General features: G+C 45.8%; 1 protein-coding gene across 15 annotated transcripts; it reads left to right on the top strand.

Moving 5' to 3' along the window:
* The first annotated feature begins 2,396 nt into the window (after window positions 1-2,396).
* Window positions 2,397-194,657, top strand: TIAM1 (TIAM Rac1 associated GEF 1). 15 transcript variants are annotated; one of them, XM_074600674.1, is made up of 29 exons: window positions 2,397-2,556; window positions 39,172-39,498; window positions 60,187-60,246; window positions 104,766-104,944; window positions 110,326-111,305; window positions 127,032-127,479; window positions 129,871-130,043; window positions 134,148-134,372; window positions 135,838-136,023; window positions 138,495-138,641; window positions 140,721-140,795; window positions 141,849-142,019; window positions 147,853-147,957; window positions 151,617-151,698; window positions 156,820-156,906; window positions 160,272-160,496; window positions 170,546-170,649; window positions 178,929-179,033; window positions 179,478-179,546; window positions 179,831-179,956; window positions 181,583-181,691; window positions 183,802-183,981; window positions 184,105-184,223; window positions 186,010-186,118; window positions 187,639-187,697; window positions 188,662-188,764; window positions 189,152-189,239; window positions 190,076-190,248; window positions 192,228-194,657. In XM_074600674.1, exons 5-29 carry the CDS (start codon window positions 110,337-110,339, stop codon window positions 192,710-192,712), a joined length of 4,722 nt encoding a protein of 1,573 aa, XP_074456775.1. In that variant the 5' UTR covers window positions 2,397-2,556; window positions 39,172-39,498; window positions 60,187-60,246; window positions 104,766-104,944; window positions 110,326-110,336; the 3' UTR covers window positions 192,713-194,657. The 15 variants fall into 15 exon arrangements, with proteins under 15 accessions (XP_074456775.1, XP_074456674.1, XP_074456702.1 ...); XM_074600573.1 differs by having other exon boundaries at window positions 170,543-170,649; window positions 178,854-179,033; XM_074600601.1 differs by having other exon boundaries at window positions 2,407-2,556; window positions 39,172-39,398; window positions 170,543-170,649; window positions 178,854-179,033.
* The last annotated feature ends 24,505 nt before the right edge of the window (window positions 194,658-219,162 follow it).

Below are 219,162 nucleotides of genomic sequence, written 5' to 3'. Positions count from 1 at the left end.
CAGCTGGGTGGCCCCCAGCATACATTGGTCCATGGGGTTGTTCTTCCCCAGGTACAGGAGTTTGCACTTCACCATGCTGAACTTCATGAAGTTCCTGTCAGCGCATTTCTCCAGCCTGTCTAGGTCTCTCTGCATGGCAGCAGGACTTCTCAGTTTTGTGTCATCTGCAGACTTGCTGTGGGTACACTCTGCCCCATCATCCATATCATTAATGAAGATGTTGAACAGGACTGAACCCAGCATTGACCTCTGGGGTACAGTGTTAGTTACTGGCCTCCAACTAGACTTTGTACCACTGCTCACCACCGTCTGGGCCCACCTGTTCAGCCAGTTTTCTGGCTGAACCTCTCTGCTCATCCAGCCCATACTTCATCATCTTGTCTATGAGGATCTTATGGGAAATAGTGTTAAAAGCCACACTGGCGTCACAGTAGGCAATACCTACTTGCTCTCCTCTCATCTACTGAGCCAGGCATTTCATTGTAGAAGATTATCAGCCTGGTCAAGCATGACTTCCCTTTGGAGTCCTGGTTGTGATTGAAGGGATGAGGTGGCCGAGGTCCAGGGCTGTCCTCCTGGTCTGGGGTGTTGTAGGAGGTGCAGCAGCCCTACACGGGGCTAGGATGGCTCATGGGTACATGGAGATTTTGACATGCAACCCAGAGTCTGATGAGATATGTTCGTTTATAAGCTGATGGACACCCTGAGGATCTGGCATTAAGTTTCGCTACCAGTTGTGAGCTACAAAACACACAGCACAACTGGGGTGGCTATCACTTGCTTGGGTTCATACGATTATTCGGAGTGGCCACTTGACTAGCTGAACTTTCCTAATCTGGGGCCGTAGCACACTGTAAAATTTTAATAAGCCCTCCTGGCTGAATGAGTGGGGAATTTTACCTAAAAATCAACGTCAGGAAAGGGCCAGCATTTAATCTTGCTGATTAAATGCTTTGACTAAAGAGCTTGGTGTGGCAATGCCATTTAAAACCTGCCATTAATTAATCAATAGCTTGATGAAGAAAACTGATGTTTTATATTTGGATTTGATTTGCAAGCAACATAGTGATTAGCGAGTAGATAGTTAAGATACTGTATTTGATTTTTAAAGGTAGAACAAATACACAGTATTTGAGAATAAATAACCTTTATTTGATACACATCCAAGCATTAACAACAACGATTGATTTGGATTTCCCCATCTTGACTTTCAGAGTTGATGGGGAGGCACGTCCACCTTTTTGTGTTTAAAAATCAACTTGTGTAGTTTGGCAGGTTTTGTAAAATACTTCCCGTTAAGACACAGCTCATGTTTATTTATTAATGCATTTTAAAATGTACTTATCCAGATTTGAGCTGAGTCATTACTTACTTAAAAAAAAACAAACACCGCTTTGGCAGCTGGGGCAATGCTTGTGACAAGGTGCTCTCTGGCGTCCCATCGAATGGAGTCTGTGAGTGTGATGTGCTAAAGCACCAGCTTAAATTCCCTCAAAATCTTGAGCTGCAGAAATGACGCAGGAGCAGGCTGGCACAGGGGAAACGCCATTGCACCTTGTTTGCGTCTCTGAGCGGTGTTAGATAGCCGCTTGTGCTCATGGGTCTCAGGTAAATGCCAGAGAAAGATGGAGAATGTGTCGTGGGGTGGTGCCGGTAGGGAGGAACACAAGCACGGACAAGGTCTGGGAGGAAGATCCATTGCTGCCAATACATGGGGACGGTGGCTACTTGTAAGCATCTGGTGGTGAACGTGAAGGAGGGAGAGACAGGGAAAGCTCAGCACTGCTCCAGGGGACTTTGAGGGGGCTGGGAGCCATGAGAGGAAGGAGCGCGACGGCCAAAGGCTCCTGACCCCCTCGAAGTCAGATTGACTTCTGAGGAGGTCAGCACCTTCCTCTCATGGCTCCTGACCCCCTTGAAGACAAACTGACTTCTGAAGCAGTCAGCACCTTCTTCTCATGGCTCTGGACCCCCTCAAAGTCAAAGTGACTTCTGAGGCGCTGAGGTACCTTCCTTTCAAGGCTCCTGACCCCCTTGAATACAAACTGACTTCTGAGGCGGTCAGGCCTCTTCCTCTCACGGCTCCCCACCCCTGGAGCGGCCAGGAACCTTCTTCCCCGAGCGGGCCGGTGCGGCCGCAGGCCGTGCGGAAGGGGTCTGGGAACCCTTGAGAGGACGGTTTGACTCAGCAGCCGAGCCCCCTCCCTCCCCGCCCGCCCCCGCCGCCGTCCCGGAGCGGCCCCTCCCCTCCCGGCCCGCCAGCCGCGTGGGCCATTGTCACACAACATTCCAACTCCGAACGCCCCGCTGTTCGCCGCCGCCGCTGCCCATTGGCTCCCCGGGCCCGGATTGACTGGCCGAACGGCCAATGGGTGCCGGTTTCCAAGGCGGCCGCCGGCGCCGCCCCTCGCAGCGCCGGCAGTAACAATATGGCAGCGGCGCCTATTGGTGGCGGCACGCTCTGAGCGGCGGCGGCGGCCGCGGGCGCCCGGCGGTGGGAGCAGCTCCCTTGGGCGGGCGGCGGCGATCGCCCGGTATCGAGCCCAGCCGCGGCAGGTGAGTGAGCGAGTGAGCGGCGGATCGCGTTCTCGTCCCCCGCGCCCAGCATCCCCCCTCACGCTGGTGCGCCCTGGCGGAGCGCGGCCGTTGCCCGGCGCCGCGGCCGCGGCCCGGCTCGCAGCCCCTCAGCCGCCGCCGCCCGCACCGTGGGGGCCCGGGTAGGGTGTGGGAGGCTGCGGCCGCGCTGCCCCGCCGCGGGCGGGTGGGCGCCTGACCTGCCGGGGCCCGCTTTTGTTCGCGGTGTGGGTCGCCGGCAGCCGGCGCCGCTCCCCCCTGCCGGTGCGGCGGAGCGGGGGCGGCCCCGCCGGGATGCCCAGGGCTTCGCCGGTGTCCGGCCCTGTCGCTGCGCGGCTGCGGAGCCGGCCCTGCCGGCAGCCGGCCTCCGGGGGAGCCGCTCCGGCGCCTAAAATGTCACCGCCGCCCCCCGCGGGGGGCTGCGCGGGGGCTGTCGGGCCCCCCCGGAGAATCCCCTCAGCCGGGGCTGTCCGGTGATGGCCCCGAGCGGGACGGGGGCGGCCGCCGGGTCCCTTCCCTTCCCTTCCCTGCCGGGTGATGCTGGCGTTGCAGCGGGGGGAGCTGTACCGGCCGCGGTGCGGGGATGGAGCCGAGGTGTCACTTAGGGGAACGCACACTTAATGAGCGTGTAGCTCATTAGGATGGTGTGTGTATGTTCACCTGCGAGTCATTGAAGGCAGGGCACAGCCTGCCCGCGCTGCCCTTGCCGAAGTTAGGGACAGTGGAGTGATGCTGGCGGTCCTACAATTGACGGGAAGTGCTGGGACAAATGCGGTCTTAAACCGAGTTGCAGGAGCGGGTGTGTAATTCCAGTGCGGAGCTCAGTGTTACCTCGTGAGATTGGGAAGCACTGGGAGACATTGACTTTCTGCTCCTCGTTGGTCCTTCATTCCCACCTCCCCGTCTCAGCGGCAGCCAGAGGACTCTGGGCTAGTGCGAAAGCTGGCTGGAGCTAGGAAATAGGTAGCGCTCGTGACTTGTTTATCATTTTGCTATGTATGAAATTCTGATTAAAAAATTTACTGGAATAAATTAGGGGAGGCTGAGATCTATGGAGTGATTACTTGGGTGCCTAATGTGTGATTAGAGCATCTTTTTTCCTTCCTGTATTATTAAAATGCTTCTGTCAATTTCAATGACACTTCAATGCTGTGATACAAATTATTGAACAAGGGCAAACGAGACCTCCTTCACCTTAGCCGTAAGGGCCCGATACCGCAGAGACCAATTTCCTCCCACCCCTCTTGGTTTGACAGCAGTTGGAGCCCCTCTGCCGAGTCCTTGCTCCTGTCACTGCGCAATCCCTAGCTGCCCTTCTGTTAGCAAAAGCTGCCTTGTTCAGGTAGAGTATTGCTTATCGGATTGCATGTAGTGGTTCTCCTTGCTGCTTCCCGATAAGCCCACATGGATGGGACAGTCCACAGGGGTTTTGAAGCTGCGAGTGACCTTGGAAAACGCTGTGGTTTTCTCTCCCAGCTTTTGCCTCAATTGTCCTTGTATGCCACCTGCTCTTTGATTTGGGGACTGATGTGTGCGCAGGTGCTGGGAAGTGGCTTAAAACCTGATCATCACCCCCTTGGTACTTACTGTGTACATTTGGTAGTGGCAATGAACATGTTATGCTAGCACCTCTGTACTACTTGAGGTAAAACATGATTTAGGAGTGGGTGGGGAATGGGACTTTTTCTTCCCTTCCAGGCCCTGGAATGGTGGAGGTGGAAGAGGAATGTGACATACCCATGGGGACTTGGCTCACCTCTGCTTTGGTTACAGGCAGATTAGTCCTCCTCCCACTTAGGCTACGGCAACACTTGCTGCCCCAGAATCATGTTTCCCATGGAGGAAAAAGCCGTTTCCTTCTTGAACAGCAGAGCAACTCAGAAATAATTTTTTTTTTTAAAGGGATTTTCACAACAGGAGTTTAATCTGTAGCCTTTTTGTTATTGTTATTCTTGCATTAATGATCCAGTTATGCTTTCTACTGTATTAAAGGCAATATTCTGGGGTCCTTAAACAAATACAGTGCTTGTCATCTTTAATGATCACTGACTTTGGGATCTGGCCCTCCATAATCTCATGCAATGCTGACTGTAATTTACCTTAAGGGAAACAAGATATACTGCTGTTCTAAATGGCCTTTTTGGCTTCTCTGTTTTCTCTTGACCAAAGTAGAATTTGGTGAATCCTACCCGATGGCTGTCCAGTGATTCATCTGGTCTTGCTTGAAAGAGGACAGACAGTAGTGTGTTGGGTTTTTTTTGTTGTTTTTTTTTCTATCAGAGGTGATTATGCTGTGTTGTCATTCAGTGGCGAGGAACATCGGAAGAACCTTGTGAAGCATCATTTGAAAGGATCACTGTGCATAATGGGAAAAAACACATTTGTCTGGTACTGGACCTCTCTATTTCTCAGACGAAGTTCTCATGCTGTAGTGAGGAGCGTGGTATAAATAGCAATGCTAGGTTTTAGCCACTGAATTCAAAGTTATGGTTTCCACAGCAACCAGCACTCAGGCCGTCGTTTACGTATGTAATATTTCCCCCTTTTTAAAAAAAAATAAATGTATCTGGCTTCTGGTGTTTTGCTGTGCCCAATCCTCCTCCGCAAACACCCCATGCTCATTCCTCCTGCTTTTGAGCATCCCTCTCCATTTTCCTTCTCCCAGTGGCTGTTGTCTTGCTCCATCCCAGCTCCAGCCTTCTTGCTGCTTTCTCCTGGGCCAGTGGCTGAGGGCACTGTCCACCAGATGCTGGCCTGTCCACCAGATGCTGGCCTGTCCACCAGATGCTGGCCTGTCCACCAGATGCTGGCCTGTCCACCATGTTCATTTGTCTTCTGAGTCTTTCTTTTGGTACCGGCGCTTGCTTCCAGTTGTGCCTGTGGTGTGATAGGCACTGTGCAGACATGGGAAGAAACAGCCCTGCTTTAGAATCCCTGGCATATCCCTCAAATACCCACCCGTGTTTCCCATCTCTCCCTTATCTGAAAGGTGGTTGTCTCGCTGGTAGGTCCACGCGCTCTTCTGGCTCCTGCTCAGTCATTTCTCCCGAGGCTTAAAGGAAATGCAGCCAGGGAACTGTGCCCTGTGTGGAGGGCTCTGGGATGTGCTCTCCCTATATGAAGATTAGGATGCAATGCCTGTTTTTAAAAATGTTTGTCACATGAATGTGCAGTGTTGCTGAAGTGTTTTCATTTGTAGACACGGGGTTGATGTATCTGCATGGTTGTGTCCAAGTTACAGTTTCCAGAGCAACTGGAGCTTTGTATCTTGGAAGACTGTTAACTAAAGCATGAAACATCACATCAAATTTTCCTTCCTTAAATTCTGTAATTGTAGTTTTTGCTACTGTTAAAAATACAGCTGTGCTTACCTGAGAACATGTTTAAAAACCTTAAATGACCAAGCAGATCTTCAGATATGTACCTCTGCAATGAGAACAAGAATGGGAAATTTCAGCCCCCAAAGTAATTATCTTTAGAGTTACAGATGCTTTATTACAAAAAAAAAAAAAGGACTGCCATCTCATCTGTATCTCTAACCAGAACTAATGACAAAAGTGCACTCTGGCAAAACTGAGTAAAAAGGCTGATGTCAGCTGAAAGCGAACATCAAATGAAGGATTCCCATGGCTGAAAAACTGTTCCTAAGAAGGAAGGGGACTCGGGATCCCCTGTACGTGGAAGTAGTTGGGCAGGCCGTGGTGCTGGAGGCTCGTCTAATGTTTGTTTTTGTTTTTTCCTTCCTTTCTCTTCTCACTTGGAGACTGCTCCTTGTGAAAATGTGTCCCTCTTGCAGTGTTTCATGGATGCTTTTCCTCTGAGCAGTAATACCAAGGACCTTCAGCATCAAAACAGGTCACTTTTCCATTATAACTCAATTTGACCCAATGTTACTTTCAAAAAAGTTGATGTATCTGCATTGTAGGTTTTCTCATTGTTCTGTGAATAATTTGGTCAATAATAGGCATGTCATTCCCTTATAAATTGCCTACTGGATATTCAGATTGGTTTGAGCAATGATGCTGTAAAATGGTTTTTAGGTTACCTGGGGAATCTCAGCCAGGAGGCTTTAAGTTTTGGCTTGTGTAAAAAGGAGTTACAAAAAGAATATCTGGGGGGTCTTTTCTATTTTTGTTAATAAACTTCCAGCTTGATGTTTTTATACATTTTTATATATATATATATATGTGTGTGTGTGTGTGTAATGTTCCATTGATGTTGCCGCCTGTAATAGCATTGTCAGCAGCCTATGGTTTTTGCTTAATAAAATGGAGGAACGATTCTTCTCCTACGAGATGGTTTTTAAATGAAACTTAAACCCAAACTTTGTGATCTTTGGTGTGGTGCCCAGATTATAGAAACAAAATGATTGAAACAGCAGCTGGCAATGGCTTGAAGTGAGTTGAAATACCTTGAACTTCTCACTGGGTCTCTTTGCTCGAAGGTAGGGATTATTTTTTTTTCTTTGTAGTCAGCTCAATCTTTGCAATACGGCACAGAAAGGATTTTACCTTGTTCGCATAGGAGCGGGCTGTTGCTCAGTAGCTGTTGCCCACCTCCATGGCAGGCGATGGTGCATGCTGGGTGGTGAGGCAGAGAAAGCTGGTAACAAGCTGGGAGAAGAGCCAGATTCTTTGCTGAAATGAGAACTGCCTGTTTATTTTCCTGTGTGCTCAGAAAGTGCTGGTGTATGGCGTGCTATCAACTTAATTGGCTAAATCTTTCTTAGTGAAGGTACTGATGCTGGGGTTCAACGTTGTATAAATGTGTCTATCTTGGCAGCAGGACACCTAGTTTTACTTTTCTCTAGTGCACAATATAAATACACCTCTTTCTTGACCTTTTCCATTAATTTCAGTGGACAAAGCCAAGTCTTGTGAGGAACCACGCATTTGAGAGTTGGAACAAGATACCTAATCCATTAACATTAAAGCAAAAACATAAAATTGTTTTAAGAATTTCTTCCCGTGAAAGAGCAGGCGGTGAGTAAGGGTGGTGAGAAGGGCTCGTATTCTTCACTAGGTGTCCTGCTGTGTCACCACAGCCCTTCAGTCCACCTGGGGACCTATAGCTGTAGTACCTGACCAGCTGCTTCTGTGGTAGCCATTGCCGGGGAAGTGATCTAGTAAGGCTGCAGTGGGCTGGAGTGTCCTTCCCACCCTACGTATCTTCCACATGGGAAGTCTCCCTTGCAGCTTGGGTAGACCCTTGGCTTTGAAAAGCAAGATAAAGGAGGAGAAGGTTAAGATGAAAGAAGAAAGGCAAGAGGTTATTGTCTATGCCTAAGTGATGAGGAGAGGTAGTCTGGTCCAGAGCATTGGATGTCACACTTATGGAGGCATGGTTCATGAAGTGTTCTGTTTTTCTCTAGATGCTGTTTTTGTTTTTGGAAAAACATTAAAAAAGTTTTGCTCTTTCAAACTAGGGAAAGTACGAACTTTTGACAGGGGTTTTGTGCTCGTTGGAAACAATCGTTTTGCTTTACGGTTGGGAAGCATTTCTTCTAGTAGCAGCAAATCTCTGTATTTTGAGTTTTGCAGCCCAGGCTGCGATAACATAATACTTGCAGCACCCTTGGTCGCAGTTATGTTGTGCATGAGAGAATTCTCTACTGCTTCACATTATTCAGCATGGCTTTATATAAAGTCTTAATTGTTTTCCCCCTTCATATGCTCTGTTCCTAAGATTAGTACAGTATTTCTCCTCATGGATAAATAATTTAAACACCTGGACTGATTAAATGCATGCATCTGAGCTCAGAACAGTCATGACTTTTTTTTTTATTTTTATTCAAAGACTGACTTTTCTGAAGAAGATTCAAAGCAACTGAAAATAGCTTCATCACAGAAACATCAAGCATAACTTGAAAATTATCACTATCATGTCATGAATTCTGGCAGTATACATTTGCCTTCCCATTAGCGACGTCTCATTGAACAATCAAGGGTTTATTGACAACTCGTTTACTTTGCCTAATTGTATGACTTACTGAAGGGCAGGACCTTCCCTTTGTAGAATGATGGCAAAGATGTTGATGCAAACTGGGTCTCTGTTGCGCAGTAACTTGATTGCTCTGTTGGAGGGTGTTTTGTGAAGACAAAGTTGACTGCAGGTTTCAGACAGCCTCCAACTTTGGATTTGACCATGCATTACCTGCAATGCACCCCTCACCTGGCATGGCATGGGAAGATGCCAGCGTCCTTTGCGCCAAATGTGATGCCCCTGTGAAGTGTCAAGGCTCATGAGACGTGAGTGGGCGGCTACTCCAGAAGGTCTGGGCTTAACTTCGTGGTGCTGGGAGCAGCAGCTCAGGGGTGGCAACAGTCAGTGCTGGTGTGAAGAAAGAGCTGTCAGAGGAGTTGAGGAGCCAGTACCTGTCAGGCTCCCCCTCTCCCACTGCTGTTCCTGCTGTTGTGGGCTTGTCTGAGGGTTCATGCTAAACCCTTGCGCTGGTGGGGGCAGATGTGCCTCTCACTGGGGAGGGTGGAGGGTCTGCAGCAGTGCTTCCCTACCTGGAAAAAGTCCTTCCTGCTAATTTTATTTCTAAAGTGTCTTTTTAAAGAGGAAAAGCTCTTCTCCTTTCCCCATGTAAAGCCATACATGCTCTACAGCTGCCTCTGGAGAACTGCAACTCAAACCAGCTACCTAAGGAAAGAAGTCTTTTTTTCCCTGATGTGAGAGCCACCTCATCCTGCATCGATATCAGTCAGTGCTTTGCTGTTTCATCTCAGTCTGGCTGACAATAGCACTCTCAGATGACTGGAGTTTCCTCTCCCTTTGTTGTAAAAAATACTCTTAGGAACTACCTTTACAGAACAACTGCATATCTCTAGGCTAAAGTTAAACCACAGCTGGAAAACATCTCTCATGTCTCACTCAAAACATCTTCTATCTAGAGATTTAAAACCTCATGCCAGAAAGCTGTGGACTAATACTTCCATGATTTCCTGCTATACCAGTGCTACTCTACAGGAACATGAATAACTTGATTGCCTGTGTCTTGTTTGTGTTATTCACAGAGGAAAGCATGGAGAAAACTACTGATGTTATGGAAGTTTCACTTTGCATCTTTGCATTTTGATTCCCCCCTCCTCCTTTTTTTTTTTTTAAATACAGTATCCTGGCCAATTTGTCATCACATTAGCCCTCCATCTGGCTTTCCACCCTCTCTGATAAGCAGTGCTTGGTCAGGCACCAGGCTTTCAGCAAGCCAGGGCAATTCCTGCTTGGATCCAGTTACTGCTTGTCTGTCGGGCCCGTCTATTATAGTAGCAGTGGGCGGTTTTTGTTGTTTCGAATTATCTTTTACCCTAGTCCATCACAGTTAGTTCCCTTTGCTTCTTCTAAAGCAAATCCTATGCCTGCTTTTATCTCTCGGCGTAGTTTGGAGAGAGATGTGGCTTTTCTCATTAACCCTAGGCAGGCTTCCCAACTGCTTCCCATCCAACTTCAGCTCTTGCCATCCTGATCTCAAAACAGGCCCTTCTCTCTCCTGTTTGCCACCTCCTTCCACTCCAGCACCGCTTTGATCTTCTGGCTGTGGAAACCCCCTGAGCTTTGAAAGTTTACTGTCCTGCTGTCAGTTGTTCCTTCACGATGAACGGCCTTGCAAATGGGCCAGGCTCTCTGTGCTGGGTCCCACTGCTTGGTCCCACCGCTCTCCTCTCTGCCAGCACTTTCCCTGTGACTTGCTGCCCTTAGTCACCAGTGAAGCCTTGGGCAAAAAGCAGCTTCCTCTATGTCCTGGCCAGTGCTCCAGCAGGGCTCTGTTCATCTCCTCAGCTCAGTTTACTTATCAAAAGCATGTCTTAAAACCTTGAGAGTACTGCTTCCCAATCACCCACCAAATCCCTGCAGAGTTTTGGTGCTGTTTGAAACTTTTATGCAAGCCTTAATATATGCCCTATCTGCATTTCTGTCCACAAGTGTACAGCTTGCAGGAGGCCTCCATTTGTAGCTTGTTCCTTCATCATGGACCTTCCCTAGAGTTTGGGTAGATGCCTGTGTGACACAATTGCAGAGGCACTTTTAAAACTGTTCTCCACTGACTGTGACAGGTGATCTGGAGAACCACAGTAAAAACAAAAATATGCAGAGAGGAATGACTTCAGTTAATTTTTCTACTTACTATCATGTTCTTTTATCATCACGCTTTTAAGACATGATGGTGGGTTTTGATCCAGAGGATTTGATATCTGCTGTGCTGGGAGATGGAGAGCTGTTATGGTGACAAAGCAGCATGACAGCTAGTGATACTTAACTTGTTCCAGCTTGGGAACAAAAAAAGGTTAAGCATCTTCCCTAAAGAGACTTGGCTTCCCTGCCGTATTAGCCGAGACTGAGTGAGGGAGGAAAAATGCAAAAGAATGCAGAAAGTGCAGAAACTGGATGATGTGAGAAACATTTTGAGTTAAGGCTGTTGCATCCCCACCTTGTTACTAGTTCTGCTGAAGTCACTTCTTGGCTGCTCAGATACAGCTGAAGCAAAAGAGCCCCAGAAGGATCTCTGCCACAATGACTGCCTCTGGTGCCTGAGCTATCTCTTTCCAGATGAAACAAAGATTTTCAGCCTGGCACTGTCTTATGTTGTTGTGCATCCCCTACGTCTGTGGGAGCGGGGACAGGTGAGACACAAGCTAGCTGCAGTGATTTTGAAGGCAGGAAGAAGCTCCAGGAGCAGTTGAGGCCAGGCGGATGTTGCATTTGTTGTTAAGCCCCTAGGACAGCCTCCCCAGAGCCTGGCTGGTACTGACACCTGCTTGTCCCTGGGGCAAGGGGTGCAGGATGCTTTAGGGACGCACGGATTGATTTGGGACATGCGGGTCCAAGTTACTTAGCATTTTGGACAGCCGTTTTGGCAGGACTTTCTCCCTAAAACTAACCAAGAAGAAAGACTGTCAGCATTAAGTGACTTTTTTTTTTACAGCAGTTTGTCTTGTTTTGCTTGTAGACATTAGTGGACCTGTGTAAAAATAAAAATATTGCAAGACCTGTCAATGGGGGAGTGGTGTTGAAGTATAGTGTGGTCATATGGAGTGCAGGAAGAGAAAACCTCTTTCGAAGACTCAGCACGTGATGGTGAGAAAGCCTGTTGCGCTCCCACACCAGAGGAGGACAAATGTAACTTCCATTCACTCTGTGCTATGTGTGTGGTACGTGCTTAAGAAAAATTGAACGTAAGTCTCTACGTGTTAAAAATATACATATTGTGTTCAAGAAAAATTGAACGTGAGTCCCGCTACATTTGCGTGTTGCTAGTAAAATACATTTCATCACTTGGTCATCATTGTCTCCTGGGAAAGTCGCACCAGTTGTATTAACTTAATGGCAGATCTGCTAATGAAGTCAGTGGGTTTGGGATTTCGCCCCATGACTCAGAAAACTTTGTTTATTCTGTTACTATAGGCTGTGCGGTTACAAAAATGTGATTGCTTCGTGCTGTCAGTTTGCAAAAGGGTAGTTGTAAGGAAGGAAGCTTGAGCTGACAGAATTACCTGCCAGAATAATTAAGTGCATAGCTAAATTAATATAAAAAGACCAGACAAGTAAATTGCTTTTGTACAAATAGCCTTTTTTCTTCTTTGAGGCTAGCTGAAGTACAAAGATCCCCCTGTGAAAATAAGGTGAGCAATTAGTATTAATTGATTTGGTTTTTAATATTGGTTGGGATGAACTTGCTGAGGATTAGTGTGGAAATGTATGCAATTTCAGGGGAAATTGATTGCATTTCATGTCTTCCTTGTGTAGCTTTCCCTTGAACTGCTAATGAAACTTCAATAACTAATGAACAGGATGTTTTATTAAATGTGCGTTCAGCTCAGAATAGTTAACAAATGTCTTTTTGGGATCCCTTTTCCTTGCTAGCTCCCTCCTTTGCTGGGTATACGGTCTTGGATTTTAATCTGTTTTTTAAAGATGTGTGTGGAGAAGGTAAGACTTTTGTGTCCACTCCTATATTCTCTTTGGAGAGTACTTTGCGTGGAAAGGCTGTGATTTTTTTGTGTGTTTTGCCTTTGGTAGCAATTACTGCTGCTTGCAGTTGTGGCTTCCAGTTCAGAACAAAGCTGTTTTGTGTGTCTAGCCAGTAATAATTGTTGACAGTTGATAATGTTGGAGACCTCTCATTGTGGCTGGGATCTGAATTATACCAACTGCTACTGAACCCAAATTATAGGTTTTTAATTTTAGCTTCAGGGCTCCCATGCTGGAATATTCTCTTTCCTCCGGTAATAAACCGGGGGGGGGGGGGGGGAAGGGGAAAGCCAGTGTTAGAGGTCTTTCATAAACCTACCAAGTGAGACACAGAACTGAAGTGTCTCAAAGACTGCCTAATTTTCTGTTCTTACTCTTGTCTGCTCTCAGACTTTCCTAGTAACACCTAGTTACCGCATCCGGTGTCGGGGTTAAACTTACTGCATGTTTAAATCTGCAATATATATGTTAGGTGGAATATATTGAGTAAGAGGGGAATTGCTGGGGGAGTGTGTATCCAGTTACTGATGCAGCTCATGGACCACAAGCCACTTAAAACGCAGCCCGAGCAGTTGGAAACGGAGGGTGGCTGCTGCAAAAGGCTGGGGGGGGGGGCTCGATGATGAGACCCCAGCGTGAGGGAGATCTCGGTGCCTGCACCAGCAATGGTGGGTTGCTGCTGAATCTTTCTTGCTCATTGCTTTGAATGAAGTGACTGGTGATACCTGGGCATTTGTTGATTTATTTTCTTGGTAAAATTTTCGTGAGTAGGATGGTATGAAAGTGAATGTGTCATTAACAAATGTCCAGGAATGCTGTTTGCTCAGAAGTGATTAGGAGATTAAGTAATGGATTAATTGTAATTATTCCACCGGAACCCTCCTAATGTGCGTAGACACAAGGCATGTGTCCTCTCTGAAAGGGTTGTGTCTGGGGCTTGCTCACAGCGGGGTGTGAGCGGGGGTGTGCGCTTTGTTTTACTTTGGAGAATTATTTGTTGGCAATTCATGTTTTCATCCTTGTTTCCCAAATTAAAACTGTTTGGCTTTCAACTTTGAAATGGCCTGAAATTTTTACTTTTCTTCTGCATGTGGAAATTGTTTGGCAAAATATGGTTTTAGGAAAATGTTCTTTTGGCATCACGGGAAGGCTTAAGAAGGTTGTGAGAATGATAGAGCAGTTTTTCTTTGGTCACTTGTGAGTGTCTGGAGATACCTGCTGGGACATGAGTTGAAGGTAGGCTCAAACCGGGTGAACAAAGCGGTTCTTCGTGCAGCCTCCTCTTCGCATGAGGTCTTGTGAATACACTCTCACATTGTATTTGATTTTTTTTCTTCCATGAAATATGTCTGTGGAAGAGTAGTAGTGACAGACCCTTTGTCCCAGGGATGAGTAGAAGACCTGGGCAGGTGCTAGTGACACTTCTCCGAAGTGCTCTCCCAGCTTCCAGCATCGTGCAATTTGGGGATTTTCCAGGCCAGCAGCAGCCTTTTTCTATTTAACCACATTTTCCAGAGGGAGCCAAGCAATGTGTTATTTTGCCCTTCCTATGAGTGGCAGTGGCTGTGAGACGTTTGGGTAGTGCAAGTCCCAAAGGTGGCCCCGACTGGCATGGCTCGCCTAGGTGGACAGGTGGTCAGGTGCCACCTGGTCGCTGCTATCTGTCTCCAGTGCAACCACAAACTAAGAATGGGGAACAAATTATGATTTAAACACAAGTGAAGGTTTATTTTGCTCCTGCTGTGGGCTTTTATGTTTCAACTAGTTGTGTGAGCAGCGGTGCTTGGGTTAAAGTCCTGCATAGCAGCTTGTGGTGGTGTTGACATGAAATCCCCTACACCAGAGCATCTGCAATGAGGCATCCTTGTTGCAGATGCTCCAGCGTAAAGGATTTCACGTCCCTGTGAGTGTATTTCAGGGCATCACAGTCTGTGTGTCCTCCAATTCATAGGTACCCAAATGCTGATTCTCCTCTCTCACTTAATTTCTGATGGTCTGCACCAGTTTTTGGGATGACTGCATGCATTTCTCTCTGGATAATGTGAAGTTGAAATTTGGCAGTGTTGTCATTGTATATATCATCCATATCGGATATATGTTATGTGTGATGCTTGTGATGGGTCAAAGAAAGGCCTGCGTGGTGTTGACCAGCAGTCATCAGCCTGGGTGATGACCAAGTCCATGGTGTGGGTGGGGTTTTTTGTTTGCTCTTTTTTGTGCCTCAGGTCAAGGATGAATTAATTTCAATGTTAAAAGCTTGGGCATAGCCGCAGTGGGCCATTCATGGTTTTCTGAAGACAGTCAGTGAAGCATGTGACTGTGGAAGTACCTAGTGGTTCACTAATTGTATTACTCACTTCAGCTTGCTTGGGCCATCTGTGGTTAACGCGCTGCTGGCTCTGTAGCATGGCTGTGGATTTTGCTTTACTCAGTTCTTTCTTGCCAATGCTCAGAAGAAGAGCTGCGCTTCAGCTGCCTGCCTGGCCCCTGCAAATAGACACCCTTTGACAAGGAGGTGTGGGACAAGTTTCCAAACATAGAGTTTGTAGGTGCTCTAAGCTTGTAGGAAGAAGCCGGGTATGAAAAACATTTGCAAAATGCTTACGAAGTGTTAAGACTTCAAACAAAACTGGTGGTTTACTAAGGAAACTCAATATCTTTTCTGTATTTGTTTGTCTGCCAGCAGACAGTCACTTGTCTCGTGCGTAAGCATGCCTGGGCCCTGCCAGCTGTGAAAAAGTGGAGGGACTGAAGGACAGGGAACAAAATCCAGCAAAGAAACACGGGAAAGCTGCTATGGGAGCCCTCTGGTAAAAATGGCCCTGAGTAAGTGCAATTAGTGGCAGCTGTGGGGTGTGTGTGTGTGGTAGGTGATTTTCTTGGAAGTTGTGGATTTACAACAGCTAAATAAGGTCTTCTGACATGACAAAAACATCCCTTGCTGTACCTTGGTTTCCATGTATGTTAAATTAGAAAACACACTCTGTCTTTTAACAAAGCAGACGTTGTTAAAACAAAAGTGGCGAGTATGGGCGCCCTTGAATTAAACCAAGAAGAAAAACATACCCGTTTGCTGTCTGAATGTGGGTGTGAAGCCAAATGCTTGACTTAACTGAGGGATCCCACACATTGTCCCCTTCCTTGCCTTTTCTCCCTGTTGCCGGGTGGGATCTGCCCTGACGTCTCCACCTATGGCCATGTCCAGAGGGGTGAAAGAAGCTAGGGTACAGTAAGGAGGCATCTGGAGAATGTGACGAATTGGAGGTGGGTGGAAAAAGTGCTTGTAGGTTTGGCCAACAGAGAGTAGGTCTCATTTATGTGGTGGTTTGGGTTTTTTTTCTTCTTTTTTGTTGTTTTTTTTTTTTTTTTTTTAAAAAAAACAAACAAACAAAGAGTGCCAAAAGACACTCCCCACCTCCTTTCCCTTCCTGGAAAATAAGAAAAAACAGCCTTCAGAAGGGACCCCCCAGGGTATGATAGATAAGCTGTCTGCATTTTTGTGGTGGGGAGAGGTTCCTTTCCTTTAGCCCCTTCTACACGTAGGCCCTTATCTATTCCCCATCTGAGCCCTGGTGCGCTCTGGTTTTGCTGACGTTTTCAAAGAGAACTAAACTGTTGGTCAAGTCCCTCAAAGCCTCCTTGGCAGATGGAGGTGACTGTGGCTGCTGCAAGTGGGGTCACAAAATGCTGGAGGGCTTCTCCTGTCTTCCCTGGTTTTCTACAGATCTGCATAGGGCAGGTGTGTCAGCACAAGCATAGCCAGTTGCTGGAAGGAAAAATAAGTCTTCTGCAAGTATTCTTCCTCCTGCTGGACACCTGAAACGCCAGCTAGGTGAGCTTATGCACTTGCTTACTTGTTGCTGAGCTTCTGTAGCTGTTTCTGGCCCTGGCCCTTCTGGTTTGTTTTCTTGATCTGGCCTTCTGTTTCTGTGGAGCTCAAACTTGAAATATGGGCTTGCCAGGGTGATATCTACTCTCTCTTTGCCTAGGATTGTTCCATTCAGATGGAGTAGTCTTAAAAGTTTAATGACTTTTTTTTTGTTTTTTTTGTCAGCGCTTTGCCTGTTGCTTCCTTTTGTCCTGCAGTGGGAGCAGGAGAGGCAGCAGCAAAGATGACTGAACCTTGTACTTAAACCCAAACCTTCAGCTTGGTGCGGCTGTAGAAGCAAATGCATAACTTTTCTGCAGGGTACCCAGATCGTCTAGAAATATGGAAGGAGAAGAAGAGAAATTATGCTTCAGGTTGCTCTTGTGCTGGAGGTGTCGGAGGGTGTCCTTGGGCTTGGGTCTTGCCTGACCTGTTTGCTCAGTCCTGGGGTGAGATGAGGGAATAAAAAAGGGTATCGATGGAGCTCTGTACCAGAAACAGAAAACACCGTTTTTTCTGGAATGATTTGGGCTGTGCCCTGTTTGCATGCTGTAAGGGTCAGCAGCAGTAGTGAAAGCATGGGTTTGCTGCCAGTAGAGAGAGCCCTCAGCATTGAGGCCAGCTGAAATCCTAACTGAGGTCCATGGAGGAGGTGGGAGCACCCTAATGGGAATCATCATGTGGCGGGATTGGGAATGGCAGCACATGAAATGCCTCTGGAGATTTGCCTGCTGCAGATGCTCGAGGTCTCCAGAGTCAATGAACAGCCGAATCTCAGTCTGCTGGGAGGTAATTTATTCCTTCTTTTGATGGATAGGAGAGGGAAGAGCTCATACGTGGTGCCTCCTGGCAAGTGCAAGAGCAGCAGCAGTATAATGCAAGTGTCTAGGGCTTGGGATCCTGCTCGGTGACTTGCACAAGCCCAAGGGCTGTGCTCCGCCGCAGCCAGCAAAAGCAGTAGCCCCTGGGGGGGAGCTCCCGAGGCTTTGGTTTGACGCTGGGGAGCTGTGGCCGGCAATGCGAAGCAGGCGTACCCCTGTAACGCCTGGCAGGCTAACGGCACTGGTCCAGGCAAATTGGCTGGTGTGTGCGAGGGGGGAAGGAGGCCGCTCGAGGAAGTGTGCAGACTTGCTCTAGGATGAGATGTCCTGACCCTGCCAACTGGGCAGATAAAGAGGACTGACAGTGAAGTGGGGCTGCTGGTGCAGGCAGAGCTCGGTGAGGGGTGGGAGGTCAGAGGGATGCGTGGTCTCTGAGCTATGCAGCCCGCGGGCCAAGAGCAGGCTTGTTTATGTCAGCAGAGTCCAGCAGACATCTTCAGGGGCTTTCACTCATGACTGATGGTAGTAAATGTTGCTCTCTCAGATCTGCCCAAATCCTTGTTGACAGAAGGAATGTGCAGCTTCTTGCCTCATGCCTCTTGCTCCAGCACACCCTGCATGCACACATAGAGGGGGACCCGTTTATCCTGCTTCCCTCTGGGACACTGATAATCTTTGGGTTTTGGGTCTGGAAAGCCTCCTACTGGGTTTCAGCTCTTCTCTTGAAAGAGGAAAGGCTCATTTGAAGACATATTTCAGCATCCAGCTGCAAACATGGGGAGTCACGGTTGGGTTGTTATGTGGGGACCTTCTGAAAGCATTGGTATTATGTGATCCTGTTTGTACACAGGCATGATTTTTGACTGTGAGGGTGCCATCTACTGTAGCTGCTTCGAGCATGCCCCATGTTGGCATGAGGTGGGGAGACGGGGGGAGGATGGAAACAATGAGGATTCAACAAACGACGAGGATTCTGTCTGTGACAGAAGTCTCTCTTTGGGGCTGGTGTCTGTCTTTAAATGCATGTATGCCCTCTCTGAAGCAGAAGCTGGAAATTGCTTTATATTTTATACTTTTCAAGGGTTTCCAAGGAAGCAATAAGAGTTGTCAAGTATTTTGAAAGTTACCCAAGAATGTTGCCCTGCCTGAAATCTGCATATGGCTTTTCCGGCACTAGTGTGCTCATTAGCTGATCTGCTAAGCTAAGCATCTCTCTTCATGTCACTAAATTATTTTCTTGGTCTCTGCTGTCAGTTGTACCTCAGTGTTGAAACTGCTTCCTCTAGAGAGCTATGCCAAAAATCGCTTGGAGCTGAATCTGCGGTAAGAGAGGACTTGGTACAGTCTGCAGGAGATAGCGAGAGAGGATTGATACTTTAATCCTACAATTATAGCGAATGATAACCATCAGGAGAAGAGTAAGGTTCATAAGACCAAACTACATGTAGGAAATCAGCCAGCATCAGCAGGTTGTAATGCAATCTGAGATGGGGAGAAAATCTATGCTCAATTTGTTTTATTTCTAGGCCTGCTTTGGCCTTCGTGAAAAGGAATAATCACCTATACTTTGGTCTTAGCTGTAAATATATTGTTAGTCAGATTTTCAGGTGTTAAGAAGAGCTTTGTTTCTGAAGTGATTATGAAAATACATAAGCGCTTGGGGAGACAAGAAGTTAAAATTGCCTTCACCAAGCTTGGACTGGCAACTCTGGATTTCTCCTCATCGTGGATAGAAAGAACAAGTTGTCTCAAGGTGATCATTGAGTCTCAAGTTTTACAGAAAATAAGAAAAAACCAAAGTTTTTTCATTTCTAGTACATCTATGCACTTAATCTTATTACATAGGTGTTTTATTGAAGTGCAGTCTTAACCTGAATAGTACCAGAGGTGGGTATTTCACCATGTTTCTGTGTGCCAGCTTTCCGTTTCCCCCTTCCTTCCTCTTCTTCCTCCTTTATTTGCCATGGTCACGGACCTGCCGGCGTTAGAGCAGTGCATGTGTGAAGCTGTAGAAGACCTTCCTTCAACCCAGAGCTCTAGGAGTCCCGAGTCATCCTTCACCACCCATGTTGCGTGCTGTGTTTGTTTGGTGAAGTCTGCTTTCACTCGTGCATGGTAGCCATAATCATCTCTTTAATAAATATGGGTACGCAGAAGTGTTTATACCATCAAAGTGTCTGATGCAAATGTACAATCTTCTCTCCTTCCTTGCACATCCTTCTTTCCTTCCCCAAGTACTTTAAAGCCTCCTTGAGATGGTGGGAGGAATTGTATGTGAAACTCTCTTTATCTTTCTAAGAGATGGTGTCTGAACCTGTTTGTACTTCAGAGGCAGGTACTATGCCTCCTTTTATCGCAGTGAAAGACCAGCTTTTCTTCTTTTGTTTGCAGGATGCTTTAGGCTTTCCCTTTGCTGGGTGGTGTCACAACCCACACAAAATAGGAAGACACCAGAAATACAGGAAAGGAGAGGCAAGTGTGCGTGTGTGTAGTTTGTTGTTTTCTTCTTTCCTGCGGTTGACTGTGGCAAGTAAATGAATCTCTGATCTGTAGCAGTTATCTGGCCTTGATGAATTGTAACCAATGTGAAATTTCCTTTCCCTCCTAATTTTTAGATACCTGTTGAAGAAAATAGATACTTTTTTCTTCTTTCTCATCAAGTGCTAACAGCTAAATGCTGCTGGAACAGCCTCTTTTTTGAGGCAATAAAGGTGGCCGCGTTTCTGAAGTGCCAGGATCTGATTTGTCTCCCAGATGAAGTGGAGCATTATTTCTTGCATGTGCTATTGCATATTTCAAGACTAGGATGATAATTGTTGCTGGTTTGACTTGGTGTCATATTGAGATGGAAGATTTGGCTGAGTCCATAGACTTTAATGTTTCAGTGGGACACGCTGTTCCTAGCTAATACAAGCTCAAAACTGAGGTCACGCTGTGTGGCGCCATAAAACAAGTCCTGGCTTCTCATAAGCGGGCAGTACAGTTGATATTGATGGAGTTTTTCCAGCTTGCCAACAAAACTTAATCTAGCCTTAAATCTTGTCTTTCAAGTTAGATATAGCCATGTCACTCATCAGTGGATGCTTTCCTTTAAAACTGCTTCCTTAGTGCTTTGTGGAAGAAGATAATTTCTACCCTTCTAAGATTTTGAAGAGATTGAATCAATTTCTCTTTTGTTAACCTTTGCCAATGTTTTCTATACTTGAAATAATGTTTCTCCTTGCTGAGATTAAAATGTTGAATTTCCCATCCTCATTTAACTTTAAAACGTCCTGAATTTCAGGGCCTGAAAGCATGCAGCATTGCCAGAGGAGACTGAAGTATCTGTAGCCTTTAGTGCAGAGAAAACATTCAAAAGCAAAGTAGAATCATTTTGTGTAACTTCTTTTGAAAGAACAAGGTAAAACTTGTAGAAATCCTTAAAGTAATTTAAACACTGATACCTATCCATCCACCTGTGTAGCTAAATCTGCAATGATGTCCAAGTGATAGTCAGACCCTGGATTTTTCCCTTCAGGTTCCTCCAAGATTAGTTCTGATGTTTGGGTCTGTTTTAATCTCCCTGTCTCGTTATCAGAGGCCTGGTGCCACTTACCTCTCTCTTTGTACGCTGGTCGTTAATACCTGCTGCCACTCCAGATGCCTAAAGTAAACCTGCTGCTACTTCTGTTCAAGTAGTCTCTTTAATTGGGTTGTTGTTTTTTTTTTTTTTGAGGTGAATATAATCTGGCATACTCTCAGTATTTATTTGTGTTAAAGTGGTGTCAGTCTAGTGACCCAAAGGTCTAGTGTGCTTAAGCATTTCATGTAAAATAGCCACTGTCTCATAAAGAAAACGCTAATAAATAAATCAAAATCTAACCATGAGGTTGAGAGGATCACAAGACGCTGCTGCCCCATGGTTTGGTTTCATGCCTTGTGGTACTGGGTAACAACCCTGACAGGGGCTGCAAGATGGCTATTATACTGTATAATGAGAGTAAGGGAGTCAGCTGCATATAGTGGCTACTTTTGTTATCTGCCAAGGTGAGTGAAACTTCGAGTGGTCGAGTGGTACCTGGAATGTGGCTGCTGCTCCACGTGTCGCAGCTAGCCCCAGCAAGTGCTCCTTTAGGAGACTAAAGGCAGCCTCTTGCCTCGCCCGCAGTGATGTTGGACTTGTGTGGCCCCATGGCCGTCGAGGGGATTTGGTGCAGATGAAAGTCCATGTACCCTGCAGTCTGTGTGTCGCCTCTTCTGCAGAAGGAAATGGTTTTTGTCTCTCTCTCTCTCTCTTTTTTTTTTTTTTTTTTTTTCACACTGTCTTTTGAAAATGCAGCTGGTGGTCCCTTCAGTTTTGGAAAGCTAGTCTTGGAAAGAGACTACTGAGCTTCCTTAAAATAGCTAATTAAGTATGAATTTAAGCTTGTCTGTGCGAGAACCTAGCCAGCCTAGCTGTAATAGGATTGTTCCAGCTCGTTTTAATTGTGCTGATGCTTTAATTGTGTGGATGCTTTAATACAGGGTTGCATTTAGGAGCAGACTTCTCTCTGAAACCTGCAGTCAAACCAACCCACTGTGACTGTTGGAACCCTTGTTTGATGGCCGGTAGCTTTGGGACCTGCCAGCAGTTATGAGTGATCCAGGTAGCAAAGAACATTTCCTTTGATCATTCTTACTAGTCCTTGCTGCTTGTGCTGTGGATCTGAATGCCTTTGCACTGCAGATGACCCATGTCAGGGGTAATGATAATAGTCTGCCATAAATATTTTAAGTCAGGAGTTACTCATGCATACAGTATTCAATTTTATTTATTTATTTTATTCAGTGTTAAGAGCAGAAGAGTTGAACACTCGGAAGTTCAGGGGAAACCCTGTCTGAAGACTGCTTGTGTGCATTTATCACAGTGGTCCTAAATAAATGGTATGCAATTGTGTAATGAGTTTATTTCTTTTTTTCCTAGGACCTTCGTTCAGGATGTTTCCTTTTAGGAAAGAATAGAACTTTTATTTTTATTTTTAAACATGTAACCTCCAAAGAATATTTTAAGCATCAGTTTGCTTTTTTTTCCTTTTACTTTATGAAAGTAGTTTGTGCAGAAATAGCAGGACACATCTTTGGGGGGCGTTTGTTGTTGTTGCTCTGTTTCGCATCTTTTGTTGCGAACTTTACAGAGTTGCTATGTCTCTCCCTACCTCGGCTATGGGAATTCCCTATAGAAATGATGCAGATGCTAGAGGAACCTCGGCTGTGCTTCATGTTCATAGCAATTGCTGGACCTCTCCTGACTACCAAATCTTCTTTGTTGGGCTAGAGAGGAGGTTGCCCTTTTAACTGTTAAATTCCTGTGCTATGAGCAAGGACATCAGTACTAACTGCTAAGACCTAAAGCAAGGGGGGGCGATTCTGTATCTCACTGACAGAAGCAGCTTTCAGCTGCTTTGCTGGGAAGCAGCCTGGCTCTGCGGCTGGGTCTCCTGCTTGATGGAGGGGTCCAAAAGTCTCCTCCTGCAGCTTAATCAGGACCTCTACTGGTATTTTGTCCTTTGGGGTTTAGATCAAGGTTTTGGTATAACAGTGTCACAAACTGGGGAGGGGGAAAAAAAAAAGTAAACCCCCCCAAACCCTATCTCTGAACACTTCACTCGGGAAGTATTTTACTTTAATGGCTTGTTTTAAGCCTTGGCTTCTGAGCTCCTTTCAAAGCAGATATGTTGCTGAAACTGGTTTGCAATATTTATAGAGTTTTGCCACTGAATTTGCTGTGTGTGAGAGGGAATTCCTTTCTTTTTTCATTGCCAATGAATTGCTAGCAGGTCGGTTCTCCTTTTTATGGAAGAAGATTTGCTTGAAAAGACTAAAAGTATAAATTCTCTATCTGATATTAGGCTTGAATGAGTAGTACTGATAAAAAATTAATGGCATGAAATACCCTGGATGATGATTTCTCGTCTGATGTGAACAAGTTTTATATTCTTCTTCTCTTTTTAATTGCCTGGTGAGCTTTCTTCTTAGCTATCCATATATCTATTTAATTTTTCTTTTTTTCTTTGTATCCAATTCCCTCGGATCCTGGTGCTTGTAGTTGGGTTAGCAGCGTACTCTGCCAGCACTGGCATTGCTTTTAGAGATCTGACTGGGCCAGCTGCTGACGCGTTTAATACAGCTCTGTACGTTTGATGTTTGTGCTGATAACCTCAGGCAGTTTGGGATGCTTCAACTATACAGAAATGGAGCTGAAATAAGAAGTTTTTATACTTGAAGACAGTTTTCTGCACTGGAGCAAACAGCAATTTCCAGTATTTATTTTTCCCTGGTGCATCGGTGTGACCTTTGGTTGTTGGCTGCCGTGCCATGAGCAGCTTTGCTGGTTCCCGTGGAAATGGGCAGTGCACCCAAGCTGCTTGTCCGAAGGCCATCCGAGGCAGCCCCAGGTACCTCCCCAGCAGGCAGCGTGGGCTGGACCGGCTGCAGCATCGCTGCTGCCCACAGCCACCTCCCCTGGGTGCCCTGGCATTGTGGGTGGGTGGCAGGCAGTGCTCCCCTCCCATGGGGAGTGTGGGGGGCAGCATAGCCCCTTGTGGGTGCTCCTGGAGAGAGGTGGTACTCGGTCTGGGAAGGGAAGAAGGGGCAGCGTCTCTGCCTTTGTGGGGTTACACACTTCTTCCCCTTCATGTGCATACTGAGGTTTTTTCCAGGGAGTAATGAGAGGACAGGGCAGAGGCAGATTTTACTCTGTAACAGTGTTTTGTATCACTTTGCAGCAGTGTTTATTTCTCATGGGCAAAACAAAATGGTCAATACCAAAGAAACATTAATTACTGTAGCATATTCTTCTCCTTGGCTTGACTATTGCCATTTTAAAAGTCTAGGTACGGCATTTTCCATAGCTTGGATTTGTTTGTGTTTGAAGTAAGAATTGTATAATTAAAACAGGTTTTCCTGCAAAGTGTTTTCCCTTAAATAAGAACTGTCTGTAGCTGGGTAAAAATAAGTAATGTTTTTCTTGAATTTCTTTTTCTTCTTTGAAGCTTTTTTTTAATATACTATACCTAATTGGCAATTTCTAATATTATTCTTTGTAATTGTTTTGTGGTCATTGTCTGCTCTGGTTTGGAAAGGCTCATTAGGAAGAAAAGCACTTGATCCCCAGCTGAAGAGTGGTATTTACGATGTGTTACGTGATCTTGGTTTGGTGGTTTGCAGAAGGCAGTTTTGCTGCTTTGGGTCCTGTCACTAACACAAGCGGCACTGATGAGGAAATTAATTTTTTCCTGTCTACTCAAGCAGTTTGTGTATACACTCGTTGGAAATGGTGGATTTCCTTGGGTTTTGGCTTTCTCATTTGGAAGGCAGGGTGCTCTGCTGTAGCCCCCTTTCTTCTGGAGGACCTATTCCAAAGCTTGGGGCAGAAATTAGGATGGCAGCACTGCATTCAGACCAAACAGGGAGCTCAGAGGGTCTCTGAGCAAATGCGTGCCCATGTGGTTGAGATTATCTGGTATTAAATGAAACAACAAACGTGCGAACAAAATCCAGGTGTTCTGTGTGTCACTGACTTCTTGCATGCCTTGAAGGCTTATGCTGTGCTGTGGCAGAGTTGGGGATTGTATGGCACATCCATGTGTGGCTGTGTTGGTAAGCAGTCCCATGAGGTTGTTAGGTTTATGCACAGGGAATGGAAGGTGAGGGACGTGTTTTGCAGGAGCAGAGTGTGATTTAAACTGGGCTTCCCACAACAGTGTTCTGCAGAAAGAGCTGTATTGACAAGTGAGTGTGGAAACGTCTCCTTTCTTCCCCGCTGCCTCCCACGAGTGGGCAGATACCCCGGGCAGGCAGAGCAGTGCTGACTGCAGGCAGGCTGGTTTGGGGTCCCTGGCCAAGCAGGGGATTCAGTCAGTCCCTGCAAGAGGACGGCCTGTGGGGGAGCATGCCTTGCTCCACCCCTGCAGGGATCTGCCTGCGTGGCTGGGGTGCAGGGACAGCATGTGTCAACAGGGTCTCTCTGGAGACAGGGGCTGGGGTCTCTTTGTGCAGTGTGGGCATCTGGGCCATGGCTGCAACTCTTGGGGTCTTCAAGAGGACAGGTGTCTACAAATAATAATGAAGCTGTCTTTGTTGGAGGGGCTCTTTGCGTTCCTTGCAGTGATGTTTATATGCAGTGTGCTTTTTGAGCTATGCCTCAGTTGTTCCCTTTTCACACCTGTCTCCTTATTTTATAGTGTCTTTATGCTGGGATGAATTTGAGCTGCCTCTTGTAGGAAGTTATGTAGTCCATTCCAACTGGAAACTGGGAGCTTCATTCAGCTTCACTGTGGTAACCAAGCTTGCTGGAGCCATGTTGTACTGGAGATACGGAGATAAGGTCCTCTGGGTATGGCACTAAAATACAAGTGCAGTTCTGCTGAAATTTGGGCGTCTGCTTAACTCTTAGGCTTGTGTTGTGTAAATATAGACCATGCGTAAATGTGTAGAGCCAAGCCTTGGCCTCTGCAGGACTTAAACTATCAGATGCAATGTGGAGTAGCCTGAACTGAAATGGAAAAATTAACTATGTTTTCATTATATCTAATGGATATGTTGCAAGAAACAAACTGTGGGTTTTAAAACCTGACTATTCCACAATAGCTGCATTTCTTTTGGCGCTCAATTATATACCTCTGCACGTGTGTGTCTGTAGGCATCTTGGAAGAGCTAGCCTCTGAACTGTGTTTATGGAGCAGCTACCCATCAGGAATTGACCTGGGGTCCTACAGAGCTAAAGGCATGAATTACGACAGCCTGCGAGACGTGGATCCTTAATTGAGGTTTCACATCCTTCCTGCGTCAGTGGCAGAAGGAGACTTACCAGTTGGTTGGATTCACAAAGACAGCGGGTTCATGGAGACGGGCGCACGAGGAAGAGAGACCAGACGGAGCAGTTCTTCTTGTTCCTGCTATCCACATTCTCGATCTTTTCAGAGCCTGCTTTTTCAGCAGCAAACATGCCTGTGCTGTTACTTGGCGTGGTGGTTTTTGTCTTGCCAAGTGAAGAACTGATCCTGAAAGGCTCCTGTGGGGTACTGCAAGGGGCCTCCCCCTGCTCCCTCTGTTCAGGAAAAGTTGTGCATGCTTTTAGCACAGGCATCAACTCAGCCCCCGCTGACTTCAGCGAGATATGAGGGTGCTCAGGAGTGGGGGTGAGGGGCGAATCTAGCCCTAAAACTTTCCTGTAGTTTGTGTATTGTTATTTTTGGCTGCACAGAATCAGAAAGGTCACGTATATTAACCTTTTCTTCTTTGCTTAGTTTCAACATGGCTATTACCCTTTCTGCAATCTGGCTGCCTAGCTGAGTATGCTAATGTCTCGGGACACGTCTGTTTCCTGGCCTCTTTGGGTAACTATACAGACCATCTCCCTACCATTGTCTCAGACTAAATATTCCTTCGCAATTGGGCAAACCGGTAGCTGAATATAAAGGAAAAAGATCCTTTTACTCTCATAATGGATTCCTATACTAGCTGCATCGGTGGGCTATCAGGGGTGGGAGGAAATTGCCTTTAAAACTGTCGTCATCATCATCCCCATCGCTGGTTCAGATGCTGCTTTGCCATTGAAACAAGAAGCAAAAAAACTTTGCAGAATCTTTTCCTTCTGAGTTAATGAGAAAACGTTTGTGGCTGTAGTATACATTACAGTATTTACAGCAGGGTTGTGCTGTAAATACAAGGCTGAATTCAACAGTGGCGTTGATCTGCAGCTTGTTCATCCCACTTCCCTCCCTGACTCTCAGCCCCTCAAGTGAATTACGCCTTGTGTTCAGTGCAGGGCCATCTGTTTCCCTGTATGTTCTCTCTTTTGCTGCAGCCTGATTTGAATGGAAAGGTGAGTCTAAATACATATGATGAGGAGCGGCTCTTTTGTGCTCCAAAAGCTTGTTTTCCAGCGGAGGAGACAAGCAATTAAAAAAAAAAACAAACCCAACAAAGCACTGGGTGTTTTGCTGCCCTGCAAGTGTGTTCCTAATGGAAGAGTCTAGGGGATTACTGGGAGCAGAGTTGAGGGGCACCTGAGATTTGGGGTTAATTTGGCACCTCAGACATAAAGATCTCTTATGCCGGGGCCTGAGCAGCTTTTCAAAGATGCTGAAATCTGTATTATGACCTAAAGCTACTGCCAGATAGCCCCCACCCCCACATGTCCTCCTGATTCATGCAGAGGAGAGAGCTGTTGCTGCTATCTAGGTTTTTCTGTGCGATCTCCTTTTACACTGTAAATGGTAATTTAATTTCCACATTCAGAGACCTTAATTATGAATAAAATAATTTATATGAATTTTAGAGCTGAAGAGTGATGGATTAATGGCTCTCTGGAAACATGAGGCCACTTTACCAGAAGGGATTCAGCACAGCAGTGGCTGCGCCAGCTCTACCCTGTTCTGCCCCATGTCTGCATCCCTGTGACATGGAGTGGGAGGAGAAGGATTTCCATTTGTTGGCATCCTGAGGAGGCTGGCACTAGGGTGGAGACAAGGAAAATGCTAGTGACCATGTGGTGAGGTGTTCAGGGAGCCAGTCTGCTTGAAACCACTATTGATGGGGTTGATTTTTCACCAAGGGTTAACTTTCACCTGCACACCTCAAGTTGCATGGGTGCAGGAGCATCCAGGGCTGCAAGAAGACAGGGTCTGGCATGTGGGGTACAGATGGAAGAAGGAGTTGCCATCTCTGGCAACAGCATGGGCTTTGACCAGCCTGAGACACCTGGAGTAATATGCATCTCTGTCTGCACCACAATGTGGAAGTCGTCTTGTGCACTCCATTTTCCACACTCTCTGGTGGGTGCTCCTGCCTGCCTCCTCTACTGCCCCAAGACCTCTGGCAGACTCAATCACCTGGTGCGTGCTTGTGTCAAGTAGGTTGAGGCTTCCTTTGATGGTTGGTTTTAATAGGTTTGATGCAGTAGGAATTTGGTTCCAAATGCATATTGTCACATTTTATGCACGGTCGGATTTGCTTCCAGTCCAGTGGAGTAGAGTGCTATGTGGATCAGCTCTGGTTGTCTCTTTTTGTGCCTTTTTCTTCCCCCCTCTTCTTTCTTTAGGGGTCATGGAGGTCCTTGAAAATCTTAGGCTTGGTCCTCAGGTCTCTGTACTGGCAAAGCTTCCAGTGATCTCAGCAGTCACCCCTGCCTTTGATGTGAGGCCGGTTGCTTGACGCCTCTGGGCATAAATCATTTCACAACTGCAACATTTATCAGGTGCTATTGGAATAGCTGTCTTCCTCCAAGAAGTGTGTTGCATTTTGGAGCTCTTTACAGTTCCTTTTTTCTTTTGTTATCGTTCTGCAGAGGCCAGTGGGCCTAAAATTACTTCCGCCGTCTGTCTCCTGGCTCCTGAGCAGCAGCGCCTGTTTGATGCCTGCATGCACACGCATATTGCACTGTCCTTCTGCACTCCCCTCCTGATCCTTTTTATTCTTGGGGACAGGCAGGCTACAGACCTGAGTCCAGGTTTTATACTCCAGGCACTTCTAGGGCCGAAAGGGGTTTGTTTTCTTTTCCTAGAAGCTTTGCTTGCAGAAGTGAGCAGTGAGCAGTCCAGCTCCTAGCAGTTTTATTTGGCAAAGTTTCCTATTCTGGGTTGTCTCTAGCTCTTCCTCTGCAGAACCAGTGGAAACATTATTGTTTAATCCCAGCAGCCTTCCTGAAGTTACTGGTTTTGTGTTTCTGGCTCGTCCCTTTCCCGTGTGCTGTGAGTATTTATCTCCAGTTAGCAATCCCGCTGGGTGATGCCTTGGCTTTGGATGCAGGTTGGGTATTGCGCAAGGTCAGTCTGTCTGGAGGGCAGATTGCCATCGACAAGCTTCAGTGTTTTTTCATGAAACAATACTTAACTTCCATGGGTCAGCTGGAGGTGATGGTATCGTGTTGCTTGGAGTGACTGACAAGGCAGTGACAAAGCTTTATGCTGCGTAGCTCATTTTAGTATCACCAAGTGCGATAAACAGCTCGCTCAGACCCCAAAAGCAGCAGTGAAGGTAAATTGGGTTAAGGTTTTAAGTCCCGTGTAACAAACTATCAAAAAATAGCCTAAACAGAAGTGGTCAAATTACTCATGGGGCCCCTGGTTTTGTATGACTTCTTCATGCTTAATCATTTCTTTTCCAAGCTAATAATTTCATAGCATTTCTTTCACAAGGTTATAAAACAGAGGCTAAGTGAAACAAACGCCGAGTGTTTGCAGAGCGTGTAGGTGAATGCAGTGGCGTAGGTTGATGTACGCTTCAGCTGGTGCTCAGGAAGGAGAAAATTCACCTATGGTGAAGACGGAGCCAAGTCCCCATCGGTCTCCCCATCACCCTGGCCCACCCAGCAGGAGGAGGGATGCTGGTCAGGGGGAAGACTCAGCGATGGAGACCCCCATTTCTGTCCCCTTGCCCAGTTATGTGTCTGGCCAGAGCCCCGCCAGACAGTGCCCACCAGCTCCATTGGGTGGGTGCTTTTCTCAGGGTCCCTCTTTGTTTTACTCTGTTAACCTCTTGATCCTCATACCTCTCTGCTTTTTTTTAGCATGTGTTGTCCCTGGCAATCATCTGATTGCCCAGATCTTTCTCTCCCTCTTTACAAAATATAGCTTACATTGTTCTTCAACCCTTCTCTGTTACTCCTAGAGCGTTGGTGTTGTAGCCCAGGCTACTTTTGGTGAAAAGAAGATTCCTGATGGTAAGACAGAGGCACAAGCTAGAAGCCTTTACTGTTTTTGTGTGTATTTTCCCCAGTATTTGTTGGGCTAGGCTGTTTTTAAAATTTTCTTGAAGTTTTAAAGCAAAAAAAAAAAAAAAGGCACGTTCACAGAAATGTATTAAACTGATACGCAGCCTGTTCTGAAAACAAGACATGTTCAGCTACTTGAGTATCCACTCTGGCATATAGCCATAGCCTCTCATACGGAATTGCTCAGCTGCTTTGTGAACCTGATCGCAAAGGTCTAACTTACACTAGTTTAGTTACAGTAGTAACTATAGTTACTACTGTAACCGATGCTAGTAGGTTATATTTAAAAACAAACAACAAAAAAAAAGGGGGGGAGGAAAAAGCAGAACTTCAGAGCTTTCCTGTCTGCATGTTCCTCCTGAATTCTGCAACTTTTTCAGTTCCTTCCTACATCTAATGTGATTGCTCAGCCTTGCTTCTATTTAACATTTCTATAGGACAGAAATCAAGTTTCTATAACTAATAATGACATACCATAGTGTTTGTTAATGAGATGGTGATACATTACCAAATAGCAAGATGAGAAGGACGTGTTTCTCTGAGACAACGTAATGCAGTACGTGTTGTCCTCTTCTTCAGGGTGCTTTTTCAAACAAGAAAAAATGGGAGAAGAAAAAAAAGGAGGAAAAATAAACCTGACTCTTGCATGACTGAGAGATAGGGCTGTGTTCACAGTCCTCCCTATGCCATCCATGTCCCACCCGAGCTAGTTTGCCAGAAAGATAAAAGTCCAAGAGTTTACAAGGTCCCTCCCTGCAAATCCTGAGGAGCCTAAGGGGCGTGAGAGCCCCAGACTTGCCTGCTCATTGAAGGGACGCAGCAGAAATAATTTGGCTGCCTGAGGTGCCGCTTGGCGGGCCCACGGTTGGGTGCTGGCATGGCATGCATGCCAGTGTACCTGCTGATGGGGGAGCTGCGAAGGGAAGGCTGTGGGGCAACACAGGCTCAAAAACACAGACTGAATGATTTCTACCCTCTACTTGATCAATTCAACCTGATTATTTCTAATCATCAGTCTATAGAAAGTCCCTGCACTCCTGGCTGGGAGAATAACTATATTCCCATTAGCTTTCAAAGAACAGTGTGGTTTTCCCTGATAAAACCCCGTGTGTGTTTCTGAAGGCTGTTCTTGTTTGGCAACGTCCTTTGGGTGTCCACAAGCGCTGGTCTGGAGGATGTCGCCTGTCACCTGTGGGCTCTGTGAGCCGCGAGCCTTTGGGCTCACCACCCCTGCGGGGCTGGTAGGTGGGCACGGAGGGGTGTCTGCTCTCAGCTGTGCGACGTTGCAGCTGTTATACCTCCCAGATGTGGGTGCGACTCCCCAGCAGGGCGAGCATAGAGGTCTGGCCCCTCATCTCTGTCGTCTTGTGCTGGCAATTTGCACGGGAGTTTGGTCAGAAACAGAAGGCTACGTCAGGGCTGCAGCAAGGCTTCTTTAAGGCGTTTTCATTTATAGCAAACTGACACTGAGTATTACTACACTTTCGATAGAGGTGGGGGTTAATCTTACTTGCTTCCTACACTCACACCTCTACCTCGGATCTGTCTGCATTAGACTCAATACTCATTTTGTTGACTTTTGGCAATTTCTAAACTAGCTTTAAAAAGTATTTGGAGCAAAAACGGGTCGCTTAGCAACCCGCTCCTGCCGAGGACTCCTGGAGAATGGGTCAGTGATTAACAATTATGTCCAATTGAGGTTAAAAATGCAGGGCAGTCTGCAACATTGCTGCTCTGACGGCTGGAATATTTCAGCATCACGATGCTGGGATTTATGGTGATGGTAAGAAAATTTTTACCAGTTGTAGTTCTGACCTCATGAACATGATGATTCAAGACTTCAGTGTTATGAAATTGGACTGAAGCCTCTTTTCTTTACTGGTATATTACAAAAAAGCATTAAATGACCATCAGATGAGTAACGTAGGCATGACCTATATGTTCTACGTATATTTTTTTTCCCAAAGCTCTGGGCCTTCCCCTGGCCATATGACTTCCCAAAGATCTGCATGGGAGGGTGGAAAATGGGGAGTCTAGCTATAGAGCAGAAATGGAAAGGGAAGGTGGCTTTTTGGTTTTTGGTCACCTATCTGAGTGTTGGCGCAGTGTTCCTCCAAGCAAGGAAACAACAAATGCCACATATGCTTGATGAATATATTTTTCTGAGCCTTATTTTGGCAACGTGATCATTTTCCTAAGTCCTCGGTGGTGCTTTCGTTTCAGGATGAAGAGATCGTTGGCAACTCTTTCTCCTTTTACAGAGTAGGGAAGGAGGTGGCTAGATTGTGATTTCATTTACCCCAATAAATGTCCCAGTACTTATCATTTCTGCAGGAACTTACAGTGAGAATATTAATCATTAAAACAGCACTCTATCTCTTCGATGTTTTTAGAACTCTGGCAGTGAAATCAACGTTGTTTTGCCAAGTCATTTACTTCTATTGTCTAATCAATTTCTAAAGGCTCTTGCCTATTTGCTTCTTTGTTTAATTAACCCTTCGTTTCAGCCTTATCCCACCCCAGTCATCATCCCAAACTTGAGAAATAAGGATCAGCTGACAGCGCCTCTTCAGCAGTCACGGGAAGCGCTGAATTCTGGGAGCCCTGACTGGAGGTGATTTATATTCCTAAGGACTAATGTTCCATCACTGTCCGAAGCCGACAATGTCACGGGCAAGCAGGCAGCTCTTTTCCTTCACTCCCTTGACCTTCCCCCCGCCCCCCCGCCCCCCAGCTTCCACTGAATAGGCTTATTCCCTGCCAACTTAAAAAATACATATTTATTTTTAAAAGTTCCCTTTCAGGCTAATATTACTCATCATCTTAACTCACCTGCCACTGCTGATCAAGGAGAAAAATCATCTTAATACCCCTTTCCACAAGAGTAAGAGGATGTCTTAATGAATGCTTTCCTTTCTTGGTTTTGATCCTTAAACATACTTTACCATTGTCGGTTCTTTATGGCTTCTGTCTGCCAAACATGGGACTAAGTGGTAAAATCCATACTTGAGACTTTGCAGATGCTTTTAGGTGTCATTAAGGATTGTTAATATGCAGAGCATCGCCATGCGACAGAGGCTGCTAGAGTAGGAAATCAGATCCATCAGCTGTTGTTAGAGCTGCAGGACAGCAGAAATCAGTGACTGGGACTGGATTTGGACAAGGATTCCTCATTAGTACACTGAGGGAGTGTGGGGGTGTGATGGGGATGGAAAAAGGCAAACCTGAGCATGTTCCTTCTACTGCAGAAGATTTGGAGCATCTTTTGAATCCCATAGCTCTTGCAGTCACTCTGATGTCTCCTAACTACAGAAAGACTATGCCCAAACTTGATAGTGTGGACTACATTTGTATAAATTGAATTGATGTCCAGTTTCAGGCTATCTACTGCCTGCTTCCACAGGCCAAAGATTTTTCCTTCCTTCCTGGCTTCTTGATTAGTGTCTTAATTCCTGCCTTCCAAGGCTTTTCCTGGTTGGTTGTTTGCCACAAGAGATTGATTTCTACACCCATCTGTCCCAAGGCAGGTAGTTGCTTGGGGAGCACTTGTGCTTGTTTGTGGCAGTAGCGGTACAGTCAGGCAATTTTGCTGCTGGATTGAGTTGGCAGCGATCACTACTCAACTGTCCCATGCCTGTGCACAGCAGCCAGTTGTGTTCTCACCCTCCTAGGATGAGATGGGAGTTTTAACCCAACAAAATCCCTCTTTATTGGAAAGAAATTGGATGCTGCAGATGCTGCCTGCTGTGTTTCCTGCTTGCTTTCAGTGGAGCATCACGGTTTATGAAGGCTTTCCCTCTCCTACAGTAGAGGGACATTTTTTTTGTCAGGCAAACACTTTGTGGCTTGCAGCATGGGCTGTTTGGGGGTGCTTGTGTTGAAAGGCCTGCTGCCCATTTACCTGTGACTGTAGGCTGTTTGCTCGATAGCCAGCGTGAGCTTTCTGCCTTCTTTCCCTTGCACTGAAAGGCCTGGGAGCATCAGGGGTAGGGGGTGGCAGGGAGCAAGAGTGTTTCCTGCGGTCTGTCATGGCTCAGCAAGGAAGGGAGGCCGGCTGAACAATGAATCGTGTGTATCTGCTTTATTTACTTAACGAGCTCTTCTCCACCTTGGGAAGTTCAAAAGATTATTCTATGTGCTGATTTCTGATACCAAACAAGCTGGAAATGTTAGTGGTTTTGTTAATGTTGCTCCTGGCTCTCATGGCGTTCACTTTAGATAAAAATAAAAATGGTTTTAATGTGCTTGGCATGGGAGCTTTGATTTGAAATGAGTGCTGTCAGCCATATTAAAAAGATGATAAATTACACTGAAAAACATGTGTTTGTTTCTAGTAGCAGCACTAGGGTTATGCCACAAATACAGTAAAAGCAGAATCATTTAATATGCAGATATCTGCCCCTCCTGGCTCTTACCATGCTGTGCTGCACTGTGGTTTGCATGTGTTGTCCCACAGTTGCTTTTTGCTGGTGGTGAAGCCAGTTCCCTGTGTGGCGGCTCCTGCTCACATGGGGCACTGGCATGGGTGGTGGCAAGGGTTGCCGTGTTATCCCATGTGGTCTTTCCTTGGGCTCCCTGCTCTCCGCTGTGCCGTGGGGGTTCCCCAGGCATCCTCGTTCAGCACATGGGGGGGCCCCTTTGGCATTGCCACGTCAGATTTGGCTTTGCACTGGCAGTGGCAAAAGCCCTGCCTCCAGGCAGAGGGATGCCTATGCGAGGGCTGCACTCTGGCTGCTCTCCTGGAGTCCTGCTTTTGGGGCTATTTTGGTCTGTTGCTGGTTGCTCTGTGTGCTCATTAAATTCAGCGGGAATTCATGGGTAAAAAGGAAGATAGAAAATGTAACCCAGAGTAAGCTCTAATAGATTTGTAGATGAAAACCAACTTGACATATTTCTGTATTCGAGAATTATAATCTAATCATTCCTTCACTTGCACAGCAGGGACTTCAACAGCATGTAGTTATTTACATATAGGGAACATTAAACAGCCACCTCTCTAAACCATATGTGAACATAAAATCTAACAACCACTGCTGAGTAATGGGTATCCGCGGAAGATATGAATAAAAATAAAGCAGAAACAAACATAATGAAAAGGTATTATTGCAAGGAGTAGCTGTGACAGCGGCATATTGTGACCCTATAAATCTGTATCCTCTTGAATTAACACTATACACATTGAACACGTGCAGAGGGTTTGCTTTGTATTCCTTTCTAGTTGTAGCAAGCTGGCGGGGGCTTTGTGATGTCTTACTGCTTTGCCATAAGGAACTAGAGGATGGCACACCACATCAGTCCAGACTGCTTTGGACTTGTTGTCATTGCTCCTTTGGGGCAGTTGTGGTCCCTCAGAAATTTGAAACCTTCTTTTAATTTGCTGTCAGCTAACTTTGGGGCTGGCTTTGTTGCTCAGTGTATTAACCTCCTAGCCAGTGTATTGCCTGTCTGTCCTTTGAGATGCAGTGCTGAGTAGCTGGCTCCTGAAATGGCTCTGGTCCTGCAGGGATTAGGATTAATTTGTCCAGGTGCTGAGACACACTCCTGTGACTGTATTGCTGGGGCTGCGATGTTGCCTGTGGTGCTGGCACGGGCACCTTGGCTTTGCCATAGTTACTGTGGATTCTCGACAGCTCCCGTGGCTGTTGCCAGGCTGCTGCAGTGTGAGGGTATGTGCTTCGAGTGTTTGAGATTGGCAAAGGGATTTGGGGCTGTTCATGGTTTTTACTACTTTTGGGAGAAAAACGCATGGAGGGGCATCATCTTTGGAGAAATCACTGCTCTGTCTGTATCACATGAAATAAATATGCATAAAGGCTTTCCCAGAAATACTATGGTTTTATGGATTCTTTGCATTGGTTGATTAGTTTATTGAAATGTTATGCCTACTTTCCTGTCATTTTCTATTTTGAATACTAATTACAAACAGGAATTTGAAAATAATTCCCTAATAAAGGAAAGGCATTACCAAATGGATGCAACTGCATCCTGCAGAAGCCATGCTTATCCCATAGGCATGTTTTGATGGTGGGGCTAGATACTGGGGTCTCAGCGTGAAGGTTAGATACAGAGCGCTGTTAGTTGTAAGTAAGAAATGTATTTCCCCCCAATAAATGCATGTCTGAATCTTCTCATCGCTGGAGTCCTTTGCGGTTCTGGTAATGGTAAGCCTGAGAAGAGTAACTTTTGTTGTGTTTTAGGATAAAAGGAAAAGCTAATTTCTGTGGTATGGGGGGAATATGACAGTGAGTTTCTATCACAGAACTGAAACACTGTTTCCTACTACTAAAACACTGTTTCTACAATATTTTAACAAAATACTGTCCTTTGCATCTCTCTCATCTTTTAACCCCCTGCATTCCTGTGTCCTAATGGGAGGGCAATGCAAAATGGGGATGGTGGTGGGCTTAAATTTTTTGTTCTTAAATCCACACTATTTGTAAGTAGGATCTCGGAAATCTCAACTGTATTTTAATTTGGTTAGTCAAAGTATAATTAGTGCGAATGAGGTAAGAAACTAATTTAAACACAGCAAGTGTAGTGAAGAATCCAATTTTCAGAAATCAGTAGAAATATAATTGGAGTCATTAAGTGCTGACTTCGGTAATTAAGAGTCGGGTTTTGACGTTTCAGGCTTGTGTTGCTAATTGTCCGTGGAGAGGGCAGAAAAATATTTTGTTTGCTGCAAAATTGGTCGCTCTCTGGACCCGTATAGCCAACAGCACGAGTGCTGCCCTGTGGCTCAGGTGAACCTTCAGCGTTTGAGATTTGCTTGCTCAGGTCCCAGGCTCCTCATCCCTCCCTGCCTGCAGCAGGGGACATGTGGGAGCATGTTTCGGGGCCACCTGATGTGCTGGGGCCCGTGCGTGGGAGGCTGGCCCGTGCATGGCCTTGGCTCTGCTGCTATGGGGCAGCCCCTCGCGCTGGGGGATGGAGGAGCCCACAGGGGCCATACCCTGTGCTGGGGATTCATTGGGGTGGAGAAACCTGTCTGTGTCTGGGCAGGCATGGGCTTCAGCTGCTCAGTGTCTGGTCTCGGCTGGGGAGGGCAATTTGGCTGTCCCCGGGTCTTTTCTGGTCTAGGGGAGCCCCTGGGTGCTCCACTGTAGGAGCTGGACCAGTCCGGGAGTGGCTCTGTCTCAAAATAGGGACCTGGCCATGCTCTGCTGAGGTTTTGGTTGCGTGGCAAAGAGCTACCGAGAGGCAATACATCATTGACAGATGATGCCATGCAGTGTCATGACCCAAAAGCGGGTCCTTTATGCTAATATTCAGGAGAAGCCTTTTTTGAAGCCAGAGGTGGATGCCTACCACCTTAATCTATCTTGCACTCAAAGTTTGATCTTGGATTGCAGGTCTGATAAAATAACTGGGTCTCTGCAGACTTCAAGTGCTGTTAAAGTTATTCATAAAAGAAATTGGTGGTAGGATAAGTGCATCCTCGTCACTTCTTGTTTGCAAAATTATCTCTAAGAAGTTGGGATGTTATGCATTTTTTAACTCCTGCAGTTCAACCAAGATGCTCAGCACGCTTTTGTTATGATAATGGAGAAACCATAAAAAAACCCTGACATGCTGATAGTTATCATCATATAAAGTAAGCCTTATGTTTACTTTCATATTAAAAATGCTAATTTTCCAGAGCAATGGCATTTATAAGACTTTTTTTTCCTTTTGTTTTGTTGTTTTCCAAACCCCCAGATAATGCCCTTGTTTGGGCCTCCAGCGTGGAAGCTGATGTGATAGTTTTTTGTGCTTTTGAGCTTTCATACCCACAGACAAATCCATCATCGGCTGAGATCTCTTGCTTTGTGTTTGAGTTTGCAATTATCTTGCGGCCCAGCGGAAGCCAGTGCTCAGCTAGGATGTTGCTTAAAATGTGTTTTTAAAACTTTGGCCTTGCTCATTTCTTAGCTGTGTTAAAACCACCGGCAGTTTAAACGTTTATTTTAACCAGAAATCCCTTCCCCCCCCCCCCTTTTTTTTTTTTTTTGCAGTTGTAGTGTTTTTTCACAGTGCTCTGCAAAATTGCGTTTCCCTTCTCTTCCCAGGGATCTGACCTTTAAAGCTGAATGGGTGATTTCTTGTGTCCTTGTTCGGGTTTGTGTTAGACGTGGGGCATCTTCTGAACAGTGCAGGATAGTCTTTGGGGTTGGGCACCTGGTGATGGAGCAGCCAGGGACGGGCACCCCGAGGGAGTGCTCATGGGAGCAGCCTCTGCCACCCAGCCATGGTCAGAAGAAATAATCTTAATGTCCCTCTGTGTCCCTTTGCAGCCACATGATTTTCTGTATAACGCATTCAGAATACCTGGCAATGGCTGAACAAAAGCCAGAGAAGCACTTTAAATAGTTAGAACAGATTGGGGAAATCATGCCGAGCTTTACCAACCAGGCTGGCTAGAAAGGACTGTCTCTTAGCTGCCTGGTCTTCCATACACCCAGCAAGCAGCTCTTGTGTTTCATGACGGGAGGCGGGGTTCCAGGCTGGGGTGTGAGCTGGGCTTTCTGTACGTTGTTGTCCCCGTCTCAAAGGCACTGGGCACCCAGCTAAGCTCCTGCTCGCAGCTGCAGATTAGAGGAATAATGAGGATATGCTTTGGTTTAGGCATAATTTTTTTCCTGTTCCTTTTCCCTTCCCTGTTTCCTTTTGTTTTATCTCTTTAGACAGCCTCTGTTGCTGCCTAATTGGATTACTAGGTCACTCTACCAACTAACTGTGGGCTGTATAGGACTGGGACCAGTCCCTGAGGCTTGTTTGGGGGGCTGATGTGGGCTGTCAGCCTGCTAAGCTGCTATAGTCCTGTGGGGCCTCAGTGGAAAATGGCATTTCCCCGATGAACCCTACAGTGGCCGCATGAAGGAATGGATCCATTCCTTCATCTCACTTAGCTTTTTAGCTTTTGTTAGGAAAAATTTTAAAATTCTTTCTTTTAAAGTGTGCTGTATGGTACATAGCCTACAAGTAGGACTGGCTGTCTTCTGGGAAACCTTGAATGCAGTTCAGATGTTTGCACATTAGAGATGAACAGCTCTTACTTAAAAAGTGTGCTCTGTATCTTAAACAAAACACCTCCTCGCAGTTTCCATGGTAAGCTCTCCTTCATAATTGAATAACAGTCATAAATGGTTACATAAAACACAAGCAAAACGCTGCACTGTAGCTGAAGGCTGCACTTTTCAGCTGTGTGTTTGCTCTTTGCGCAGGGGAGCGTGCCAGTACCTGACGGCGAGGCTTGACGTGGGGTGCAGCTCTCTAACCCCTGATTGCTGGAGCCTGGGTCTCTGTAGAGGCTTCTCGTGTTTGTCTCAGAGCCGCCGTGTGACTTGTCTCCAGACCCTTCTGCTAAGGAGAAGCCAAGTGGAGGAATCATGAAGGCCGAAATCTGTTGATGGGACTACACAGAGAAAAACTTAGACCCTCTGCTTTCAAGGTATCTCTCTGCCGATAATATTGTCAAACTGTCTCTTTCCGGAGCTACTGTATTTACCTAGAAGCTGTTAGACCTTTGAAAAATAAGAGATCTTGCCAAGGTAAGTACAAATGATGTGTCAGACCATGTTTTTAAAACTTTATTCTTTTTTTTGTCTCTTTTTTTTTTGTTTCTTTCTTTCTTCAGTGACTGAGATGGTTTCAAGAAAAAAAAAAAATAAAGCTTTGCTACTTCTGGGACAAGAACTTCTGTGCTGTTCTGCCTCTTAGGTTTTTACAGTTTAAGTGTGTGGGTGTCTGTCATGGTGTGTGTCCCATCCCCCTCCTCATTTCTATGCCTCTTTTATTATGAGGATTTGGGTCTCGTTTGCTTAAAATTTGTCACGTGGACCTAGCAGCTGTTAAAAAGAACAAACAAAAAAAAAAAACACCAACAACAAAAAAAACCCTTGGAAAACCCCAAATATGAAGTAGACCTCAGGGTTTTGATGCCTGAAGGTTGGCAATGCTGTATTCCCACCGGTGGAGCTCCTTGCAAGCAAGGGGTTCCTCCTCCCAGGCAAGAGCATACTTATCTATCTCTTGCACCTGGTGTGTGCATCGCTGACCCTTCCTGAGGGCTGTTCTGCCTGCACCCTGCTCTCCTGCCCGGCCTGAGTCCCTGTCAGTGGCAATCCTGGAAATGTGCCGGTGTGTTTCCCAGCCGGAGGCAGAGATGCTGGGCGGGACAGGGAAGAGCCGATGGGCTCAGAAGGGTGCATGGCACGCAACCAGCCATGTGTGCGGTGCCCTTCAGTCTGCTGCCCTGACCCTGCCTGTCACTGTGTGGCATACTGCCCCCTCGCCCCAGATCCCTGCCTATGGGCCGTGTGGTGGTGGCGATGGATGCTGAGTTCTGGATTTAGCACTGTCAGCAGTGCTGCATGTGCAGGCGGGTGATGCTGAAGCGTGCCCTGTGTCCACGTGCCTTTCACCTTGGACAGGGAGCATGTCCAGGGGCGTTATGTCACCTTGGAAAGACTGCATGTGACAGCTTACTTGTGGATGTTGTTTTGCTGCTTCTCCCCCCCTGTAGCACTGCTGATTTGCAGGCAGCGGCTGCTCCTCCAGCCCTCCGCTCTCAGTGCTTCCCGATTGCTGCACATATGGTGTGTGAAATTACCCGGTGCTTGCCGGCCTACGTGCCACCGGCAGCGCCAGCTAGTAACAGAGTGGCAGACTGAACTCTGAATTTTCCCCTCTCCTCCGGAGGGAGGGGGTGAGAGGGTTTTTTTTGTTCTTTTGTTCGTCTGAGTTTGTATCACAAAATGCGTTGGAAATAAGCCTACTTGCCTGCATGTGGAGGGGAGAGGAAGGGATGCAGGGGAGGTGACAACAAAGCCATCGTCTTGTTTTGCTCCATCCAGGGAGCAAGATGCGGTGGGGTTTCCTACTTCTCGCTTTGGTAGCAGGTGCGAGTTGCCCCTGTGCTGACGGGTGGGAACGGGGCATCTTGGCGGGAAGCCTGCGGCACCGGGATATCTGTGCAGTGAGTCCCTGCGCCTTGGGTGGGTGATGAGCTTTCCCTCTGATGAAGTATTTGGGATTTTCCTGTGGCTGTCACTGTCCCCTGCGCCCAGTCAAATGCATGTGTTCTGCCTCACTCCTGCACTCTGGTAAGGCAAGGGCAACTCTCGATGGTCCCCACTTTAAGGCAGCTGGTCCCTACATGTGGTGCCAGGGGCTGGGTGAGGAGGGGGTGCGAAGCAAGAGGTTTGCAGCCTTGGAGTCCCTGTGTAAGTCCTCAACCTCCCTTTTTGGGGAGGGAAGAAGAGGAGGGAGGTGGGGAAGGAGGATGGATGGTGTTGGCTCCATCCATCTTGTGGCTGTTGTGGTCCCTCTGCAGTGCTGCATGCCCCTGGGGCATTGGCCCTGCTAGCCTCCCCCATGGCAGAGAGGGGCACTGGGGCTGTCGGGCTGCCTAGGGGCTCTGGAAGACATCGCTCTGTCAGCTCTCAGCCCTGGTGTTCTCTGCGCTGCCTGAAATTGTGGAGGCCTCATTTGTTTCTGATGAAAGCCGAAGCCCTGTTGGAAAGGGAGCATCCTCCAAGGATGCCCGGATGTGTCTGAGAGGGGCTGCTTTCTACCCCCGCCCCCCTTTTCTGGTTTTCCCTCAGGTTTTTGCTAACTGTGAAGCTGCTAATGTAAAATGAAGGCATGGAAATTTCATACTGTAGCAATTAATCAGCCCTCCCTAATACTTTCCAGTTGTAAATTGCCAGCGCTAACAGATGCATGGTCCTGTTGCAGCCGAGCAGCTGATCCTGCCAGGAGCCGATGGTGGGTTATGTTTGATTGGTTACCGCATCCTGGGAAGCCATAGTGTACCACTACCCAAGTATAGTGCTCTGATTAGTTTAACAGAAAGTTTCCAGTTATTAGTTAAATGTGTTTTTACTAATGTTTCCCCCCTCCCACCCCCGTACTTAAGCAAAACTAAAATAGAAAAGGTGTTACCTTGTCACGGCACAGCCAGTGCAAGTTTCTAGGCTTTGGCTCGGTCCCTGCAGTGCGTGAGAGCTGGTCAGTAAATTCCTGTTTGATTTCGGTAGGTGTAGGATTATTTTTGCTGCGGACCCTACACACACAGATCTCCCTCCTTGTTGAGGATTTAGGGGGGAAAAGAAAGCAAATAACAAACGTGAGGAATTTTCCCTTTAACAATGTCTTGTTGCAGAGAAGTGGGATTTCTTGCCCTCTGGCATCCCTAAGTCAGAGACTTCGGAGAGCAGAGGTCAGGATTTGGGGAGGGAGGAGGGGGGATTGGTTTGGGCTGCACCCTGCTGATGTGACTTATGGAGCGCAATTTGTACAAAGCAGTGCTGTTCCCATCCGCCCCATGTCTGCTGGATGTAGCTGGCTTGCGTGCTTTGATTAAAACGTTGCAGGGAGGGGAAAAGAAGGAAGAAACTAAGCGCATTTCCTATCTTAGATTTTTAGGAGACACTTAAGGGAGTACACTTGGATGAATAAGGGCAAAGGCAAATTGCAAAAAGCACTTACTAAACTTGTCTGGGGATTTCAGCCCTGTAGTTTGCACTGTGAAAGCTGGGCATTTCTTTTAAGAAGCGGCAATAAAAGCCGACAAGCCTAAAGACCCAGATTAATTTAGAAACTCTGCAGTTGGGGAGGGTGGGGGGGTGAAGGAGGGGTGGAAACAGAAGTGCAGCGACTCAGACTGACCTTTCCATCAACTCCACCGCTCTTCCAAAAACGCATGCGGCGTCCAAGCTGTGATCGAACCACGAGGTCCCCCAGGCGGCACAGGGGCAGGCTGTACCTCAGACGCTGGGGTACCACCTTGCTCCTCAGATGGGACCGGACCTCCCCGTGTGGGGCTGCATGGCCGGCGAGGGTCGAGGCTGTCCGTCAGTCTGGCCGATCGGCGTGGTACGGCGCTGCTGAAGTAGCGGCGCCAGAATCTGTCCTGAAAGCGCTGAGCAAGGCGCAGAGGCTTATTTTGCAATACGTAGCAGCTTTTTTATGCAACTTAGAGAAGCTGGCTTGCAGTTATACGCACTGTCTGACGCGGATTGGTGGCTATTATAAAGGATTTAATTATCCTGATGACCCAAAGTAACAAAAGAAACAGGCCTGTTCATGTCAAGCCGTGATGGTACGCGTGGTTACATTACTTCCCTCTTTTCTTCTCCACCCGCCTCTCCAACATAAAGCTACAAAGTGAAAGATTATACCGGTATTCCTCTTTCCCAGGCTGCTATATACAATTGTTTCTATGATCTTTGTTTACATAGATCTAAGGCAGATTAAAGAGCCTTTTAAAATCAGAGTACTTGTCAGGAGACTGGGTGAACCTGTGTATGTAGCTCACCAAAAATATTTCAGACCTCCTGGTACCTTCCATCCTCCTTCCCTAATCTTACATTTGTGCAGCTGGGCATTTTGTGTCCTGCCACAAGCTCCCTTCTGCTCTAGGAAAATTTTAACTGTTTATGAAGTCTAGTAAAGCTACAGAGACATTCCCTCACGGTGTTTATTAAACCATATTCCCTTCAGCGGGAAGCAGAGAAGAGAAGCCAGTTTATCTTTCTATGGGGTCCTTTGGAGGGAGATGAAGACCTTAATGCAGGTAAATGCTCACACCCATAGCAAAGGTGAGCCCTTTCCATAAATAAGCTGCCATCCTGCCTGCAAGGACAGCAGTTGAAGGAGCAGCAGAGGCTTGGGGAGGTGTAGTGGGGCTGCCCAAATGGAAGCGATGCTGCAGGAAATAAAAGCCGGGTCTCCTCGTTCCCTTTTTGATCTTTGTCAATAGGATGGATCTTCCGACTGTGGTGGGTTTCACTTCAATTAGAGAGTATCTTCCCCTTCAGTTGTCTCTGTACTAGTTCCCTGAGGTAGGTCATCGTATGATCAAACTCTCTCCTGAAGCCATTTGTAAGCAGCTATACGTTGTGATACAAGTTTACGATCATATAGAAATATCGCATATTATAATTATGTGTAATCTTACCAGTTTAGGAAGTTATTAGATTACTTTGTGCAAATATTTTGACCTGTGTAGAATGGGAATATTTACTGACAAATTTGTTGAAGTCTTTTCCCTGCTTTTCAGTTGATAAAGGCTTAAGTAAAAAAGTTTGCTTTAGGAGTACGTCAGAGAAATCCTGTTTTGAAAAGCCATTTGGTTTCTTAGGAGCACGTGCACATGTGTTTTTCTCTTTATGTTCTTCGGTTTCAAGGGCATTTAAGCTCCATTTTTCAAAATTGAGTTATTTGGAAGCATTAGACTCTTTAACGTTACCTAAAGTGAACGAGACCATTTCTTAAATTGCTGCAAGTGTGTACCCATGTGCACAGTATGATCCTTACGGGGCCTGAGTAGCATCTTTGGATCACTGCGGAAACTTGGGAGCCCCTTACTCTTGCTTGTGCTTTGCCTCCAGTGACTTGGCTGGAGCTCACACAGCAGAACGCACTGTGGATATGGAGAATTGCCAGGTTTTTGTGACTGGCCAGGGAAATTCCGCTTATAAAACAGTCCCATTTCAAGAGGTTTTTGGGAGGCAGCTGGAAGAGCACAAACCCTTGCATTAGTTGCTATGGTTGATAAGGGTTTGTAGGCAGCTGCAGCTTGAGCTCTGAATAGTTCAGCTAGGTCCTTATCTTTACTTGCCCAAACGCTCCATCGAGTAAGAGCTGATATTTTTCCTGGGTGGAGGAGCAAAAGGATGGTTGCTGCTTGAGCTCTGAGCTCTGCCATGTTCAGTAGAAACGGGGAGGGCTTTCTGTCTGCTTCGGTGTGCTGGCCTGTCCCTTGGAGCCCTGTGTCTATACCTTCTGCCAGGGCTGTGCCATCCTGTAGGCAGGGACAACATTTGCAGGGGGTCCCTGTGTCACACGTGTATGTGAGGAATCTGCAGCCCAAAGGTAAATGAGTTAGATAGACCTTCATCTGAAAACTGCTCTTTTGTAAAGGCAGAGGGCTAGGGGTGCCCTGTGTTGGCACAGAAGGACAAATTGGTGTCGTGTACTTTTGTGGTTATTCCAGTGAAGAGAACTGCAACTCCTGCTGACCAGAGGCCGGTGAAACGTGCTCAGGAACTGTGGCAGAGGTGTCTGCCCTGCTGGATGTCCATCCATCACCTGTGGCAGAGGTTTTGGCTTCAGTCTCAGTGGTCGTTTTGCTCTTAGCATCGCTCCTACGGATTAAAGCAGTAATCTTTAAGTCAGGTGGTTTAATGAATTTCACTTAGTTCATGGTCTCTGCAGTGTTGAAATCTCTCATCAATTTGAACCTTTTTATTTCGGAAGTCAAAATGGAGGAAAAAAGCACACTAATTCAGTTTTAACACCGGGTTGTGTTGGGAGTACTATCTGTTACCAGTGAGGTACACTTAAATTCGACTAAGCCTTGGTAGGCACTGATCATTCGACTGGGAGGCCTGGGTGAGATTATTATATAAACCTTTCCTCAACAGTTTAAAGACTAATTAAATATTCTCTGTTCTTAGTTGTAAGGGAGATGCTGTTTTAATTACAGAAGCTTTCTTCCGACACGCAAAGCGCTCAGCTACCAAGAACAACATGGTGGCTTCCTAAACTTCATCTTTCTTTCTTATAATCTCAGTTGAGTTCAGTGCAAACCTGACCAGAAGATATGGCGGTAAGGTATAAATTATGTAGCCTTTTCCAGTTTGCGTCATCCAAAGCTGGTGTTTTTGAACATTAGCACGCAAGTTTCCATTCTTCACTGTTCGTGGAGAAAATGGAAAATGGTTTATAACCCTGCGCTCCCCCTTTTATCCTTTCTTTACCATCTTTGCCCTGTTAACTGTCAAAAGACACTTCTTGAGCTGAAAGCTTCGAATTTGGATACAAAAACTATCATGATCTTTTATAAAATACGTAAGACTATCCAGATGTGTAACAGGTTGATGTGAACCGAAGCTTTGGTAATTTTGAAAATGAGATGATATCCATGCATACAGCTCCTAGAAAACTGATCCATCAGTTATTTGTGGGTTTTTGAAAATCTGGAATGATTTCCTAATTTTGCAGGAGACTTAGTGTTCAATTGAGGGCTAACTGCTTCATTTCTGTCTGCCTCATTTACTCCCTTGTGTAAAAGACAAATAATACTGACACAAGAGAGTTGTATGAACAAATGCTTATGATCCAGTAGTGGTATGCCCTGCATAAGATATAGTTAATCCTGCCTTGGGGGCAGCAGGGTGCCTCATACAACCTTTTGAAATTTCTTTCAAGCCTGTGATCTAGGCTCCATTGGCTCAAAACAACCAGGCGTGTTTCACGTAGGAGTTCAGCTGAGTCTTGATGGAAGCCCGAACCATGTTTCTGTATAGTGTGGCATTTCATTTGGTTTCTCATGTTACCCCGGTTAGTCATCTCTCATCTTAATTTTTTCTTCTCTCCTGACTTGCAAACCAGATTCTGCTTGGTGGATGATGCGTATCATTACAAGAATTTGCCCTAGCAACCAGATAGATTTCCATAAATAGCTTATCCCATCATTGCAGAGCATCTCCGAACCTCAGGATGTTGTACTGCAGTCTCTCTGAGTGGTTAAAGGCTTTAAAGGCTGTCGTTTTGTTTCTAATGGTCAGACAAAAATAAACCATGCCGTGAGTGGACTTGACTTTGTGCGCAGAGTAATGCTATTTGAGACATGAGAGAAATTCCTGCAATGTTTACATGCTGAAGAAAAGTGCCTTTGAAGCCAAAGTATTTTTTCTGTGTATCCATGTGTATGATTTTGTTTACAGCTTGTTATCTGAACAGTCATCTGCTCAGTGAGCACCTGATGTTGAAAGACGTGTAGTGCCTGGGTTGGCCATGCCATGTTGAAGTTATCTACTTAAGTGGCTGCTCTTGGACCTTTTCCCTTGGTCCGTGGAGCAGACTGGCAGCACGCTTCCTAGGCTGAGGAGTGGGATGGCCAATTAACGAGGTTTTTCCTTTCTGGGAACACAGGCTATATGAGTCTCTGCAACTATTTGTTTTTTGTGCTAGTCAGCATGGGAAATATTTTAAGATACTTTCGGAGTGTGCCTGTTTTCTTTTCCCTGTCTCTCCAACTTAAGAAAATTCCAGTATTTGGGATATCATTGCATTTCCATAGCACTGCAGGAACATGAGGATTTATAGAGATGTGTTCGGCTGCTGATCATCATCTGCTGTGGCAATGCTTTTTGCAATGATTATCTTTTCATTGCTTTTGGAGGGCATTCTGCAGTCTGGCGTGTTGTTATAGTCTCCTCTACTGGAGAAACTTCACTTCTCCAAATCCTTTCCTCTAGCCGTCTCCTTTTTTGCTATATTTAAAACTATCCCTTACAGCTCAAACACTTTTTTTAAAAAAACCTTTCCCTAGCTGTTTTTCCTCTTAATCTTAATGCAAAGTCAAAATGAGGAATTTTAAGTAGCTTGACATCACCCCTGCATTTTATGCATAACTTCTAAATGCAGTAGCATTGAAAATGTAAACGCTCTGCTATAAAACTTGAAGAATTCAGAAATGTCCTCATTATGCTTGGGTTTAAAACTGGATTTGAATCAGAGGGGGAGTAAAGAAAGCTGTTCTGGACTCGAATGATGAGCATTGCCTTGGCAGTGATCCGGGGGCTGGGCTGGAAAGTGGGATCCCGGGTTCAGGTTCCTGCTCTTCTTCCCATGTCAGATCTCCCAGGTGAATGACCACAAGATGGATGGGTCTTCTGGGATTTCTCTTCTCCTTTGAAAAGAAACTTTCATACCTCACCTGAAAGACTTTTCATATAAAAAAAAATATTTTTGTAGCTCTTGTTTTCCCATATCGTTTTTGACAGGCACCTTCTTCTGATGCTGGCTGGGCTGCCTGGAGGGGTGGGGGGGGTGCAGCAACTTGAACTTGCAGGTTCAGGATGTGCGGCTCAGTCTTTGAGCAAAAAAAGCCGAATTGATGAGAGTTTGACAGTAGAACCCATCACAACGTGCGTTTCGGGGTCTGTGTGTGGGAGCAATCATGGAATATACTCTGCTGAAACGCCAAGTGTGAGGCTCTGTGTGCAGTCACAGAGTGTATTTACTCCAGAAATTTCACCCTGCACTGTCTCTGGGGAGCAGCTGTGTTTTGGAGGGATGGTTTCTCTTGCCTGGGCTTGCTTGTGTGCTAAGGGAAATGGCTCACAAAGTAACTTGGCTGTTTAAACAGCCTAGCCCTCGTTTTCAATGAGAACAACAGGTGTATTCAATGAAAAAATAAAATAAAGGCAAGATGTGCTAGATACCAGCTTCTATCTAGTGTCATATGAACCGGTATTATACCAAATCCATTTTCGATCATGCCCATATGTTTTGGTTTTTTTTTTTTGTGGTAGACTTTGCTGAAGAGTCAGCTGGTTCTCTGGATGCTTTCCTGAGAGGCCTCTTTGACTTTATCTGATATGAATTGTGAACCTGAATTTCATGGCGCGAAAGGAAGTCAGTGAGAAATGACATTACAGGCTTGGATGAAATGTCCATGGAAAATTCTTAAAGATGTCTTGGCGGGCTTTCTGTTGTATCCAAAATGGCTTAATTTGTTTTATGTTTACCACTGCAAATAGCTTTTAGATGATACAAAGAATGATGAGTTTGTGCTCATTTTTTTTCTTCAGTGTGATAGGTCTGGGTCAGAGGAGCATCTGCTGTTAGGAACTGAGGAAGGGGAACAAACGTGTGTAGTACCCAAGGGCTTTGCTTCTGATTTGATTGAGCTGTACCACTGCAAGCTTTTCTTACTCCTCTCTGCAAAACTAAAATGCTCCTTTAATACCATATACCTCTTTATTGATCTATATTTCTTTGTAATACAGCTGTGACCTGTTTAAGAAAAAAAAGAAACATAATCCAAAACCCAGAAGTGAATTAAAACAGTGGCAGGTAATTCAGTTTGAATGTGTGATGATGTGCAAGATGTAGGTTCTTGGGAGCCGGAAGTGACGTAGATCGTTAGTATAGAAGACGGAGGACTGCTCAGATTAAAGTGGGATGCCAGACATTGGTCTGCTTGTATGTATGTGGGAAAGAAGAGACAATCACATGTAGTATTTACACTGCATTACAGAGAGAGGGTTTTTTCATTATTTGCATTCTCCAGAGTATTCGATATCCTCTGATGTATTCTTGCCATATGTGTTTAGTTTCCAGAAGTTTATATATATTACCTGCTTTCCGTTCCAAACAATATAACATTTATTACTAGCTTCACGAGTTATTGTTTCAAGGGGGAAAAATCTGTACAAAGCTGCCTGTAACTTTGAGTTCTGCTCTGGCACCATACCATATGCAGTATATACCATCTGCGTCAAAGAGGATGATTAAAAAAAAATGCGTATCAACCGAGTCAGTGTGTAATTGTCTTAAAGTCATTCATAGTCATTAAAATCTTTTTGAGGAGTGTTCCTGATGCTTCGCTGTTGGTTGGTAAGATGTGTTTTAACCCTTAACCCCTTCCCATACTGCAGCAAGAAAATAAAGCTCATGTTTTCAAAGTGGTGATGTGCACGTCTCCGCTCTGCAAGTTGTTACGGTGACAGGCAGTCCTGGTGCTGCTCTGGGGACCCATCCCTCCCTGCCTTTCCTGGAAAGCCCCTGCGCTCTGCTCCTCAACAGCCAGCACCGGAGATGATGGGATCCAGCCCTGTGAAGAATCTATAGAGCCAGGGCTGGGTTGTCCCCAAGGGGTTCCTGTGGAGCTGCGCCGTCCTCTCCCCTAGCATCGTGCAGGTGGGTCCTGGGCGAGGAAGGGCAGAGAGGGCAACGGTGCCCAGGTTGCTTGTCTGCAGAAACAGGGGCAAGGAAATGGCAGTGTGTGCGCGGGTACATGAAGCAGCCCAAGAGGTGCTGGGTAAAGCTGGGGCGTGAGGAGATGGGGAGGGGGCATCTTCTGCACTGGAGAGTTTGTAGGGTCCCTTCTCAGCCTCCTTCCCCAAGATGGGGAGAGAGTACCACAACTGAAACAACAAGAAAACGTTCTGGGGCATCGCAGAAGGAAGCTTCTTGCTGAGAAATTACTCTGCTTACGGGTTGTGTGCTTGTAGCCTTGTGTACAATGGACAGAAAGACTGTATTGGACATAATTATAAATAAACAGGGGAACAACTGCAGTGCTGTAACATTGCTTTCCATGCTCACCTTCCTTTTTTTTTAATTACTTGCACTTGATTGTTGCAATTGATTGCAATTTTGAGAGCTAATTTTAGTGCATAAATCTTATAATGGAAGCCTGCCAAGTGTTTGTGTAATGGAGGAAAACAACTGCACAGAATTTGGTACAGGGTATGTTTGTCTTCCTTTCACTACCAAATGTTGGCGACCGTTTCATGGACTTAATATACTTGTATATAGCCAATTTTCTCAAAGAAAAAAATTCAACACCACCACCCCCCCCCCCGCCCCGGGAAAACAGAAGAGCAATTTGAACTGTGAGTTTTAAGAACAAGCTGAATTTAATGCTGATGAGAAAGTGATCATTGCCTTAGTTTTAGGACAAATAGCAAAACCAACTGAGTTCACTTTTAAACTTTGCATGATGGAACTGAGGGTAAATAATGTTGTTCCAACCTTAAGGAACAAATTCAATATGTTTAGCTGATGAAGTTAAAAGACCAGCATATGGGTATATAGATCTGGGCCCTTAGAAAATGTCATGGCAGTTTTCCTAGCAGCCTGGTCCAATTTCCATGAAGTTCAATGTCAGGACTTGCAGGGAGAGGAGATTTAGTTGCCACAGGGTAAAAATCAAAGATTTATTTCCAAGTGAAATGTTAACTCAGGAATAAATTTTCTTTCCACATCCATATTTTCATATATCTTGGAGTCAAGGTACAGTAAATTTGGGACTGTTTTGCAGGACTTTCCTCTTATTTCAGGTGCATTTGTCCAAAGAGGAGGAAGAAGTTTGAAGGGCTAAAGAGGATGTGAAGAATGCAGGTGGATTTGTGGTGTTTAAGGGACAATTTTTATGTGGATTGAAAACCGATACTCAATAGATTAGTTTTGGTGCTCGAATTCTTAGGTGAACTCACTTGTAAGATAAAGTACCAAAACTAATTGGAACTCATCTCATCTTTCTCTCCCACAGGTTTTTGGTGTCTCCTCTCACTTGTTTTTTACACTGTCATTCCAGTTGTGATTTGTCTTACATGCTTGTTTAAAAACAAGTTACATTTTCAAGCTCCTATTATACAAACATTTGTCTTGGTGGTTGTGCCAGAGTTATTCACAGATGTATGTTTTGGCAAAGTCAGGGCCAAGAGTGATGATAGCTGGAGGATCCACCTTCCTAAAACATCAGCTCGCTCTTTTGGTTTTGGGCATTTTTAGTTCAGCTCTGTGCCATATGGGTTTTACTTAAGGAGATCTCTTGTCCCTGCAAAAGCGTCTTTAAAAAGGATAGAACAGTTTAAATATGTTCAAGAGAATTAATTAAAATGCCTTTCAATTGAAAGTGAACGAGAGGGTTTTTTTCAAAATAAAGCTCCAGCCTTGTGAAACATTTTGCATCAATTACAAAAGGAACTTCAGTACATTTTTCTAAAATGAGGAATGAGCCAACTGCATCTGCTAGGTGTGGGAGTGACATTTCAAAATCCCACTGACAGTCGCGTTATCAAACTAAACATCATCTCTCCCTTACTGATGCTAACTGAGGAGCTCCCCATTTCTAGGGGTGAAATTGTCTCTTTGGAAAATGCCAGTGGAAGGCATGGGCACCTTCAGGCCTAAAACAGGACTGACCCCACAATTCTCTACCACGGTAAAATTTACTTTCTACAGGAAAGCAAGCTTCAGAGCCCCTTGTCCTTATTTGTGTATGGGTTCAAGCTGCAGCAGGGTAGGTTTAGGCTGGACATCAGGAAAAAATTCTTCACAGAAAGAGTGGTTAGACACTGGAATAGGCTGCCCAGGGAGGTGGTGGAGTCACCATCCCTGAATGTGTTTAAGAGTCGTTCAGATGTGGTGTTGGGGGATATGGTGTAAGGGAGAACTTTGTAGAGTGGAGTTGATGGTTGGACTCGATGATCCCAAGGGTCTTTTCCAACCTAAATGATTCTATGATTCTATGTCTTGGCCAGTGCCAAGAGGGCTTCCTGAATTTAGTTTGCCAGGTCTCTTTGGTAATGACACCTTCGTCTTCCCGGTGCCAAAGAGGCAGCTGCGGTGCTCAACACTGCCTTGATGCTGGTGGACCCAGTAGCTGCTGTCGGTCCTTCTGCTCCTGAGGTTGTGTGCTGGGATGGGGCCAAGGGGCTTAGCCGCCAGCCCACATGCCTGTCTCTGCTGGTCGTGGCCAGCTCTGGTCTCTTCAGGAGACTGTCAAAATGTCTCTCAAAAATGCCTCATTTAAATAGTGTATTTACCTAAGTCAGCTCTCCTTACCCTGTTAAAGAGGACTGAAGGAAGGGGAAAGCATGAAATATTTTCTGAGCAGTGAGGACTTTCACTGTTGGTTTATATTTACAAGTTTTTTTCAGGTGATACAATAATAACATGTTATACTGTAGTGAATGTTCCTCAGTCTTAAGCATAGTCACAATTATCTACTTATTTACATCACAGTTTTCATTGATAGATTACTGGGTGCATTGCAAAAGAAGACCTTTGATGTCATATTGGCTTTAATGGGAATGAATTGGGATTTTTTGAGAAGTGAAATGTCACAGCAAAAGGTCACGCTGTGGTGCTACAGCAGAGCTGGGAGAAGACCTCTGCTGTATGCTGTCAAGCGAGCAGTGCTGTTTGCAGTTCTAGTCTTCATTAGTTTGTTTGCAAAAAGATGACAGGATTGTAGAATTGTGTAGGTTAGAAGAGCTCTCTGGTTCCACCTCCCTCTCAAAAAGCATTTACAAGCATTTTTGTGTGTGTATGTGTATAAACAGTGATCTGGTGCAGGATCATCATGCGTATTGCCACCTTGTTTGATGCTGTTGCGCATGTTCTGAGAGAATTTATTTGCCACATTGGTCCGGAAGGGATGTACTCAGTCCTGTGAAAACTCAGATCTCCTAGCTCTATCATAAAGAGAGCAATGATATGAACTGGAAGAACGTGTCTTTGGAGAAACTGATGCAAAGAATGAGTTTGAAGGAAGGCTGGGTGGGCACAGAGAAAATAATACTGGCAATGTAGCAAACAGCGTAATAGAAAGCCAAAGCCGTAGACAGGACCAGGAGACAAAAAGAACAGTAACGAAAGAGAAGCAGTAACGTTAGAGAAGGCAAAGCTGGAAATGCAAGCAGAGAGGAGGTTGCCCTCTTTAATCTATTTGATTCGTAGATTCACTGAAACGTGAGGACAGAACAGTGGTGGTGATCGTCTGCACCTGGTGATGATCATCTGCACCTGTGTCTCTTTGGGAATCCTTGGGAATACCCTTTGAGAGGGGACCTGCCGGAGGTATCTGTGAAAGCAAATTGATGTTGCTGCGAGTGCAGATGAGCTTGTTCAGCCAGGGGACGTTTCTGCAAGGGCAGCTCTCGCTCTGGAGAATCAGTTGCAGAACAGAAACCAGAGGTGAAGACCCCAAATCCAGCCTGGCTGTCTGCATGACAGCAATCATGGCATATCAGGTTCTTTCTCCCCAAGGCCTGTGATCCTTCAGTTCAAGTGGCAGTGTCTCTCTTAAGATGTTCAGCTTCTTTTGCCGTGGCCTCGTTTGACAACAGACTGCCGTGCCCTCGGGTGAGACCCTCCGGCACCATGTTGCTTCTGCTCTGGAAACCTGTGCTCTGTTCAGCGTGCACAGTGTGCCTGTGGTAACGCCGGAGGAGCTGCTGTTGCGATGTGGTAACGACGCAGGAATCTGGTGAAAGAGTTTATAGCTGCTGCCGGCATCTCGTTGCCCAACACTGCGGTACTGCCTGGAGACCCCTTGGAGTCGGGGCCATGCAGGCATATGGCTGCTGGAGGAATGGCGTCGGGAAGGGGGATGGTTGGTAGGAGCCACGAGGAAGGCAGGCAGCGTGGGGCAAGCTGGGCCATAGGTGAAACAGATGGCGAAGAGCTCTCAGGGAGGTGTAGAGGAGGACATGAGGAAAGTGGACATAGTGGTGGCGTGTGGCCAGCAGCCAGGCGAGAGAAGGGCTGTATCTGCAATTGCTGGTGTCTGGATTCAGGTATCAGCTGTGTTTTTATTTAAAACCTCTTGGCATACACTCAGCTGCTATTTATTATTTTTTTTTCCCCCTCCTGAGACTTTAATATGCTCCTAAACTTTACAGTGCTTGAAAACCACAGTGCAGTTAATAGCCCTGGGTGAGCGGGGGGAGCCGGGGTGGGGAAGAGGGCAGGGGGATCAGTGCTGCTGGGAGGAGAAGACAAAGGCTGGGTTTGTGGGCTGGTGGGAACATGCCAGATAAGAGAGGGAGAGGAAGAGGATGAGAAACGGATGTCGGAAGCAGTGGGTCAGGGGTTGAGGGGCTGCAAGAGGCACACCTCGGGGTCCGGCTGCGGGGGCAGAGCAAAGCAGCCCAGTTAAAGGAGTACACGATGCCGCAAGAGTGGAGAAAAGATGCAGCTCAGCAGAAGAGGCTGGGGTTACTCCTAGGCAGCTTGTAGCCTTTTTTTAAATTTATTTGTTTTTTAAATTTTTGGTAGGGCAATGTCGTTAGTGAAAGTCAGGCTTGGTTAAGGGAAATAGCTCGTTGTGGGGTGGGATGCTGTGTTCGTAGGACAAGATCAGATGTTCCCCACCAGTGCTGAAGCCAAACCAGCAATCTACCTTAGAGGCTGGTTCGGAAAAACACAGAAGAAACCATTCTGAGCAGCATTGGTGTTGAAGGACTGTGTCTGGAGCTGACTGCAGCCTTCTCCCTGTTTCTCTTGGCTTGCTTTTCAGAAAAAAAAATAATTACTTTCTTGAGCATCTGGGTGATTTTTTTTCTTTTTTGATTTTTTTTTTTTTTTAAATGCTCCAGGACTGAGTTGCTGTTGAAAGGGATAGTATTATCCCACCTTTTCCTTTGTGGGGCCCCATGTTCCCACTGCCTTGCTTGTGTCAGTACCGGCACTCTCAGGCCATGTGGATGAAAAATGACCTGGTTTCATCAGATGCAGTTTTGGGCAACTTGATTTGACTGACATGTGGGTGCAGCCATGGGGTGGCATGAAAGAGCTAGTGGGGATGTGCAGCCTTGGGTTGTGCTGTCCTTTTCATAGTCTTGGTTAAAGTGTACTCTGAGTGACATCTCCTGCCTTTCAGTTTTAGTTTTACTGTCAATATTTAGTTGATGGGGTGATCAGTGCAGACAAAAACACCTTGCAGATCCCACTTGCCTTAATCCTTCCTTTCCTCTCAGCATATGTTCCAGTTAGTGCTCCTCGAGTGGAGCTGCTGCGAGATGAGTCAAAGCATCTGTAAGTGCCGCTATTACATTAATGCTTGTAAATAAAGGACAAGTTTCTCGAGAGCGCTGCCTGCTCCATGGGCTGTCCCTGGGCTGCCGCGTCAGACCTGCTGAGAGCTGCGTATTTAGAAAGCCAGGCTGATGTTCTCACGGAGATAGAGATGTCTCGCTGGCAAATGCTGCATAGCCGGGGTTTAGACTTGCTAATGGTGACTAAACTATGAGTTGTCAAGAATGTGTTGGAGGCGTGATATGAGGGGAAAAAATGGAATGAGGTAAGAGACAGGTCTTGGGCAAGAGCACAGAAAGGGGTACTGCAGTGAAAGAGAGAGGATATCCCTGGCAGGTGAATGGCAGAACAGCATTAAAACAGGGTTTCAGTATTAGATGTAGGGGATGATGATCCAAGAAATGTGTGTGTGTGTGTGTATATATATATATATATATATATATATATATATATATATATAAAATCATGGAGGATAAGCCTGTAGGAACAGTGGAATGAATGAAACAGAAGTGGTTTAGTTCTAATTTATTTATTTTTTTTTATGCAAGAGGTGGGTGTGTTGCTGAGACATGGAGACAGCTCTATGGTGGCTCAGTTTGCTGACAAAAGCATTGAGTTGGCATGAACAGTGTTGGGCACAGGAAGGGCCATGGGCAGCTGGCAGTGCCCGAGAGGTGAGAGCGTACGTGCAGGTTGGGGGGATCGGAGCCAGAAGAGAGCAGGACAGGACAGGTTGACTTCACCCTGCCAGCAGTGTGCTGTGCTGGTGTGGTTCTACCCTACACCCCCGGCCCCAAGTGTTAGACCAAGTCACTGAAATATAGAAGGTGTTTTTTTTTCCATCTGCGCACATGTCAGCGTTTCTTGTTTTCCCCTTATTTTGTTCTTTTGCCATCTCTGCTCCTGGGAGCTCCCCTTCTGACTGCTCTGCTCTAGATGGGCTCTTTGCCCTTTAGCTCGCTAGACTTATGCTGCCATCACTTCGCAAGCGACCCCAATCCTTACGAGTGTGACATGGGTTCCCTCTGCCCTGTGGTCCTCAGGAGGGAACTGAACAGACCCCTTGATTGTGCAAGTTGTCTTTTCGATAGCATCGCTCAGAGACGGGATGCTAGGGAGATAGCATAACCGGCTCTTTCCACTCTGCTTCAGGGGGGTGGCTATTAAAAGCTGAGCTAGGAAGCTTGACAGGGTAGTGCAAGCTACGTGACGGTTGCTTTTTTTTCCAGATTTGCAGCAAGATAGGAAAAGCATTTGGACGTGACCTGTCTATAGCCTGAGATAATTTCTGCACTGGCAAACATGGGAAGAGATAAAGCAATGGAGAGCTAAGAGCTAAATCTCTTCTGTACAAATGCTAGGAGCATATGTAATAGGATTGTTGAATTGGAGTTGCATGTTTTCAAGGATAAGTACTGTATGTTGATACTGTACTGTCGTAGCCATTCTTAAATCAAAAAAAGGACTGGGGATTTAAAGTAGTTGTTGGGGATGCTTGGGTTTCACTCTGGGCTTCTAGAATAGTGAAAGAGAAGAAAAGGCCTTTGCAGATAAGACAAAATGAATCCCTAAGGAGGCTGGAGCTGTGATTGAGAGGAGTGCTGGGGGGAGAAAACAGGAGCACTCTGACCTCAACATAGTACGGTGTCAAAGATTTTTCTTACACAAAATACACAAGTAAGGAAAATGATTGTAGATCTCTAGGTGAACTTTGGTTAATTTATGTGATAAAATTTTAATTGTCTTAAAATATTTTTCACTTGTTTTTCTGTGGACCTTTCAAAAGACATATTGAAAACTGTGCACATCCCAACCTCTATGTTAAAATGCATGTTACTGAAGATCGAGTTTTAAGCAAGCTACACTTAAAAGATGTCAGAACTGAGGCTGTCTGCCTAATCTTTACTTGTCCTCTTCACACGTGTGTGCTTTGATGCAGAGTTTAATTACAGGACACCTCCTGCCTTGCCAGCAGCACATTTGCTTCCTGGCTGGGCTGGCGGCGGGCACAGTGAGGTGCTGCCTCTGACCCTGGTTTTGTTGCAAGAGGGACTTGAGGATGGGGAAGAGGGACAGGCTTTTTGTTCCTTGTTGCTCTCTGATTTGGGAAACCTGAGGTCTGCTTCTCCTGGGCACTTGCTGGCCCAGGTGGATAAAAAGCTGGTCCAGGTTAGGTCTGGCTCATGGTCCTTGTGTCTGTCACTTGTGCTCTTCAGCCCCTAGACAGGGGAAGGGAGGGAGATGCCTCATGTTGGAGGGAGATGCTTTTGGGGCAGCCAGGGGCTGGCTTTTGTGGGGCGGGAGAAGGATTTTGGCACGTGAGGCAGCGGTGTTTGGTGTGAGTGTGCCCGAGGAGCCGGTCTGTATGGAGCACATGGCGACTGAAGCTCTCCGAAGCTGCTGCCGACCAGAGCGCTGGACCGAAGCCAGCACAGCTTCTCCCTGGGGCTCCCCGCACCGCTCTGGAGGAGGTGGGAAACGGGAGAAGCTCCCAGCCCGGCCTTGGGTATCAACACAGATTTAATCATAGTGGAGCAACAGTTCTGCCCGTCATTAGGATTTACGCCAGCATGTTTTGAGGCTTTCAAACTGATATCCTTCATGCACGTGTAGTAACGCAGATATAACTTCCCAGAAAAGTTGCTGATCTACTGTTGGTCCTGCCTGAAGTCCTTACAGATGCAATCCCTCTCTTGCCAAGTCCTCCTTGCTCCACAAGGTGTATGTGGGGACCCTATTTTTAGCTGAGTTTCTGCCTGTTTACAGGGAAAGCATTTCTTTCTTGAAAACCCTGAGTCCCTGCTGAGGGCAAGCGACTACCAACACAAGGTAAATGAGCCTTTCTGGTAAACGGCCAAATGACTTTGTCCTGGCCCAGCGACTGTCGGGAGCCTCTCTTAGCCATCATGAAGGTGTATCAGGACCTGGGCTGAGTATTTGAAGCTGCTGCCTGAAGCCTGAATGAGGGTCCTGCTCCAGCCTCAGTGCCTTTCAGTGCCTGGGTGGCACGGTGGCAAGCAGGCTGCGATGAGAAGCCTGCCCACTTTATTTCTAGTTTGGCTAAGGGGATTGCTACCGTTTCTTGCTTTTTGTTGTTGCAGTTGCTAATCCTGCAGGCAAGCTGATCAGTCTCATGTGTTCTTGGCATTTGTTTTTGTTTACTTTTTGATGAAAATTCCCTTTTTGTGTTTTTTGTTTTGATTTTCCCTTCCCCATCCCTGCCAGTGCTGGTGTGAATAAATGGGAAGATGCCTTACTTTACCTGCAGCATACTGGAGCCTCACTTTTCCTGCCGTATAGTGAAGGGAGATGCTTTTATTTTTGTCAGTGGGTTGCTGGGAGAGGGAAGGTATAGCTGTACATCTGAGTTGTGGATCTTGGCCCCAAATCTACCACTGGGGCAAACTGGTATCCTTCCGGGGTGGTTGGTGGAGCTTGTGTGCAGTTTGGTGGATCCTTGTGGAGCAACCCCAGCTTGGAAGTTTTCATCTGAGAGCTGCTGCATGGGGTGATGCTGTGGGATTCGGGCCGTTTGCTCTCAGCAGTTGCCTCCTCTCTTTTTCAGCTGCGTCATTCTTTGACCGTAGCTGATACATTGTCAACTAGCAAAATATCGTTCACGTTGAATTACGGATGCATAAAACAACGACGGGCTTTTAATTGGGTGGCTATTCAGAAAGCAGGTGCTTCCTCTCGGGGTTTAAGTTACCAAATTCATCAGGGCATTTCAACTTCTTGCATTTTAAATTCCCTGATCCTAAAGAACAAAGTCATTTTCTCAGCTTTGGAGGCTGACATCTGCTTACAGGGATTAAGCGTGTTCCTGTAGTAGCGGGCACAGATTTTCTTTGTGGAGGGGGATATATTGAACAGAGTATTAAACCCCAGTACAAGTTCCTGTACTGGGATGGAAATTGCTTTGCAGGTTTGGAGGGAGGCACGTTGGAGCTTGCTTATTTATTTGGCAGATGTCTGATGACGTTACATCATCTACAGCGCTTAAAGCCTGCGAGGGTTTTGAAAGGGCTCAGTGCTTTGTGGTGGGTCGAGTGGCAATGGCAAACTCTCCTCTTCCCGTTTTCTTGTTGTAGGAAAACAACCGTTTTAAATAACGAGCTATCAGCAAGCTCTGCCTCCCACAAACCTGTATTTTTGAGATGATGTGAAGAGGGTTGGTCAGGAAGAAGGGACATAGAAAATCTCAGTTGGATGGTGCTCGGGGAGTCATCAATCAACTCAAGTTTCCAATCTCTGAACAGCATGTGGTGATGATATTTGCTGGGGATAAGTGACCTTTTACTACTTTAGTTGGACAGGCGTTCTAGAGATTTATTTTTAAAATGCATTCTGTTTTACTGCCTTAAACCTATGTCGGTGCTTCCCGTTTAGCGTTTCATGAGAGCCAGACTAAACCAAATTTGGCCCCCAAGCGTAATTTTGCTGACAGCATGCAGTCTGGAGCCAAGCTTTTTATAAAACTCGCGATCAATAGAAATGGTACAATTAGCTAAATCCAAGTCCAGTGGAAAGAGTTGCTTTTAAACAAGTAAATGTTCCCTGCAGGACTGGCAGCCCCAGATACTGCAGCCCTGAGTGCCTGGAGCTGACCGACTGCAAACCAAAGGGAAACTGACTTAATTGGGTTTTGTGGCTCTGGCAAAGCACAAACAGCAACAAATAGTGAGAAGCAATTTGGATTTGAATTATTTCCCCCCCCCCGCATTAATAGGTCAAGGTGATGTTAGTAATAAAAATCCAGCCAGCTCTTTGGCTGCCATAGTTTGGCAGAGGTCTGTTGCAGGTAATGAGGGTCACGCAGATTAACACCAGCTGTGTGCATCTGGCATGATGTTTGAAGTTGACCTGTTAATCTTTCTCTTCCATTCCAGAAGCTACGTGGGACAACAAATGTTTCCCTACCTTCCTACTTGCTTCCGTAACGCCCTCATGTGAGTAATGACTGGAGTGGTTTTGGTAAAGACTTCTACTGTTGTATCTGCAGCTCCTGCCCACCCTCCTTCTTGCTCTGCTTACTTGGCCCTTTGTTGCTCTGTGCTAGGGCAGTGCTCCATAGCCTGCAGAGGAGAACGAGTATAGAAATAAAAATGTTAAGGCTTTTTTGAAATATGCATTGTAATACATAGTGAAATGTTTATACGAAAAATCGTGTCAGCAGCTGCATGTTTTATCAAAGCAAGTATATTCAGAAATGTTTATAGAAACATGACAGCTCTAAATCTGGATAGTTGGTCACTAATCTTTGCAAAGATACAAAACTGATTAAATAAAAAAATTCCCCTGAGGCACCCTGTAACTTGCAATATATGTATGACCCAAGCTCTTAAAGGCTTCTCTCCTGCCCTTATTCTTCTCCACACTTCCTCCATGTGGTCACTCCAAATTGCTGCCAGCTGGCCTATTTGTCATGTGTGTTTGTTTGTGCTGCTTCTAATTTTTGACCTTTCAAAGAGACAGACAAAATCTGTGGCTTATGCAAATCTTTGAATTTGCAGCCAGCCTAATAGTGGCAGGGAAAAACACAGGGAGTTTAAACCACAGAAGGGAACAGATTCTGTTCTTTAGTGCCTCACTATTGACCATAGACTCTAGCACGCCTATAAAAGAGCTGAAGCCTTGCCTGTTGTGTCTGAGGTTTTCTTACCTCCATGTTGCCTTCTGCCCTTATTTCAGACATCAGGATAGGTTCCTTCTGGTGTGTTTTCAGATTGACAAATATGATCCATTTTGTTTGTTACAGGGTAAGTTAGTTTTTTTGTTGTTGTTTTTTTTTTCAACTGAGTAGTTTTGTAGTGTAGTACCTTCACAGAGACAAAAACGGAACAAAAAAAATGGATTTAAAAAAATGTCAGCATTGTAGAGAAAGAAGAATGAAACTGAAGACTGATACATGATCAAACTGAATGCGCCAGTATGTGAATACGCGGCAGAACAGTCAGTTAACAGAAAGTGATAGTGAAATTGCGTGATATTTCCAGTTTCCCTAGAGTGAAAGCATGTGCAATTTACAACGTATAAAGAAATGTTATGTGTGTTATGTCTAATACGTTAATTCTGCCAGTGCAGTATCCCGAGGTTTCAATCCCCCACAAGGTTGACATTTATATTATAAAGAGATGCATGGACATTTATTGAGGATATAGACTGACAGTGCATCATAAAAACAAAAAAATAAGAGAAAAACGTGAAAGGTCTCCATTCTTTCTTTCCATTCTTTCTTCCCTTCTCTCCCATTGCATCGTACCAAATGTTGACTAATGTCAAAGAGGCTGGCGCTCTGAAAGCTGTTGCATCTTTCACAACAAACCCTGAAGTTAATTACCTGTTTTTTTGGGGTGGGGGGAAGGAGACTGTTGTGTGTGGCATTTTCGTGCTTGTGCATGGCTTGGGTTCTCTAAGAGCAAGTCTTCGGCACTTCCAGCTTGGAGCATCCTGCCCCGTCCCACAGCTGCGTCGCCAGGGTGGTAGTGAATCAGACTGAGGTATTGATGCAGTATATAAACCAGGTATAGTTTGCCTGGTTAGCTGTAAGCTGGCCCCGTTTCCCTGCTGTGCTTCACTGCCGAGTGGTGGAGGCGTGGCTCTGAGCTTCAGCTATACTTTGAATCAGGGCCGCGTGTTCGTGCTCCCCCTCCTTGCAGCGACACAGGTATTTTCCTCATTGCACAGTACGCAAGTTAAGGGAGCCAAAATGGCCAGAAAATAAAAACGTGGTGTTTTACCCAGCTGTGTTTTGTGAGCTGTGGGGCTAGAAGAGGGCTGGTGGCTGTATGGAGGTGGGAACCGTGTCGGCAGCACGTGGCAGCCCTGATGTGGAGTCGTTTAAGTGGGGTGAGGGGGGGCAGGGATGGGGGGCAGGTGGCTGCCTGAGGGTGCTGTTGGCCAACAATGCACGTCTTCCATCTTGGTGGAGAAGGGATGGCTAGATGACATGGGAAATTACAGCCAAAACTATAGCAGCGCCTAGATACATCAATTTGGACTGAAAGCCCAGCCTGGAGACACTGTGTTTAATAAAGCTGCATCAGAGATCTTGCTGTCTTTTACTTACAGCTCTAGCGGACTTAATCAGTGAAGGTGTCCTGTGGCTAGTGCACATCCTTATTTCAATTAATGATGTTTGGGTGTGATGAATTGAAAGGCGCTAGGGTGGATACAGCCATCTACACTTCCTTCGGCATGTTTCTTTGTTATCTCGCAGGGACCTCTGACTGCCCACCTGCACCAGAGTGCTAGTTAGCAGCAGTCTCCCCAGCTTTCAGTGCCTGTTGAAGTAAAGATATGTCACCGTTCACTCCTACCTAGCAAAACCTATATGCATGATGATCAGCTCTAAGCAGGTAACTGGAGCTCTGGTTAACATCAAGGGTGTTTTTGATGCATCTAAAGTTAATCCCATGGATAAGTCTTCTGCTGAGGAAAGATGGGCAGTTTCCAAGGCTGCAAGGTGCTTTGGTGCACCTTGCTTAATGAGAGCAAACAGAAGTGGAGGTCACTGGTAGCCCATGGAGCACAGTTTCAACAAGATTTCCTCTTGTGCAGAGCCATGTTCATCAACGATGCCCCTCAGAGGCTCTGACATAGGGCGGAAACTTCTCTTGCAGTGTGGTGCTTCCTGCCACTCCTTCACTCCAAAGCCCAGTGATAGATGGACATCCTTAATTAACCCTTCCTTGCCAGCTATAGGGTTGTGCTTTTTTCTGTGGATTTTAGAGCTTCTTCACTTGTGTCCTGCAAGCTGATATCCCAGGAGATACCTTTTTAAGGACCAGCCAGAGATCCATGCTGAGAGTGGGGTGGAGAGTGAAGAAGAGGAGCATCTCCCTGGAGATGCCTCTGGATCACTTGTGCCGCAGGATCACCTGATGGGAAGAGTGCAGGAGACCTGAGGCCCTGCTGTGCTGGCCCGACTTCAGCCGGCCTGACCTCGACTGGTCTCCAGATAGCTCAGCTTGCTTTTGCGGAACCCCAAAATGTGGAACGTGGTCATTTAAGTTTGAAGAGTTCCCTTATCTGTTGAGTGTGGCTTCACTGGGGGAAGTGGGCCAACTGATAAAAGTAATTTCTTCAAGTTACTGAGTGCAGCATTCTCGACATACTTAAGCATACAATCTCTGATTACTGCTTTTGTGAAATTAATGCAACTGATGCAACTATTTTATTGCTCTGCAATGTATTTCTGTGTTCTCCTTGCCGTTGCCCTATTTATTGACACTTTCATACCTACCACTATTCATACCATGCAGCTGTCCCACTCTGTAGGGGAGTCGGGGGTGTGAGGGATAGAATAGGGGAGAAATAACTTCGGTCACACAGACTTATGTGGAGAAGGATCTGTCCTTATACACTGATATCTCCCAGAGCTTCTTACAGTTGGAACAGTGACAGCAGGCAGCCTCGGAGTCCACCTCCCAAATGTTGTGTTTAATCACAAATCGGGCTTTAACGTTCAAGTAACAGACAAATAACTGGAAAGCTTCATAAGAAATAAAAGGAACAGGCAGGACTTTAAAAGGGGGTGGAGGGGAAACATACAAATGAGGAAAATTAATCAGCAGTTCTAGAACAATTATGGCTTTCAGAGTATGAGGCTTTTGCCAGTAACAGTGGCCAGGTCTCTGCCCTTGACCTTGTTTAAGCAGTTAAATCTGTATATGAACTCTTAGTCTTATGGATCACTCAGAGAAATTATGCACCTCTGAGCGTTCAAAACCACATTTGTGCAAGTATAAAGGCATGGTCAAGAGGCAGTGAGTGTGTAATACCATGAATGTATACCGATTGTATGTATCGTGTGTCAGCGTTGCCACTGGTTTGCAAATACTCAGGAGTGGGCTTGCAGGAGCAGGACCATTGTTTGAGTATCATGAACCATATATTCTTTGCCTGCTTTGTTCATAATGAGCTATGGCCTTCTTCCAAATAATAGTTTGGAACAAGATTTGGAGACTTTTTACTTTCTTTTAAATTTACTGGTATCAAAAGAAAGCCAAAGGTTTCAGACTGCAATTCAGAGAAGACGCTTCCAGTTGCTTCATGCTTTCCTCCTGCTCTTGTTCTGCACCTCCTTTCCTTCCCTGCTAACCGTGAAAAAGAGCCAACTTTTAAACAATGTTTCCTGGTCATGCTTCTCAGTTTCTTGTTTTCTTAATAAAGGGAGTCTGAACAATTTCCTGTAATTTTGATGCTTTTCAAAGCGAAATGCGCTAGTGGCATTTCTCAATACTATCCTACCTTAGCATGGCTGTGCCACGCTTTGCTCTTGGCCTCCAAGCTATGTACAGAAATCCTCACAAAGTTCTTCTGTTGTGGGTTGGATACGAGGGTGTAGATAGATGTGTGCTTTGCGGACTGCTAGGGACTCACAGGAGGTTGCCGTCCTGCTGCCGCTGCGTAGTACTGTAAACCTCTGGAAGTCAGTGGCTTTCAGGTTTTCTGGGAAATCCATGTTCGTGAGTGCTTGCGCTGTTTTGGCACTCACTGTCATCTGGTTTAGCAGAGAACTGTTTGCTTAAGTGTGTCCCCAGCTTCCCTGGACTGAAACGGGTTGGGAGTGCTGTGGCTGGCCCTAGAGCTAAGCTTATAGGCATCTTTGGCAGAACGGTGTGGAAGGAGGAGGATGCAGCTGTCATGGTCATAGGCATGGTTTGACTGGATCAAACCCTTCCACAAGCTGTAAGGAAGCTTCAAGGCAGCGTAACTGGATGGACCAACACTGATGAAAGGCTTATCTCCTCTTGATGTGGATTTGTCCTCTCTGCCAGGCACAATCCTGGGCATTTGACTGATGATTGTTTGGGAGGGTGCCCCTAAGCTTGGGGTCAATGAGCCTCTCATGTGGGAGGGGACATGTGGGGGTCTCTGCTCCAATCTCCTGCCCAAAGCAGGGACACCTCTGGGACCAGACCTGGCTGCTCAGGCCTCTTTTCCAGGCAGGTCTCGAAACCCTCCAAGGACAGAGACTGCACAGCCTCTCTGGAAAACATGATCCCACTTCACTTTTCACCTTGAGCATCTTTATGGTGAAGATCTCTGTATATCCAGACAAAACTGCCAGTGATTCACTTCATGACCACCTTAACACAGTGTACCCAGAGTTGGTATGGGCACCACCAATATGGATGCCTGACAGAGACCGTAGATGGACACAAACTACGCCTTGAAATTAAAGATCTGCTTGTTATGAGGAGCACAGCACTACCACAAGTAGATGGTAATATAGTTATGTGAGATGTGACATGGCAGTGAACAAGGGGAGTATAAATAGGAAGAGTAAGAAAAATAGCATGCACTTTCTGATAAAACTGTGTTGTCTTTCAATGGAATAACTTGATGTGTTTTTTTTTTTTTAAAAGGGAAAAAGACCTATGAAGTAGCAAGAACAAATTAATGGAAAAGGAGAAAAAGGGAAAGCACTGAGACATAAACCAGAGGGCTGTATTTACTTAAATCTCTGAGAGACCTCTGGGGACGGCAAGTCCAGTTGCGACAGCCCTCTCTGCCAGCTGTAGTGTTTATAACCTCAAGTCATCCTGTGAAAGTCAGTGGTGGGAGCCCTCTGAATGGAACCTGAAGTCAAGATCTCTGCTCATGTCAGACAGCTTTGGGTCAGGCTGCGAGTGAGGGGTGTGAGGTCAGGTCCACCCTGGAGTGAGGTATTAACTGAACAGTGTGATTTTGTGTCATGCTTGGGTCTGGGGATGTTGAAACCATGTCGGGGCTTCTTTTCATTGAGGTGACATTGAGGGAAGTTTGTTTACCATCGGGCTGTAAAGATTCGGGAAAAAAGAAATAAATTGGAGCTTATTTTCTAAAAATGAGAACACGTGCAGTCAACCAGCAACTTTTATTTTTATGCAACATGTCTAAAGTAGATGCAGGTCTGCCTACTTTCTTAGTGTGCATCCGTCAGAAAGTAATAGCAGCAGTTTATGTTTCTGAACTGTTTTTTTCTGTGAGGGTCTTGGAATACTTCACGGGGAGGATCAGTTGATGGAAAACAGTGCCATTAGCCTGGATCTGCCCAGTGGTCTGGTCTGCAGCATGGCTGGTGGTGGGAAGGCGGCTTGAGGGCTTGTGGCAGGAGCTTCCTGGGCCAGTCTCATTCCCAAAGCCTGCTTTGGGCTGTGCAGGCAGCTGTGCAAGAGCATCCTTGATTTTGCTGCATGCTTTCATGGAGAGTTTAGAGAAGCAGACTGTGTGCATCTGCCTTCATGACTCTTCCTTCTCCTGCCCATCCTTTCGGCTGGATTGTTCCTTTCCCTGACTTGCCCATTGCCACCACTTGACAGTGAGCTGTTGAGAAAGCGTCATGGCTTTGGATGGGTCAATCACACCTGCACTGTGAGGGTGGAGGTGTCAGTGACATGAAGGGGGTGTGTATGGATGGCATTGATGCTGCCATAATCTTCTCCTTCAATATAAAGCTCAGTGTGGAAGGGAGGGAGCGAGGAAAGGTGAGAGTTGAGTGCCTGGACAGAAGAATTACTGGAAGGGTGCTTTCTGTTGTGCCAATGGAGTTAGCAGACATTTATAATCCATGCTTGAAGCTGCATGCTCAGTTTGTGAACTCTGTAAAGAGGCAGTCGCTTGGTTGTTTCCTTTGGATCTGCTGGGGCTGGAGGGACTTTTTGCCCCCCTAGTTCCTGCCTCCAACACATGAAGAGCCCACGGGAACGCACCTGCACGTGCTTGCGGTCAGCCTTTCTCCACCCAACAGGCAGGTGAGCGCTGGAGGGAGCGGGCAGGGCTGTCCTTGCTGGGGGTGCTCCTCCGGCTCTGGGGAAAGGATGACAGAGCCACGGACTGTAGTCTCTGTGGGCAGGGTGGGGGAGATGGATGGGGATGGTGGGTGTCCGTCTGTGGCCAGTGCATCCTCTGCCGCCTGGCCTCCCCTAGCTCTGTGGCTGTGAAGAGATTTCTCTGTGAGCTGTGAGAAGATGCCTCCTCTGGGAGGAGCAGGGGGAGACTGAGCCATTAGAACAAATTTTGGGCTTTGGTGTGTTGTCTGTCACACTCCTCCTGAGAGCAAGGGAAGAGACTGAGTCTTGGTCTCATGCTGGTGCAAGCTGGAATTTATCCCTAGAGTGAAAGGAGTCATACCCATGCCAAGTAACGTGTGGTCAGGTGCTCAGTCAGCCCTGAATTCACACCCTGAGTTCATGGCTGCGAGTGCGTTTCATCCTGTGGCAAGGAGTTAGAAAATGCAGTCGGGGCCAGTGCATGGAGATGTGTGGGGCTGGGATGATAACTAAGGACCCCCTGCTCGGTGGCCCCAGCAGAGCTCTAGGAGAGAGGAGCAGTGTGATTCATGGTCTGATGGTATGGGAGATGTAACCAGCGGGCTCCCAGCTCCCTCTTCCTCTTTGATGTCCCAACCCTGTGCTTGGGCAGCTGCGTGCTTGGCCAGGGCGGAGGACCCATCTGCCCGAACTCTGCCTTTTTTTATTCCAGCAAGGCCAGTTTTCACCCTAAGCTGTCCCCTGAACAACCAGCAAGCCACTGTCCTGCCACAAGCACTGGTACACGTGCCAGGAGGGGAGTGCATGGATAGAGTGTGAGATCTTTCTTTAAGGCAGCATGGACTTTGGTAGGTTTAAGCCAACTATGCCACTGTGGTTTTTTCGGTACTATTGGGCTTTATACTGGGGCTGGTATCTTCTGTCCTCTCACCATTGGCATAAAAACATAGACAATAGGTCAGGTGCTCTAGCTGACTTAACACAAGCGTGTTTTGAGTCAGGATTTCACCCTGGGTGAGCAGGCTGTGTCTGGATCAGGTGTTGGTGACACAGGACCAGGGCATCAGTTGTAATCCTGCCTCTGCTCAAGGACTGAGGCCACGAGCAAACCGCTCACTCTCCGCTTGGCTGTGCAGAAGATGGGGATAATACTTGCCGCACAGGGATATTGTGAAAGTTAATTTGCTAATTATTTATAAAGCACATTGGAGTGCTGCTTCAGTTCTACACAGTGTTATGATAACATCTAATTAGTAATTCCTTATGATGCTTCATTTTCTTTCTGCTATAAATATTGGCCTAATATAGGGACAACTCTGCCTGCGCTAGTCATCTCAGTGAATAAGCAAGCTTGATTTGGTTTGTAAATGGTCTCTCTTTCCCCCCACCTTCTCTTATGCCATCTTACCCATAAAAACAATGTCCCCTTTGGTGACCTGCTGCCTGGCTGGCATCTGTTGGCAGGGTGCTGCCTGGGGAGAAGTCATTCCTTGAATGGAAATGTCAGCCTTCTGGCAACCTACTTGCTTTTCCTGGGCTTTCGCATCCTTCTCCAGCCTCGTGGCTCTGGGCCCTTTGTTACTGGGCTGGGGCAGGTGAGAGATGGCAGGAGGGAAAGGAGCAGCTGCTGTGGGATGATCTTTGCCCTCCATTTCAGTGGGATCTAGACCAAGAGCTGGGATAACAGGATGCAGGATTTTCTATCTTCTCTAAGATAGACATTCTTTCTTTCTTCCTTTGCATGTGTTTGCATCCTATATTGTGCTGCTGTATTTCATGTTGAGTGCAGCATCTTGTTTTCACTTCAGCCAGGGCAGTTAAGAGATTTCACACAGCAGTGTGTTGTTTTTCCTTCTCAAAATAAATAATGCTCAGGGACCTTTGCTGTACATCACACGTTGCTGGTTTTACCTGGCTTTAAGTGGCTTTGGGCTCTCTTGAAGGTGTGAATATCCTGTATGATTAATACTTCAATGCAGTGAATCCAAAAGCTTGTGATACCTATTTTTAGTGTTGAAAAATTTTGACAACTAATGTAAGCCTACGATATCCATCATTTGACAGCATCATCACCAGCGTACAGCTTGTCACTCTCATTGTGAGCTGATTTTTCCAACGAAATTAAAACTATTGGCAGGGATGAGGTGGAAGTGTGTCAGAACGCAGCATGAAAATGACAGCAACTACCGCCTAGTTTCTTTCAAAGAAACGAGAGGAGGTGTTTGGATTAGAAGTCTTGAATAAAACGTTCCTCCTTGAGCCTTCTCATCAAAAAAGGAAACAGTCCCTGCTTTGTGTAACTCTGGCTTATCATTGCGCCAGGCGGCAGTTGTGGTAAGGACTGACCGGGCTCGTGGGCACTGCTGCGAGGCTTGTGCAATGTGGGGTGTCGCAGCGGTACCCGCTTCCCCAGTCAGGGGGAGCTGGGTTGGAGCCACCACGCACAGCCAGATGACCCTATAAAACCATCCCAGTGCTGGGGAGGAGCAGAAGCTCGTAGCAACTTTGGATACATGTGTCCATGCATGCTTGCATGCCTGTCCAGAAGAGCTTCACCATTGCGAGTGTCTTCTTGAGGCCAGATGACTAGAAGCAGGCCTCTTCTATAGATATTAGAAGTTATAGAGGTATATATAGATATATAGAAGCTGTAGATGCCCCATCCCTAGAAGTGTTCAAGACCAGGCTGGGCTTTGAGCTACCTGGTCTAGTGGGATATGTCACTGCCCATGGCAGGGGGGTTGGACCTAGATGATCTTTAAGGTCCCTTCCAACCTAAACCATTCTATCATTCCATATTAATCCTGTACACACAGAGGTGTTTCACCTGCACGCACTGGATGGTCGCAGTAAAGAGAAGGAGCCCTACCTTTGCCTGTGAAGTTATGTGCGCTGAGTGTCTGCAAGTAACGTGCCCCGAGTATGCACTGCAAAGTCGGTGTGAGAACTGCCAGCCACAAGCAGCACGGTGGAACGCAAGCCTTAAATTTTAACTTGTGCTTGCTCCAGAGGTGGTTCATGCCTCTTGTCATTCGTCTTGGTTTCGCAGGGCAAGGGTGCTGGCTCATCGCCAGCATCCACTCCCTGTAGCTCATTAGAAACCTTTTTCAACTACCCTTGCAGTATAACAACGGGGATCAGTTTTCCCATGAGTTGATATATCTGCTGACCTCTCCAAAGGAAAAAAACAACCCTGTAGTTCATTAGCTTACTTTTGTAGAGGCTGAAAGGGAACTATTTGGCCCTGAACAATACCTGCCTTTCATAGCTCCCCTCCTAATCCCAAATAGAAACATGAGGCTGAGAAAATCTTTCTGATAGCAGGGAGTATGGATACATTCAATCTAGTATAATTTTTCATGGTGTTAACATTCTTGAATTGTCAAGGGCTGTTTTCCACGTTTTTATTGGACAAGGTGAAGGTAGGCAGCGTTAAACATCAATTTTAGGGGGTAGAAGTGATTCTGATGGCGGTGTGATGGTTTTCCACCAGTGCCCTCTTGTGAGCTGTGAGCTTCTACATCACAGAGATCCAGTTTGAAAGCTGAGGCTTGAAAAGGAAAAAAAAAAAATACAGCTGAAGTCAACTTTCCTCCTCAGTTTATCATTGAATATAAGCTGGCTCAAGCCAAACTGTGTCCCCACCTACACAGAGACAACCCTTTGTTTTAGCAGTATTGTTGGTCACAGTCCTTCCTGCCAGATGCATGAGGCTGCGCAGGCACAAGTGTTGGTGTTGCTTCCAGGGGAAGGGGGTCAGCAGGGTGAACGGAGTGCACAGCCTGGCCACATCATCCATGGTGATGTGCAAGACTCGGCTTGAACTTTGAAGCCCAGGTTGTGTTTATAGGGCTGTAGTTTACAGTGTTCTGTGAAAAAGGAACAAAATGTCGCAGTAACGTGTGCCGGGGTGCCTACCTGTGCTGCCAGACTGGTCTGTGGTTATGGGACGTTTGGAGTAGCACCAAGACTGGCGTTGGGTATCAGCACCTTGGTGTTCCTCTGGGGTCATTCCTGGCAGATGATAAGTGCTTGTTGGGCCTTGGGTCGTGTCCTGAAACATGCTTGACCAAAGCAGGTGATAATCGTGGTGGCTGGGACCATTAGGAACTGTACCATGGCTATAAAGACTTGAAGAAAGACCTGAGTGGCTCCAGTTGTCTGGAGGATGGAGACAGGATGCTTCTCCTATGCCATCTGTATGTGCAGGTGGAAAATAAGACAGATACAATCATGAATTTTTGAAGCACCTTGGCTTTGTAAATTAAGCCGTAGTTAAAGAGATATGGTCTGTGTAGCCCTGTGCAAGCGCAGCCGATGCTCTTCATATCTTATGTTGCTGCTGTGTTCAGGGTGAGTCACTGTACTGAAGTGACTCCCAACCATTTTTCTGCCCAAAGTGATAATCCATTGTTAAAATGATATTAACTCATGTGTGCTAATTAGCAGGTGTGCCAGGGTGTGAGAAGCCCAGGATGTTAATTAGCGTCGATAAGTACACCTTTATGCAGGATGCAGGCTTGGCTTGTGTCTGGTGGGAGTCCCTCTCCGCGCCTTTCACCGCTGAGGACATGCTGTCCTGCAGTGGACCATGGCACACTGGGGGGGACCTTTCTCCTGTGGTCCCTGTGGTGGGGTCTCCGCATCTCAGCTGCATATTTGGGAGGGCCTGTGGACTCTCTGTAGGGTTGCTGGGATTTTTCCTGCTGACACTGGAAGAAAAAGGGGCTTTTCCCAGTGGTATTGCCTTTACTGAGCTGAGAAGGGGAGGGTAAGCACATGCCGCCTTCTAGCTGCAGGGGTCAGCTGATGGCCACTTCTTCAAGCTCCTGGAGGTGATGTCCCCTCCAGTCGGCCAGCTCAGCGGCTGGCCTGGTTGTCTCCAGCCCGTTTTGGGCAGAATGTGCTAGGTTGTCTGAAAACAGGTTTTGGTAGGTCTTCGCTAATCACTTAGCACAGGAGAGCATTAAGATTTATATAAGTTGGCTCGCGGGCCTTCAGGGGAAGCCCACATCAAAAGGGCGTGTATCCAAATGCGTCAGCCGAGCCGGGGTGACGGGGCCAGGGCCTGGAAATGCCTGTTCTTCTGCAGCAGCCAGGCGTGAGCTAACAAGCCACGGTGCTGCCCGGGAGGGCTCTAGGCAAGGCTGTTGTCAGCCGGCCGCTCTGTGCCTTCCCCCAGCGACTGGGGCCGCCTGCTCCCTGTGGCCTGGACCCTGGCGGCTTGCTTGCCCCCAGCCAGGCTTCCCTGAAGGCCTGTCATCTGGTTTCTCAGCAAAGCTTTGGAGGAGGACAGGTTGGCTGGTATGTGGCCAGGGAGAAGGCTTCCCTTGCCTGTCTCTCCAGTCCCTCCTGAGGATTGCAGCAACAGTCAGATCAACCAAATCAAGTGCTGTATCTGCAACCCCCAAGATCTTAGCTACGTGATGGCACCTGTAATTCTTCTGTGCATCTCTCTGCATGCATCAGTCTTGCTATTTATTACTTGCTGTGTGTTACTGTGGTGCTATGGGTCATGATAGCAAGAGGTAATTGCTGCTTTTCTTTTATCCATCTCCACTGATTCAAAATCTGCCGGGGATCTGACTGACTTGGGACTTTCTGACTTATAACTTGGTTGTCTTGAAGCTTTCTGAAAGCAGCCCTTACAGGGAGGGGGACACATGGAGTTCAAGTTTTGCTGTGTACCATGGCGAGGATCTGCGATAGGGGAACAGTGAACCAGCAGGAAAAGATGCCCCAAACTGCAGTGACAGAATGCAAATCGACCTAATGCTGGCAGCAAAAGGGTGTGCCTCTCTTCGTCGTCTTAAGCTGGAAAACAGTTCAGACAATCACTTGCAATCTGTCGTAGTAAGCATATATGTTCCTCCTTTAGGACTGGCGCATAATTGCTTTGTATCTATGGGAGCTTGTGTGCACGCATGTCTGTGTATACGTACACATCGGTTTCCATGTAATGGCAAAGCCGTTTTGATGGGAGCAATTAAGGGTGGGTCGTGTCGGAGCTCTGAACGTGGCTTTGCCTCTCGGGCTGTTCGAATGGGTTGAAGATGGTGAGTACTGGCCGTGCCCGAATGAACCCGAAGGCAGGCAGCAGCAGCCCCCGTCGCCTTCTGAGTCACTCGTGGCTCACCAGACCTGCTTGCCTGCTCGGGCTTTGCTAGTTACCGGCGCCGAAAACTTTTGGAGGAGGCAGTCCGCTCCCCTAGGCTTTCTCCCGTTTGTTTCTCCTGCCTGGCCCACAAATAGGAGCTGCTGTCTGTGCGCATTTGGTGTTCAAATTATCCGTAAGGCTAAGGATTGATCATTTTAGTGTTTTCTATTCCAAATGGTGTGTCTGGTCCCATCCCTCCTTCCCCCTCTTCTGCTGCCGAGGTGGAGGACTCTGGTGCTTATAAGGAATGCCTGAAGCCACGGGGGGACCTGGTGCTTTCTAAGCGTGGGCAGATATATCAGAAACATCTGACGCTGCAACTACTCGGATGTAAAGTTAAAACAAACCTGCTGTTTGAAGTGGGCTAAAGCTGACTGCTGTACCAGGAAACTTGGCTTGTGTGCCTGTTTCTGATAATGGGGTGTGTAAGAATGATTGCGCTGCATCAAATCACTTCTCCAGCTATCTCATCTCTGGCTGGCCCAAAATAGTCATCTCCTCCCATCCTCTCCTCCAGCATCTGTGTAACCCCATAGCCTCACTACAGCTGTTTAATCACTGCAGTCGCACAACTGAGGGTATAACCCTGCGGGAGAACTGGGCTCCTGCACATACCTTTTGCCATTTTATTTCTATTTTCTTTTCCTAATAATTTTGTCCTTTTTCCAATTTGTGGTCATTGCTGGGCTGCAGGCAACAGAACTGCAAGGATATGATTATCACTTAATACTCCGTATTTTTGAAGTATCACACAGAATTGTAAATGTTAATTTGTTAATTAGTTTGATTTCTATTTGTAAAAAATACTTACCCTGTTGTCTACTTCATTCTGAGAGTAGTTTGATACCTGTTTTTCTTCTCCCATAATGAGTGCAGAGTCAAGGTAGGGGAAGTTGGCAGATAAACACAGCTGGTTTAGGTTTTGTATTGGTATTTCTTATTTATAGCAACCATTAAACAACCCTGCTTTTGAGGACGATGCTGCTCAAATCCTAATCCAGAGACAGTTATGTGGAAGAAGTGAATTAAGTTAAACCAGATCCATGAGTAATATTTAAATCCCTGTAGTTCCTGATCCTGCAAAGACTTTTGCACCTGTGGACAGCTTAGTGGGAGGCAATTGCCTGTATGCTTTGAACACATGTCCTCTTACAGAAGCACGGTCCAGGTACATACCCAGGGAGAGATCCTCTGGGACTCCTAAGGGAGTTGAGGGAAGTGGCAAAAGGTGCAGAGTAAGTCAAAAGTTTTTTATTTTATGTCACGCTGGTGAATTGCTTCCTGACAATGCAATGAAACACCAAGGACGATGCAGTGTAGCAGTGTGAGGACGGTGACCAGGCGGCTGTTTCATGCGTAGCTGATGTGCAAGTCGCCTATGTAGGGTGACTGGGTATTTAAATTCTTGGCTTCTCTCGCAACTTGCCAGGCTGGTGAGTTAAAGTCACCCCGGAGGGGTGTCCTTAGGAATTCAGATTTCAGGAGCCAGCGGGGCTGAGTGGCAGCTCGTCTGAAGCCTGCGACGGGAGGAATTAATCAGGAGAGGGAGGGAGGAAAGGAAGGAGGGAGGGAGCGATGGCAAAAACCCAAACCTTCAAACACACCCAATTGACCCATCTCATCTTAGCATGAGACTTAACGAGTTACACCCACTCTGAAGCAGAAGGGGAATGAAACGCTGGCGCTTCCTCCTTTCTGTTACAGGCAGCCGGGGCTTGGGAAATACAACAGGCAAAGATGTTTGTGCTGTTGATGATGAGCGGTAAGCTACTTCACGAACGATACTACCTTTTGCTTGCGTTGTGTGTGCTGGGCTGGGGGGAAGGAGAGCAACTGAAGCTCAGCTAAAGCTGGGAAAATGTGTTTGTGGGGTGTAGTATCATTGTGTTGTCTTAGACGCCGTGTGTCCAGGACCCCCCATAAAGCTCTTCTCTCCTAAATTCTGTCTTTCCCCAGTGTGGATGGAGGTGTTGCTTTCTCTAAGTCACGTTTAATCAGGTCGTCAAGTGGTGTTTGCTTTTCCAAGGTTTGCACTGCCGGCAGGTAGCAGAAGCACATTGGGTTCGTTGTAGACACCGAGAGCTCAAACTGATTGAATGGGAGCTGGGGACTTAATAGCTAAATTCCCTAAGAGAGAAAATGTAGTATCATGTTACTTATTAAAGATGCTTCCCTTCTCCAGCTGTCTGGCTTTATTTTCGGTAATTACAGGTTGCCATGCTCTTTAATTGTTGAAAATGAGCCCCGTGAAAGGTTTCAACTTGAATTGAGCTCTGTTAGAGGTGTTTCTGCGAGGTGGGGAAATCTGAAACGTTGTGACGGGCAATGCTGCTGTGCTTTTCAGTAAGAGCAGGAGCCTGGGTTTGGTGGGGTTTCGCACTTGCCGAAGATCTGATAATGCCACAGAAGCAGGGTCTGCAGGAAGTTTTTCCGTATCAAGTTGCTGATTTTTCTCCTAGTTACTTCTGCGATCGCTTACCAAGTTATTTTATATACCGGTTACTATCTTTAAATCTAAATTGCCTAATTCTTGGGTTGGTGACAGGAAATGTGAGTACAGAGCCCTGGCCCTGCAATTACTGTGACTAAGCATTAGGGCTAATAACCAAGCAAGCACCGTAGTCTCCCGGCCCTGCTCTTCCCCCAGCAAGCTTGGCTGCTGTCAAGGGGCTGGCTCGCCATCATCTCCTGGCTCGCCATCTGACCCGCTGTCTTCAGGCATGTTGTAGGAATGTCGGATATGGGCTCTGCTTCCTGAGGGGCACGGGCTTGCTTTCCTACGGGCAGAGTTCAGAGCTGATTCAGAGCTGCGCTGCAACCCATCAGCCATGAGTAATCCTCCTGTGCAGAGGCAAAGTATAATGCGCACCTTTTTTGGGGGAATTAAGTCACAACAGCTGTAGCTGTTGGAAATGTTAGTGCTTTAATCGTTTTGTTTAATATACCAGAAAACCCATTGTCAAGGCAGCTATTAATTCACATTTTCACATGTGATTAGTGCAGTGGAACAAAGGAAGCAGGTTTTGTGGGTGTTGGTGGGTTGCTTGTTTTTCCGCAGTCCTTTTGGAGTTAAGTGATCTGTGCATTACAAAAAATATGTAGAAGATTGCAATGTCATTTACGGCAAACGTAGCTAAGGAATCAAGTGCCGAAGTGTGGCATGCCTGGTTACACTTCCCAGGGGAACTTGCTCTTTAAAGGGTGCACTTCTGTTTTTAAGTGGGTTCCAACTTGTTTTGAGGCAGAAACACTTTATTTTTCCAGAATGCCTGTCAGAAAAAAACCCTGCCAAACCGCGAACTTGCATCATTTAAGCATTTTCTTGAGCTTTATGCTTTTGCTCTGGGAAATCAGTGGTAGGGCTCCCGCTGGCGTCCAGGACATAGGAGAAGCATTGATTTTTGCAACATTGCAGCAGTGGGAGCAAGCCTACTGGACATCGGTCTTTGGAGCAGACTCAGTTATTTTTAAATGGAGTTACACATTATGGCTTGAGTTGCAGGTAATGGCTATATGAAAATGAACCCCAAGGAATGCAAAAGAAAATGCAAGGAAAATGCAGTTTCCTGCAGGATCAGTGACCTGGACTGGCCTAGCATGGGGTCCAGTGAATGTCTGGGCATCCTCCTTGCAGAAAGCTGGGGCGGGGGGGGGGCTGGTCGGAAATGGGAGGTCCCCACCTGGGGCAACAGATTGGCTTGGGTGTAAAGCGTGGCCACACCGTGTGTGTCGAGGCCCCGTGGTGTATGGCAGCAGTGAGCCCTTTATTGCTCCCCCTGCGCTTTGGCTCTGACGCGTTAGCTGGTGCTGGTCTTTTGCCATGCTGCGAGGATTAATAGCACAAAAAAATAAAGGGTCTTTGGTGGGGGGAAAAAAAGAGGTCACCAGAATAAAATATCATCTCCTAAACAATTTATTTAAAAAAAAAAATCCAATGCAAAAGTAATAGTGGCGTCAAATCTTTAAAAGAATTTGGCAAGAAAGAGGACGACTCTCTACTGTTATGTCTTTCTCGGTATTATTTTGTTAAACTTGCGACTGTGTGGTGTGTTCCAGTGAGTTTTATGGCCCAGTAATCCATTGCTGGATGAGAGGAATACATTATTTATAGATTAGAGTGTTTTAACATCCTAGCATGGGGTTGTTTAAGGAGGTCAGAATACAGCACAGTGGAAATGGGATTAGCCCAGCTGTGCTGCAAACAGTGCAGAAGCGGGGCGGGGAAAAAGGGAAGTTATCATGTAAATATTTATATTCTTCTTGTGCCTTGCAAGGCATAGGTCGCATAAGATTTAGGGGTTTCTAGAACCAGAATGTAGTTTTTATCTTTATTGGTTGCGGCATCTCAAATTCTAATTGAATTGTAAACAAACAGGAACATCCTTTTTCCCTGGCTCAGCAGGCTTGCTCTCTGCTGCTTGTTTGCTTTCTCCGTGGGATGGTGTTGAACGACTTGAGGAAGAGGGAGCATTTTGTGATAACTAACAAGCCCCTCTTCCTTCCAGGGGGGAACTCTTGCGTGGTTCCCATGGGTGAAGCCTCCCGCCATGCTCAGCTCCGTGCGCCGGTCCTGGAAATCCATCCCCATCGGCCGGCGCTGTGGCTGGTGCGAGAGGCTTGTGCGCAAATGGGTAGTTAGTTGATTCACTGCAGAGTGCTTTTAATGTAATTGCTTTTTGAAACTTACAATTACGCTTTCAATAAGAGTTGGAATGCGATTTTCTCAGGTAGCTTAAACAGCCCTCAAAAAGCAAAGCAAATAAATGATCCCAGCAGTGGCCAGCAGTGTAACGGGGTGCCCATTAGGTAACATATGCATCTGGGGGCCTGCAGGCTGAGGGGTCCTGTGTAGCTGCAGTCCTGTGAAGGCTCTCTGCCCTGAGCCCTTGCCTTGGCTCAAACACAGCCTGCGCCGGAGGCTTGGTGGTCTCACTGCTGCTGGCGCCCACAGCAGTGCCCGCTCTCCCTCGCTGCCTTCCATGGTCTTCACAGGAGAGATGTCTCGGGTGGCAGGTGGGAGGTTCGCTCATGGGAGACCAGCAGTGGTTTAACTCTTGTCTTTTCTAGTGTTGTCTAGAGTTTTATCTAGATTACTGGGTAATTAAGAGCTCAGACTCACAGAGTTGTTAATGGAGTTTAACAAATTGCCCAGCATTAGCTGGGCTGCAGGAACTGCATGCGCGCTGTTGGGAGCATAGCAAGTGTGCCGTGGTGCAACTTCACCAAGAGTGGTGTAAGATAAACTGCATTCCCGTGCATTGCCATAGGTGTACCTGAGCGACCACTAACAAGCAGCACCTCTGTAAGCTGACTGGGGCCTGACCACAAATCACCTTGCATACATACATGCTGCTGCAATGGCATGAGTGTTTGCAAGTGGGGACATTTCAGGAATGGTTTGGGTCTGTCAGAAGATCGGACATATGGATTACTTGTGGACATAGGAATGTATGAAAGTCATGGCAGGTCTGCTCTTCTGCGGAGGTAAGGGGGTAGAGGTGGTGCTGGTTGGGTGGCCATCGTGGTGGAAATGGTTGTATTTGTTTCTGAAGAGGCAGAAACATTTTTTCCTGTGAAAGTTGTGCTGCATTTCTATTTCGGTTTCCCCTTCCAAACAATTTGGAACTGGTGGGCTTGGTTTCACATGATTAGTGCAAGAAGAAGCCTCACTTGTTGAGGGGATTTTATATTGGATAATAAGTGCAGAAACAGCACTTGAATAGCATTGTTTTTATGAAACAGTATTTTACTTTTTCCCCCCCTCTGTATCAATACTTGCAGTGCTAGTGTCATTGCCCAGGTGCATTTTAGCTTATGGGGATGGCCACAGGGGTCTTCACAGCTGCTGGCAGGGAAATGTCTCTTTCCCATAGGATTTGAGCTATTGGGGTGGTTGTCCTGGGCGCTGGGGGTGACCCCTCTGAAGATAAGGCTCTCTGAAGTAGTCAGTGTAGAACACCAGCGAGTCGGATCTGCAGATGGATGAGTCAGGGAAGTTGCCAAACCTCATCTGTAGCACTTTGGAAGCTGGGAAGTGGTGCTTGGAAGCCTATAAAATAGCAGAGATGGGAGGGGAAAAAGGAAAGTGTGTAGATTTTGTATTAATTCCTGCCTCCAACATTTTTGGAGGATGCAGAGAGACGCTCATGCCAGTCTCTTCTTCCATACCCTATGTTGCTGTGTGGCGGCTGAAGATACGCCAGCAGCAGTTGGGCTTTGGTGAGCCGGGGCTTCACAGCTCGTATTAGAAACTGTTGTAGCAAACTCTGAAAACGCAATGTTGTGACTTTCCCAGGTGAGCAAACAGCCCTCTGTGGTCCCTCTAATCCTCAAGTCATTGGGAAAACAAATAAGCATTCTGCTGTCTGCTTCCCAGCTGAAAATTGCCTTGTTATTCATTTGCATTAACCTGGGCGGGGAAGGTATATTCAGAGTGTGCTCCAGGGCCCTTAGGCATTGAAATGGAGACAAAGACTCCCCCCTGGGCAAGGCCAGGGCTGGGAAGGGAGGTGGGAAGCTGCTAGGTGCAGCTGCCTCCCTGCACAGGGGCAGGAAAGGGGCCAAAACCCTGGTCAGGACAGGAGCGATTTTGGTCCAGGTCTGGGATGTGCAGAAAAGGAGTATTTAATGGTTACTACAAAACAAAATTCACTTGAACGGCACTGCTTGATAGGCACATTCTTGCACGTTAACCGATGTGCCTAGCCAGAAAAAGCTAAAATGATTTTAACAGCCTGCACGGTATTACGCTAAATATTGCCAGCCCCCCCCAAATCCAGTGTGTCGAAGGACATTAACCATGTGGTATAAACTTCCCAACCTGAAATTAGTGAACACAAGTTATCAATCTGAGTTTAAAAAAGTGCAGCTGTATGACTACTGCTTGCAAGCTCCGTGCCTGCGGCAAGTGTCTGAGAAGATGATTTTTGGGTTATCCCAGTCATGGGAAAGCTGCGTCTCGACGCCAAAGTCTCGTCTCCAAAGGGATCAGACTTGTCCTCGCCCGTGCCTGGGTTTTGCATGAACGCTGGCAAAACCTGGAAGGAACCATAGAATGGTTAGAGTTGGAAGGGACCTTAAAGAACATCTAGTTCCAACCCCCCTGCCATGGGCAGGGACACCTCCCACTAGAACAGGTTACTCAAAGTCCCATCCAGCCTGGCCTTGAAGACCCAAAACAGAGGTTGTCCGCTGCTGCTCCTTGGCTGCAGGGAGGCTACTGGCCTGCTGTTGCCAGTTGCTTCCCACCTCACTTGGTAAAGGGGGACCCACGTGTGAGGCACCACTGCATCCCAATGGATGCCACGGCCCATGGGTTGCTGGAGGAAACCTGCCGACCAAGTGCTGTGGGACTGGAAGCATTAACTGCTCCCAGGTTTCCTGGGAGGTGGGAGGGATTTTAAACGATCGCTGCAGGTTTATGCAGTGAATTAAAGTGGTTACTGAAAACCTTTGCCAACCATCTGATGACTTTCACTGTAAGTGATGTGTAATACTTGTGCCAAAGGTTGTTTTGGTTGAAAATGACTAATGTGCTTTTTAAAATTGTAACAAAGGAGCCTTTTTTTTTTTTCCTACACAACTGAAATGCTGGTTTTTACTTCCCCCCGCACCCTTTAAGCTGGAGGAAAGTTGCATTTCTGTTCACTTTTATGGCATCCTAGAGTGGAGTTGACAAGGTGCTGCCATAAGAGATGCAAGCACAGGCAGCAGGCACCAGAAATGCACATAGCCTTGGTGTAAGACGCAAGGCAGAATACAGAAGTCAATTCAGTTAGAAGTTGCAGGATAAAACTTATGACAAAAAAGCCAGTGGGAATAATTTCTTCATTGCTTTTTTTTTTTGAACAAATTAATCTTAATGCTTTAGTAACATCTGGATGATTTCTTGGTAGTCTTTTTCTGGGAAGCACTTCTTTGTGTGTGTACTTTGTTGTGGAATGATAAATCACTGTAATTTACCGGCCTGTTTTTTTTAAATTTGGAAAGTCATACTATTTGATATGTCCCTTCAAGCTGTCATTCCTGGAGGCATATGAATGAATGCATGACATTTCAGCTTCTGTTTACTGTTTAAAACAGGTCTTTATGCTTGACATGGTTACCTGAACATACCTTCAAGTTTGGAATTTATGTGTTTGGTTTTTTTAAAGGAGAAATTAAAAGGAACCAGAGATTTTTGAGGAGGAAGTAGATGCAGTCAGTTGTTTTGGGCCATGTGGACTTGGTAAACCCATATAAATATCCAGAGCTCCATGAAGACTTTGGACCCATTGGCAGTGTCCCTGGGAGCCCCTTGTCTTTCCTTGCTGGAGCAGCTGACAGTGTGGGGTGTCTCCCCTGGTGGGGGGACAGCCGGTGCCTCTCTGCTGAAATGTGGCCCCCAGCCTTTTTGCAGCAGGGGGTTGAGGCCAGAGGAAGGCAAAGTTGCACATCTGCGTGGGTACTCAAACAGCTGGAGTCTGTATTTTGAAATAACATTAAGTAACGTGGGGAATAAGCAGAACACGGCTGTCTGGGAGCATGAGAAAAACCACGGTACCTACCACAGTCAGCTTTATATTTATGCGTCTGGGCAAGCGAAAAGAAAGAAATTGAGGCTTTTTTTGGGAGCGTGGCTTTGAGAGTAAAAACATCCGCAGGACTGGGGGTGCTGGAGCTGCATCTTTGGGAGAAGGGGGCAGGATTATTTGGAAATAGAGGCTTTGGAGGGAAGGTCTACCTGCAGCCTCATTCAGGCTCACGGGGCTTCACAGGTAACGAAGAAACCTTGTGTTTCCAAGGAGCTTACAGCTGTCCTCGTTGGGATCTCCTTTTCCAGGGAAAGGTGTTTGGTAAGTAAGCAGGGAGAAGCTGTCAGCGAACAGACTGTAGGGAAGGGCAAGGATTTGGGATGGGATGGGGATGGAGGAGAGGCAGGTAGAAATAGGGGTTGGTCTCTCTGAATCGGATGTATTGGCCAGTGCTGCAGGGGCTGGAGTCTCATTGGGTGTGCATTGGTTAGTCCTCCTGGGAAACAGGAGGCTGAGCCACTTTACGCTTTCTGAAAACCTGGTCTCCATTGCCGAATGGTGTGGGCTGGTTCCTTCAAAGTATTAAGTGCCATGTGAAAGGGGAGCTGGGACTGCCTCATCGCACGAGGCATGGTATAGCTCCCCTGCCAGCACTAAATAAATGGCGATGAAATAATTGACAAGCCTGAGTCTGCAACGATAGGGAAAACAGCTAGAGCTTTGTGTGAGCTCCGGGACCAAGGATCACATGTCCTTGTCTGACTGTAAAGCAGCTGGGAGCTCCGGTTTCAGTCCACACTGGAGCTTTCAGACTCAACTGTGGTATAAATACAGCAGGGTCCATGATCAGCTCTCAGGAGGTGATTGGGGTGGGTGGTGTCTTAGAAGAAAAACGTTTCCCAAGAACATGCCCCTTGTGTGTATAAAACACAGATATAACTACTTGCAAATGTATAGGAAGTATGTCAGTGGAGTATGCTATTTTTGCATAATTCAGCAACGCAGAACATCAGAGAAATGTGTCTTGTGAAAGTAAACAGTGAAGCGCTCTAACAAATGTTTGTGTGCTGCTGAGTACAAATGTGTAGGGGGGAAGAAGTTGAAGTCTTTGAAGGTTAATCGAAGGAGACCAGTAAAACCACAGCTCCCAGACAGTGAGTGGTCAGGCAGGCAAAATTGCAAAAAAATCTATTAAGAGAAAAAATAACATCCTCTATACTGAAATATGCAGAGCTGTAGAGATGGCACGATAATAAAAGGCTGAGGACGTTGTAGTATGTGGTTGGTGTAGAGTAGCAAAGAGCTATGAAGCTGCTATCCAGGGACGGCATCTTATTCCTCAGAAACCAGCTTTCCTTCTGGGAGTGCCAGTGGAGGCTTGAGGGATGGGGGGGGGTTGCTTTTCAGCTGTGCTGTTTTTTGGGGAGGTAGAGCCTTGTGCTCATGAGACAAGCACGTAACATTAAAGTAAATGTACTGAGTGAGGTTACGCAAGTAAACCTTCAGGTTCCTGGTCCTGCGTTCAGGGCTTTGTTGGATTCCTTTCTCCCCCCAAAAGCTTTACTTTTAAGTTGGTTTCAGTGTTTATTTTTTGAAGAGATGAAAGGAGGCTGCCTCTAGCAGGGAGTGTAGTCTCGTGGTTGGAGTAGGAGATGGGTTGTTCCTGCAACCGATGACTCGCCCACAGTTCAGGCATGGTTGCTTGGTGCCTCTGTAAAGGAATGTGGCTCCTCACACACAGATGTGGTGGATTAAGGAACATTTACAAAGTTTTCTTGATATTTATTGAATATATTTTGCACACTTCCAGTGCATTTTGCCCTAAGTTGTTTTCGCCTAGAAGTGTCATCTACCAGAGGAACAAGAATTATGAGGAATTGCCTTTGGAGCCAATTTTGGGTTCAGCTGACCTCATTTCCAGGATGTAGACCTGCCTGTCAGCCCCTGTAAATACATGCACCCTTGCACAGGGACAGGGTCTTAGTCTGAGCTCCAGGGTTTCCTGTGGCTGGGGGGCTAGATCCTGCTTGCCACCAGAGCCTGCTCCAACCTTGCCGTGCTTATCACAAGTCTGTGGCTTGATCATCCTATTTTTGAAATGGTTCCCCAACCCCTGTTGCCTGAGATAGCTGGATACCCCCCATCTGACTGGGATTTTCCTCTGCACAGAGGGTTTAGGAGAAGCACAGCTGGCCATTCTTAGCTTGCCTGTAATTTAGACAAGATTACAAGCAAGTTGCAGATAGCCAGCTTTTTAAGAGCAATCTTGAACCTGCTCATCAGAGTGTACATCTCTCTTTAAATTTACTGAGGCCAGCCAGCTGCTGAGAGCTATTTCTGTACAGGAATCCCTTTAAAGTTTAATGCACTTCTTGCTCATTGAACCCCAAAATGAGTCACTTAAGGGAGCGGCATCAGATTTTCAAAACCTCTGCCCACCTGTTGCTTCCACTGACTTTTCTGTGACATGCATTGGTCCTAGATTATTCAGAGGGAGAAGTAAAACAAATCCAACAGACAGGTTTTGGCAGCCTGTAATACTGATGAGAAGGAATTAAGGGTTAAAGCATTTTCAGCAGGTATTTAAAGTTATTCTTTCATCAAATTCTCTTTAAAAAAATGTGTTTTTGAATATGGGAAGATAAAAGCTTTTAGAAGGTTTTATTCCTCTCAGAGCTACTGATTCATTCTCTAAATGGCAATAAAATTTCTTGCTTCGCTGCAATCTGTAATAAGGTGTTAGTCATGTCTTAATGTTCCTCAGAATTTGGTACAGAATGGAGACACAGCAGCTTAATGCCTTCTTGATGGCGTTGGCTTTCAATTACCCACTTCACACCAGAAGATACCAAATCTTGCTGCCGTGAGATCTTTGGCAAAATTCTCTGGAGGTCTCAGAAATGAAGACATTTGTGTGGGGGTGTGTCCAACCTCTCCGCCTGCCCGCTTTCTCAGCTCCCCACTCGAAAGGCTTTCAAAAGCTGGGAGGGTTGGCTGGGTCAAGCTGGCGGGTGCTCAAGGCTGGACCCACCCCACCGCTGCCTCCATCCTATGATGCTGCAGACACTCCTGGAGTTCAGCGAGGCTCCCGGCTGGAGCTCTTGAGAGGCGGCTTTGGGTTGTTGGCAAATGAAAATAACTTTTTACTGCTAAAGCAGGACTAAATCTCACATTTAGAGTCACTAGTAGTAAAACTGATAGAGCAATAAGAGGATTATCTTCTTCCGACCTCTCTTTTTAAACCTTATAGATGAATGCTGGAGGCCAGGGATTCATATTCCACCATGCCTGACCTACAATTTATTGCAATGTTATCTCAAAGTAATTGAGTGGGTCCTACAGGTCTGTATATCAGACTAATTCTGGTCGTCTCTTAAGGAGGTGCATGTGATTCCTTTGGCTTCATTTTAGAGAGGCCTTTTATATGAAGCAAAGTGACATTGTGTTTTTTTTGATACTCTGATGAAATTATGCAGTGTTGAGCACAGTCCCTTCTGTCTAACTAAGGTATTTTTCACCACGACATCACCTGCTTGAACACCTCACCTATATAAGTGGATTTATTCTGACTTTATTTCAATGATACACGGAAGTAATTTCTCCATCTGTAAAAAGAGATTTGAGACTCAGGGAGATTTAAGATACTTGCCTGTGAATCCATGGAATTAAGTTTGATAGAGGTGCCCTAATCTAGTACCTTCGCTGTAAGATACAGCCTTCGCTTAAGTTTCACAACTGAATAAACTAATAAACCTGTCAGAAAGCCTGGGTGTTGCATGCTGAAATTCTTGGCTTGCAATTGAGCAGAATGCTCTAGAATTTAAAAAATTTAGAAAAGGGGGGGCCCTCAGCTCTAAAGGCACATGCTCTTTGAAAAATATCCCCCACGCATCTGACCTCACTGTACTCCTAAAATCTTGTTGAATATGGGAAAATAAGCGACAGCACTAAGTGTAAAGAAAACGACAGGAACATGAACATGCCCGATGTAAGTACTGTGGGTTATTTCATCAGGCTAATAACAGAAAATAGGTCTACCCAATGGGACAGCATTGTATAACGTTGTTGAATTTATTCAGCGGTACAGAATGTGATCAGAAACGCTACCTGTTAGTATTAGCTGTTTCACTGGCAATCATGAATTTTAAGACTTGGGCTTTCAGATTGTTTCTGGCTGAGTGTGATTATCTCAATAGCTACACTTGAAAGCTGTTATTTTATTTTCGTTATGACACTGTAATAGTGCTCAAAGGATTAAACATAAATGTACGTGAAGAGCTTGATCCCTAAGAGTGTGAGGCAAAATTGTGTGCCTGGGCTGGGTTATTTTGATTTCACACAGAAATTGAGGGTTTTTTTCGCTAAATGACCATTTATGCTTCCAGCTTGTCGCAGTCCAGTGCAGATATCCATTTTCTCTGGGCTGTCGTCAGGGATGTGTATGCACATTGGAATGTGGCGTTGGAGTTGGGCAGCCAGTGAGGATGCTCAGAGGGTGCTGAGCCAGTGCTGCATCCCTCTGGAAATGCCTGGAGATCCACAGGCCTCCCAGGTGAGAGTTTCCCTGCTTACGGTGGAGTTTCCCTCGCGTCCTTCAGCGCCGTTGGTACCAAGCACACCAGTGGAGTTGATTTTCCTGTGCAAAGGGGATTCAGCTGCAGCAGCAGAGGGCACCTGTACATTGATATCACTGCATCTGTGTCTCTACAAAATCACAGTAGAACTGACTTTTTTTAGTTTTGTTGCCAAAAAAGGTGATATGGCGACCAGAGTTTAGATTTCTTCATGTGCCTCAATCTCCCACTAGCTGAGAAGAGCTTGGGGTGTGCAACAGAGTAGCCACAGGGCCATAGGATCCAGCTGGGGCAGCAGCCGTGTGTGGAGTGCTCGGTCCTAAAAGCGCCGAAGAAAAAGTAGCTAAGGGTGTTGTCTTCTGTAATAACAAATTTAAACTGGGCACTGAGTCACTGACTGCCCGCAGCCGTCCCTACTGGTCCCGTATTGGAAGTTACCGCCCCTGCAGCAGCGATGGCGAAATACGGCATTAAGCCGTACGGCTCAGCCTGTATGCCCGGGTTAAAATCAGAGCAGTGCACTTGGGTCCACCCATGGGGATGATTTTAGCCACCCCACCCTAACCAGCCCTCCTGTTGATATTTATGATCCCTTGCTAATAGGTGAAAAGATTAAGACAATGAGATGGAATCACAAAACATAAGAGTGAGGAGAAAAGAGAAAATACTGCATTATCTAAATTTTTACTGGCAAAATTTTATATTCATGGTATTTGAACTTCACTTGAATGATGGGCTGAAGTTCTTTTAGATGTTCTTGATAGAGCTAACACTACAGTGTTTTCCTTTGCAGTGGAGTAATCCATAAAGCTGTACCAGGTTTTTCTTCCAAGTCCTGTAGGTTATTCTTTTAATTAAAAGTGCAGTAAATTCAAGTGCTTTTTTTAGTAAGAGAGTGTTGAAAATATTCTAAATACAAGTCTCTGTTAGTCTAATGCAAGACCATTTTAATTTAAAGTCAACAAATATTTCAGCTGGGTTTCCATAACGATTATTAGTTTTTAATTATTTCTGCCATTTTCCCTGATTAAAAATGGAATTATTACTCTTCTAATTCTAAGTCTAATTCTGTTTACCAACTTGGCATGTAGAAATGCTTCCTGGCTTCTTTCGTGAAAGGCACTGTAATCTCTGTGGAAAAGCTGGATGGCTGTTGCATTGATGTTTCTTCATCTAAAAGGATTTGAAAATGCTGGTAGAATTTTGAGATTTTACTCAAGACTGGTCTAAATAGCACCATATTAATGTATTTAAGCATCAAGTTAGTTTTTGTGTCATCAATTACAACTTTGTGGTCAATCTAGTCCAGGATATCACATTTGGTATCACGTCAGCTAAATTAAAATTTATGGTTAGCTGTCATGATACTGAATGTGACTTATCCTGTTTTATTCTTCTCTATATGCAAATTCAAGCCCATTCCAGTGCACATAGCCTGTACTTTTGTGCAGTGGCTTTCAACATCTTTTGGTTAGCACATCCTTAAAGCCGTTCCAGCAGAGGCGTGAATCCCTTAGAAGTTGTCAGTGGGCAGCATGCTGCGTAGCAGCTGTGGACACACTCTCCCGGTCACCTCCTGCGGATTCCCACGGGCCACTACAGAGACCACAGCTCAAAACCCACCAGAGAAGCTGCCGAGGCGTTTTGAGCATACGGACTTGGGATGTCACTCCCGTGCCATGGGCTAGGCTGGCTTTAGCGTTTCAAATCATTGCTTGCATATTTCCAAGTAGTGCAAGGACAGTCTTTAGGAATGATATCCTTTTAGTAGAAATTTAGCAACGTGTTACACTTGCACAGCTAATGAATAAACAAAGCTACGTACCTTTTTTTTTTTTATTTTATGTTAGTACTAAGAACTGCATTCACTGTTGTTAATTTTGTTATTTAAGGCTTGCCTTAAATAACTTACAGGCTAAGTTAGAAAATATGTACAGTAGGACACTTCTCTGCTCACACCATGTGACACAGTTCTGAATATTTCTCTCAAACTCCATCAATGAATTAATTGGGGAAAAATCACGAACAGCTGACAAAAAATTATTTTCTGTTTCATTTTGATGGATAGCGTATTAGAGCAATGCACACTGCAAGAAAACGTCTAAGTAGCGTTCTTATGGGATCAACAATTCATAATTCAATTTAGTTCAAAGTCCCTGGCTGACAGGTTAAACTGAGAGCTGTCCTCATGTCTCCATTAATCTTCATCTGAAAGTTCCCTGGAAAAAAACGCTAGCCCGGGGATGGCTTCATTGCTGATAGGCGTGCTAGCAATCTTGCTTTGCATTGATCCGCATTTCGAGCTGCTCACTTGAATTATGGGCTAATTCTGTCTGGAATTCTGCATAATTTTTTAATTTTGTTTCTTTTAATAAAGTTACTTGTCAGGGTGATATCTGAAATAATGACCTTGCTGTAGCACTGCGGGACAATACTTAACTTCAGTCACGTGAGTGTTCGTATAAAAAATCTCTTGAGCGTAGAGGGAGCCAATTTATGTTACAGCAGTGCTGGCCTTTGCTCAGATCTCCTATTATAGCATTTAAATACTTTCCTTGCAAGTGGACATTAGATTTCCGTGGGGGAAAAGAACATGGATTCTGGAAAACTTGCATAAACAAATTACACTTGGCAAGCAGGATGCTGCTGTGTTTTCCCTGCTTGTTAAAACTTCCAGTAAAAAGGTCTCTTGATGATACAGAAATGTCCCAGAATATAGGCTTGGTCAAAAGAAACTGGGAGCCAAAGCAGGGCTGTACCTTTTCCCTTTGAAGCACCATCCCACCTATGTTTGCAGTTTCTGCATTTTTCATGATGTATTGACAGAGAAATGTCAGGATAAGTTTCCTGAAAACAAAGGAGTGAATGAATGAAGTCTTTTTCTCTATTGTTCCCCATACTGGTTACGGGTCTTTTTTTTCCCCTAAGCTTGTTAGGTTGGGCTTCAAAAAACAAAACCCAAACCCCAAGCAGTACAGCAAAACCAAAAGTGCTGGAGCAGGTGTTGCCTGCTTGTTAAGACAAGTACAGGACTCATTTCCTTTTCAAAATGTGGTTGGAAGTCAGGTTTTAAGGAGGAAGATCAAAATGGAACTATTGAGCATAAACTTACAAAGTCGGTCTGTGCCTTAAAATTGCACATTTACGTGCAGCGTTGTAAGAAGAACAGGTTATTAACCCTGCTGAGCTCCTGCGAGTGCCTATAAATCCCCGCACAAAACCTTCCTAGAGTTTTCCCAGCCTTTTTGCTTGTTAGGAAGATTAATTGCAGTCCCTCTCTTTTCCCCTCCCTTCCCAGTATTCCAGATCTCGTTAGCTGCCTTTCCTCATGGTCTGGGTTTTTCTCAGTGATTTGTGCCTCAAATTAAGCACCAGCTTGTTTTTATGAAAGGCTCCAAGAGATGCACTTACATTACTCAGCAGAGAGTCGGCATCACTTTCTGCCTGCCCACAACTAAATTATTCTTGTGAAGATTTTTACCTGCCATCTTATGTACCTCCATGTTGCAGTATTGGTTAGGGCCATCCAGGTTGGGGGTTTTTGGCATTTGTGTAGATGCTAGAAAAATGGTGGCAGTGTGTTGGGTGCATGCTTCCTCTGGGCGCCGTAAGAGTTATTTGACCAAGAGCCTGAACCCAGCAGCCTGGGATGCACTTGTATGCATGTTTGGCCAGAGCTTCACTCTGGTGAGACCCCACCTGGAGTACTGTGTCCAGCTTTGGAGTCCTCAGCACAAGAAGGAGATGGACCTGTTGGAACAGGTCCAGAGGAGGCCACAAAGATGATGAGAGGGCTGGAGCACCTCTGCTGTGATGACAGGCTGAGAGAGTTGTGGTTGTTCAGCCTGGAGAAGAGAAGGCTCCGGGGAGACCTTATGGTGGCCTTCCAGTACCTGAAGGGGACCCGCAGGAAAGGTGGAGAGGGACTCTTTACCAGTGCCTGTAGCGATAGGATGAGGGGCAGTGGTTTTAAACTGAAAGGGGATAGGTTTAGATTGGATTTAAGGAACAAATGTTTTGTGATGAGAGTGGTGAGGCACTGGAACAGGCTGCCCAGGGAAGCTGTGGCTGCCCCATCCCTGGAGGTGTTCAAGGCCAGGCTGGATGGGGCTTTGAGCAGCCTGGTGTAGTGGGAGGTGTCCCTGCCCATGGCAGGGGGGGTGGAACTAGATGATCTTTAAGGTCCCTTCCAACCCAAACCATTCTGTGATTCTAGGATTCACACATCTCCTGTGTAAACAAATGCTTATTTTTTTTAATTTCATCTCTGTGTTCAGATTTCAGCAGGGCATTTTTCCTCGTCAGTATGGGAGCCATCAGCAAAGGCTTCCGCCTAATTTGCTGGTGGGGCCGGGGAAGTTGTTTCCCTTGAAAAGTTTGAGCTGCCCATTGTGTAAAATGTTTCGCAAGTCACATTGCGCTGGGAAAAGTACATGGCGGGGCAGACTCTGCAAGCTGGAGCGGAAAGGTACCCTGCAAAAGTGATTATACATTCCTTTTCGTGGTTTGTTTTGTTGGTTTTTTTTTAAGAGGCAGAGAATACTCTCAGGCATGTTAAAACCTGTATGAGAAGTGATAATCGAGTGCCTCCCTCGTTTCCCACAGCTGGGCGTAGATAAGACACGCCAAACCTCCTGTCTGGCTCCTTTTGTTTGCAGCCCTCTCCCGCGGGGGGCTGCTGCATGCCCTCTGATTTGAGATGGAGAGGGGTGAGGTGGTCGGGGTGTTGGGGGGGCTGTCCGCCTCTTTTCCTCCACCTGCGGCACACCAGCAGGGCTGGTACCGATTACCAGCACTGGTACCCATGATCAGATGCCCGTCCCTGTCCCCATCCCGGGGGTCTGCGCCCCCCTCTCACCACCACAGTGCTCACTGTTGACCTCTAAATTAATTGCCAGGCCAGCATTTCACGGGGCCCTTTCCCTGCCCTATCACCCTATCCCAGGGAATGAAGTCTCTGCCACCGTCTTCCCCATGGTCCTCTGTCCAGTGAAATCAGTCAGACTTTTCAGGGTAAAGCAGAGCTCATCGCGAATGGGGGTGGTAGAAACTGGCCCCAAACCATGTTTCTACCCGTCGCTGTAGTAGTTTATTATTTGTTTCATTTCAAAACGGTTGCAGGCACGGCTAGTTCAAATTACTTCTCCCTGGCGACCTGCTGTGCTGATAAGTGGTCAGACGAAACGATATCCCGCATATTAATTGGTGCAGTGGGATTTCAAGTGATGCTTGGAGGACCGTCACTCTTGTTTTTAACATTAAGTTACTCTTCAAATGTTTTTATTGTCTTTAAAAGAGATTTACTGCCTGTGTACATAATTATTAATCTAATAATTAAACCTGAAATGAACCCTGGAAGTTGGTGAATCTGTCTGAAACACTGTGAACAAAGGAAGCCCGTCTGGTTTCTCTATCTTTTATAAACAAGCCTCCGGAACAAACGAACCAACAGAAATCCCACAAAAATGTCACAGTTAATGGACTTAATGTTTGCTACACTATATAAGGTTACAGAAATACTGGTAGCTAATTGCAACCTTACAGATGTCACCAGGAGGACGGTACAGGGGATGCTACAGCATGTGAGATGGGCTGAAAGGAGAGATGATTTTTCTCCAGCCTGTGCTGTCTTCGTTCAGCTCTGGAAAGTTTAAAGCAGTGAACGCTTTTTGCAGAGGAACAAGAGTGTTTGGTTGCTTTTTGGGTACCCTGCCTGAACGTAGCTGCTGTGGGAATTTCAAGTATTTTAAACAAAAATAAATATATAAGATGTTAACAAGGGTGTTTTCAAAATGCTTACTCCGAGTTTCCTTTGAAGCACGCTTTTTTATTTTGCAAATGGGAAAGCGAGATGTGCTGCCCTGGGACTGCTACCTGGGGCGATGCCGGGAGCTGGCAGCTGGGGAGAGCGGCTGCGCTGCCTGCCACTGCCTTTGCTTCCTCCTCCTCCTCCTCCTCTTCACTGGGGCCATGGGGTCTCCTGGCCCAGAGCAGGGAGAAGGGGAGGAGAAGGAGCCTTGCTCATGGCCAAACCCCGGTGGGACAGCCCCTGAGAGAGGGGTGCGCAGAGCCGGCTTTCGAGGCTCAGGCACAGCCCGGCTGGTGAGGGGACTGCGGGCCGAAGAAAAGGGTCCTAAAAATGACCACTGAGGAAATGGTTTTTAGAAAGGCCAGAGAAATAACATCTTGTTTCTCTGAGATTTTTTTTTTTCCCTTTTTTGCTCCCTTTTGCCTTTTCCCTTTTGGTGCGGAAGTACATGCAGGAGGCAAAGAAGAATTTCCCATTGTAATTCAGCAACGGCAGAAGCTGGGCTAAGCTTTTTGGTTTTGTGTGTGACTCTTCAAACCTCATTACTTCTTTGGGGGCCTGATCCAAAGCCCATTGAATTAATTTTCCACTAATTTCACCACGGCTTTTTTTGGGCTGGGCCCAAAGCGAGGTGTTTCAGCTTTCTGCAGGCAGGAGAGTTGCTGGGTTGCTCGTGTGGCTGCTTGTCCCGAGTGAGACCGATATGCATGAGCTCGACGGCTGCCTTTTTGAAGAAAAGGATGGTGTCAGTACTGTGAAGGGAGACGCTTTTCTCTTCCCCTGACAGACCTGAGGTTTCTGCCCACCCTCAGCACAGCCAGGAAGAGGTATCAGCTGCTGCATCGCAAAAAAGAGTGTATGTATTCCTGCCTGTTGCAATGACCGGGGGCTACCTGGATCAGCCGGGGTTTTGCGCGACAGGGACCAAGGGAGAAAAGAGCGACTTTTCTCTCGGAGCAAGCCGAGAGCAGCGGAGGAATGAAGAGAGGCACGGCATCGCACAGGGCAAGGGACAGGAGCACCAACACAGCCTCCTCACAGCAGTACAAAGCCCTTCGCTAGCAACACAGCACTTTTGCTGGAAGAGCTTATTCTAAGCTTGTTTTTCTTTGGGGAAAAAGAGAAAAAAAAAAAAAAAAAAAGGTGTTACTATAAGCTATGTCACAGTTTTGCTCCTGTAACTGTATTGCAGTGGCCTCTGCAGGCATAATCAGAGGTCATGCTCCATCAAATTTGTGACTGACACAGCAGCGCTGGCAAATATTTGTAAAGTGGGTCTGGCCTGAATCTTGAGGCCGTACTTAGGTTCCTGCACTGCATATAACTGTCTTTCCTCATTTAATGTACAGGGGATACCTTTTTGGCAAAGATTTTGTAGGATTTGAGTTGGTTGAAAGCTGTAAATGATAAAGTGCAAAATATTGGCTTTTATTCCCCCTCCTCCTCTTCTCATTTAGGTTTGTTGGCGCTGAAAAGTGGGGGGAAAAAACCAAGTAAACAAGAGGAGGGAATTGCATTTAAAATATTTGATTTCCCTCTTGGGTGACCTGAAGGGATGTGTAGCCCATCAGTGCTGAGTGCCAAGGTGATCTTTTAGGATGGGAAAGCTGTCTCTGAAGGCACAAAGTCCAGAGGTTGCCAGAGCATCTGTAGGGCAGATTCTGTACTAGCGATCTGAAAACTTCCCACAGTAAAGACCTCTGAACCAGCACAAAGAATATTGTCTTTCAAAAAGAGGTGCAAAGGCTGGTGCAAGCACTGCAAAACCAAGGAGTTTTTGTTTAGCTCAGTTGTAAAGGTGTCCTTTGCTTCTCTCTTTTGGCCCCTCTTTAAAGGGATTCCCTTTAAAACGTCAGCGACTGCTGCCATTTTTGTCTATGTCTTTGAGGTACATCCACTTCTGCAAAAAAAAAAGTTACTCCTTCTGCCCTAGGTCTGTAGGATCAGTGTGGAGATAGGGTGAGGCTGTGTCTGCTGGTGGAGTGGAAGGCACGGGGGGGTAACCTCTCCTGGTGGCTTTGGCACAGGAGGGAGGAACCATGGCTTCCAAGAGGACTGAAATTCAGGCTCCCTGGTAATATTTTTAACACCCATTTGAGTAAAAATCACTTTATCCCATAATACAGTGGGGGCTGTGTGCAATACAGGCAAAAATGGTGCTGGGAAATTATTGGGAAAGTGTGGTCTTTCCTGCAGTTTGGAGATCGCTCCCTTTGTCAGACAGATGCCATTCACGTGAATTCACGTGAGCTCAGGTGGGCTGAATAATTCACTTGTAACACGGGCATAGGTGAATATGGTCAGTGTGCCCGCAAATACACCATGTGTACATTTACTGCAATTTTTGTTTTCATTTGGGCTGGGAATGATGCCACAGAAAATATCAGTAGCTTTCTCAGCTACTAAAATCATCTACCACTCTTTAAATTTAAAGAGGAAACCGGTTATTTTCTTTTAGGACTATTTTGGGCTACATACCAACATGAAGCATTGAAATGATGGAATGACACTTACTACTGCTGAAAATATCAAGTGCTGTGTAGATTTACTGTGTCTTCGTTTGATGGTGAGGCTGATATTTCACCAAACTGGCATATTTGAAGAGGTACAGCTATTGTTTCATGAGATGTTTGCATTTCTAATGTACACTTTAGAATTCCTTAAAAAAATGCCACTTAAGCATGTTATAATATTTTAGCACTGTATAATGTTTCATTTATGTGACTATACCCCTCAGTAACTGCTACAGGTAAAAAAATTTTCTTCTTATAAATATTGAGGCAGAACGTTTTATTAGTGACCTTCTTTTATAAAAAAGGCATTGAACCAGAGCTGACAGTAAGCAATTTTCCACTAACGCTGTGGTCGTGCTTCAGCCAGGCGGCGTCTGTAGCGCTCTCGTTTAATAAATTGCTCTACCGGGTGACTTTCCAGTGATGTTTCACTTCAGGCTAGGCAATCAATTTTTCTTTCTTTTTTGGTGAATGGTTTATTCACTGAAATGTGGTTTGTGAGTTTGGGAGAGCTAGGAAACTCTGGAGCCAGTTATAGGCTGCGGAGGGCCACAGTCAAGCGATACTGTGTCATTGGAGCTCCCAGGTGGGATTAGGCAGACGCGTGGTGGGATCCGAGGCTCTAAGCGATCACTACAACCACAGATTTGACTTAAACTCACTCAGTGTTTTCAACTGAAAACTTAATTTTCCAGATATCTCAATAAAATAGAGAAAGAGTGGCTTCCCCACCCTCACCCCTGCACACGTGCACTGCACGCACCCTCATTCTCCTTTCCATCTGCTACCCAAGAGGATATCAGTCCTTCAAAACCAGGGAGGTCCAGATGAAAGTGCTCTGTCTGGTGAGCCTAACCATCTCCATTTGCCACTTCTCCTGTGGGAGGCATCTTTGCAGGAAGCTTTCTTGAGTTACTGCATTATCAGATGCACCTGGAACAGTTGTCCTCACTTTGTCTTGTAATTAGATGGCTATGCTTTTCATAATATTTAAATATTATGAGACGCTAAGAAAAAGTGAGAGCTTGGTGCTGGAAAATTCCCACCTAGGATTTGGAACACCTCTTCTTGCTCCTTCTCTGGTGATACATTTTGAATCGTGTTCAAAAGAAGAAAACTGAAGCTGGTTTTGGCAGTCTGCTCTGTAGGATGTCAGGAGCATAAAGGTACAAGACCCACAGCTGGTCATCTGGCAGCGCTGTCTTTGCACTAATTACAGGTAGCTTATGTGTGCCAGCAGCAACATTTTACCTTTATTGACCATAATTTGCAAAGCTAGAGGAGAACTTGAACCAACTACTGTGCCTGCCAAACTGTGGAGAATTAGTCCAGCTTCATCAACCTATTGGGTTTTTTTCATATTGCTCAGAAAGAGCCTGAGTTTCACATCTCTTGAAAGGCTGAGCGCTCTCCTTCGATGCAACTGCAGTCCAAGGATCCCACCAAGGTTGGTCAGTTAATGAAACCTAGGGCAGTAATCATCTCCTGAGCAAGCCAGCCGGATCCACTGGGGCTGCTAGAGCACAAAGCTGCCTCTCTGCTACACGCTTGTGTTCCATTTGACTACAGATTACAGGCAGAGTTTGATCTGTCCAAGAGAAATTATTGTGCAAAACTTGTGTAGTCTTCAATCCTTGCCTATTGAAATGCATCCAAGAGAGAGATCACCCTGGCCTGCAGCTCCTGGGGCCAGCACCAGTCACGCTGGGATGGTGGGGACCTGCCTGCTGTGCATCTCTCTTGTCCTGGGAGATACCGCACACGCACTGGGGGCTGCCTGCTTTTAGGCAGGTCCCCTTGCTCCAGCCGAGTACCAGGGACTGTCTGAAAGCCATTTGCGAAGGAGAGAGTGAGTGGGAGGAAGGCACAGTCTATTTTAACCTTGCCTTGCTTGTTTTGTCAGGATAAAATTACTACGAAAATGACTATTTGAATTTATGATTTTTTTAACCTACCCTTTTCTGCCCGTGAACATAAATCATGTCCTTTTGCAGCCTCTCGTTTTGCCACATGAGACAGTCCTGTTGTTTTCGCCTCTCAGAGCAAAGCTCTGTGCTTCATTGTGTCTGCCTCGCTTTTCTTGAAGGTAGTCTGGCCTGTATTAACCTTTGCCATGGATGACGAGGATTGCGTGTGTTATTCCAGATGAGGTCAATGTCTTCTGTGGCAGCGTTTACTCCTGTTTCTGCTGGGCAAGTCTTGTTTGGTGCGTCCTTTGATTACAGTTGCTTTTTTGTCTCTTTTATCACATCAGGGCTCTGGGATCAATACAAAAGGTCTCTTCTGTATTGTGACTTTTTCTAGTGTTGTGTCATCTGCACAAGTCACTGGTACATTTTTATCTTTGTGCGTCATCACCGAAAGCATTAAAAAACCTGGTCCCTTGAGCCAGATAATTCTCCTTTCAGCACAACCTCTTTGCAAAGTTTCTTATGCATATCATAATTCCTATGCCAGTTTTCCTCATCTTCAGCTTAACTAGTAGTTTCCTGTAAAGATATCGTCTGCCCTTTCCTCCCCTGGGAAATGTGTTAGAGAAAGAGATCAGAGTAGTGTGCCACAATCCATATTGCATTTTATTCGCTTTCTCATTTCTTCCCATGTCGTTCCCTGTTCTGTCTCTCAGATGTGCTCTCCAGCCTTGCGTGCTATTGAGGCCAGACGGATGGGTATGTCCTTGCTGGGATCGCTTGTTTTCCAGTCCCAGGCAGGATCCTGATCTGCAGGTTTTAATATAAAAATTTGTGTCTATGTCCCTGTGGTTGCTTGCACCGCGTCTCTCATAGTTTTGGGATGCAGATTCAAAACTCCTGCTGACTGGCACATTTTAAACTCTTTGAATTTTGCTCCTCAAGATACCTCAGACACCTCAGACGTGATGATTCACGTGCCTCGCTCCCCCATGCCCTTACTGAAAATGAAGGCAAAGCATCCATTTTATTTTGAGGCCACGCTCAGAGCTGATGGGTTTCAGCTTTCCATCACGAAGCTACCTTAGCCTGACTTGTGATAGTTTTGGCTTTTCCTTTCAAAAACATCTGCTGATCAGTCCATTTCCTCACTCCATGGCAGTGTTCTCTGCTCCCTGCTGATATCTTCCCGGGGTGGGGCCTCACCCTCCCGAGCCCCAAGGGTGTCTTCCCCCAGGATTACCATCCCTCATAGGTTTTGCCCCCTCTTAATTAAAGAAACAACACCCAACGTGCGGCCTTTGGTGTTGTATGTTCCTCCTGCGGGGGAAGAGCTTTTCAGCAGGAGCTGTGTCAGGAGATGTGATGTACGAGTTGTGACTAAAACCGGTAAACCCAGATAAACTTAACTGCGGTGCGGATACATCTCTGCGACGGTGTTTGACTGATCAGGTTCTGTCAGGACGTGCAAGATAAAATCTGAGTGCTTAATTTAACTTTGACAGTGGCAAGCTGGTACAGACCAGCCAAATTTTGCATGAATGTTTTCTTTTTTTCTGCGTGCTGGAGAAATGGCAAGGGTTTATGCTATGGTAATGCCAGGCTGAGAAACCTGCTCTGTTGCAGTTGGTATCAACACACGAGGTGAAAACGGCAGCCATTTGGTCATATGCTTGCTTGCCTCTCCTCCCAGGCTCTGAATAAACAGTAGTTATAATTACTACTGTTGGGTTTTGTGAAGCAGGGCTGCCTCTTCACCTGGGGCTCCTTTTTGTTTCTCCCCTCGTCTCTGGCAGCCCTGGCAGCAGGGCTCAGTGCAGGCTGAGGCTGGTAGTCCTATTGGTAGTCCTATTTTTCGGCCTGGGTGAACTCCCGTCTCAAGCATCTCTGCCTCGCCCTGTCCCACTAACATCTCCATCTTGCCTTGTCCTGCCAGAGCAACCCAGCTGTGGCGTCGCCGACATGCCAGGCAATAAGACATCTTATTTTCGGGAAGCGTGGGATGTTTAGTGCATGCGTTCTGCCAGATAAACGTGGCTTTCCTTCTTGGAATCACACAGTGCCCTTATAAATTGGGGATATGGCCATCTTGGGTCTTTCTGCAGTGGATGAAAGCTCTATATTCATGCTTTACAGAGGGGAGAGGAGCCATGGGGAATCTCTATGGCTTACCCAAGCTGGTACGGAGGCAAGCTACCGGGCAGGAGTGGAGCTCTGGTCTGCAGTGCTGCAGCCACTGGCTTCTCCATCCTAGCCCAGCACAGCGGCCCTGGCAAACAATTTCAGTGAAGACTGAAACTTGCGAGGTACTGATTTAAAAATAGAGACTTTTAGAGAGAGACATTGGTACCAAAACTTCTACAAGGCATGCTATAAACTTAAAAGGACATCCTCTGCTTCGGTACTTTTCCTTATTATGCTTCCCTTGTGGCCTCATTGCGGAAGTTTTTCTTACTTTTACATCTTTTTTACTAATTATGTAGCATAGCTTATAATGCTTTTGTACCTCTGTGAAGTACGTCACTCTCTGTCAGAGAGAGTGCGGCCAAAACGCAAAAGCTACTCTGATCGTGCATTTGCTCGAGTTTAATTTGCCGCCTGATTTTCCATAGACCTCTGGAATCCCTCCCCGGTACTTAAGTTGGGGTATCTAAAATTAGATACTTGTCTTCATATCTCAGGCACCATCTTAATGATCTGTGTGAGGTCTTTGGCATTGCTTGAAAATCAGATTACTTACCTCTGTGCTTAAATGAGGATATACACTAAACGCTTCCTCTCCAATTCCCCCTCCCCCAATTATCGGCCTTAATTTTTTTCCGCAACATTTTAATCCTTCACATCCTGCCTGCAATGGCTCCCTGGTCACTCAAGCCAAGGGTTTCAATTTTTATTGCTGGAGACCGTGGTGTTGGGTGGCTCTTCTCCCTCCTCCCTCCTCCAGCTCCCTTCTCCCTTCTCCAGCTGCCCATCCTGGACTGCACAGGGAGTGCTCTGAGGGATCCGTTCAGGGCTCTGTCTCCTGGCCTGAATATTTTCTTGTTACTTCTAAATAAAGGGTTTTTTTAATGCATTTGGCACGTCCCGTCCTCATTGTGTTTCAGCAGCTCTCTGCTCGCTTGGCACAAGCAGAAGCCCTTTTCAAGCAAAGTGTAATAACAATAATGCATAACCTTAAGGTAAATAAACAAACCGCACCTTATTTTTATTTCATCTGTATTTTGTGCATTCTTTTTCTTTTTTTTAAGTAACACATAAATGCACATGCAGTCCTTGTAGCTACCTTTCTCATTCTCGTCCTCCATGGAGGCCAAGTGGGCTCCTTCTTCCCTGCAACTCCCTCCTGGCTTAGCACTGGCTGCAGCTCCCCGGAGTGGGTTACAAAACCCCTCCGCTTCCCAAGACACAGCGTGCAAGCTGCTCTTCGTCTGCCCCACAGGCTCCAGGGAGTTGCCCTTGTGGCTTCCCGTAGATTTGCTTATGTCTGATGATCTGAAATTAGAATCCTTTCCCTGCTTTGCCCTTTTCTGTAAACGTGTAAAACCTTGCAGATGTGCCCCAGGGAAGAAAGGGGGATTTTCCCACCATTAAAAATAAAAGGGGAGGGAAGGAGAAAGACTTAAAGCACATTCAGATACTTTAAAAATTATTAAAAAACAAACAAACCTACAACTGTGTCAATTATTCACATCCCCTCGTATAAATATAGAAACCCTGAAGAGGGGGCTTTCCCTTGGGCTACCTGCTCTTCTCTTCCATTAATTTATTACCAAGGCCCCACGGTGTTTTGTCAGTGCCATGTTTCTGGTTTTGTTTTCTTTAGCTGTGATTTGGGGATGGTTCACTGTCGGCCATATAGAGGTTTTAGGTCTCCTGACGGACCTTCCTCCCTCCCTCCCTTTTTGACCTTTCTTCCCTCCCTTAGAAATTCTCATAGGTGTGGTGCTAGAGCTGGAGGAACAAGGCTTCCCACATCTTTCCTTTATGAGTTCCCCACAAAGAGAATGTGGGTTTATTTTTCTTTCCCCTCCTCTTCATCTGGAATGATCACCCAGCATTGTTCTCCTAGCCGTGACAGACATGAAGGTTGCGTGTTCATGAGACGGCTGCAAAGAGGTTTTGCAATTCCAGCTCTGCTGGCCAGTTCTTACGGACCTGCGGATGGTCCCCCCGGCCTTGTCTGGATGGTCATCGTTGTCAGACTCCAGTTTCAGGAGCAGCTGTTCTCTTTGACAAGTAGTATAAGCCGTGGTTGTTTAAAATTCATTTTTCTCATAAACAAAACATTCCTATGACATTTTATATGTCATAGAAAGAACACACAAGAAGTAGAATGTTTGTCATTTATTTTCACTGGTTTAAAAGTCCACTAGCTTCTGCAATCCACTAGAGTTGGTCGTGGAACTCAGTGTCGTACATAGTTTCAGTAATGACATTGAGAATGGGGAAGGTTGGAGCGTTTCTGAATGACATTTCTGAACCCATGCGTGCACCCATCCGCGTCACGGAAAGCCCTCTCAGACACAGATCTGGTCATAGATCAGCCTCTCTCCTTCCTTCCTTCCTTTTCCTTCCTTTTCCTTCCTTTTCCTTCCTTTTCCTTCCTTTTCCTTCCTTCCTTTTCCTTCCTTTTCCTTCCTTCCTTTTCCTTCCTTTTCCTTCCTTCCTTTTCCTTCCTTCCTTCCTTCCTTCCCCTTCCGTCCGTCCGTCCACTCATCTCCTGTGGGTTCCAGTGTTTCATTTTGTGGAGGGCAGCCCAGGGGTATGGGATGGGGAGAGCCAGAGTTGTCAGGGCACCAGAACCCTGCAGCGTACTAGAGCATTTACCTTCTTCTCAGGGTAGGTGATTTGATAGATCGATTTTGGCAGCAATTCATATTAACTGGAGGTAATAAAGGCTAACAAAATGTGGCCTCCAGTTACAAATAAAGGGCCTGATTTTCCATTTCAGGAGACAGGATCGAACACCGGTGTTACAACGGCATGGAACTGGGATCGTGGGTGGGGAATACAGCCCAGAGCCACTGATTAATATTAAATAGTTTCTGTACGAAACAACTACTGCTTTCTGTCGCTGTATATACATCCTGATGGTTTATGGTAGAATTACTGAGGGCTTCTCAAAGCTGGATGAAGATTTGCTTAATGACCAACTGATCTCACATCTGCAGCTGCATTTGGAATCTGACAAAAATGATGCATCATAAAATCAGAAAGTAAAAATAGAATTGAAAGAGAGCTGACGTCCTTCTAGCCAACTTTTCATGTTCACTGGTCAAGGGAATATACTTGCACACTAGTTCTTCCTTTCTGGAAAGGAAGGGTTTTGCTTTGAAGAGGAGGCTTTTAGAAAACTACAGCTTCCGTATTTTTCATCCATTAATGTTCATGTCAAGTGTCTGCAAGCAAAAAGAAAACAGGTGTGCTGTTTTTTGTTCCTAATCTCTTGGCATTGCAAACTCCTCTCAGCATGTGAAAGTCAAACCTCTCTTTGCTCTACCTAGAATCACAGGTAGCAGCTGTGATGAATAACAAGGTGCTCCTTTAATATATTTTGCTTCCCTACTATGCATTCATTTAATCCATTCATGGTGGTTTGCTGCGAGCTTCCTCGGTTTGGATTGACTTAAGTTGCTGCGTGATGAGCCCTGTGGGAACTTCTTGGCCTGATTTTTCAACGTGCTGTTTTGTGGCTATGAAATAAATACAGCTGTGCTACTTCCAGACCTTCAAAGAACAAGTGGAGTTGCACTGACGTATGTAGACATTGGCATATATGCATGCATACACGCATCATAGATGTATATATATGTGTGTGTGTGCATGTGTGTTTCCAGGAGTCATCTCTAAGGCTGAACATTTTGTCTGGAGCATAGAAGTTCAAAAATCTTTATTTGATGTTTCATTTTTAACTAGATGAACTGTTCCATGTGTGAATGTTTACAACTGTCCAGCTACCCTGAGAGCAGTTACTGGCGAGTTACCGGTGGCCTGAATGTGTGATCAGCTTCGCCTTTGATCAGGCTCCACTGACAGAGCAAGTGTCCACAGGAGCAAATGTGTCCTGTGCAGGAAAGGTCTGTGTGCTGGGGAGCAAGCTGTGGGGCTGTGCTTGTGGTTGCTTCTGCCTTTCCTCCTGATGGAGGAGCATGGACATCCTCTTTTGCCAAGACCACCGTTGGAGGGAAGTCCTTGTCCGAGGCTGCTTCAGCACTGCAGACCCCCAGAACTGCTACTGCTGCAGAGCCTGGGCTGTTGGGGTGAAATGGGAAGCATGGGGGTGACGACCATTCCAGTGTGTATTAATGTCAAAGAGAAGTATGAAAAACTGACCTTCTTCTTGAAAAGTATGACCTGGTTTCGTTTGGGAAAGGCTCTCCAAGGTGTAAAAGTTAATAGGAACAAAGCTTTTCAGGAAAGAATCCGTGGGTAATGATGAATCCTCCTCTTCTGGAGGAGCCAGCATGCATGGTACTCATCTGTTCGTGGCAAAGGATATTGCCAGCCCTTCTGATGTACTAGAGTGTAGTGAGGATTTGGATTATCCAGTTTCCAGGTGTAAACATCCATTTTGTATCTCCCCACCTTTTTAACAAATGAATGCAAGAACGATTTTTGTCAGAGGAGCACAGGCGGCCTGGGGAGTGGGTTCTCACAGAAGTGACCAGAGTTCGCTTCAGAGACGATTTTTTGAGTTACAAACTCAGAAGAAGCCGCTTCGGGGTGGAAAATTTGATAAAATGCTTGCCACATCTATTTTTTTCTTCTTTTGGACAAGTTTTCTGGGGCAGCAGCAGGCAGATCTGAAATAAGATGGTCGCAATGCCTTTTTCTTTGGAGGTGAGGAACGCGCATCACAGGGTTGCTGGTTGTGCGGTGGATGCAGGTGGAAAGCCTCTTGCCTGTAGGACCTTGTTTGTCAGCAAGATTCCCGTCTTGCAAATTATTGGCAGCTGGCATGGTAATGAGTCCATTTCAATATAAATGAGCTTCATTTTATTAATTTCTGCCAGTTCCTGAGCAATTCATGAACTGCTTTTCAGATCTCAACCAACAGCTTGGGGGAAGAGGGGGAGGTGGGGAGCAGAGAGGGGAACATGAAGGAGAAGAAAGAAAATGAGAATGTTTTTAATTTAGAAAGGAGCCGGTGACTCTCATTTCTTCTGAGAATCCAGCCAAGAGCGAGGATCACGATTTCCCCACCAAGCAGCTCTAATAACACTAAGGGCATCAGTAATCTCTTCCAAGGATTTTGTTCCTTGAGACTTTTGGAAAAGTTTGTAACTCTCAAAACTCTGCATGCAGTGTTGAGTGGATGTTTCACTGCCGATGTTTGGCTGGGAGAAGGGGGAGCTGGGGGACTTGAGAGCTGGCTGGGGCAGCGCACCCAGCCCTCCGGTGAGCTTGTGGTTCTTGGTATCTCACAGGACTGGAGCTTGAGCTGGCGTACTTGCGAGGGAGCTTGCCAGTGGTATCAGGCCAAGAAAGGGCTGGGATTTGGTGCCCACACGAGTGCACGCATGTGCGTAACTTAAGGACTATTCTTATGACTTGTCTTAGGTCTAAATAGGTGCAGGCTGGTCTCTTGTATCCGCGCCTTAGTGAATGCAATTAACCCAAGGATCCTTTCACCATATGCAAAAATGCATGTAAATGCTCTGCCCTACATGTCTGATTCGCCCTTGAAAAATGTTAATGAAAACCCTGCTTGGATAACTGCCCTTTTTGTAAAACAGACAGTCTGCACAGAGAAATCTCCCCTGCAGTCTTCCAGTTTGGGGCCTGTTCCCTGGGCAGTTGGGTCCCCCCTTGCTGCCAGAAGTTAAACCCTGGTTTACTGGAAGGTGCCTTTCGCGGTGGTCGTCTATCGGATGCAGGCATGTTTTTGGACCCGAGGTTTTCTAGCCCTGCCTGAGACAGACTGTCCTCAGCAGGGACATGTTAATGTCTGTTGGGATTTTATGGTACAAAGTGGTGGGAAGAGGAACTCTCCGCATTTTGTAGTTGGGGCTGATGGTGCTCGACTGGGTTTTTCATTTATTCTGCCATTGTCAGATTTCATAATTCAAATCTAAGCACGGCATTTGCATGCTGTATTGCAGAGTGTTTCTTAGGTAAGTGATGATAACAGGACCTGGCAGAAGATGTCCTCCTGTATTGTATGTAAAGGGTTCCTGCTAACCCTTTGTCTGATTCTTTTTTTTTTTTTTTTTTCTCCCCTCTTTCTCCCCAGGTTTTTGGCATATAGTCATAGACTCTGACGTGAGAGTAATGGAGTCGCTGAGTGGCAGGTGCTGACAGCTTCTGCAGTCCCAGTAACTGTTCATTTTGGTATCATTTGCAATTCTATACCTCTAAATGCCACAGCTCTCTTGGGGAAGGTTGCGCTGGATACCAGTACTGCCTCGGAAGGTACATGCGTGTCCATATACTTTTCTCGAGCAGTTTGCTGTGTCGTATAATGATTTGCGGGAGGGGAAAAGTTGGATTAGCTGCATGCGGTTTATGGTTACACCCGTTTAGCAATACAAAGGCATTTGAATGGCTATCAAGCAGCTACTGATGACACCCCTTCCTCCCTCTCTCCTCCTCCTCTTTGAATTGCCTGCAGGACCTTTTTGGAGTCCATCCCGTGCTTTAACATATGTGAGAACGGCTTACAAAAAAGAAATGGCTGGTTAAAAGGTTCTGATTTGAAAACAATTAAATATGCTGCTGGAGTTTCCAAGAAACTCGAAGGCTTACTGTGGAATTTCAACCTCTCTTGCCCTTTTGAAAAAACACATTTTAATTACGATAAAATGCGCATGTTCACACTTGGTTATTAGTCTTGTACATTTTTCTGTGTGGTTCTTGTGAGTTCAGTAGAAATCTTTGTTGTTGGCTGGCAGATTTTAGCAAAAGTTTATTTCTGTAGATTCATTGCTTGCTGTGGATTTAATCATTGTTCTGGTTCTCACAGCCTTCAAGCTTCGCTCCAGGAGAAAAATACAGATTTGTCACCAGGGCCTCCCACTAGAATCTAATTTTAAATTTGCAATCTGTTGTCTTGCGAGGTGCTTCAAAATTCAGTTGGAAAGTTAATGTATTTCAGATTTTCTTCTGGAATCTAAAGGCCCAGCTTTTTGCAAGCTTGAGAGTTAGTAATTTAGGCTTAGTTGAAATGAGTATTTTGGTTTGGTAATTATTTTAAGAAATATTTAATACCGGGAGTAAGGGAAGAGAAAGGGAAATGACTGTTTTCAAAGACAATGATATTCTTTGAGGGGGCCGTCATCTGTGGTCATCTAGAATGTGATCCTCTTTATGTGTAACCATGTCACATAAAACTCATCCAGCAGAAACTCTGCAGTTCAGCTAGAGTTCAGTCAGTCTGTTTAGGGAAGCTGATGTAGGCAATGTTGCTTTTTCCAAATCTTTCCTGCAGAATTTGTGTTCTCCCTGCTCATACTCTAATGTTGATATCAGTCTTAAGTTTTGGTTTTAAAAAAACCCCAACAACTCAAACCCCTGTACTGTCCTCTTGACGTGCAAGCTAGCTAAAAGGTGACTTTCCTGGCCCCTTGAAGACTTCCACAATTTTGACATTTTCCCTGCTCTGAACCAGGCAGGAGCCTTTTGGGAGAGAGGGCCCTTTTCCAGAGCAGCCCATAGCTTGATGGTCAGGCCATCTCTCGAGGATGTGGAGGAACAAGTTGCCACCCCATGTTTGCCTGACTGGGGCTGCAGATATGAATCTCAATCTTCCGCGTCTTTGGCAAGCAACTGAGTCACTGACGCTGGTACCTCATCCAGGAGACGTGCCTGTCTCCCCGCTTCGGTTTTCAAATCTCTCACTCTTGGAGCGGGGGAGCCTTTCATCCAAAGCGGTCTGTTCCCATGAAAAGTTTGGGTTTTGATGAATCAACATTTTCTGCTGAAAAATTTCCAACTGGTTCTGATTGCATTGTATGGTCTGTGTGCGCTAATCTCTGCTAGCTTTAGAGAGTAATTCAGAACAGATTTTTGACACGTTGCAATCCTTGGCCGAGCGCGACAGACCTGTTTAAAGCATCAAGACGTGTCACACTTGATTTATGTTGTATCCTGGTGGTACCTTGATAGGTCTTTAATGGTCACCTTTGGATTCGGCGGGTGAGCTAACAAGGGGAGCCTTTGTCCTACCAGCATTTGCGTGCAACTCCCATTAACATTACTCATTTTCTTAATTTGATACAGATTTTTTTCATTGAGTGTGCTAAATTCAGTTAAGCCATTGACAGGCAGCATCTGGCAGTCGTAGCTGGAGCAATTTTAAGACGTTCCTGCCCCAGGGTGTCTGCTGCTGCCCCTGGGAAGGGGAGGCTGGGGCTCCCCTCCCCTGCCCAGCGCCAGCTCTCGCTCGCTGAGGACACCGGCGTCTGCTTCAGTGCAAATTCACTGCCTTCCCACATCTGCCTGAGCTGACCTAACAGCTCACTGCTGCCAAAAAATGGGGGATGTGCCACTGGCTGGTCCTTCTTCCCTGGTTCCCGCATCGCCCTCCAGCCATGCTGCCCCATACTCGCCCTGCTGTGTCCCCAGACGGGTACCCTTGTGCTGCCTCTGGCATGTGCCAGTTTAATTCACTATCCCAGCAAAAATAAACGAATAAAGAAAGAATTTCCCCCCTTCTCCTGCACCGAGTTTATTTTCTGCTGGTTTAGTGCAGTCGGCTGCATGAGCTGATGGTAGCTGATGGAAATGCTCAGACAGAAATGCAGAGGCGAGGCAAAAATGGGGGTGAGAAGGTAGGATGGGGGTCCCTTCCAGGGGGAGCCAGTTGTCTCAGGCACCCCACAAGCAGCCACCCTCAGCTTGACCCTCTGGGGTTGGCCATCCCCACTCGAGGTGGGCTCAGCCTGTTGTGCCCTGCATCTCCTGGCATCTGGAGGGGGAGGACAGTGACAAACTGTCCTGCATCGCTGCAGCTGGGTCAGCTGCCGCCTGCCTGCCTGCCAGTAGCCCCATTGCACCCACCCTGCAGAATGGGCCAGCCTGCAGTGTAATGCTGGGGAAATGAGGGGCTCTAGGGTAAGGCCTCTTCAGCCGTCCGTCTGTCCGTCCTTCCAGGGTAGAGGAGCGAGGTATGGGCTAATCGCCGGGTTTGATAGCTGTCTGCAGGATGTGCAAAGGCATCCTCGCCCAAAGCACCAATCCACGGAATTAAAAAGGGACAGCTCTTTCCTTTGAAGTCTGACACTTCTTGCCGGTATCTAGCAGATACTTCTCATTGTGTGAAATTGCTCAGTAAACATTCCTGCCGTCTGCGGAGAAAAGACTTTCTTCCTTCCATGAGAGTGTTTCTAGCGGTGTTATTTCCTCACAGGATGCAGCCTGAGCTGCTGCTCCTTTCCTTGCCAAGTTGTGTGTGGTTCTGTTACTTTTGGGCTGGGTGAAATTTTGCCCGGCGTGTATGGAGACTATGTCAAGGTGGTGGCACGGGGCTGCTTTCCATAGCCACGCTGCCTGGTGTTTCCATCAGCAAGGGTGCCTCGCCGGGTGATGTGCGGGGGACTCTCCTGCCCTTCGGCCGCTCCATTTCTGAAGGTAAAGAGCCGCTCTTCAATCATTCAGGGTTTCGAGAGGACTTTTAAAACTGCTCTTTCTCCTTAGATAGGTGCCAGGGTGATGGCTGCATGGCTGGAGACTGGGGATAAATGGCTGCATGCTCTGATGGGCTTTGCAGCCAGTGGAAATCTTTGCAGCTGGTGGAAATCCTGTCGAATGAAAGTGTGGTTAGCAAGAATCTCCGAATGAAAGCAGCTCAAAGCATTACCCCGAGAGGGTTTCTTTTGCAAGATGGGGAGTGTTGAAGTTTGGTTTTAGACATCAGTGTGCAAGACAAAATGCAGTTTTTGTGCTATAAAATGTTTTAGAAGCAAAAGGTAACTGACATTTGTTTTTCAGACTAGTCCATATCAAAGGGCTGTAGCTTTTAAGGAATAATAAACCATGTCTAGGGATTTATAATGTTGTAATTTTTTTTTAGATTAAAACCTGCCCTCTGTTCAGTGCATTTATTTTTCTAAACAATGCATGATAGCCAAGTCTCATGACAGTCAATGGGAGTTCAGCCATTAATTTCAGTAGACATAGGGTATTTCCTGGTAGAGAGTTTACTTGACATGCAATTATATTTATTTTAGATGCAGAAATCTCCAGATATTTATGGAAGTCCCTGTTGCTCCAGCACTGAACAGATTTTTAGCCTCAGACACGACCTACTTAGCTGGGTAGAAGAGCAGAGAAGCGCCATCCTCTGACTGTGGTCAGAAGCATCACTGCAGAAGTTCAATTCCGCCATATGCGCCCAGGGCAGCCTATGGCAGAAACGGCTGTGCCTGCGTTTAGCACAATCGATTCCTCACTTTCTGTGTAATTTATGTCGGGCTAATTCAGTTCTGTGAGGCAGCGATAGCGCGTATTTAGATAGCCACAGAAAATACACGATTGCATTCATTCTGCCAGCATCTGGCTCAATACCCATCGGCGCATCCTTTTAAAGGAGAGGAAACTGCCCCAAGAAATTAAAAACTCCAGATTATTTTACTATCAGGGCAGCTTTTTTTTTTTTTCTCCCCAACCAAGACTAATAGAAATACCTCAAAATGAGGAAGTTTTGTCTTAGAATTTCTGTTCAAGATTTATGGACTATTTATCTAGATATAATTGTCTTGTGTGTAATTCAGGATCTCCTATTTAATTTTCAATGGCCAGGCCATGTACTTTAACATTTACTTTTATTCTTCTTCTTCTTGATCTTTGGCCAGAAGGAGCCAATACTACTGATAAAATATTTCTGACATTTGTTGAGTGAGATCACAGACCTCAAAGTGTTTTCCAAGGTTGAATCCAGATCATGACTCCCATCTGCTGGATGGGAAACCTGTCTCATGGCGGGATGTGCACAACTGAATAATGCAGGAGGCTAGGTAGGGAGATGGGGACAGAAACCCAGTCCCTGCATTCCAGCTCAGTTTTCTCTTTGCTAGATCAAAGCACTTAGATCTAGCTATCTAGCTATCTACTTCAGAGTGAGTAGGAAGGAAAGGTTATTTTTGTATAGTCTGAGTCACTCATGCTAATTTATTTTTCATAATATGGCTTTCTTGTATGGGGCTCTCTGTACCTGCTTAATGTTGCACTGTTTTTTTGTTCCAGAAATCAAACCTATCATTAGTTCGCTGCCGAAAAGTTGAGTTTGTACTTTGCTATTTGGTGCTTCAGTTTGCAGTTCCTAGCAAAGAAAAAGTTAAATCTCAGTTAAAGGCGTATATCCATCTACTTTTTGGCATCTTGTAACATGCAGATAAACAATAGCTGTTGATTTTTTGAGTTTGTAGTGTTGGCTGGAATTGCGAAGCTAATGCTAAGAGTCAAGTGAATGTGTGCAGAGCTGAGATTGCTAGCGCACTTCGTGCTAAACTGCCTTCAGTTCACACCAAGCTTCAAGGTTCAGTCCGTCCCTCTTCTACAGTCTTCATTTACACCAGCATAGCTATCGTCTGGCTTTTTCCTACGTACTGATTTAACTGAGTTGGATTTATAAGTTTGGTGGTACAGTTGCTGGCTGCCTTAATTAATTCTGTGGAATTAGTTGCTCTGTTAAATCATGTCCTGCAAGACCCAGTGGAAGCTGTGGTGCATGTCTCGGGACAGGTTCTTTAAAAAAAAGAAAAAAAACTCTTTTGGGTAAACTGGGGTGCCCGTGTGTCGTCTTTCCTGCGCGTTTGGTTGCCGCCTTTAACGGTCCCTGCTCTCTCCCCTTGCAGACTGTGACGCCATGGGAAACGCGGAGAGCCAGAGCGTGGAGCACGCCTTCTACGGAGACAAGCACACCAGCCTGGGCCGCAAGCACACTTCCCGCTCGCTTCGCCTCTCCAACAAAGCCTCCCGCCGGACGCGACATGCTTCTTCTGGAAAAATTATCCACCGTAACTCGGAAGTGAGCACCCGCTCCAGCAGCACCCCCAGCATCCCCCAGTCCCTGGCAGAGAACGGCCTGGAGCCCTTCGCCCAGGAGGCCAACCTAGAGGACTTTGGAAGCCCCATCTGGGTGGACCGCATGGACATGGGCCTGCGGCCCGTTTCCTACCACACTGACTCCTCCGTCACCCCCAGCGTGGATAGCAGCACCGTCCTCACCGCCGCCTCCGTCCAGAGCATGCCCGACTCGGAGGAGAGCAGGCTCTACGGGGACGAGCCGCCGTTCCTGGCGGAAGGCGACGGGAGGTCACATCGATACGCAGCTAACGGGACAAACTTCATGGAGACGGCCAGCTTCAAGAAGAAGCGCTCCAAATCGGCCGACATCTGGCGTGAGGACAGCCTGGAGTTTTCACTTTCTGACCTCAGCCAGGAGCATTTAACGAGCAACGAGGAAATCCTGGGCTTGGCCGAGGAGAAGGATGCTGAGGCTACCCGGGGGACGGAGGCTGGTGGCAGCCCCCAGCCGATGGTCGCCTGCCAGCGTGCCAACTCTATGAGCGACTTGTATTCCCCCAAAACCCCGAGTGCTACCGTCAACGGAGGCCCGCGAAACGCCTTTGGAGGGTACTGCCGGAATTTAGTGTCTGACATCCCGGATATTGGGAGCCATAAGATGGCATCGGTTACTGCTGAGGATACACCTTCCTACAGTAATTACAATACACTGCCCTGTAGGAAATCACACTGCCTTTCCGAAGGGGCCACCAACCCACAAATTAGCCATAGTAACAGCATGCAAGGCAGAAGGGCAAAAACTACTCAGGTAAGGCAGTTTTATTCTATGTAAAACAGAAGTGTGTGGTATTTGCTCAGCTGTATTTGTAGATAAAGATATTCCAGGTTCTTCCAGGATCTGTTTTCCTTCAACACCCCTTTTACAAAGAGGGGCTCTATCCAGGAGAGAGCTGAACTAACCAGTCTCCGGAGCTGGCTTGATCCCATCACTTCCTTATCTGCAGCTTTGGGCCTTTTCCACTCTTCACTGCCTCTGGAAAAAATAAATCTGCATTTGCCAGCTAAAGATTTTCCTGCATGTTTTGCAGTGCTGACGGTGCCTTTTTTTCCCAGGGTAGCTGCCAAAACCGATCACTCTGCTCGGGGACCTCGCGTGTGTTGGTTGTGTCTCCCCTCTCTGCTCTCCCTGCCCCATCGCCTTCCCCTGCCTGCACACGTGCAAGCACTCCTTGGCTCTTGTGGCTGGAAGCAGAGAAGAAACCTGCGAGTGTTTCCCCTGCTCTCCATGGTAGACACTGGCTGGGCTGAAATTTCACTCTTCTAATTACCGGGCGTTCACATCTGTGCAAAACATCACCAGCAACAGTGCTGTCCCCTCGCAGGAGACTGCCAGTCCTGCAGGCTGCGGTGCTCACCCGCTGTGAACTGAAAAACTATGGGGGATATATGGAGGAGATGCTGCTTCTCCTAGCCAGGGAGGACATCATACCCTTCATCCTTCATCCTTTAACGGACAGCACAGAACCAAGATGAGCTTTTCTTTCTGGTGCTCCTCTCGCCCTCCCAACACCAGTCCTGTGACTTCTGCATTGACGGCTGCTGTTGGGTCTTTTATTATGTTTTGCCTGGCTGTTCTTGACAGTGTTCTCCCTGCTCGAGTTACACAGCACCGCCTTGCACCACACACAGCAATTCTGCTTACAGTAAGCAGCAGACTACTCTTAGAGGTGGGATAAAGGAGCTACAAATCATAGAATCATAGAATGGTTCGGGTTAGAAGGGACCTTAAAGATGATCTAGTTCTAACCCCCCTGCCATGGGCAGGGACACCTCCCACTAGACCAGGCTGCTCAAAGCCCCATCCAGCCTGGCCTTGAACACCTCCAGGGGTGGGGCATCCACAGCTTCCCTGGGCAACCTGTTCCAGTGCCTCACCACCCTCACAGGAAAGAGTTTCTTCCTGATATCTAATCTGAATCTCCCCTCTTTCATTTTAAGACCATTACCCCGTGTCCTATCGCTACACTCCCTGATAAAGAGTCCCTCCCCAGCTTTCCTGTAGGCCCCCTTTAGATACTTGAAGGCTGCTAAATCCTGCCCACCTCTACAAGCTGCGTGTGGCATACATATTGCAGGCATATTGCATATTGCACTTGGTTTAGGTTCATTCAGCTGGCTTGCTGGACCTTCTCAGAGCAGTAGCCCAGCTGCCTAATGGAAGATGCTGGCTGTGGCATTTTTTACATGCACTATTTTTGAGCTGTGGGCACCGGCTCAGAAACATGGCCCGGGGACATAGACAGCACAGCCTGAACGGCGCAGGTCAGAGCTGTGCACCAGATTGCATGCTTCAGCGGCTCCCCTGATGTTATTGCATGGTTCCTCCTACATATGCCAAGCAGCGTCGTGGACGCACACCATGCCGCGTGACCCAGAAAAAAGCAAAAAAGTGGCACGTCGTGTCAAGGTCGGAGGCTGGCAGGCTCACGTCCCACTGCTGGGCTGAGCTGTTGGCAGGACACCAGCGTCAGAGATCCCAGGCTGGGTCGGGCAGGTTGCGGCGTGCTGCAGAGGAGATGCGGGGCTGCGGAGGTGCAGAGGGGCTGTCGGAGGGCGAGAGGAGCTTGTCTCCCCCCCTCCCCCGCCTCTGTCAGCTGGCACTGACTTGTGAGAGCTGATGGGAAGGGGCTGCTGAGTGACTTACTGGCTGTGCTTGATCTGTGGAGATACGCTGCTTCTAAATATAAAAATGACATGCTAAAACAGGTGCTGCAGCGTCCCACAGCAGCAGCTTTGTACTTCAAAATCAGCTCTTTATTTTCGGAGGTATTTTTATGGTGCGAGCACAGAAACCCTTTGGTGCTCCATCAAGGCAGTGCAGGATAAAAAGAAGGAGAACAACAACAACAACCAAAAAAAGGGTGTTATTTGGCAGCCTTGAATGCAACAGCTTTTATGAAGATTGTTAGGTGCAACTGCTGCCTCCAGCCCTCTTTCAAGTGTATTTAAGAAAAAGAGAGCAGTGTCGCTGGTGAACAGCAAAGCATTTGTTTTTCATCTTGGTGCCTATCTTGACATTAATAAGATTCCTCCAAGGCACTTAGTGAAAGTCACAAATTTGCATAGCATTTTGTGAGGCCGCAGCTATACCCAGGGAAATCACTTTGTGGGGCTGGTTTCACTAGATCTATCTCCTGAGCCTGGAGACGGTGGCTATAAGGAGTCGTGGCACCGATTATTATCACATATAAATCCAACAAAATTAAAGCTTTGGAAAGGTCAAAATTCCTTCCAAGTCTTTAATTCTAGCAGCATACAGTAAGCATAAGATACTTGTCAGCAATGAAGTCATATTTGCCCAAGCCTACCTTTAACAAGCTTAGGGAAATGACTGTCATGCGTTTGATAGAGCAAAATGGAAGTCCAAATTTGCACACAAAGTAAAAGGACTAGTTCCTTGGTGAACCTGATTAGGTGGCTTTGAATGGGGTGAGAGGAGGGAAACTACCAACCTGTCTCCGTACCAGGTCCTCAGTCTGACAGTATCTCAGCACTTTGCTCGAAACCCCTGGTGTGAAGTAGCGGGTGATAGTTGCCCTGCCTGAGATGGTGGAAGCTGAGATGTGGAGCTGTTGCCCTTTCTGCTTCGCTGTGTGCTCCTTGGCACTGTGTTTGCCTGTGCCAGCCGGTACTTCATCACAGTTTGGGGAATTTTGTTTCCCTCTTCCCTTCCCAGTCTTTCAACACTTTCTCAATGGGCTTCACGCTCTTTGATGACCACCTTGAGCATTGCCTCAGAGCCTGCCATACGTCTCCTCATGCTGTAAAACATTTCATGCTATAAAAAAAAATTGGTGGACCAAGGCAAAACTTTCACATTTTTTCCCAGCCTTTTGAACTGCCTCCCCCCATCCCGATCCCACAAAATAATAGTTATGTCTTAGGGCCACAGGGGCACCATGCAAAGGTGACCCAGGGCCAAGTGTAATATAGTATTGGACACGGTTTTCCCTCTTGACCTCCAGGCCAGTGACCTGTCACTGTTCCTGTGTTATTTAACAGCGCAGAGGTAGCTGCCTTGTTCACAGTCACCTAATTGAGCCTCATAGCCAGGAGTGAGTTTTCTGCCCAGATCACTGTTGCCTGTCTCCACAAGAATTTGGGTTTGGTTTTGCCAGTGGGGTTTTTTTTTCAGTTTTTGGAAAGTTGTAGCTGGGATATTTTACTGTGAGGGTGGTGAGGCACTGGAACAGGTTGCCCAGAGAAGCTGTGGATGCCCCATCCCTGGAGGTGTTCAAGGCCAGGCTGGATGGGGCTTTGAGCAGCCTGGTCTAGTGGGAGGTGACCCTGCCCATGGCAGGGGGTTGGAACTAGATGATCGTTAAGGTCCCTTCCAACCTGAACCATTCTGTGATTCTATATTTGCATGATTTTTTTAGTGTCACCTGCCCTGGTGCTAGAAATACTGCAAGATCATGATGGCTGCTTGTAGGCAGCTTTTGACTACTCTAGTTCCCAAAGAGGTCCCTGAAAGCAGGAGAGGCCAAGGGCAGTGTAAGTCTGAGACCATGGCAGTGGGTTTGTGTCCTTGTGTTTGATTCCTGAATCCAGCCACTCTTACATGCATGTTCAACTATATGTACATCATTGTATTTCCTAAACAGGCTAAATTTTTTAGGACTTGTCAGCAGCTGTAATTTCTCTGGTGTGCTGACCACTGCTACTGGGAAAACGCATCCTTGAATGTTACACAGAAAGGCGATGCTGGAATCACAGCCATATGTGTTTTGTTGTAATGCCTTATCCATGAGTTCTTTATAAGTACGTGATTTACATTAAAGGAAAAAAAAAAAAAAAGAAAAGAAAATCTCTCCATTCCAAATTTAAACCTTAAATTGAACTGTGGGAGTCACTTTCCACTAATTGAGAAGGAGAGCTTTTTAATACTGGAGAGACAATTATATTCAATATGTACAGGCGATTAATATTCACAGGGTGGCTTTGGGGCACCCACGCAGCAGTTCTGTTTTTCGTAACATTTTAACATTAAGGGTTCAGATCTGCTGAAGCGAGACTTCCCGGAGAGCTCTGCTGGGATCCTGTTTGGCTTTCAGAGCTGATGTGATGTAGGTGGAAAAAGCTTAATTGGCTGACATTTTCACCCATTTTTGCTCAAAGGGAGACAAGCTCTGGTTGGATACAGCCTGTTCTGACTGTGGGTTGTGAGATCCCCAGGATCCTACAGCCTGCTTGTTGGGATCCAGATTTTGTGAAATGGCCCTGTTGTGTTCTGCTTGCAGCTAAACATCTGCCTGTGGGAGACTCCCTCCTCCTCCTCCTGGTGGATGTTCAGAGACAAATGTAACCACGTGCTCCCCTGCTGTTATGAGCCGTAATTGAAGTTTCAGAGGGGAATTAGGGAAGGAAAACATTGAGATACGGTTTTGTGTCATTTCCAAGCCCATCTTGCCACCTCCTTATTCCACATTTCCCCTCCGTGGATAATTTCTGACTGCTCTTTTCTCTAGACCATCAAATGATGGCGGGGGGATACAGCCTTGTGTAGGGCGTGAACCTCTTTTGACATTTCAAACTCCGCTACAGTTGGGTGAAGACATTCTGCATGTACAGAAGATGTTGTGGTCACACGGCAAAATCTGGTTGCCAGGCCATGGTTCCAGCAGCATTTCTGTTCATGGGTGTCTGCTGTGGATCTGCATGAGCCAGACCTACCTGATGCTGGCTCTGGCCCTGCTGGTCCTGCTCCTCCCCATCTGGTTTTTGTGATGGTCGAGGTAGTGATGACAGTGACCATTAAAGCCAGAGACCTCCATGGGCTTCCAGTGCTGGTGTTTGCTCTGTGGGGAAGGCATTAGGAGTAGTCTCTAGGAGGTGTGAAGGTACGGGTGGACTTTTCTAGGGAAGTGACGGTGTTTTACAAGCAGTATTTAGAACATGGTTTAATTCCTGTGTGCTTTAAAATCCAAGGAGACACAGTGGCCAAAGCATTTCTGCATGGTCAACCACTCACATATGAGAAGCGTGGCTTGTTCCTCTCTGAGCTTTATAGCCCAGTTTGTGATTACTTCTGGAAAGCTCAATTCCAGCGTTAGCATTACAATAGTGCCGTCCAGGTTTTTTACATAACTTTTGAGAAAGAGCAGCAAGAAGATGTCCCTCAACTCTGCAGGGAAAGCAAAGTTTTTTTACAGCGTCTTCACTCCAGTGTTTGTTGTGAAGCTGAACAGGGGGAGACTGAACAAACTTCCTGCCCGACTGACTTGGAAACTGCGCATCCTTCAGCCTATGTACTTGGCGCGTTAAATACCCTTCTGTCCGATTTTCAAGTTTATTACTATTTTTAGGCCTCTGTAGGTAGCCTGAAGGAATTTGGGATTTCAAGCCTTAAAAAAAAAAGAAGAACCCTATATGAAAAAAATTTGCAGAATATGCAGGAGATGAAACCAGGGTTTTTGTGGGAATTAGATCAGGACGTACAGAGAAACCAATCTAAAATTAGAGTATCTTTCCAGTCGATATTATTTTTTTACTATCTCAGGGAATTTTATAACAGGTTATAGTGTTTCATTACGTTATGTAGGATGGCTAAACTCCAGAGAGCTGATACTTGTTTTTAAGTTGTGTGAAACTTTTTCACAAATGGATTTGTGGCATGGAGGACATAACTTCAAAATGTAAAACGACCACACTGGGTCAGTCACATGAAAGTACTATCCAGCCCAGTGCCTTGTTCCCCAAATACCAAGTGCTCAGGAAAAGAAAGAAACGTGGAGAGTTCGGGGTGAACTTTTCTTTAGGGCATTCTTCCCCATTCCAGAAAATTAGTGATTTGAGCCTTCCTAAGCGAGGAATGCATCCAAGACTGTTGGGTTGACCTGTCCCCCATGAATTCTGAAATAATTTTCTCCTTTTGGCTTCCACTGCATCCTGTTCACTCTCCACATAATACTTGTGACCTTACAGCCTGCTCTTATAGCCCTCCTCGGTCATCACTTTTCCAGGCAGAGTGTCTTCAGCAGCTGAAGCGCTGCTCCTATAAAAGTAATTCGGTACATCTCAGTCTGTAGTCTGGAAAACATTGCTATTTTCAACCTAAATATGATTCTTCATCAGATTGACCCAGACCTTTAATCTTAGTCGCTTGACTTCAGATGAAATCGAGGAAAGAAATAAAGATAAGGACGTGTATCATTAAGTTATAATTAATGTCACACAGTTTAGTAACTGCCAGAAAGTAAGATGTTACTGGTTTTCTGCTGCAGTGTGCATCTCACTGATTCGAGCCCCTCTTCATGCAGTCTCGTCGTGCCTTTTAGATGGAGGTCATTTACAAGTTCTCAGATATAGACTGAGCCATGTTCTGAATCTCCAAAAGCCAATCCTTGAGTGGGACGATTTGGCTTGGGTGACTCTGGTCAGCCGGTCACTTTGTTGAGCCTCCAGGCAAACAACGTTCTTAAAACCAAACACCTCTGTTTTCAGCTACTAGCCACAGGGCACCAAGTTAAAGAATGGGGTGGAAATGGGCTTGGTGGAGAAGGGGTAACCACTGGTTTTGGTGGCAGCCCAAGCTTGCACCAGTGGAAACTGCTTGTGAATCCACATCTTGCGTCCTGCGGGCTGCCAGTGTGACATCTCTGCTCTTGGTGGGTTTGAATGACAAAACCCATTTAACAGCTAGACCAAACGAGCTGTTTATAGCCTGGCTAACTGGAAGTGGATTCAGCGTGAGCCTGGGGGGAAGCTTGAATAGAGAGCTTCAGACCTCAACTCAGATGTCTTCCCTGCGCTGTCACCAGACTGCCCTTCCCAGATGGATGAGATTAGATCGAGTATTCCCTATTCAGGATATTTTAAAGCAAACAACAGTCACTCCCTTCAGAGCACACAACTCTGCCCCAATATTTTCAGGGAAAGGAGCATGTGAAAATGAGTGTTTTGGTCTCGGCTGGCAAATATTTTGATACTCTTTCTAAGATCTTAATTTGTTTTTCTTCCTTCACTCTTGGTCTGAAGCCAATGGAAAGCAAATCAGCAGTCCTGATACCTGATCTACCTCCATTCAGGCATGTTTTTTTTAAACAGTAGGACTTTGTCATTTATATATCTGAAGTGCTTTTACCATTGGCAATAATTGTATTCTCTGTAAAGCTACATATACACTGCGTGTTTTTATTTTCAAGTACTTTCCACTTAAAAATCACAGACAGGTTGCCCCAGCTGCTTGTTTGCTGGGCTGTGCTTACTTAGATGGACGCAATTTGCAGTAGTGATCCTTTCCAGTGAAGTGCTCCATTGAAACGTTTCTATTCAGAGAGTTACAGCATGTGATCCTGTCATCATCCCAGATGGCAAACGTTTCCCTGCTCCCTTAAGTTAGGGGATTGCTCGGGTGAACACCTCCCAGATGATATGTTTTGATTTCAGGCTGCTGTTCTAGCAGCTTTCCCCCTTCCCCACTTCTGTCCCCTCTATTACATTTCTCAGGAAGAATTGCTGCTTCTTGGCATTGAGCGAGCAAAAAGTAACCTAACCCTGTATTTTACTTCGAGGATTTTGGTTAGGCATGTTGCCATTTGTTTGACTTGAGCACGGTTAGGCTGCTTGCGTTAGTTTATGGTTAGCTCAATCCCTCTAGAAACTTTCTTCATCTGGGTGGTCCATTGGGATGAAAGCAAGGTAAGTTTTGGGGGGTCCTCAGCATATCATTTGGGAACAGAGGGATTAAACACTGCAGCACTCAAGAACTGAGACTTCCTCCCACTGCTGGGGATGGAAAGTGGGTGTCCACCGCAGATCTGCGCAGGTGTCGGAAGCTGTGTGCAGGGACCACACTGCAAGAGGCTTTACTGGATTATGGGCTGATTCTTGTTCATGGTAATATATACTTTAGCACCCCTTAAAAGTCAGCGCTAAAGCCAGGGAAGAGCTGGTGTGCTCAGGACCCATGGTAGTGCTTTGTGCTGTTTCCTGCTAAAGGCCATGTTGTGCTTCATGCATTCTCTCACAGGCTTGGATTTTTCTCATATTATTAAAAAGCAAAATCAAGACATCCTCCCCCTTCCCTTTACCCAACACTTTAGCTCTTAGGAATACAAAACTAACTTTCTGGACATGAATAGATCACAAACTGATGCCAACAACGTCCTGAGTCAGTGAAGAGCTCCTCACAGTACCTTGGAAAAAAGGGTAAAGCTGCCCTATGTATTTCCCTGCAGCTTTCTGGGGGACAGTTTAATTTCTGACATTTTCTATCTCACAGCTGACAAGTCCTCCAGGGCTGAATTTACCTGAATGCTGTGGGAGTCCCTGTGGGTCCATAATCTGCCTTTAGGGCATCTAAGTCAGCTAAGAAAACCAGGCTCCTTGGGGAAGCATGGTGGTCTACAGAGATGAGCTTTCTGGAAGGGCCCACATATTAGCTGGAACACGTCTGGGCCATCAGTGAACCAAAAATGTTCCCAACTCCTGTGTTAAAGGCATCCAAACTAGCATGATGGCTTAATATGGAGTGAACAAGCCAAGTGTAATCCTGAGGTAACAGCCGTATATATCAGTCAGAGTTCCCTACAAAGGAAATGGGGTTGATGGATGACTGATGCATTGCTGTTTGCCACCTGCCTGTCCTGCAGGAGCAAAGTGGATGCGCATCTCCTTCCCATATTTGAGGATCTTCTGGGTGCCTGGCACCCAGTACCTTGTCTGTCTTTCCAAGGTGCCAAATTACACTGTACAGCATTCACCAAGACAAGCTCACAAAGGAATCCTGGAACCAAAATCCATTGAAATCCATGCCTTAAGACTTTCCCAGGGATTACTGCCCAGAAACCTGTGACTGTGATTCATCCTTTCATAATTAGAGTGAAGCTTACTGCTAGGAGAAATATCTAGAGGTCTGGGATAGTACCTTTTTTGTCGGGAGTAATTTTGATTTCAGAGAACCATGGCCAAAACTTGCTTGCTTATTAAACCACTCTGAGCAGCTTTAATAACACATATAAGGGTTTGTTGGTTGTTTTTTTTTTTAAATTTCAATTCTTTCAGACATCTGAAGGACTGTTGCACCAGTGCTGTGAGTGCACAGAAGTAGGAACCAAAGCTGGTTGGATATATCAGTATCCGATCTCTTTGAATTCTCAAAGGTAACAAACCCAGCATCTCAGTCTGGTCCCCACATACAAATTGCAGTTGACTTGTAACTGTACCTCACTGGACTTGGGAGCCGTCCGAGGAGGTGTAAACAAGACCCAACTAATCCAACAGAAAACTGCAGTTGGCCAGTGTTGGTTTGTGGCTGTCAGTTTAGTTCTCCAAAGCCTGCTGTCAGTCTGGTGCCTCCTGGCTAGTTCTCATAGAATAATGTCCTGTTGTACACCGGCCTGTAGGTATCTTCAAAACCCTCTTTCGTATCAACTCCCAGCATCTGGTTGAGGGGCTTTGTTCATTGCTGCGGTGGAAGATATCCTTCATGTCATTATTATAATCCCTCTGACTTTACGGTGAGTTATGTCAGCATGATTCAGTATGTTTGTAACAGTCTTCAAAACTGTGTTCCTCCCAGACAGAACAAGCTATGGAGTTACTTTTGTGTTTCTCCGTTGAAGCTTTAAAACCATTTCTCCCACTCAGGTTTCAATCGCAATTTATGATTTATCTTTGCTTCTTGGAATGTTTTCACTCTTTTCAAGACAGATAGATCTTCTAATGCATTTATTACCAGACGTTCAAGTTACTCTGGAGAAAGGATTTCATTTTGATTTGGAGCAAGTCGTACCTTAACAGACCACCTTGACCATCAAGCGATGGTAGAGTCAGTACTGAAAAGAAAGAAAAACACTTATCAGGCCAATCTTTTTTTACATAGGAGCTTCAAAGAGACTCCGGGCACATAAAAGCATGCAAACCATCAGTCTGCTTACCCATCTATTTTAAATGTATTCTGTGGTGCTTGCCTAACTAGCAACCGGACGGGTTATGTGCAATTTCAGGCTGTTGCTGAACGTGAACACCTTATTGCTCTGTTGCTAAACAGGACGGGGAACAGAGGATTTGCATTCTCTTGGAGGGAGACCCTTCCAAGAAAAAAACCCACTCAGTCATCTTTTACTAAGGAGTACTTTTAATCTAATGGTTAATTTAGAAAGAAGTATTAACCACATAAGGAACTGTTTATATTAGGGAAGTAAGAGTTTTCCTACGAAATCAATCCCATGTGCTTAAAGTGCCCATGAATCACTGCTGTCAGTCAAGCAGGAGAAAGTGATTCACCAAGACATTTTAAGCACTTCTGTAACAGGGCTGTTGGTGGGGAGTTTGGTAAGTGCATCGTTATTGCAAGTGATCTGAATGTGTCCAGTCATGAGCCGGACAGTTGGGCAAGGCTTACCCCATCCAGTGGGCTCTTGCTAGCAGAGGCCAGAATCAAATATGTTCAACAAGGGGACAAAGACGCTTAGAAACTGCCCCAAAACTTCTTGCTTGATTTTTGCTAGCTGAAGGTAGACATTTTTTCTAAAGCAAAAGGGTTTTTTTCTGTATATCTTCTAAATCTAGAAAGAATTTTTTAAGCAATGTGGCTGTAGCAAACATACAGAGGTGTGACTATCACATAAGTATGCAAAAGCTACAGCACCAAGTACGTTAGCTTGATGTAGCTTGCATTACAGTTTTATTCCCCACTGGCTTGCTTTGCATGAAACCCAGCGTTCATGTGAGGAAAAACCATATCTTTAAGTGGGTTGCTAATACTTTCGCTAATATTTTACCCAATTGGTTCATCAGTTAAATTGTTCTCTGCATTTCATGGGGCTGTGATAATTCCACTTCATTACGCTCAAATGCTATTAGGGCTGTTGTAGCTGTCCTGGCACGTGGCCTGCTTGCTGGGAACAAGGGCAGCTTTCAGTCCGTCTCTGGTTTCTCATTCTGTGGTGAACCTCTCTGGTCTCGGGCATTCCACCTTTCCCTCCATTACTGTCTGCTGAACCTCTTTTCATAAACCCTGGGCATTTGCAACTCATATGGTAGCACTGCCAGTGGAAACGGTGACGCTCCTCTGTCATATTCAGCAACAGCTGGGATCCCAGATCCTGGTGGAAGTTGTGCTACTGCTTACTGCTTACTGCTTCCCTGTAAAGGCATACAGTGCAGCACCGTTGCTAAAGCCCGTTTAGTTCCCTTCTTCAGCCAGTGGTCTTTATGTGACTTTCTCCCTGCTTTCCACAGAGCAATCTTAAATCTAAAGGACAAACCCCCCATTTATTCAGTTTGTTGTCTCTATGGACTAAGACCTGTTGTGTTTGCAAAATGCTAAGAACTGCTGTTCCCACGACATCCCCCATCTCTCTGTCTTGGAGGAAATATGCCTTCTTTTCTTTGCTACATGCTTTCTACTTGGTGTGACCAATTTAATGATTTCCACCTCCCTCTTGCTTTGCCCTCTTGTCCTCCCAGGCCCGAAGCTAGGTAGACACCAGTGGGAAGGCTAAGCGAGGTAGCACAGATTTTAGTTCCAGTCTTGCACTTGGTTCCTGGGGTGGTCTTTCTGGACAAAAATATTTCTCTGTGTGGAGACAACTGTTTGCCAGTCTGAAAATACAAAACACAAGATCCCTGGTGAGGTGCAAAATATCAGGTCTCCTGAATCTTACACAGACCTAAATGAAACTTTAGGGTTTTTTAAACAATGCAATAAAACAGAACCCTCTGATGATGGCAATTAGAGGTCCAGCGTAACGTGCTGGTGATTTGTTATAATGTGTGTATAATGTCCAAAACCGTGGGCTTCAGAAACATGCATTCTGCAGTCTTCAGCTGTCTCCCAGCTCCTGCGATGTCCCTGGCACATGCCATCGGCATCCTGGTGGAAGGCCCAGGGATGCTGGGCAAGAGTCAGAGAGGTGATGACTGAGCCACATCCATAGTTCACTCTTGGCCTCAAGAATCTTTGCCTGGAAACTCCTTCTGCTAAGGAGTGAAATGCCTGTTTTGTTAGCAAGCCTCTGTGGTGCATCCCATTGTGGACCTGTGATGGTAATAAGTCTTCCTCGGAGGAGAGAGATGTTGCTGTCGCCTGAGGGGCTTTTTGAGAGCCTGAGCAGGAAACATGAGTAATTTTAAATAGCTCTCATCAAGGTTGCACAATGTTCGCTTTGCTTCTGGGCAGTAGGCTCTGGTAGCCATGTCAGTAGGTACTTTGATGCTGGATGTCATGTATCCCATGATACATGTATCCACATCGATCTTGTCAGCAGGGAGCCATGGTGCTCACAGTGTGAGTTGGGATGCTTAATTTTCAGCATCCTCGTTTGAAAATTTGCAGGGGTATTTCTGTGCCCCCAGTGATGTGTTCATCAAACCCTGCTACAGTTTCTTGCTTGGCTTGGGAGTGTTACCCCTTCGGCCTCAGCACATTTCTGCGGAAGCACAATACTAAATCTCTGTACTTTATGCTGAACTCTTAATTGAATGCCCTTCAGTGTGTGGATTATAGCACTGTGAGACGGCCAGAGCAGATGCCGGCTGCTTCTTGAGAGCTTTTCATACCCTCTGATGAGAATGAGCTGACATTGCAGCAGAAACTCAGAAGTCAGAGACCTGTGCAATGAATTCTCTTAACCCTACTAACCCCGAGACCAATCTGCTCTTACAGCGGACTTCCGAAAGTGCTAAGCTCACTCAATGCTACGTTTCATAATTCATGAGTGTGAACAATATTAGCAGGCTGTAGGTTTTGAACCGTTCTGACCTTTGTATGCTGAGACCCTCCTCCTACCAAAGGGCTTGCATTGGTTGGTAAGAAGTCTTTGATACGGGATATTTAAGAGAGAAAAAGGGAGTGCAGGGAGCAGAGGAAGATTAGGGGCAGGGCTGTAGCATTATGCTGAAAAGATCTTTTGACCCGTCCAGCCTATCACTTGCATTGTGGTAAAGGTTATAAAGATGTTTGCAAAACGTGCTACAATCTAAGCTCATGACCGTATATAACAGCCACTCCGAGTTTTCCATCCTTTCATTTTTTTTTTATAAATAGTAAGCCCATGTATCAGTTAGTGAGTATAATCTCCATTTATGGACAGGGAAACGGAGGTAATTAATACTGTGTCTCATCAGGGTTACACAAGAAGGCGGCTGTGTCACACAGGGCACGAGGAACCTTGATAGCCGGCGTTGCAGTGCTCTGCTTGAACATCTCTGGGTGCAATTCTGGGTTTGCAAAAATACTCCATCTGCTAAAAAGCACCAAGAAAGTTTTGTTCATACAGTGGCTGGCAAAATTACAAATCCTATCTCCCTTAGGTTGGTGGTCTGTTTTAGTAGCTCTTTATTTTTGCAAACCGACTAATTCTAGCTGAAGCATGAGATAGGCTTCCTAAAAGTTACATCAGCTAAAATTTTGGAATTGACTCTATACATTTTGTATTGCATGGATAAAATAATTATGGGATAGATTGCATATTTATTAAATCATTAACCTAAAATAAAAATCCCAAACCCTCAAATAATTTCTGTTGCCACCGTTATGTAATGTTCACTGCAGAATGCAGATTTGTTTATGCTATACGAGTGACACACTTTTTCCCTTTGAAAAAATTATGGAGGAAGAAGGCCCCGGAAAACAAATGCAAACCCCAGTCATCCTACGGGAATAACTGTCCCAGTGAACACAAGGGATCCGGTTCAGTTCTTTGGCGCTCCGGTTTTATGCCGATGTAGCTTTTGTGTTGGCAGAGGGGCAGTGCCTCCGGCGTGTGAGCGTCGAGCGGCTGTGCCAGCCCTGGCTCCCTGACGCATGGGATCTCAGATGGAGGGCTGTCATCAGGAGTTGCACCATCCAGCTTTTCGTGATGGAGTGCAAAAACTTGCTTGCGGCAGTGTTTTGTAAACATCGGTTTCTGAGCAGCACCAGTTCCCCTCTCCAGATATCCCTCCTTCCTTTGTGGTGCTGCAAGAAATGGGAAGATAATTGGCTTCCAAAAAACAAGTGTATTGGAACAGCAGGAAGAAACGTGTGGTTGAGAAGACTGCTCTGTACAGGCAGATGACTGCACTTACAGGAAGGCCTGCTCAGCTCATTCACATGCGGTGGGAGTAGAGGAATATTGGCCTGTCCAGAACAGCTTGTCTATCACTATGTGTTGCATTAAATAACCAGACTGACTAGGGTAACTGTGCTCATTGAGCGGGGAAGGAAGCGCTTATTCTTCCAGCTGGACTCCAAGTCTCCCTTGAGGGGTAGCGTTCATAAAGAACGAGCCCATCCGTTACAAATTAATGCCTTAAAAGTTAGTCAGATTCAGCAACACCCCTTCCCTCCCTCTAAGGTTTCCTCATGCAGCTCTTGCTCCACAGGAGGAAGGTTTCAAACAGAGCTCAGTGGAGGGTTTCTCGGTTTCTGCAGAGCTGCTCTGGGATGCATAGAAGACTGGTGCTTGAACCAACACCTAGCAGCTTGTTTTCTCTCAAAATAAATACTGCATTCTGCCACCTCTTCTCAGAGTCCCCTCATTTTTTTTAAAAACTTATAAATCAAGCACCAGCTGCTCTTGCAGTAGAGGTAGAGGCTGAAATTCCTGTTGTTTTGGCCATATTTCTCACCTCTTTGCATCTTCTTCCCTGTCTCCCTCCGCTCTCGAGTATCTAATGTAAAATATTTCTTTCCAGTTACAGGGCTTGGCCCTTATTTGTCCTCCTTCAAAAACTGCCACAGATGCCTTTGGGTACTGAGATGGTAGTGGTTAGCGCTCTTTGGGCACTAGCCTTGTTGCGGGGGGCAAGCTGAGCCACTCAGCCTTCGAAACCTGAATTCAGTCGTGTTGTTTCCTGTCTTGCTCAAGCCAGCCACATTCTTGTCTCTTCTGATCCTTCAACTGCAAGTTCTTGGGGACCAGGTCTTCTGTTGTTGCGCTATTTTGGCAGGGTCTGTCACCATGGGATTCTGGCCCGTTGTTAGGGTTTGTGATGTAGAAGTGACACAAAACAGAAATAATCTCAAATACATTAACTTCTCAGGAGAAAAAAAAAAGAGCACCTTTTTAGTTATATAATTTGCAAATGACAATCTTGAGATGTCTAAAATGTATCTTCAACTGTAGGTGTGAATGTACAATATCAATGTTTTCTTTTCAAAATGCGTAGGTTGATTGCTGCTTTTCTTGACACTGCCAGTTTTTGCTACCATATGTTCTCCTTTTGCAAAACCTTTAGCACTGTTAACTTCACTTAATGTAAACAGATGCTGCTGCGTCTTATATTCCAAAATGCTAAGGCTGTGGAGGCACCACCTGAAATCGTGCGCGTGTGACTGGTCTTTTCTAAACTGTGCTGGAAGTTCTGCCTACCCCACCAGTTGTTTGTCTTCAGAAGAAAAAGAGATGAGGCATTTCCAGTGGCAGACAAAATGGGGGTGTGAAGAAATGTGGTGTCACCTGGGCGTTTTGGGTTCTGTCGGTGTCTCCAGAAGGCCAGGCTCGGCCAGGCTATTCATCTCACGCTGTGTCTCTCTTGCAACTAGGATGTCAACGCAGGCGAGGGGAGTGAGTTCACTGACAGTGGCATCGAGGGAGCAGCCACCGACACTGACCTCCTTTCTAGACGCTCCAATGCTACCAACTCCAGTTACTCCCCGACGGCCAGCCGGGCTTTCATCGGCAGCGACAGCGGGAGCAGCTCGACGGGCGATGGGCTTCGCCAGGGAGTGTACGAGAACTTCCGCCGGGAGCTGGAGATGAGCACCACCAACAGCGAGAACCTGGAGGAGGCCGGCTCTGCCCTCAGCGACGAGCAGAGCAGCGGGACCCTCAGCTCCCCAGGGCAGTCCGACATCCTCCTGACGGCCGCCCAGGGCACAGTACGGAAAGCCGGTGCTCTGGCAGTGAAAAACTTCCTGGTGCACAAAAAGAACAAGAAAGTGGAGTCGGCCACGCGCAGGAAATGGAAGCACTACTGGGTTTCCCTGAAAGGTACTGAGCAAGGGTGTATCCAGATGGGCATCTGCGGTGTCCTGTGGGTTGTGTGTTACTGCAGATGAAGAAACCAGTAGCTTAGACTCTTAACAAAAGCCACCGTGAACTTCAGTATAATTGACATCAAGTATGAGGAAGTTTTTCAGAGAGGGGTTTTTTTGGATGGTTGTCGATGTGCTCACATTATGGCATGCGTGTAGTCCACGTGACTGTGCTGCACTGAAGTGGGGTTTGTGCCCTGCTTCGAGTCCTGCTGGCACCACCTCGGGTGGCTTCTCCGAGTGCTGGGTGTTGCCTTTAAGAAGCCTGTCTACGGCTTGCTGACAAATTAAATACCTGTGTGCAGCCGCAGACACGTGACAGTGGGAGTTTGCTAGTGATGACACCAGCATGCCTTCGAAGAGGGGCTCTGTGTCTGCATTCCTCTTGTAACTCTTGCTCTTAGTGCCGTGGGCCTCTCCTTCTCCGAGATGTGCTTCACGAGTCTCAACACCCAGCCAGTTGCAGCACATCCGCCGTGTGGACAGGAAGCCATGGTTTGGTCATCGAGGCTGGCTTGTGACTTGGGAGACGTTGGCTCTGGCTGCGTCACCCATCATGTGGTGGGGGGCAGCCCTCGGCACCCGGCCGCCCCTGCCGGCCTCCTCGGCTGCCCCCGCGGGCCACAGACCCTTTTTTCTCTCTGAATTTTCCCAGTTCCTGCTAGGAGCGCGTTCCAGCCCTGTTTGGGGTCTGAGTGCTTATAAATGCACATAAATGTTAACGGAGCAGGGAAACTCAGGAGCTGGCCTCATAAAGCGACCTCTAATTAATCTTCATGCAATTGCATCAGCAGTAAAACACTCGCAGGGGTTTGGGACTGGCCTCGCTCTCCTCTCCTGTGTCCGGCCTCGCCTGTGAGCCAGGGGAGGCAGAGCCATGTCTCCTGCTGCGGGTGGGATTACCAAAATGCTCGGGGTGGTTAAAGCCCCGTCCTCCCCACGCAGTGCTTTTTTAGAGTACTACTTTTTTTTTTTTTTTCTTTTGAATTTGCAGCACTCTTTTAAAACCAACAGCAAAGTTAGGTGCCAGCTCTTCCTCGGGGTGGTTAGAGAGATTGGGGAAATGGAAGAGGAGAGAGGGAGGGCTCAGGGGCAGGGGGGAGCCCTGATCTCCTGGGGAGGGTGGGGGGGGAAGTGGCAGGAAGGTCTTGCTGTGAGGAGCAGGCAAACAAAGGGCCATCTGGGGAGGAAAAAGGGGAAGGATGAGCACGGAGGCACTGTTATTTTAAAGTGCTCTGACTCAAGTGGAGTGTTTGCTCCTGAGATTGCTCTGCCTTAAGAACGTTAGTGTTTAAGCGAGGCTTTGAAGTTAACAGCTGCTATTGTTTGGCTGCAAATAGTTTTCTGGGAGGCTGGGTAACAGGGCATCCCTTTGCACCGAGAGAGCTGGTTCCAGTGGTAGAGGAACAATGTGCCAGTTTTAGTTTAAAACAACTGTAGATAATGTGGGAAGGTGGGAGAGAGAGGAGGAGACCCTTTTTTTTTTTTTTTTTTTTTTTTTTGCAGTCTTCCAAATTGCAGACTTGCTATACCTTTTTTTCCACCCCACCCCCCCCGGAGTATTGTCAAGATTATTTTGTAAAACCAAGCAGGTTGGTTGCTGTCCCCAGCTAAAACGTGCTTTTGTTTTTGGCCGTATAACCGTGAGCTGAAACTTATAGTGGAATATGGATTTGGTTTATGCTTTTTGTTTGTTTTGTTTTGGGGGTTTTTTTTGTACATCAGTCATTCAGCGAGCACAGCTCATTCCAGTCCATCTTTCTTCCAGTTCCTCATCTGCGTCCAGCAATTAAATCGCTTGATCTTTGCCTTGCAGGGAGACTGTCACAGCTAGCAGCTGGAGGAGGCTGGGGCAGGGCCATGGAGGTTTGCCTGGGGGCCTGTCTGCTCCGGCACTGCCAGGGGAGACGCGCTCTCACGCCCGCCTCTTCCTTTCCGTCCCCTCGGTGGGGCGGGGTGGCTGTGGAGGACCCCCACTTGGGGATTTATAATGACATTTCTCATCTGGGGCTGTATTTTACTGCCCGTGACTTTCTCGGCTTGTGTTTGCACGTCTGTTTTAGCAATCCTCAGGCAAACAAAATGTCCCGCTGGGGCACAGCTTGGTGTACAGCACGTGGTGTGCTCCCATGGCATGGAAGCCACCACCTTGTTGGGCTGAAAACTGGGCCATTGCTCGTGCTCTCCACTGTAGGAGAGCAAACCTGCATGGGCCCTGGCAAATCCTCCCTCCTCCCTTTGACAGTTTTACAGATGATTTATAGTCCCAAGCATTTGCGCTGATTAGATGCAGGGCGGCCGTTGCGTTTAAATGTGTTGCTTGCTAATATGTGATCGTCTCTTTTAGGATGCACGTTGTTTTTTTATGAGACTGATGGCAGATCTGGCATTGACCACAACAGCATCCCAAAGCACGCTGTCTGGGTGGAAAACAGCATAGTGCAAGCGGTGCCTGAACACCCCAAGAAGGACTTTGTCTTCTGTCTCAGCAACTCCCTTGGGGACGCTTTCCTCTTTCAGGTTGGTCCGGTTTGAGGGTTTTACAAAGTTGTTCTCTTTTTCTGTCTCCGACCAAGGAGGAAATCTTAGCTCTGGTTGAAATCAATGGAAAAATCCTGCTGACTCCAGTACGTTTGGGATTTTCCTCTGGCAGCGCTAGAGGAAGGACACGATATATTCGGTAAACGCTACTCAGGAGACCTACCACCACATGTGAATCACCGTCAGATCTGCTGTTTTTATTGACTGACTGGACCCTCTTTGTGTAGATGGTTGGAACAAAGTAAGAATTGAGAAATATTCTTACATCCCTGTAAAAACTGGGAATTTTGCATGGTTTGACAGTGTGCTCATAACACAAAGACCAGGCCAGTTACCGTACAGGACATACAGTAGTGCATCAGATGTCCTGTAACGCTATCCACGTCTCTTAAGAGACATGTATCAAAGATGGGACCTTGTGGAGAAGCTTAAAGGGTTTACAAGACCAAGAGGAGCCTGAAGTGCAAGGGGGTACCTGGGCCTCCAGGTGCTCTCCCAGTGGCGCTGCCGAATCCAGTTGCCCCTAGTTTATACAGACCTTAGTCAACATCTTGCTGTTGCCTGAGAAGAGGCGGAAAGTGCACGTTTAGTTTTTTTAATCAGAAAATGGAAATGTCTAAATTCCACAGGGTATGTTTAAAAAAAATCCAGTACTTATATCAAAGACTATACATTAGTTGATGTTAGTTTCACTGAAAAAGATTTCTGGATTTTGGTAACTTCTGCTTCCTTGAGTGATTTTTAGGTTGGCATTCCACTTTGTTATTGCACGTTGTCACTAATCAAGGTGTGACACTCTTATTTGGAATTACCAGCCTGTGCTGAGGTGGTGCCAGTTCCTCCTTTTTTGATTCAGTTTTCTTCACAGGAGGAACCCCTTGTTTGTTTCCCTTCCTAGTGACAATGTATTCAGAGTTTCTTGCCTTCTTAAACCAGAAGCTGCTCTGTGGTAGGATATGCCCCCATGTCATCACTCCCCTGTACTCCAGAGCAAATCTTTAATATTACACTGTCTTGTAGGTCCTTGCAGCTGTCCTAAACAAGGGGCTAGATTCTTAAACTAGGGCAAAATAAAAAAGTGTTACTGACTCAAAGGAGCGTGGTTGCTGGCTTACATCTTAAAGAGAATGAGTATCTGATTGCATACAGAAAAAAAAAATATTTTTTTTTGTGGACTGGCTTCTCTGCCACCTGAGTCTGATTTTTCCTCAGCTCATAATGCAGTACTGCACTGCCCCTTTCTGCTTCATGTGTTTCCTGAGCAGGGTGCATGTATTTGCCACCTGGAGAGCTTCATCCAGGAGGCAAGTGTGGTGCTTATGGTTTCAGCATCTGCTTGAAAGGTTGTGGAGCACCACCACCTCCTTGATCTGCTGATATGAGCTGTAACATCTGTTCCATGCAGTTTTCTAAGGAAAAACCTTCATTGTCATAAAATTAATGCCAATGGATGCTAAATACTGAAAAGGTCACATTCAGTACATTTCTTTTGTGGTAACACAGGGCCTTATTCATTAAAAGCCCGGCGTCTTTATGCCATGGGTAGATTTTCATTTAACTTTGTGGGAAAAAGCAAAACCAAGCCTTTTCAAATAAAAAACAGTCATTTATATTGCCTTGCAGAATTTTTTTCTTGATGTGTCCCTTCCGCCATAGAACCTATGCATGGCTAGCGAAGCAGAAGAGAAAGAAGGGATGGGTGTGGGGTGAAGGGAAGGAGACCAGTCACAGTGGTGGAAGTAATGTGCGAGTGACTGTGCTGTAGGGCTTGCTCTGCTGTGCTTAGAGCTGCCAACGCACGTGTACGGCTGTTCAGCAGTGTTATTTAACTGCTCATGTCATACACGTCCGTCCACACATAACACGGTGCTGTAGTAGTGGTTTTGATGAGAAGAAACCACAGACCTGCAGAAGACTATTTCTGTCCTATGGAGACTGTGTACTTAGGGAGAAAAACAGGGTTGCTTTGTAATGCGTACAGATATTGGACATCTTGTAACAAGCCTTCCCACTGCATTGCACCTAGAGACATCACATTCCTCCTACACGATGATTCCTTGCTCAGTCAGTTCTTATCGTGCCTACACAAATCCATTACTTGCAGATGTCACATGCATTTTCCAGGAGCTCAGAGCGACTTGTGACACCACATACTTATGTATCAGATGTTTGCAGCTTGTTTATGTCATCTTTTCCGTTGAGAGGTGGAGTGATTCCCCTTGCCTACTCATCTACCAGAAGAGTCTTCAGCTCCTTAAAATCCATTCCAGATTCTTTTTTTCCTTCCTTCTCCCCAGAAAAACAAAAAGAAAACTGAATGTAATGGTGTATGGATAATATCCTAAAATTGAATAAGATAAAAATATGACCTCTTGCTGTTAACAATTTTGCTAGGCATTAACAAAACATACCATCTCATTATAAGTCCAGTGCTACTTTCTTCTCTACTGGGGGCTAGGTTTCACCACCTGACTGTAGGCAAAGTGTCTCCCATTCTGCAAATAATGTCTCTATTTTCAGCAGAAATTGCTCAGCAAGGGGGCTCAACGTGTCTTCAGCAGTGGTGATATGACACTGTAAGCCCCTCTCTACGAATGAGAGCTTGTGAATATTATTCCCCGGGCAGGGAGCCTGACCAATTTAAGCAATATACGTTGTACAGTGCCAACTGAAGACAAGAAAATTGGGTGTAAGAGATCAGTCTTTCCAGTGTAGACCCTTTCTTCTGCTTAGGAATTCTAACTTGAGCTAAGGAAAGCGATTATCATTCTGGGACATGTGTGTTCCACCTGCTGCAGTACCACAGAAGTTTTGGGAGCATCACCCTGAAGTCCAGCCTGTGCATACATGATTTCCAGAGTCAGGCTTCTATGGGAATCTCTCCTTGGCTTCAGTAAGCCACGTCCTTTGCTGTTAGTTGTGACCGCCAGTGAAGATGACCTTCCTCATCTATGCTAGCAACTGGCGAAGTCATACTGTGCTGTCTATTAATAGATCAGGTATCATCAGAAAGTTTAATTAGAACGAGGTGGTTTGGCACCTTGCTACTTTTTCAGCCACGAGCCAAATACCAGTGTGATTACTGCTAAAGGCTGACACTCAGGGAAAGTCTGCTGCAACACTGAGTTGGCTGTAAATTTTGTTTTATAACCTACTGTAAAAAGGAATGAAGTTTAGTCAGAAGGCTAAGAAGATTTACTTTTTATTTTGAAAGTCTGGAAAAGGAACGCTTTGAAATATTCTTCTTTCTGAGTCAAAAGCCTCTAATCAGAGTAGCGCTCTTCCAGAAAAATGTACTGGTGTCCCATGCCCCAGCCTAGTATCTCATAGAATCACAGAATGGTTTGGGTTTGAAGGGACCTTAAAGATCATCCAGCTCCAACCCCCCTGCCATAAGCAGGGATACCTGTTGCTCAAAGCCTCATCCAACTTCCTCCTTCATCCAATATCCCTCATCCAAAAGGGAAAGTGCTCCCTTTTCCCAAACTGTCACACACATGCTTGGGAAGGGACAGTACCAGAGCTGTAAATATACAATGAGCCTGCCTTCAGTGATCACAGGGTTGACTTCAGAGTGCTTTGGGACCTTCAGAAGTGGAAAGCTTGTTTGTCTATGTATCATAATAAAGCTACTCGTAGATGTCATGGTCACGTTTTATGCCATTAATTTATTGCCAACTGCTGCATGCCAAAAAAGCTCTGCATACTGTGAAGCGAACAGAGGCCAGTGCATTCCCTGCCTTAAAGAATCAGGAGTTTAGAAAACGTCATTAAATGTTGAGCTACCAATTATCGCAGCATTGCATCGAACAAGGAAGGTAATTCCTGAGACCTTGCTGGGAAACACTGTACCGCTGCAAAGCACAGATATAGGTGTAATTCTAAGTGCTGAATGCCTAGTGGTAAGGTAAAAATGGCCTGCTTAAGAATGACGGGGTTTTTAGTACTTCTCCCGTAAGTGGATTTAAGGCTTTGAATCTTAAGATCAAAGACAAAGGAAACTCCTTGGAATTGCATTTGTTAATCTCCAACCAATTTTAAAGAGGATCCTGACTTCTTTTCCCTCTCTTTCTCTCTCTTCAGACCTCTAGCCAGACCGAACTGGAGAACTGGATCACGGCAATCCATTCAGCTTGTGCAACTGCGGTGGCGAGGCAGCATCACAAAGAGGACACCGTCAAGCTCCTGAAAACAGAGATTAAAAAGCTGGAGCAGAAAATTGATATGGATGAAAAGATGAAGAAAATGGGTGAAATGCAGCTGTCCTCAGTAACGGACTCCAAGAAGAAGAAGACCATACTGGATCAAGTAATCTCACTTGCTTATGTGAAATAAGCCCTTAGCAAATATTTGAGGCTTTCTTCAGATTAGCGGTACTTCTGTCTGCTCCCACGGCACCGTGTGTGTGGGTGGGCAGAGCTCCCCAGGGCAGGCGAGATGTGTGCTGGCAGGAGAGCTGTGCTATATGCCCTAGTTGCACCTCTTCTCCAAACAGTGGGCACTAAGGTATAGCATGGTCTGTCTTGTCCTGGCCACCATGCAAGAGATTTGGCTAGCTGCTCAGGGCTTGAGTGAGGGCTTTAAGGGGGTGAAGAGGCTATCAAGCCATGGCAGCAGGATGCCTTAGGGAAGAGCTGGTCATAGACCGACAAGTGCTGCTGTTGCAGTTGTCTCAAGAGTGCAAGAGGCTGGTCCTTCTGCTGGCAGATGGGGTGAAGGAGCCATCCTTGGATTCTACTTGTTGTAGGGGCCTGCATTGACCTCATGGCTGCAGCCCTGGCTGCCCTTTGGGACTGCCCCTTTTGACTTCAAGTGGACAACGTAGTTGGCGTTTGAGAAGCAGAGATTCTACAGCAGATGTCTCTCCCTCTGCCACAGCGGCACCTTATTTTAGGAAACTAACATATGGCTCCTGCTTCATTAGTTTGTAGCTTTTTACCACGGCTGCCAAATGCGCCTGTAATGCAAACCATAGGGATCAGCCAGGCCCTAATGCGCTAAGCTAAAGAGATTTCGTACCCCCTGGAAACCCGTGAGAAGGGGGGAGAGAGAGGAGAGATGCTCGCCTCTGTTGAAAGGGTTCCACTCAAAGGCTGTCAATCACAGTGAGGGGGCAGAGCAGTCTCTCTCTTTATGTAACTGAGTTTTTCTAAACACTTTGAAACTGTTTCCTATCAGCAACTTTAATTATTTAAATAAGTCCTCACATAGGTTGATTATAGTGTTCTTCCGCTGATAATATTAATTATCCCCAGTGTACTATACTTTTTCAAGTATGGCAAGCTCCGTTGATGCTTGCAGCAATGCTTCTGCTGCGGCTGCTGATTTGGGGCACTCTGTATGTGGAATTTGGTGGGGTTTGGTCTTCTTGTTTCTCAGATGCTCTTGATGCATGAAAGAAGCCTCTTAAGGGACTGCTCAGAAGAGAAGCCTGGAACACAAAGAAAATTAAAAATGGAATTTTAATCCTATTAATTAGCGTTGTATCAAAGGAGCGGTTGTCCCAGGAGAAGACTTCTGCCATGAACATAAAAAAAGTTGTTTTCCATCTAATGAAAACTTTTTTATTATTTGTATCCTTTTTTGGGGGTTGGGAGGGTAGGGGAGAGCGGGCAAGAAGGCGAATCGAAACTTTCTGGAATGAGATCAGCATTGGTGAAAGACGTGTATTACTGGGAATGGTAGAATTTTCTCAAGGTATTTACCACCTTGTTCTTCCTCCTCTCCCCTTTTCCTCTCATGAGTCTCATTCTTCAATCTTTGCTGTACACAGATCTTCGTTTGGGAACAAAACCTTGAACAATTCCAGATGGACTTATTTCGGTACCGCTGTTACTTGGCTAGTCTCCAAGGAGGGGAGCTCCCAAACCCTAAAAGACTACTTGCTTTTGCCAGCCGTCCAACAAAAGTTGCAATGGGCCGTCTTGGAATCTTTTCAGTCTCGTCGTTTCATGCACTGGTAAGTTTGAACAGAGGCCAGGGGTCATCTTTGCCAACCTGCAAATCGGTTCACGTGTTCAACGCAGAGATCACGTCAACAAACAGCAGTCTGTGCCTGAGGGTGAGCCCTTACCTTAGTGTGCAGAATATTCTGTTTCCTGAAAGGGCTGTGTGTCCTGGATGTAGATTAAAAAGCAGATGCTTGCAAGCTATGGCCTTATGGAAGTGGAAGAACCATGTTTCTCCCAAACATGTGATTTTGAATTTCCAGATCTGCACTATAAACATGCTTTCTACAAACAGATCTTCCTGTTACAAGAGCAGGCTCATCTCTAATGTCCATGTACATGGGCTTGATCCAAAAGTCCAGTGAAGTCAATAGGGGTCTTTCTGGGGCCCTCAGCACGTGTTGGCTTAGACCTCCTCGGGCACGGCTTGCTTTCTACCATATGGATGAATCTACTGGCCAATTAGTCTAATACCCGGTCTCCAGTGATCAACACCTGATGCTCCACAAGGGAGGGGAAATGTTCTTCCCTGCTACTTATGGTGTGGCAAATAATGTTTAAAATGGTTGTTTAAATGTAAATAATGTAACAACCCAGCTCTTAAAAATACAGGGAAATGTATTGCAAAGTGCTGGGCTTTTGATGAATTTAAATCAAGTTCCTGTAGTTTCGGCTTGGACTCCTGGAGCTTCACAGAAATAGCTGAGCTCCACTGTTGTCTTGTAGATGTCAGCTGTACCCTTCAATTGAATCCAGAGCTGTAATTCAGTCAGGGGCGGTTTTATTCTTTTATATATGAAAAGATTAGCGTCATCATCCTGATAATTGCTGGTGGATTTATATATTTTTTTTTTAAGTGGCGGGCTGTAATTTGCATTTATGCTTATTTTTTTGCATCTAGCAAAGCACTGAGCGTTAGCCTGAAAAACAGTCTGCCTCTTCATGCTGGTGTCTCTTGAGAGCCAAGTGAAAAAAAATATGTTTTGAATATGTTGTGCTGGAAAAGCCACATGCTTTCTTCTCCTTTAAGCAAACTCTCGTGTCCTCCTTTGCCCTCAATAGCGTGGAGATGGTGCAGTGAGTCTCAGATTTGAGCTGGGTGCTGCATGGTGATAGCATGGCATCCCTAGCTCTCCTGAAGATGTTCCTCAGTACATTAGTCAGAGGATGTGCTAAGTCTCCCAGGTGCCTCTGCACAAACGTGCACGTCCCAGGTACAGCTAAGAAACGTCTCACAAGTCCGGGCTGTGGAAATAGAGACGCTTGCAGTAGTGTTTTGGTTCTCCTTTTCCTTGATTTCTCCACATTTCCCAAGGAGAATCACCATTACTCATACGGCGACGGTTCCCTGGGTACACAAGCCAGCCTTCCGTTCGTCCTGTCTTTATATGGGTTTTTGTATCTGCGGCACCCAAACAACCAGTTTCGCAGCTCTGTAGCTTGGGGCATAACTCAGAGATTTGGGTGTTCCCGCTGGGGTTGCCAAACGACAGTCACATTTTGCTAGTTTCGGTTGTGGGAATCCGGTACAAAGGTGTTTCAGGAAGTGTACAGCCAAGTTGGCAGGGTGCGTCTGTCTGTCTGTCTGTCTCGCTTCGCCTTGCGCTCCCATTCATACCTGCAGTCTCTCCTACCACTCCCTTTTTCGCAGGAGAGGAGCTTGCTCTCTTGAGGCCACCTCCGCATGGGAAATGTGCTTAAACTTTGGCCTAAACACTTCACCTCCCACTAATATCACACGAATTTCTATCAGAGCTTCTTCATTTGGGAAGCGTTCCCCAAATATTTTGTCTCAGTAAAAGCAAATATCTTCTCGCTCCAAAGGGGGTTGCCACAGGACATTTTTCAAGTCCCCAAGCAGTTAACACTGCTCTAATTGAAAGGGTCATTTCAGCTCACTTTTTTTCTTCCTGTGTTTTGCTCACTCCTTCAAATGTTGTTATCTTTAAGGAAGTGCAGGTTTTAAATTCCTTGACCTATTTGCAAGCCTTTATCTGGTCTTGTAACAGCTATGAGTCAGTTCCAGGATGCCCAGAGTGCTTCCACAGGAAAGAGCAAAGAGAAAGACTGGGCTTTTTGGAAGCAGCAGATAAGTTTGGAAATTTCAGGTTTAGTGTGTCCAGTTTTGAAACCTTGTTAGAAAAAAAAAAGAAAATAACCCCAAACCCTTCACTGATGCTGAGGCTTTCCTCTGTGATGATTAGGCTGCTTCAAAATATCTCAGATTAAATGCCAAAAAATGGGGGAATGGTATTGTCCATTTTAATTTTTGATGTTTGACATTGGAAGAATTGAATTAAATTGCAGTGAGAAGGAAACGGCCTAGCAGCATCACCGTTGTCCCTGTTGTGAGTACCCATTGTTGCCACAGTATTTGCCTTTTTTTTTTTTTAAACTAGATGCCACTGTTTGTTAGATTATGTAAGCCATGGTGCGGTGGGATGCTGCGACTTTTGATTTTAAAACCATGTGGCATTGACAGGTGGCGGCTCGCACAGGGGAGGCTGGAGTGAGGAGAAGGACGCAGGCCATGTCCAGATCTGCCAGTAAACGGAGAAGCAGGTTTTCTTCTCTTTGGGGGCTGGATACTACCTCGAAGAAAAAGCAAGGGAGGCCAAGCATTAATCAGGTAAGTGTGTGGAAGTTCGTGATATTGTTTTCAAGACTTATTTGTTAGCGTGCAGAATGCAGCCCATGCAAAGAGTCACTTGCTCCGAGCACTTACACATCCAGCCTTAACCTTGCCTGTTTAGTCTTTCATGGCATATAGTCATCTCATTCCACATCCTCTTCAAAAATCAGTGACTGTAATTATAGATAAGTATACAGCAGCTCCTATCAAACAAGGTTTGGCATTTGCACCTTCTTTAGCTGAATTAGTTGCATTTCTACTGTGGTTGCATTTCTGCTGCTTCTGCTTTTGCTGGAGGTACTTTCCCTAAACTCAGGAGTAACAAAGCAGCAGTGTAAAACAGCTCGAGCTTTGGCAGAAAAAAAAAAAAGGCAGACTAATTTGTTTCTTAAATTAAAATTATGAGTTTGTAGAGTACTTTAAATGTAGCTGAGTTTGGGAAAAACTTCCTAAAGTAACAAAAAGCTTTGCATTTAGTAGGGACAGTCCCTGTTTTGCTTCAGATTTTTTAAAAAGCAAAAGCTGAAACATTTGCACCCAGTCACTGCCCAGATCTTTCTCTAGAAAACGTGTTTCAGTGTGGTAGGAAGGTGCTTTCATGTTATTCTTTCCAAACATCCCTAATTATAGCTTTCAATTTTTGAAAGCCATACCTCATCTAATTGCAGGAAATGTAGGCTTTGCTTTTCTTTCTCTTCTTTCACTTTTTGAGGGGAGAAAGGCTTGGGACACGTGTTGTTCTGTGCCCTGTGATTTCTTCTTCCTTCTGTTAAAGCAGCAGTGGGTGTTTGTTTTGTTTAGCGGTGGTTGAGTGCTGCAAAATTGTTTAGCTTGTTTTTAGCGAGACATTAAAAGTTCATCTAATATTTGGTGGCTGAGCAAAAGCTCAGGGTTTTGCTGGGACACAGCAGATGCCTCCATGACTGTGTTCCCGGTTCTTTGCGCTGGTGCTGCGACATCCCTCTTCCTTTGTACTTTTCTTCCCCAAATCAAGTGCAATCACTTGTCCTGAGCTAGGATCCTGCCCATGCTGTGTCTTCAGACCTGTTTTTTTTTCCCTGAACTCACCTTTTTTTTTTCTTTCAGTGGGAATAAATGCTTTCTTCACGCTTCCTCCCCCTGCCCCCATCCCTACCCCCCTCACTCACAGGCGTGAAAAGGGATTTTGTTCCAGGTTAAAGAAAAGTCATACTGGAGAGAGTCAAAGAAAAAGTAAAGTTTTGAGAAAGTATCAGAATGTCTAAATGTAGTACCTGAACACATTTTTCCTGCTTGAGTATAGTATCAAGTATTGCCAAGTTGAAGCATTAAACTGTAAATCCCTAAAGGGCAGTGACCTTCTCCCATCCTGCTTGGTCCCTGCTTCGTTTTAGGTATGGGATAGTTAACAGCCAAACCCAGCAACTTGATCATAAAGCTGTGCTGATGTGGAGCTATAAAAGTTAACTTTTCAGTTTTAATTATAAGCTTCTGCTGCAGTAACAAGCCTGGTTGCCCGTTTGATGCAGTCTTGTGCTGATTTGGGGTGGATACTGCAAATATTCCCATTCTGTTGTTCCTCCTGCATGGAGTCCTGTTGATTTTGGCTCTCTGGCTGGTGCTGGGTTACCAGCTCTTATTTCATTAGAGAAGGGTTATGCTGACTTGTGGTACTTGAACGTTTGCTAAGTACTTTTTGAAAGCTGGTTTATTACAAAAACAGCCAGAAGCGGAGCCCTTCTGATTTCTCAGCCTTAGCTGAGGTGGAGAAGCATTTGTTTCCTCCACTTTACAGGTGGGGAAACGGAGCACAAAAGGAGATAAAATTTGTCCAGCTCCACCAAATAAGTCAGTGACAGACCACTAGGCAGAACTGGCCTCTAATCTTTCAGCATGATGCCCCATCACCAGCTTGTCATTTGCCCTCCCTCCCCTTTTAACAAGCTTATATTTTCTGTGTTTTGAGATTAATATTTTTATTTTTCAGTTTGATATCCATGCTAGATGTCAGATACACTGTTCTTCCCTCAGCGTGTGCTGCAGGTGGTGCGGAGGCATGTTTATGTTTTAAAGATGAGTGGCTTTGTTGTTCCTCAGGTGTTTGGTGAAGGAGTTGATTCAGTAAAGAAATCTCTCGAAGGAATCTTTGACGATACGGTCCCGGATGGCAAGGTAAAACACCAGCTCTCCAGCTGCCTCCTTCCCCCCTCATTTGCAGACAGCCTAAATGCAGTGTTGACTCTGCAACAAAGAGGGGACGTGGAGCCACCGGGAGAGGAGAGGACCCTCTGTGCACTGCAGAGCTTGTAGCTGCTCTGGGAGGGTTTGAGCTGGTTGCCCACGGTCAAAAGGGTTTGCTGTGTGTGGCATCCTAAATGCAGCTGGAGGTGACAGACCTAGAGGGGTGTTAGCACTGCATGCCAGGGAAATGCCTGCCTACAGAAAGACCTGGATGCCGCTGGTTCTGGAAGATGGCACCTTGTGATGGCCATATGGGGTTTTCATAATTTAGGGTTGGCACAACTATGAAGCGCAGGGCTTTCTCTGTTTTGTTCTCATGCGCTTCTGTGAGCTTCTGCGTTTGCAGCCACAATTACAGCTGCTTTCTCTTTCCCCAGAGAAAGTCAGCTATAAAACAGCATTAAGACAGTGCTAAGAGGCACATTCTTCATGTAGTGCATATGGGTTTAGCTGCATGAGCCCACTTGCAGCAAATAGGGATTCTGCAGCTCCATCACTTCCTGGGGATTTATAGCTTGGAGTGCAACTCGGATGTATAAAAGACAGTAAATTCAAAATAAATGCTAAGATTTGCTATTTTACCATTCCTAGCTATAGGAATAGAACATCTACAACAATTTTGTTGGCCTTGGATTGGCTTACCCAGAAACATAGTGCATTTAAGTTTTAATTTTGAATCTCTTTTTATCACTATTATTTTTTATTACATTCCTAGCATTCTCAATAGCCATAGGGTGAAATCCCAGGAAAAGCGCATTGCACCAGTGTAGCTGTGTGGGTGGCATGGGAAGGCACACTTTATACTACTCAGGTAAAACTGCAAAGTTTCCTGTTCAGACAAGCCTTCAATCTAGGCTTATGAATAAAACGTCTTCTCTGTAAGAGGGCTTTTTGATACATCATATAATGTTCCTAACACTTCTTATTGATGAAGAGGGAGATTGTATTTGGCTGGTAGAGTCATAATAGATTTTGTCTATTTAGAGGGAAAAAGAAGTGGCACTGAGCAGCGTCCACCAGCACAATCCCGACTGTGATATTTGGGTTCACGAGTATTTTACGCCGTCTTGGTTCTGCCTGCCCAACAACCAGCCTGCTCTGACAGTCATCCGTCCCGGGGACACCACACGAGACGTGCTGGAAATGATTTGCAAGGTAAAGGCTGTGAGCGTGCCCTGGAGCAGGGTGAAGTGTCTACAATGCTGAGCCCTTTCAGTTGAACCTCATAGTGACTTTCTCATATGCCAGTGCTCAGACTGCACTGTGTTGGGGGATCAATTGTATGTTAGAAGAGAAACATGAATTACACTGAAATTTTCGTGCAAGCACCAGACAAGAAAAATTCCTACAGCTGGAGCTAAACTTGTCGTGCGTGTAGGGAGGGGAGGGTAGACTAGTTTTTGCCTTTTCCACTCTGGCTGCTGTGCATGAGCCTTTGAAGTGCCTTCACACCCTGTTATTGCCTCTGCTGCCACCTCTCATGTACTCACCCACCCACTCCCCCTCCACTGGAGACCAAGCCGTGTGCAGGACCCTTCTCCCCTCCCCATCTACCCCCCAACATCCCAGCCCCCAGCCCACTTCCTTTCACTGGACGCCCCACAGCATGGTAATGCATACGCCCCATCCTCACCCGACCACCCTGCTTCCCCCACCTCTTCCAAGCTCTTTCCTTTTCCATGGTCCCTTCCCTCCTCCGGCAGGCAGGTGGGTTGATCCCACCCTTTCCCAGGTGACAGGTTGTCCTTTTTCCAGGTGCCGTTCCTCCTTCCTTCCCCCTGCCACTTCCTCCCCTCCGGCTGGTGCGGGGGAGGAAGGCACAGAGAAAACAGCAGCACTGGGAGTAGGAGAAGGTGCCTGTGTTTGCTGTCTACATTGCGCAGTCGGACTCGCCTGGTGTAGGTGGTAGGAGGGAAGAGAGAGGAAAGCTTTTATCTGCATTGGGGGGGCAGTGGGAGAAAAGCCACCTGGATTTCTTTTCAAGATGAAGTATCAGAGACGTTTGGCCATTAAAAAGAGTTACATCTCAGCAGAGAAGTTGAAAGCTTTGACAAATTAAATACAAGCTTTCAGTTCTGGCAGGTACATAATGTATGTTTTGCGCTAACTGGCTGACTGCAAGCTAGACCCAACTCGAGTCACGTGCCTTTCTGAAAAGTGAGTCCTCTTTTGTACAACAACAACAGCAAAAGAAAGAAAACATTTATTACTATTCAGAGCTTAACTTTGGGGACTTTTAGAACATGTTGCATGTGCTTCCAAAGAGAAGGAAGGTGAGAGAAAGGCATTTGTTTGCAATAATTATACAGCGTGCTCATCTCTCTGCCAGGTGCACTATTAAAGAGTGCTGCAGCTTGTGAAAGCTCTTCATTGTATTCAGGAGAAGATGACATTTTTGGAAAGAGACATAATAGGGAAGCTGGATGACACATTATTAGTAATGATTTATTTTTAGGATTTATATTTTCCTTTGGGTAAGAGTGATTAACTCGGTGGGCCAAATCCTTAGCTGGAGTAAACTTGTGTAGCTCTACTGGTTTCGGTAGGTACCTGCTGAGAATCCGGTCTTTCACTGCGTGTTTGATGGTTGTGGGTGGTGGTGTATAAGGAGAAGGGGAGGTGGGTGAGTGTTTGTTTTTTGAAGAGCTATTATCTGTTTCTTTCCTTTCTGTAAGAGTTTTCAGTCTGGAAAACACTGATGGATGCCTTCTTTTCTGTAGCGTTTAATAATCAATCTCTTTCTTCTGTCTCTTGCATTCAGCTCATTTTTTCCCCTTTTATATCTGATCCACATCATTTCACATCAGTTTGCCATCTGCCATCTGAGAACCAGTCAAGTTCTGGTATAGTAAACATTTCAAGATCTACATTTCATATAAACCTCTTCATGTTTGTAGATGTGGTTAAATCTATCTGTGCTATTAAACTGAGCTTGATTATTCTGTTGGAGAACATTAAGTGCACTCAAGTCATTGTAGAAAATGTGTTCTTATACTAACATTGCTGCTTGTTATTATACAGCAAGTTAGGTTTTGGAGGCTGCTTTGTGACACTTTTATGATTCAAGATTGGTGGGAGGAGAGTTTAAAGCATATTTTAAAATGGTTTCTCGAAGATTTCTCCTAAGATTTAACTAATAACATCACTTGGAAGCCAGGAAAATTCAGTGTATATGCATTAAATTGTTTCCTATAGATAATACTGATCAGTGTGAATGCGTGTGTATGTATTACTAACATTTGCATAATGTTATATCTTAAAATTGAGCAGAAACACACACACACACTGTCTATGGATTTAGGCAGAGACAGTATGGAGAGAATAACACCAAAAATCAAGCATAGAAGACTGGATGGCATTTAGTCTTTTGACTCAACTGGACGAAAAATGAGAAGCAAAAAAGGTTGTGTTTTGTAACAATTCGCATTTTTCAAATAGGCCTGCGCGAGGGACAAGAAGCAGATTTCACCTAGGTCTCTTGGTCTGTGCTTAAAGTCTCTGAGAAGTTACTTAAGCCTGATGCTTTGCGGGCTTACTTTGATTTTGAGCTGGTGTTTTCCTACTGGAAAAGCTTGGGCCACACAAGTGCAAAGCTGGAGTAATACGGTGGGATGGCTAGCGTGTTTCCATGATGCTGTCATTTCAGCGCTAATGAAGGTCTCCCACACCAAGCTGAAAGAATATGCCTGTCCCTTGCTTTAACTAGAAGGGAGCCAAAATGGGTGAATAGTTCGGGTTGTGTGCCGACCCACTACGCCACGTGGAGCCTGTTGAATCGGATCACACTCCAGGCTGTAAATTCTTCTTCAAGAGCACGTCGGTTTAGCTGTCGGGTTGTGCTTTAAATTGGGTTAGCTGCTTAATTTAGTCCAGACGTAGCCAGAGTTATTAGGAGAGAAATAAATAAACCGAGAAGCTTATTTGGACTGCGAAAAGGTATTTTGGGTGGTCTCGAAAGGATATTAATACCATTAAAGCTGCACTGTTTCTGCTCCCACCTTCCCGCATATGGATGCAGCTAGACCAGCAACAAAAAAAAAAAAAAGAAAAGGTTAATGGTATGGCTTTTAGGGCAGGCTGGCTATGTCCACTTTAAGAGGGCCTTTTCCTTTCTGTTCAGTAGGAAATCATGCCCCTCTTTGAAACAGTTTAATGTAAAATTTTGAGGTAGACAAAGCCTTGCTGCAGCTATACAAGTGTTACTAACTAAATGGTGTGGCTCATGTGCTGCACCATCACAGCCTTAATGGTGATGACTCTCATTGCCTGCCTTGGATGGGATTGCAATGTAGTGGATGAATGGCATCCACCCCAGCGGATGGTGTTTCTTGGAAGAAATGAGTGGCTCAAAATATATGTGGGTTTTATCCAGCGACCTCTTCAGATGATGCTGTGCTCTGGCATAGTTCAGGCCTTCAGTGCAGCATTGGTCATCTTGCCTTTGGCTGCCTCCTGCTTTCTAAAATGGCCAGCCGTCTCAATGGTCATCTCCATGCCTGATGCGGTGCCCCATATCAAAGCAAGCAGAAGCCCTGTCATTGACCACGGGGACGGCAGATCAAGCTGCCGCCTGCGGGGAAGGTTGCTCTTTGAAGATGCTCTTGGGGCGCAGGCTGCAGAGCGGGTGCACCCTGCCCCTGCCCAAGGTGGCTCTCAACCGGCGGCTGTGTTGCTGAGGGGTGTCGGGGTGTCCTCGGCCCCGTGGGGAGCCCTGGGCAGCTAAACATGGGCTCCCTGCCCTACCTGTGCAGCTATGGCAGCTCCTGGCCTGCGCCCAGTATCTAGAGGCACCGGACTGGGTCAGTTCATGTCCCTCTGCTACAGGTTATGATTTCTGCTGGCCTGGAGCAGGCTGGAAAGCGTCCCTTGGGGTCTCCTCTGCAAGGGGAGGACATTTGGAGTTGCTTTTGGAAGCGACACGACTACGTGGCTGCAGACAGGGGCTCTCTCCCAGCCCTGGGCTTTAGTCAATGACAGGTAGCTTGTCAGCACAGGTCTGGCTGACTGGCATTTACGCAGCGGCTGTGCCTGATGCTGCATGAAATGCAGGACGCGTACGAAAGCTTCAGCACAGGAGACCACAGCAAGATACACCGTGGTGGCAGGAGGAGGCTGCCAGGTCACCTGTCTCTCTTTTCTGCTAGGGTGGGTTTTTTCCACATGGAATTTTTTCCCCACTGGGTTTGCTGTAGATGGCTCAAGCATTTTCCAGACTTTCAGAGAGACTTATCATGGATTTCTCCCTCTGGCCATGGGGTGTGCAGTCTGTGGGTCTATGTCTTTTCTGTGTGTTTGTGTTTAATTAGTGTGCAAGGTGCTCTTTAGTTTGTGTCTAGGCATAGTAAATTAATCTGACCAGAAACTAATCTAGGACTCCTATGTATCACTTCTGAACAATTAAAACTAATTCTGCTTCCCTTTAATTTCTGGGGTGTTTGTATGTGTGTGTGTTTAAGAGAAAAAACTACTGAAAACAGTCAGTAAACAATGAGCAAAGCGTGCAAAATGCTTTTCAAAAAGGAAAAAAGGGGGAGAGGGTGAGGATCTCCTACATTCAGCTCTTTTTATTTTGGCCTTTGATAGCTATCACATTCCTTATTTAATTAACTAAGTATTTGTCCGGATTACGGCAGTTATCCCGTTTCAGGTACTCAATTTCATATACAGATAATTTGGTCTTTGAATTGGACATATTTGAACATAGTGCTACATAGAGTGCAGCAATAGATCTGTCTTTTTTTTTATTATTTATTTCTTCTGGTAGCTGTTTTTTATTCACGGGCTAATCTAGACTTTCAAAAACGTTCACTGTTCTCTGAGTATTTGCTGAAGGGTTTGCTAGGTCAGTGTGTGATCTTTTCCACAGGTCACTCGGTGTGCATTACTCATCATCTGTGCTGTGTGATCAGTCAGCTGAGTCCCGATGTATCATCCTCTTGGCTTGAACTGGATAAGCGAGGCTTTAAAAAACATACGAAATAGGCAATATGATGTTCTCGCATGGATTTGCAGATGAGCTATTGTTTTTAGTACAACCTAGGAAACTTCGATAATTTTCTCGTATAAAAATGAAAAGGCCAATGTATAAAAGCATGTAATAGTGGGATTTCAAAAGTGACAACAAGAATTTACCTCCTGTATTTGTGAATCACTTTGGGGTTTTTCATTAGCTTTAGTAAATGGTTTATGAACTTTGAAAGTTACTTCTGAATGACATCCTTTGTGTTTATCATAATTCTAATGTGTTTTGATTACACACTGCATTAACCTCTCTTAAATCAAGTTTATTAATCATGCTGAGAAAAGGTCGTTAACATCTCCCAGACCAAATGCCGTATCCTCAGCTAATTATAACTAATTCATTAAAATGGTGTGACCTGTTTCCACTGGGATATAATCCAGTATGCAACTCTTGGCTTCTTTCAGCCTTATAAAGCCGGTGTATCCTGAGCTGTTTTGAATTTAGAGGTCATACAGATTTTTTATTTTTTATTTTTTAATATTAACCTTGCTTGAAATTTACCACATTATGCTAACTCACTAAATTATGAAGATGCTAAAAAACCCAAAGCAAACAGAAAAAAACTTCCCTGTTACATTTTTCTCTGTTAGCAGAACATTTATTTTCCTCCTTGCGATTTTAAGTGCCCTTTGTATACAAAGGTATGCTCTGAGCCTTCTGCTGTAATAGTGTTTGCTTGTTTGTACAATAGCATGGGATGGAGCAGAACTGCCAGATAAGCAGAACCAAAGAGGCTGCTTAGAGTACTAGCACTGCCCTTGGCATCCTGGTCGGTGGTTAAATGAACGCTTATTCCCGTGGAAGAGGAGGAGGTTAGGTTTTTTGTTCAGGTTAGGAGATCATGGGCCTCTCGTGGAAGACGGTGCTGGGGCATTTTTCTTCCTATGAGTGTCAGGCCGTTCTCTAAGTATAAGTGATGTGAGCTGTTGCTTTTCTCTTCTAAAGCCTCTTCTCCGTTTCTTGCAGACACACCAGCTGGATCACTCTGCTCACTACCTGCGTCTTAAATTCCTGATTGAAAACCAGATTCAATTTTATGTACCAAAGCCAGAAGAGGATATCTATGAACTGGTAATGCTACCTACCTAGTGAGCAAAATTAAATGACACTTGGTAGGACGCTATTAATTAGGGTTGATCTGATATATGTAATATGCAAGGTTATGCTTTTTACCTTGCAATTATAGTGCTTTGCAGGCCATAGCAAATTGGCCTACAGTAAAGTAATCTCTCCAAACATTTCATCCTGGGGAGAGAGTTGGTGTTTATCTTGTATTTGTGCATGCATGTGTCTGGGTGGGAGAGAGAGAGGCGGAACAGCCACAGGTAACGTGTGAAAGTCACTGAAACATACATTTAAGCTTAACTTCTCTCAAGGTTGCCTTTTGCTGTTGTTCATATTGTCCGTGGTGGTTTTAAAGACATAGTGTTGAGGCCCGAGTATTTCATGTTCAGATCACTTTGCCTGATTTTTAAGGAGGGGGAAATGCACAAGTAGTTGGGGTTTTTTTGGTTTGTTGTTTGTTTGTTTGGGTTTTTTTCACTCAAGGGGAAGATAAACTTTGAGGTTAAAAAGCTCTGGAGTTACGCGTGAGAATATACTTTTCTAATTGCTTCAGTTGGATGTTTTCATGTCATTCATCTCAAAAGCAGACTTCAAAGGAATTTTGAAATCAGAGATTAAAAAAAAGACCAAACAGAGTTAGTGTCATGCTTTAACTCTGTGATTTTACACATGCACGCTGTACAGCTTTTTAAAGTCCTTTTCATTGGTGGCTGTTTTATTTATAAAAAGTAAAACTTTGCCAGTTATGGATGCTTTTGTTCATTTAGTAAAGAAGTTCTGGGATTTGCCATTAACACTGTCAAAAAAAAAAAAAGAGTGAGAAAGTACTAGTTGAGTACTAAGACTGGGAAGTGAAATATAGTTGGGAAAAAACAAAACTCGGAGGAGATAGATTTTAGGTTTCATTGGAAGGGCTTCGGTGACTTGTCTTACGCTGAGAGGATGTAGGATTGACATAGTCATCAGTTATTGTTTGTTCTGAAAAAATGAAATTAAAGCGAAACTCTACAGTCAGCATGGCTATGTACATGATGAAAGATTATAATACAGATAGGTGCTGCAGGGTTATATCTAATGTAGTGACACTAAAACAACACACATTTGTATGATTGCTTGTGTGTGTGCTTGTTTCATAAGAAAATTTGAGTTACTTGATTTAAGTGTTTAAATAAATGATTCTGGTGCAGTATGATAAAACTAATGCCTCTATTTTTGTCTAATATTGATGTCACCTTGCTAGAGGTATCTGCCATCTACTAAAATGCTTTTACAAACATACATTGCTGCAGAAAAGGTAAACATGATTTCTTAGGATGATATTCCTTTTTCTTGCAGAATGTATCAGATGTATTTAAATAAGAAATTGAGATTAAATACCCATGTTCCATTCTTCTTAAAAACCCTAATGGTGACGCTCTGTGCTCTGACACAGTCTTCCAAAAATTCACGAGCCTGGTTTATTATGTGTTAAAAATGTCACTAAGAGCTCAGGGGATAGTATTTAGCATTAGGTGCTGTACCAGGCAGTTATACTTTTAAGCAGCTTTTATTGTAAACTAAGTGTTGGAGAGTTTTGGCTGAAGCTTGATGTGCCAGACTTTTTACTTTGGGTAAGACGGCACTTTTAGATGGAAGTATGAGACCAGAGGCCTCCTCGAAAATCTTGCAGGTAGGATGAGGGTGGGCTGAAGGCACTGGGGCTGCTGGAAAAGGTAGTCCTGGGAAAGGGTGCCGGGACAAGACCAAAAGTGGTAGAGGAAAAAAGGATAAGGAAGAGAAAATATTGAGATGATGATGATAATATGAAAATAATAATAATAAAAAAAACAACAGCAGCGATAATAATAAAAATAAAAATCCTCCTCCAAAGCTTCATGGCACAAGCCACCGTAGCCCAAATATGCTGCCTGCCTTTGGTGTCGGAACAGTGGGTCCATGGGGCACGGAAATGTAAGCAGCACCTCAGGGCTGCTGTCGGAGTGGCTCTCTGGTTTGGGCAGCTCAGCTGCAGCCTGTGCATCCCAGTTATCTCCCTCCTGTTCAACGAAGGTTCTTGCTTGAAAAGGTACTTTGGGATGCAGGCAGCGCATGGCTCCCGTATCCCTGCGAGACCGTGTCAGACGTCCTCCTTGGTTCTGGTCCTGCATGCTCAGTTCAGATGACTGGAGGGATCAGACTCAAGTTTTGTTCTGAAAATACTGTGATTTTTGCTTCTTTTTTTTTCTTTCTCCTCTTTTTAAAACCTTTGCTGAAATCTAGCTGAGATTTTTGTAAATGTCATTTGACTCTTTTCCAGGTTCTGAATAATATGTTCCTATATTTGAAAACTGCATTTTAAAAATATTGCTAACATGGCATCCTTATTTAGTTTTACATTTTATTTGACTATATACGATCATTTAAATGGGTATATAACTGTTTTGTAATATATTATTTGCAATTAAACAGATGTGTAAGTGCTGATACAAGCAGGAGATAAAATTATATTTTTATTAAAGAAAACCTTTACTAATGAGTTACTCTTCTTTTTTAAAGAAATGGTTTAAATACTTCAGTCCAAACACTGATGCCACTTAGTTACAAAATGTGAATTATTGTGAATTGCTTTTTTACACACTTATACCAGCATGTAAACAGTATTTACCTGTGGGCTGTCATTTACCTGTGGGCGTGATTTTTTCCAAAGACAAAAGGATGATTTGTTACTTAAGTGCTAGCCTGTGCTATGGGAAAAACAGCTTCAAACCTTGGCTGAGCCAGCGGGTTCCAGAATGTCAAGGCTGCCTTAAAAGGAGTAAGTCAGGGCTGACTCCCAAAGATGTCAGCTCAGAGCCTCTAAATATTTGGTCCAAGTGACTTTGTCTGGAAAAGCTGGATTTCCCTGCCTCAGGTTGGGTGACAGGCCCTTTGTTGGGAGCTCGGGGCAGGACCCCGGTACAATAGCGAGCCACACAAGAGAGGAGAACGTAAGTGATTTAAAAGCACAAAATGTGTGAGCTGTGGCAGAGGGGTGTACCCCTGCTGGGGTGTTGCTTGGCTCCTGAAAGGCAGAGTGAATTGCACCTGTGTGACTGGGCTTCTGGGTTATTACCTAGGTGTGAATTTGTGCTGGTCTCCCAGGAAGGATGTTAATGACCACTTCAAAGACTTGGGGGGCTCTTCTCGGGGCAAATAAACATAAATGTGTTAAAGGTGAAATTTCATGCTAAGAAAGAGCTGCATACCAAATCAGATAGTCTTCTAACAACTAAGAAATGTATTTGAGAAACAAAATCCCTCTTTGTGATTTTAATACTATCGAATAATTGAATTCCTGCAATGTCTTAATCGAAATAATATAAAAACATTAAATGATGACTGCCGATAAAATACAGGAACAGAAGCTCTGTTTCTTGTTTATTCAAAATGGTATTGACCGAGTTAAATAGATGTATCCTTGCTCTTATGTTGGCAGTAGTAAAACACTGCTGCCTCCTCTTTAACTGTGTGCTAACAGTAAAGCATAGTGACACTACTAATACATCTCACACGTGGAGAAAAACTGTTCAATAATGACCACAGTCCATTTCTTCCGCCTGTAATTAAAAAACCCAAACTGTTCAAAAAGATTGCAATTGATGTGTCCTCCCACAGTAACATATTCTTGTGGTTTTTTTTCTATTCAGCTCTACAAAGAAATAGAAGTCTGTCAGAAAATTACACAGCACATTCAAATAGAGAAGTCTGATGCATCCTCTGATATTTATGGTGAGTTTCTCTCCTTGATTTGTTTTCACTTTTCTACCGAGGTCAGTTCTAGTGTGTGCAGATTCTTGCTTGCTATTTGTTGACATACCTGAAAGGCCATCTGAACACAGTAAGAAAAGCGCATCTGATTCCTGTGCCATCCTCAGAAAGCTCGCTCTCCTGCCCTGGAGCAGGACAGTTTTATTTGTAGTGCACTGAACACTGTGTTTCCTGGTGCTCGAGCTGTAGGATGTGCAGCTCTTTGATGAGAGCTATGTTGGCAGAAAGGACAGATGTTTTCTTGTTCTTGTAGTTACTCAGAACACCACCTACAGAGGTTGTGCAGCTGAGCGCCGGCAGAAAACAGCATCCTTTGCCAGTTTTCACATCTTACATGAATGCCAGCACCCCGGCGTTCATGGGGACCCTGCAGTGGGGCTTAGGAGAGGGCTGCCACTGTGCCTTGCCGCTGCTAGCAGGCTCTCCCACTCTTCACCCCTTCCACCAAGCGTGATGGCAGGGATGCAGCCAGGAGCATCGCTGTGGGTGGGAGTTGCGGCCAGGCAGCTATCCAGGAGAGGCTGCTTTGCCCCTTTCCCCATCTGCTGTGGACACGCAAGGTGGGTCCTTGTCTCTCCCTGACGTTCTTGAGGCTGCAGGAGCCTGGCCCCAGTGCACACCCAGCCCTCGAGGATGCCCTGTGGACAGAGACAGAATCTGACACACATCTGTCTATAAAACATAAAAGAGCAGAAGTCCTCCCTGTGTAATTTCAGCAAAATCCCTAATCTTTACCTGGGGGTGGTCGTATTTGTTAGCTTTCAAGTATTTCAAGTTACAGACCTCCAGCCTGGTGAGTTTGCCCTTTGGTCTAGCAATTACGGTTCTGTAGTGTATTTTTAAAGTTATTTCTGCAACCTACCCTGCGGGAAACCAATCTGCATCTTTTTACTGTTTATCTAAATATTCAGTTTTAATGACTAGAATAATTCTGAATCCCCAAACTGCTTAATATACAGCTGCAGTCCATTTGAATATTGAGGTCTGCTACAAAGCAGTGGTACTGACTGCATTTTTAATATTGAAGGCCTAAGAGAGAAATATTAACCAGCACAGCGATGGCCCTAGGTTCGGTAATTATGCTGTGCCTGAAAGCACTGCAAGAGTTAGGGGTATCATGGCATTTCCTGTTTATTTCCTTTTCTTCTCTTCTCTTTTTTAAAATGGCAAATGGGAAAGACTGTAAAAAGCACTGTCATGTCCTGTGAAATGAGATCAGCTGTGTGAGACAGGGGATGTATCTGTCCAGTGGCTCCGACCCTGCAGGGAGTGAATGATAAATGCACCCCAAAAAAGCTGACTTTGCTTTCATTGAAAGAAAATGGCAAAACTTACTTTGACCCTAAATGGCAGCAGAATTTCTGTAGTCTGCACGTGTCTCATAGAAACAGTACTATGTGTTCATGCAGCAACAAGTGTGTGCTGAAATACATGTGTGCAGGCAAGCAGAGGTGAAGTGTTGATCCTGCCTTGGTGCTGGGTTCCTCCTGAAATCCTTTCCCATCCTGTATGGTAGGTGCATTCGAGTTTTTAGTTCTTTTAGTCTCTTCACAGAATTAGCATTGCCAAAGCATACTTTTACAACCCAGAGGGAAACCTACAGCACGTTCACAAGCTACGGCAACATGAAGATCAGAGCTTTAAAATTTTGGCATAGAATCTTTTTAACGGGGTTGCTTAAGGGTTCTTATTATTGGTTTTGTTTTGAAAAAAACCCTAAATCAATAACTTGACTGCACTCTCTCCAAGCAGCTGAGCACCTGCGTAAGTCTTTGTGTGAGAGGGGCTGCCTTTGAGATTGGATCTCAGTCAGCCGGGCAGCGCTGGAGGCTCAGCCCCTCACGGGCACTTCGGGAAGTGCTGGGAACAGGGTCAGGAGCCAGTACTGAAGCCGAATGCTTAGAACCCTAAGGGACTTTTCATCCTGGTGATTGCTTGTGTTTTTCTGTGCAGCTTTGTTCAAGCCTCATACTTCTTGCCCGTTTTAAAAACATATGTCCAAATTCCCCGTGCCGTGATTCCTCCAGAAGAACTGAAGAAGTCTTCATTTTGAAAATGGATGAGATTATGAAAATCATTAGTGACATTACCTGTTGCTGTTGCTAGTATTCCAGCTATAGCAATAATAATACTTGTAAATCACCTTGAATTTTCAAGATACTTCACAAGCAGCTATTAATTAATCCCAACAATGTAGATTTAGTGCTGTTATCTCCATTTAACTGGCATGGTATCAAAGATAGGGAGGTGAAACCCTTTCACTAAGGGTGCAATTAGGCCAGTTGAGTTCACTGGCCTGGCAGAAAGGTAAGGTAATAAAATAAATGAATAGCTGTCTGCTGGCTTTGCAAGCTGTTTTGGGCCAGCTAAGAGATCCTGGTGCTGGGGAGGGGACAAAGCTGCCCCTTCAGGTGTTAGCAGGCCTTTGGAGCAGCTTCGCCATCGTGCCTGGGGACACCATGAGTTCAAGTGACATAAAGAGGATGGAGCAGAGCCTTTCAGGGAAAGCTCACCTGGGAACATTTGATAGTGTCTCTACTCCCACCAGTGTGCCTGTGGTAAGAGGCACTCCTGGAGTGTCTGGCCAGTGGGTCGGTCCTTGCAAATGTTAGATCTGTCAATGTGATGCTGTTGCTGACGTCTGGACACATACATTCTTGCTTCTTTCACTGGCACCAGCCTCTTTGCAAAGGTTGTGTGGGCAGGAATCAAGGCGCACCTGCAGTAAGAACCTATTGCTTTCAGCTCCTGCATGTACCAGGAACATGCTGACATTTTTGTTAGCAACTGTCTGTCTCAGGGGACCGAGGTAATTTTCTGGAGGCGGATTTGTTCAGGTATTGTGCTGGTTCGCTGAGGCCGTGTGCACTCATAGATGCAGACTTTTGTTCTCCTGTCATCAAAACTTTGCAGTGAAGGAAACGCTCTGTCTGGGTCACCACCCATCTCTTCACACCTGTGTTTCAGAGTCCATGCACAGCTTGATTATAATCTTCTTGGCAGTGGTGCCAGCTTATGCAATCGCTGTTGCTTCCACCCACTCCTGCCCTTCCTCTCATGCAATGCTAGTACACGTGTTTGTGTGGAGCACCTGCAGAATTCAGCCAGATGGAAAGTGGCTGTACATTCATACTATACATGTGTATATACAAACTGCACATACATTTTTATGCATATATGCAAGTATATATATATACGTGTATCTACACACACACGCATACACTTGACTGAGTTATTTCCCATCTGGATGAGTTCCCTGCTCTGATTTACTGCCACTGGCACCGGCACTGCAGTGGGGCAGGAATGCTGCTTCAGATTGTTTACCGGATCCACCTGCATCACAACTCTGGAAATAAAGCAGTTTATCCATACCTGGGGTATGGTCACATACCCTGTCTGCATAGAGGTTAAGTGTATTTGTGAGGTGACCATTTCAAGGCTGTTACCAGTTGCCCATCTCTCATCTCTTAAAGGTGATGACAACACATGTAATTGCTCCTTACATGTGCTCCACTCTGTACTTTTTTTTTTAATTTTGAATGAAAGCTGAATTAAAAAGCAACCACACCTTAGCCTTGACAGATTGGAGGAGGCAGAGGTCTTCTCATGGAGGAGAACGGGAGCTTGGGACTGTTTGGGTGTGCTAACTTCTTCACACAGCCACAGCGAGAACTTGAGATGCAACTCAACCTTGTTTTAACTGTATGATCGCTGGCTGCAAAACAGCATTTCAGTTGCAAAAGGGTGATGATACCAGTAACTGATTATTTGTGCTGACTTGAACTGCAGTCTTGGGCATGCTTCACTGTGCATCTGGTTGAGGGTTTTCCAGGTAGGCTTTGCAGTGATGACAACCAATAGCTACTATTTTTTACAGCTGCTCTTTTGCTTAGTCAAGAGTTTTTTTCATTGACAGAGTTGGTGTTTTGAGCGAGCTTCATGAATTTCATCTTATTCAGGTTGAGCAGCTCGCGTACAGATTCCAAGTAGCTCAGTAAGTCACAAAGGGCCATATGCTCCTCGCTTCTAGGCCGCCACATTCTTCCCCCTCCTTTCTTTTTTTTAAATGATGGATGAAAAAATAACTTCTCATCCATAGCCACCAACCTGAAGGGAGTCCTAAAGTCAGAATAGGCTCCCAGCACATCTGCTTCCTCTTGGCTAGTGGCTAATTCCATGTCAAACAAGCGTCTCCCCCCAGAGGTTTGCAAATGTTTTTCTAATCAGAAAGAGAGCAAATGGTTACCTACACCCAGTTAGGGAGTAATGAAGTTTCAGAAAGGCAAATGTTCTGCTTTAGATAACTCTCAACAGTAAATAAACAAACCGTATTTAACTAACCACATTGTATTTCCTTTACACATTGTTATCTTACACAGTGTCAAACACAAATGGCAAGAAAATCACCAAACCCAAACATAATGGTACCGTTTGCACTGTTCAGATTAAGGCTGTGTCAGTACTTCCATTATAAGGCTGTTCTGTGGGTCTGTATTGTAGCTATGAAATGTGCATTGAGCTGAGACTTGGCAAATAAGAGGTTGTGCCAGGAGCAGCTGAGAAACGAAAGGGGGAAAGGGAAAGTGGCATTTTTACAAACTTGCCCAGTCCAGGGATTTCAAAAAGTAAAAGCTGGCATTCTGCTTTAGCAGGAGCTGTCCTGCCTTGTCCCAGTTCAGGGTGGCGTCAGCCAGAGCTCTCCATTTCCTGGCTTTTGTCGGCTTGGGTCACAAGCCACAGCTCTGCACAGCTTTCGTCTGCAAACAGTAAAACTTCTTGAAGTGACTTTTTGTGGCAAGAGAATTGGAAGTCAGTTCCAATGTTTTGCAGCGGTGGTATCCTCAAATAAAGCTGTAGATGGTTTATATATAAACTCAGAAGTTCAGTTCAGGATTTTGTTAAAGCTACTTTCATTTTTTAACTTTCCCTTTATGTTTGTAAAGGCTTGCGGGAAAGGAGAAGGGAGGAATTCCTGACTGCTTGCTGCAGGGACAGCACAGCCTTACCTGTAGAGTGTGTAGTTGTTAGGCCATGCAGAAACTGGTTGGCTTTTTCTAACTGTCTGACTGGGTATCTCTCTAGGTTTCTCTCTGTCCTCCGTGGAAGAGGAAGGCATTCGTCGGCTGTATGTGAACGGCGTCAAAGAGACAGGCCTAGCTTTCAAGAAAGGTAAACTACTTTTTAAAGTGCTTTTGTTATTGTTTGTTTAATTGTGGTATAGACCATGAGCTTGCTGGGATGGGAGCTTTATGAACACACCAAAGCAGGATCCCAGTCCAAAAGAGATCATGTTCTTCTGGGACAAACCTCAGGTACTGAATACATGGCTGTTCTGCTGTTGGCATCAGCTATGCTATACAGTCAACCTCTTTTAATTTTGAGTTGCTATATATGTAGTGGGGTCAGCTTGCCCCTTGCAGCTAGAAAGAGGAGCAGGGGCCCTCTTAAGTCAGTCACTTGCAAGATAAATGGGTACAATAGAAGTCATCATAGCGCTCTCTGTGGCTGGGATTACTGCCTCTAGTTTTGCATCCAGCCTTTGCAGGAAGCATGACAGCACTTGGACCAGAAACCGGCAGAGATAACTAGGCTGCCGGGCTCGTCCCAGGGCAGAGCAGGATACGGCTTAACTGCAGTGTACCCAAGCTGATACTGCCGTGCCCTTACTGCTTTTCCCATTCATTGGCCTTTCCAGCCACAGGAGCTGGGCAGCTGAAACCTAAACAGATTTTAAAGTATAACATGGGGAGCGTGAAGAGTGTGAAGACACTCATCTCTTCATAACCCATCAATGTATGCAGAGTTCTCAAAAACACCTTCGGAGTTTTCTTGGCAAGTGGCTGTATGGTCTTGCAGAGCTTATTCAACAGTTAGCTATTGCCGAAAGCAAGGGGATCTGGTCTTCCCCAAACTGCTCCAGCCCTTTGCCTTGTGCCGACTCTGGCATTCTGCTGAGCCGCTTCGGCTCACCGTCTTGATAGAAAACTGCCATGGCAGAAATGTGTGGCTGGTTTTCTGACCCACTAGCAAATGGAACTGTCTTGTGCTGCAGTGAAGTGAGTGTCAGAAGTGGCACAGTGGAGGGACTGGGCTGCGCAGGGAGAATCCTGGAAGGCAGAAGCAGGGGCAGGGCAGGGGGAGCGGGTTTGGCTGCAGCTAGCCTGGCATTTCACTCAGCTGTAGCCTCTAACCCTAACTTGAGAAAACCACATAGGTGGTTCTGGAGGCTGCTGCATGTGTCCATGACCATCTTTCACTTTCCTGTCCCTCCTCACCCCACCTCAGCCCGGTACGATTCCCTGGCTGATGGGATGGGTATTCTGCCAAAAGCCTTGAAGGGGGGCTCGGGGGCAGCTCTCTGCCAGCTTGCCACAGGGAAATAAAACCCTGTGGGTTTCCTGTGAGGAGCAAAGAGAATATGATGGTGAAGGTGGGGGGGTTTCAGCAGAGCTTCCTTATTTTGCTTTTAGGTAATGTTTGAACAACAATTTAAATGAATGCATGAGCACAGACTGCCTCCTGTGGGGCTGAAACGCTAAAACATGCTTTCAGTAGTATGTTGCTCTCCATAATTGAGATAAAAAGCCACTTCTCTATGAACAGTATTTGGCAGGATATATTGTGACAAGACAACCCAGAGTTTGCAGAAAGCAGGGAGGAAACTCTCTCTTCCTCCCATTATTTACATGCGTGTTTGCATTTGACTGCACTTCCCATAGTAAGTCTAACCAGACGAGATACAATATTTGATTTGCAATCTTTCCTCCAATTAGAAAACTTAAAATTTATTTTATCCTAATAATTTTTATGATTTATCTTTTGATTTTTTCTGTTGGTCTGCGTTAGCCAGACCATTTTTTTGAATTTGAGGTGCTTGATTGTACTGAGATAGACATGATGCTGTATCCCAAATGATTCAAAACAAGTATTACAAATAGTAAATGAAGCCCCAGATATGATGTTTATGGTTGCAGGCATATTAATGTGCTACTATTATGACATGGCATCACTGAGTAGAATAAATGAAATAACGCGAAATGCTTGACTTGCCTTGTTTTGTCCTTGTTTCAAATATGATTTTATGGTCCATTTACCTCATAGCTATTCTATCTAGTTCATTTTATTCTCTCGGAAACTGCACGCCATACTACAGTTTCTGGGCGCAATTACATGCATTTAGAAAGATCTCAATTTTCCTAAAGAAGAACGAAGATCTTTAGCCTCCTCCCTTCCACATTTCTTTTCTTGAATGTGGGTAGGTAATCTGTTTCCTGGAGGATGCAGCAGAGCTCTGCTCGCAGCTCAGGCTCATCGAGTCAGGCCTTTTATCTGGCCTTTAAGGGTGGCAAGACTCCTCCTTTGCATGGTTGCCTAGCCAGAGGACTGCAACCCTGAGTAGCTCTTTCGCTACTCAGAGCCCCAGAGCAGCTCTTTCGACCCTATAAATTACAGCTTTCATCGCTGTAAATGCCAGGACAGTGACTAGGATGCCATGGTGGTCCCATTGGTGTGTTGGTGGCAATTGCAGAGTATGCTTTCCCACCGGCCGTGCCCAGTGGGCCGGCTCCTGGTGGGATGCCTGAGTGGGGACCACTAGTGTCCCCCTCAAGTGGAGACAAAAGCTGCAGCAGCAGGAGCAGCCCCGACAATCGGGGCTGTCAGCACCAGTGTGCCCTGGTGTGCTGCTGCCTTCCCGACCCTAAAGATTATTTGGGATTAAACCCTGGTCCAGCTTGCTCTTGTCAGTCGGAGAGCGGGCCCAGCTGGCTGAGGGAAAGGTTAGGTTTCCTGCGGCACCTCGGAGGGCTGCATGTGGTCTGTCGGCATTGCTGTATCGCCCCCGAAGCAAGCAGGAGTCAGCTGTTTCTTCTGCAGATCCCCTTTTCCCTTGGGCGCTGGTGCTATAAATAACTCCTGAAATCAGATTGGAAAAAACCCATGACTAACTTACCAAGCGCTAAAATTTGCCTTTTGAAGATCTGTGTGCTAGGATGTGATTCAGTCAGGGCCAGAGAGGAGGCTATCTGAAGTCCTACACCATATGCTCCAGCTGAGCGGGAAACGTTTTCTCTCCTCCTAGGTGTATGGGTCGGTGACCACTTCCAATAAAAGCCTTCACTTGTACGGAAAGTTAAAAGCCAGATTCCCCTGTCCCTTGTGTAACGCCTCAGAAGTCTGATTCTGTCCTTCAGTATACACTTATTTAAGAGCAATATGTTGTGTAAGGTGACTTGCTGTACAGCAGGTGTTCCTTTGCAGAGAGACGTGAAGAAAAAGAGGTTATCTTGTTGCTGGTATGTTGTGAGGGACTTCCTGGGCACTGCGCTTTTAGGGATGGCACTGGAGTACTAGCCTGACAACAGATCTCGCAAAAGTCCATCAAATTCCAGTATCATTTGCAGTCATAAATGTTTACTTTATGTCTAGACATAACACTGTCTGGCACTTCATAAACACCTGGCTGAGCTCCTTGATGTCTGTGGGTAACAGAAACGTTACTGTGCAAGTCTTACCTGTTCCTTTCTGCGTTGCAGGCCTGAAAGCTGGCGATGAAATTGTGGAGATTAACAAGAAAGCTGCTGAGGAGCTGGACTCAGCTTTGCTGAAAGATGCCCTTGTTCAGCCTTCGCTGTGTCTTACCGTCCGCACCTATCCTGAGATAGAGGAAGGGCAGAAATTAATGCAGCCACCACCGCGTCGCTTGGAAAATCCATCTGACTTGAGTGACGGCGCGCTGGCGTTTGCTGGGAGCAGCCAAGGTATTGGGTTCAGTGTAGAAATTACCAGGAGGAGGATTCACGCTTACAATGTGCTGGTGTAATCCCATTGATCCCTGCATGTAACTTCCATGGTGGAAGTGAGAGGAATCATAGTGTGAATGTCCTGGGCAGATAATGCACGGGAGCTCTGGAAACTGTAAGGTATAATCTGCGGTAGCAATGAAGGATGACTGTGTACACGGTTAGGCTGTGAAGCATGTGTCACCGCCAAATGCATGTCACATCGTCTAGCGGTGCCTACAGCAAGTCACAGAACTAATTGCTCCCTTACGGGCTGCTCAGGAGGCGCCTTTACCTCTGGATTTGCTCACAGGATGTACGTATGGCAGGGAAGGAAAAGGGGATAAGCATTCACCCTCTCTGGGATTAGCCAGGAGCAGAGGAGCCCTGTGTGTTTGATGAGATGCATAACTAACTCACTAGGACAGTTCAAAACACCTAAAGGTGGGATTGATGTTACAGCCTGACGTATCTGCCTGGTCCCACAGCACACTGTGGTGGGAAGAGGCATCCCTGCCCACCACGCTGCCCTGGTCAGAGAACTGAACTGGCAGAAAATTAATCCCTAGCAAATGTGAATTGTTTGCCACTGGTTTAGCTTCCTGAACCAGCTGAGTACAAGCACCCGTGCCGGGATAAGGGAAACAGCTGCAGAAGAGCAGGATCGCCTCCTTGGCAGTTGCTAGCCATTACCTCTGTACGACAGCAGTGTTGGGAATTGCACCGGGATAGCAGGAAAGCTCCTGTACCATGTCTCCTCTTGCCTGCCTTCTTAGTCAAGTCTTACCTGCCAGCTTCTCAATGTCCCCCGTACTCGAAAACAGAAGAGGATACTGGATGTACCTGCTTGCTTTATTTTTTTGGAATAATTTAAAATACAGGAAAAATGAATGGAATGGCCAAAACCAAGTAGTTGCTAGATAATCAAAACTATTCTGAGTTGAGGTAAATTTTGACTTCCAGCCAAAAGTAAATGGTGTCCGAATATGTCAAAATACCTTGTTTTCTCCCCAAAGTAAAGGTTTCAGAAATTTCAAGATAACTGTTTTGATAACTATGAAACGGTCTTGTTTTGGGCATTTGGAATGAAAAGCTGGAGCAAGAGGGGGGCTGTTCATGCACTTCACCGGGGTTAAAGTCAGCCTTCTCCCAGGACATGTCTGTCTGATCGCTGCAGTCACTCGGTGTAAGGGCTTCTGGGATGAGTCTGGGTGCAAACTGGAGCTAACCCAGGAGTGCTGTGAGTGCATTAGCGTGATGCTGAGCTGGAGCAAATGAGCCACAGTGAAAGACAGCTTGCTTGGGCTCAGGACCAAGCTGACTCATCTCTGCCTGCAAAGGGTCACAGAGGTACAGCCTGCCTCTCTGGATGCTGCTCTGGTTTTGCTTAAAATATTTACTGAAAGTGATCTAGCAAAAATGTCATTGTTCAGGTGATGGGAACGTGTAGTGGGGAAAGAGAAAGCTGGACCCCTAGTCTGACTTTGAGGAACGTGGTTTTCATAGCAAGTAGAATAGCGCGAACAAAAAAGCTTAAAAACAGCTTATTGCAGATACCTCTGAGGGGACTGATAAAAGCAACCTCATGTAAGATGTGGGATAAACCCCCAAAGGCAGTTAAAATTGAACACTTTCAGAAGGACATTTTTTCCCTTTTAATTTTCATGGAACTTTTCCCAGTTAGGCTTTTGTGCTGAAAAATCAAAACTCATCTTGTACATTTTTATAGCTGGCCACAAGATGCCCCCATTTCCTACTTGAACACCAGCTCTTTGTGGGCCCCATCCTTTTGTCTCCTTGCCTGTGCTTCTTCACTGAACCCCCGAGTGCTGAGTCCTCATACCCTGACTTTCCGCTGAAGTGAGTGTCTGCCCTGGGTGCAAAGAATTGGGAACTGAGACTTTTGTATTTATGCAACATAGTGATTTCTAAGGCAGAGCAGTCACATTTCGTAACACGGGGTCTCAACAAGCAGTTTCTCTGCCACTGTCAGTTCTCTGCATCATTATTTTGAGGGTCTTCGAGGGGTCCTTTTCCGTCCCGAGGGTGAGATAGTGCACGGTTTGCCAAACGTGTCTGAAGAGCCTAGCATTAGCCTTTTAACATTGTCCAGAATAATGCTGCATGCACTATGTGAAAACACAGGACGTGGCTGATGGACATGTCATGGCAAAATCAGACCTCCTGCCTCTGCTGCTTTGTAGGCACGATTTCCTTTGTGCTGCTCCCAACTCAAGTGATGTCTGCCCTCCTTTGTAAGCTTCTCCCGAGCTGGGTTTTTGTGGTTATCGCAGTGGTGTGGAACGGCTGCTTGTTTTTCCATGTCCTGCAGTGAGCATGTGAACTGTCTGGTGGGCCAAAGCGCCTGCTTCTTAAATAGCTCCCCAGGACCGGGGATAAGCTTTAAGGCTTCCTTTTCCCTTTGGATTTCTCTCGGTACACCTGCCCTTCACTTTTGGTGTCCTGTAGTCAGTTCCTTCCCTCTCTCTTTCAGGCGACGGGCGAGAGCTTTCTTGACATTTGCTTTCCTTCAAAACGCAGCAAACGTTGAGGTGGGAATCGCCTTCATTCCTCCTCAAAGGGGGAGGAATACTTTTTTAACCAACAGAAGCAACACAATAGCTCATCAGCAGATGTGCAGGTGTCTGTGGCAGCTTCTGAAAGCACCTGTAGTTGCCATATGAAATACGCCTCTGAAGAATGATGTTAAGATGGTGTTTAAAGCTGAACAACACCGATGCTCTAATTTGGGATGACTTAGCCTGAGGTGGGAGTGAAATCAAGGATCTGCACCCAAGTGTGCAATTGGGAGGCAGGTGTTTTGATCTTCCCCATCAATTTCTCTAAAAAACCAAATTTCTCTAGAGATCTCAGTGTTTTACTGAAATCTTTCTTCTTCTGGCTCTGTGCTTTTTCAGGGAGTCATTACCTAAAATGGAATCCACGTGGAATTTTGAAAAGAGATACATGCTTTTATTTAGGAGATTGTGGCTGTATCTTAGATTTTTGGTCTCAGCTCCACAGCTCCTTGTAGAGAGCAGTCAAGTATGAAATACCCACTGACCCATTTATTTGTGTCCTTGTTGATTACTGGCAGTTTGGCTGGCTAGGCAAATCAGCTCAGTGATTTCTGTTATATGCTTTATTTATAGCATGCAGATTTTTTCTTCAGTCCTGAAATAGTGTAGCCCCCCCTTTCAGCAGGGGGGTGAAACATTGCTGGGCCAGAATGCCGGCAGGTATAAATCACCTGTAGGCACATCCATCCTCCAGAAATTCAGGGTCTGGTTGACCGATCATGCGGATGGCCTATCATTATCTTCTTCCCTGGCAATTCTTCATCGGCTGTGAAGGCAGCAAAGGGTAGATTTTTTGTGTGAGGCAAATGATACCGTGTGTTTCCAACAGGAAGATGCTGTTACATTTTTTTTTAAGGAAGCTTTCCTAATGCCTTATTACTCAGTGGGAGGTCTTCCAGGAGCAAAGCAGGGCTGTGTTTCTGGGAGTCGACCTCCCTGAAGTGACTGCCAGCGCTCCTGTTAAATACGGCGTCTCTTACAGCTGTTTCATTATCTGGAACTACCTTGTATATATCGAGGTTGGGGCTAGAGCTGCAAATCAGCTCTGTGGCAGCGGTTACTTCATTGTGTTTACTTAACAGGTTATTCTTGAAATGCCCTTGGCTTTTATATCTCTAATTGATGTGAAAAATATCATCTTGGGTATGATTTATACTTTCCCCTAAGAATTTGTGCTGCATCAGGCTCGCAGAGCCACAAGTTTTGTTCCTTTCATCTATTGTTGTTTTTCCTGGCTTTGTCTTCTCTCCTGCTAATGCAGTCTGCATAAATCTGGTTGAGAAGGACTAGCTCTCATTCTGTCTGGAGCCCTGCAGCATGTTTTCCTTATTGCCTAAAAGGATCAGTGCGAGCTGTCTCTTCTCCCCACGAGGAGTGCTTTGTCTCCCCAACCTGCTCCACTCAATCCAGGGAACGAGAGCCTGAAAGCTGGAAACACAGCCTCACATCTCCCCAAATCGTAAAGGAGATATTTTGGAGATATAAAGGAGATTATTTTTATTAGAAGGGGATCTGGGGGTTTGGGAATGGGAGTGGGGAGCAGTATCCGTATTTGTTTGTGGTCTCAGCACAATTCACCAGCTTTTTTTTACTCTGGGGTAGAATTTCTGAGGTTTAGGCTTTGCACGCTCCTGTATTTTGGAGACCTCTCGCATGAGGGTTAACTGCAGGGATAACTGAGAGCCACATAAATCACTGCGTGGAGTATATAAATGATGAAAAAGAAAGTACACCCCTGTTTTGAATGGGTATATTAATCTTCTAGATATGAAGTATTTTAAAGGAGTCTATTATTTTGTCATTCAGAAAGCAGGAGAACCAGAGCCTGAAGTTACCACCCACTCTAAAGACTATGGCATAAAACTGAAACAAAGTTGCACTGTAAGAATGGCCATTATTTTTCATTCCATCCTCGTCCTGTCACAGGTCCCCTTAGGCTAAGTAATTTGGATTTCAGAACAAGCTGAGACCAACAGTAACCTTAATTTCTTCAGGGTTATTTTCCTGAGGCAGATGACTAATTTCATGCCTTTTGTCGCACGTTAAAAAATACTGTTATCATTCAGTGCTTCATTTAACAATTCCAGGGGCATTTACTGTAGCAGCAATCTGAGGGTCTTCCATATATAATTAATGGCAGACATGCAGAACTGTTGTTCGCGAGATCTGTTTTCTAAAAGCTGAAAAGCCAAAGCTCAAGGATGCTGCCTCACTCAGAATTGCGTTCAGAGGCCTCATTCCTGGCTTTTCTAAACTCCGCCTGAGCTGCTGTTGAAATAAGCAGCGTGGCTATTAGCACCTTAGTTTTTGCGCCACGGCATTGGGTTTCTGACCCTTCCCATTTTAGTTGCAGTAAGCATCCCTGCTCCCATCCTTGCTTATCCTAATATTCTTGCTGTGTTGCCGCTCCCCCTGCCGGCTCCACCAGCCCGAGCTGCCACTTGCAGAAGAAAAGGCTGTTTTTTTTCTGATCTCAGTGTCCCTGATTTCCAAGGTCCCTGAGCACATGCTTCATTTTTACGTGGATGAAAATTCCTGTTTATTACAAACAGGCTACTCAAGCGTATTGCTGGGGATGGTGAGAAGTGATGGTGGTACAGCTGGTACAGGGAGGGTTTCATTGAATCTGCATTTTTCCCAAGAAGAGTGAATGAATCAAATGACGTTCAGCATAGATTTTTCTATATTTGTGCAATTTATTACCTAGTTGCAATGGAAAGAGAAGCGATAGGCTGCTGTCTAAAGGGAAAGAGATTTATGGGGCTTGTTCTGTACCTTTCCAGGAAAAGCAGAGTTTCCCAGTTTGCTCCTGTACTGTTCTTTGGTAGCTTGGTTGACTGAAACTGTGGTAGTTGTAGCTCAGTTTTACAGGTCTTTGGACAAGTTAATCAATTCTGTGGGATTTCCCAATGGGACAGAATAACCCAGTGTAAAAATGATGTTTCCTTCTTTCACGTTTCAGTGTTTCACAGGTAACCAGAATTCTTCTAAAAAAGAAAAAAAATTCATACTTACCTTTTCTTTATTGTGGCTTTATAGGCGAAATTTTGTCTCAAATCAAAATTTAATCTGAGAGACAGTTCCTTAACAATTTATATTAAAATTGTGCTGTTTAACGACAGAGTCTCTTCTGAAAGGTACTCCGTTTTCATAACGGGGCCATTCCCCAGCAGCATTTAGAAATGACACTTTCTGTTTAAAGAAGTTGCTGTTGAACTGCCCAAGTAAGTGATACTCTTCTTTTAAGACTACAGTCAGACATGAGCCGCTGAAAGCACTTGGCCACTGAAAGAAACCTTGGCAGCACTTCTCGCAGGAGCCCAGACACCCGAGTGTCCTGGCTGGGACTCAGCCAGGACGGTCACGTTCCACCCGGTCCATATTTCTCCTGCTGTTGCAGCTCGGATGGGAGTCACTCTTTTATTTCCCACTGAAAGCGATGAAGCAATCGCTGTATTTGACTTCCAGTATCGCTGAGTTCCGTCGGTGAAGGAAGTCCGCAGGAGCACAAGGCAGCTTTTGCAGGCAGGGGAGCGGTGGCAGGTGGGCAGGGAAGGACACTGGGCTCAGCTCCTCGGTCCCTGACACTTGCCGCCCGGCTGCAGCAGTCACAGATCTCTGCCTCAGTGGCACGGCAAGCTGTTGTGCTGAGATGTGTAAAACAACCTGCTTAAGAGACTGAGGCACCTTAAAATTACAAACCGTAGCTTTCAGCCATACGAGCCTGTTGTTGCTTCTGGCTTACACGCTGGCAGATGGCTGCCCTTCCCAGCACTTCCCTGTCGCTTCCATTGAGGGGACTAAATTAAGTATTGCCAGTTCCACAGACTCAGGAATAAGGCATCGTGATGCTAAAATTATGAACACGGAAGGTTTTCTGATCTGTATGCTGCTTTTTGTGTTAGCAGGATGCGGACTTCTGAGCTTTGCACCACAGCTGAAAGAGCTTGGCTGGGAATATTTATTTCCACTGCATTAAAAAAACCAAGTAATCTGGCACTGAAAAGCGGGCTTTAAGAGCAGTACCAAATATTGTGGCAGACTCATTAAAATCTTGAGCGACAGCAACCCTGCAAATTGGAAGCAGCACCGTGGAAAAATTTAGCCAAGTGTTGGCATGCTGCTTAAGCTTTACATGATCCTCCAGGCCTTTAAGCCCCAGCACCTTTACTCCAGTGATATAAGACTTCCTTTTATTTTGTTAGTTCTAACCATAACTAGGAGTTATTTAACGGACGTTAGTCGTAATGTCATGGATATTGGACTGCTGAGGCAACTTGGGAGCTCGTGTGACCTCCCTCTGTGCTGGTGGCCACATGGATTTGACCCCTTTTTCCTGCTGCTTTTTGGATTTCCCTTTCTAATTCCTTAATGTCAAGTGAATCCCACGCATTATTGTCCCTAGTAAATGGTAGGGGTTGGGCAAGCGTTCAGGTGCTGCAGAAGGAAACGAGCACATTGTCCTCAGAGCTCCTTGCACAGCTAAATAAAGATTTACAGGGCAAAAATAAAATGCTGTAGTGAGCCTGACAGAAATGGGACGGTAAGTGGAAGGTATTAAAAGGCAGGAACGTGCGGCATTATTGAACTGATTGCCTGCGTTTAACAACTAGCAGATAAACCTGCTAAAGTCGACATTGGCTCTGGCAGCTTCAGACATTAGAAATACCCTGAGCACATGTACTGTGTGACTGCTCATTAAGGCATAAGTGAAAGATTGCTGTCTGCTGGGTAAAAGTGTTTATACTGCAGGAAACAGATTAAGTGGTGTTTTAATATACAGGAAAAGAAAAAGTGGTAGCTTAAAAGCAAAAGCCAAAACCCCCAAACAAACATTATTTGCCTTGGCTTGGGGTGAGAAACAGCTGTAGGATGTATTTCACACAGCTTATAATGGGAAATTAATTGCAGTGAAAAAACAGAGACTGCCCAAAACAAATTATCACCCATAGCACATTTTTGCTCTTATTTTTAAATGGATAGGTAAAGGGTTTCATGATATTTTTCATACATTCATGGAGAGACCAAAAAGCTGGTAGTCCAAGTTGATAAAATCTGGGCAAGGCTCAGGAAACCTAACTTCTTACAGAAAAAACACTTCTTCAAATAGATTTTGCATTGCCAACAACCCCTGCAGGCACATAAAAGACAGGGTAAACCCTATCTTTTCAGAAGAGAGGCATGTCTTCCAGAAGCTCAGCTTTGAGCTACCTTTTATGTCCTTTTAATTTCATTTGGTGTCCAATTTAGCTCCATCCCAGTACACAGAATATGTTCTGAATTTATTTCCGGATTTCTGAATTCCAGTTTTTCCAAATTATTTCCAGGCTCAACTAAATGGAAATCTTGTACAGTCATGCAAATTGGTTTTGGTAGTTGTGGCTGAAAGCTTGCAAGAACAGTGGCTGACAGCTGGGTATTGAGGAACCCAGACCTGGATCTCTGCCCTCAGCCTCGATGTGTTAACCTTACCTAGGACGTGTTTGCAAACCAACATTGTGCGTTAACATAAAACTCCTTGGAAGGAGAGCAGAGCCTTTTCAATTGCAGCAAAGGGGCAGCGAAATTTAATTTTCTTAATCATTTAGGAAACATATTTCTTAGAGACTATAATTTCTGTATCATGAAACATATTTCAGTCCAGTATAAATACAAACAAATACAGTAGATGTGTGTAATCACCTTTTTTCCCCCCCAAATCTCTTGATTTTGAAAGCAGCCTGCCATTCTATCTGAATTAAAAAGACCATCCATGCTATTATAGCCTATTTGGCCATACTGAAATTTATCAGAATGACAGATGTGTGTTAGCATTACTGTGGCCTTTTTACTCACAGCATTGCTATCTAGCCAAATGCTTCTTATAGACAAATATACGTGACTTACCTAAATTGAAATGTCTAATTGAAAAATAGCAAGTAACATGAGAGTCAGCATGGGACTAACATAGAAATGGTGCTGCATCCGATGTGCTAAATCACTGTTAATCTTTGTAAAATGTCCATGTTTCAATTAAGTAGCGAATAGGAGGATATGGCTGCTGGACCACCGAGTGCTGACAACATGATAGCTTGCTGTTGGACTGCTTCTATATGTAGGGCTAGCAAATGAAAAAACCCACTGATTTGAAAAATTTTCAGTTTTCCACCAAAACATTTAAAAGTTACGTGCTAACAATACAACCAAACCCAATGCTAATACAGGCTCTTGAGTCTTGGGTTTTAAAAAGCAGAGATTTTCTATGTTGCTGCATCCATTGAACTTCTATTATGTTCTTCTGCATTACCTGAAAAATAAATGTAATGGAATAAAGGGTATAATCCCATCCACTGTCCTGTTTGTGTGCCCGGATGCAGGCAGGGAGGTGTACTCGGAAACCACACTTCCCCATCCCGCCTCAGGAGTGGCACCGCAGAAAAATCTCTTCCTTACGGGGTTGAGGGAAGGAAAGGGGAAAGGTAAAAGGAATTAGCATCTGGACGCGGCTGCTGTAAAGCACCTCTTTATGCCGGCTTGAAGCTTAGAGTCATGCAGGAGTTTCCTGGCAGAGTTCATTCCATCATTGGCCATTATAATTTGCCACAGCTAGAAGTTGAACGTATATGAAATCTGTTTTTCTGTGAAGACTGGCCTAAGGTGTAGTAATAGTGCTTCTTACAGCTATTTGAGTCAGGGAATGAGATCCCCCAAAAAGTTATTTGTGCACAGAGCTCTCAGGGTGGATTTAGTTCTGCTCTTTCTTTTGTCACTTGCAGGTAATTCATCATTTATTTGCAAGAAGTCGCAAAGGCGTTATTAGCTGCATCAACACTATAGTCTCCAGAAGAGCGCGCAGGCATAGGGGTGCATAGTTGTTGCCGCGTACTGATGGAAACGAAATTTAATTTTCAGTTAATGTAATAGGCTCCTGAAAACTGCTAAAACCAGGTTTGTGTCCTTAAAAATCAACATCGAAACTCAGTAGTGGGTGTGTTAGGCCAAAACTGCAAGCAATTTAAAGTCATCACATTTGACTTAACTTGGAGGAAGAGCTGATCAAGGCTTGCCTCCTGGCACGGCCTGCCCGCTCACATACTGCAGTTTCCATTTGAAACCACTGAAGTATAAAGGTAGGCAATTGCTCGCCAGCCAAGAAATTCATAATAAACGTAAGAATTTAAATGTGGCATTTTAGCTTTATCTCTGAATCGGCTTTCATAGTTTCCAACTAAATAATGTGTCTGGCCATAACTTGTTTATTTTTACACCTGTAGTTAAGACCTGGCCCCTGCTGTAAACCGAGGTAGTCCTTTGAGGTCATTGACCGCCTCTGGCATAACATCGTGTTGGCACGTACCTGCGTGCAGGATGGGGCCTGGCCCTCCATGGGAATGCCAAGCCTGTTGCGCCCAGCTTTTTGACTTTTCGGAAATTATGGTTGGGTTTTCACGCACATCTCACTTTCAGCAGGGCACTCGCTTTGCGGCGACCCGGACAGCTCTGTTGAGACAGCTCCAGAGGAGGCAGAAGCGCACGACTTGGAGTCATCTGATGAGGCCGATAAGACGAGCAAGGTGAGAAAGTTTCATTTTCACATGACAAGGAGCGAAAGCGCAGTACGCTCACAGCTGGCGTGCTGACTTCACAGCTGCACATGATTAGAGCACCTTTCCTGGGAAAATGCTAATCTTACTTTTAAGGTGTTTACGGATGATATTGAATGTAACAAATTACAGCTTTGATTATGGCACATCGCTACCTCTCAAGCAAGACTAGTGGCCTTTTTCCAGTGTCGGCTCACATCTTGAGTATCTTGTGATAATATTCCCACATAGTTTTTAAACAGGCTGGTTTATCACCTCCTTCAGCAGAGCAGGCCAGCTAAAACAAAAGATGAGGTGGATTATTATGATATCTTATTCTTTCTTGATTTCTAGGCATAGGAAGAATGTAAGTTAAACACTATTTCCTTAAATCAATAGCATAACACGCATGCTAGTTTTTAAATGCAAACTAATTATAGCCAATCTACCTTAAATTGAAGCAAAACTCTCCAATTATAGCTAAGAGGTTGCGCAAATGGATTGCTAATTGCCATCTATTAAGGGATGGGTTTCACAGTGGTTGGTAGTTTGCACTTGCTCTGGTGCTGGGGAGCTTGCTGCAACATAAGGTGTCGTGATTAGTGGCTTTTGCAGTGGAATCAACTGAGGTTATTTTCAAGGCACTGGTTCCTTTTAGGTATGTGTTGCATAGGTGATAGTGTGAGCTTACAGCTGTTTTTCTGCAGAACTCATGATCTCGTCAGTATCATATATCACTTAGCCTGTGCCTATGTATAGGTGTGTTTTTTCTTAGCTCTTGTTTTAATGAAAATGTGTTACAGTGAGATCTGAACTGGTCCCTGTGCTATTCTACTCGTCATTGTAGCAAAAGGAAGGAAAAGACCCTGGCCTCTTGTTTCCTGATCTCTCATGTCATGCTAGCCTGTAGTTTTGTCTTTGATAGCCAGACAGTGGAAGTCAGATAAGAGGAAACATTCCTATGCATGAAATATATGCAGAACTTGCACGCAGAGAAGGTGATTACTCTTACAGTTTGTTTCCAGGTTTCATTACGGGACTCTTTCTTGTAAGTACGAAGAATTTCTTCTTGAGTAAGTGGAAGTGTTTGTTGGTACTTTAGGATTTTTAACTGTAAATATGGGGGACTTTCATATGCTCTGAAAGGAGTCTCTTCTGTTAAACACTGAAGCTGTGGAAGAGCACTGAGCATAACACATAGCTGCTTGGGGAATAAATGTTCTTGGTGTGTTTTCCGTAGCTTTCTATTTCTGAACCGTGCGACAGGCTGTGGGGTTCCATTTTGCGTCTTGCCTCCTGGATCTTCAGAGCTGTAATTGCCTGAAGCAAGGCATAAGGATTACATGATTAGCCTTGTGGCCCAGCAGATTTAGTTAAACTGAGAAATGTGCATTAGCAGCTCTAATGCTTAATATTCTTTGATTGGAAGAGTAACTGGTAACTCTAACAAGCCTTGGTTTCCGACGAGAGGGAAATCTGTTTTTTTGCAAATGAAATGTTGTCAATGGTACATGTTTTTTTTTTAAAATTCAGAAATATGTCTTGTTTTGTTTGTGTGATTTAGAGGGGAGTGAGGCATTTTACTTCGCATTCTGGTTTTTATGGGACAAACAGCTTGAAATGGTCTTCCATAAAAACAGAAGCACACTTGTACATATAGTATGTATACAGTGTGCTCAATTTGGCAAACTCATGAATGCCACTGTCCCTGTTCACATAGAAGAGCTCTGTGCTAAGTGGGCTTTTGTTGTGGTTCTTCTCTAATGAAAAGTGCAGAAACACCCAAATTATTTTGCAATGCCTATAGAGAATTCCAGTATATAGTAGCGGGGAGGATGTAATTGTTTGCTAATCACATGCTAATTTTTAAATACAACAACAATGAAAAAAAACCCTAACCTAAAAAGCTCAATCAACGAGAGGGTTTTCCTAATCCCTTTGCTTTTCTGTGTGCTTGGGAAAGCCAATCTGCATGGGGAGTAAGGAGTCTGCAACATGTGTTTTTCCATGGAAAGTCGCCACCCGGCTGGTAGGGTGAGGGGGGGAAAAAGCGAAGGTGTTTCCTGTGCCCTGCCACACCTTTCCATGCTTCTAGGATTATGGCGCAGAAGATTACGCTGATGTCCTCAGCGCTGTTTTACGCAGGTTATTTTTGTACGTGGGAAGTGAAACACTCTGCCCTCGTACCACCAGCAGGGGCGTGTTCCCCGGGATCGCCACGACCGCCACAGCTTCCCATCTCCCTCAGATGGTGGAGTTCAGGGGAGACTTTCTTTATTTTCTGCCCTTCTTGGCAAAAGCAGGGCAGAAGCACTCGTATCCATTCACTGCTGGGCAGCAGAGAAAATCCAGTTTAACTATGCTGGAGCCTCCCAGCTAAATGCAGAGTTCCCCGTCTTTCAGCGCAGATGTGACATTAGCAGACGAAGATCCAAAAATAGCGTTTGGGTTGCCGTTTGCCTTGCGATAGTGTGATCCTGAGGCAGGGCTTAATCCTGCAAACACCACCGCTCCGTGCCATGGTGCTGGTGGTCTGCAGATGCCCGCAGAGCGCTGCAGAGGACGAGAGCTCCGAGCTTCTCCAAGGAAACGTCCTGGCTCTCCAGCCAGCAAAGCGATCCTAGGGGAGAGTTAATAATTCATGGGAAAAGGAGAGGAACACAGTGCTGCAGCTCTCCTTCGTCTGCTCTTGTAGCACAAGCTGGGTAGGCTTTTTATGAAGGTAAGCTGTGTGAAATCCTACCAAAAGCTGGGCTTGGGTCCTTTTGGATTTATCTGTAATTTTATCACGTAGGTGATAGGTGGATGTATAACACAGGAGGTACTTGAATGTGTCTTGCCCTTTCCTTCTCCTCCCTCCCAGCTGTCTCTTTCCCTTCCCCCAGCCCAGCATGTGTGCACGTGGGTGTGTGTTTCTTTAGTAGTGGTGCGTTTGTTTCTTAATCTGCAAAAGCCTCCAAGCTGTTGGTGGTGGTGAAGGATTTGAAGGGTTCACCAGTAGCTCTGAGGATTCCTCCCTTTTCTGAAAAAATCTTCTCTTCTGTGTATCCTAAAGACCCGATAACATGGAGTTTACTTTTGTCTTTTTGTTTACTATTGTCAAAGGATTCACAGTTATAAGCAAAAATGGGAACTATTCCATTAAAACAGTAGAAGCCCATTTCCAAGGTGGCTTGAGGTGTGCACAGTGCAGTGGTGTGGGATAGCAGGTGTTCTTTGGACTCACTCCCTATCTAATTTCATGATGCTTTCCCGGCATCAACCAGCCCTCTTAGGTGCAGCGTCTCTTGGGTTGAAATCTATGTAAACAGTAGGAAGCAGGTACGCTTTTTGGGTGCTACTCTTTTCCTTTAAGCCATGCAACTGTCATCAGCCTGAGTTGTGCTCCCAGTTGCTTCTGCTCTGGGGTGGACTCTTGACTTTCCCTTCTCTCCCCATTTCATGAGGGAGCCACAAGGAGGAGAGTGGTGGAAAGGAAAGCCTGATCTCTGGCACCTCTTCAGGCTTGTTTTCATCTAGCATGTGAATTCAGGCTGTTAATGAAATCTAGGTGATGCGCCTCTGTCTGTCTTCAATTCAACTGAATATTTTCAATTCAACCGAACATTTAATACCAGAGTAATTTCTTAAATGGTTACTTGCCTCTGTGGTGACCCGACTGTTTTGGCCTTTTAAATATCGTAGAACAAATTGAGGTTCAGAGGAGGTACCCTGAAAAGTGATTATATGTGTGAGTGCTTAGTGTTGCAGGTTACCAAAGGCTAAGATAGGTGTTGTGTTGCATCTCAAGATCAGTCTTTGTGCATGTTTCTTCCTGTAATGGCCCTTTGAATTTGATTGGGGGTGTGTTTGAAAAATCATCATTAGTTAAATACTGCAGGACACTCATTTTTCCCTGTTTCTAATTAAAGACATCTGCCTCTTGAAATGAAAGCTAATTACCTTGCAGCACTTGTGCTTAGGGGAGCATGCTGTAATGGGCTGTGTGTGTACATGCTTATACCATTTAGAGGTATTTTTTCAGAGAAAATAGGTCGTCTTCTCTCTGCAGCGTTATCCAAGACCAGAGTTAAGTCTCAAAACCTTCAATGTGTTGCAATAGATGTGAAGGGATTAAAACAGGGATTTGAGGGGTCGGTTTTCCAGTAGCGTAGCTGGCTTTTTTAAGTTCTTTTAATTCTGTGCCTCTGTCCCTTCAGATGTTTAATATTCTTCGGCAGTGCCGTTTGTAGCCAATCGGCTCATGCTCAGCCACAGGCAACAGACATTTATATTCCCGGGCTGCCTTCACCTCCGCTTTGCTGCATTTCAGCTTCTCTGCTGAAGTTTTCCTCTTAACGAGCCTATGAGAAGCAGCATTGAGTTCTCAGCTTTGCCTGGTAGCCGGCTCTTAGTTCCAGCTGATGTGGCGAGCGGACAAGGCCAGCGGCAAATGACACATGCGGAAAGGCTTTGCTTGGAGAAATATGGTCACTGCCCTTCCTTATTAAAATGCAGCTGTCTGCTGCGTTGTGTGCCAAGTAAGCAGCTCGGAGGATCCGTCTGGAGCGGGAAAGCCTTTCGGATCAGCTGAATATGTGGAGAGCTGGGATTTTCGTCCGAGCTGAGTGACAGCTCTGGCAATACTGCCTTTCCAGCAATGTCGGCTCTTTGGAGAGTTAACCGTAAACTCAAGAACGAAAGCACTGGGAGAGCCGGCGACTCTCTGTACCGTATGCTGTATTTGGTGAGCAGATCTACTGTGCAATGCGACTAGTCTAAGTAATCAGCGGCTAAACGAATTTTCATGCTGTTTTAATTTTCAGGTTATAAATTCGAGGCTGAGCTGTAACGCGTATACCCTGTAGAGGCTTTTTGTTATTGTGCAATGTCATTAGCAGTCCTGGCAACGCATGAAAGGATGCAATTTGCCTGAGTTTTGTTTGGGAGATCAATACTGCTTAGAGTTTGTCGTCCGTGGCAAAACAGAGGTGCGGCGTGCCGCTCAAGGGGGCAATCTGCCGGATGCCCAGGCACCCGTATGTCTTTATACGGCGAGTGCAAGGGGAAATGGCACTCCGCTCTCACAACTATAGGGCAGGCAGCCAAAACTCCCCACCATGGGCAGCATCAACGTGCTTTATGAGTTTAAGGACTTGCTCCTCCTGCGATGAATGGGAAGGATGTGAGCTTAGCCCCTCTGCTGGGCCCCCCTTCCCCCCGCAGAGGAGGGCTTAATGTACTTGCAAAGTAAATTTCGCTTAGCAGCCCAGTTGTGCCAGCCCTCCACCTCATTTTAAGGCTGCTAGATGGGATTGCGCGCAGAACTGTGCCTGAAGGGCGATGCCATAATTCTCCTAGAGAAATCCCCGTTCAGCGCTATCATTGTTGCAGCTGGCAAACAGAGCTGGTGCTGGGAGATAAAAGGATCTGTTTCTGTTCCAGACCTTCTCTACTCTGTCCACTTTCTCTAGGAAAATGGGGACAGAGAGGCTTTTGTTAATACTGTTGGAGAGCTTTCAGCAAAATAGCTGCGTTATGAACCTCCCTGGGTGCAATATGCATCTGCTTTCTGCCTAGAAATTTATTTTTTTTAAAGTAAATACAGGGTAGAAAGGATTATGTTCAGGAACGAAACAAGACAGTTTGTTCAACGAACAAGCAAGAAAACGGGTTTGTGAATGTTCTTGTGCTTGAGACTCTAAACTTGTCCAAAGAGTGTCGGGTGAATGATATTTGGGAAATAGGTAAAAGATGTGAGGCAGTGGCAGGCAGAGCTCGGTTGCTGCTGGCTGGAACTGGGCATGGCTGAAGTCAGCGAGCTGTTTGTTAAGTGTGCGCAAGTGGAGGTAAGGCTTTTAAAAGTCTACTACGCTTCCTTTTTGGCATATGGGTGTAACTATTCCTTCTAGGGCACGCTGTGTGCCTGGATGACAGTTATCCAATTTTCAGCTCCTTGTTAGCGTTTAGCTGGCGTTTCATGGTGTAAGTGGATTTTCACTCTCTTTCTGGGTGCCGCATCTTTCTCTGTGACTTATTGCAACTTGATGCACCGGATGGTGAGCTGTCTGAGCGGTATCAAGCATGAACTGCTTAAAACACTTGGTTTATTTTTGGAGTTTGATCCATGTCGTGTTTTATGTATTATAACTATTTTTAATTGTCTAGTTGGTTCTTAGAACAAAATGTCACCAGATATGCCTTCTTCAAATATTCTTTCAAGAAACAGTCCTAACAAAGCTAAATGTTTCTGAGGGAAACCCTGCCTATTCTGTGTCTCTGCAGGCTCAGATTAACATTTATTAATTGCAAGGTTTTTGTCCCTTTCCAGCAGAGCAGGTAACTCAGGCAGGTTTTTTTTTTTGCCTGTGCTGGAGCCAGACTTTCACGTTGTGTGCTTTGTGGATTTGGGACTGTTGAGATCAAGATCGCAGCTGTTGAAATGTAATACAAACTTCACCTAAAAGTTTGAGTGTGCTTTGGGTATACTTAAGAATACAGCGAGTATAGGTGGAACCTTGCTAATAAACCTTGCTAATAAATAAATCCAACTCTGTGACATGTGCCATTACCAGAAGCCGAGTTAGTTGGAAATTGAGTGGTTAAACTCACTGCTTCCCGCTGCCCTCGACTTATAATGTTTTCCCTTTCTTCCTTATCTGAGTTAAACATCAGATATTGAAGATTAATATTTTTCCTGTAATAAACTGTGTCCAAAAGGCATTTTTGTGTAGACATCGGTTACAATTAGTTCATTGCTTACCTTTGTGTCCTGAAGAAAGTTATCCTTTGCATAACAAGCATCTTTACTAATATGCCTTGCAGTGGTACACTCAGGTGAGCATTTACAGCCATAAGATACCTTTAGGGAAAGTAACTGTATTATGGAAGGAAGTATCTTGCTTATCTCTGGTATGGTTAATGTTCCTTCGTGGCTGTGTAGAGCTGTAGGAGCACTGAGAGAGGAAAATAGCTGTGTGTGAGCGGACTGCACAGCTTAAAAAATGCAGAGATTTTTTTCAGCCTGGCCCATCGCGAAGGTGTGGGCTAAGTGCAGGCTCCGGATGATGTTGTTGCTACCAGCTGGTGGGAGTGAAGTGACCTCCCAGGGAGCAGTGCGCTTTCTCCAAACTGCAGGGTGGTGGTGTGCTTTTTTTCTTTCCTTTTTTTTTTTTTTGTTTTTCCCTTCTCTCCCTGCATATTCTCTGTTGGAACAGGATAATTTGGGGTAAATTGTTTTAGTATGGTCTGGAGGGATATAAAGGCAGTGCTGTGAAGTCTCTAAATCTGGATTACGAAACCATGGCAGGATTAGACGTAGAAGGTTAGAGAGGTGTGATCAAGTGCAGCAGCTCTTTTCCCTCCCGTGTCCCCTCCAGGTCTCGGGGAGGGATGGAGACAGGGCTCTCCACTGCTTTGGCAACCCTAGAAGCCTGGGGCTGTCGTCACTGACACCAGAGACTGTACCTGCTCCAAGCTTTTCAGTGTAACGAAAGATGCGAGAAGATGATATAACATGAGGAGGTGAAGAGAGGATAACTGTCTTTATATATAGACAGCTGATTAAACATTAAAGAAACCAGCTAGATGGAGCAGCTCTGAAAAACCTGACTTACGGGGAAGAAATACACCCTGCAAGGCGTGTTTCCAGACGCAGAACAGATATACAGTTACTTTCCCAAAGAGCTTGTTTTTGAAGCCTGAGAGGCTCTGGTTCCCCAGGTGGCTCTGCTTCGCCTAAAAACAGCTTAAACAGTTTCTGTCTCCATGTTGTCTCCTTGGCTGTGTTGACGCAGCTCCTCACAGGACTACTGCAAACTGGAATAGGGAACTGGCAGCGGGCTGGGGTGTGTGTTTTGTTTGCACAGTCATTTTTGGTTCCCGATTCTTAGGCCTTTTTGTTTATTTATTTTTTCAATCTTAAGTGCTGGATGAGCTTATTTTAATTACAGTTCATGCTTATCTGAAACCAGGAATGTTACTGAACAGCACTTTAACTTGAATTGTGCAACTCTTCCCCACCCCTGCTTATCCCCAGTCACTGAGAAAGAGGACAGATAGATATATGAAATGATGTGTGCATTTCTGGACTTGGTACCTGTTATAAAGCCCCCAGGCTGCAACTGCTTAACTGCAAAGGCTTCTCAGCTCCCATCATTCCTATAGCTCTTACTTAAAATATTACCGCTGGTCTTTCCTCTTCCTTCTTTTTAAAGAGTACAGAGCAGGTCGCTGCTTTCTGTCGCAGTCTGCATGAAATGAACCCTTCTGATTCAAGTGCTCATCCTCAGGAATTTACAGGACCCCAGCTGGCCACCATGAGACAACTCACAGATGCAGACAAACTGCGAAAGGTTATCTGTGAACTTCTCGAGACAGAACGCACCTACGTCAAAGTAAGGGGTTTCAATGTGGTGTTTCAGTCTACTAGTATTTCTCCTCCTTCCGCAAAACTTTGTTAGTTTTTTCTCTAATACTTCCAATTATGTTCCATGCATGTATCTCTTAGTTAACGTACATTCGACTCTATAATCTGTCCCTAGAATAGTAATTTAAACTTCTGAAATAAGTAGGCTTTCCAAATTCTTATGCTGTCATTTTGAAATGATTTAGCTGGTGCGCAGAGGAACACTGCTGAATGAGAGCTGGTATTGATTTTGTAAGTAAAACTGTGTGAATGTTTCCTTTTACTATTTTAAATTCTGTGAAATACAGCTATTTTGTCTTATGCATGAAAGGGAAAAATTCATAGACTAGGTAAACCGTGATCTTCTCCACTTCAATAAATATTCAGAGGCAACTTGAGGAACCAACATGGGAATCTTTTTCTGTATTTTTAGGACTTAAATTGTTTAATGGAGAGATATCTAAAGCCTCTACAAAAAGAAACGTTCCTCACACCAGATGAGGTATGTTATCTGTTGCTTTTATTTTTGCTAGATAGCCCCACTTTCCCCACCCCCCAGATTGACTTGCTTGTCTGATCAAGGGCTATGGAGAAATTTTGAATTCCACTTCTTTAAAAATAATGGATTGAGAAGAGTATAAAGGTACTGCTCGATAACGTATAGTCTGTAGGTTTTTTTTTCCTGGCATCCAATTATACAATTGGACTGAGAATTACTGAAGTTCTAGAAAAGATAGTTCAGCTGCAAAGTGATATTTTCAGCATCTTCTTTTTTTCTATTACTAGCTGGATGTTCTGTTTGGGAATCTGACTGAAATGGTAGCATTCCAGGTAGAGTTCTTGAAAACTCTTGAAGATGGAGTAAGGCTGGTTCCAGACCTGGAAAAGCTTGAAAAAGTGGAGCAATTTAAGGTAATCTCATTGTTTACATTCTGAGTAGTACTTTAACAGTCTTTATAGTATTTTGTCTGATTGTTATCGCTGTTCATGTAAAAACCTACATCTACTTACAGTTGAGATTGTTAGCTAATACTGGAACTGCTTGAAAAACATCCTGCTGCAATTGTAGTTTATGCTACATTTAGCTATATAGGGCACTACAAATCTGTAACGCCATGTGCTTTTAGATGCTATTCTTGCCCTTCTGCCAGATTTCTTGTCTCAGCTTGTCAGGAAAAGCTAGAAATGGAAAGCTACATCAAGTCTTTGTAAATTAAATTCTGTATTTGGGCTTTTGATGCATAGAGGAACTATATGGCAAATACTTCCAACTATCAGCAGGTGTGCATCAAAGGTAGAAATATAAACTAAAGATATATAAACTTTGTTAAAAAAATGAATAGGAAAATGTCGAAACAGAAACTATGTTTTATTTCTAACACAGTCATGTACTGGATATGTGGCAAGTAGCTAATACAGTATTTGGTCTTTGGGGAGTTTTACTCTTGCTTTGAGCACTCACCTTGGTAGAGGACAGAATGTCTTGATGAATAATAATAATTCCACTGGGATTGCTCTTCAGCTAACATACAGCCTTGGAGGAACTACCGAAAGAAGTTTTCTTTTTGTGCATGTGTGGCTTTGACATCAGGTGCTTGTTTAAAATAAGCAGCAGTAATGAACGCTGCCCTTGCATAACTAGGACACAGCTTCTGTTTTGTAGGAAATGCGCCCTTAACAGAAAGGACAGAGATACTTTTTTTTTTTTTTTTTTTTTTAAGTGGAGGAAGGCTGTGTGACCACTTTGTGCTCTGAGCTTTAGAGAGGAGTGCAGAAGAAGCCTCCTTATGGAGAGAACTCTGTCTTCTGAGTGCTGCTGCTTCCATCTCTTTCCATGAATCGTGCATCAACTTCACTTTCAACTCTGTCCTACGTGTGCAGTCTGAAAGCAGCGTACAAAACGGGACTTCAGGGCTTCATGGTTTCAGTTCTGCAATTTGCTTCCCTCTGCTGACTGTAGACAAGCTGCCTATGTGTTGTCTCATCCCCCACCCCATGTTGTCTTTTTCCAAAGTGGGTAGCAGAGCAGACGCTTGACTCTGGCATAGTTATCTTAGGGAAAGGTTGTGTTTGGCCCTTAACACAAACTCATTTTCAAAAGAGTGAAGACCTTGGTCTGTTTGTGCAGGGGGATAATTAATAGTCTTGCTTGCAACTCCTTAGTATCTTGATCCATTACAAAGTCAGGTATGTCTGGTCCTTCCTGTGGCCTCTGGTCATTACTTAGATCAATAAGGTTTTAAGCTCAGGCATTGAAATACAGTTCTGCAGCTGTGAAGCTAGTTCCCTGTATAATCAGTTGTGTTTCCAGATCGTCATAACTGGAACTTGGTTAATGATGTTAATCACATAGCCTGAATCCCGGCACCAGGGCTGGGCCTGTTTCTTGCTAAATGGTGTGAAAACACTCTAAAAATGCAGTGTCCTGTCATCCAAAAGCTAAATGAAAACTTCATGTGACCTGGTAGAAGCGAAAATAACTAACTGGTTTTCATGTGCTTTTTTTCCTAATACTTTATTTTTATTATTAAATCCTAGAAAGTGTTGTTTTCCTTGGGTGGATCCTTTCTTTACTACGCCGACCGGTTCAAGCTGTACAGTGCCTTCTGTGCCAGCCACACAAAAGTCCCCAAAGTCCTGGTGAAAGGTAAGAGCCGTGTGCTGGACAAACAGACCTGGGCCTGCAGAGAGAGAGATGTCGCAGCGACACATTAGTTTGGGCTGCTGCAGGTTGTCCTTGTGGGTGATTGCCACTGCACCCCGAACCGTGTAGGGCAAGTTGTGATGGAGGAGTGGGGGCACACATGTGCCTGGTTGCTCTCCAGGAGCCTTCGCAGTAGGGAAATGAGTCCACTTGGCCTGAGAAGCTCACAGAGTGCTCTGTGCCATGGGTGTTCTTGGACCACCGTCAATGTAATGATACCCAAGTAGCTCATTACAAGAGGTCCTTAACCTCGCATGTAGTTTTCCCACACACACTTAATATGTTCTCCCCGACATGTTTGGTTTCTTTTCGGTCATATGGAAAATGAAAGTTTTCATAAATGGGTGACGTGGCGCGTGCTAATGGAGCACTGTGTACTTTGGAACCAGAAGTGGTGATGCTTGTAGTGACTTCTGGATCCTCCTAGAGTTTGTGCTGTGAATCCTTGCTAGTGGCAATCCCATTGAAGCTCTGGCCAATGTGGTTGAACGCTGACAGCCACTAGGAAAGGATCAGCCTGGGAGAATGTTTTATGGAAGCTGTCTAAATATGTTAACTTCACTGTGCTCTCTCTCCTCACTCTTCCTCCTCTCACCTTTGTTCCAATTTGCCTGAGAAGTTCCCACGTACAAATTCCTAGCAGAGCTTGGCTTGCTGAGATGGAGATAAATGAACTGTGGTCTGGTTTATAAATGCCCGTGGGCCTCCTTGCCTTGGTGTGATGTGTGTTCCCCTGTGAAAGTGTTAATCTTTTAGAGTTAGCAGTGCTTCATGAAATTCTTTTTTGTACAAGATATTAAATAAACAAATGGTTCCAGTTGTAGGAGCAATGCTGTTAAGGGAGGAGCTCTTATTTTTCAAAGAACATCTGGATGCTGGACAGTCAAAAGTTTTGGGGCTTTTTGTTTCTTGGGTTCTTTTTATTTTTTTCCTGTACATATTTTTTTTTTTTCATTTCTACTTGTAAACTCGTATTTACCATGCTGCAAAAATACTTGGCAGCTCTGTGGAATGCATGAATAAATGATTTGTTGCTAGTCACATCCATGCTTTCTTTCAGCATCTTTTTGTTAAACCTTAATGTTAAGGCCGCAGAGTAGGTTGTATTGTTTTGCTTTTTCATTGCTGACTGTATTTATAAATGAGGAATGGTTGTGCTTTATTTATTGTAGAAACAGAACTTAAAGTGTTATTCCAGAGATAAATCTCTTAAAAAGCCTGGTTGTGTATTTCAAGTGTAATTTTCTGTCTTCATCTGAGGCGCAGGTGGCTTTTGGATTTGAAACGGAAGTTGCTTTATTGAAATCAGGTGACTGTCTGCAAAAAAGACACCCAAACCTCATCAGGGGACATAGCTCTAATAAAAGCAGTTGTGTGGAATTGTTCCTGCACTGAATAACTTGTATGTCTAAAAATACCACCTTCTTCGTAGTTCTCTCCCCATACAAATTTATGCTCTACTAGAGGGAGCAACAGAGGAAATGGTATTTTTATAAATTCAGTAGCAATCGGGTAGAAAAGATGACAGCAATCAGGTGTCCAGTCTACCTGTGCTCCCAAAACATGTTGTACTATCATGTTTACTGCTTTCTGCCTCCTTACTAGCTGTTGATTTTGTTGTTGTTGTTCAGTACTGCATTTTAAGGTTTAATGAGGTAACAACAACCAGACTCACCAATATTACAGGTGTACCTGTCAGACTAGACTCAAGAGTAGATTTGAGCCTTGTCTTAAAGGAAACAGATGATTAAAACAATTTATGCTGCTCTAGAATAGTTGCAAGGCCAGAAATACTGTGGGTAGTGAAATTAAAAACTGCATGTATTGGTACGGTAGGTGGGTGCCTGATGTTAAATCATAAATAGCGTTATCTGTGGCAACGTGTCAGTAACTCAAAACCTGAAGTGTATAAATATAATACTGTGGACCTGATAAATCTACACTTCCTGGCAAAATGTCTCTGGATAAGTGAACTTAAAGCTGGAAAAGTCACTTTATCAGGGCAGCTGTTATGATTTTTGATTTATCCAATTGCTTCATTTTAATCTTCCAGCCAAGACAGACACTGCTTTCAAGGCATTTCTGGATGCGCAGAATCCCCGACGGCAGCACTCCTCCACACTGGAGTCTTACCTCATCAAACCCATCCAGCGGATACTGAAATACCCTCTCCTGCTGAAGGAGCTCTTTGCTCTGACTGATGTAGACAGTGAAGAACATTATCACCTTGATGGTAAGGAGCTAACCTACGTTGCTCTTCCCTGTTTAACCTCTGATCTGGAGGTTAAACCTCTTCCTCTCAGAGGCTTAAAAAAACCTTTTGTCTCTTCCCCTATCTCTCTTATCTGTCTTCTAGTGGCCATAAAAACAATGAACAAAGTTGCCAGCCACATCAATGAAATGCAGAAAATCCATGAAGAATATGGGGCAGTGTTTGACCAACTCATAGCAGAACAAACAGGAGAGAAAAAAGAGGTAACAGATGATCAAATTTAAGAGAAAAAGGCTGTTATTTTGGTGTCTGTAGTCTGAGTGTTAAATTGTATCAAATGTTTACCTCTTGTGCTATGTCATTTAAGTGGATCCTGGTGCAAACAGATAAATCCCAACCCAATTCAAAACCTGCTTTTCCATGTGTGGTTCAGTGAGTGAGACCAATGTAAAGTAGTAGTGGGTTAATTCATCTTCAGTGTTGGGTGAAAATCCCATCCCAGCCTGCAGCTCACTATTTTGAGGTCCATGTCTTGGCTCTCTTTGTTCCACATCATATTGCGCCACCAGTCTGAGTGGACTGGCATGCTGAGGCAAGTCTGTACTTACATCTCTACTCGCTCTAAAGAGATGAAAATGTGAGGCGTGGCGTGTGAGAAACTGCTGTTTCTCTTTTGGAAAGTGTGTTAGTGGGCTTGATATATGAGAGCGCTTTGGGCTTTGGTCTAGATGTCTCATATGGCGCGTATGCAAACACATGAGGATCCAGTGTGGCTCAGTCCTGGCCAACTGTCTCGGAAAACCATGGAAGGTGTCTTGAAGTTTCAGACTGAGACCTGGGCTCTCCATTTAATGATAAAACGTGGGTCCGCAGTCCAGCAGCGCAGTGAAGGAGAGCAGTGGGCAGGAAAGGGGGAATGGACTAAGGTTGAGGGGGACTCAAGGAAGAGATAGAGGCACACTAAAGGGCCGATGGGAGCAGTGATGGGGGTGAAGGCTGGAGAGAGACATGACTGTATGAAGTAATGGTATTGGGGTTTTGGTAATGGTAATGGGGGTTTGCCAACAACCAGGATGAAGAACAAACGTAAGAGGCATTGGGCTACAAGGCAGAGGAGGTCTGGGACAGAGTAGTGTTGAGGAAGCTGGATTGGAGAAGTGGGGAGGGAGGATCCAGGTGGTGGGTAGAGGGCAGAGACTATGGTTGGTGCTGGCAAGCAGCAGTGGAGAGAGCGTGTCAGGACATCTGTTGGGAGAGCAGTTGTGGTTTGGTGTTAATCTGGGAGAAGAGGCAGTAAACGCATATCTAAATATTGTTTTTGTTATCGGGGAGACCTCAGGTTGTTGTGATGATGGTATCCATGTCATCCTTTGGCAAAAGTCAGACGTCACTGAGAGGAGGATGGAGGAATAGGATAGCATGGCCCCTACCTAGACTGGGGATAGTCCTGGATTTGTCACTCTGGGAGACCAGAAGTCGAAATTCCATTTGCTGCAATATTAGTAGGCATCTCCCAACAGTTGTTATGAACTCCTTTATTAGTCTGTTTCCAGCAATGTGGTTTCCACAGGTAAGCCTTTGGACGAAATCAAGAGCCATAGCCACTGTGAGGAGGAAGTGCTTTGACCGCTTCACGTGGTGCGGTCTCTAAGCTTCACCCCAAACTGTGTGTGTGATGGGGGCTATGCTTAAATGTTCAAATAAAGTAGAAATAAACTGGTAGGGAGAAAGATGGACAAAGGAACAAAAAATGCAAGGAAAACATCGGGGGTTTGCCTTGACTTCCCACCAAATGATGAGAGCTGGACTCTTGAGTTTGACTTCTCCTAATTTATGCTTACCAATTAAAGATTTACATGCATCTATTGCCAGCTGTCACAGTCTATGTGCACACGCTTGCAGTCATCTGATTAAATATTCCAAAAGTTTGCTTGTGTGTGTGTTTGTTTAAAAATAAAGTTCAAGCAAGTTTTCTTGAACTGAGAATTCAAATAAGCGTTGTTGAACTGATTACATACTGTGTCTTTGTGCATGTGTTTGCATTGGCAGGTTGCAGACCTTTCGATGGGGGACTTGCTCTTGCATAATACAGTGATATGGCTGAATCCTCCTGCTTCACTGGGGAAATGGAAGAAGGAACCTGAGCTGGCAGCATTTGGTTTGTATCCCAGTAATTTTATTTTGGATGCCTAAAAGACTGCTGACTGTGCCTTAGCAGATATTTGTTGAAGGTAGTTGAGCATGGCCTTCTGCAAGATTGGCTGGAACCTAAAACCATATTTTTCTCTTTGCTATGATTCAAATCTTGTGAAGAATTTGGAGACCGCTGTAATAGTGTGAGAGTTTCTTAAACCTATATCCAAGGCTATGAATTAAGAGCTATATAGAAAGGTATTTGTCTCTGAAAAGATACAGTTTGGTAGTCTGATCGATGCCAAGCAACTCTACTTGACAACCTATAGGATGGGGCTGGGGGCTTGAAGAGGCTTTGCCTTTCTTCTCCATGCCTTTTGCCAGGACTTGTATATCTAAGCTTTAAAAAGTGCTTAAAAGCTAAGCCAGGACTCCCAGTGCGTTGCTTTGGAGTGGTCTGTCTGCCTCCGAGTAGGCTGTCTTGGGTGGCCAAACTACAAATTGAAAATGCTGTTGGCATAAATCTCAAGGTCTTTCCACTACATTGGAGTATGGTCCCTTGGAAAGGTACATGATTGCTTATATTGGCTAAATCATTCTCTCTTACTTTCAGAATTGTATCAAGTAGCTCAGAGTGTGCTAGGTTTCTTTATTTGTTCCAAAACTTCTTTACATGAAATGGGCTTTTTCCTTGTTGTTTCCAGAAAGCAATGCTGGCTAGGAAGCCAATGATTGGTATTCTTGTTTTTGCTTTATACCAAACAGATAACGAATGAAGACTCTTTCAGCTTTGCTCTGGAAGAGCATATAAAAATTAACTGCTTTCCTGTAAGTTGGGAAAGCACCTGGTCATACCCTGAAGCTGAGGGGCCTCAGGAAAGCTGCTAGGAATGTGCAGCAACTCTTAATTACTCTAAAAAGCTTTAAATTGGTTTCATAAAATGTCCAAAATTAAGTGTCCATGCAATTCAATCCTAAAACAAAGGGTGCATTTGAGGCCTGAAGAACAAGATCACAAGGAAAACTGTAGTCTTGAAAGACAAATTCCAGCTGCACATGGATGGAAAAGAGGGATAGGATTACACCTCTGCCTGCCAGTGGTGCTCACTTTTTAATTCTGCGTAGACCACTGTCCCACCTGGGAGGGGTTCAAGTTCTGGCCAAGCCCAGCCTCATCTGCTTGACTGGCTGGGTGTAGCTGGATGCTGCTCATTTGTCTGAGGTGAACTTAGACAGGGGGATTAAAGTTTTCTATATTTTTGTATAGAGCAGTTTCTGCTTGAATAGTTGTTCCAATAACTGGTAACTTAAACTCTTAAGTTTCAAGTGACTTTGAAGTAACCTGATTTTGTGTACTAAAGGCGGTTGAGCTTGGCTTTGGGGGGAAGAATATGCAAGAGGGCTGGCAGGTTTACTCCTGCCTTCCCTCCCTGACTCAGGTGAGGGCTGCCTGAGGAGTTGAAAGGTCTGTGTGCTTGGGTGTAGAGGAGACCCGTTCCCAACCTTATTGACTACATGGCTTTTGTTTCTGCCTTTCTCCTCTAGTGTTCAAAACCGCTGTGGTCCTTGTATACAAGGATGGTTCCAAACAGAAGAAGAAACTTGTAAGTTGCTTGGACTGTTTCGGTGGTGCTGTGTGCATTTGTGGTGCTACGGTCAAGATTTGCTTTCCGTAAGGCTGTGATGCTAGAGTGTGCCTTTGCATACGTGATTCTTGTTCTCTGCCGCACAACAGAGGTTTTGAGTGATGCTGACTGGCCTGCTGTTCAGCCTGGGCGCAGCGCTCTGCAAGCCTTCATTTACTTTATCCTTTGCTCTCTGCTGTTCTAGTCATTCCCATGGCCTGCCACATCCATTCCATGCTGTGGAGTGGACTTCCACGAAACAAGGTGTCACCTTGAACATCTCTCTTGTGTGTGGCTGTTTGATCCGTGTGTATGAATCAAATATGAGAGCTGATGCCTGTCAACTTTCTTAGTGAAACACAATGCCCTTGCTTCAGTTCTGGCTGTTGCATGGCACTGAGCAAGTGCTGACTGCTCTTAGCTAAATTAGGTGTGCCTACAGGATGTATCAGGGGATCCCACTGGAGTTTGGGATTCAAAGTTAAAGTTAAGCTTGACAGTAAATGCATTCCTTGCTACTGTTGTATTGCAGAAAACTTTTTGATTCCCATGTATGGCATAAACCAAAGTGTGATTTGAAACGTTTGTATGGTTGTTTTCTGAAGCCAACTGGCCACAAAATAACTTTGGGGTGACTAAGGCAAAACTTATGCATGCTTGTGAGTGCATGTGCACTTGGAGGTGAGAATGCAATGTTGGTCTCAAATGACTTTTGAAGGCATTGATACGAGTTGATTGGTGTAATGTTTGTTTTTGTCTAGAATTTAGCAGACCTTCATAGATAGGCACGTTAGTGATGCTGGTTACTAAGGTGTTGTAGTGAGAGAATGGGAATTGCAACAAGCCTCTAGATGGGCATCCTGAGTGCAAAGCAAAAGGAGGCCTTTGTGTCTGGCTATCCCAGGTTGTCTCATTTCCTATCGGAATTTTGAAATTCTTCCAGGGAGGATCACATAGAGCTTCAATTTATGAAGACTGGGATCCGTTCCGCTTTCGCCACATGATACCCTTAGAAGCGCTGCAGGTTCGAGCGCTGGCAAGTGCAGGTAATGTTCCAGCTTCATGAATTGGTGTTATTATTAAGCTTATTATATTAAATTTCAAAATTTTAAACACTTTGCATAAGTGAAAGTGAAAAGAACATATGAGGTAGCTGTGAAATGTGACATTGCTCTGTGGAATACCTGAAAAGCTGGTGGTGAGGGGGGAAGGTTTCGTATTTTTATGGAACTGAGTGAGTGCATATAAAATACTACTAGATTTTGGTGATTTTTAAGTGTCTGTTGTTTCATTCGTCACTTGCCCACTGCTGCCTTCCAGTCATGAGACCTGGATGGTCTTAAACCATTTTTTCAGGATTATGGAATAAATATGCTAATCGGAGTTAAATATGAGAAACTGTTGTATGAAGTGCTGCTTACTTTTCACTTTAGATGCAGAGACCAATTCTGTATGTGAGATTGTCCATGTTAAATCTGAGTCTGAAGGCAGGCCAGAAAGAACGTTTCATCTTTGCTGTAGGTAAGCGCGTTTCCATATTTTCAGTGGCAGCTATATCTCTGGATCCCAGTTTGCCTTTCCTTTAAGGCAATCTGGGAACAGACAGTAGGGGAGGTGGGGAGAGGGTGTTAAAACCTTACTTCTGGCAGGCAGAATTTTGTAAAATGTTTTGCACCTTTATGGGAATATCCTTATTGCAATTTTCCCTTCACAAATCTACATCCAACTAAACTCCAGCACTGGATCTTTACGTCAGGTAGTTGGTCGTGTGTCCTGTTCAGCTGGTACCTTTCATGCCACCAGGTTCCAACCTCTGCTCTTAGGGCATTGCCCTTTCCTTAAGTAAACCTTGTCCGTCTTTGTTGTGATGGTTGCCCTGATGTGTTTTAGAGTTCAAATCAGACGTGGTACACAAGTTCACCAGGGTCTAACAGAGCTGATAGCAAGCCAGTTCCTACCACTAGGTAGCAGAGAACTGCAGGACTTCCGCTTGAGCTGCGTTTACAGGAGACAAACTGACATTTAATTAGCCACCATAGGTCAACTTGATGTTTATTGGACAAAGAGAAGTGCATGGTTGGTATTGGAGGAAAAGGAAGCCTCAAGAGGGGTGAACGGCTAAATGTTTTGTTAATGAACAGTGTATTTGTTTCCTTGGATGTCCGTTGCAATGATTATAGATCTAGCTTTGCTTTGAAAATACTGTATTAAATTGAGTCTTTTCTGGGGGAATTGTGTGCCAGTCAGTTTGCACTGTCTTAAATTGCAGAACTGGTCATTATTTATCTCGTTTACAGTGAGCTTTGAGCAGTCCCCAAGAGATAACTCTGCCCTTTGTGTTCTTGCCTATTTTTCAGTTCACCAGAACACAGGAAGGACTTTCTGAAGGCAGTGCACTCGATTCTGCGGGATAAACACAGAAGACAGCTTCTTAAAACCGAAAGCTTGCCCTCATCCCAGCAATATGTTCCTTTTGGTGGAAAAAGATTGTGTGCTCTAAAAGGTGCAAGGCCAGCCATGAACAGGGCAGGTACTGTAGGGCTACAGACTTTCAAGATCCCAGTAACCCCAGCACCGTTGTAGGACATGTGGTGGTGTCTGTTACTTGTATATTAGGATTAGCGTTCTCTCCTGTGTATGTAAAAAAAACTTGCTGGTTTTCCGTGCTTCACCTCCTTGAGAGCCTTAAATTGCCTCTATTTACCTTGCTTTGCACTCAAGGCTCAGCTTCAGAGTGGTCCTTCTGGTGTGGAAGGAAGAAATGGGATTCCTGTCAATACCGATTGGCTGTGCACTTTAATCTGGAAATGGGTTTCAGCAGAACAAAGCAGAAGCCCGCTGCATATTTCTTAGAAGCATGTACAGAATTTTGAGCTAACCTTAGCACTTTTAAACTAAAATGCACAAGAAAAATCAGCTCCCCCGAGTGAGTGGCTTGGTTTGAAGAGATAGCTTTGTTTGTCCTCCATTTTAGCCTTTTCAGCTCTATTGCTAAAGGGCACGTGCTTCTACTCATGTTTTGAGAAGCACGCACTTGATACTACTATTTTTGTTAACGGCCTGTCCTAAACCATGGATTTTCCTTTTCAGTTGACTTCAGGCAAAAGCAATGAGAAAATCCCAGGGAAAAGCAGGTTTTCATTTTCAGAACACTAGATGATGGAGGGAAGAAACATTTGCTTCCAACTTGAAAAGTACATGGCACCGCTGCGTGTTTTGTTCTGGTCTGTTGTTTATTTTTTTTTTTTTCTGCTCATTAGATCCAGCAATGTAGACAACCAGGCTTTCTGTTCCTCTTCTGTAATGGGCAGGCCAGACCAATAACATTCGCAGCATGGCTTCTCACTCGGGGTGTTGCTAGCCATCTGCCTCAGAGGCGCTTAAAATTGTAAGGAAGAGTCAAAGGAGGGCCAAAATGCAACTGTTTTACCACCGTGCTGCTTCAGTCAGCCTGTGGGGCTGCTCTGCTGTAGAGGCCAAACCTTTTTTCAGTTTGGCTCGTTGGTGCACTTGCATGATGAATTCTGCAGGGATTAAAGTCCCCTCTTAGAGTCCAGGCCTCTCACCACAGTTAAACTTTGCAACTGCTGAGCTGTTGTACTTAATGCATGTTTTGAGGCTCAGGGATATTAAAATGCAACCCTGCCCCCAAGCTAGAGTCTAATAAATACATCCTGAAAGTGCTAAGGTGCTGTTCAGTGGAGGGGGAGAAATGAGAACCTCGGAGTTCACCTGCTTGCCATGGAGCTACGTGTGTGTGCGCGTAAAGCGCCGGAATGCCTGCAGGTCCTTCAGCTGCAGGATTCGTCCCCTGCACTGCCTCACAAGCCTCTTATGAAGATGTTCCAACACAGAAGATGTGAATTTGCTAATTGGGCCAGTTGCAAAAGCTAGTAGACCAGCTGATGCTGAGTAAGGAACTTCTGAAAGTTTTTCTGGTTTGGGGTTTTTCTTCTGTTTTTTTCCTTCCCCCAGTAGGGAGGGAGCGGGGAAGGGAGCAGCAGAACCTGGAGAGGGAACTTACTTGCCCATAAATAACGCAACAATTGCAGCATCTTCTGCACCAAGGTAGCTACTTGGAAACCTGTAGTGTTGCTCTTACCCGAGACAAAGCAATTTCCCGTACCGAGGCGTAAGGTTAGTAGGTTTTCGCGGTGTGCTGACAGCGGGGCACTGCGTGTGAGAAGCTGAGCTGAACAGATGCACTTTGTGCTGGCTGGCTGCCTGCCTACCGCTTAGGAGGAACAGTAATTGTGGGCCATTATCCCAGCTGTGGATCTGAGTAGCAGAAACTCCTTTTTTCAGCTGGAGAGAGACCTGTGCTGAGGAGCTGAGTGAAGTGTGACTTGCCCGCAGGGAGGATGCCGAATGACTAGGTCATTCGTGGGAGTCTGCCCGCTTCATGCCTAGCGGTGCTTAAAATAAAGGGCCCCTGGAAGACTTAACTTTTCAAAGAGAGTTGTACCGTGTGTAAAAAGCCTGTGGGGTTTTATCTTTGTGTGTGCGCAGTGTCAGCCCCAAGCAAGTCTCTTGGGAGGAGGAGGCGGCGGCTGGCCCGAAACAGGTTTACCATTGACTCAGATGCCGTCTACACGAGCAGCCCTGAAAAAGAGCCCCAGCAGCCCACGCACAGTGGGGACACTGACCGCTGGGTAGAGGAACAGTTTGACCTTGCTCAGTATGAGGAGCAGGAGGACATCAAGGAAACGGACATCCTCAGCGATGACGATGAGTACTGCGAGGCCATGAGAGGTGCCGTGGCCGACCGAGACCTTCGGGAGCGGCTGCAGGCGGCCTCCATCACGAGCAGCCAGCCCTGCCGGGAACACCGCCCGCGCCCGGCCATGGACACGCACGCCTCCAGGATGACCCAGCTGAAGAAGCAGGCGGCCTTGTCCGGCATCAACGGTGACGTGGAGGGCCACGGCGAGGAGGTCATCTGGGTTAGGCGTGAAGACTTTGTCCCCAGCAGGAAACTGAACACGGAGCTCTAAAGTGGTCCTCTTCCCCGCCTGGATGCGTAGGTCTCCCCGTCCCACCCTCCATCCCTTCCTCCCTCCCGCCCCCGCACACCGCGGAGAGCTGATCCCCATAGATTGCACACTTGCACACACCATTTCGGCAGCTGAATTGGTCCAAAGCCATGCGGCCACACTTTAGGCAACTGTAAAACGCTCAAAACCTGGAACGGAATAAGCTTAAGGTCCTGTCTTACGTTACCAAGGGCTTTCACACTATTTTATTTATTCTAAAATAATCAGGGGCTGAAATTAAGTATGGGGAGAATATCATCACTGGAAAACAAATTACTCTGGATGTCTTAACCTGCGTGCGGTGAACTAGCTTAAACAATAGCACAACGAACAGAGGGTTTTATAGCCGTAAAACATCAGTCGTAGGTTCATCTCCTTAACGAGGAAACTGCCTTTTTAACGTGTACAGTTGCAGCATTCTTATTCTTTTCCCTCTTTAAATGTAAGAGAATATACATGTATTTTAGGAATGTGTGAGGAAAGGTTTGGGATTTATGTTGTGTTAAGTCCTCTTGGTCTGTGGCTGGTCTAATTTAATGTCAATGTTGGAAGCTCTAGTTTTACATAATATTGTAAAGATGCCAAACTCTCTTAAAAGAGATCCAAATTTAACACTTGAAGAAATATTTTTTTGTATTTTACCTGAGATGCAGGGGCACAAAGGGATAAGAGTTTTACAGCGTTAGTGTAGCTCCACGTCTAGGATACAAGGCTAGCTTTTTGCAGAGGGTTAGGAATGGTGGTTTTATATTAAAATATGAACTGGAAACTCTTATTTAGGTATAACTTTCTTCAGGAAAAGGATTATTGTATATGTTTGAGACTGGAGTTTAGTTAGATAATAAAAAGAATAAGATAAAATGACATGACTGAATTGTAGTGGACCAAACTGATCCGTGGTGTAACCTCACTGGAGCCGGTGTAGCAACATCACAGATCCGTTTGGTCCACTCTCTGGCAGAGTTTGGGCTTAGGGGACAGGGAATTCATGGCCAAAAAACTGACCTCATCCACTCTTCTACTGTGGGTGAAACTAGTGTATTTTAATTCCTTTATAAAAGCTTTTCCACTGCAATAGAGTATGAACAAGTTCTACACAAGCAAACCTCTTTAACATTTTAAATCTTTTATTTAAACATCTAAAACAGGGTAAAATGTGACTAAAATCTTGTGGTTTTTAAGTAGACTTCCAAATACGAAACACAAAATAGCACTTTTTTTTTTTTTTTAAGATTTATATAGCTTTTCCCATTTCAGTTTCACCTATAGGAAGAAAAGGAAGAATATATGAAATTTTCTTTTTTGTTGTTGGTATCTATTGATGTTTGACACATTAGTAGGTACTTTGAAAACCTGAAATTTTATAATAGCTTTAGGATTATATTTTATAAAATCCACTCTGACTATATTTTAAAACATAACAAAAATTATTCCCCCCAAAAATCCATCACTGTCTTTGTGTCCCAGCTAGCATTCTCCCCTTGCCCCCCCCTCCTCTTTCTGATTTCTGGTGCACTATACTTGAGCTTATGAAAGCTTTCTCTATTAACTTTTTGCTATCTTCTGATTTCTTTTCGTAAAAGCTTTAGAAAGGTTTCTATACCCTTTGTATTATCACGTCATTGTTTTATATCATCTACCTGTCAGTTGTGTCCCAGCGTATTAGAGAAGCGGAGGTTTTAGCTGTCCTATGCTGTACCCAGCGGAATACAGTCAGCGCTGAAATACTGGAAGGCTGGTACTGGGAAGGTACCGTTGTTCTTGTACATAACGTCATGACATGTCTATGTCAAAGGTTCTTATATATTTCTTTTATAAGCTGAAAGAAGGTCTATTTTTATGTTTTTAGTTCTATGAATGGAACGTTGTAAATGCCTGTCAGAAATAAAATACTGGAAAAAAAATACACGAGAGTGGTGTGTGTGTGTGGGTGCTCTGGGCCAGGTGTCTCTCTCAGCAGAGGCAAGCAAGGAAGCAAGTCCTACAGTAGCCGAAGTTGTTGGGATCGCTCCCCTGGCTTTAATAACCTGTAGGGAGTCTCTTTAATAGTAAGGTTTCCACCCTTAGCCTGTCTTGGCTCTGCTTTTTTGGTGGGGTCTGAGCTCTGGGAAAAGTAATGGCTCCTTTGGCCAGCATGTTCTGAGGTTCAGCCTGTCCCACCTGAAAGGCTGGGGCAAGCTTGTTGGCCTCCCTTCTCTCCTATTGAAACCTCACTTTTATTTACTTATTTCCCCCATGGAAGGTCCACTCCTGGAGCCTTCCTTCTTAGAGGATGGAAAACGAGACAGGCAGGAGATCAAATGCCAGATGCAAGTATTTGGCCACAGTGTGCCTATTTGACATGCACCTTGTCACAAATTGAAGCTTCCCTTTAGCGGGACTGCTAGCTTTAAAATGGCACGGTCAGGTCTGTAACTAGCAAAACTTCCTCGCATCAGTGAAACCTCTACTGAGAAATGGGTGCAAAGCGTGCTAATGCATGCTTGTGTGCTCTGCAGAGGATAAACGTGAACAAGTATGAACTGTTTTTAAATGCCACAGTCTTTCTTTGGATGGGTTCACGTGTTTGTCTCCTCCACAGTTTAGTTTTACCAGCTACTGCAATGTTTCCAACAACGGACTCCAGCTTTCAGATTATATACAAAGCTGCTTAAAGAGCATCATGCCTTGTGTTAAAAATTCATATTATGTGGCTCACTTATCACATACCAAGCCTTACACAGAAGGTATAGGTGGAAAGTGTAATGCTATGGAGTAGTTCTTGTATTCTCAGCTACTAGTCTGTAGTTTAGGAAAGAGCCCTCGGGTAAGGCTCAGCTCATATTTTGCAGAAGTGAGAGTTGAGATTTTCCTTATTACGTCCATAACTAGTCATGCCTGTTTCTTTTCCTGTGCTGCTCACAAGGAACCTTAAGTGCGTATTTTTAAAAAGAGAGAGGAAAGAAGTAGCAAATTCCAGAAGAATTCTAATTATGTTGGAAGAGCTCTCCGGTCTTGCCATGGCTGGTTGTTTGGCCAAACCCCCTGCCTTTGGGGTGATGAATTTTAGTCCAAATGTGAGGAGCGTGCCGTGGGTTGGTGTTTTGTGCAGCCTGGGCAGGAGCTTCCCTGGCCCGTGGGTGAGACCCTGACTCCCACCACTTCTCTTCAGGGGCACTGGGACGAGCGATGTACAGGCAGTTGGGTTACGTGCATGAATTCTGGCAGATTGTCCCTAAAAGTTGGGCTGGTGGACACTGGGGAACTGGTTTATCAGAAAACAAGATGTTATTGCCAGAGCTGTGAGAAGAGCCTTGCACAGCCCCTTGATCTCGCCTGCAGTAGAACAGCAGCGGTCTTTTGTGCAGAGGAACAAGGCGCTCTGTAGCACTGAGGTTTGGGAAGTGCTTTTCTTAACTCTAGTTTTACCAGTCAGTTGGCTTTTATCGTCTTCTCCAGCAGAGCTGCTTTCCTCGCACCAGCTTCAGGACAACACAGGAAACACTTTGTTTGGGAGGCTATTGTCTCTGCAAATAACACGTCAAGAATGTGACCCCGCTCCCTGCCTGCGGCTATTTTAAATGTGGCCAGATAATCGTGGAGGCAGAGAACAGTGCTTCCCACAGCTCACGTTCCCACTCCCGGTGTCTTTGGCTACTTGCTTTCCTTTCCTTTTAATTTTATTCTCAGCAGTTGCTGAGGTACTTCTGCTTGAGCACTAGGCTTTTGTTTTTTAAGCCTTTCCATTGCAAGTCCTGCCATGCATGTTGATGGAAGACTGTCAGCGTGTCAGTATTACTGAATGAATCCAATCCAATATTACTGAATTAATCCAAGCATTTTGGGAGCTTGCTGCGGCTCTGCCTTATTCTGCGGGGAAATGAGGGGAAAGAAAGCCTTTGAAAAATGGCTTCCTCTTCTTTTCTCTTTTCCTTCGGCCACATCCTGTTAATAATACATAGGAGCTCTGCGCTGTATGTGGGCATGAGCTTGAGTAGGTTTTTGCAATAATGAAATCTTATAGCAGCCTTAGGGCCTGGGTAAATTGTTCCCATTTTAAGCCTGACAAACGGAGGCAGGTGAGGGAGTACACACAAGGTCATGCAGCAAGCCTGGGGTAGCGGTGCAAGGCTTGCAAAAGGCCCTTTAGCCATTAGTCTGGACAATGTTTCCTTTTCATTAATGGAAAAGAGTAATTAGCTGTAGTAAGGAATCCTTTCTCATGGCAGGGTAATAAAGTGATCAGAAAAGTCACACAGCCTGCCTGGGCAGCAGGGATTTTGTCGTGGTTTAGCCGCCGCCAGCAACTAGCACCACGCAGCCACTCACTCACTCTCCCCAGATGGAATCGGGGAGAGCATCGGAAAAATAAAAGTGAGAAAAAACTCGTGGGTTGAGACAAAGACGGTTTAATAGGTAGAGCAAAAGCTGCATACACAAGCAAAGCAAAGGATTCATTCACTGCTTCCCATGGGCAGGCAGGTGTTCAGCCATCTCCAGGAAAGCAGGGCTCCAGCACGCATAACGGTTACTTGGGAAGACAAACGCCATCACTCTGAACGTCCCCCCCTTCCTTCTTCTTCCCCAGCTTTATATACTGAGCATGACGTCACATGGCATGGAATATCCCTTTGGTCGGTTGGGGTCAGCTGTCTCGGCTGTGTCTCCTCCCAACTTCTTATGCCCACCCCCAGTCCACTCACTGGTGGGGCGGTGTGAGGAGCCTAAAAAGCCTTGACTGATTACCAACAACCAAAACCATCAGTGCGGTATCAACGCTGCTCTCATCCCAAATCCAAAACATAGCCCCGCACCAGCAAGAAAGTTAACTCCGTCCCAGCTGAAACGATGACCAATTTGTTTGTCCATTATGTACAGCTCTGGTGTCGAGTTTGCTTTCTCCTTTCAATTCTGTGCTTCCAATCAATTTAATAAGAGGCGGAGGGATGATGGTGGGCCAGGGAATAATTGTAACCAATGAAGTATTTTCCATGTGACCTTCAAAATAAAGCCAGGGTTTCTGTGGCTGTTCCCCTCCACGCACTGATGTTACAGGTGATGCTGACTGCACACAGCCTCAGGGGAACATGCCTTGGTGTGCCCGGAAAGAGAACAGCTTGCGTAGGCTCCGTCCCCGGGGATTTCAGGAACCATGTGGAGAAAGCCCTGAGCAGCCTGGTCTGATACCAGAGCTGGCCCTGCTTGGGGCAGGAGGTTGGACCGGAGACCCTACTGAGGGGCCTTCCCACCTGCATTATCCTGTGATGCTGTGACTCCTCCTCCGTACCCTTCCATACCTGCTCACACAGGATGAGCCTCAGTTTGTTTGTTGGGGTTTTTTCCAGTCAGGAACAAACTGCAAAACGTATTTTAAATTTTCTATCAAAAGATGAAAATGCTGCGATGAAACCAAACAGACAGACTCCCGGGAGATAAAGCTTTGTGGCAATCTTCCATAGGAAATGGCAGGAACACAGATTTACTGTGGGGGTGGGACAACTGAAGAGACCGCAAGTCACCTTCTCCTGAGCCTCTCAGCCCCAGTGAGAAGTGTTCGGTGCAGATGTAGATCTATTTCCTGGGATGCCCCAGGTCTACTACACACAGTAAATGGCAGAAGTGCCTGTTTGAAGTGCCTTGGGGTCCTTGCTGCAAAAACATCACTGGACTTTTATCCAAACTGTGCTTGGGTGTATGAAATCATGTTTTCTCCCGGTTGAAGCAAAATATTTGAAATGAGAAAATCTCTCCTTAACCCCCTGTTTTGGCACATCAGAGTTAAAGGTACTACTCCCTCTCCAGTCCAGTAGGTGTTTGAGGTCAGCATCCTGCTCAGGATGCAGCTATTCTGGAGGAGGGATCTCCTGGGGAAGGTTGACTGCAAGGGGCAATGGAGGGTAGGGCATGCCTTAGGGCTCGCCTACAGACGCGCCCTGTGTCCTGCCTCAAACAGCACCCGTAGCTGTTGTCTAGGGAAGAATAATAGAGCAAACATTTGTGATAGTTTGACCCCTACGCTCCCCACTCCTAAACACAGGCACATAGTGCTGTTTCGTGGCGCAGTATCTTAAGGCACTTCAGAAGATCCCAAGGTCAATTCAGCTGCCCACATATAGTCAGTAGTAACGCTTATGGCATCTAAGAGGTCCAAGACATCTCTCTGCGTGGGGGTGCTGGGGGACACAGGTGCCTCAGGTGAGCTATGCGCTTCTGGAGGGGCAGCTGGAGGATGGTGGGTAATCCTGGGCCAGCTCAGGTGGCATTAAAGGCAACTGAATCCCACCCTGGGGGTTTAGTTACTCTCCAATGACTTCTGCTCCAGGGGGCTGCCCAGTGTGACCTTGAATCCAGATAAGCTTTTTGCATCCAGACATCCTTCGGCAAGGAGTTTTAGAGGTCTGGTACCCAGGCACGGATGTGCCACCTTTTTTTGGTCATTCTGAATTTTGATCCCACTAGTTTCATTTGACATCCACCAACTTTTTACACTGGAGGAAACTGTGATGAGTCAGTCTCTACTAACTTTCTCCACATCATCCATAACTTTAGAAAACTTTGTCATATTTCTCATTGGTCAGCTTTTTTTTCCAGACCGAGCCCTTTCTGGTACTCAATGAGCCGTTAATCCGGCTCATTGATGCCACGGGAGTTTTTCCCCCCCAGAAGACAATAAAAAGTATGAAGGCATGACAGTGAAAGGAAGTAGAAATTAAACGTCTTGAATATGTTGCCAGCAAGTCTCACAGGGATTCTTAGAGCGGTTAAATTTTGCAGAACTCCATGTCTGCCTAGGGGATGACAATAAAAGGCACAGAAAGGAAATGGTATCAAAATAGGATATGGTATATGCAGCAGTTCCTACAGCAGTGGCAAGTTAATGTTTGCTACGTAAGGTAGGATTATATTCAGCTTGTAATACTACCAGATTAATCCAAAACCTTCAGGAAGTCAGTGAAGTGGTGAAATCAAGAAAGAGAGTTGGTCTATGAAGCAGAAGGCAGCACACAACCAAAAGAGCGTGCGCGCGCGCACACACACACACACACACAAAAGCAGTGACAAGTGGCTCGTGCGTGCCAGCTTGCCGCGTGCCTCACCGCACCGCCTCTGAAATCCTTCCCGCTCCTTTGGGCTTAAGAACTCTGTGCTGCCGTGAGCCAACCGTCTCTGCATGAAACGGAGGAAGACAGGGGGAAGCTTCCTCCTGCAGCTCCTCCTGCAAGGCTGAGCGTGGTTTGGAGAGGCAAATACCGATGCCGTTTTCGCGTGCGCTCTCTGGCTGCGTGCCAGATCCCTATGTCACATCTATGCAATTAGCTGATGACCCGTGCGCAATCACACGTTGTTACAACAGCCAAGTAAATCTGCTCGTGGGGAAAAATTGTTTGAAATTAAACAGGTAACCTGAGGAAATGAGAAATAATTAGAAATAGCACATTGAAAAAAAAGAGGGAGCAAGAGGGCCTGAAATTAATTAATGTTGCAGGAACCAGATCAAAGCCAGAAACTGAGATTCATAAAGCTGCAGAGAGGCGTGAATAGAATATTAAGTATGTGCTATACTCTCCATGAAAGGAGAGCAGGCTCCGAATCAACACCTGGGGTGCTGGGAATGTGGCAAGGAAAAAGCCAAGCTCTCCTCCATGCCCAAGGGCCAAGCGCTGGACGAAGCTTTGAACTCACTGTGCCTACAAGAATTGCTCAAGGTGCCATCTTGCACCAGACGCTCTCCTGCTTCTTAGGCCCCCAAGGCTCCCCCGTGTTAATTCAGAGGGTAGCACATGGCCACAGGAGCATTTTGCTCGTAGCCACAGCGTTGGGATCTCCACAGCACAGACACAGGCTCTTCTGCATCAGCTGGCTTCATAGAATCACAGAATGGTTCGGGTTGGAAGCGACCTTAAAGATCGTCTAGTTCCAACCCCCCTGCCGTGGGCAGGGACACCTCCCACTAGACCAGGCTGCTCAAAGCCCCATCCAGCCTGGCCTTGAACACCTCCAGTGCCAGACAGTAGTCTCTGGCGCTACATTTCAAATCTAATCGCACAGCCATAGTTCCAGCAGCTTTCCTTTAAATCCCAAGAGAAAACGCCTATCGCTTTGTACAGTTGCTGGGTTGGCCCAATGCGAGTCATTGCTCCTCCGTTTTTTTCCGTGGAATCACAGTGAGCCTTGAGGCTCTCCTTCTGCTGCGCAGGGCCAGCCCTGCGTGGTTTCCCCACGCGTGCTGAAGGCTTTACCCCGCTCAGAGAGGCAACAGGCAGTACAGCACACCTGCCTGCTCCTCCGGGGTTACATTTCAGCTCAGATCCATCTGCCATGCCTAACGTGCTCCAAGTGTTTTGTGATGGACAGCTCAGGAGAAGCTTAGCTGACAGTCCATGACTGTGCAGGAGCCCATGGCCTTCTTGCTGGAGTGACTGGTGCAGTTTGGTCCAGATGACCACAATGTGAGCCTTGTCTGTTGCTGGTGGTCAGGGCTGACTGTCTGGGAGGCAGTTAGCTCCAACATCAGCTTCAGCATGGAGCCAAGAGCCCCAGCCGGCTTCATAGAATCATAGAATGGTTCGGGTTGGAAGGGACCTTAAAGATCATCTAGTTCCAAGCCCCCTGCCATGGGCAGGGACACCTCCCACTAGACCAGGCTGCTCAAAGCCCCATCCAGCCTGGCCTTGAACACCTCCAGGGATGGGGCATCCACAGCTTCCCTGGGAAACCTGTTCCAGTGCCTCACCACCCTCGCAGGAAAGAATTTCTTCCTAATATCTAATCTAAATCTACCCTCTGTCAGGTTAAAACTCTTTCCCTTTGTCCTGTTGCTACACTCCCTGATCAAGAATCCCTCCCCATCCTTCCTGCAGCCCCCTTCAGGTACTGGAAGGTCACTATAAGGTCTCCCTGGAGCCTTCTCTTCTCCAGGCTGAACAACCCCAACTCTCTCAGCCTGTCTTCGTAGCAGAGGTGCTCCAGCCCACTGATCATCTTTGTGGCCTCCTCTGGACCCGCTCCAACGGGTCCATGTCCTTCTTATGTTGGGGATCCCAGAGCTGGACGCAGTGCTCCTGTGTCTCTGCCCTCCGGGCAACGCAGCACGGCTGGTGGCCAGGGGCTGGGCTCCTCAGGCTCTCCGGGAAAGAGCAGAGGCCGAAGAGGTGTTTCTGGAGACGGTGCCAACGGCGATAGCCCGCCCAGCGGTGTCCCAGGGTAAAAACTCCTGGCCACCCTCTGCTGCCAAAAATCCCCGGGGCTGCCCCGGGAAGGGCCGCTCGGCTGGTGGTGACCACGCAGAGGCACAAACCGGCGACGAGCCCGGCGGCTTTTCTGTGGGGGAGCGGGGCCGGGGTCGGGGGCAGAGGGCAGAGGAGGACACTGATCTGCAACACAGCCCTCCTCCTCCTCCTCCTCTTCCTCGTCCTCTCGGGAGGGACGTGCCGCCGGGGGCTCCTTTCCACGCCGCGGCCAGCGGGGGTCACTCTTCCCCCGCAAATAGCGCGGCGCCCGGCCGGCCTTGGCGATCCGGCTCGTTTAAAAGCCGGGGGATTTCCGCTTTAATAAAATTAATAACGAGGGAAAAAAAAAAATAATAAAAAAAAAAGGAATTAAAGGCACTCCTGCTCCGGCGGCGGTCGAGCACTGTCCTCTTTGCTGGCCTTACGCAAGGCATCCCGCGCGGTTGCGGGGCTGCCGTCGGCCTGCAGCTGGGTTTTACGTCATTCCGTCAGAGAAAGTAATTTCCAGGGATAGAGTCAGATTCACTTCTTCTCAACGGAGATTAAACCCCTTTAATTAACTCCTCAAGGGGCATTAGAGAGTTCAGTATCTTTGTGGTTGTTCAAGTGCTAATAACGCTGGGACCGACGCTGCGGATCAGCGGGCATCTCCTCCGACGAAGGAGGGCGGATTCTCCCTGAATCGTGCCTGGTATTTTGTCCTAGGTCTCCAAAGGGACCGAAGGATCCCACCGAGGATTTAGGAAGGAGAGGAGGGATGGGGATAACACCTCCTATTGCTACACCTCCTTTTGCTTGTGCAAAAGGTAATAGTGTGTAGATGGTCAGCTGCCCGGCATTGTCATGAGGCCTCTGTCAGTCCTTTGGGTGACAGGCAAATTTTGCAGAAAGGAGAAACAGAATTTGTACCCTTAAATCTTGAAGGTGGCACGAACGTCCCATCTCCCCGGTTGCTTTTGCAGGATCTGCAAGGCAGCGTGGGAGCCAGCAGCCATTTGCCAAGACCATTTACAGATTTGTACGGAGAGTCTTCCTCGCACGCCCTGGCTGGGCAGTGCCTGGGTAGGCCAAGGCAAGAGCCTAGCATCACTGAAGTTTGCTTTGAGATCTGCTGCAATGTGCTTAAAAATGGTAAGTGAAGAGCGTTCAAGAGTTTTCCATGATACCAGGGAGTTTTGGGAAAAGCCCTGCTGTTGGAGGATGCAGAGTGATGTGGACACACGCTTTGGTAGAAATGCAGTGCAGAAGAATGTACTCCATCCTCTCCCACAACTTCCTAATACAGCATTAAAGAAAGCCCTTTAGATCTCCATCAAGAAACTAAAAGACTGAACTAGAGGAAGAGTATCGTCTTTCTTCGAGGTCACTGCAATGGCAGGCTATTGAATTATACGCTGGAATAGTATAGAAAAAGAAGACGAAGACTGCAAAAAAGCCACTAGCTTAAAAAGATAAGAAAATCCAATCCTTTGCCCCCTTAAAACCTCACGAAGCATGAGAAAATGAGCACTTGTTAATGAAATGATTTTTAAATGACCCTTCTTCTCTGTCTCCCATTTAAAAAGTAAAGAAAGAGCTGTTGTTTAAAGTAAAACAAAGCGGAGAGTGCTGGGATAAAAATTGCACATTTGCACAGCAAGGGCATTTTGAAAACAGTCTGGGAAGATTCACCCCAGCGTGGTACAGACAAGTTGGAGCTGTGGGGCTCAGCGAGCTGCATTTCCCCAGGGAGCCACGAGAGCTGTTTTCAAGGCGATGCAGGGAAAGGCCCCTAGCAGCGAGCTGCGATTGGCATTATTTCTGTAGATGGCCCCAGAAGACGTTTCAGAATGTTGTGCCAAAAACAGGAGTTGGAAGGTCATAACACCAGTGTGGAGACTTAAGATCAGGGGTGGGAGGGGGGGCAGCGAAACAATGTCTCTCTGAGGAGAGAAATGAAGAGAGAATTTCAGGAAAAAGGAAACAACATAATGCAATCTACAATCCCAGTTACTTACCCGGAGGACTTTTTTACCTAGGGCACTAAGGCTTGAACCTGCAGAGCGCTGCCCTGATCCACAGTGAGGTCTGTGGGGCAGCGCGGACAAACCCCCCCATAGAGCGCTGGCAAGGGGGCTCACCTTCTCCAGAGGGGCTTTCCATTTTTCTGCTTGCTGTGGCAGGTTCTCACAGTCACGCGTTTTAACCCTGCATTAGGCTGAGGTCTGCAGCACAGGGCGAGACCTCTGCTTGCTCTGATGTTGAAAATCCACAGGGACGCTGCTGCTTTCACCTGGTTGGTTTTGCGGCTGGGCTCTAAACAGATAACATGTTGTGGTACCAGCTGGGTAACACTTCCCTTCCTCTACACCTATATCTGCTTTCTAACACTGTGCACCCTTTAAAATGCTGCCTTATGGCTCTACACGAATAAACAAACACAAAATATACAGCAGCAGTAGGCAAAGGGTGTGCTTAGCATGAATCAAAGGAAGTAAGACTTTGCAAAACTATTATCCCAAGCACTTTGTCAGTCCACAAAGATGTCCCATCCCTGGAGAGACTACTACTGGGGAATGAGGAAGAAACTTGCAGGAGAATAAAACTTTGATCCCAAACGTGCACAAGTTTAGAGTAGTATCATGACATAGACAAGTAATCCCCACAGCCGTGTTTAAGAAACTGCAGCATCAGCGCTGACTGATCTCTGACTGGTCCTACCACTTGCCAAACATTCTCCCTGTTATCGTTAAATGAAGTTACACCTGGAGTGGCAAAACAGATCTGTTTGTGGGAAGCATAGTGTATCGATTAAGCTTTCTCTTGGATTCTTGCTCTCTGGTCCTGAAAACAATATCAAGAAGAAATGAGGAAGGATCATCCCAAAATTTAACTGTGTTGCTTTTCAGCTAGGAAAGGGCTCCACTCCAGTTTCATAAAGAACTGTAGTTGTTTGGAGTTAAAAACAACAGTTTTGCAAACTTGAGGGCTGTGATGTCTGGTTTTGATGGACCATGTTCTTCCTATGTTTCCTCCGTCGCTGTCTGAACAACTACAGCCAGCCTCACTTGCAGAATCATAGAATACTTTGGGTTTGAAGGGACCTTTAAAGGTCTAGTTCAATGAGCAGGGACATCTTCAACTAGATCAGGTTGCTCAGAGCCCTGTCCAAACTGACCTTGAACATGTCCAGGGATGGGGCATCTACCACCTCTCTGAGCAACCTTTTCCAGTGTTTCACCACCTTCCTTGTAAAAAATATATTCCTTATATCTAGTCTAAATCTTCCCTCTTTCAGTTCAAAGCCATTACCCCTCCTATTGCAACAGGCCCCGCTAAAAAGTTTGTCCCCATCTTTCTTATAAGCCCTCTTTAAGTACTGAAAGGCCACAATAAGTTCTCCCCGGAGCTTTCTCTTCTCCAGGCTGAACAACTCTCTCAGCCTGTCTTCATAGGAGAGGTGCTCCAGCCCTCTGATCATCTTTGTGGTCCTCCTCTGGACTCACTCCAACAGGTCCATGTCCTTCTTATGTTGGAGTCCCCAGAGGTAGATGTAGTACTCCAGGTGGGGTCTCACCAGAGCAGAGCAGAGGGACAGAATCACCTCCTTTGACCTGCTGGCCATGCTTCTTTTGATGCAGCCCAGGATACTGTAGGCTCTCTGGGCTGTGAGTGAACATTGCTGGCTCATGTCCAGCTTTTCATCCACGAGTACCCTCCAAGTCCTTCTCGGCAGAGTTGCTTTCAATCCCTTCATACCCCAGCCTGTATTGATACTGGTAGCTGCCCCGACCAAGGTGCAGGACTCTGCACTTGGCCTTGTTGAACTTCATGAGATTCACATGGGCCGATTTCTTGAGCTTGTCCAGGTCCCTCTGAATGGCATCCCGTGCCTGAGGCATGTCAGCTGCTCCACTCAGCTTGGTGTCATTGGCAAACTTGCTGAGGGTGCACTTGATCCCACTCTCTATGTCATTGATCAAGATATTGAACAGTACTGGTCCCAGTATGGACCCTTGAGGGACACCACTCCTCACCGATATCCATCTGGACATAGACCTGTTGACCAATACCCTCTGGCTGTGACCATCCAACCGATTCCTCCTCCACTGAACAGTCCACCCATCAAATCCATATCTCTCCATTTTAAAGAGAAGGATGTTGTGGGGGGACTGTGTCAAAGGCCTTACAGAAGTCCAGATAGATGACATCCGTGGTTCTTCCCTTGTCCATTGATGTAGTCACTCCACCATAGAAGGCCACGAGGTTGGTCAGACAGACTTGCCCTTGGTGAAGCTGTGCTGGCTGTCTTAAATAACCTCCCTGTCCTCCATGTGCCTTAGCATAGCTTCTAGGAGGGTCTGCTTTATGATCTTCCCAGGCACAGAGGTGACACTGACAGGTCAGTAGTTCCCAGGGTTGTCCTTTCTACCCTTTTAAAAAATGGGTGCAATGTTTCCCTTTTTCCAGTTGCCAGGGACTTCACCTGACTGCCATGACTTTTCAAATATCATGGAGAGTGACCTGGAAACTACATCAGCCAATTCCCTCAGGACTCTGGGATGCATCTCGTCAGGTCCCATAGAATTCTCTATGCTCAGGTTCCTGAGGTGGTCACGAACCTGATCTTCTCCTACAGTGGGAGGGACTTTGCTCCCCCAGTGCCTGCCTAGCTGTCCATCCACTCAAGAGATGTGGGAAGAGAGGCTGCCAGTGAAGACTGAGGCAAAAAAGTTGTTGAGTACCTCAACCTTCTCCTCATCTGTAGTTACCAGTTTGCCAGTCTTGTTCATTGCAGGGGTACGCTTTCTTTGATCTTCCTTTTCTGGCTGACATACCTGTAGAAGCCCTTCTTATTATTCTTTGTGTCCCTTGCCAAGTTCAGCTCCAGATGCACCTTGGCCTTTGTGACCCTATCCCTATGCAATCGGGCAGTGTCCCTATACTCTTCCCAGGATACCTGTCCCTGCTTCCACTGCCTTTTCATTTCATTCTTGCCCTTTAGTTTGACCAGCAGGTCTTGATACAGCCGTGGTGGTCTCTTGCCTTCCTTTTCTGATTTCTTCCACCTGGAGATCAAGAGCTCTTGCATTCTATGAAAGGCGTCCTTAAAGATCTGCCAGCTTTCTTGTGCTCCCTTGTCCCCTGAGGGCAGTTCACCAGGGGGTCTTACTGACTAACTCCTTGAACAGCTGGAAGTTTGCTTTCCCAAAATTCAGGGTCCTGACTTTACTCTTCACCCGTACCGTTTCCCTCAGGACTGCCAGCTCCACCAGTGCATGACCACTACAGCCCAGGCTGTCACCGACGTGCGTGCTCACGTTGGTGACCATCAGGTCCAGTATCACATCCCCTCTGGTGGGGCTGTCCATTACCTGATTTAAGAAGTTATCCTCGATGCACTCCAGGAGTGTCCTGGATTGTCTACAGTTCGCTGTGTTACTTTTCCAGCAGATGTCGGGTGGTGGAAGTCCCACAACATGATGAGAGCCTACGAGCACGATGCCTCCTGTAGCTGGAGTACGAAGGCTTCATCAATAGGCTCCCCTTGATTGGGTGGCCTATAGTAGACACCAACCAAATGTCCTCTTTGTTGCCTCAGTCTCTTACTCTTATCCATAATCTTTCAACCTGTTCATGGCTGTTCTTCAGAGACAGCTTGTCACACTCCATCCATTTCTTGATGTAGAGGGCAACACCTCTGTCTCTCCTTCCTCACCTGTCCCTTCTGAACAGCCTGTAGCCATCAATAGCCGCACTCCAGTCATGGGATTTGTCCTACCAAGTTTCAGTAATGGCAACTAGATCATAGCTTTCTAGCAGCATGGTGGCTTCCAACTCCTCCTGTTTGTTGCCCATGCTGTGTACACTGGTGTAGAGGCATTTCAGCTGGGCTGCCAGCTGTGTTACCTTCTTAGAGGAACATCCCTTAATTCCTTTGGGGTATTCTACTGCTGTATCCATGAGGCATTGTATGCAATATGTGTTTCTGAAAACTACCAATGTTAGTCACGCGAAGGGATGATGTTGCTTTGCTGATATAATTAAATTCAACTGAATTTGAGCCTGAAGGGACTGTTAATACAGTGCAGTGTAAGGGCAAGACAGAAATGCTGACAAAACAATCTCGTGAACATGTAATCACCTCTCGTGCTCAGGCGCCAGCTGGTAAAAACCCATTACAACCATTTCCATTGACATCTCTCTGTTATTTTGGTGACAGCAGAAGAACCCTTCCAGGAGCAGCGATGGGGTTTAAGGTGATGAGGAGGTTTTTCATTAGTTCGTTTTGGCTGGGGGTCCCAAAGCTAAGTTTAGACTGCTCCCCTGGGCATGCTCACACTCTCTCGGTTGCTGCTATTCCCATCTGGTGCAATGGTGATGCTGTCGATGGGGGCACTGTAGCCTATTGCACTGTGAAAACTGCTGTCACACTGTCATGGCAGGAGCTGGAAAAAGCCATTAAAAGTCAGCAGTCTCAGTATATCCCTGGCAGCCTCAATTTAAAAAGAAGTAAATCAAAATCAAACGACACTGGTAGCTCAATTTGCTCAGGTCTACTTGTGGCTGGGGAAAATTCTTTCCACTGTAACTTCTTCACAGAGAGCATAAGTAAAGTTATCCCATTAAAGCAAGGTGTTCACCTGCATGGGACTGTTTTGGAGGCTGGGATGTGCAAGTGTCTTCAAGGTTTACTTTTCTCCTTTAAAGGCAAAACACAACAAGAGATGCATTAAAGTTTGCGTGAGACTACATTTCCAACAAACGTGCCTTTTCCTCAGTGTGATAGGGGATTTCAGTCTTTCATTTGATTTGGTACTAATGGAAATTACTAATTTCTCATAACACGGATTTGTCTTTCCTGATCCTGGGCTTAACTTTCCCTTCTTGCAGAGAAACATCAGTGGACACATAGGAATGAGCTACGTCTCAGGTGCGTTGTTGAGTGAATGTGGCTCAGTCCACGGTGAGATGATACGCTCTGAAGTTCTGAGGGAGCCTTGTTGTGCCTTCAGATAAAACGGCACCTGGACTGTATTTGTTTCCTATAGCTGCTTATTAAAGAGGTGTGGATGTACCTACTTGACAGTAAGCTCTGCACCCTCTGAATATCTCTCTCTTCTGCTAACGGAGGTGGTTCCACATTGGTTGTCCTGGCGGCACCACGGCTCTGTGGGTTGCTAATGCAACAGGAACAAAGGAGAAAAGTCTTGTTATCACAACGGTGCTGATGAATGAGCTTTTGAATGCTGAGCACAAAGCCCTGCAGCTTGCAGCACATCATACCACACTTCTGTGTGGCTCGTCGCATTAAATTAGTGGGTTTCAGCATTTTCATCTGGCTGTTTTCGCTGTGCTGTTGCATTGCACTGAGTATTAAGTTAGGATGATAAGTCTTGCAGTTTTCATTTATGAAAGTTTCAAGAGAATGATTGGTGACCGCTGGCTGCAGTGTGTGACAGTAGATTTCAGAGTCAAATGTCAGGTGTTCATCTCTGCAAAGCCTGCCTTCAAATAATAAATATGAACAAGTTGTAAAAAAACCTCTTTCTCCTTCTTTCTTTTTCTATTTTTCCTCTGGACTTTGATTCAGCTCTGAGTTTCAAAATGTGTTAAAAAAGACCCTATACCACCTTAATGGACTTCACAACAAAATCTCTTTTGAGGACCAGTTAATCAGTGCTTTTTGTCCATATAAAAGTCCTGTTTCGCTTAAAAGCTGTTATACTAGATCAGTCAGAAACAGGTGCGGAGCAGAACCTTCAGTGCATGTTTGCATTAGCATTTTAGCTGGCTCTGGGGCGTGCTTTCCAAGCCAATGTCCCAATCACCCCACTGACCCTGCCTTGGTTCACATCACAGGGAGACTCTGGTGCCAATGACCTGGTGCCCTTCTGGATGAAGTGAAACTGGAGGATTTACTCCAGGAGCACACCTCATGCACTCTGGATGCTAACCGGGACACGAGGGTCTGAACCAATGACTCAGACACACAGCTGCTGAGACCTCCAGGGCTCGCCATGGATGCATGTGCTAACAGAGGCCCTGGAAACACCAAGAGGTCACGCAGTACTCTGAATTGCTTCTTGGGCAATGCGAATCACAGAATCACAGAATGGTGGGGCTGGAAAGGACCTCTAGTCCAACCCCCCTGCCAGAGCAGGGTCACCTACAGCAGGTTGCACAGGAACGCGTCCAGGCGGGTTTTGAATGTCTCCAGAGATGGAGACTCCACCACCTCTCTGGGCAGCCTGTGCCAGTGCTCTGCCACCCTCAAAGTAAAGCAGTTTTTCCTCATGTTGAGGCGGAATTTCCTGTGTTCCAGTTTGTGTCCATTCCTCCTTGTCTTGTCACTGGGCACCACTGAAAAGAGCCTGGCCCCATCCTCCTGACACCCACCCTTTAAGTATTTATAAGCATTGATAAGGTCCCCCCTCAGTCCTCTTTTTTCCAGACTGAATACACCCAAATCCCTCAGCCTTTCTTCATAATAGAGGTGTTCCAGTCCCCTAATCATCTTGGTAGCTCTCTGCTGCACCCTCTCCAGCAGTTCCCTGTCCCTCTTGAACCGGGGAGCCCAGAACTGGACACAGTACTCCAGGTGCGGCCTCACCAAGGCAGAGTAGAGGGGGAGGATGACCTCCCTCGACCTGCTGGCCACACTCTTCTTGATGCACCCCAGGATGCCATTGGCCTTCTTGTCCACGAGGGCACATTGCTGGCTCATGGTCATCCTGTTGTCCACCAGGACTCCCAGGTGTCTTTCAGCTGAGCTGCTCTCCAGCAGGTCAGCCCCCAACCTGTACTGGTGCAGGGGGTTATTCCTCCCCAGGTGCAGCACCCTACACTTGCCCTTGTTGAATTTCATAACATTTTTCTCCGCCCAACTCTCCAGCCTGTCTAGGTCTCTCTGTATGGCAGCACAGCCTTCTGGTGTATCAGCCTCCCCTCCCAGCTTTGTGTCATCAGCAAACTTGCTGAGGGTGCACTCTATCCCTTCATCCAGGTCATTGATGAATATATTGAACAGGAGGCCAAATATTCCTTCAGGTTTGCTGTAAGTCTCTTGCATCATGAGGAGAAGGAACCGTGAGGCTGGACCATGCCCTCTTTCAGCTCTGCTGCATCTCTGGGCCTCAGTGGTGAGCCTTAGGTGTCCACATCACGCCCAGGCTCTGCTCACAGGGAAGAGTGGCTAGAGCCTGTTCTCAATGATGGGACATCGTGCCTGCTGCTTCAGTTAGGTGATGTGGCCAGGGTTTATTACTGTTAGTGCCATCTGGGATGTGCTGATCCACCAAGAGATGCTGGTGCTGATGCTGGTTGTCCTGGTTTGCCCTCTCTCCTTCCCTGCTTTCCAGATCAATCTTTTGCTATCCCAAAAGGTCTTGGACCTCCCCACCGGCCCTACTCATTTCCCTAATGCTTAGGGGACACATTAGCCCACCTAGGGAATATGGTTTTGATGTGCTTTGAACGTTTGCTTCCCTGTAGCTGTGGCTCTCTGACTCCCCCTGAGCTGCTAATCTATATTCCGTCACCCACAGCCCCCCAAATCCCCCACATTCACCCTGGAAAAAGGGGAGAAAGCAACCCCCGAACCTCCCTCCAGCCATCCTTAGTGCAGCTGCTTTGAGACATGTTTTTCCCCACTCAGCCACTCCCCCGAGGCCTGTGAGGTCTCCTGGAGGTGATGGAGACCACGCTCATGGGCACACCACAAGTGTTCGGGAGTGGGCAGAGAGGGCCTGGGGACATCTAAGCAAAGGAAATGTGCTTGCCCAGAAGATATCACGATCAAATGTTGCTGGAGAGCAAGAGAAGAGGGTGAAAAGATAAATCTGTCAAGCCATCTGGTGCTTTTCATTCATCTTCTGACACTTGCCACCCTGCAGAACTTGTGTCCTCACACAGCCCGTCGATCCCTGCACACCCAGTGCAGACACACTCCTCTCTGGGGGGCAGCCAGGGTGTGGGTGGCCTGACTGTGTGCCATGGGGATGGAGGGCAGGGCATACAGCTGCCAGAAAACCTGGTCCTTGCTGCTCTGGTCACAACAGAAAGGCTCATAGGGGCTGCGTAGGGCAGTGTTCACAGTGCTGCTTCCAGCCCTTCACCTGCCATCCTCAGTAAGAAGGCTCTAGGCACGCTCCACCTAACGTGTGCCATAGTACTGGTGGGACAAGTGCTGTGTATATGGCCTGTGTAATCACAGCTAATTTGGGTTTGGGAAACCTCAAACCAGGACACCTGGAAAGCAGAGGCTCGGATGATTTTGTTGTAGTTGCTAGTCACTTAGTCTAAGTTAGAAAGTTTGGAGGAAGGCTGTGGGAGACCTGTGTCAGGTACATAATGGATATGCCATCCCAAAAAGTTTAGCCACTGATTGGTGGGTGTAGGGAAGTCATGAGTCTTCAGAGGGCAATAGATGCCTTCCTGAATGCAAGTATGTGTTTCTGAAATACCATCTGGCAATGAAAAAGTTGCAGCAACATCTCATGCCTTTGTTATGCCCCTTCACACCTGACATGCCACCATCCACAGCCCAAGAATGATGAGGTCCTCCATGCCCAGGACCTCTGGCTGACCTGAAGCACTGCAAGGACCCACAGAAAGTCATTGCTCTACCTTCCTTCTCAGCCATCAAAACACCCATGAAGACCAGTGATGGGCTACCTGGTGGGCTGTCCTGATGTGTCTGCCTCAGCCATGTGAGTAAGCCTGCCGTGTCCCCCAAGGGGACACGCATGGGGCTGGAGACCAAAACTGGAGTTGTGAGGGGATTCAGGGGTCTGGAACTGTGGCACCACTCATCACTCAGCATTTCCTATCCCCCTGTTCCCATATCATGCGTTTATACTGAACAATGGAGCACCTCTCGTCAACCCCAAACTTTGTTTTACTTCACTTGCGCCCTTCCACAAGTGCACTGTCCCTTCTTATCCTACATGTGGCCTACAGAGACTGCACTATGTGGTCTTTCATCTGTGATGCCATTCTAAATATGAGAGCTGACAGGCAAGCCCTAGTCATATTTGCTAAATGGCTTTTAAATGTTACTGCTGTCACCCCTTTGGTCTGCCTGTCTGTGTACAGCCGCATTTGCCACAGCGGAGTCAGCAGCAGAGAGTATTTGTCTGCAGCCCCTTCCTCCATCCATCTTAGCATAAGCCACAGAAGAAAGTGAGTTTTCTGAGCCTATCCCACTGTGTGGTGGTGGGACAGCCCACACAGTCATCTGCTCTGGGGCGAGCGTCCGGCAGCTGGGGATGGCTGGCGTGGGGGCACCCTAAGGTACTGACAGGAGATTTGCCAGAACTGCTGTGCTAAAGCCTGGGGCAACCTGAGGCAGGGCCACGCACTAATATCTCATTTCTGTGACAATGCTAATCTATTTCAAAAAGACAATTGACACCATCTTACTTCACTGCAATTTTGGGTGTCTCTCACCCTGGCGCCCTTTTGTGACACTGCAGTTGCGACTGCCACCATTTTGCTGACTTCGTGGCCTGAAGGCAGTTCTGCGGCCCTTGGTGAAAGACTGCAGCTGAATGGTTTTTCAACGTACCGTATTCTGTTCAGAAAATAGAAAAAATCATTTTTTACTTTAAGGTTGATCAAACACTGGAACCGGTTGCCCAGAGAGGTTGTGGAGTCTCAAAACCCAGCTGGACACAGCCCTGGGCAGCCTGCCATGTGTGACCCTGCTCTGAGCAGGGGCTTGGACTAGGCAGCCTCCAGAAGTCCCTTCCAACCTCAGCAATTCTCCTGCGTTTCTTCTCCCAGTACCACATCTTAATAGCACATCAACATGGCATTGCCACCTTTTGATTCTGTCCTACCGGACCATAACTATTTGCAGGCTTTTGTGCTATGTTCTAACATTTTATTTGCTACAAAGCAAGAGGTGTTTCTGTGTCTGGAAGGGAAAAGTTTTGTGTTGAATGTTTAACTTAGTTTTTTTGTTTAGGAAGAATAAATAGTTTGTGTACAGCAGATTTAACGTCCTGGGCAAATAAATGGAAAACATAACAGAGGAACAATACACAATTAAGACTATTTCTTTTTAAGGGATCTCTGTACAGATGCTACCTAAAATATTATGACAGTACATTAGGCAGATTGGCTTTGACCATGAAATGATTTCAAGCAATGTTTTAATAAGATTTTGTAGCCGATTTCAGTGAGCATAGTTTAGGAAATGCAGCAAAGCCTCAGAAACCGAGTATTGAAGCATTCCAGATAATATCAGAAAAGTTTAAAATTGGAGATAGAAAATCCCTAGCCAATTATCTCCGTTCAGCTAGGTAAAACAGGATGGCTTCCCATGAGCATTTGCACGTACGTTGAGCAGAACATTTCCCGAAGGCAGTAATTCTATTTCAGAGATCTAGGTTTCTCTCTGTGCCTGTGTGTATAGGCAACATCTGTCTCACAGTGGAAAAGCATCTCATTAACCAAATTAGCAAAATAGCTATCACATAATTTGATCCTGCTGATAACTTCAGTACTACCTCTGAAGTTCAGAGAGCGGACTACTTTACTTTAGCTGATACAACAGGTGAGGTCTGTGGGAATGCTGAGGTGATCGCTCAAATAAACGTCATAGCAAATATGCTTCGGGGACAGCAGCTACCTAATAAATGAGAAAGTCTTGGCTGTTAAAATTAAAACTATAACAAACGTAAAGATTACATCACTTATCTACCAGGAATTCAACTTTGTAGATTCTGAACGATTTGGTCTCAGTCCAGCAAAGCCCCTAAGCACGTACTTAAACACGGTGTTATTGATCTTGCAAGGATCACTTGCCAGCTTAAAGGTAAGCATATGCATAAGTACATTAGAAATTCAGCTCACAACAGTGATCCACAAGCTACTCTAAAACAATGTGTGAGCACAGCAGAGGGCCAAACCACACATCAACCAAACCAGATTATTTTCCAGCAGAATAGAAAAAAAACATTTCCTTAAAAAAAAATATGAAAGAAGGAGCTGGATATTTCTTAATCACCGCAGGCGTAAATGGAGGAAAAATTGCTAATCAGGAATCTATTGATAACCACACAATTCACAATCATTCCATTTGCATTGCATGGAGCTACACTGCCGCCTTTTAGACAGTGTAAGGAGAAAAACCTAGCTACCGGGAGTTTGAAAAAGAAACGTAGGCATGCAGTCTGAAGTAGGTTTAGATATGATGAAGTGTAATTTGAGGATTTTCCTTGGATATTTGGTGTAAGCATCTTTTTAATTCTATTTTATTTTTCTTTTAAGGTGAACCTTTTAAATCTGCTACCAAAGGTTAGTCCCATAGATAAGGCAAGTGTAGCTTCCTAGTAAGCAATAGCTAGGATGAATCTCACACAGACCCATGCTCTGACCTTTGTTTGAAGTCTTGTGTGTGGGACCTGCAGTACTTCAAAGACTTGTGGTGTCTTGCTACTTTCAGGATAGGTAAGGAAGCTGGAGTGGACATTTCACAGTGTGAAAAGTCCATCTTCTGAAAGTATACTTGTGCTTAGGTCTAACTCAGATTACTGAAGGCAGTAGCACTTCACAACCCTCTTTGTTCTCAAGAGATGTCTTTATGCTCACTGTGAGGAAAATAAGTGGTGCTATGGCCATTTCCAGATGGACACGGGAGAAAAGGAAACCTGGGACACACACGGGTTTTCTCTGGCAGATCAGAGATTTGATAGATCTCAGCCAGAATCCTTTCTATAACAACCTTTCCATTCTGCAGAAAGACAACGCCAATCTGCATGCTTGTGTACAGTGCTGTTAACACAAAATAAAATGGGCATCTTTAAAGGAGGACCTTCCTCAGAGGATGGACGGAGGAGCCCCTGACTTTATGCGGCACGGCCAAATGGGGTGCTGGAGGTGCTACACAAACCCTGCGCCCATAGGAGAACAAATTTGAACTTCTGCATGTGGGTTACTTCCGTGGCCAGAAGGGCTGCTGTCCTGATACAGGCATCCACGGTTGGTAAAGGAATTCCTGCAGTCAGCGGTGGTCCTGCCCTGTATCTGCATCCCAGCCCCGTCTGAGCTTGTGGAGGCCATCCTCTACAGCAGGCTGGGTTTGTCTGCGCTCATACTTTCCACTGCCAGGCCCCGGCTGCAGAGGAGCCATCCCGGTGCCAGGAGGAGCTGAGGGAAACTGTCGCCAGATCTTAGCCTCCAGGGAAGCAGGACTGACTACTTCGCTGATTTAAAAACTCATCTCATAATGTAATTCACCTCTTCTGAGGAGAAGTGGGGGGGGGGAGGGGGGCGAGGCGGAAAAAAGAACATTACCCCAGTGTAAAACTTACTTTCTTTGTGCATATGCAGCCCACTGTTAAGGGCATCAGTGAAACCTGGTATAATGAAATAATTCCCCGAAGAAATAGTGTGAAATTTGGACCTCTAATTTTCAATGGCTGTAGGAAAAAACATACATGTGAGAAGAGAGGGACTTTCCTTAAGGCATATGGAGGCATGCATGGATAGCTGATCTCATTTAGAAACTTGGAGCCCCGAAACCCCTAGTGTTCACCAATGACTTTGAAAGTGATTTGGTCTATAATAGCATTAAGAAGTGCCAAGAGAAATCAAGTGCTTATTGTCAGTGCTGCAAGAGCAGACACAGAACCCATTCCTTTCCTTTTGTGCTATAAAAATAAACACACACAGGAATGACGGTCCCTGACCCAGGAAACAGACCGTCTGGGTACAGGCACATAATTAGGAATGGTTCTCTGCAGAAGCCCTCGTCCAGACAGACGGAGGGAAATACAGGCACAGGCAGATGCAATAACTTTCCCTGTGTCACTCGGCAGAGCCCTGGTAAAGACCATGTGTCCTGACTCCCCACAAAATGATGATAAAATGGTATGTTGACAAGAAGGATTTTCCTTGGCGTAAACCACAATGACATCAAAGATTCTGAACTAATTTGTTTTTTGTCAACTAGATAAAGATATTAGGTTAATGCCTTTTGTTCCTCGACAGAATGTTTTAGTCAGTGAACAGAATTAATTGTGTTGACATAATGGATTTATTGTTTCAACAAAATGCCTGTCTGTTTTCACGCAGTGGATAAGGGATTTGACAAAACTAATGCTGATATCAGGGGATTCTTATATGGCTGAATTATCAACCTGATAAAATGCCACTAGTGTAAAAGAGAACATGAAGGAAAACAAAGAGTCAACAGCCCAGAGGCATCAGTGCTCATAAGAAGTACACAAAGAATACATTAACTTTTACAGTTCCCGTGGCTTTTTGTGATGAGCAGGGTGCTACCGATACAGACCATATGCTCCCACAGACCTCTGCTTGCAAAGGTGAAAGCCCTCTTCCCAGCAACCTGTCAGACCTGCCTACAGTCAGGATTTGTGAGTAGGGAAAGCACTCGGCCTGGGCCAGCACCATCCCTGCTCTGTCACTGCTGCTGCAGGACACCTTTCTGCACGCCCCTGGGAGCAAAGCAAGGAGCTGGAGCAGAATCACAGAATCACAGAATGGTAGGGCTGGAAGGGACCTCTGGAGACCGTCTAGTCCAACTCCCCTGCCAGAGCAGGGTCACCTACAGCAGGTTGGACAGGAACGCATCCAGGCGGGTTTTGAATGTCTCCAGAGATGGAGACTCCACAGCCTCTCTGGGCAGCCTGTGCCAGTGCTCTGCCACCCTCAAAGTAAAGCAGTTTTTCCTCATGTTGAGGCGGAATTTCCTGTGTTCCAGTTTGTGTCCGTTCCTCCTTGTCTTGTCACTAGGCACGACTGAAGCAGAGAACAGTGAATGTTGCTGGTGGTGAATAGCCTGCAAAATCCAGCTGAGAAGCTCAATGTTTGCAATGTAAAGGATTTCTATGGAGCCAGGACATGAAACCTGCTTATACAAAAGTACCAGCCAAATTTTTTGTCTCTCTGTGCAAGCTACTTCTATCAGCATCAACAACCGAAAACTGGTTGTGCCCCTTCAGCGCCGGGCTGTAGCCTTTCAGACAGCACTCCCCAGACTGAACTGGGAGCTTTATGTTTAGGAAGAACCATCAGACTTCTGCACTTGTGTCCAAGGAGAGAATGAGTTGCGTTCATGTGCTAAGCAATGAAGGGCACATCCTGTCCGCGCCAAACTTGCCCTGCACTGAACTCTCCTGACCCAGTTCTGGGCTTCTCTCAGCTCTGAGTGGAAACAGGCTGGAGGGAGGCGTTGGTGATGTGCGGGAACAAGGAACACAAAGACAAGGGGAGAACACAAAAGAGATGAAAAGACTAGAAAAAGAGAGAGGTAAAGATGAGAGAAAGAAAAAAAGACGAAGAAAAAAGATGAAAAGATAAAAAAGCAGAGAGAAAGCTATTGTCATCTGATTCCTTTGTCCCAATCTAGGTTAATGTCTCAAAATGTTAAGAAGATGACTTTGCTGCTTTTCTTTATGCTTAAAAACAGCTAGAACTTGTCTTCCTTTAAAGGAGACTAGGTAGTGCAGAACAGTTTTCTTATAGTCCCCAAGCCCCTTGTATATGTACAAAATGATCATGGGCCTGGAGCATCTCTCATGTGAGGGAAGGCTGAGAGACCTGGGTCTGTTCAGCCTGGAGAAGAGAAGACTGAGAGGGGATCTCATCAATGCTTATAAATATCTAAAGGGTGGCTGTCAAGAGAATGGGGCCAGACTCTTTTCAGTGGTGCCCAGTGACAAGACAAGGGGCAATGGGCACAAGTTGGAACACAGGAAATTCCGTCTCAACGTGAGGAAAAACTTCTTTACTTCGAGGATGAAGGAACACTGGCACAGGCTGCCCAGAGAGGCTGTGGAGTCTCCGTCTCTGGAGACATTCAAAACCCACCTGGACGCGTTCCTGTCCAATCTGCTCTAGGTGACCTTGCTCTGGCAGGGAGGTTGGATTAGATGATCTCCAAAGGTCCCTTCCAGCCCCGACCATTCTGTGTGATTCTGTGAAAATCAGCAGGTGCAGCTGAGGACACGTGTACAAGGCCAGTTGACCTACTGCCGGCAATTCCTGAGCTAGCACAGACCAGGTGTTGAGGAATGGTATCACCGCTGGAGAGGGTGTTGCATCAAAGCAATCACACCCTGTTCAGTGAGTGTACTGTCTCAGAAGCAGCACATTCAAACCAGAAACAAAGTCACCAGTTGCCCAAAAGAGATAAGCAGTAAGTAACGAGTTTGGGACGTGTAGTGGAGGTGTGAGGGAGCTGGAGAAGGA

This window comes from Larus michahellis, chromosome 1, assembly GCF_964199755.1.
Source record: "Larus michahellis chromosome 1, bLarMic1.1, whole genome shotgun sequence".
NCBI classification, from domain to species: domain Eukaryota; kingdom Metazoa; phylum Chordata; class Aves; order Charadriiformes; family Laridae; genus Larus; species Larus michahellis.
Note: the sequence above shows the minus strand (reverse complement) of the source record. Positions and strands in the feature narration are given on the sequence as shown.

Bases quoted from the DNA above. Each gene is read 5' to 3' on its own strand.
- TIAM1 (XM_074600564.1), top strand. From the start codon at position 74,951: ATGTTTGTGCTGTTGATGATGAGCG. The intron at 156,907-160,271 runs GTAAACTACTTT...TCTGCGTTGCAG, and splicing joins AGGCCTAGCTTTCAAGAAAG to GCCTGAAAGCTGGCGATGAA. The intron at 188,765-189,151 runs GTAATGTTCCAG...TTTTCACTTTAG, and splicing joins TCGAGCGCTGGCAAGTGCAG to ATGCAGAGACCAATTCTGTA.